Consider the following 288,358-nt stretch of genomic DNA (forward strand, 5'->3'; position numbering starts at 1 on the left):
GTGCACCGATCTTTATACTGCTGAGGCTAAACACCAGCTCGTGGACACCTCCTCCTACTGCCCCCTTGACCATGACCCCATCTCCCACCACCAAAACATCATCTCCCCGACCATCCATAACCTCATTAACTCAGGGGATCTCCCATCCACCGCCTCCAACCTCATAGTCCCACAACCCCGCACCGCCCGTTTCTACCTCCTGCCCAAAATCCACAAACCTCTCTGCCCCGGACGACCCATTGTCTCAGCCTGCTCCTGCCCCACCGAACTCATTTCTGAATACCTTGACACGGTCCTGTCCCCCTTAGTCCAAGAACTTCCCACCTACGTTTGGGACACCACCCATGCCCTCCACCTCCTCCATGATTTTCACTTCCCCGCCCCCCAACGCCTTATCTTCACCATGGACATCCAGTCCCTATACACCTCCATCCCCCATTACAAAGGCCTCAGAGCCCTCCGCCTCTTCCTTTCCCGCCGAACAAACCAGTATCCTCCCGCTGACACCCTCCTTCGACTGACTGAACTTGTCCTCACTCTTAACAATTTCTCTTTCCAATCCTCCCACTTCCTCCAAACCAAAGGAGTAGCCATGGGCACCCGCATGGGCCCCAGCTATGACTGCCTCTTCGTTGGACATGTGGAACAGTCCATCTTCCGCAGCTACACTGGCACCATCCCCCACCTTTTCCTCCGCTACATCGATGACTGTATTGGTGCTAACTCGTACTTCTACGAGGAGGTTGAACAGTTCATCCACTTTACTAACCCCTTCTACCCCGACCTCAAATTTACCTGGACCATCTCAGATTCCTCCCTCCCCTTTCTAGACGTCTCCATTTCTATCTCGGACGACCAACTCAACACGGACATTTACTATAAACGGACTGACTCCCACAGCTACCTCGGTTACACCTCCTCCCATCCTGCCCCCTGTAAAAACGCCATCCCATATTCCCAATTCTTTCGCGTTCGCCGCATCTGCTCCCAGAAGGACCCGTTCCAATACCAAAAAACCCAGATGGCCTCCTTCTTCAAAGACCAGAATTTCCCTTCAGACGTGGTTGACGATGCTCTCCAAAGCATCTCCTCCACTTCCCACTCCTCCGCCCTTCAACCCCGCCCCTCCAATCGCCACCATGACAGAACCCCACTGGTCCTCACCTACCACCCCAACAACCTCTAGATACATCTTGTCATTCTGCGTCATTTCCGCCACCTCCAAACAGACCCCACCACAAGGATATATTTCCCTCCCCACCCCTATCAGTGTTCTGAAAAGACCAGTCCCTCCGCGACTCCATCGTCAGATCCACACCCCCCACCAACACAACCTCCACTCCCGGCACCTTCCCCTGCAACCGAAAGAAATGCAAAACTTGCGCCCACACCTCCCCCCTCACTTCCCTCCAAGGCCCCAAGGGATCATTCCATATCCGTCAGAAATTCACTGCACCTCCACACATATCATTTACTACATCCGCTGCACCCGATGTGGCCTCCAATACATTGGGGAGACAGGGCGCCTACTTGCAGAATGTTTCAGAGAACACCTCTGGGACACCCGCACCAACCAACCCAACCGCCCCGTGGCTCAACACTTTAACTCCCCCTCCCACTCCGCCAAGAACCTTGGCAGTTCCTTGGCCTGCTCCATTGTCAGACCATGGCAACACGACACCTGGAGGAAGAGCGCCTCATCTTCCATCTAGGAGCCCTCCAACCACAAGGGATGAATACAGAGATCTCGAATTTTCTCATTTCCCTTGCCCCCACCTTTTCTCAGTCCCAACCCTCAGACTCAGCACCGCCTTTTTGATCTGCAATCTTCTTCCCGACCTCTCCGTTTCGACACCCTCTCCAGCCTCTCGCACTACCTTTTATCTTAGCCTGCTTGGCCCACCCTCCTCATTCCTGAAGAAGGGCTCATGCCCGAAACGTCGAATCTCCTGTTTCTTTAATGTTGCCTGACCTGCTGCGCTTTTCCAGCAACATATTTTTCAGATCTGATCTTCAGCACCTGCAGTTCTCACTTTCTCTTGGTAGCGAACGTCGGTAAGTTCCTCTTTGAGAGCTGGGCCGAACATGATCAAATCATTGTCTCCGAGCTGTTACCATTGATGGTTGTTTAACATTGCACAAACTGCCAGCTCTCCAGTTATTTCCTAATGGTTTGTCATTTTATCAAATAATGACTAACTTAGTCATGCAGTCAACTAAACTTACTTTGCAATTTACTTCACTTGATCCAGGAGAACCTGCATTCCCATTTTCCTCACCGTTTGCTAAGACAATGTTTCCAGATCTGTAATTCATCAAAGTGCACAAATTAAGTCATTTAACATAAGTAAACTTATCCAGAATTAACTCCAAAGCAGTTCAACAACAAAAAAAAAAAATCGCAGACTTGTCAGTCAGTATTCTACGCCTGGTCAACGAGTTTTCTTACGTTCGTCAATGACTGTGCAAGATAGTTGTGTTGGTATAGGGTTCTTTTCATTTCCACAAGATGTCTACAGTACAACACAATGAGGCAATGCTGGGGCTGGGGTGTGGAAGAGATAGCACAGAGGGAAAAGATGAGAACACCATTTCTTCAGCATGTCACCCTTGTTCATAGCCATTTCTTGGCTATGCAAGACCTTCATACTGAAAGACAAGCAAAATTCAACCGTCCATTGAAAAACTTTGGATGTTTTATGCCGATTCAAGTTAGATCTCTTAAAATGTGCCATCATTTCTGAACTAGTCAAGCAGTTGTTTTCTGTGATTGTTCTCACCTGTGCTGGTGTTCACCACGCTGCCATGGGATGCCTTGGTGAGGCAATCCTGACATAATCTTGCAATTACTGCCAGAACTTTCCTTTCACATTATTGATACCAAATATAGCAGATTTCATCTGACCTCAGACCAAACATACTTCCCAATCCAGTTCCTTTTAGTTCTGGCAAACGTCGGTTTCCACCGAATTCATGGTGTGATGTGTCAACATTTTCACAGCTGCAACTGGTCATAAAGTATCAGTTAAATCATTTTTAGTATGTCCATGATCACAATGTTAATATTTGGCACTTCATATCACCATCCAGAGTTTTGGCTGTGAGGGCAAGAGCTGGTGGGTGTGGAATAAAGAGGTCAAATAAAGACTTGTCTGCACTGGAACAGAGGGAAAACATCCCAAATGCAAGAATTTACGTTTAAATTCATTACCTCGGAAAACGAAACTCAAGACTTTATACACTATTGCTAATTTATCCCTTTCACGAACAAATGTTTGGTTCAGAATGCGAATATAGTAATTCGTCATTATTCAAATTCACTGAAGCTTCATGTCATATTAGCCAGTATTGGCTGTTTTGTTGAAAAGAGAATTTCATTCCTTTTCCTTTCCTGCTCCTCCATCCGTTCGGACTTTACTGTAAGATCTGGCCATAATAAACACAGGAGTAATTACACATCTCCGACCTAGAGCAGTGTAATGACCTCAGTATTTAGACTTCTAATAATTGATGACATCAGTGAAACGGTGTGGACGTGCTGCTGCCTGGATTGAATTCGCCATGAAAGACGTTTATAAGCTTGCTTGATTCAAACAAATAACAATTACTTGGGAAACTGCTTGACTCCGTGGATACGCATGGCAGCTGGCCAACTTAGATTATAAAAAATGCAAAGCATTCAATGGCAACACTCTATGGGAGATAGACCAAGGTGAGGGGACCAGGAGTCGGTCACAGTCTGCAGCCATATTTCTTCAAATGTCACCAAACTTTGGAGGCCATGGCAATGATTTTGGAAGTAGTATGTAGAGGGGGTGGGGGAGTGAGTATGAGCAGGAAAGAGAAACAAAGAGAAACGATGAGGTCGGGTGAAGGAGAGGAACTCATTTCTTTATTATTTTCACTATGGCTGCATTGTCCAGAAATATAACCTCAATATTGATCAGCAAGGAATTTCCCGTCTCAGGCTTTTCGATACTTCGATGTTGGTACAAATGCTTAAGACAACTCTGTTGCAAATATTAAATTCCTCAGGAGGCAGTCCAGCAGCCACTTTAATATAGTTGCTGTTGTCTGGACTGTCATTCATAGCATTGCACAATAGATTCTGAAGGAATCAATGGTTCTTCAAAATTCCCTTTTCAATTTGTTGTATTCCAAATGAAGCATAACCAAACCACATCAAAATCCGATCAAATGAAACTTGCTTCCTCATGTTTACCCTCCTGTCTGGCAAACTTTGATTCCCATCCTCCTGATAATCTGGTCTGTCAAAATGTCCCCAGCTACAAGTCAACATGAAGCACAAATTAAACAAAGTATTTACACATATAAATGACTTGCAAGCATTTGAAAATAAACCCTGAAGATCAAAAGGCTCTTTTGAACTGATACGGCTTTTTTTTTTTAAAAAGGAATCACTCTAATCACCAGGAATAATACAAATTTTGGGAGAGGCTGTGGTCTGGAATGGTGGTGTTTGCTATAGCACTGGGAGATGCTGTCAAGAGGAAGTTCCTCCAGAAATCTTAGAGAAATGTCTGCTCTCCAGAAATTCCTTTTCACATTACATTCTGTTAAAAAAGGTCACTTTCAAAAGATATGACTGCCATATATGTTGACTTTTTAAAAAGATTCACAGCGGTTTGCAGGACACCATGGTCTATTCTATTTTGAGAGATGGGGTGAGGGGAGGTGTCTGATGTAATAGTATTGGGAAGCAGAGTTAGGTAGTCGATGAGTCTTCAATTTGTTTCCCCTCATTGCACAGTCTAGTACTTGTAAGTAAACAACTGAAGACGTGAACATTGAAGGGCTCGAAATAATTATTGAAAGACTTTGCGTTAATGAATGCTCAATTATTCACCGGCTTTTAACTGGGAGGTGTTAAGATTGGGAAAATGACAGGGAAGGAGTCTGACACCTTCCCATTGCTAAGCCATGCTGACATCGACCTGTTCTCTTTGACGTCTTGACTCTTCATGATCTCTCAGGCCTGCCTCCCTCATTTCCCTGACAGTGCCCACCTTCACAGCCTCAGCGATCATCAGCACGAACAGTAGGGCTCAGAAATGTACCGATCTGTCTTCCCCCTCACTGGACCAGCAGCTCTTGAATCTACGCCACACCGTCAACTGATGGGAAACAACTGATAACACATCATCCTTGGCAAAGTTCAAAGTCTCCAGGATTCAGTTCCAGCATTAGGTCTGCAGCATTAACTGCAAGATGCCACCTAAGATTTCTTTTTACAACACTCGCAAAAATTTTACAAAAATTAGAATGACAAGTCAATAATTTCTTTAACATTACACTGGAAAATTAACATTTATTGCGAAATCTTTGCAAAGTGAATACTTTGCAAAGTCTTGCAGGCAGGCAGAAAAGCAAAGTCATGGAAAAATGAATTGTTTAAACCAGACTCACAGTAGACTCACAAGGACAGTAAACTACTATATCACTATTCAAGAAATGAGAAAAGAAACAACTCCATATGTGGAAAGAAACTCGAATGTTCTAAGCTCTTGTTCTTGAGATGTGATATGAGTAAGCATAGTTTAGTCTAAAGGGAAAATGTGAAAGCTATCCAGGCACCCTGACATGAGGCATTTTGCCAAAAGTATTGGGTCCACCCTGCAGGGTCCGAATAAACGTTTTCTTTGCTCTTGCTCGCATTTGAGTCGAGTTGATTTCATTTCCACGACGAATATAAAAGAACGGACTATAAAAGCGACAATCTGAAAGAAAAACAGAAGTTGCTGGAGACACTCAATAGTTTTGCAGCATCTGTGGAGAGAAAGCAAAGTTCATGTTGAGTCTAGTGACCCTTCTTCATAGAGATCTGCAGTTCTGAACAAGAGTCATTCAAGTAAAAATATTAACTCTGCTCTCTCTACACAGATGCAGACGACAAGCAACATGAATTTGACTGGGACAACACTACCATTATAGGACAACCGAAATAAAGAACAGCCAGGGAATTCCGAGAAGCATGGCACTCATCCACAAACTCCATCAACAAACACATAGACCTGTTCCCAATATACCGGCCACTCCAGTGGACAGCTGAAACTGACAACCGGAAGCGGCAGGGACAGGCCACTATAAATGCCGGAGGAAACACCACAGAAGCGCTTCACAGGAGGCTCCCAAGCACTGAGGATGTCACCTAGACAGGGGCCGAAACGTTTGCAACAAAAACTTCCAGCTCGGCGAACAGAACCACAGCAAAAAGAGTAAATGTTGGAAAATCTCAACAGGTTTTGCAGCATATGTAAAGAGAGAAAATAGCTGACGTTTCGAGTCAGCTATTTTCAGCTGAGTCAGCTATATGTGAAACGTCAGGTCTTCTCTCTCCTTACAGATGCTGAAAGACTTGCTCAGATTTTCCAGCATTTTCTCTTTTTTGGTAACATGGACAATCTGAGCAATGGGAGATTCTGACAGTAGAGAAGCAACAGGAAGATTCTGTGTGGAGGCTCAGGCAGGGACAGCTGGAAGACAGTATGGCCTGGTGGTTTGGGTATGTTATCTAACCAGCCTATTCAAAGATGCTGTTACTCAACTCTGGACCCGATATTCCTGGTCCAGAAGTAAGGACGCTGCCACCATTTCTTGGTGGGCTACAGGAAAGAAGGGAATCTTTTCTCAATCTCACTCACATGGAAACTCATGTTTCTCACACTGTATGCGGTGGGGATGGAGGACACAGAGCAGATGGGAGGGGGTTAGGGATATTGTGACTATCTTTCAAAAGGAACTCACCTGTGTTGGTGATATTAACAAGACTCAATACACAGTCACTAACACAAAACAGGTGTACGTGAACTTTATCCAGAATATTAATACCTATAACATATTAACACCTATGCAGACCCCAATGTACAGGGTTAACTCCTGGATATTAATAACAGCTTTGTGCGTGGGAAATCATGTCTCTTGAAGTGGTTTGAGTTTACCAAAAAAGTAACAAAGAGGATTGATGAGGGCAGAGCGGTGAACATGATCTACATGGACTTCAGTAAGGCATTCGACCAGGTTCCTTACGGGAGATTGGTTAGCAAGGTTACATCTCATGGATTACAGGGAGAACTGTCCATTTGAATACAGAACTGGCTCAAAGGTAGAAGACAGAGGATGGTGGAGGAGGGATGCTTTTCAGGCTGGAGACGTGTGACCTGTGGAGTGTCTCAAGGATCGGTGCTGGAACCACTATTTTTCGTCATTTATATCAATGATTTGGATGTGAACATAAGAGGTATTGTTAGTAAGTTTGCAGTTGACACCAAAATTGGAGGTGTGGTGGACAGTGAGAAAGATCACCTCAGAGTAGAAAGCGATCTGGATCAGATTCGTGACTGCGCTGAGGAGTTCAGTTTAGAAAAATGTGAGTTGCTGAAATTTTGAAGAGCAAACCTTACTGTTAATATTAAGTTCCTGGGGATTGTTGCGAAGCAAAGAGACCTTGGAGTGCAGTTTCATTATTCATCTAAAGTCGAGTCGCAGGTAGATAGGCTAGTGAAGAAGGTTTACTTTCCTTTATTGGTCAGAGACCTTTGTATTGGGATTGGCAGGTCATATTGTGGCTTTACAGGACATTGATTAGGCAACTTTTGGAATATTCGATGCCATTCTGGTCTCCTTCCTATCGAAAGGATGTTCTCAATCTTGAAAGGGGTCAGAAAAGAATTGCAGGCTTCGATAGGGCATTTTTCCTTCGAGCTTCGGATGCTAAGGGGTGACCTTATAGAGATTTACAGAATCAGGCCGGGAATGGTTGGGGAATTGGCAAGGTCTTTTCCCTGTGGTAGGCGAGTACAGAACTAGAGGACAGGGAAGGGAGGGTAGTCTGAGAGGGTGTTGGGAAACAGGGAGTGTGGGGAAACAGGGAACGGGGAACAGGAGGCGGGGAAACAGGGGCGGGGGAAACAGGGCGCGAAACAGGGGCGGGGAAACGGGATGAGGGAAACGGGGGCGGAGGAAACAGGGGGCTGGGAAACAGGGGGCGAAAGAGAGAGAGGAGAACAGATAGCGGGGGAACAGAGGGGGGAACAGAGGGGGGCGAGTACAGCGGGCGAGTACATGTGGGAACAGAGGGTTACAGAGTGGGGAAACAGAGAGGGGGAAACGGGGGGAACAGAGAGAGTGAGTAACAGAGAAGGGGGAACTGAGAAGGATGGAACAGAGTGGGGAAGGGGGGACAGAGAGTGGGGGAACAGAGATCGGGGTTAACAGAGAGCGGGGGGCAGAGAGCGGGGAACAGAGGACGGGCGGAACAGAGAGGTGTTTGGAGAGTTATTTTATAGATCTACAACTCAATCTTGTTCCTGTTCTCTCCTCCTCACCTTAAATCCCTCTGAGGGGTCAGAACTATTACACAGTTCCTGGAAAGTAGAGTTTCAGGGAGATCAGGTGCTGAAGGCTGCATTTGTAATGCTGACTTTTATTGGTCTGTGCACAGATCAATAAATGAACCTGGGTTCGATAACTCTCTGTGTGATGTTTGCGCATTCTCCCTCTTTGAATCTCCGTGGGCTTCCTCTGAGTGCTCTGGTTCCCTCAAACAATCAAAGACGTGCAGGTTAGGTGGATTGGCTGCAGGAAATGCTTGGTTACATGGTTCAAGTGGGATGCTGTTCCGATGGTTGGTATAGTCTCATGGGCTGAATGGCCTGCTTCCACACTGTAGGGATTCTGTGACTGAGTATCGGAGTTAGGAGGTCACGTTCTGGATGTATAGGACATTGGTGAGACCAGTTTTAGAATATTGCACTCAATTCTACTCTCCCTGATTTCGGCAAGATGTTACCAGGATAGGTCTCAACCTCATAATGGCAAGTTCCTGGGAAGTTTTAACGAACAAATAGACCATGGAGTGTGGGTTGATAGTTCCTTGAAAGTGGGCTTGTAGGTAGACAGGTTAGTGATGGTGGTGTTTGGTATGCTAACTGTTTCTGGGCAGTGCATTGAGTATAAGAGTTGGTTGTAACATTGGAATGCCCAGACTGCTGTCAATTCTGGTCTTCCTGCTATAGGAAGGATATTGGGAAACTTGAAAAAGTTCAGAAAAGATTTACAAGCGTGTTGCTAGTATTAGAACTTTTGAACTATAGGGAGGGGCTGAGGATATTTTCCCTGGAGCACTGAACTTATACAACTTTATAAAGTTGTGAGGAGCAACGACGGGGTAACTAGTTACGGGTTCTTTATTCCCAGTATAGGGGAGTCCAAAATCAGAGGGCATAGGTTTAACGTGAGAGGGGAAAGACTTCAAGGGAACCGTTGGGACAACTTGCTTCACGCAGACAGAAGTTGATGCATGTATAGATTGGGCTGGTTGGCATGACAAGTAGGACAAAAGGGTTTGTTTCTATTCTGTACATTTCTACGACTCTGTTTTGCTAAACCTGAACGGTTTCAGAAAATAACTACACGATTATTATTAGGACTGTGGAGTTAAGGGGAGAAGCTCAATAGGCTGGGGCTTTTCCCCTGGAGAGTCAGAGACTGAGGGGTTATCTTGTGGAGGAGCATGATAGGGTGAATACCCAAGGTCTTTGTTTCATCCAGTGTCGGGGAGTTCAAAATGTCAGGGCATTGGGTTTAAGGAGAGAGTGGAAAGATTTCAAAGGAAACTAAGGGGCAAACGTTTTACTCAGATGTTGGTTGGTGTATGGAATAAGTTGCCATAGGAATGATGGACGCAGGTCTAATTACAACATTTAAAAGGCGTCATGAGGGGTACATGAATAGAGTGTGTTCAGAGTGATATTCGGCAACTCTCCCAAATGGGACTGGATCAGTTTAGGATATCTGATCGATATGGACGAGTTGGACTGAAAGGTCTGTTTCCGTGCTGTATAAGTCTCTGACTCTAACTGCTTCAGCAAAATGGTGAAAATCTGTAATAAAAACAAAAAGTGCTGGAGATCCTCAGCAGGTCTGGCAGCATCTGAAATGGTGACAGATGCAGGAAACATTGCAGCCTTGAAGAAGCGTTTAAATGTTCATACCAGGCATGTGCGCTTCATGATCAGTATGGATATGATGAGGGCATTGTGTTCAGTAGCTTTATACAAGAGACCCTGACTCCATTTTATCCTGTATTTCTCTGTGATTCCCTCCATTCAGAAGCAGGCCGGATTGGGAAGCAATAGGGAATGTGAATGAGATGTGAGCTACATAGTGAGTACAGGAGCAGGGATAAATTTCTGGAAGGGCCTTGGTGAGACCACACCTGGAGTACTCCGTGTACCTTTGTGCTCCTTTCCCATTTCTGGACATCACAGTAGAAAGAAAGGACAAGGGGGAATTACAAACCTGCATATGCAGAAAACTGACAAACACTGACCAAATACTTAACTACACCAGCAACCATCCCAACACACACAAAGGAAGCTGTATCAGAACACTATTCCAACGAGCCACCACACACTGTAGCACAAACGAACTTCGAAAAACAGAGGAGAGCCATCTATACGACGTATTCAAGAAGAACGGATATTCAAAAAACACAGTGCGCAGATTCCTCAAGAACAAACCACGACAAGCAGACAAAACACAGCCAGAAACCCTTACCAAATTACCATATATCAAAGAAGTTTCAGAAATGACAGCCAGACTACTGAGACCCCTCGGAATCCTAGTAGCACACAAACCACCAACACTCTCAAACAAAAACTAACAAACTTAAAAGACTCAGTAAAAACCCATGGACAAAACCAACGTCATCTATAAAATTCCATGCAAGGACTGCCACAAACACTACGTAGGACAAACAGAAAGAAAGGTAGCCACCAGGATACATGAACACCAGCTACCCACAAAACGACACGACCCCCTCGCCCTCATAGCCCTACACACGGATGAAAAAAAAACACAATTTCGACAAGGCCAACACATCTATCCTGGGAATTCGTAGAGTGCCAGAGAATTCGTAGAGGCCTGGCACTCCAACCACAACGCCATAAACAAGCGCATAGATCTAGATGCCATCTATCAACCCCTCAGAAAACGAACAGGAAATGACGTCACCACAAACCCCAGGAACTCCATCCAGGAGAAAGATATAAATAGAAAGCAGGAGACAACAGCTTCGCTTCACTTGGAGGTCGCCACTGATGATGTTACCTAGCCAGGTAGTGAAACGTCTGGATATCAAACCTACAGCTCAGCGAGCAAACCTATAGCCTAGATTTCTCCCAGCTCTGCCCAGGGATAAACGGTCAAGCTTGTGCAGGTCCCACCTAACCCAGAAACGGTCCCAATGCTTGAAGAATCTAAACCCTTCTCTGGTACACCATTTCTCCAGTTACACATGCAGCTGATCTACCCTCTTATTCCTGCTCTCACCAGCACATGGCACTGGGATCAAATCTGACATTATTACATTTCAGTATCTATATTTTAATGTAAGTCTGATTTTCCTTTATACAGCTTTTAGGCCCTCATCCCTTTGTTTAGCGATGTCGTTGGTGTCTGTGTGTTCCACGACCACAGGCTGTTTACCCGCCAGCTCCAGAATGTCCTATAGCCGCTCCATGATATCACGAATCCAGGCACCAGGGTGGTAACATACCATCCTGGATTCATGTCTGTGGCCACAGAAGTGCCTGCCTGTACCCCTGACTATTGAATCCCCTGTCACTATAGCCCTGTCACTCTCTTTCCTCCCGTTCTGCGCAGAAGAGATACTGTGGTTTCATTAACCTGGCTGTTGCTGATTTCCTTTGAGGCTATGCCACCAGTAACCCCACCCCAACAGAATCCCAAGCGGTATATCTGTTTCTGTTTGAGAAGGGGATAACCACTGGTGACTCCTGCACTCGTTTCTTGTCTATTTGCTTGATTTGATTGTTACCCATTCCCTTTCTGCCTATGTAACCCTCACCTGCAGTGTGACTAACTCACTAAACGTGCTGTCCATATCATTGTCAGTATCACAGATGCTCCACAGTGAGTCCACTCACAGCTCCAGTTCTGAAAAACAGTTTCCCTGTAGCTGCATATGGCACACTTCCTGCACACATAACCGTCAGCGGCACTGGAAGCGGCCCTTATTTCCCACATTGTACAAGAGCACACCACGGGACTGAGTTCTCCTGTCACACCATCTCTCTACATTCAACTGGTTACTCCCATTAAGAGAAATCAAATGAGCTATCAATTTTCTTTCACTTCAAACATTTCGATTATAATCAAAAGCCCAGATCTTTACTTAAGTTGATATGTTATACTTTAAAAACTGTTAAAAAATACTCTGCAGTATCACTTACAAAATGCCTATTCCCATTGGGACCAAGTGATTTTTTTGAATGGCCTGAACTATAACTGAGTTCCAGCTTCACCTTCTCCCTGTCTCAACTCATTCTGTTTTCACCCAACTCCAAAACACTCTCAATGAGCCAAGCAGCACTCACATTGCAGCTCTGCCATTTCATTGTTTGCTCACACCTGCACTGCACTTTGCCTCCTGTACTTTCCAATGAGCACTGCTGCCTCACAGCGCCGGAGACCCGGGTTCAATTCCCGCCTCAGGCGACTGACTGTGTGGAGTTTGCACGTTCTCCCTGTGTCTGCGTGGGTTGAGTCCGAGTGCTCCGGTTTCCTCCCACAGTCCAAAGATGTGCAGGTCAGGTGAATTGGCCATGCTAAATTGCCCGTAGTGTTAGGTAAGGGGTAAATGTAGGGGTATGGGTTGGTTGCGCTTCGGCGGGTCGGTGTGGACTTGTTGGGCCGAAGGGCCTGTTTCTACACTGTAAGTAATCTGATCTGATCTAATCTAATCTGAATCTCAATGGGAGCTCAAGAACAGCATTTCATCTTTCTATTCAGCCCTTTGTAATCCCAGAGACAACACTGAACAGTTTCTAGATGAATGCATAGTTGTCAGAATCTGGAACATTCCTCCTAAAAAGGTGCTGGAACTTGTATCATTAAGAAATGTTATTGAGTTATGGGCTTAGGAAATGTCACTTTTCTCTACAAAACAAGTAGACTAGGTAAAATTGAAGACTGCAGATGCTGGAAACCAGAGTTTAGATTAGAGTGATGCTGGAAAAGCACAGCAGTTCAGGCAGCATCCGAGGAGCAGGAAACGTTAGAGTCAGGGCAACAATGAGATGCTTCAACAGGAGTTGAACAGGTAACTCAAAGAAAACCGTACTCCTTCTCACTTATTTTCACCTCCAAAACCAAGGGAGTTCCAGAAAAGCACCTCTGTATCCAACCACAGCACTTTGCCCCACAATCATGGCACACGTAGAAGTGGAACAGTCTGTACTGGGACCCACTGGGACCCTGAAACACTTGGTAAAGACTAAACTCATCTGAGCATTGAGAGCCCCACCACATTGCATGCATTTTCTATTGTTTTCACACTTTGCCTGACTTCCCTTGTATTTTTCCTAATGAACCTGTTCAAAGTTGTTATTGCACACACCTGCACCAGTTGTGAATTGAACCCAGGCCTTTCGGTCCAATATAAGGGACATTTACACCGCATCACAAGGCATCGTCTCTAACTTCCCTTGTCCCTTAACGTTTCTGGTGTTTAGCTGCAGAGTCACGCCTGAATCAACTCGGCTATTGGGAGGAAAGGGCGAAACTGGAGGTCGGAGCAGCGGCCGCTCCGCCAACCAGGGTGAGTGAGAAGCGGAGCCAAAGCATGCTCGAGGAGTGACCGCTTCAGGATTGGTCAGAAAGCAAACTATTTTGCAGGATTGATCATTCTCACTACACAGTGGAGAATTGAAACTCTCTCATAAATCAATGGGAGAATATAAGAAATAATTGAAATGTACATCTGATATTGTACATATTTCCAATCGATTTACACAACTCGAGTAAGAAACTTCATTTCAAACTCCCAGAACGATTGGCAACTTACATACTTGGCTGGTATGGTTGAATTGTAATGAACATTCTGTATGCATGCGAGACATCGCTACGACTGTAACTCGACAGAGCAATTGTTAATGACTAATATTTTACTCACGATTCTGTGCAGAAATGAATATTCTCTATAAACTCACCGATAATTTCAGACGTACGCGCAGTTGGGTTTCTATGTGGGGCATGTGTAGTGTCACATTGGTCAGGACAGTGCGAGACATGGAGCAGCTTTCTTCAGCAGCGGCTGCAATAGGCTTCAGAGAGCAGCGCTCGGAGCCTGTGTGTGGGAGCCTCGCTGGGAGAAATGGGAGGAGAGACTTCACATGCCTGGATATAGGTTAAAAAAATATAAAAGACCCTCCAGGCCTGGGTAAGGAGAAGGCGGTCTCTGATCAGGGAAGAGGCCCATGTTTACGGCCGCCATTTGTTTGAGCGAAGAGGGATCGCGGGCTTCAGGTCCGTCATCTTGAGAACGTCAAGTTGCAGGAGGGCGAGGCTATCGGAGTCTATAGGACCATCAGAGGAAAGGGAACACGCATTCCTCCTCTTTCAGCTTCCTTTCTGTCCTTCCTACAGCATCTTTCCCTGGAACATTGAGCTGCCTGTCCTGTCTCTCCCTCAGCTGTGTTTCTGTAATACCTTTGATATCCCAGTCCCATCTTAGATTAATTCACTAAAGACATGAATGCACCCGATGGAGTTTTCGTAACTTCAGCAATTGTATCTTTTTAATTGCATCTATTTTGAAGCATTTAACTCACATTCAACCATTTGTAATGGTTGGATTTGAACCTGTGTCCAGAGAACATTTGCTGGTTTTCTGGAAAAATAGGTTCACAGTAAGTCCACTAGGCCATCACTTCGCCTGCTCACAGATTGTGCATTCCAGTGCAACATCAAGCAAAGCCCTTTCGTCCTGCACAATTGTTTGATCCTACACTCTGGTGATATCACTCAGTATCTCTCCATGTGGTATCCCTCACTGTGTGGGTCTAATTGCTGCCTCTGTCAGCGTCTCACTCTTGCAGCTACTCCAGATCCTGACACAACAGAATTCTCCACTCCAGAGATGAGGCAGCACACGCCAGGAACGGAGACTGGGATTTTCCAGATCTCTGTGGGGCTCAGTGCCATTCTACATGTGTAACCCTCACAGCATCAGTCTAATTTCCCATTATGCCTATTTCCGTGTCTTCCACAGGTACTCAGGAAGTTCCTGGCTCAATAAACTTGCCAACTGCTGGTTGAGAAGATGGTTGATCAGCTAGAGAGATAAAGGTCAGGGAAGTCGGGAGCCTTCAATAAATCCTGCCGTCAGGCAAGATCACTCCAGTGCAGAGGGCAATGAGAGGGCTCCAAACATCAGCTAACAAGACATGATATAGATATAGTGCTGGAGGGGAACACAGTACACCACCCCTTCTTTAAGTTTTGCTGTACTGAGGCAGCATCGGGAGTACCAGTTTTCAATCCAGGCATGTGTTGTCTTGGTGAGCACCTGGACAACAGAGGGGAAAACAGGCCTGCCAGGAGAGCGTGGTAATGCTGCCTGGGATTTTCTGTTGCCTATTCTCTCTTCAACACCGTATCTATGGCTTGTCTTGTGGGCGAGTGTCTTCAATCATTCTAACTCCTATAACATTTCCTATCTCTGTCATCTCCTCCCCCTCACCAATTACTTCACATACTTGTAACCTCCAGTCCAGACGATCTTCCGTAGCGCTGTAACTTGCTTCAGTCTCTACAACATGCCTTGTCTCGATAGTCTCCTCCTCCAACAAGAGGAGACATAGGGTCTGTTTCTGTGCTGCATGACTCTTCGGCTGAGGTTTCCTAAATGGAATGTGTTTGGCCCATATCATTTCAAATCTTCTCCTCTCAATGTATCTACCCAAGTGTCCTTTCCATGTTGTAATTGTTCTTGTTTTTACCATTTCTGTGTACCATCCTCTGTGGAAAATGTTGCCCCTCAGCTCCCTCTTTAAATCTTTGCTCTCTCACCTAAAGTTTAATCCTCCAGCGTTGGACTCACCTACCCTTGGCCATTCACCTTACATAGGCCCTACATGGTTTCGTAAACCTTTGTAAGGTCACCCCGTGACCTCCTCTGCCCAGGAGAAATATTGACGACAATGTTACAAATATCTCCAACTCATGCACTCAATGCCCAGCCAATAATGGAAAGTGTGCCAAATGATGCTTTCAACATCCTGTCCACCTGTGATGCCATTTCCAAGGAACTATGTAAGTGCACCTTTTCTCTCCCTGTATTCGACAACACTGTCCTGGGCCATACCATTAACTGTGTTAGTCCGCCCTGGTTTGTCTTAACTAAATCCAAGATGGAAATGTGTTGCTGGAGAAGCGCAGCAGGTCAGGCAGCATCTAGGGAACAGGAGAATCGACGTTTCGGGCATTAGCCCTTCTTCAGGAATGAGGAAAGTTTGTCCAGCAGGCTAAGATAAAAGATAGGGAGGAGGGACTTGGGGGAGGGGCGTCGGAAATGTGATAGGTGGAAAAAGGTCAAGGTGAGGGTGATAGGACAGATTGGGGTGGGGGCGGAGAGGTCGGGAAGAAGATTGCAGGTTAGGGAGGCGGTGCTGAATTTGATGGATTTGACTGAGACAGGCTGGGGGGAGGGGAAATGAGGAAACTGGTGAAATCCGAGTTCATCACTTGTGGTTGGAGGGTTCCTAGCCGGAAGATGAGGCGTTCTTCCTCCAACCGTCGTTTCGCTGTGGTCTGACGATGGAGGAGTCCAAAGACCTGCATATCCTTGGTGGAGTGGGAGGGGAAATTGAAATGTTGAGCTACAGGGTGGTAGGGTTGGTTGGTCCGGGTGTCCCAGAGGTGTTCTCTGAAACGCTCCGCAAGTAGGCGCCCTGTCTCCCCAATATAGAGGAGGCCACATCGGGTACAGAGGATGCAATAGATGATATGTGTGGAGGTACAGGTGAATCTGTGGCGGATATGGAAGTTTCCTTTGGGGCCTTGGAGGGAGGTGAGAGGGGAGGTGTGGGCGCAAGTCTTGGACCTCCTGCGGTTGCAGGGGAAGGTGCCGGGAGTGGAGGTTGGGTTGATGGGGGGTGTGGATCTGACGAGGGAGTCACGGAGGGAGTGGTCTTTACGGAATGCTGATAGAGGAGGGGAGCGAAATATATCCTTGGTGGTGGGGTCCGTTTAGAGGTGGCGGAAATGACGGCGGATGATGCGCTGTACATGGAGGTTAGTGGGGTGGTAGGTGAGGACCAGTGGGGTTCTGTCCTGGTGGCGGTTGGAGGGGCGGGGTTCAAGAGCGGAGGATCGGGAAGTGGAAGAGATGCGGTGGAGGGCATCGTCGATCACGTCGGGGGGGAAATTGCGGTCCTTGAAGAAGGAGGCCATCTGGGATGTGCGTTTTTGGAACTGGTCCTCCTGGGAGCAGATGCGGCGGAGTCGAAGGAATTGGGAGAATGGGATGGCGTTTTTGCAGAGGGCAGGATGGGAGGAGGTGTAGTCCAGGTAGCTGTGAGAGTCGGTCGGTTTGTAGTAGATGTCCGTGTTGATTCGGTCGCCTGAGATGGAAATAGAAAGGTCGAGGAAGGGGAGGGAGGAATCTGAGACTGTCCAGGTGAATTTGAGGTCGGGGTGGAAGGTGTTGGTGAAGTGGATGAACTGTTCCACCTCCTCGTGGGAGCACGAGGCGGCGCCGATACAGTCATCGATGTAGCGGAGGAAAAGGTGGGGGGTGGGGCCAGTGTAGTTGCGGAGGGGTAATGAGGAAACTGGTGAAATCCGAGTTCATCCCTTGTGGTTTGAGGGTTCCTAGGCTGAAGATGAGGTGCTCTTCCTCCAACCGTCGTGTTGTTGTGGTCTGGCGATGGAGGAGTCCAAAGACCTGCATATACTTGGTGGAGTGGGAGGGGGAGTTGAAGTGTTGAGCTACAGGGTGGTTCTGTTGGTTGGTCCGGGTGTCCCAGAGGTGTTCTCTGAAACGCTCCGCAAGTACTCCCACAGCTACCTGGACTACACCTCCTCCCACCCTACCCCCTGTAAAAACGCCATCCCATTCTCCCAATTCCTTTGTCTCCGCCGCATCTGCTCCCAGGAGGACCAGTTTCAAAAACGTACTACCCAGATGGCCTCCTTCTTCAAGGACCGCAATTCCACCCCCCCCCCCCCACCCACCCCCTCACCCCCCCGACGTGGTCTACGATGCCTTCCACCGCATCTCTTCCACTTTCTGCTCCTCCGCCCTTGAGCCCCGCCCCCCCAACCGCCACCAGGACAGAACCCCACTGGTCCTCACCTACCACCCCACCAACCTCCATGTACAGCGTATCATCCGCCGTCATTTCCGCCACCTCCAAATGTACCCCACCACCAAGGATATATTTCCCTCCCCTCCCCTATCAGCGTTCCGTAAAGACCACTCCCTCCGTGACTCCCTCGTCAGATCCACACCCCCCACCAACCCAACCTCCACTCCTGGCACCTTCCCTTGCAACTGCAGGAGGTGCAAGTGTTGCGCCCACACCTCCCCCCTCACTTCCCTCCAAGGCCCCAAAGGAAACTTCCATACCGGCTACAAATTCACCTGCACCTCCACACACATCATCTATTGCATCCGATGCACCCGATGTGGCCTCCTCTATATTGGGGAGACAGGCCGCCGACTTTTTTTAACCATGCTGTCTCTCCATCTGCAAACTTCAAAAAATTATGTACCTCAACACCGAGGTCCCTCTGTTCTACAACACTACCATTAATTGTGTAAGTCCTGCCCGTGTATATTGCACCAAACGCATTATCTCGTATTTATTCAGATTAAACTGCATCTACAGTTTTCCAGCCATTCACGTATTTCATCAGGATCCCTTTGTAATCTTAGAAAACCTTCATCACTGTCCACAATGCCACCCTCCAGTCCACCAGCCTATCACACATAGCTCTCTATGGTACAAATACCTCTGCTAGGGGCCCTTAAATTTCTTCACCAGCTTCCCACAATGTCCTAAGATACATTTAATCAGATCCTGATGATTCATGCATCTTTGTGTTTTAAAGTCTCCAGCACCTCCTCTTGTACCATGTGGACTCATTTCAAGACATTGAGTCATAGAGACGTACAGCATGGAAACTAATCCTTCAGACCAACTCCTGCATGACGTATCTATTCACATTTGCCAGAACTTTGCCAATATCACTCGAAACGCTTCCTATTCGTATACCCATCCACATGCCTTTTAAATGTATTTCTATCAGCTCCACTATTTCCTCTGGCAGCTTATTCCATACACTGTGCAGGAAACTGTCCTTGAGGACCCTTTGAAAAGTTCCCTCACACTTTAAAGTTGTGCCCTGTCGGTTTTGAGTCCCCCAGCCTGGGGAAAAGACCTTGTCTATTTACCCTATCGATGACAATCATGATTTTAAACACCTTTATCAGTTAACTCCTCTGCCTCCCATGTTCAAGTGAAAACAGCCGATTCAGCGTTTCCCTTTAGCGCAATCCCTCCAACTCTGGCAACATCCTCGTTCATTTCTTCTGAACCCTTTCATGTTCCACAACATCCTTCCTATGGAATTGAGACCAGAATTGCACACAGTATTCCAATAGTAGTTAGGCCAAACACTGTTTAGTTCCCTGAGCGCCCCAGTGAAATATTTCTTTCGGATCTTGGTAGTTTCAGACATTGTTGCCTTCGTTGATCATTAAGGATACCGGTTTTGTCCCTAGATCTTTTTTTGCTCTTAGTACACTTGTAGACTCTCGTTGGATTCTCCTTAACTTTTTTCTGCCAAAGCTATCTCATGTCCCATTTTTGCGTTCCTGATTTCCATCCTCAGTGTATTTCCACAGCCCTGATATTCCTAAAGGGATTCACTTGAGTCAGCCACTTATATCTGACACGTGCCCCCTTTTTTCTTGATCAGAGCCTTGAAACTCAGCCAGTGTTTCCTAATTCTGTCAGCATTGAACTGGATACTAAGAGGACCATGCTGGCGCTGAACGCTCTTTTTATCTCGGTTTTAAAATACTCCTACTTGCCAGACGTTCCTTTACCTGCAAATAGCCTCCACATATCTACTTTAAAAAATAATGTCTAATACTATCTTGCTCTATTGTATAACTTGAACTTGTGGACCAGGCCTGTCCTTTTCCATCGCTATTTTCAAACTAACCTAATTGTGGCGACTTTCCAAAGTACTCCCCACTAGCACCTCAGTCCCATTCTCAACCTTGATTCCCAAGGGGAGGTCAGATTTAGCCCCATTCTCCAGTTGGGCGATTTAAATAATGACTGGGAGGTTCTGAAAAACACTTAACAAATTCCTTCCATCCAATTGCTTAACACAGTAGCAATCCCAGTCCAGGTTTGGAAAGTTTAAAATCCCCTAACGTTACAACCCTTTTATTCTAACAGATATCTGATTTCTCCTGGCATATTTGCTCCTCCATCCCCCATTGCCTATCGCTGTAGTACAATCATAGCAACCTTTCATGTCACCTGTAAACCTACTAATGACTCCTTCTGCTTTCACATTCGAGATATTAATGTACATAATAACCAGCAATGATTCCTGCACAGATGACCTTTTTTTTATTTCTCAGTTCCACTAATATCACTTAACTGGGCGATCCAACATGAATACTCTCTCTAGGTACTGCTGCGACATATTCCCCAATAAAAACCACCAGCTCTCCTCCTGTTTTGCCTACTGTTCCATCCTTCCTGTAACAGCTGTCCCCTGGAACATTGAGCTGTCAGTCCTATCCCTGCCTCAGCTGTGAATCTGTAATACCTATGGTATCCCAGTCCCATGTTCCCATCCATGCTCTGGGTTCATCTGCCTTATCTGTCCGGCCCTTTGCATTGAAATAAATGCAGTTTAATTCATCAATTTTCCCTCATTGTCTGCTATGTTATTGCCTTCTTTGTCTATTTATATTGCTCTCTTGAACATCTGTACCAGCCTCAAACTTATTTCTGGCCTTACGACGGTTTGGGATCCTACAGACCTGCCAGACTAGGTTAAATCTCTCGAGCAGCTCCAGAAACTGTTCCCACCAGGATTTGGGTCCCCCTCCCGCTCCCAGTTCAGGTGCCTTTCCCACCCTGTCTACCTATGCTTACACCTTTAGGGATCTCGGAACTTGCCCACCAAGGTCCTTGTGTTTTCATGACGTATATCGTTCGTTTATTAGACATCCCACAGTGCGTTAACTCACAGTAATGAGAAGTAAACTCCTTCTGCCATTACTCTGTCCAGTTTATTATCTGATCGATATCAGAATGCAACCTGAGATCATCCCCCTCACTGTGAACAACACCCTGACCTTTCATGTCACCTGTAAACCTACTAATGACTCCTTCTGCTTTCACATTCGAGATATTAATGTACATAATAACCAGCAATGATTCCTGCACAGATTCCCTGTGGTACACCCACTGGACATAGGCTTTCAATCACATAAACAACCCACCCCCAATTTGCATCCAATTTGCCAACTCACTTTGGATCCATTGGGCTCTTCTCTTTTCGACCAGTCTTTAATGTGGAATCTTGTCAAAGGCCTTCATGAACGCCATGTTAACCACATCATCTGCACTGCGCTCATCAATATCACAGGGCAGTCCTCTACCAAATCCAGACAGGCAATCCCTAATGTATTCCTGTCCTTTAGAATGTTGATTCATCATACCCCTCAGGATTGTTCCCAATAATTTCCCTCCCACTGCTGTCAGATTATCTACTCTGTAATTAACTGGCCTATCCCCGCTGCCCTTTTGGAACAAAGGAACCACATTAGCTATCTTCCAGTCACTTGGCACTTCACCTGTGGCCAGGAAAGTATTAAATATATCCGCCAGCGCCCCAGCAACCTCCCATAGCAGCCTGGGTGCATTTTATACTTACTGGGAATTTTTCCAACTTTTTGTCTGTGAAAATATTCAATGCCTCCTCCTTATTGATCTTAAAATATTCCAGAACCTCACTAAACCGACTAAAATCCCCGGCTACAATGCCTTTCTCCTGTGTGAACACAGATGGGAAGTTTTTAACGAAGACCTCACCTACTTCCTCTGGCTCCAAGCACAGATTGTCCCTTTAGTTCTAACAAGCCCCGGTGTTTAGCAGGTGCCTCTTACTCTCGCTGCACTTATTAAATACCTTGTGGCTTTTCTTTAACATTATGTGCCAACGATATTTTGCGACCGTTGTTTGACTGTTGATTTTTAGTCCCCCCCCACCCCCCCCCCCCCCCCCCCCCGCCATCCACCGCACTGTTTAAGTTTTTGAAGCAGTTCGTCTATTTTTATTGCTCTGTATTTTCTTTTTCAAACTCACAATATCGCTTGATCAGTATTTGCAAAATGTGCTGCCTTAGCCAATCACACCTCGCTCAACACACTGGCTCTGAATTCTCACTGCATCACATTAAACATCTCCCGTGTTCCAAATGGAGACTCCAACAAGTTTAGTTCCTTGCAGTCTCGGTTTGCCAGTCTAATGATAATGATAACGTCGATTGAAAATGATAATCTAGTGATAAATGTCCTCCTCAAGTTTAGATACTTAGCTTCTGCATTATCATTATCTCTTTCCATAATGCCTTTGAAGCCAACAGTTATTGTCTCTGTGCTCAAAAAAGCTCCATAAATCCTGATCTCTATCATCTTGTCCAGAACCTACAGCCCAACCTGTCTGTAACATTCTTCAGTCCTTACCAAACTCCCCATCTGTGCATCTACCTCTAGCCTCTGGAGCACATGATATCACTGTAACCTTCTCTAGTCCCCACAGCACTCATGCATTCACCTGTTTACAATGGTGGGTTTTGAAATTTGCTGAGTTTCTGGATAAATAGCACAGCAATAATACGACAAGGCCAACACTTCGCCTTCTCAGAGTTTCCCACCCCGGATCACTGACGCCAGTGGCACCATGAATCAAAACCCCTTCTTCCGACACAATGATTTAATCCTGATATCTTCCTGCACTCTGCTGATATCACTCAGTATCTCTCCATGTGGTATCCAGCACTGTGTGGTCTAATTGCTGCCTCTCTCAGTGTCTCTCGCTCTTGCACCTACTCCAGTCCTGAGCCAACAGGATTCTCCACCCCAGAGAGACGCACAGCACAGGCCAGGGATGGAAACTGGGATTTTCCAGGTCAATATGGCATTTATTACCATTCTGGATGTGTTTCCATCACTCCAGTTTCAGAGTCTGTTTATTTCTTTGTCTCCTGTAGGTATTTAGGAAGCTCCTGACTCAATAGACTTTCTAATTGCTGGATATCTTGTCCATCACATCATTGAGGAGAAAGTGAGGTCTGCAGATGCTGGAGATCAGAGCTGAAAATGTGATGCTGGAAAAGCGCAGCAGGTCAGGCCGCATCCAGGGAACAGGAGAATCGACGTTTCGGGGCTTATGCCCGAAACGTCGATTCTCCTGTTCCCTGGATGCGGCCTGACCTGCTGCGCTTTTCCAGCAACACATTTTCATCACATCATTGAATATGGTTCGTCAGCCAGAGAGACAAAGGGAAGCCTTCAATAAATCCTGCAGCGAGGTAAGGTCACTCTGAGCCAAAAGAGGAAAGGAAACAAACTGCACACAAGAAAGGAAAGCCCTAGAAAACCTCAAAAAAGACAAAAAAACATTGTTATATTACCTGCAGACAAAGGTCGGCTCACAGTCATCCCGAACAGAAAGGACAACACAGAGAAACCAATGCACTACACGCAGACACCAACACCTACCAACAGGTGGTGCTAGACGCGACCCCACAACTAGGAAACAAAATTACATATCTCCCAAAAACATTGCACAATTCCGGACCATTATACAAGTCGGAATTCCAAAAAATGAAACCAGACGGGACCAACACCCCACGATTCTATGGACTACCAAAAATCCATAAACCAGGAGCCCCTCTCAGACTCATAGTCTCACTACCCAGAACACCAACTTACATACTGGCTAAAGAACGACACGCAAGACTGAAATACCTAGTAGAAGAGTCACAGCACTCCATCCACTCCACCCAGAAATTCGTAAAAATCATCAAAACACCAAAATATAGGAAGACGAAACAATGATCCCATTTGACGTAACAGCACTGTTCACCTACATCAACATCGACCTGGCAAAGGAAATACTTACACACTTTTAGAAGAGACCATCACAAACACCCAACCGCCATCAATCACATTACCAACGAAAACGTCATGAAGCTAGTGGACCTGTGCCTCACCACCCAATTCACCTTCAACAATATAATCTACAAACGGCACACCCATGGGATCTCCGCTATCAGGATTCATAGCAGAAGCGGTAATGCAAAGACTAGAACAAATAGCCCTACCAAGTAACAAACCAAAAATCTGGGACAGCTACGTAGACGACACCTTTGTCATCACAAAACGAAACAAGATGGAAGAGACATTTAACATAATCAACATCACACTCACAGGCATAATGTTCACCAAGGAGGAAGAAACCGACAACAAACTCGCATTCCTGGACGTCACAGTCGAATGAACGGACAACGGAGAACTACAAACCTGCGTATACAGAAAATCGACAAACACAGACCAAATACTTAACTACACCAGCAACCATCCCAACACACTAAATCGAAGCTGTATCAGAACGCTATTCCAAAGAGTCACCTCACATTGCAGCACAGACGAACTTCGGAAAACAGAGGAGAACCACGTATACAATATATTCAAGATGAACGGATACTCAAAACATACCATCCGCAGACGCCTCAAGAACAAACCATGACAAGCGCACCAAACACAGCCAGAAACCCTAACCACCTTACCATACCTCAAAGAAGTTTCAGAATTGACAGCCAGACTACTGAGACCCCTCGGACGCCTAGTAGCAAAAAAACCCACCAACACTCTCAAACAAAAACTCACAAACTTAAGAGACCCAGTACAACCCATGGACAAAACTAACGTCGTCTACAAAATTCCATGCAAGGACAGCCACAAACACTACGTAGGACAAACGGGAAGAAGGTTAGCCACCAGGATACACGAACACCAGCTAGCCACAAAAAGACACGACCCTCTCTCCCTCGTAGCCCTACACACGGAAGAAAAAAAGCACCATTTAGACACATCAGCACATCAATCCTGGGACAGGCTAAGCAAATACATGCCAGAGAAGCCTGGCACTCCAACCACAACGGCATAAACAAACACATAGATCTAGATACCATCTATCAACCCCTCAGAAAACGAACATGAAATGGCATCACCACAAACCCCAGGAACCCCATCCAGGACAAACATATAAATAGAAAGCAGGAGACAACAGCTTCGCTTCACTTGGACGTCACCACTGATGCTGTTACCTAGCCAGTTAATGAAACATCTGGACATCAATCCTACAGCTCAGCGAGCAAACCTACACCCTAAACCTCAACCTGAGCTACAAACCTTCACAAACCTTGCAAATAAAAAGTAAGAACACTCTGAGTGCACAGAGCAGATAGCAATGGGATGGCTCCAAACATCGGCTAACAAGACATGACACAGATGCAGTGCTGGAGCGGTAGCACAGTGCAGACACACCCCAGGCTCAATAACCACCCCTACTGTAAATTTTGTTGTAATGAGACAGTATCGGGAGTTCACAGTTATCAATCCGGGCCTGTGCTGTCTTAGTGAGCATCAGGACAACAGAGGGAAAAACCTCCCACAAAGGGTAGGAATGCTGCCTGAGATCTTTGTGTTCTGTATTTGCCCCCAACATAGTATCTATGGCATGTCTTGTGGACCAGTGTCTTCAATAATTTTAACTCCCATAACAGTTCTTAACTTTGTCCTCTCCTCCTCTCTCTACAGTTCCTCCCCAAAATTGAAACGTACAGCATTCCAAATTACCGTCCCTACCTCTGTAACTTGCTTCAGTCTCAACAACATGCCGTGTCTCGATTGTCTCCTCCTCCAATAACTGGAGACAAAAAGTCAGACAGCATGGAATCAGACCCTTCAGCCCAACCTGTATATGCTAACCAGGTTTCCGAAACTGAAACGAGTCTAGTTTGACTGTATTTGATCCATGTTTCTTCAAAACTTCTACTCTACCTGCCCAAATCTCTTTTCCATGCTGTAATTGCACTTATTTCTAACATTTCCTCTGGCAGTCTGCCAATGCACGATCCTCTGTGGATAATGTTGCCTTTTGGCTCCCGTTTTAAATCTTTGCTCTCTCACCACCTGTTTATACCCTCTGGTTTTGGGCCCACCTGCCCTTGGCTATTCACCTTCCTTGTGGCCCGCATAGTTTTGCAAACGTTTTGTAAGGTGACCCGTGGCCTCCTACGTCCAATAAAAAGATTGAGGGCAATATTACAAATAGCTCCAATTCATTTATTCAATCGTCTGTCCAACGTATATAGAACAAAGTACATCACAGCGCAGTACAGGCTCTTCAGCCTCTATGTTGCGCTGCTCTGTCATACTAATCTGAAGCCCATCCCACCGCCATTATTCCATGTACGTCCATATGCCTGTCCAAATGACGACTTAAATGCGCTTAATCTTGGCGAATCTACTACCGTTGCAGGGAAAGCATTCCATACCCTTACTACTCTCTGAATACAGAAACTACATCTGACATCTGTCTTATACCATTCTCCCCTCAATTTAAAGTTGTGTCCCCTCGTGTTTGCCATCCCCATACTTGGATAAATGCTCTCCCTGTCCACCCCATCTAACCCTCTGATCAAGTCACCTCTCAACCTTCTTCTCTCTAACGTGAACAGCCTCAAGGCCCTCAGCCATTCCTCGTAAGACATTCCTTCCATACCAGGCAACATCCTAGTAAATCTCCTCTGCACCCTTTCCAAAGCTTCCACATCCTTCTTATAATGCGGTGACCAGATATGTGCACAATACTCCAAGTGTGGTCGTACCAGAGCTTTGTATAGCTACAGCACAACCTCCTGGTTCCGGAACTCAATCCTTCTATAAATAACGGCCAAAACACTGTATGCCTTCTTAACAACCCTGTCAATCTGAGAGGCAACTTTCAGGGATCTGTGTACATGGACACCGAGATCTGTCTGCTCATCTGCACTCCCAAGAACCTTACCATTAGCCCAGTACTTTGCATTCCGATTACTCCATCCAATGTGCATCACCTCACACTTGTCCACATTAAACTCCATTTGCCACATCACAGCCCAGCTCTGCATTCTATCTATGTCTCTATGCAACCTATTACATCCTTCGTCACTATCCACAACTCCACCGACCTTAGTGTCGTCTGCAAATTTACTAACTCACCCTTCTAAGCCCGCATCCAGGTCAGTTATAAAAATGACGAACAGTAGTGGACCCAGCACCGACCCTTGTGGTATGCTGCTAGTAACTGAACACCAAGATGAACATGTTCCATCAATGACAACTCTGTTTTCTTTCAGCAAGCCAATTACTGATCCAAACTGCTATATCTCCCATAATCCCATTCCTCTGCATTTTGTATAACAGCCGACTGTGGGGAACCTTATTGAACGCCTTGCTGAAATCCATACACACCACATCAAAGGGTTAATTTTAATCTACCTGTTTGGTCACTTTGTCAAAAGTCTCAGTAAGATTCGTTAGGCAAAACCTACCCTTCACAAAACCGTGCTGACTGTCCCTGATCAGTATTTTCTAGATATTTATTAATCCTATCTCCTATAACCTTTTCCACCACTTTACCAACAACTGAAGTGAGACTCACTGGTCTGTAATTACCAGGGTTGTCTGTACTACCCTTTTTGAACAAGGGAACTACATTTGAGATCCTCCAGTCGTCAGGCACTATTCCTGTATACAATAATGATTTGAAGATCAATGCCAACAGGCTCGGCAATCTCTTCCCTTCCTTCCCAGAGGAACCTAGGATCGATCCCATCCTGCCAGGGGACTTGTATATTTTCACACTTTGCAGTATTTCTAATACCTCTTCCTTGTGAAACTCAATCTCTTCTAATCCAGATGCAAGTATCTCTGTATTTTCCTCGCCAATATTTTCATTTTCTATAGTGAACACTGTCGAAAAATATTTATTCAGTGCTTCCCCATCTCCTCTGTCTCCACACACAATTTTCCACTATTATCCTTTATTGGCCCTAATTTAACTCTTGTCATTCTTTTAGTCCTGACATGCCTATGGAAAGCCTTAGGGTTAACCCTGATCCTATCCGTCAACAAATTCTCATGTCTCCTACTGGCTCTTCTGAGCTCTCTTTTTAGGTCTTTTCTGACTTCATTTTAACCTTCAAGCGCCCTAACTGAGTTTTCACGTTTCGTCCTAACATAAGTCTTCTTCTTCTTCTTGACCAGGGATTCCACTTCCTTAGTCGATCACGGCTCACGCGTTCTGTCTTCCTCCCTGCCTGACAGGTACGTACTTATCTCGGACACACAGGAGCTTTTCCTTGAATAACCTCTACTTTTTTAATGTGTTCATTCCCTGCAGTTTCCTTCCCCATTCTACGCTTCGTAAATCTTTCCTAATTGCATCGTAATTTGCCTTCCCCCAGCTGTAACTCTTGCTTGGTGGAGTACACCTATCCCTTTCCATCACTAAAGTAAATCTGACAGAATTGTGATCGCTGTCTCCAAAGTGCTCACCTACTTCCAAATCTAACACCAGCCCAGTTTCGTTACCCAGTAGTAAATCTAAAGTGGCTTCGCCCCTCCAGGCCTGCCTAGATACTGTGTCAGGAAGCCCTCCTGCACACACTGGACAAAAACTGACCCATCTATAGTGTTTGTAGTGTAGTGATCCCAGTCAATATTTGGATTGTTGAAGTCCCCCATGACAACTACCCTGCCTCTCTCACTCCTATCGAGAATCATCTTTGCTATCTTTGCCTCAACATCTCTGGGACTATTCGGAGGCCTATAGAAAACTCCTAGCATGGTGACTTCTCCTTTGCTGTTCTAACCTCAGCCAATACTACCTCAGTTAACGAATCCCCAAACATCATTTCTACAACTGTAATATTGTCCCTGAGCAACAATGCCACAGCTCCTCCTCTTTTACCATCTTCTATGTTTTTACTGAAACATCTGAATCTCGGAATCTGCAACAGCCATTCCTGTCCCTGCTTTATCCATGTCTCCGTAATGGCCACATAAAAGCGCTGGCCAATGATAGCAAGTATGCCAAATGCCTCAATCCCCACCCTGTCCACTTGTGATGCTATTTCCAAGGAACAATGTAACTATATCCCTTGGTCTCTCTCTGTTCAATAACAATGCCCAGAGCCCTACTGTTAACTGTGTTAGTCCTCCCTGGTATGTCCTAACAATATCCAATACCTGAATTCAACTTCATCTTTCATTCCATCGCCCATTGGCCTATTTACTGCACAGGAGACCACAAATTTTGGTATTCACAAACATAACAGCAGTAACTCCTATATTTGCACCCAAAACATATCAGTCTACAGTTCCTTGGCTTCCACTTGCAGTCTTTCTTAACTATGGGCACAGCATTATTTTCATAGTCATACAGTCATACAGCATGGAAACTGTTCAGTTGATGCCGACCATAATCGAAAAATAATATCGTCCCTCCTGCGTGTTCCTGGATCACATCCATTCAAACCTTTCCTATTCCTGTACCAATCCAAATGGATTTTAAACATTGTAATTGTCTCTACATTCACCCCTTTCATGGGAATTTCATTCCACACCCAAAACACACTCTGTGTAATAGTGTGAACCTCATGTTTTCTGTTTTTGAATGTCTCCCTTCTACCCTTAAGAAATAAAGCCCCTAATCTTGAAACTCCCCTACCCTAGCGAAAATACAAGTCCCATTAGCGCTACCTATAACCCTCATTATTTTATAGACTTCTATACAGTCACCTCTCAAACTCCAGGCTCAAGTGAAAAATGTCCCAGCCTATCCAGCCTTCCTTTATAACTGAAACCTTCCATACCCATCACCGTCCCGGTAAAAGTGATTTGAACCCTCTCCAGATTAATAATATCCTTCCTATGACTGGGTGACCATAACTGGGCACAATATTCCAGAAGAAGTCTCATCATTGTCCTGTACAATCTACACACGATTTCTCAACTCCTATACTCGAAGGACTGAGCAATTAAGGCAAGTGTGCCGAGTACCTTTTATAACCATTCTGTCTCTCCTTGTTGAAAACTTCAAAGAACTATGTACCTGAACCCTAAAATCACTCTGTTCTACAAAACTACCGAAGACCCTACAATAAGTGTGAAAGCTCGACCCCTGTTTGTTGTAACCTAAATGCATTACCCTGTATTTACCAAAATTGAACCCCATCTGCAGTTTTTCAGACATTCACGCATTTCATCAAATCCCTTTGGAACCTCAGAAAACCTCCGTCACTGCACACAATGCCACCCTCCAGTCTTCCAGCCCATCACACGAGGCTATCAATGGCTCAAATATCACTGCTCAGGGCCCTACAATTTCTTCCCCAGCTTCCCACAATGTTCTGAGATACACTTGATCAGGTCCTGGGGATTTATCTACCTCTATGTTTTAAAACGTCTAGTACCTCCTCTTCTGTAATTGAACTCAGTTCAAGACAGCGTGTCATAGAGATGTACAGCATGGATACTGACCATTTGGTCCAACGCCTCCATGATGTTTCTCTTCCCATTTAGCATAACTTTTCCAATTTATATGCCCATCCAGATGCTTGCTAAATATATTTCTATCAGCCTCCACCATTTCCTCTGGCAGCGTATTCCATACATGCACCATCCTCTGTAGGAGCCAACTATCCCTTAGCTCATTTCTAAATCTTTCCCTCGCACACTAAAGCTATATCCTGTAGGTTTGGACTCCCCGCAGACTGGACAAAATTCATTATCTATTGACCCTATCCACACTCATCATGATTTTAAAAACCCTTTATAAGATAACTCCTCAGGGTCACATGTTAAATGAAACTAGCCACAGTCTATTCAGCTTTTTCCTGTAGTCAAACGCTCCAACCCTGGCAACATCCTTTTTCATTTCTTCTGAACCACAACATTCTTCCCATGGCGTTGAGACCAGAATTGCACACAGTATTCCAATAGTTGTCAGGCCAAACACTGTTTATTTCCCTGTGCGCCCCAGTCCTTATCCACAGTAAGCTCCAAAGTGAATTTTGTTTCGGATCTTGTAGTTCACATGTCGTTGGCTTTGTTGATCATTAAGGATGCCTGTTTTGTCCCGTGCTATTCCTTTGCTCTTAAAAAACTTGTAGAACCTCTTTGGATTCTCCTTCACCTTATCTGCCAAAGTTATTTCATGTCTTCGTTCTACATTCCTGATTTCCATCCAAAGTATATTCCTACAGCCCCGATGCTCCTCAGGGATTCCCCTGAGCCACCTGGTTATACCTGACATGTTCCCGATTTAGGAGAAAGTGAAGACTGCAGATGCTGGAGATGAGACTTAAAAATGTGTTACTGGAAAAGCGCAGCAGGTCAGGCAGCAACCTGAAAAAGGACTTATGCCCGAAACGTCGATTCTCCTTCTCCTTGGATGCTGCCTGACCTACTGCGCTTTTCCCCATTTTTCTTGATCAGAGTCTTAGTAGACAGCCAGTGTTTCCGAATGCTGTCAGCATTTACCTGCACATTAACAGGAACATGCTGGTGCTGAACGGTCCTTTTAACTCACACTTTAAATATTCCTAATTGACAGAATTCCCTTTTCTCCAAGTAGCGTCCCTGAGGCGGCACGGTGATTCAGTGGTTAGCACTGCTACGTTGCCTCGGTGACTGTCTGTGTGGACTTTGCACATTCTCCCTATGTCTGCGTGGGTTCCCCCCCCCCACAGTCCAAAGACGAGTAAGCCAGGTGAATTGGCCATGCTAAATAGCCTATGCTGTTAGGTCCATTAGTCAGAAGGAAATGCGTCTGGGTGGGTTACTCCGTGGATGCTCGGTGTGGGCTTGTTTCTACACTGTGGGGAATCTAATCAACTTCTAAAAAGTAAATGTTTAATAATATCGAGAATTTTCTTGCCCCATTTTAACTTTTGGGCCAGGCCTGTCATTCAGCAAAGCTATTTTCGAACTAATAGAATTGTGGCCACTTTGCTGAAGTGCTCCCTCACTAACACCTCACTCCCGTTCCCTAACTTGTTTCCCAAGGGGAGGTCAGGTTTAGCTCCTTTTTCCAGTTGGGTCATTTACATATTGACTGGGAGTTTCTGGAACACACTTAACAAATTCCTTAGACCCAAACGTTAACCGCTGTGGCAGTCCGAGTCTCTGTTTGTAAAGGTTAAAATCCCCTTGTGTTACAACCCCGTTCTTCTAACAGATATGTGAGATCTCCTGACATATCTGCTTCTCAACCTTCCATTGACTATCGCTGTCGTACAATCGTAAAAACTGATGACCAATTTCTATTTCTCAGTTCCACCAATATAGCTTAACTGAGCGATCCCGCATGAATATCCTCTCTAAGTACTGCTGCGATGTTTCCCCCAGTCAAAAGCGCCAAAACTCCTCCTTTTTTGCCTCCTGTTCTCTCCTTCCTGTAGCATCTAACACCTGGAACCATGAGTTGCTAGTCCTGTCCCTCTCTCAGTTGTGATTCTGTAATACCTATAATATCCCAATCCCAAGTTCATTTCCATGCCGAATTCATCTGCCTTACGTGTTCTGCCCCTTGCACTGAAATACATGCCGTTTAATCCATTAGTTTTCCCTCGTGCCTGCTGTTCTCTTGCTTGCCTTATCTATTAATTTTGCTCTCTTGAACATCTGTGCCAGACTCAAACATCTTTCTGGCCTTACGACATTTTAGTGTCCTACAGACCATCCACAGTAGCTTACATCCTCTGGAGTAGCTCTAACAATTATCTCCACCAGGATATGGTCACTCTCCCGCTCCCAGTTTAGATGCCTTCCTCACCGTCTGATACCTTCAGGGTTCTATGGACTCGTCCAGCAAGCCCCCTATGCTCCTCATTACTCCACAGGATCATTATGTCTGTCCTTCCATTTCATTCTTCCCACAGAGTATGACCTCACACCGATCAGAAGTAAACTCCATCTGACATTACACGGGTCAGTTTATCATCTGATCGATATCGGACTGTAAACTGAGACCATTCCCTCACTATGGAGAACACCCTCCGCTTTCATATCATCTGCAAACCTTCAACTGATATCTTCTGATTTCACATCCAAGTTATTACTGTACATAGCAACCAGCAATGGTTGCTGCACAGGTCCCTGTGGTACACCCGCTGGGCAAAGGCTTTTAATCACAAAACTGACCCACCATAAATTTTTGATCCGATTTGCCAACTTGCCTTGGATCCTGTGGACTCTTCCCTTTTGCCTACCCTTCCATGTGTAACCTTGTCAAAGGCCTTTCTGAACTCCATGATAATCACGTCATCTGCATTGCTCTCATAAATATTTTTAGATGTCATTGCAAAAATCTCAACTGAATTCATCAAACAGGATCTTCCTTTCCCAAATCTGTGCTGCCTATCCTCTATCCATTTCAATGTTGGCAACACTCCTCCATCTTATCCTACAGCATCTTACTCCCTCTAATATCCATCTAAACCTCCTTATCTGTATAAACCTCTCCAGTCCTTACAGTCGGTCCCTCCCATCCTCCCTTTATGTAACATTATGAAGCCAAGTGACCGTTTCTCAGATCTGTAACCTCAAACAATCTCTGCTAGCTTCTCTACCTCGGTGACGCCCTCCGATCACTACTAGCCTTCTTCACTCTGTAACCTCCTGCAGTCACTAAAATCATCTAAGAATATGTATCATCCTATTGAAGGCTGTCATCCCTTCCAGTCCCGTCAACTCTCACTGCCTGTAGCCTTGCCCAGTCTGGAGAGACCTTGCGAACTCTGCAACCCTCAGTATTGATAACTTCATCCAGTCGAGACAACCGAGCAGAGAGCAATAAGAGTTCTCCAAACATCTGTTAACAAGACATGACATAGATACAGATCTGGAGAGGGAGTACAGTACAGACACACCCCACCCTCAATCCCCTCCCCTACTTTAAGCTCTGTTGTACTAAGACTCGCTTCTCTCCAACACTGCATCTATGGCATGTCTTTTGGACCGGTGTCTACAATAATTTGTAACTCCTATAACTGTTCCTGTCTGTGTCACCTCCTCCCTTCCCGACAGACCTCCACATATTTGATATGTACTGCATTCCAGACGAACATCCCTATTGCTGTAACTTGCTTCAGTGTCTACAACATGCATTATCTCAGTCGTCTCCTCCTCCAATAACTGGAGACAGAATCATGCAGCACGGAAACAGTTCCTTCAATCCAACTAGTCCATGCTGACCAGGGTCCCTGAACGGGTCGCGTTTCCCTGCATTTGACACATATCCCTTCAAACCTTCTCCTCTCCATGTATCTGCCCAAATGTATTTTACATGGTGTTATTGTACTTTTCTCTACCACTTCCTCTGGAAGTTCATTCCATACCTGCACCATCCTCTGTGTGAAAACAAAAGTGTCCTTCAATCCCTTTTAAGTCATTCCTCTCTCATCTCATATTGATGCCCTAGAGAACATAGAATATGACAGTGCAGTACTGGCCCTTCGAATCTCGATGTTGCACCAACCTGTGGAGCCAATTTGAAGCCCAGGTAACCGACACTATTCCATTCTCGTCCAAATGATTTCCCAATGACCATTTAAATGCCCTTAAGGTTAGCGGATTTACTCCTGTTGCAGGCACTACGTTCTATGCCCCTAATACTCTAAAGAAAGTATTTCTGACATCTATCCTACATCTTTCATCTTTCAATTTAATGCTATCTCGCTTCGTGCTATGCATCGCCATCTGAGAGAAAAGGCTCTCACTGTCCAATCTGTCACGCTCTCTGATCATCTTCTATGTCTCAATTAATTAATCTCAAATATCTTCTTCAAATCCCTCAGCCTTTCCTCATAGGACCTTCCGTCCATACCAGGTAACATCCTAGTAAATCTCCTCTGAACCCTTTCCAAAGCTTACACATCGTTCCTCTAATGTGGTGACGCGAACTGTACGCAATACTCTAGGTATGGTCACACCAGAGCTTTGTACAGCTGCAGCATTTCAATTTTCCGAATCTCAATCCCTCTACCAATAAAAGCTAACACATCGAATGCTTTCTTAACAACCTTACCAATCAGAGTTAAAACTGTCAAGGACCAATGTACATGAACACATGGATGAATCTGTTCATGTACACTCCTGAGAATCTTACCATTAGCCCGCTCTGTGTTCCTGTTACTCCTTCCAAAGTGAATCACCTCATACTTTTTCACATTCAATTCAATTTGTGAGCTTTCAGTCCAGCTATGCACTGCCCTCATCAATATCCTCAATCGTAATTTCAAACAAAAATCTCAGCTGAATTTCGGAGAGTGTCTTACTCGACTAAATCCATGCTGGCTACGCATAATTGATTCCTACCTTTTCAATGTTGATACTTCTTGTCCCTAAGATTTGTTCCCAATAATTTCCCTCCCCCTGCTGTCAGATTATCTTCTTAGTAATTACCTGGCCTATCCATGCTGCCCTTCTTGAGCAAAAGAACCACATTAGCTATCCTCCAGTCAGTCGGCACTTCACCTGTGGCCAGAAATGCATTAAATATATCCGCCAGGGCCCCAGAGATCCTCCCTTACCTCCCAAAGTAGCTTGGGTTTACATTTCATTCAGAGGGAAGGGAGATCCGGAGTTTTCAAGAAATCCTGCAGTGAGATAAGATCACTCACAGTGAACAGAGCAGAGAAAATTTAAGGTATCGAACTTTGGTCTGGAAGGCACGACATCGATACAGAGTTGAAGGGTGAACCCACATTATGTTGTCCCAGGCTATATCCCCAAGCGCTTGTTTACTTTCACCTCTGCTGTACTGAGCCTTCCTGTGTCAGTGTAGGAAGTTGACAGTTATCAATCCAGACCTGTGCTGCCTTAGTGAGGATTAGTATAACAGTGGGGAAAGCCTCCCCCAAGGAGATGGTATTAAATCCTGGAATGTTGCTGTTCTATATTTCTCTCACGCTGTCTCCTGTCATGTGATAGAGTCATTCAGCAAGGAAACATACCTTTCAGTCCAACTCGGCTGTGCCAGGGTCTTGAGTGCTTGTAATTCCCAGGAAAGTTCATATTTCTGTAACATCCACCACTCCCACAATCCCGCTAGTAATTTGAATCCTCCTCCAATGTTGACGACTCTCCCTATTTGTAAATTGCTCGAGTCTTGATAACATGCCCAATCTCAATAATCTCATCATGCACTCAGTACAATACTCTCTATTTCTGTAGTTTTTCACAATAGCTACAGTACACCCTGCCTCTGTAAAATCCTTTTCAGACCATTTTCCAGCCGCAACAAAACTTCACAACTCTGTTTGCTCATCCGAGTACCTCAAACACTCTCTCTTTATGTAGCCAATACTGTGCGAGAATAATCCTGTGTCCTGAGGATGGTCAATACTATGTGTGAATAATCCTGTGGCCCGAGTATTGTGAATACTGTGTGAGAATAATCCTGTGACCTGAGGATGGTCTATTCTGTGTGCAAATAATCCTGTGGCCTGAGGACGGTCAATACTGTGGGTATGAATACTCCTGTGGACTGTGCATGGTTAATACAGTCTGTGAATAATCCTATGGACTGACGGTGTCTAATGCTGTGTTAGTAATCCTGTGACTTGGGGAGGGTCAACACTGTTAGTGAAAAATCCTGTGACCTGTGAATGGTCAAGACAGTGTGTTCAATAACCCTGTGGCTGTAGCCTGGTCAATACTGTGTGTGAAAAATGCTGAGGCCTCATGAACTTCAATATTGTTTGTGATTAATCCTGTTGCCTGAGGATGGTCAATACAGTGTGTTCAATAACCCTGTGGCTGTAGCCTGGTCAACACTGTGTGTGAAAAATGCTGAGGCCTCATGAACTTCAATATTGTGTGTGATTCATCCTGTTGCCTGAGGATGGTCAATACAGTGTGTGAGTAATTGTGTGACCTGTGAATGGTTAGGACAGTGTGTTTAATAATCCTGTGGCCATAAGCTGGTCAATACTGTGTGTGAAAATGCTGTGTCCTGAGGATGGTCAATAATGTTTGTGAATAATCCTGCGGCCTCAGAATGGCCCATACTGCGTGTGAATACTCCTTTGGTGTGAGGATGGTCAATACTGCGTGAGAAAAATGCTGTACCTGAGGATGGTCAACACTGTGCATGAATAATCTTGTGGCCCGAGGATGGTCAATAATCTGTGTGAATAACCCTATGGATTGAGAATGGTCAATATTTTGTATGAATAATCCTGTGGCCTGACTATGGTCAATACTGTGCGTGAATATTCCTGTGTACTGTGAATCGTCACTACTGTGTGTGATTAATCCTGTTGCCTGCGGATGGTCTATACTCTGGGTGAATTACGGTGTGGCCTGAGGATGGTCAATACTGTGTGTCATTAATCCAGTGGTATGAGGACGGTCAATATTGTGTGTGATTAATATGTTGGCCTGAGATGCTCTATACTGTGAGTGAATAATCCTGCAGCCTGTGAATCGTCAATACTGTGTGTAAATAATCCTGTGGCCGGAGGACGATCAATCCTCTGTGCGAATTCTCCTGTAGCCTATGTCTGGTCAATGATATGTGTAAATAATGCTGCAGACTGTGTGTGGTCCATACTGTGGGTGCAAAATCCTGTACCAGAGGACGGTCATTAAAGTGTGTGAGTAATCATGTGTACTGAGGATGGTCAATACTGTGTTTGAATAATCCTTTGGATTGTAAATGGTCAATACTCTGTGTGAATAATTCTGTGATCTGAGGATGTTCAACACTGTGTGTGAATAATCCTGTGGCCTGAGAATGGCAAGTACTGTGTTTGAATATTTCTCTGGCCTGAGGATGGGCAATACTGTGGGTTATTAATCCTGTGGCCTGAAAATAGTCAGTACTGTCTTTAAATAATTCTCTGGCCTGAGGATGGGCAATACTGTGGATAAATAATCCGGTGGCCTGACGATGGTCCATTCTGTGTGTGAATAATCCTGTATCCTTAGCATGGCCAATGCTGTGTGTGAATAATCCTGTAGCCTTTGGAAGCTCAATACTGTGTGTGACTAATAATGTGGCCTGAGGATCGTCAATGCTATGTGTTAATACTCCTGTGGCCTGAGGATGGTCAGTACTGTGAGTGAATACTCCTGTGCACTGTGAATGGTCAACACAGTGTGTGAATAATGCTGTTGTCGTCAGCTGGTCAATGCTGTGTGTGAAAAATGCAATGGCCTGAGGATGGTCAATACCGTTTGTGAATAATCATTTGGACTGTGAATGTTCAATACAGTGTGAATGCTCCTGTGGCCTGAGGATGTTTAATACGGTGTGTGAATAATCCTGCGGCCTGAGGATGTTCAGTACTGTGTGTAATTAATCCTATGGCCTGAAAATGGCCAGTACAGTGCTTGAATAATTGTCTGGCCAGAGGATGGGCAATACTGAGGTTGAATAATCCGGTAGCCTGAGGATGGTCACTGCTGTGTGTGAGTAATCCTGTGTCCTGACGATGGTCATTTCTGTGTGTGAAAAATCCTGCGGCCTTTGGGTGCTCATTACTGTAGTTGAATAATAATGTGGCCTGAGGATGGTCATAACTGTGTGTTAATAATCCTGTGGCCTGAGAATTGTCAGTACTATGTCTGAATACTCCTCTGCATTGTGAATGTACAATACATTGTGTGAATAAACCTGTTGCCTGAGGTTGGTCAATACTATGTGTGAATAATCCTGTGTCTTGAGGAAGGTCAATACAGTGAGTGAATAATCCTGTGAACTGTGAATGGTCAAGACAGTGTGTTCAATAACCCTGCTGCTGTAGGCTGGTCAATACTGCATGTGCAAAATGCTATGGCCTGAGGATGGTCAATACAGTGTGTGAATAATACTGTGACCTGTGAGTGGTCAAGACAGTGTGTTTAATAATGCTGTGGCTGTAGGTTGGGCAATACTATGTGTGAATAATCCAGTGGCCTAAGGATGGTCAATACTGTGTGAGAACAATCCTGTGGCCTTTGGATGCTCAATACTGTGTGTGAAAAATCATGTGGCATGAGGATGATCAATTCTGTGTGTGAATAATCCTTTGGCCCGAGGATGGTTAGTACTCTGCGTGAACACTCCTGTGCACTGTGAATGATCAATACAGTGTGTGAATACTCCTGTGACTAGAGAATGTTCAATGCTGTGTGTGAATACTCCTGTGGCCTGAGGATGATCAGTACTGTGTGAGAACACTCCTGTGCACTGTGGATGGTCAGTGCAGTGTGTGAATAATCCTATGGCATGAGTTTGGTCAATACAGTGTGTGAATAATCCTGTGACCTATGAATGGCCAAGACAGTGTGTTAAATAGCCCTGTGGCGGTAGGCTGGTCAATACTGTGTGTTAAAAATTCTGTGACCTGAGGAAATTCAATATTGTGTGTGAATAATCATGTGGCCTGAGGAGGGTCAATACAGTATGTGAATAATCCTGTGAGCTGTGAATGGTCAAGACAGTGTGTTGAATAATCCTGTGGCAGTAGGCTGGGCAATACTGTGTTTGAAAAATGCTGTGGCCTGAGAATGGTCAATAATGTGCGTGAATAATCCTGCAGCAGGAGAATGGTCCATAATGTGCGTGAATACTCCTGTGGCGTGAGGATGGTCAATATTGTGTATGCAAAATGCTGTGGCTAAGGATGGTCAACACTGTGTATAAATAATCCTGTGGCCCGAGGATGGCCAATACTCTGTGAATAATTGTGTGGTCTGAGGATGGTGAATAATACGTGTGAATAATCCTGCGGCCGTAGAATAGTCCATACTGTACGTGAATACTCCTGTGGCGTGAGGATGGTCAATATTTTGGGTGAATAATCCTATGGACTGAGAATGGCTCATATTGTGTGTGAATAGTCCCATGGCTTGAGGATTGTCAATGCTACGTGTGTACAAACCTGTGGCCTGAGGATGGTCAATACTGTGTGTGAATATTCCTATGTACTGTGAATCGTCAATACTGTGTGTGATTATCCTGTGGCCTGAGGTTGGTCCATACTCCGTGTGAATAATCGTATGGACTGATGATACTCAATACGGGGTATAATTAATCCAGTGGCCTGAGGATGGTCAATACTGTGCGTGAATACTCGTGTGAACTGAGAATTATCAATACTGTGTGTGAGTAATCCTGTAGGCTGAGGATTGTGAACACTGTGTGCTAATAATCATGTGGAATGTGAATGGTCAATACTGTGTTTGAATAATCCTGTGGCCCGAGGATAGTCAATAAAGTTTGTGAGTAATCCTGTGTACTGAGAATGGTCAATACTGTTCGTGAATAATCATTTGGACTGAGAATGTTCAATACTGTGTCTGAATACTTCGGTGGCCTGAGGATGTTCAATACTGTGTGTGAATAATCCTGTGGCCTGCAAATGGTCAATATTGCGCGCGAATAATCTTGTAGTCTGAAAATGGTCAATACTGTGTTTGCATAATTCTCTGGCCTGACGATGGGTAATACTGTGGTTGAATAATCCGGTGGACTGAGGACAGTCAATATTGTGTGTGAACAATCCTGTGGCCTTTGGAAGCTCAATACTGTATGTGAATAATAGTGTTGCCTGAGGATGGTCAATGCGGAGTGTGAATAATCCTTTGCACTGCGAATGGTCAATACTGTGTGTGAATAATCCTGTGGCCTGAGAATGATCAATACAGTGAGTGAATAATCCTGCACTCTGAGGATGTAGAATACTGTGTGTGAATAATCCTACGGCCTGAGGATGGTCTGTACTCTGTGGTGAATAATCCGTTGGACTCTGAATGGTCAATACTGTGTATGAATACCCCTGTACACTGCTTGCTCAATACTGTGTGTATATAATCCTGTGGCTTGAGGGTAGTCAATACTGTCTGTGAATAATCATGTGGCCTGAGGATGGACAATACAGTGTTAATGATCCTGTGGGCTGTGAATGGTCAATACTGTTGGAATAGACCTTTGGCCTGAGGATGGTCAATGTTGTTTGTGAAAAATACTGTTGCCTCTGAATGGTCAATACTGTGTGATTAACCCTGTGGCCTAAGGATGATCACTACTGTGTGTGAATAATTATGTGGCCTGAGGATTGTCAATACTGTGTGTGCCTAATCCTGTGGGCTGAGAATGTTGAATATTGTGTGTGAATATTCCTGTGGCCTTAGGTTCGTCAATACAGTGTGTGAATAATACTGTGGCCTGAGGATGTTCAATACTGGTTGTGAATAATCCTTTGGGCAGTGAATGATCAATACGTTGTGTGAATAATCCTCGGGACTGTGAATCGTCAATACAGTGTCTGAATACCCCTTGGCCTGAGGATTGTTAATACTTTTGTGAAGAATCCTGGGCCCTGAGGATGAGCAATACTGTGGGTGAATAATTCTGTGGCCTGAGTTCGGTCACTGCTGTGTATGAGTAACTCTGCGGCCTGTGAATGTTCACTACTGTGTGGGAATAATCCTGTGTACTGCGGATAGTGAGAACTGTCTCTGAATAATCCTGTGGCCGAAGGGTGCTTAATACTGTGTGTGAATAATCATGTGGCTTGAGGGCTGTCAATACCGTGTTCAAAAATTCTGTGGCTATTGTCTGGTAAATACACAGTGTGAATAATCCTGTGGACTGAGGATGGTCAATAACGTGGGTGAATAATCCTGTGGCCTCAGTATGGGCCATACTGTCGGTGAATAATACAGTGGCCTGAAGATGGTCCATACTGTGTGTGAATAATCCTCTGGCTCGAGGACGGTTACCGCTGTGTGTTAGTAATCCTGAGGCTTGAGAATGGTCAGAATTGTGCGTGAACAATTCTGTGGCCTTTGGATGCTCAACAGCGTGTGTGAATAATAATGTGCCCTGAGGATGGTCAAAGCTGTGTGTTAATAATCCAGGGGCCTGAGGATGGTCAATACTGTGTGAAAAAAGCCTGTGGCCTTAGATTGGTCAATACCGTGTGTGTCTAATCCTGTGGGCTGAGAATGGTGAATTTGTGTGAATATTCCTGTGGCCTGTGGTTGGTCAATACAGTGTGTGAATATTACTGTGGTCAGAGGATGGCCAACACCGGCTGTGAAAAATCCTTTGGGCAGGGAAAGATCAATACCATGTGTGAATAATCCTCGGGACAGTGAATCGTCAATACAGTGAGTGAATACCCCTTGGCCTGAAGATTGTTAATACTTTTGTGAAGAATCCTGGGCCCTAAGGATGGGCAATACTGTGGGTGAATAATTCTGTGGCCTGAGTTCTGTCACTGCTGTGTGTGCCTAATCCTGTGGGCTGAGAATGGTGAATATTGTGTGTGATTATTCCTGTAGCCAAAGGATGGTCAATACCACGTGTAAACTATTTTCTGGCCTGTGAATCTTCAATACTGAATGTGAATACCCCTTGGCCTGACGATGGTTAATACTGTTGTGAAGAATCTTGTGGCCTGAGGATGGGCAATACTGTGGGTGAATAATCCGGTTACCTGAGGATGGTTCATACTGAGTGTGAAAACATCTGTGGCCTGAGGACGGTCACTGCTGTGTTTGAGTAATTCTGTGGACAGTGAATTGTCGATACTGTGTGGGAATAATCCTGTGGCATGAGGGTGGTCAATACATTGTGTGAAAAACCATGTGGCCTGAGGATTGTCAATACTGTGTTCAATCATCCTGTGGCTGTAGGCTGGTCAATACTATGAAATTTGTCTGAAAATTCTGTTGCATGAGGATAATCAATTCAGTGTGTGAATAATCCTGTTCCCTGAGGATGTTAAATAATTTGTGTGACTAATCTGGTGGACTGAGGATGGTCATTACGGTTGTGGTAATATTCCTGGGGCTTGAGAATGGTCAATACTGTGCGTGAATAATCGTGTGGCCTGAGGATATTCAATATTGTGCGTGTGAATGATCCTGTGGCTTGAGAAAGGTCAATACAGCGTGTGAATTACCCTTGGTCTAAGGATGGTCAATACTGTGTATGATTAACATTGTTGTCTGTGGATGGTCAATACTGTGTGCAATTAGTCCTGTGACCTATGGACGTTCAATACAGTATGTGAATAATCTGTGGTCTGTGCATAGTCAATACAGTTTGTTAATAATACTGCGGCCTGTGGATAGTCAATCAAGTGTATGAGAAATCCTGTTCACTGCGAATTCCCAATACTGTGCGTGGATAATCCTGTGTACTGAGGATGGTCAATACTGTGTCTGAATAAACTTGCGGCCTGAGTTTGGTCAATACAGTATGTGAATAATCGTGCTGCCTGATAATGGTCAATAGAGTGTGTGAATAATCCTGTCGTCGGAGGATATTCAATACTGTGTGTGAATAATCCTGTGGCTTGAGGAAGGTCAATACAGTGTGTGAATAATCTTTTGGAAAGTGAATGGTCAGTTCCATGTGTGAATAATTCTCTGGCCTGTGAATCGTCAATGTTGTGTGTGAATATACTTGGTCTGAGAATTGTCAATACTGTGTGGGAATAATCCTGTGTCCTGAGTATGGTCAACACTGTGTGTGAATACTCCTGTTGCGTGAGGATGGTCAATACAGTGTGTGAATAATCCTGGTGCCTGAGGATGGTCAATACAGCATGTGAATTTATCCTGGTGCCTGAGGATGTTCAATAATGTTGTGACTAATCTGATGACGTGAGTGTGGTCAATACTGTGTGTGAATATTCCTGTGGTTTGAGGATATTCAAAACTGTGTGTGAATAATCCTCTGGACTGTGCATGCTCAATGCTGTGTGTCCATAATACTGTGCCCTGACGGTAGTCAATACTGTGTGTGAATAATCATGTGGCTTGAGGATGGACAATACTGTGTGTGAATGCCTCTTTGGCCTGATGATGTTCAATACTGTGTGTGAAAAATACTGTTGCTAGTGAAGGGCCAATGCTGTGTGATTAATTCTGTGGCCTGAGGTGGTCAATAATATGTGTGAATAAGCATATGGCCTGAGGATGGTCAATACACTGTGTGAATATTCCTGTGGCCTGAGGATGTTCAATAATGTTGTGACTAATCTGATGACGTAAGGATGGTCAATAATGTGTGTGAATATTCCTGTGGCTTGAGGATATTCAATACTGTGTGTGAATAATTTTCTGCACTCTGCATGCTCAATACTATGTTTCCATAATACTGTAGCCTGAGGATAGTCAATACTGTGTGTGAATAATCATGTGGCTTGAGGATGGACAATACTGTGTGTTAATAATCCTGTGAACTGAGAATGGTCAATACTGTATGTGAATACCTCTTTCGCCTGATGATGCTCAATACTGTGTGTGAAAGATACTGTTGCCTGTGAATTGTCAATGCTGTGTGATTAATTCTGTGGCCTGAGGTGGTCAATACTGTGTGTGAATAATCCTATGGCCTGAGGATGGTCAATATTGTGTGTTCCCAATCCTGTGGGCTGAGAATGGTGAAAATTGTGTGTGGATATTCCTGTGGCCTGAGGTTAGTCAAAACAGTGTGTGAACATTCCTGTGGCCTGAGGAATGTCAATAACATGTGTGAGTAATCCTGTGGCCTGAGGTCTGTCATTGCTGTGTGTAAGTAATTCTGTGGACTGTGAATGATCAATATTGTGAGGGAATAATCCTTTGGACAGTGAATGGGCAATACCATGGGTGAATAATCATCTGGCATTTGAATCGTCAATACTGTGTGTGAATAACACTTGGCCTGAGAATGGTCAATTCTCTGTGTGAATAACCCTGTGGCCTGAGGATAGTCAATACTTTGTTGAATAATCCCGTGATCTGTAAACGGTCACGGCAGTGGGTTCAAACATCCTGTGGCCGTAGGCTGTTCAATATAGTGTGTGAAAAATCCTGCTGCCTGAGCCTGTACAATACTTTGTGTGAATAATCCTGTGACCTGAGAATGTTTAATGATGTGTATGAATATTCCTGTGGCCTGAGGTTAGTCAATACTGTATCTGAATCATCCAGTGGCTTGAGTATGGTCAATACAGTGTGTGAATAATCCTTTGGACAGTGAATGGTCAGTTCCATGTGTAAATAATTCTCTGGCCTGTGAATCCTCAATACTGTATGAGAGTAATCCTGTGGCCTGAGTACAGTCAATACTGTGTGTGAATAGTCTTATTGCCTGAGGATGTCCAATAATGTGTGTGACTAATCTGGTGGCCTGAGGATGGTCAATACTGGGTGGTAATATTCCTGTGGCATGAGAATGGTCAATACTGTGTGAGAATAATTCTGTGGCCTGAGGGTAGTCAATGCTGTGTGTTAATAATTATTTGTACAGCAACTGGGCAATATCATGTGTGAATAATCCTCTGGCCTTTCAATCGTCAATACTGTGCGTGAACAAGCCTTGGCCTGATGATGGTCAATACTGTCTGTGAACAATCCTCTGGACGGACGATAGTCAAAACTGTGCGTGATTAATACTGTTGCCTGAGGTTGATTCAATACTGTGTGTAAATAATCCGGTGGCCTGTGAAACGTCAATACTGTGTGTGAATAACACTTGGCCTGAGAATGGTCAATGCTCTGCGTAAATAATCCAGTGGGCTGAGGATGGCCAATAATATGTGTGAATAAGCCTGTGACCTGTAAACGGTCAAGGCAGTCTGTTCTAAAATCCCGTGGTCGAGTGTGCGAATAATCCTGCGGCCTGAGGATGGAGAATACTTGTATGAATAATGCTGTGGACTGTGCATTGTCAATATTGTTTGCGAATAATCCCGGGAACTATGAATGCTTAATACTGTTTGTGAATACTCCTGTGGCATAAGGACGGTCAATACTGTGTGCGAATACTGTGTGCAAACCTGAGGTTTGTCAATACTGTTTGTGAAGTCTTCTGCGGCCTGAGGATGCTCAATACTGTGTGTGAATAATCCTGTGGCCTGAGAGTGGTCAATACTGTGGGTGTATAATCCTTTGACCTGAGAATGTTTAATGTTGTGTGTGAATATTCCTGTGGCCTGAGGTTAGTCAATTCTGTATGTGAATAATACAGTGCCTTGCATATGGTAAATATAGTATGTGAATAATCCTTTGTACAGTGAATGGGCAGTTCCATGCGTAAATAATTCGCTGGCCTGTGAATCGTCAATACAGTGTGTGAGTAATCCTGTGGCCTGAACACGGTCAATACTGTGTGTGAATAATCCTATTGCCTGAGGATGTCCAATAATGTGTGTGACTATCTGGTAGCTTGAGGGTGGTAATATTCCTGTCGCATGAGAATGATCAATACTGTGTGTGAATAATCCTGTGGCCTGAGGGTAGTCAATACTGTGTGTTAATAATTATTTGTACAGTAACTGGCCAATACCATCTGTGAATGATCCTCTGGCCTTTGAATCGTCAATACTGTGCGCGAATAACCCTTGGCCTGTGGATGGTCAATTCTGTCTGTGAACAATCCAGTGGTCGGAAAATATTTAAAACTGTGCGTGATTAATACTATTGACTGATGTTGATTCAATACAGTGTGAATAATCTGGTGGCCTGTGAATGGTCAATGCTGTGTGTGAATAGTGTTGTAGACTGTGAATGGTCAGTACTCTGTGTGAATATTCCTGTGGTCGTGGGATAGTCAATGCTGTGTGCGAATATTATTGTGGCCTGAGGTTGGTCAATACTGTGTGTGAATAGTTCTGTGACCTGAGGATGCTCAATACTGTGTGTGAATAATCCTGTGGACTGCGGGTGATCAATACTTTGCGTGAAAAATCATGTGGCCTGAGGATTGTCAATACTGTTTTCAAGCATCCTGTGGCTGTAGGCTGGTCAATAATTAGTGTGAATCATCCTGTGGACTGAGGACTGCCACTGTCTTGTGTGAGTAATTCTGTGGCCTGTGAATGATAAATACTGTGTGGGAAAAATCCTTTGGACAGTGAATGGGCAATACCATGGGTGAATGATCCTCTGGCCTCTGAATCGTCAATGCTGTGTGTGAAGAACTCTTGTCCTGAGAATGGTCAATACTATGTGTGAATAATCCTGTGAGCTTAGGTGGTCGAAACATTGTGTGAATAACCCCGTGACCTGTAAACGGTCACGACAGTGGGTTCAAAAATCCTGTGGCCGTAGGCTGGTCAATACAGTGAGTGAAAACTCCTGCTGCCTGAGGAAGTACAATACTATGTGTGAATAATACTGGCGCCTGAGGATGGAGAATACTTGTGTGAATAATGCTGTGGACTGTGGATTGTCAATACTGTTTGTGAATACCCCCAGGGATTATGAATGCTCAGTACTGTTTGTGAATACTCCTGTGGAATAAGGATGGTTAACACTGTGTGCGAATATTATTGTGGCCTGAGATTCGTCAATACTGTGTGTGAATGATCCTGTAGCCTGAGGATGGTCAATACCGTGTGTGAATAATGCTGTAGCCTGATGATGGTCAATAACGTTTGTAAATAATCCTGCGGTTTTAGGATATTCAATATCGTGTGTGAATAATCCTGTTGTATGAGGATGGTCAATATAGTATGTGAAAAATCCTGTGGACTGATGATGGTCAATATTATGTGTGAAAATAATCCTGTGGCCTGAGGATGGTCAATACCGTGTGTGAGTAATCCTGCTGCCGGAGGATGGTCAATACTGTGTGTGAATAATCCTTTGTCTTGAGCATCGTCAAAACAGTGTGAATAATTAATCCTTTGGACAGTGAACGGGCAATTCCATCTGTGAATAATCCTCTGGCCTGTGCATCGTCAATACTCTGAATAACACCTGGCCTGAGAATGGTCAATACTGTGTGTGAATACTCCTGTGGCCTGAGTATGGTCAAAATTGAGTGTGAAAAATTCTGTTTCCACGAGGATGGTCAATACATTGTGTGAATAATCCTGTTGTCTGAGAATGTTCAATACAGTGTGTGACTAATTTGGTGGCCTGGGAATGGTCAATACTGTGTGGTAATACTCCGATGGCTTGAGAATGGTTAATACTGCTTTTCAATAATCCTGTGGCCTGAGGGTATTCAATACTGTGTGTGAATAATCCTGTGGCTTGAGGAAGGTCAATACTGGGTGTGAATAAACCTGTGCAATGTGACTGCTCAGTACTGTGTGTGAAGAATCCTGCGGCCTGAGGATGGTCAATACTCTGTGTGAATATTCCTGTGACCTGAGAATGTTTCATGTTGTGTGTGAATATTCCTGTGCCCTGAGGTTAGTCAATATTGTGTGTGAATAATTCAGTGGCTTGAGTATGGTCAATACAGTGTGTGAATAATCCTTTGGACTGTGAATGGTCAGTTCCATGTGTGAATAATCCTCTGTCCTGTGAATCGTCAATACTGTGCGTGTATAATCCTGTGGCCTCAGTATGTTCAATACTGTGTGTGAGTAATCCTCTTGTGTGAGAATGGTCAATATTGTGTGTGAATAATTCTGTTGCGTGCGGATAGTCAATACAGTGTGTGAATAGTCCTATTGCCTGAGGATGTCCAATAATGTGTGTGATTAATGTGGTGGCCTGAGGATGGTCAATGCTGGGTGGTAATATTCCTGTGGCTTGAGAATGGTCAATACTGTGTGTGAATAATCCTGTGGCTTGAGGATAGTCAATACTGTGTGTTAATAATTACTTGTACAATAACTGGTCAATACCAAGTGTGAATAATGCTCTGGCCTGTTAATGGTCAATACTGTGCGTGAATAACCCTTGGTCTTAGGATGGTCAATACTGTCTGTGAACAATCCTGTAGCCGGACAATAGTCAAAACTGTGCGTGATTAATACTGTTGCCTCAGGTTGATTCAATACTGTGTGTGAATAATCCGGTATCCTCTGAATGGTTAATGCTGTGTGTGAATAACACTGTGGACCGTGAATCGTCAATACTGTGTGTGAATAATCCTTTACACTTTGAATGGTCAATACTGTGTGTGAATAATTCTCTGGTCTGCACTTGGTCAATACTGTGTGGGAGTAACCCATAGCCTGAGGATAGTCAACACTGTGTGTGAAAAATTCTGTGGCCTGAGGATTGTAAATACTGTGTGTAAATAATCCTCTGACCTGAGGGTAGTTCGTGTGTGAATAAGGCTCTCCCCTGTGAATGGTCAGTACACTGTAGGAGTAATCCTGTCGCCTGTGGAGATTGAGTACTGTCTGTGAATAAGCCTGTGGCCTGAGGACGGTCACTGCTCTGTGTGAGTATTTCTGTGGCCTGTGAATGGTCGATACTGTGTCGGAATAATCCTTTGGACAGTGAATAGTAAATGCCACATGTGAATAATCCTCTGGCCCGTGAATCGTCAATACTGTGTGTTAATAACACTTGGCCTGAGAATGTTCAATACTATGTGTGAATAATCCTGTTGGCTGAGGATGGTCAATAATTTGTGTGAGTAATCCTGTGACCTGTAAACGGTCAAGGCAGTGTGTTCAAACATCACGTGACTGTAGGCTGGTCAAAACAGTGTGTGAGGAGAAAGTGAGGTCTGCAGATGCTGGAGATCAGAGCTGAAAATGTGTTGCTGGAAAAGCGCAGCAGGTCAGGCATCATCCAGGGAACAGGAGAATCGATGTTTCGGGCATAAGCCCTTCTTCAGGAATGAAGAAGGGCTTATGCCCGAAACGTCGATTCTCCTGTTCCGTGGATGCTGCCTGACCTGCTGCGCTTTTCCAGCAACACATTTTCAATACAGTGTGTGAATAATGCTGAGGCCTGAGATTGTACAAAATGTGTGTGAATAATCCTGCAGCCTGAGGATGGAGAATATTGTGCAAATAATGCTGTGGACTTTGAATTGTCAATACTGTTTGTGAATACTCCTGTGGCATAAGGACAGTCAATAATGTGCACATACATTATTGTGACTTGAGTATGGTCAATACTATGCGATAATAATTCTGTGGATGCTCAATACTGTGTGTGAATAATCCTGTGGCTGTGGGCTGGTCAGTACTGAGTGTGAATAATCCTGTGGATTGGGGATGGTCAATTACGTACGAGAATAATCCTGTGGTTTGAGGACGGTCACTTCTGTGTGTGAGTATTTCTCTGGCCTGTGAATGATCAATATTATGTGGGGATATTCCTTTGGACAGTGAGTGGTTCATACCATGGGTGAATAATCTTCTGGCCTCTGAATCATAAATACTGTGTGTAAATAACATTTGGGCTGAGAATGGTCAATACTATTTGTGAATGATCCTGTGGTCTGAGGATGGTCAATACTTTGTGTGAATAATCCCGTGACCTGTAAACGGTCGCGGCAGTGGGTTCAAAACTCCTGTGGTTGTAGGCTGGTCAATACAGTGAGTGAAAAATCCTGCTGCCTGAGGATATACAATACTGTGTGTGAATAATCCTGGGGTTTGAGAATGAAGAACACTAGTGAGAATAATGACTGTGGATTGTCAATACCGTTTGTGAATACACCCAGGGACCATGAATGCTCAATACTGTTTGTGAATACTCCTGTGGAATAATACTGTGTGCGAATATTATTGTGTCCTGAGGTTGGTCAATATTGTGTGGGAATAATCCTGTGGCCTGAGGATTTTAAATACTGCGTGTGAATAATACTCTGGCCTGATGATGGTCAATGTAGTGTGTAAATAATCCTGGGGCCTTAGGATGTTCAATATTGCGTGTTAATAATCCTGATGCGTAAGGGTGGTCAATAATGTGTGTGAATAATCCTGTGGACTGATGATGGTCAATATCATGTGTGAAAACATCCTGTGGCCTGAGAATGGTCAATACGGATTGTGAGTAATCTTGCTGCCAAAGGATGGTCAATACTGTGTGTGAATAATCCTTTGGCTTGAGTATGGTCAAAACAGTGTGAGTGAATAATCACTTGGACAGTGAATGGATGTTCCATGCGTGAATACTCCTCTGGCCTGTGAATCGTCAAAATTGTGTGTGAATAACAATTGGGCTGAGAATGGTCAATACTGTGTGTGAATAATCCTGTGGCCTGAGTATGGTCAATATGGAGTGTGAAAAATGCTATTGCGTGACGATGATCAATACAGTGTGTGACTAATATGGTGGCCTGGGAATGGTCAATACTGTGTGTTCATACTCCTATGGCTTGCGAATTGTCAAACACTGTTTGTGAATAATCCTGTGGCCTGAGGATATTCAATACTGTATGTGAATAATCCTGTGACCTGAGAATGTTTAATGCTGTGTGTGGACATTCCTGTGGTCTGAGGCTAGTCAATTCTGTGTGTGAATAATCCTGTGGCTTGAGTATGGTCAATAAAGTGTGTGAATTATCATTTGGACAGTGAATGGGCAGTTCCATGTGTGAATAATCTTCTGGCCTGTGAATCGCCAATACTGTTTGTGAATAATCCTGTGGCCTGAGTATGGTCAATACTGTGTGTGAATAATCCTGTTGCGCGAGGATGGTCAATATTGTGTGGGAATAATTCTGTTGCATGGGGATGTTCAATGCAGTGTGTGAATAAACCTATTGTCTGAGAATGTCCAATAATGTGTGTGACTAATCTGGTGGCGTGATAATGGTCAATAATGGGTGATAATATTCCTGTGGCATGAGCATGGTCAATACTGTGTGTGAATAAGCCGGTGGCCTGAGGGTACTCAATACTGTGTGTTAAAAATTATTTGTACAGTAACTAGGCAATACCATGTGTGAATAATGCTCTGACCTGTGAATCGTCAATACCGTGCGTGAATAAGCCTTAGAATGAGAATGACCAATTCTGTCTGTGAACAATCCTGTAGCCGGACGATAGTCAAAACTGTGCGTGATTAGTACATGTTGCATGAGGTTGATTCAATACTTTGTGTGAATAATCCGGTGGCCTGTGAATGGTCAATGCTGTGTGTGAATAATGCTGCGGACTGTGAATTGTTAATACTGTGTGTGAATCATCCTGTGGCCTTAGAATGTTCAATAATGTGTGTGAATAATTCTGTGGACTGAGGATGGTCAACACTGTGTGTGAATACTCATTTACACTGTGAATGGTCAATACAGTCTGTGAATAATCCTGTGGCCGGAGGATGTAGAATACTGTTTATGAATAATCCAACCGCTTGAGGATGGTCAATACTGTGTGTGAATGATCCTGTAGCCTGTGAATCTTCAACACTGTGTGAGTAACCCTTGGCCTAAGGATGTTCAATACTGTGTGTGAATAATAATGTTGCCTGTGGATGGTCAATGCTGTGCGTGAATAATCCTTCGCACTGTGCATGCTCAATTCTGTGTAATCTTCTGCTCAGCGGATGGTCAATACCGTTTGGGAATAACCCTTTAGCCTGAGGATAGTCAATGGTGTGTGAGAAAGATCCTGTGGCCTGAGGATTGTGAATCATCTGCGTGAATAATCCTGTGGCCTGTGAATGGACAATACTTTGTGTGAGTAATCCTGTGGCCTGAGGGTAGTCAATACTGTGTGTGAATAAGAATGTAGCCTGTGAATGGTCAGTACTGTGTAGGAGTAATCCTGTCGCATGCGGAGAGTGAGTGCTGTCTGTGAATAATCCTGTAGCCTGAGGACGGTCACTGCTCTGTTTGAGTACTTCTGTGGCCGGTGAATGGTGGATACGGTGTGGGAATAATCCTTTGGACAGTGAATGATCAATGCCACATGTGAATATTCCTCTGGCCTGTGAATCGGCATTACTGTGCGTGAATAACTCTTGGCCTGAGAATGGTCAGTACTATGTGTAAATAATCTTGTGGTCTGAGGATGATCAATAATTTGTGTGAACAATTCCGTGACCTGTAAACGGTTAAGGCAGAGTGTTCAATAATCCTGAGACTGTAGGCTGGTCAATACAGTGCGTGAATAACGCTGAGGCCTGAGGATGTACAATGCTGTGTGTGAATAATCCTGCAGCCTGAGGATGAAGAATAGTGTGCGAATAGTGCTGTGGACTGTGGATTGTCAATAATGTTTGTGAGTAATCCCGGGGACTATATATATGCTTAATACTGTTTGTGAATACTCCTGTAGCATAAGGACGGTCAATACTGTGTTCAAACATTACTGCGGCCTGAGGTTGGTGAATAATCCTGTGGCCCGAGGATGTTCAACATTGTGAATGCATAATCCTGTGGATTGAGGATGGTCGATACAGTGTGTGAATAATTCTGTGGCCTGAGGATGGTCAATACCGTGCGAAAATAATCCTGCGGCCTGAGGATGGTCAATAATGTGTGTAAGTAAAACTTGGCCTAAAGATGGTCAATACTGTGTGTGAATAATAAAGTTACCTGTGGATGGTCAATGCTGTGTGTTAATAATCCTGTAGCCTGTGAATGATCGATACTGTGTGTTAATAAATTGTGGCCCGTGCATGGTCAATACTATTTGTTAATAATACTGTATTCTGAGGATGGTCAATACAGTGTGCTAATAATCTGTGGCCTGTGCATGGTCAATACTATTTGTTAATAATACTGTGATCTGTGGATGGTCAATACAGTATGTGAATAATTCTGTGGCCTGAGGATGGTCAATACTGTGCGTGCATAATCCTGCGCCTTGAGGATGGTCAATACTCTGTTTAAATAATCCTGTGACCAGTGAATGGTCAGGACAGTGTGTTCATTAATCCTGTGGACGTACGCTGGTCAACAGTGTGTGTGAATAATCATGTGGCCTGAGAATGCTTAATATTGTATGTGAATATTCCTGTGACCTGAGGTTAGTCATTACTGTGTGTGAATAATCCTGTGGCTTGAATATGGTCAATATTGAGTGTGAATAATCCTGTTCTCTGAGGATGTTCAATAATGTGTGCGGCTAATCTGGTGGCCTGAGGATTGTCAATATTGCGTGCTAATATTTCGGGTGCTAGGGAATGGTCAATACTGTGTGTGAATAATCCTCTGGCCTGTGAATCGTCAATACTGTGTGCGCATAATCCTGTGGCCTGAGTATGGTTAATACGGTGTGTGAATAACACTTGGCCTGTGCATGGTCAATACTGTTTGTTAGTAATACTGTGGCCTGCGGATGGTCAATACAGCGTGTGTATAATCCTGTTAACTGCGAATTCTCAATACTGTGTGTGAATAAACCTGCGACCTGAGGATGGTCAGTACTCTTCGTGCATAATCCTGTGGACTGAGAATGTTCAATAATGTGTGTGAATGAAACTGCGGCTTGGGGATGGTCAGTACTCTGTGTAAATAATACTGTGACCTGTGAATGGTCAGCACAGTGTGGTCATTAATGTTGTGGCCGTAGGCTGGTCAGTACAGTCTGTGAATAATCATGCGGCCTGAGACTGTTTAATGTTGTATGTGAATATTCCTGCGGCCTGAGGTTAGTCAATACTGTGTGCGAATAATCGTGTGACGAGTGTATGGTCAATACAGTGAGTGAAAAATCCTTTGGACAGTGAATGGTCAGTTCCATGTGTAAATAATTCTCTTGCCTGTGATTCGGCAATACTGCGTGTGAGTAATCCTGTGGCCTGAGTATGGTCAATACTATGTTTGAATAATCGTGTGGCATGAGCATGGTCAATACTATGTGTGAATAATCCTGTTGATTGAGCATCGTCAATATCGAGTGTGAATAATCCTGTGGCCTGATGATGGTCAATAACGTGTGTGATTAACACTTGGTTTAAGGATGGTCAATACTGTGTGTGAATAATAATGTTACCTGTGAATGGTCAATGCTGTGTGATAATAATCCTGTAGCATGTGGATGATCAATAGTGTGTGTTAATAATACTGTTGTCTGTGGATGGTCAATACAGTGTATGAATAATACTGTGCACTGTGAATGCTCAATACTATGTGAGAATAATACTGTGGCCTGCGAATGGTCAATACTGTGTGTTTATAATAATGCGTCCTGAGGTTGTTCAACAGTGTGTTTGAAAAATCCTGAGACCTGTGAATGGTCAGGATAGTGTGTTCATTAATCTTGTGGTCGTACGCTGGTCAACAGGGTGCGTGAATAATCATAGAACATAGAACATAGAACAATACAGCACAGAACAGGCCCTTCGGCCCACGATGTTGTGCCGAACATTTGTGCTAGCTTAAGTACCCATCCATGTACCTATCCAATTGCTGCTTAAAGGTCACCAAAGATTCTGACTCTACCACTCCCACAGGCAGCGCATTCTATGCCCCCACCACTCTCTGGGTAAAGAACCCACCCCTGACATCTCCCCTACACCTTCCACCCTTCACCTTAAATTTATGTCCCCTTGTAACACCCTGTTGTACCCGGGGAAAAAGTTTCTGACTGTCTACTCTATCTATTCCTCTGATCATCTTATAAACCTCTATCAAGTCACCCCTCATCCTTCGCCGTTCCAACGAGAAAAGGCCTAGCACTCTCAAACTAAATCATGTGTCCAGAGAATGTTAAATATTGTATGTGAATATTCCTATAGCCTGACGTTAGTCAATACTGTGTGTGAATAATCCTGTAGTTTGAGTATAGTCCAACCAGTGTGTGAATAATCCTTTGAACAGTGAATGGCCATTTCCATGTGTGAATAATCTTCTGGCCTGTGAATCGTCAATGCTGAGTGTGAATAATCCTGTGGCCTGAGTGTGATCAATATTGAGTGTAAATAATCCTGTTGCGTGTGGACGGTCACTAATTTGTTTGAAAAATTCTGTTGCATGACTATGGTCAAACCAGTGTGTAAATAATCCTTTGGACAGTAAATGGGCAGTTCTATGTGTGAATAATCCCCTGGCCTGTGAATCATCAATTCTGTGTGTGAATAATCCTTTGTCCTTAGTATGGTCAATATTAAGTGTGAATAATCCTGTTGTGTGCGGATGGTCATTAGTTTGTTTGAAAAATTATGTTGCGTGAGGATGGTCAATATAGTGTGTGAATACTCATGTTCCCTGAGGATGTTCAATAATGTGTGTGACTGATTTGAGAAGGTTCCCCATGGTAGGCTCATTCAGAAGGTCAGGACGTGTGGGTAAATGATAACTTAGCTGTCTGGATACAGAATGGGCTGGCCAACAGAAGACAGCGAGTGGTGAAAGAAGGAAAATATTCTGCCTGGAAGTCAGTAATGAGTGGTGTTTCACAGGGCTCTGTCCTTGGGCCTCTATTGTTCATAATTTTTATTAATGACTTGGATGAGGGGATTGAAGGATTGGTCGTTATCAAGTTTGCAGACGACACAAAGGTTGGAGGTGTCGTTGATAGTATAGAGGGCTGTTGTCGGCTGCAGCGTGACATTGGCAAGATGCAGCGATGGGCTGAGAGGTGGAAAATAGAGTTCAACCTGGATAAATGCGAGGTGATGCATTTTAGAAGGTCGAATTTGAAAGCTGAGTACAGGATTAAGGATAGGATTCTTGGCAGTGTGGAGGAACAGCGGGATCTTGGTGTGCAGGTACATAGATCCCTTAAAATGGCCACCCAAGTGGACAGGGTGGTTAAGTAAGCATATGGTGTTTTGGCATTCATTAACAGGGGGATTGAGTTAAAGAGTCGTGTGATCTTGTTGCAGCTCTAGAAAACTTTGGTTAGACCGCACTTGGAAAACTGCGTCCAGTTCTGGTCGCCCTATTATAGGAAAGATGTGGATGCTTTGGAGAGGGTTCAGAGGAGGTTTACCAGGATGCTGCCTGGACTGGAGGGCCTATCATATGAAGAGAGATTGACTGAGCTCGGACTTTTTTCATTGGAGAAAAGGAGGAGAAGAGGGGACCTAATTGAGGAATACAAGATAATGAGAGGTGTCGATAGCCAGAGACTATTTCTCAGGGCAGAAATGGCTAACACGAGAGGTCATAGTTTTAAGCTGGGTGGAGGAAAGTATCGAGGGGATGTCAGAGGGGGGCCCATTACCCAGAGAGTTGTGAGAGCATGGAATGAGTTGCCAGCAGCAGTTGTGGAAGCAAGGTCATGGGGACAGGGTTGTCAAGAAAGCATATGGTGTTTTGGCTTTCATTAACATGGGGATTGAGTTTGGTTAGACCGCACTTGGAAAACTGCGTCCAGTTCTGGTCGCCCTATTATAGGAAAGATGTGGATGCTTCGGAGAGGGTTCCTGGATGCTGCCTGGACTGGAGGGCAGAAATGGCTAACACGAGGGGTCATAGTTTTAAACTGGTTGGAGGAAAGTATCGAGGGGATGTCAGAGGCGGGTTCTTTACCCAGAGAGTTGTGAGAGCATGGAATGAGTTGCCAGCAGCAGCTGTGGAAGCAAGGTCATTGGGGACATTTAACAGACTGCTCGACATGCATATGGTCACAGAAATTTGAGGGTGCATACTTGAGGATCAGTGGTCGGCACAACATCGTGGGCTGAAAGGGCTGTTCTGTGCTGTACTGTTCTATGTTTTCTGTTCTTTGTAACCTGGTGGCCCGAGGATGGTCAATACTGTGTGGCAATATCCCTGGTGCTAGCGAATAGTCAATGCTGTGTGTGAATAATACTGTGGCTTGAGTATGGTCAATACTGTGTGCGAATAGCTCTTGGCCTAAGGATGGTCAATACTTGTTGCCTGTGGATGGGAATGCTCTGTATAATTAATCCTGTGGCCTGTGGATGGTCAACAGAGTGTGTGAAAAATCTGTGTCCTGTGCATGGTCAATAGTGTTTGTTAATAATACTGCAGCCTAAGGATGGTCAATACACTGTGTGAGTAATCCTGTGGCCTGAGGATGGTCAATACTGTGTGCATAAACCTGCGCCTGAGGATGATCAATACTGTGTTTGAATAATCCTGTGACTTGAGTATTGTCAATACTGTGTGTGATTAATACCTTGGACAGTGAATGGTCAGTTCCATGTGTGAAGAATTCTCTTGCCTGTGAATCTTCAATACTGTGTGTGAATAACACTTGGCCTGAGAATGTTCAATACTGTGTGTGAATAATCCTCTGGCCTGAGTATGGTCAATACAGTGTGCGAATAATCCTGATGCGTGAGATTGGTCAATACATTGTGTGAATATCGTGATGCCTGAGAATGGTCAATATTGTGTGCGTTTAATCCTGTGGCTTGAGTATTCTCAATATTGAGTGTGAATAATCCTGTTACGTGAGGATGGTCAATACAGTGTGTGAATAATCCTGTTGCCTGAGGATATTCAATAATGTTTGTGAGTAATCCTGTTGCTTGAGGGTGGTCAATACTGTGCGTGAAGAATCCATTGGACAGTGAGTGTTCAATACCATGCAAATAATGCTCCGGCCTGTGAATCGTCAATGCTATGTGTGAATAACACTTGGCCGGAGAATGTTCAATACTGTGTGTGAATAGTCCTGTGTCTTGAGTATGGTCAATACTTTGTGGGAATAATCCTGTTGCGTGTGCATAATCCTGTGGCCTGAGTATTCTCAATATTGAGTGTGAATAATCCTGCTGCGTGAGGATGTTCAATATGATGTGTGAATAATTCTGTTGCGTGAGGATGGTCAATACTGTGTGGTAATATTCCTGGTGCTAGGGAACGGTCATTACTGTGTGTGAATAATCCTCTGGCCTGTGAATCGTCAATACTGTGTGCATAATCCTATGGCCTGAGTATGGTTAATACTGTGTGTGAATAACCCTTGGCCTAATGATGGTCAATACTTTGTGTCAAGAACATTGTTGCCTTTGGATATGCAATGCTGTGTGTAATTAATCCTGTGGCCTGTGGATGGTCATGACAGTGTGTGAATAACCTTTGGCCTGTGCATGGCCAATATTGTTTGTTAATAATGCTGTGGCCTGTGCATGGTCAATAATGTGTGTGAATACTCATGTGGCTTGAGTATGGTCAATCTAGGGAGTGAACAATCCTTTGGACAGTGAATGGTAAGTTCCATGTGTAAATAATTCTCTTGCTTGTGATTCGTCATTACTGTGTGTGAATAACACTTGGCCTGCGTAAGGTCAATACTGTGTGTGAATAATCCTGTTGCCTGAGTATGGTCAATACCGTGTGTGAATACTCCTATGGCCTGATGATGGTCAATACCGTGTGTAAATAATACTGTGGCCTGAGGATAGTCAATAATGTGTGTAAATAACACTTGGCCTAAGGATGGTCAATACTATGTGTGAATAAAAATGTTACCTGTGGATAGTCAATGCTGTATGTTAATAATCCTGTAGCATGTGAATGATCAATACTGTGTCAATATAATAATGCAGTGGTCTGTGGATGGTCAATACAGTGTATGAATAATCCTGTGCACTGTGAATACTCAATACTGTGTGTGAATAATCCAGCGGCCTGAGGATGTTCAATGCCCTGTTTGAAAAATCCTGAGAACTGTGAATGGTCGGGACAGTGTGTTCATTAATCCTGCGGATGTACGCTGGTCAACAGTGTGTGTGAATAATCATGTGGCCTCAGAATGTTTAGTATTGTATGTGAATATTCCTGTGGCCTGAGGTTAGTCAATACTGTGTGTGAATAATCCGGTGGTTTGAGTATGGTCAAACCAATGTGTGAATAATGCTTTGGACAGTGAATGGGCAGTTCCATGTATGAATAATCCTCTGGCCTGTAAATCGTCAATGGTGTGTGTGAATAATCCTTTGGCCTGAGTATGGTAAATATTGAGTGTGAATAATCCTGTTGCGTGCGGACGTTCACTAGTTTGTTTGAAAAATTCTGTTGCGTGAGTATGGTCAAACCATTGCGTGAATAATCCTTTGGACAGTGAATGGGCAGTTACATGTGTGAATAATCCTCTGGCCTGTAAATCATGTGCCTGTGCCTGTGTGTGAATAATCCTGCGTCCTGAGGATGGTCAATACTCTGTGTGAATAATCCTGTGGCCTGAGGATGGTCAATACTGTGTGAATAATCCTGCGTCCTGAGGATGGTCAATACTCTGTGTGAATAATCCTGTGGCCTGAGGATGGTCAATACTGTGTGAATAAACCTGCGCCTGTGGATGGTCAATACAATGTGTGAATAATCCTATGGCTTGAGTATTGTCAATAAAGTGTGTGAATAATACCTTGGACAGTGAATAGCCTGTTCCATGTGTGAAGAATTCTCTTGCATGTGAATCGTCAATACTGTGTGTGAATAACACTTGGCCTGAGTATGGTCAATACTGTATGCGAATAGTCCTCTGGCTTGAGTATGGTCAATACCATATGCGAATAATCCTGAGAATGGTCAATACAGTGTGTGAATAATCGTGCTGCCTGTGAATGGTCAATACTCTGTGTGAATAATCCTCTGGCCTGTGTATTCTCAATATTAATTGTGAATAATCCTGTTGCGTGAGAATGGTTAATAGAGTGTGTGAATAATCCTGTTGTATGAGGATGGTCAATATTGTCTGTGAATAATTCCATTACGTGAGGTTGGTGAATACAGTGTACGAATAATCCTGGTGCCTGAGGATATTCAATAATGTTTCTGAATAATCCTGTTGCATGAAGGTGGTCAATAATGTGTGTGAAGAATCCTTTGGACGGTGAATGGTCAGTACCATGTGAATAATACGCTCGCGTGTGAATCGTCAATACTGTGTGTGAATAACAATTGGACTGAGAATGTTCAATAAGGTTTGAGAATAATTTGTGGCCTGAGTATGGTCGATAGATTGTGGGAACAATCCTGTTGCGTGAGAATAGTCAATGCAGTGTGTGAATAATCGTGCTGCCTGTGAATGGTCAATACTGTGTGTGAATAATCCTGTGGCCTGAGTATTCTCAATATTGTTTGTGAATAACCCTGTTGCGTGAAGATGGTCAACACAGTTTGTGAATAATCCTGTTCCCTGAGCATGTTCAATAATGTGTCTGACTAATCTGGTGGCCTGAGGATGGTCAATACTGTGTGGTAATATTCCTGGTGTTAAAGAATAGTAAATGCTGTGTGTGAATAATCCGGTGGCTTGAGGAATTTCAGTACTGTTTGTGAATAATGTGCGACCTGAGGTTGGTCAAAACTTTATGTGAATAATCCTGTGACCTGAGGATGGTCAAAACCGTGTGAGAATAATCCTGTGCCTTGAGGATAGTAATTACTGCGTTTGAATAATCCTGTGGCCTGAGGATAGTCAATACTGTGTATGAATAAACCTTGGCCTGTGAATGGTGAATGCTGTGTGTGAACATACTGTGGCTTCAGGATGGTCAATACTGTGTGAATAACCCTTGGCCTGAGTATGGTCAATACTGTGTGTGAACAATCTTGCGACCTGAGGATTATCAAATCTGTGTGTGATTAATCCTTTTGCCCGAGATTGATCAATACTGTATATGAATAATTCTGCGGTCTGAGGATGGTCAATACTGTGTGTGAATTTTCCTGTAACCTGTGACGCTGGTCAACAGTGTGTGTGACTAATCCTGTGGCCTGATGATGGTAAATACTGTGTGGTAATAATCCTGTGGCCTGAAGGTGGTCAATACTGTGTGTTAATATTCATGTGATCTTGGATAGTCACTACTGTGTGTGCATAATCCATCGTTGAGGATGCTCAATACAGTGAGTGAATATTCTTGTGGCCTGAGGATGTGGAATACTGTGTGTGAATAATCCTGCTGCCTGAGGATGGCCAATGCTGTGTGTGAATAATCCTATGGCCTGAGGATGGTCAAAACTTTGTGTGAATATTCCTGTGACCTGTAAATAGTCAAGATAATGTATTCAAAATTCCAGTGGCTGTAGGCCGGTCAATATAGCATGTGAGCAATCCTGCGGTCTGAGGATGGTCAATAACGTGTGTGAATAATCATGTGGCCGGATCATGGTCAATACTGTGTGTGAATAATTCTGTGGCCTGAGTATGTTCAATAGTGAGTGTGAACAGTCCTGTTGCGAAAGGATGGCCAACACTGTGTGTGAATAATTCTGCTTCGTGAGGATGGTCAACAGAGTGCGTGAATAATCCTGTGGCCTGATAATGGTCAATACTATGTGTGAATAATCCTATGACATGAGTATGGTCAATATTGTGTGTGAATAATTCTGTTGAGTGAGGATGGTCAATAGAGAGTGCGGATAATCCAGTTGAGTGAGTATGGCCAACACTGTATGTGAATAATTCTGTTGCTTGAGGATCGTCAATAGAGTGTGTGAATAATTCTGTTGCATGAGGATGTTCAATAATGTTTGTGACTAATCCGGTGGACTGAGGATGGTCAATCCTGTGTGGTAATAATCCTGTGGCCTGAAAGTGGTCAATACTGTGTGTTAATACTCCTGTGGTCTGAGGATACTCAATACTATGTGTGAATAATCCTGTTGCCTGAGGAAGATCACTATAGTGTGTGAATCATCCTGTGGTCTGAGGATGGTCAATACTTCGTGTGAATAGTCCTGTGGCCTGATGATGGTCAATCCTGTGGCCTGTGTGTAAGTAATTCTATGGCCTGACGATGTTCAATGCAGTGTGTGAATAAACCTGCTGCCTGAGGATGGTCAATAGTGTGTGTGAATACACCTGTGGCATTAGGATGGTCAATACTGTGTGTGAATGATTCTGTTGCCAGAGGATGGTCAATACAGTGTGTGAATAATCCAGTATCCTGAGGATGGTCAATACTGTGTCTGAATAGGCATGTGGCCTGATGTTGGTCAATACCGTTTGTAAATAATCTTGTGGCCAAATGATGTTTAATACGGTGTGAGAATTATCCTGTGGCTTGAGAATTGTCAATACTGTGTGTGAATAAATCTGTGGCCTGAGGGTGGTCAATACCGTGTGGAATAATCCTGTGCCTTGAGGATAGTAATTACTACGTGTGAATAATCCTGTGGCCTGAGGATAGTCAATACTGTGTATGAATAAACCTTGGCCTGTGAATGGTGAATGCTGTGTGTGAACATCCTGTGGCTTCAGGATGGTCAATATAGTGTGAATAACCCTTGGCCTGAGTATGGTCAATACTGTATGTGAACAATCTTGCGACCTGAGGATTATCAAATCTGTGTGTGATTAATCCTTTTGCCCGAGATTGATCAATACTGTATATGAATAATTCTGCGGTCTGAGGATGGTCAATACTGTGTGTGAATTTTCCTGTAACCTGTGACGCTGGTCAACAGTGTGTGTGACTAATCCTGTGGCCTGATGATGGTAAATACTGTGTGGTAATAATCCTGTGGCCTGAAGGTGGTCAATACTGTGTGTTAATATTCATGTGATCTTGGATAGTCACTACTGTGTGTGCATAATCCATCGTTGAGGATGCTCAATACAGTGAGTGAATATTCTTGTGGCCTGAGGATGTGGAATACTGTGTGTGAATAATCCTGCTGCCTGAGGATGGCCAATGCTGTGTGTGAATAATCCTATGGCCTGAGGATGGTCAAAACTTTGTGTGAATATTCCTGTGACCTGTAAATGGTCAAGATAATGTATTCAAAATTCCAGTGGCTGTAGGCCGGTCAATATAGCATGTGAGCAATCCTGCGGTCAGAGGATGGTCAATAACGTGTGTGAATAATCATGTGGCCGGATCATGGTCAATACTGTGTGTGAATAATTCTGTGGCCTGAGTATGTTCAATAGTGAGTGTGAACAGTCCTGTTGCGAAAGGATGGCCAACACTGTGTGTGAATAATTCTGCTGCGTGAGGATGGTCAACAGAGTGCGTGAATAATCCTGTGGCCTGATAATGGTCAATACTATGTGTGAATAATCCTATGACATGAGTATGGTCAATATTGTGTGTGAATAATTCTGTTGAGTGAGGATGGTCAATAGAGAGTGCGGATAATCCAGTTGAGTGAGTATGGTCAACACTGTATGTGAATAATTCTGTTGCATGAGGATGTTCAATAATGTTTGTGACTAATCCGGTTGACTGAGGATGGTCAATCCTGTGTGGTAATAATCCTGTGGCCTGAAAGTGGTCAATACTGTGTGTTAATACTCCTGTGGTCTGAGGATACTCAATACTATGTGTGAATAATCCTGTTGCCTGAGGAAGATCACTATAGTGTGTGAATCATCCTGTGGTCTGAGGATGGTCAATACTTCGTGTGAATAGTCCTGTGGCCTGATGATGGTCAATCCTGTGGCCTGTGTGTAAGTAATTCTATGGCCTGACGATGTTCAATGCAGTGTGTGAATAAACCTGCTGCCTGAGGATGGTCAATAGTGTGTGTGAATACACCTGTGGCATTAGGATGGTCAATACTGTGTGTGAATGATTCTGTTGCCAGAGGATGGTCAATACAGTGTGTGAATAATCCAGTATCCTGAGGATGGTCAATACTGTGTCTGAATAGTCATGTGGCCTGATGTTGGTCAATACCGTTTGTAAATAATCTTGTGGCCTAATGATGTTTAATACGGTGTGAGAATTATCCTGTGGCTTGAGAATTGTCAATACTGTGTGTGAATAAACCTGTGGCCTGAGGGTGGTCAATACCGTGTGGAATAATCCTGTGCCTTGAGGATAGTAATTACTACGTGTGAATAATCCTGTGGCCTGAGGATAGTCAATACTGTGTATGAATAAACCTTGGCCTGTGAATGGTGAATGCTGTGTGTGAACATCCTGTGGCTTCAGGATGGTCAATACAGTGTGAATAACCCTTGGCCTGAGAATGGTCAATACTGTATGTGAACAATCTTGCGACCTGAGGATTATCAAATCTGTGTGTGATTAATCCTTTTGCCCGAGATTGATCAATACTGTATATGAATAATTCTGCGGTCTGAGGATGGTCAATACTGTGTGTGAATTTTCCTGTAACCTGTGACGCTGGTCAACAGTGTGTGTGACTAATCCTGTGGCCTGATGATGGTAAATACTGTGTGGTAATAATCCTGTGGCCTGAAGGTGGTCAATACTGTGTGTTAATATTCATGTGATCTTGGATAGTCACTACTGTGTGTGCATAATCCATCGTTGAGGATGCTCAATACAGTGAGTGAATATTCTTGTGGCCTGAGGATGTGGAATACTGTGTGTGAATAATCCTGCTGCCTGAGGATGGCCAATGCTGTGTGTGAATAATCCTATGGCCTGAGGATGGTCAAAACTTTGTGTGAATATTCCTGTGACCTGTAAATGGTCAAGATAATGTATTCAAAATTCCAGTGGCTGTAGGCCGGTCAATATAGCATGTGAGCAATCCTGCGGTCTGAGGATGATCAATAACGTGTGTGAATAATCATGTGGCCGGATCATGGTCAATACTGTGTGTGAATAATCCTGTGGCCTGATAATGGTCAATACTATGTGTGAATAATCCTATGACATGAGTATGGTCAATATTGTGTGTGAATAATTCTGTTGAGTGAGGATGGTCAATAGAGAGTGCGGATAATCCAGTTGAGTGAGTATGGTCAACACTGTATGTGAATAATTCTGTTGCTTGAGGATCGTCAATAGAGTGTGTGAATAATCCTGTTGCATAAGGATGTTCAATAATGTGTGTGACTAATCCGGTGGACTGAGGATGGTCAATCCTGTGTGGTAATAATCCTGTGGCCTGAAAGTGGTCAATACTGTGTGTTAATACTCCTGTGGTCTGAGGATACTCAATACTATGTGTGAATAATCCTGTTGCCTGAGGAAGATCACTAAGTGTGTGAATCATCCTGTGGTCTGAGGATGGTCAATACTTCGTGTGAATAGTCCTGTGGCCTGATGATGGTCAATCCTGTGGCCTGTGTGGAAGTAATTCTATGGCCTGACGATGTTCAATGCAGTGTGTGAATAAACCAGCTGCCTGAGGATGGTAAATAGTGTGTGTGAATACACCTGTGGCATTAGGATGGTCAATACTGTGTGTGAATGATTCTGTTGCCAGAGGATGGTCAATACAGTGTGTGAATAATCCAGTATCCTGAGGATGGTCAATACTGTGTCTGAATAGTCATGTGGCCTGATGTTGGTCAATACCGTTTGTAAATAATCTTGTGGCCTAATGATGTTTAATACGGTGTGAGAATTATCCTGTGGCTTGAGAATTGTCAATACTGTGTGTGAATAAACCTGTGGCCTGAGGGTGGTCAATACCGTGTGGAATAATCCTGTGACCTGAGGAAGGTGAAGATATTGTGTTCAAAAGTCTTTGGCCGTAGGCTGGTCAATACAGTGTGTCCACACATCTAGTGGCTGTAGGCTGGTCAAAACTGTGTGTGAATAATCGTATCACCTGGTGATGGTCAATACTATGTGTGAATAATCCTTTTGCCTGAGGATACTCAATACAGTGTGTGAGTAATCCTGTGCACTGTGAATGCTCAATACTGTGTGTGGATAATCTCGTGGCCTGTGGGTGTTCAATATTGTATGGGAATAATCCTGTGGCCTGAGCATGGTTAAAACTGTGTGCGAATAATCCTGTGACATGAGGATGGTCAGTATTGTGTGTGAAGTGTAATGTGGCTTATGAATGGTCATTACTTTGTGGGAATATTCCTGTTGCCTGAGGATAGAGAGTACCGTCTGTGCATACACCTGCGGCCTGAGGATAGTCAGTACTGTGTTTGAATACTCCTGTGATCTGTAAATGGTCAAGACATTGTGTTCATCAGTCCTGTGGCTGTAGGCTGGTCAATACTGTGTGTGAATAGTCCTGTGGCCTGATAATAGTAAATACTTCGTGCGAATAATCCTGAGGCCTGTAAATAGTCAAGACAGAGTGTTCAAAATCGTGTGGCCATAGGCGGGTCAATGCAGTGTGTGAATGATCCTGAGGCCTGAGCATGGTCAATGATGCGTGTGAATAATCCTGTGGCCTGATAATGGTCAATACATTGTGTGAATAATCCTGTGATCTGTAAATGATCAAGACAGAGTGTTCAAAATCCTGTGGCCGTACATGGGTCAATACAGTGTGTGAATAATCCTGATTCCTGAGACTGGTAAATAATTTCTGTGAATAAACCTTTGCCTGAGGATTTTCAATACAATGTGTGAATAATCCTGTGGCCTGATAATGGTCAATACTGTGTGTTAATACTCCTGTGGTCTGAGGATACTCAATACTATGTGTGAATAATCCTGTTGCCTGAGGAAGATCATTATAGTGTGTGAATCATCCTGTGGTCTGAGGATGGTCAATACTTCGTGTGAATAGTCCTGTGGCCTGATGATGGTCAATCCTGTGGCCTGTGTGTAAGTAATTCTATGGCCTGACGATGTTCAATGCAGTGTGTGAATAAACCTGCTGCCTGAGGATGGTCAATAGTGTGTGTGAATACACCTGTGGCATTAGGATGGTCAATACTGTGTGTGAATGATTCTGTTGCCAGAGGATGGTCAATACAGTGTGTGAATAATCCAGTATCCTGAGGATGGTCAATACTGTGTCTGAATAGTCATGTGGCCTGATGTTGGTCAATACCGTTTGTAAATAATCTTGTGGCCTAATGATGTTTAATACGGTGTGAGAATTATCCTGTGGCTTGAGAATTGTCAATACTGTGTGTGAATAAATCTGTGGCCTGAGGGTGGTCAATACCGTGTGGAATAATCCTGTGCCTTGAGGATAGTAATTACTACGTGTGAATAATCCTGTGGCCTAAGGATAGTCAATACTGTGTATGAATAAACCTTGGCCTGTAAATGGTGAATGCTGTGTGTGAACATCCTGTGGCTTCAGGATGGTCAATATAGTGTGAATAACCCTTGGCCTGAGTATGGTCAATACTGTATGTGAACAATCTTGCGACCTGAGGATTATCAAATCTGTGTGTGATTAATCCTTTTGCCCGAGATTGATCAATACTGTATATGAATAATTCTGCGGTCTGAGGATGGTCAATACTGTGTGTGAATTTTCCTGTAACCTGTGACGCTGGTCAACAGTGTGTGTGACTAATCCTGTGGCCTGATGATGGTAAATACTGTGTGGTAATAATCCTGTGGCCTGAAGGTGGTCAATACTGTGTGTTAATATTCATGTGATCTTGGATAGTCACTACTGTGTGTGCATAATCCATCGTTGAGGATGCTCAATACAGTGAGTGAATATTCTTGTGGCCTGAGGATGTGGAATACTGTGTGTGAATAATCCTGCTGCCTGAGGATGGCCAATGCTGTGTGTGAATAATCCTATGGCCTGAGGATGGTCAAAACTTTGTGTGAATATTCCTGTGACCTGTAAATAGTCAAGATAATGTATTCAAAATTCCAGTGGCTGTAGGCCGGTCAATATAGCATGTGAGCAATCCTGCGGTCTGAGGATGATCAATAACGTGTGTGAATAATCATGTGGCCGGATCATGGTCAATACTGTGTGTGAATAATCCTGTGGCCTGATAATGGTCAATACTATGTGTGAATAATCCTATGACATGAGTATGGTCAATATTGTGTGTGAATAATTCTGTTGAGTGAGGATGGTCAATAGAGAGTGCGGATAATCCAGTTGAGTGAGTATGGTCAACACTGTATGTGAATAATTCTGTTGCTTGAGGATCGTCAATAGAGTGTGTGAATAATCCTGTTGCATAAGGATGTTCAATAATGTGTGTGACTAATCCGGTGGACTGAGGATGGTCAATCCTGTGTGGTAATAATCCTGTGGCCTGAAAGTGGTCAATACTGTGTGTTAATACTCCTGTGGTCTGAGGATACTCAATACTATGTGTGAATAATCCTGTTGCCTGAGGAAGATCACTATAGTGTGTGAATCATCCTGTGGTCTGAGGATGGTCAATACTTCGTGTGAATAGTCCTGTGGCCTGATGATGGTCAATCCTGTGGCCTGTGTGGAAGTAATTCTATGGCCTGACGATGTTCAATGCAGTGTGTGAATAAACCAGCTGCCTGAGGATGGTAAATAGTGTGTGTGAATACACCTGTGGCATTAGGATGGTCAATACTGTGTGTGAATGATTCTGTTGCCAGAGGATGGTCAATACAGTGTGTGAATAATCCAGTATCCTGAGGATGGTCAATACTGTGTCTGAATAGTCATGTGGCCTGATGTTGGTCAATACCGTTTGTAAATAATCTTGTGGCCTAATGATGTTTAATACGGTGTGAGAATTATCCTGTGGCTTGAGAATTGTCAATACTGTGTGTGAATAAACCTGTGGCCTGAGGGTGGTCAATACCGTGTGGAATAATCCTGTGACCTGAGGAAGGTGAAGATATTGTGTTCAAAAGTCTTTGGCCGTAGGCTGGTCAATACAGTGTGTCCACACATCTAGTGGCTGTAGGCTGGTCAAAACTGTGTGTGAATAATCGTATCACCTGGTGATGGTCAATACTATGTGTGAATAATCCTTTTGCCTGAGGATACTCAATACAGTGTGTGAGTAATCCTGTGCACTGTGAATGCTCAATACTGTGTGTGGATAATCTCGTGGCCTGTGGGTGTTCAATATTGTATGGGAATAATCCTGTAGCCTGAGCATGGTTAAAACTGTGTGCGAATAATCCTGTGACATGAGGATGGTCAGTATTGTGTGTGAAGTGTAATGTGGCTTATGAATGGTCATTACTTTGTGGGAATATTCCTGTTGCCTGAGGATAGAGAGTACCGTCTGTGCATACACCTGCGGCCTGAGGATAGTCAGTACTGTGTTTGAATACTCCTGTGATCTGTAAATGGTCAAGACATTGTGTTCATCAGTCCTGTGGCTGTAGGCTGGTCAATACTGTGTGTGAATAGTCCTGTGGCCTGATAATAGTAAATACTTCGTGCGAATAATCCTGAGGCCTGTAAATAGTTAAGACAGAGTGTTCAAAGTCGTGTGGCCATAGGCGGGTCAATGCAGTGTGTGAATGATCCTGAGGCCTGAGCATGGTCAATGATGCGTGTGAATAATCCTGTGGCCTGATAATGGTCAATACATTGTGTGAATAATCCTGTGATCTGTAAATGATCAAGACAGAGTGTTCAAAATCCTGTGGCCGTACATGGGTCAATACAGTGTGTGAATAATCCTGATTCCTGAGACTGGTAAATAATTTCTGTGAATAAACCTTTGCCTGAGGATTTTCAATACAATGTGTGAATAATCCTGTGGCCTGATAATGGTCAATACTGTGTGTGAAATATCCTGTGGCCTGATCATTCTCAATACTGGGTGATAAAAATCCTGTGGCCTGATTATTGTAAATATTGAGTGTGAATAATCCTCTTGCCGGAGGATGGTCAATACTGTGTGTGACTAATCTGGTGGCCTGATGATGGTCAATACAGTGTGTGAATAATCCCGTGCCCTGAGGATTTTCAATACAATGTGTGAATAATTCTGTGGCCTGAGGATGTTCAACACTGTGTGTGAATAATCCTGCTGCCTGAACGTGGTCAATACTGTGTGTGAAGAATTCTGTGGCCTGATGATGGCAATACCATGTTTAAATAATCCTGTGGCCTGAGGATGTTCAACACTGTGTGTGAATAATCCTGCTGCCTGAAGATGGTCAATACTGTGTGTGAATAATCATGTGGCCTTAGTATGGTCAATAGTGAGTGTAAATAATTCTGTTGGATGATGATGGTCAATACAGTGTGTCAATAATAATGTTGCCTGAGAATGTTCAATAATATTTGTGACAAATCTGGTGACCTGAGGATAGTCAATACTGTGTGGTAATAATCCTGTGGCGTGTGGTTGGTCAATACTGTGTGGGAATAATCATGTGGCCTGAGGATATTCAAAGCTGTGTCTCAATAATCCTGTGGCCTGAGGATATTCAATACTGTCAGTGAATAATCCTGTGTCATGGGTGGTCAATACTGTGTGTGAATAATCCTGTGGCTTGAGGATGATCAATACTGTATGTGAGTAATCATTTGGACAGTGAATGGTCAATACCGTGAGTGAGTAATCCATTGGCCTCTGAATCGTCAATGCTGTGTGTGAGTAACACTTGGCCTGAAGATGGTCAATACTGTGTGTGACCAATCCTGTGGACTGAGGATCGTCAATACAGTGTGTGAACAATCATTTGCACTGTGAATGGTCAATACTGTGTGTGAATAACTCTTGGACATAGGCTGGTCAATATTGTGTACGAATGATAACGTGGCCTGTGGATAGACAATGGTGCGTGTAAGTAACCCTATGGCGTGTGAATGGTCAATACTGTGTGTGAATAATCTGTCACCTGTACATGGTCAATGCTGCTTGTTAATAATACTGTGGCCTGTGAATGGTCAACATTGTGTGTGAATAATCCAGTGGCTTGTGGGGAGTCTAGACAGAGTGCGAATAATCCTGTGAATTGAGGATTGTGAATACTGTGTGTGAATAATCCTCTGGCCAGATGATGATCAATGCTGTATGATAATTTGTTTTTGGCCAAAGAATAGTCAATACTGTGTGAGAATAATCCTGTGGCCTGTGAATTGTCAATACAGTGTGTGCGTAATCCTGTGGCCTGTGAACTGTCTTTCCTGTGTGTAGATAATCCAGTGGCTTGAGGATGATCAATATTGTGTGGGAATAATCATGGGTAGTCGATACTGTGTGTGAATACGGCTGTGGCCTGTGAATGGTCAGTGCTGTGTAGGATTCATCCTGTGGCCTGCCGATAGTGAGTACTGTCTATGAATAATCCTGTGGCCTGAGGGTGGTCAATACTGTGTGTGAGTAATTCTGTGGCCTGAGGATGGTCAATACTTCATGTGAATAATCCAGTGGCCTGAGGGTGGTCAAAACTGTATGTGAGTAATCGTGTGGCCTGAGGACGGTCAATACTTTGCGGGAATAATCCTCTGGACTGTGGATGATCAATACTGTGTGTGAATAATTCATTGCACTGTGAGTGGTCTACACTGTGTGTGAATAAGCCAGTGGGCTGAGGATGATCAATACTGTGTGTGAATAATACTGTAGCCTGTGAATCGTCAATGCTGAGTGTGAAAAGCCCTTGGCCTAAGGATGGTCAGTACTGTGTGTGAATAATAATGTGGCCTGTGGATAGCCATTGCTGTCTGTTAACAATCTGCGGCCTGTGCATGGTGAAAATTGTTTGTTAGTAATCCTGTGGTCAATACTGTGTGTGACTAACCCTACAGACTGAGAATATCAATGTTGTGTGTGAATAATCCAGTGGCCTGAGGATGGTCAATGATCTGTGTGAATAATCCCTTGACCTGCAAATTGTCAAGACAGTGTGTTCAATAATCTTCTTGCCGTACAATGGTCAATACAGTGTGTGAATATTCCTGTGGCCTGAGGATGGTCAAAACTTTGTGTGAATAATCCTGTGAGCTGTAAATAGTCAAGGCAGTGTGTTCAAACAGCTTGAGGCCATAGGCTGGTCAATAACGTGTGTGAATACTTCCCAGGCTTGAGGCTGCTCAATAATGTATGTGAATAATCCCGAGACCTGAGGATGTTCAATAATATGCGTGAATAATCCTATGTCGTGAGTATGGTCAATACTGTGTGAGAATACTTCTGTTGCGTGAGGATGGTCAATACAGTGTGTGAATAATCCTGTTGCCGGAGGATGTTCTATAATATTTGTGACTAATCCGGTGGCATGAGGATGGTGAATACTGCGTGGTAATAATCCTGTGGCCTGCGAATGTTCAATACTGTGTGGGAATAATCCTGTGGCCTGAGGATATTCAATATTGTGTGTGAAACATCCTGTGGCCTGAGAGTACAAATACAGTGTGAGAATAATCCTGTGGACTGAGAATGGTCAGTATTGTGTGTGAATAATCCTGTGGCCTGAAGATGGTCAATACTGTGTAGGAATAATCCTTTGGCCTGAGGACAGTCAATACTGTGTGTAAATAGTCCAGCGGCCCGAGGACGATTAATACTGTGCGTGAATAATCCTGTGATTTAAGGATGCTCAATACTGTGTGAGAATAATCTCGTGGCCTGAGGATGGTTAATATTGTGTGTGAATAAGGCTGTGGCCTGGGAATGGTCAGTACAGTGTAGGAATAATCCTGCGGCCTGCGGATTGTCAATACTGTGTGTGAGTAATCCCGTGGCCTGAGGATGGTCAATACCGTGTGTGAATAATCCTGCGGCCTGTAAATGGTCAAGATTGTGTGTTCAAACATCCAGTGGCTGTAGGCTGCTCAATACAGAGTGTGAATACTCCTGTGGCCTGACGATGTTCAATAATGTGTGTGAATAATCCCGTGGCCTGATAATGATCAATACTGCATGTGAATAATTCTGCAGCCTGAGGATGGTCAATACTGTGTGTAAATAATCCTGTATCCTGTGAATCGTCAATACTGTTTGTGAATAACCCTTGGCCTAAGGATGGTCAATACAGTCTGTGAATAATAATGTGGCCTGTGGATGATCAATGCTGTGTGTCAGTAATCCTGTGGCCTGTGGATGATCAATATTTTGTGTTGATAATCTGTGGCCTGTGCAATGTCAATACTGTTTGTTAATAATACTGTGGCCTGAGGATATTCAATATTGTGTGTGAATAATCCTGTGATCTGAGGTTGGTCAATACTGAATGTGAATACACCTGTGGCCTGAGGATGGTCAATACTGTATGTGAATAATCCTTTGGACAGTGGATGGTCAGTACCGTGTTTGAATAATCCTCTGGCCTCTGAATCGTCAATACTGTGTGTGAATAACCCTTGGCCTGAGGATGGTCAGTACTGTGTGTGACCAATCCTGTGGCCTGAAGATGGTGAATATTGTGTGTGAATTATCCTTTGCACTGTCAATGGTCAATACTGCGTAAATACTCCAGTGGCATGTGGATGGTCAATACTATGTGTGAATAGTCCTGCAGCCTGTGAATCGTCCATACTGAGTGTGAATAACCCTTGGCCTAAGGATGGTCAGTATTGTGTGTGAATATTAATGTGCCTATTGATGGTCATTGCTGTGTGTTAATAATATGTGCGTGTGCATTTTGAATACTGTTTGTAGTAATACTGTCGTCTGTGGATTGTCAATACAGTGTGTGAATAATTCTGTGTGCTGTGAATGCTCAATACAGTGTGTGAATAATCCTGTGCCGTGTGAATAGCCAATACTGTGTGCGAATACTCCTGTGAACTGAGAATGGTCAATATTGTGTGTGAATAATCCTCCGGACGGAGGACGGTCAATACTGTGTGGGAATAGCCCTTTGGCCTGAGGATAGTCAATACTCTGTGAAAATAATCCTGTGGTCTGAGGATGGTCAATACTGTGGGAATAAATCTGTGTGTGAATAAGGCTGTGGCCTGTGAATGGTCACGACAGTGTAGGAACAATGCTGTGGCCTGCGGATAGTGAGTACTATCTGTGAATAATCCTGTGGCTTGAGGGTGGTCAATACTGTGTGTGAACAATCCTGTGTCCTAAGCATGATTAATGCCTTGTGTGAATAATCCTGTGACCTGTAAATGGTCAAGATAGTGTGTTAAAAAATCACTGGCTGTCGGCTGCTCAATATAGGATGTGAATAATCCTGTAGCCTGATTATGGTCAATACTGTGCGTGAATAATCCTGTTGCGTGAGGATGGTCAATACAGTGTGTGAATAATCCTGTCGCCTGAGGATAGTCAATACTGTTTGTGAATCAGTCTCTGGCCTGTGAATGGTCAGTACAGTATAGGAATAATCCTCTGGCTTTCGGATAGTGAGCACTGTCAGTGAATAATCCTGTGGCCCAAGGGTGGTCATTACTGTGTGTGAATAATCTTGTGACCTGAAGATAGTCAATACTTTGCGTGAATAACCCTGTGACCTGTAAATGGTCAAGCTAGTGTGTTCAAAAATCCAGTGGCTGCAGGCTGGTCAATACACTGTGTGAATAATCCTGTGGCCTAATAATGTTCAATGCCGTGTGTATAATAGGTGTGATTAATCCTCTGGCTTGTGAATCATCAATACTGTGTGTGAATAACCCTAGGCCTGCGGATGGTCAATACTATGTATGATTAATCCTATTGCCTGAGGGTTTTCAATAAATTGTGTGAATAATCCCGTGGCCTAAAATGGTCAATACTGTTTGTGAATATCCTGTGTATTGAGGATGTTCAATACTGTGTTTGAATAATCCTTTGCACTGTGAATGGTCAATACTGTGTGTGAATAATCCTGTGGCCTGAGGCTGGTCAACACAGTGAGTGAATTATCCTGTGGCCTCAGGATGTAGAATACTCTGTGTGACTAATCCCACAGTTTGAGGATGGTCAATACTATGTGTGAATAATCCAGTAGCCGGAGAATCGTCAATACTGTGTGTGAATAACCCTTGGCCTAAGGATGGTCAATACTGTGTGCGAATAATAATGTGGCCTTTGGATGGTCAACAATGTGTGTTAATAATCCTGTGGCCTGTGGATAGTCAAGACTGTAGGGGCGGCACGGTGGGTCAGTGGTTAGCACTGCGGCCTCACAGCGCCGGAGACCCGCGTTCAATTCCCGCCTCAGGCGACTGACATGTGTGGAGTTTGAACGTTCTCCCCGTGTCTGCGTGAGTTTCCTTCGGGAGCTCCGGTTTCCTCCTACGAAGATGAGCAGGTCAGGTGATTTGGCCATGCTAAATTGCCCGCAGTTGTTAGGTAAGGGGTAAATGTAGGGGTATGGATGGGTTGCGTTTCGGCGGGTCGGTGTGGACTTGTTGGACTGAAGGGCTTGTTTCCACAATGTAATATAATCCAATCTAATCTAATAATCCTGTGGCCTGATAATGGTCAATGCCGTGTGTGTATAATATGGAAAACTTTTAAACCAATTCAATTTGAATTCAGAATACTGGGTGAAAGGCAGAATACTTGGCAGTTTGAAGGAACAGAGAGTTCATGGGGCCTGTGTCCATAGATCCCTCAAAGTTGCCACCCATGTTGATAGGGTTTTTAAAAATGCGTATGGTGATTTGGCTTTCATTAGCAAGGGTATTGAGTTTAAGAGCTGTGAGGATTTCCCACATCTCTATAGCATCCTGATGAGAGCACACTTGGAATATTTTGTTCAGTTCTGTTTCCTCATTGCAAGAAGGAAGTGGAAGCTTTAGAGAACACGCAGAGGAGATTTACCAGAATGCGTTATGCAATGTAGAGCATTTCTTATGAAGAAAGGTTGCGGGAGCTAAGGCTTTTCTCATTGGAGTGAAGAAGGATTATGGGCGACATGGTAGATTTGAAAAAGATGATGAAAGGCACAGATAAAATGAATATTGAGAGACTATCTTCCCCCATGGCAGAAATGGATATCAATAGGGGATATGATTTTAAGGTGGTTGGGGTAGGATTAAGGGGATATTTCACCGTTCTGTTCTCTACACAGAGTGATGGGTATGTGGAATGTGCTGCAGTGGTGGTATTAGAGTTAGATATATTAGGTACATCAAATAGACTCTTGGATAGGCACATGGGTGATAGTAAAATGAAGGGTATGTAGGTTAGTTTGAACTTAGAGGTGGATGAAAGTTCGGCCTAACATTGAGTGCCAAAGGGTCCTGTGCTGTACTGTTCTATGCTCATCATTACATATGGTAAACTGGGTCAAAGGATATGGCATTCAGGAGGAGCTAGTCAACTGGACATAGAATTGACTTTATGGTAGGAGACGGAGGGGTGGTGGTGGGAAACATGTTGTTTTTCTGACTGGAGGCATGTGACCAGCGGTGTCGTCAGTCCACTGTTGTCTGTCACTTCGATAAATGATTTGGCCGAGAATATTGGTTCCTGAAAACTACGTTCATGTATGCCACTAACATTGGAGATATACTGGAGAGTGAAGAAGGTTAACAATGATCAAATAGGATGAACATTACTGCTGGTATAGTAGATTGAAGAATAGCAGATGGAGTTTAATTAGGTAAATGTGAAGTGTTCCATTTTGGTGAAACAAACCAGGGTGGGACATGTACAGTTAATGTTCGGGCCCTAGGTAGTGTTGCCAATTAGAGACCCAGAGATGCAGGTATACAGTTCTTTGAAAGTGGTGTCACAGGTAGTCAGGCTGCTGAAGCAGGTGTTTGGGATGCTTACCGTCATTGAGATTGGAGTTGGGATGTCACAGTATATCTGTTCAAGACAATTGTGATGCACCATAAAAATATAGTTTATCAGCAGGAAGAACTCATCTGGTTCACTTAACTCCCATAGGGAAGGACATCCGACATGCTAACCTGGTCTGGCCTACAAGTGACTCTGGACCCACAACAATATGGCTGACTCTGAGCTAACCTCTGGGCAATTAGCAGTGGGGCAACAAATGCTGGTTCAATCAGTGACACCCACATCTCATGAATGAATACATAAAAATACATATGCCCCTCCTTACCTCTGCAAACACCTCCTGCTGCAGCAGTTCGTACTGACTCCTAAGCCTTTCCAAAGCTTACACATCCTTCTGGTAATGCGGTGAATTGAACTGTATGCAATACTCCAGGTGTGGCCAACAAGGGTTTTGCACTGATGCAGCATGATTGCACGGTTCAGAAATTCAATCCCTCTACCAATATAAGCTCAATCACCGAATGCCTTCTTAACAACCCTATCAAGTTTGGTGGCAACTTTCAAGGATCTATGAACCTGGACACCGAGATCTCCCTGTTCATTTACACTACCAGGAAGCTTACCGTTCACTCAGTATTCTTTGTTCTTGTTACTCCTTGCAAAGTGAATCAGGTCTCACTTTTCTGCATGAAATTCCATTTGCAAACTCTCAGTACAGCTCTGCAGCTTACCGAAACCTCTCTGTAACCGACAATATCCTTTGTCACTATCCACAATTCTACCGACCTTAGTGTCATCCGCAAATTTGCTGAGCGCGTCCTTTAATAACCTCATCCAGGGCATTTATATAAATGACAAGCAACAGTAGACACAAAACAGATCCTGGTGGTACCCCACTACTAACAGAACTCCAAGATCAATATTTCCCATCAACCACTACTCTCTCTCTTCTTTCATTGAGCGAATTTTAATCCAAACAGCAAAATTACTCTCAATCCCATCCTCTGTATTGTCTGCAATAGCCTACCGTGGGGAAGCTTAACGAACGCTTTCCTGAAATCCACATACACCACATCAGCTGCTTACCCACATTCGTCTGTTTGGTCACTTTCTCAAAGAACTCAATAGGGTTTGTAAGTCACGACCTACATTTCAAAGAATCGTGTTGTCTATCCCGAATCAACTTATTCCTCTCAAGATCATTGTAACTTATAGCTCTTACAAGTCATTCCAACACTCGACGCAGAATCCAAAGGAAGGGTCACAGGTTTGTAACTTTCAGGGTTGAGGGAGCGAAGGCTTTTTTCATTGGAGTGAAGAAAGGTGAGGGGCGACTTGGTAGAGGTGAACAAGATGATGAGAGGTACAGCTAGAGAGAATAGTGAAAGATATTGTTTCTTTTTTCCCCATGGCATATATTAGTATAACAAGGGGGTATAACTTTAAGGTGATTGGACAAAGGTTAGGGGGAGATTTCAGAGAAACACAGAGAGTGTTGGGCGGGTGGGATGCACTACCAGCGGTGGTAGTAGAATTAGATACATTAGGGACATTTAAAAGACTCTTGGATAGCCACTTGGATGATAATAAAATGAAGGGTATGCAGATTAGTTTGATCTTTGAAGAGGATAAAAGGTCGGCATAACATTGAGGGCTGAAGGATCTTGTGCTGCATTGTTCTTTGTTCTACGTTCCATATGGCAATCAGGGTAATGAGGTCAGATCAATGTAAAAACGATATTGCATTCAGGAGGCGATAGTGAACTGGACACCAAATTGGCTTGATGGGAGGAGACAGAGGGTGATGGAAGATATGTTGTTTTTCAGAGTGGAGGCATGTGACCAGCGGCCCACTGCCGTTTGTCATTTGGATAAATGGCTTGGATGGGAGTACTCGTTTCCTGGTAAGGAGGTTTTTTTTGGGTGGCACTGAAATTGGTGATGTAGTGGACATTGAAGAAGGTTATCTATGTTACACCAGGATAAACAGTACTGCTTGGATAGTCGGCTGAAGAATAGCAAGTGGAGTTTAATTCGATAAATGTGAAGTGTTCCATTTTAGTGAAATAAACTCGGCTGGGACTTGTACAGTTAATGTTCTGGCCCTGAGTATTGTTGTCAATTATAGACCCAGAGATGCAGGTACACAGTTTTTTTGCAAGTGGTGACACAGGTGGTCAGGCTCTTGAAGCAGGCGTTTTCGATGCTTACCTTCATTGGTCAGAGCATTGAGTGTAGGAGTTGGGATGTCATGTTTTATCTGTAAAAGACATTGATGAGGCCGCCATAAAAACATTGTTGATTAATAGGAATATCTCATCTGGTTCACTTCCCTCCTTTGGGGAATGACATCTGGCATTCTAACAAGCTCTGGCCACATGGGAATCCAGATGCACAGCAATATGGCTGACTCTGAGCTACCCTCTGGGCAATGGGCAGCGGGGCAAAGAATGCTAGTACAATCCGTGGGATCCACATCCACATCCCATAAAAATACATATGTCCATCCGCACCTCTGCAATCTCCTCCAGCTGCAGCAATTCGTACTGGCTTTGTAACACCATTCATGCCCTAATCACTCTCAGTAACGCTCTTAACACCTCCAGCACCTTCAACTCTCCCTATTCCTATCATCTCCTCAAGCCTTGATAACGATTCCCTTCCCACTGCCACCTCTTTTCAATCCCCTTAAAGCTTTCCCCCAAACATTCTCTCACTTCAGGATTTGGTTATCTCTGAGGCTCGTAAGCTAACATGATCTATATTGTCCTGAGTGAGGGACAGGTGGAAATTTTTGCTGAAGTTTTGTCTTTTTCAATGCAGTCTCCTTTTCTTGAGGGTTTCACCACACAACGGTCGCTCTGAGTTAATTGCGTCCCGAGCCAGTTGCACAATGTGTTTCTCAAACAAACACTGAAAAAAATTATCCCAACTCCTCTTCCAATATTACTGTTGTCAGTGTGATTTTCTAGATTATACGAATATTGAAGTTTCATGAAAAGATCACAATGCCTTTGTAAAAAGTTCCAATCACTTGCTGTTTAATGCAGTGATGAGCAATGAAATGATGTTAGGTGGGTAAAACTGTTCTGCTGCATGTGTCGTTAGCAAATGCTAGACAGAATTTACATTGAGACATAATCTGCTTCATGATCTGAGGCCAAATGCTTTCTCTGTAATGCCTTTATTATCCATTATTGTGAGCGTTGCCCATTTTCCTGAGTTTGCACAAGGTTGTCTTACATTGAATATTTATGTTCCACCTTTTGTTCGCCCTGTAACCATGTCTCTCTGGTGTATAAATCTCTTTTACCTCTGTGTCACAAATACATCTACCTTATTCGAGAGATTTTGTCCTTGCGAAAATAAATTGTGCACTCTTTCCCACAATTTCCTGTCACAAACTGATTCGCTGGTCTACAGTTTTAGTTAAACTCTGTCCCATCCTGTTCCTTTCTGCTATCTTCGGTTACATTCCTATGCTGTTCCGATGCGTCACCTTTTCTCTTTGGTTTTGGAATGCTCCTTTCACCAGAACCCTCTCCCTGCATCCACTCTGTCAGTTTAAAGCCTTGTCCATAAATCTACGAACATGATTGGATGGGACACTATCCAGCACGGGTCCAGTGGGACCATTCTCATGGATTATTTGTTATAATCGGATCTGGGATTTGGGTCTCTCTGGTTGACCAGCCTTTCTTGCGCAGATCGAGCTGCCCTTGAGCTGAGTAGCTTGCTCGGCCATTTCAGACGGTAATTGAGAATCAAATATTTTGTTGTGTGTATGTCGTGCAGACCACGTGAGGATGGGCAGATGTCCTTCTCGAAAGGAAAAGTGTTGGTCTTTTTGTCCATCAGTAATGGTCTCGTACTTATTTGTGGATTGTTAATTACTATTTTTCAAATTATTGATTTCAAACTTTTCCATTTCTGATGGTGGAATTGAAACCTGCCTCCCCTGAACATTAGCAGATGTTTTGGATGCATTATCTAGCAATAATACCACTAGGCCAGCACTTTACCTGCTTATCCCTGAACTCTGATACCAGTGCATTATGAAGCTAAACCCATTCTTCCTCCAGCTTGATCCTGAAATCCTTATGCACTCTCGTGATATCTCTCAGTATCGCTCCATGTGGGATCCCTCATTGTGTGGGTGTAATTGCTGCTTCTGTCCCCGTCTCTCACTCTTGCAGCTACTCCAGATCCTGAGCCAATAGAATCCTCCACTCACAGATACGCCGCAGAACAGATCAGGGATGGAAACTGGGATTTTCCAGATCTCTATGGGAGTCAGTGCCATTCTCCAAGCGTAACGCTCACTGCATCAGTCTAATTACCCATTCTGTCTATTTCTGTGTCTCCTGTAGGTACGTAGGAACTTCCTGACTCAGTATACTTCCCAGTTACTGGCTGCCTCGTCCATCACCACATTGAAGGCAGTTGGTCAGCCAGAGAGACAACGGGCAGGTAGATCTGGAGAATTCAATAAATCCTGCAGTGAGGTAAGATCACTCACAGTGCACAGAGAGAGAGCAATGAGATGGCTCTATACATCGGCTAACAAGACATGAAATTGCTGGGGGGGGGTGGGGGGTGGGGTAGTGCAGTACACATACAGCTGTGGCTCAGTCACCACTTCTAATTTAACTTGCGCTGTACTGAGATAGCGTACTGAGTTCATAGTTATCAATCGAGGCCTGTGTTGTCTTATTGGGCATTAGTCCAACAGAGAGGAAAGCAAGTCGCCCACGAGAATGTGGGAATGCTGCCTGGGATATTTCTGTTCTCTGTATCCTCTCCAACACTGTGTCTATGTCTTGTGTCATAGTCCAGTGTCTGCAATAATTTGTAACTCCTATACCGGTTTCATTCCTGTAACTGCTCCCTCCCCTATACTCCCTCCACATATTTGAAACGTGCTGCATTCCAGACTACCATCCCTGTCACTGTAACATGCTTCAGTGTCTAAAACATGCCTTATCTCGGTATTCTCCTCGTCCAATAACTGGACACAGAATCATGGAGCACGGAAACAAATCCTTCGATCCAACTAGTCGATGCTGACCATGGTTCCTGAATGAGTCGCGTTTCCCTGCATTTCACCCATATCCCTTCAAACCTTCTCTTCATGTATCTGCCCAAATGTCTTTTCCATGTTGTCATTGTGCTTCTCCCCATCACTTCCCCTGGTAGATCATTCCATTTATGCACCATGCTCTGTGTGGAAAATGTTTTCCTCCAATCCCTTTTGAGTCTTCCCACTCCCACCTCATATGTCTGCCCTCGAGTTATGGACTCCCCTACCCTGGGATAGAGATTCATGATTCACCTTGTGTATACCCCTCATGTTTTCATAAGCCTGTATAAGATCACCCCTCAGCCACCCACACCCACCGGAAACACGAAAGAAAATGATACAAATATTTCTGCCCTGGTCCCTGCCACTACTTTATCACAATGTTCTGGGATATACTTGTTCAGGACCTAGAGCTTTCTCTATCTTTGTGTTCTAAGACCTCCAGCACCGCCTCTTCCATAATGGGGACTCTTTTCAAGTCATCAATGTTTCTTTCGCTGACTCGTCCACAGTAATTTCTGACATAAAATTTTCATATAGTTTCTCGCCCATCTCCTGTGGTTCCACACACGGATGGCCTCGTTGATCTTTGAGAGGCACTATTGTCTCTCTAATTACCTTTTTGTACTTGTTTACGTAGAATCTCTTTGGATTCTCTTTAACCGTACCTGCCACAGCTATCTCATTCCCCTGTTTTGCTTTACAGCTTATTCAGCCTCTCGTTGTAACTCAAACCCTTCAGTATCAGTAACATTTTTGTCAATCTTTGCTTCATTTTCAGTTTCAGAAAATGCTTCCTAAAGCAGGATGATCAGAATTCTACGCAGTACTCCAAATGGAGACCCAGCAATGACTTGTGGAGCTATATCATGATGTCCCAACTCATGTCCTCAATGCTCTGACCCATGAGGGCAAATCTGCCTAATGTCGTTTTCCCCACCCTGTCCACCTGCGATATCACTTCCAAGGAACAATTTAACGGTACCCCTTGTCTCTCTGTGTTCGACAACACTGTCCAGGAACCATTAACTGTGTTCGTCCTCCCTGGTTTATCTTAACAAAAATCTTTCATTCGTTGGCCCACTGGCCGAGTTGTTTGAGATCTCCTTCGATAACTGTATTCCCTGCCCACAATAACACGGACTTCTGTCAATCAACTTACTAACAATGACTCTTATATTCTAACTGCAATATTTTCTGTAAATGATGCACAACAGTGGGCCTAGCACCAATCCTTATGGCACTCTGCTGGTCATAGGCCTCCAGTCTTCACGGCAACGCTCTACTACCACCCTCTGTCTCCTACTGTCAAGCCAATGTTGTACCCAGTTGGGTAGCTTTCCATGTTCTCATGTGATCTAACCTTACAAACTAATGTTCCACGCTAAACCCTGTCAAAGGCCTGGCTGAAGTTAGTATAGACGATGTCTACTGCTCTGTCTTCATCTATCTTCGTGGTCACTTCTTCAGAAAACTCAATCAAGTTTGGGAGACATTTCTTTGTATACACAAAGGTGGGCCGGCTCTTCCTAATCAACCATTGCCTTCCCAAATGCATGTAACCCCTGTCCCACAGTGTCCCCCAACATTTGAACCACTGATATCAAGCCAATTGGTTTTTAGGTCCCTGGCTTTCCCTCGCAGCAATTCTGAATACTGGCACAACGTTAAACACCCTCCAGGCTTCCAGCTCATCACCCGTGGATGTCAGTGTTAGAACTATCTCTTTAAGGGGCACTTCTTCCCGAGATTCCCCCAGTGTCCTGGTATACATTTGATTAATTCCCAGGGATTTGTCATTTTTTTTACATTTTAAAACCTCCAGCAACTCCTGTTCTGTAATGTGGACTCTTTTGAAGATATGACTGTTTCTTTCCCTGACTTCCCCAGTCTTCCTCTACAGTAAGTTCTGGTATGAAACTTTCGTTTAGCATCTCACCCATCTCCTATTGTTCCACGCATGTATTGCGCCGTTCGTCTTTAAGGGGCGATATTCTGCCCCGAGTTAATTTTCTGTTGTTAGCAATCATGCCTTGGAGTTTCCTCAACATAATCAGCCAATGTTTACTCAGGATCTCTATGTGCCCCACTCCTTTCCCTCTTCAGCATATTACTGCATCCGCAATGTTTTTCGAGGGACCCCGGAGAGCATGTTTCCCGTGCAGGGTATCCAGGGGCACAGTCAAGGGAGGGAAAAGACGTCTGGTTTGAAGGGCATTTATTTCAATGCAAGAGGCCTGACTGGTAAAGCAGACAACCTCAGAGCATGGATTGACTCTGGGGACTGGGACATTATAGCCATAACACAAACATTGCTGAGAGAAGGGCAAGACTGGCAGCTCAGTATTCCAGGATACAGAAGCTATAGGCACGACAGAATGACAAGTAAGTGAGGAGGGGGAGGACAGGATACTCTTAAGGACTCATCAAATGGGGTCATATGTTTAAATGTTAGAAAGCTGAAGGGAGTGGTCACTCTGTTGGGATGGTATTATAGACCCCGAAAGAGCCAACGGGTACTAGAAGAGCAGATGTGTAGCGAGATTGTAGGGAGGCGGAGGAATATGAGAGTAGTATTGATTGTAGATTTTAAGCTGAAAATGTGTTGCTTGAAAAGCGCAGCAGGTCAGGCAGAATCCAAGGAGCAGGAGAATCGACGTTTCGGGCATGAGCCCTTCTTCAGGAATCATCCTTGGATGGTGCCTGACCTGCTCCGCTTTTCCAGCAACACAGTTTCAGCTCTGATCTCCAGCATCTGCAGTCCCCACTTTCTCCCTGTAGATTTTAACTTCGGCTGGATTGGCTGGGCCACCCAGAGTAAAAAAAGGCCCGTATGGGTCGGAATTTGTCCAAAAATGTTTCCTTTGTCAATATGTAGACAGTCCTACTCTACTCAGGCGGGTTCAACATTGGACCTCCCCTCAGAAAGCGAAGTCAGGCAAGTGACTGAAGTGTCAGTCGGAGAGCACTTTGGGTTCTGTGACCACAATTGTCTTAGTTTTAACATAACTACAGAAAACGATAGGAGAGGTCCACAGGTTAAGCGCTATGGTAGTGCACAGCCAGTTTTGGGGTCATAAAGCAGGATCTAGCAGAGGCTGAATGGGTGAGTCTGTTCGATGGAAAATGAACAATTGGTAAATGGGAGGCTTTTAAAAGTGTGATACTAAGAATCCAGGGCCAGTATGTTCCTGTTCGGGTGAAGGGAAATGTTGGCATGTTTAGGGGTCCCTGGCTGATGTCTGTAAAATGAAGATGGTCTATATTGGGTTTAAGTTTCCATATTCACGTAACCTCTTCCAGCCCTAAAGACACAATTAATCAGTGGAGACTCCGCAATATTCTCAGGTCTCTGCTAAACTCCAATCTGTAGATCCCCCTCCTATCCCTGTGATTGTCCCGATCCATTTCCTAAAAACACCGCGATCTGTAAACCATTCTCTCGTCACTATCACCCATCCTGTCAATGCAATCTCCTCCAGTATTTCAATCTATCTACTCATCTCCATAATCTTCTCTAGCTTACACTCCTATCTGCACAAACGTCACTTTCCATTATCTGTGAAACTGGGTGCAAACAAAATTGCTGTTCTTATCTCCTGGGAAATCTGTCCGATTCCATACCCTCCATGTCTAGCTAACCCCCAGAACCTAAGCTTTTCGATATCTATATAAAACATAGAACATTACAGCGCAGTACAGTCCCTGCGGCCCTCGATGTTACGCCGACCTGTCATACTAATCTGAAGCCTATCTAAACTACACTATTAGATGTATGTCCATCTGCGTGTCCAATGACGACTTAAAAGTATTTAAAGTTGGCGAATCTACCACTGTTGCAGGCAAAGCATTCCATACCCGTACTACTCTCTGAGTAAAGAAACTACCTCGGTCATCTGCCCGATGTCTATCACCCCTCAATATAAAGCTATGGCCCCTCGTGCTCGCCGTCACCATACTTGGAAAAAGGCTCGCCCTGTCCACCCTACCTAACCCTCTGATTATCTTATATGTCTCTATTAAGTCACCTCTCAACCTTCTTATCTCGAACGAAAACAGCCTCAGGTCCATTAGCCTTTCCTCATAAGACCTTGCCTCCATACCAGGCAACATCCTAGTAAATCTCCTCTGCACCCTTTCCAAAGCTTCCTCATCCTTCTTATAATGCGGTGACCAGAGCTTTACGCAATATTCCAAGTGCAGCTGCACTAGAGTTTTGTACAGCTGCAGCATAACCTCATGGTTCCAGAACTCCATCCCTCTCTTAATAAAAGCTAAAACACTGTATGCCTTCTTTACAATCATGTGAACCTGGGTGGCAAATTTCAGGTAACTGTGTACATGGACACTGAGATCTCTCTGCTCATCTACACTGCCAAGAATATTACCTTCAGCCAAGTACTTTGCATTCTGGTTACTCCGAACAAAGTGAATCACGTCGCACTTGTCCGCATTAAACTCCATTTTCCACCTCTCAGTTTAGCTCTGCAGCTTGTCTATGTCTTTCTGTAACCTACAACATCCGTCGTCACTATCCATAACTCCACCGACATTAGTGTCGTCTGCACATGTACTAACCCACCCTACTAAGCCCTCGTCCGGGTCATTATTAACCTGTTCAGTCCCTACTACCCTTTATATGTGTGTTTGTTCTTCCAATCAAAAAAACACACTTTATGTTTGTAATCTGCTTTATGTTTGTAAACCAGGCATGTCCTATCAACACCCTTATCCCTGTAATCTGCTCCATCTCTCCAAATCTCCCCATCTCCATGAACTCCTGCATGCCCTACAGCTCTCCATGTTTCTGAAACACCCTGTGGCTCTATGGTCCTCCCTCCTTTGAAACTACCTCCAGTCCCCAAACCCCTCCCAATCTGGGTCGTCTGTTCCACATCAGACCATTGCTGTCTCTGTTACCTCTGACAATCCTGGCAAACCTTTCTAATTGATTCTCTTCATTAAGACCCCATCCTCTCCAGCTTTCCAAAACCTCTTCCTGTCATTGTAACCCTCTCTATTTATAACACAGAACAGTGTGGCACGGTGGCCCAGTGGTTAGCACTGCTACCTCACAGCGCTAGAGACCTGGGTTCAATTCCCACTTCAGGCGACTGACTGTGTGGAGTTTGCACGTTCTCGCCGTGTCTGCGTGGGTTTGCTCCGGTTTCCACCCACAGTCCAAAGACCTGCAGGTCAGGTGAATTGGCCATGCTAAACTGCCCGTAGTGTCAAGCAAGGGGTAAATGTAGGGGTATGGGTGGGTTGTGCTTCAGCGGGGCGGTGTGGACTTGTTGGGCCGAAGGGCCTGTTTCCACACTGTAAGTAATCTAACACTGTACCGGCCCTTCAGCCATCGAGTTTGTGTGACCTTTTAGCGTACTCTAGGATTAAACTAACCTACACACTCTTCATTTTCCTATCACCTGTGTGCCTATCCAAGAGTTGTTTAAATGTCCCAAATGCATCTGACTCTAGTACCACCGCGGCAGTGTATTCCATGCACCAAACACTCTCTCTGTAAAGCAGCTACCTCTGACATCTACTCTAAACCTTCCTCCAATTCTTTTCAAATTCTGTCCCCTTGTGTTAGCCATTTCTGTCACGGGAAGAAGTCTCTGGCTGTCCACACTATCTTTGCCTCTCATTATCTTGTACACCTCTATCAGGCGACTAACTGTGTGGAGTTTGCACGTTCTCCCCGTGTCTGCGTGGGTTTCCTCCGGGTGCTCCGGTTTCCTCCCACAGTCCAAAGATGTGCAGGCCAGGTGAATTGGCCATGCTAAATTGCCCATTGTGTTAGGTAGGGGTAAATGTTGGGATAAGGGTGGGTTGCGCTTCGGCGGGTCGGTGTGGACTTGTTGGGCCGAAGGGCCTGTTTCCACACTGTAATGTAATCTAAAGTAATCAAATTCCCACTTTTCCTTCTTTGCTCCAATGAGAAAAGACCTCACTTCCCCCTACCTTTCCCTCGTAAGGCATGCCCTCCAGTCCAGGCAGCACCCTGGTAAATCTCGTCTGCAGCCTCTCAAAAGCTTCCACATTCTTCGTATAATGTGGCAACCAGAACTGAAGACAATATTCCGAATGTTGTCGAATCAAGACTCTGTACAGCTGCAACTCTTCCATCCAATCCCCCGCTAATGACAGCCAACACATCATACGCCTTTATAACAACCTTATCAAATTAAGGGATCTATTAACGTGGACTCAAGATCCCTCTGTTCTTGAACACTGCCAAGAATCCTGCTTTTAACCCTGTAAAGGCTTTCTGCAGAATCCTCCAATATTAAACCCTCCCTATTTGGTACATTCCTCCAGTCACTACAACACTCAAACTGCGAAACCGTTTCAAGCCCCTCCAATCCTCCTTAACTCTGTAATCTCCTTTAATGTTGGGATAAGGGTGGGTTGCGCTTCGGCGGGTCGGTGTGGACTTGTTGGGCCGAAGGGCTTGTTTCCACACTGTAATGTAATCTAAAGTAATCAAATTCCCACTTTTCCTTCTTTGCTCCAATGAGAAAAGACCTCACTTCCCCCTACATTTCCCTCGTAAGGCATGCCCTCCAGTCCAGGCAGCACCCTGGTAAATCTCGTCTGCAGCCTCTCAAAAGCTTCCACATTCTCAAGCATCAACCCTCAAAATTACTGAATCTTCTTTTTAGCTACGGCAATTTTCCTAATATCTGCAAACTTTTCTCGTCCTGATATCCATGCAGATCTCTGCATGTCCCGCCAGTCTCCAGTGCCCTTCTGGGGACAATGCCGAGGAAGGAAGTGTGTTAGAGTCTGGGCCACATTACAGAGGTGTGAAGGAGTACAGAACTTGAAGGGTGGTACAAATATAGAAAAGGATGTGGATTCTGCAGGAGCTTAGATGTGGCGGGAGTCATAGAAACTGCAGGATGGGACCGAGGATGGGCTGTGTATCCTGAAGGACGTTATAATTTGAACAGCAGATTTTTTGATCGACCATTCGGCCGGTCTTGATGTCAGAACTCTGGAGATCTTCAAGAGAATTGGTGAGCACAGCTTCAGATTCCCAGGCTGGGCGATGTGATTTCAGATATGAATCTATTTACCCATTCTGTCTGTGTGCCTGACACTAAATTGGTGCTGATCTGTTAGAAAATACTATCCGTGCATTTGGTAACCTCCAGGTCTACACGACTGACCAGAGCTCACCTCGTCAAAGCATCATTTGGAATGTTTTTTCAGAATTTTTTTTAAAGTGACTATTTCATGAGATGCCAGTAATTGGGAAGTTTCCATTTTGAGAGAATGAAATTTTTACCTTTAACCCTGACTCATGCAATGGAGTTTTGTGGATTCTGTTGTCTGCAGACTATCACTCAGAGGATTGTATAACCAGAGAATCTGAGTGCAGATGGTCTTTGCTTGGGAGAGTGTGCATTCACAAGTTCATGTCGGCTATGTCACGGTGTTTCTGGAGAACATATAACTGTGTAAATATCTCACCAGCTGGTTCAGAGGTGAGTGCACTGGGCCCTGAGCACCCGGATCTGAGAAGCCTCATGCTGTTTGTATGTGGGGCTTGGCACCAGGCTGGGTGAGAGCAGCTCCCTCAGTAAATGACTGGTATGGAGCTTGGGATCCTCCTGCTTTGTTTGATCTTGGGCCATATCGTTAACTCCCTCTCATGAGTGATCGTGTCATGTTCTCCAGTCCTGACAGTGTCCACCCCCTGTGAGCCCTTCCAGCTGTTGAACATCTCCCTTCTCTCTCACTCTCTCCAGCCCTTACAACATGATCTTTGTCTCATATCTCCTGCTGCCCCAAATGACCTTACTCTTTGTTATCGCATTGCATTGATTTGAGCTGTGTGGAAGTAGGTTTGGGCCACTGAAAAATATGATAATGCCCCCACTCTCCATTATTGTCAAACAGATCGCCTTGTTTATCTCTCTCCCATAAGGGTAAAGGAAGCATCCACCCTGTCCATTCCCTTGAGGATCTGTACATTTCAATAAGGACAAATGTCCTCCTGATGACGCTCAGTGGCACAGCACCGAAGTGAAATGATTATGTTCCTAAATTTTCTGTATTTGCTTGACCCATCTAACGTTCTGAAACCTCCATCATTCTGGACAACAGTGCCCCATTAATTTCTGAGAATACTCCACCGATCCTATCTCTGCAAACTCCTCACACTCCTACAATTCTCCTTGTCTGTATGAATCCCTCCAGCTTCTACAGTCCAGCCAAATTGTCTGGTCCATACAACACTCCCTAACGCTGTAATATTCTACAGTCCATAACTTGCTCCCTCACCCTGTAACATTATATATTATACATTATCCACCCTGGGCCTGAAACATTCTCGAGAGCACACCTTCCTCACTATCCATTTAATATCCTGGAATCCATACCAACCTCCCTATCCCTCTATTATTTCAGTCCACACCATCCTCTCTAACCCTTCTATATTCTCCAGATACCACAACTGTTGTTAAATGTTCCACATCCTCGAATCCTCCGAATATTTCTACACTATTCTCAACGTAATCCCTGTGAGGAGCCACAGCCCTGCATACATTCCTATCTGGAATCAAATCAAAGTGGTGCTATCTCTAATTTCTTCCAAACTATAAATCATTCCTCCTGCGAATATTCTCTAACACCTGTAACTATCCTTAACCCTATAACAATATTCTAGCCCCCATACGTATCTCTAACTCCATGACCTCCATGAGCACTTTGGGTCCAGTGACCACAACGGTCTTAGTTTTAACATAGTTATGGAAAAAGATAAGAGAGGTCCACAGGCCTCTAAACTGGAACAGGGCCAGGTTTCGGGTAATTAGGCAGGATCTAGCAGGCGTGAATGCATTGAATTTAAAATTGCACAACGCCACTTTTTAGTCCAATTCGCTTTGGAAGAACTGATGATCACTGTGAAAGATGAAAGGCGTAATCTGAAATTGTTTAATATTACATGTCATGACACTCTCATCCTGATGCTAAAAGTTCTGTGCCTTATGATTGTGCTGCACAACCACCTCATGAAGTAGTGCTCTGACACTTGGAGCATCCAAATAAACCTGCTGGGCTGTCAGCTGGTGTTGTGTGATTTTTAACTTTGCCTACTCCAGTCCAACAACAGAAACTCCATATTATGACTACCATCCATTGGGTGGGTCTGTTTGGAGGAAAAGGAACAACTGGCAATTGGGATGCTTTTAAAAGTGTCATATCAAGAATCCGGGCCAGTATGCCCCGTTAGGGTGAAGGAAAAAGCTGGCAGGTTTAGGGATCCCTGGCTGTTGAGGGATATTAAGTCTCTGGTTCTGAAATGAAGACTGCATGGATTGCGTTGAAGCGATCCGTACCGACGTAAAGTCTTCTAGTCCTCAAGACGAGATCAGTCTGTGGAGATCCTAAAATCTTCTCAGTCCCTGCAACACTCCCAATCTGTAGAACTGAATGCCTCTTCTGATCCAGTTCCTCCAAGACCCACTATCTATGTGACATCTTCCCATTTCCAGCACCCACCCTGTCAATGTAAGCTGGTCCAATTTCTCCATCCACCTACTCATCTCCATAACATTCTCCAGCTCTTACACTCCTCACTGTATACGTCACCCTCGCCAACAACCCTTCCCACTTTGACCATACTGGAGGAGGTTACTAATGCTCCCTGATCTGTGAACTGTATCCAACCAAAATTGCTCTCCGTATCTCTTGGAAAATCTGTACGATTCCGCACCGTCCCTGACTAAATAACCTACAAAACCTAAGCCTTCCTAGATCTATAAATATCTTCAGTCACGAATACCCTCCATATGTCTGTTTGTTTTTCCAATCTGTACAACCCAACTTTGTCTCTGTAATCTGCTCCATTCACCTGAAATACTCCTGTCTGGGGAAAATGCCCCATCCTTCCAACATCGTTATGCTTGTAAACTGTTCCAGCACGAACAAACTCCCCGTCTTCATGAACATGTGTCGACGCTACATCTCACCACATTTCTGTAACCACCTGTGGCTCTATGGTCCTCCTTCCCTGTGAAATCATCTCCAGTGCACACAAACTTCCCAGTCTGGGTCATCCGCTCCAAATCAGACTACTTCTGGGAGATTGTAATCTGAAGTAATCGATTTCGCTGTCCACTACACCTCCAATTTTGTTGTCATCTGCAAACTTACTAACTTTTATGCTCACATCCAACTCATTTATGTCAGCAGTGCAAAGTAGTGGACGCAGCACCAATCCTTGATTTTTGTTACTTTCCACAGCTCTTAGAAACCTCCCTGTCTATATGATCCACGGCTGTCTCCGCAACCCTCTGTATCGCTAACCACCAACTGCTTCCACAATCTTGCCTACATCTTTTACCTCTTCCAGTTCCTTCAGTACCTTCTATAAACGCAAACTCCCGATTAGTGAAGGCAAGTCTAGTTTCTACAATATCTATCAAAATCTGAAGCGCACACTCTCTCTAATCTGTATGTCTCTCCTTAATCCGTAAACATCTGCAGCCACCATTACTGTCCATACCTTTCTTCGATCCTCCAGTCCGATTAAGCTTCCCATCCTTACCTTAACAAAAGTCTGTGTATCTTAGTACTATACTAAAAACTTTCATATGTCTGTAAACTATTCCAACCCCTCCACTATCTCCATAAACATCTAGAGCCCCGAAAGCCTGCTCTTTCTGTGTGACCTCTTCCAGTCCTGACAATACCCCAATCTATGTAGCCACTTTAATCTTCCCTTGTTGGGGAATGCCTTGATGTTCCTGGCGATTTCCCGTTCTTAGCACCAACCCCAATCTTTGTGACTCTCCAGTTTATAGAAGACTCACTTTCAATGCCAGCTCATCCAATCTCTACATCCAAGTGTAACCTCCTGATCTTTCTCCAATTCTTTGATCTTAATATATTTAAGCTGCAACCTCCCCCACACACCGTGACAACAGGAAAATATTTCAGTTTGTGCAACCCTCCCCATCTGTGCAACTGTCTCCAACACAGCAGCCTGGCATTCTCCATTGCCTCCTATCTCTGTAGTCTCCAGAACCTAGAAGCATTCTTATATTTGTAAACATCTTCCATCTCGACAACCTTCCATTTCTCAATTAATACACACAATACTCTTCTCCCTGAAAAAACGCCTGCCCGTGCCTCTCAGTCCTCCTGCCTCTCCTTACATCCATTCCTATCCCTATCTCCAGAATCTAATCCAGCTCCCTCTATCTCTGTAAATTCTTCCAATCCCCAAACCCGTTTGTCCCACTAACATTCTTGACTAGATGTAAGTCTATTTAACTCTAACATCCTCGAACCCCGGAAGACTCCCTATCTCTGTAACGTCTATACATCCGCTCAACTCCGCCTCCCAACCACTGGCCCCCCAACTACTGATGAATGACTCCGTGTATTCGCCATAAGGCAGATGGAATGACAGTGAACAGATCTCATGGAACTGTCATTCCGGAGATGTGGCTGCAGAATGGCAATCGCTGGGAAGGAAATATTGGAGAGTTGTTGAGATCGAGGCAAGAGAGGCAAAAAAACAAGAAGTTGTGAAGAAAGGATGAGGTTAATGCATTAGTGAGGTAACCACGTGGAATTGAAGATCAAAATTTGGAGTCTATTTGGGTGGAACTGAGAATAAGCAAGCAGCAGCAACTGTTAGCAGGAATTCTTTTATAGGCACCAACCAATGATGGTAATGTCAATATGGTTACAATCAGGACACTGAATGTACTTGCAGCAAGGGCAGTACAGTAACTGAGTATGACAGTGGTCTCCATCCCGATTGGATAACTAATGAGTATCAGGGACTCCTGGAATGTATGTGAGATGGTTTTCTATAACATCATATCAAGGAACCATTAACAATATTATCTATTGTAGGTCAAAATGCAGTGTAATAATAAATACCTAATAATCCCATTATAAAAGAATTTTGTGAGCCAAGACGCATCATGTTATAATGTAGGTACTGAGTTTGAGTTTAGACCATGAAATGTAGAAGCGGAATTAGGTGATTTGGCCCATTGCATATGGTCTGACCTTCAATCAGATCATGGCTGATCTGATACACTTCAACTCTAGTTTCCTGCCTTTTCCACAAAACCCTTGTTTCCCTGATTCATTAAAATCTGACCAAGACTGTTTGTAAATATTCTTAACGATGCAGACTCGACAGCCCCTTGCAGTCAGGTCTTCCCACAGAGTCACTATACTCTGAGTGAAGACACTCCTAATCATCTTCATCTTAAATGTGTTAGTTCTTGCTGGGATTTTATGCCCTCTCACTTTTCTCTCACTTTTCTGTATTAAACTTCATTTGCAAACTCTCAGTCCAGCTCTGCAGCATATCTATGCCTCTCTATCACCTACAACATCCTTTGTCACTATCCAAAAATCTACAGACCTTAGTGTCATCCGCAAATTTGCTGAGCCATCCTTCAATGACCTCATCCAGGTCATGTACATAAATGACAAGCAACAGGAGACCCACAACAAATCCTGGCGGTACACCACGAGTAACTGAACTCCAGGATCATTATTTCCCATCAACCACTACCCTCTGTCTTCATTCATTGAGGCAATTGTTAATTCAAACTGCAAAATCACTCTCAATCCCATGCCTCTATATTGTCTGCAATAACCTACCGTGGGGAAGCTTAACGAACGCTTGACTGAAATCCACATACTACCACATCAACTGCTTTACTCTCATCCGCCTGTTTGGTCACCTTCTCAAAGAACTCAATAAGGGTTGTAAGGCACGACCTACACTTCACAGAATCGTGTTGACTATCCCGAATCTACTTATTACTCTCCAGATGATTATAAATCCTAGCTCTTCCAAGCCATTCCAACACTTGACACAGAATCCGAAGTGAGGATTGAGGGAGCTTTTATGATGGTCTCATCAATGTCTTGTGCATATAAAACATGACATCCCAAATCCTATTCTCAATGCTCTGACCAGTGATGGTAAACATCCCAAACGCCTGCTTCACCAGCTTGCCTACCTGTGACACCACTTTCAAAGAACTGTGTGCCTGCATCTCTAGGTATAATTGACAACAATACTCAGGACTGGAACATTAAATGCACAAGTCATGTTGTTTATGTAGACATTGATGAGACCACCATAAAAGCATTGTTGATCGATAGGAGCACTCATCTGGTTCACTTACCTCCTTTGGGGAAGGGCATCTGACATTCTAACCTGCTCTAGCCGACATGTGACTCCAGACCCACAGCAATATGGCTGACTCTGAGCTACTCTCTGGTCAATTAGCAATGGGGCAAAGAATGCTGGTCCAATCCGCGGCCACCACATGTCATGAATGAAATAATAAAAATGGATATGTCCATCTCTACCTCTGCACACTCCTCCAGCTGCAGAAACAGGCTTTGTAACACCATTCATGCACTAACCACCCTCAGTAATGCTCTCATCACCTCCAGCACCTTCAACTCTCCCTATTCCTATCATCTGCTCAAACCCTGACGATGATTCCCCTTCCCACTGCGCATCTCTTTCTAGCAGACCCTTTGCAATCCCTTTAAAATTCGGCCAAAACATTATCTCATTTCAGCCTTTTAAGTACGTTTTGGTGATGTTCTAAGCCTCGTAATCTAATATGATTTATTTTGTCCTGAGTGAGGGACAGGTAGAAATTTCTTGCTGAAGTTGTGTCTGTTTCAATGCAGTGTTCTTTTCTTGAATGTTTTACACTGTTCCTTCAAATGATTTCCACCGTTCATTTACAGACACATATTTCATTCTGTTTATCAATTTTACCTTGGTTAGTTCTCCTCTCAAACTCATGTAATTGGCTATTTTTTGTATCTAGTTATAGCTTGTCCTTTAAAAAAAAATTCCTTTAAACTGCACTTTTTCACAATTTCCCAGAGGAACTCTCCAGGAGACCTTACTCATTGACTATGTTTCATCACACAACGGTCGCTCTGGGACAGTTGCGTCCCTAGCCAGTTGCACAATGTGTTACTCAAAGAAACACTGAAAAAATTCTCCCAACTCCTCTTTCAATATCATTTTTTTCAGTGTGATTTTCCACAATATCTATGAATATTGAAGTTTCACTAAATTATCACAATGCCTGTGTTAAAAATTTCAATGAGTTCCTGTTTAACGCAGTGATGAGCAATGAAATGCTGTTAGGTGGTTATAACTGTTGTGCTGCTTGTGTCTTGGCAAGTATTAGCCAGAATTTGCATTGAGCCATACTCTACTTCATGGTCTGAGGTCAAATGCTTTCTCTGTAATTCATTTGTTATCCATTATTGTTTGCGTTACCTATTTTGCCTGAGCTTGCACAAGGTTGAACACCATTGAATATTTATGTTCCATCTTTAGTTCGCCATATAACCAGTCCCTCTGGCGTCTAAATCTCTCTTATCTCTGTATCACAAATCCATCTACCTTATAGATGGATTTGTTCAAAGTTTGGGAGAAGATTTGTAGCTCAGGTGCTCGTTGTTGTGGTTCTGTTCGCCGAGCTGGGAGTTTGTGTTGCAGACGTTTCGTCCTCTGTCTCGTGACATCCTCAGTGCTTGGGAGCCTCATGTGAAGCGCTTCTATGATGTTTGTCCATGCGAAAATAAATTGTGCTCTTTCCCACAATGTTCTGTCACAAACCGATTTGCTGATGTACAGTTTTAGTTGAACTCTGTCCCATCCTGTTCCTTTCTGCTTGTGTTCGGCCACATTCCCATGCTGTGCCAATGCGTCACCTCTTGTCTTTCGTTTTGAAAAGCTCCTTTCACCTGAACCCTGTCCCTGCATCCTCTCTGTCAGCTTAAATCCCTGTTTATGCTGACATTTTTGGCCGGGACACTGGTCCCAGCACGGTTCCACTGGGACCATCCTCATGGATTATTTTATAAAATCAAGTATGGGAATTGGTTCTCTCTGGTTGACCAGCCTTTCTTGCGCAGCCCTAGCTGCCCTTGAGGGAGTAGCTTGCTCGGCCATTTCAGATGGTTCGTGAGAGTCAAAAACTTTGCTGTGTCTATATCGTGCAGACCACGTGAGGATGGGCAGATATCCTCTCGAAAGGAAAAGTGTTGGTCTTTTCGTCCTTCAGCAATGGTCTCATACTTATTTGTGGATTGTTAATGTACTATTTTTCAAATTATTGATTTCAAACTTCTCCATTTCTGATGGTGGGATTGAAAACCGCCTCCACTGAACATTAGCTGAGGTTTTGGATGTATTCTCCAGCAATAATATTACTAGGTCAGCACTTCACCTGCTTATCCCAGAACATTGATATCAGTGCATCATGAAGCTAAACCCATCCTTCCAACTGTTTGATCCTGACATCCTCCTGCACTCTGGTTATATCACTCTCCATGTGGGATCCCTCACTGTATGGGTCTAATTGCTGCGTTTGCAAGTGTCTCTCACTCTTGCAGCAACGCCAAATCTTGAGCCAACAGAATCGGCCACTCCAAAGAGACACAGCAGCACAGGCCAGGGATGGAAACTGGGATTTTCCAGATCTCTATGGGACCCAGTGCCGTTATCCATGTGTGACACTCACTACATCAGTCCAATTACCCATTCTGTCTATTTCTCTGTCTGCTGGATGTACTCAGGGTCTTCTCGACTCAGTGAATCAGCTGCTGGTTGTCTCGTCCATCACTACATTAAAGGCACTTTGTCAGCCAGAGAGAAAAAGGGCAGGCAGATCTGGAGCCTTCAATAAATCCTGCAGTGACGTAAGATCACTCACAGTTGACAGAGCAGAGAGCAACGAGCGGGCTCCAAACATCGACTAACAATGGCTCAGTCACCACCTCCAATTTAACTTGCGCTGTACTGACACAGCTTAGGGAGTTCACAGTTATCAATCCAGACCTGTGCTTTCTTAGTGAGCATCAGTACAACAGAGGGGATTCCAGGCCTCCCACAAGAGGGTGGGAATGCTGCCTGGGATATTTCTGTTCTCTGTATCCTCTCCAACACTGTATCTATGTCATGTCTCATCGTCCAGTGTATTCAGTCATTTGTAACTCATTTATCGGATTCAGTCCTGTAACCTTCTCACTTCCCTATACACCCTCCACATATTTGAAACTTGCTGCATTCCAGACGACCGTCCCTATCACTGTAAATTGCTTCAGTGTCTAAAACATGCCTTACATTGGTAGTCTCCTCCTCCAATAACTGGAGACAGAGTCATGCAACACGGAAACAGAACCTTCGATACAACTAGCCGATGCTGACCACAGCTCCTGAACGAGTCTCGCGACCCTGCATTTGACCCATCTCCCTTCAAACCTTCTCCTCTCCATGTCCCTGCCCTAATGTCTTTTCCATGTTGTCATTGTGCATCTCCCCATCACTTCTTCTGGCATTTCATTCAATTCATGCCCCATGCTCTGTGTGGAAATTTTTTCCCTCCGATTCCTTTTGAGTCTTCCCTCTCCCACATCTTATTTCTGCATCGAGTTATGGACTCCCCTACCCTGGGGTAGAGACCTTCACGATTCACCTTGTGTATACCCCTCAGGTTGGCTTGTCATCCGCGTGTGACAAGCAACATGAGTTCGACTGGGACAACACGACTATTAAAGGACAAGCCAAACAGAGAACAGCCAGGGAATTCCTCGAAGCATTGCACTCATCTACAGATTCTACAACAAACACATCGAATCTATCAACAAACACATTATACCAACATACCGGCCCCTGCAGCAAATAGCTGGAACTAACAACCGGAAGCGGCAGAGACAAACCACGATAAATGCCGGAGGAAACATCACAGAAGCGCCTCACAGGAGGCTTCCAAGCACTGAGGATGTCATCTAGACAGGGGACGAAAAGGCTGCAACACAAATTCCCAGATCGGCGAACAGAATCACAACAACGAACACCCGAGATACAAATCTTCTCACAAACTTTGAATGCTCCATAATCTGCGAAACTGTCTCCAAACAAAATTGCTGTTCTTATCTCCTGGAAAACCTATCGTATACCACACCCTCCATGTCTAACTAACCCCCAGAACTTAAGCCTTTCGATATCTATATAGAACATAGATCGTAGAACATTACAGCGCAGTACACGCCCTTCGACCCTCGATGTTGCAGCGACCTGTCATACTAACCTTAAGCCCATCTAACCCACACTATTCCATGTAGTTCCATATGCTTGTCCAATGGCAACTTAAATGTACTTAAAGTTGGCGAGTCTCCTACCGTTGCAGGCAAAGCACTCCATACCTTTACTACTCACTGAGAAAGAAACTACCTCGGATATCTGTCCTATAACTATCACCCCTCAATTTAAAGCTATGCCCTCTCGTGCTCGCCGTCACCATACATGGAAAAAGGCTCTCCCTGTCCACCCTATCCATCCCTCTGAATATCTTAGATGTCTCTATTAAGTCACCTCTCAACCTTCTTCTCTCTAACGAGATCAGTCTCAAGTCCCTCAACCTTTCCTCGTAAGACCTTCCCTCCATTACAGGCAACATTCTAATAAATCTCCTCTGCACCCTTTCCAAAGCTTCCACATCCTTCTTATAATTCGACGACCAGAACTGGACACAATATTCCAAGTGCGGCCGCACCAGCGTTTAGTACAGTTGCAGCATAGCCTCATGGTTCCAGAACGCCATCACTCTATTAATAAAAGCTAAAGCCACTGTATGCCTTCTTAATAAGCCTGTGAACCTGGGTGGCAACATTCAAAGTTCTGTGCACATGGACACCGAGATCTCTCTGCTCATCTACACTACCAAGAATCTTACCGTTAGCCCAGTACTTTGCATTCCAGTTACTCCGGCCAAAGTGAATCACCTCACACTTGTCCGCAGTAAACTCCTTTGGCCACGTCTCAGCCCAGCTCTGCAGCTTACCTATGTCTCTTTGCAACCTACAACATCCTTCGTCACTATCCACAACTCCACTGACATTAGTGTCGTCTGCAAATTTACTAACCCACACTTCTATGCCCTCATCCAGGTCTACCTGTTCCGTCCCTAGTACTCTACGTTTGTGTGTGTTGTTCTTCCAGTCTATAAAACACACATTATGGTTGTAATCTGCCCCATTCCCGAAATAGTCCCCGTCTGTTTAAACAAGCCCTGTCCTACCAACACCCTTATCCCAGAAAATTGCTCCATCGCTCCCAATCTCCCCATCTCCACGAACTCATGCAGGCCTGACAGCTCTCCACATTTCTGAAACACCCTGTGGCTCTATGGTCCTCCCTCCTTTGAAAATACCTCCAGTCCCCATACCCCTCCAAATCTGGGTCGTCTGCTCCAGATCAAACCATTGCTGTCTCTGTTACTTCCGATAATCCTGGCAAACCTTCCTAATTGATTCTCTTCATTCCGACCCCATTCTCTCCAGCTTTCCAAAACCTCTTTCTGTCATTGTAACACTCTCTATTTCGAACATAGAACAGGAAAACACGGTACAGGCTCTTCAGCCATCGATATTGTGCTGACCTTTTATCCTACTCGATGATGAAACCCACACACTCTTCATTTTCCTATCACCTGTGTGCCTATCCAAGCGTTGCTTAAATGTCCCGAATGTATCTGACTCTAGTACCAGCGCTGGCAAAACATTGCACGCACCTACAACTTTCTCTGTAAAGCAGGTACCTCTGACATCACCCCTAAATCTTCCTCTAATTCCTTTCAAATTCTGTCTACTTGTGACAGCAATTTCTGTCATGGGAAGTATGCTCTGGCTATCCACACTATCTTTGCCTCTCATTAGCTTGCACGCATCTATCAAATCTCCACTTTTCCTTCTTTGATCCAATGAGAAAAGCTCTCACTCCCCCAACTGTTCCCTCGTAAGGCATGCCCTCCAGTCCAGGCAGCATCCTGGTAAATCTCGTCTGCAGCCTCTTAAAAGCTTCCAAATCCTTGGTATAATGTGGCAACCAGAACTGAAGACAATATTCCGAATGTGGTACAGCCAGGGTTCTGTAGAGCTGCAGCTCTTCCACTCAATCCACCTGCTCATGAAAGCCAACACATCATACGCCTTTTTAACAACCCTGTCAACTTAAGGGATCTGTGGATGTGGACCCAATATCTCTCTGTTCTTGAATACTGCCAAGAATTCAGCTTTCAACCCTGTAAAGGTTGAACCCTCTTAAGGTCCAATCTTAAATCCTCCCTACTTGGTACATTCCTCCAGTCACTGCAACACTCAAACTGCGAAACCGTTTCAAACCCCTACAATATTCCTTAGCTCTGTAACTTCCTTTATTAGCATCAACCCTCAAAATTAACGAAGCTTCTTTTTAGCTTCTGCAATTTTGCTAATATCAGCAAAATCTTCTCGTCCTGATATCCCTGCAGATCTCTGTAAGCCCCGCCACTCTGCAGTGCCCTTCTGGGGAACACTGCAGAGGAAGGACGAGTTGTAGAGTTCGAATCATATTACGGAGGTAGGAAGGGCTGCAAATGGAGGATGGTACAAATATAGAAAGGGATGCGGATTCTGCACGAGGTCTGAAGTAGCGGGATTCATAGAAATTGAAGGATGGGACCGAGAACGGGCTGTGTATCCTGAAGGACGTTACAATTTGAACAACAGATTTCTGATCGACCATTCGGACGATCTTGATGTCCTAATTCTGGAGACCTTCAAGAGAATAGGTGAGCACAGCTTCAGATTCCCAAGCTGGGAGATTTGAGTTCAGATATGAACCTATTTACCCATTCTGTCTGTGTGCCTGACACTAACTTGGTGCTGCCCTGTTATAAAGCACTATTCGTGCAATTGGTAGCCTCCAGGTCTACACGACTGACCAGAGCTCACCTCGTCAAAGCATCATTTGGAATGTTTTTTCAGAATTTTTTTTAAAGTGACTATTTCATGAGATGCCAGTAATTGGGAAGTTTCCATTTTGAGAGAATGAAATTTTTACCTTTAACCCTGACTCATGCAATGAAGTTTCGTGGATTCTGTTGTTGTCTGCAGATTATTACTCAGAGAATTGTGTGAACATAGAATCTGAGTGCAGATGGTCTTTGCTTGGGAGAGTGTGTATTTTACCAGTTTACTTCGGCTATGACATAGTGTTTCTGGCGAACGTATAACTGTGCAACTACCTCACCAACTGGTTCAGGGGTGAGTGCACTGGGAGCCGAGCACCCGGATATGAGAAACCTCATGCTGTTTGTGGGGCTTGGCACGATTCTTGGTGAGAGCAGGTCCCCGAGTAAATGACAAGTATGGACCTTGGGATCCTCCTGCTTTGTTTGACCTTGTGTCATATCGTTTTCTCCCTCTCATGAGTAATTGTGTCATATTCTCCAGTCCTGACAGTGTCCACTTCCCTGTAATCCCTTCCAGCTGTTGAATATATCCATTCTCTCTCACTCTCTCCAGCTCTTACAACCTGTCTTTGTCTTGTATCTCCTGTTGTCCGAATTGACTTTGCTCTATGTTATCGCATTGCACTCCTTAGGGCTGTGTGGAAATTGGTTTGGGCCACTGAAAAATATGATAACGTCCCCACTCTCCATTTTTGTCAAACAGAGTCTCCTTGTTTGTCTCTCTCCATTGAGGGGAAGGAAGCATTATTTCAGCATCTACCCTCCCCATTCCCCTGAGGGTCTGCACATGTTAATCAGGACAACTGTTCTCCCGATGACTCTCAGTGGCACAGCACCGAAGTGAAATGTTTATATTCCTCTATTTTCTGCCAGCACTTTCTTTTGTTTGACCCATCCATATTTCTGAAATCTTCCCAGTCTGGACAGTTCTCCACTAATTACTGAGAATGCTCCACCCTCCCTATCTCTGCAAACTCCTCAAACTGCTACAATCCTCCCTGTCTGTCTGAACCCCTCCAGCGTCTCCAGTTCATCCAAATTATTATATCCCCTACAGTCCTCACCATCTCTGTGTCCTTCAGTCACTACATTTCTCCATGCCTCTGGTAACCGCTCCATCCCCTTCAAATCTGCCTATCTCTGCAAGGTCCTCCAGTTCCAGAAAACATCCCTCTACGTGGAACTTCCACCAGAGACCACTTTCCTCCATAGCTCTGTAATCCCCTGTTTGTTCTCTCTATCTCTGTTCCCAGCTTCAGTTCGGACAACCCTTCTTCCATGTGCAACTTCTTCAAGTCTCTACAATCCTCCCAGTCTGTGAAACCTCCACGAGACCATGCAACTGTATCACTATGCCTGACAGCCTGCAGTGATTTCAAACTTCCGCACGTCGATACCATCTCCAGTCTCTAAGCCCCTCCCTATCATGGTGAACTGCTCCAATCTTTACAAACTTTCCTGTCTGTGTACACCATCAGTTTGATACATCTCTTCTCATTTCTGTAGTGTCCTGCAGAGTCTAAAATCCTCCCCGTTTTTGTGACTTCTGCCCATCAGTAGTACTCTCCCTATCTGTATAAATGCCTCGAGTCACTACAACCACCTTTACTGTGTAGCCCCGACCCGATCCCAAAGCCATCGCTATCTGTGTAAACTCTTTCAGGTCTGTATCCTCCAACTTGCTGAAACCTGTTCGACCATTGCAACCCCCATTATTTCTTAACATTGGTTAGTCTCGAAAACCATCCCAATCAGTGTGATATCCTCAACTGCGTACAACACTGTCTGTGTAATCTCTTCAAATCCTTCATTTCCTGCATACCTTTGCATTGGTTGACTGCTCTGAGGCTACTGTATCCTCGTTCCTATCTATAAACAGTTCCATTCACTGTACCCCGTCCTTTGCTCATTAGTGACTCGAGTCTCTCACAACCCTCTCCACGACTGTAACCTCCTCCTGTGTCAACAACATTCTCTCTCTCTGAAATATCTTCAAATGCTTAAAATCATCTCTCCCTCTAACTTTCTTCAGTCCATAATTTGCTCCCTATCCCTGGAACATTGGTCTAGTCCGTACAACACTCCAAAACCCTGTAATATTATACTGTCTATAATTTCCTCCCTAACACTGTAACATTCTACCGTGCATACCACCACCCTGGGCCTGAAACGTTCTCCAGTACATGCCTTCCTCACTATCCATTTAATATCCTGAAGTCCATACTAACCTCCCTATCCCTCTATTTTTTTCAGTAAACAACATACTCGCTATCCTTGCTATATTCTCCAAATACCAAAACTGTTGTTAAATATACCACATCCTCGAATCCTCCGAATAGTTCTGCACTCTGCTCAACGTAATCCCTGTAAGGAGCCACAACACTGCACACTTCCCGATCTGCAATCAAATCAAAGTGGCGCTATCTCTCATTTCTTCCAAATAATCAATCATTTTTCCGTGAACATTCTCTAACACCTGTAACTATCCTTAAGCCTGTAACATTGTCATGCCGCCATACGTCTCTCGAACTTCATGACTTCCTTGAGCACTTTGGTTCCAGTGACCACAACTGTCTTAGTTTAACATAGTTATGGATAAAGGTAAAAGAGGTTCAGGATTGAAGATCTAAACTGGAACAGGGCCAGGTTTGGGGCAATTACGCAGGATCTAGCAGGTGTCAATGCATTGAATTTAAAATTGTACAACGATCAGTTTTAGTCCAATTCGCTTTGGAAGAACTGGTGATCACTGTGAAAGATGAAAGGCCTAATCTGAATTTGTTTAATATTACTTGTCATGACACTGCCATTCTGTTGCTATAAATTCTGTGCCTTATGATTGTGCTGCACAATCACCGAATGAAGAAGCAGTGCTCTGAAACCTAGTGCCTCCAAATAAACCTGCTGGACTGTCAGCTGGTGTTGTGTGATTTTTAACTTTGCCTACCCCAGTCCAACAGCAGCAACTCCATATTATGACAACCATCCATTGGGTGAGTCTGTTTGGAGGAAAAGGAAAAACTGGCAAATGGGAGGCTTATAAAAGTGTGATATCACGAATCCGGGCCAGTATGCCCCGTTAGGGTGAAGGAAAAAGCTGGCAGGTTTAGGGATCCCTGGCTGATGAGGGATATTAAGGCTCTGGTCCCGAAATGAAGATTGCATGCATTGGGTTGGGGCGATCCCTATCTACCTAAGCTCTTCTAGTTCTAAAGAGACGATCAATCTGTGGAGAACCTACAACCTTGCAACACTCCCAATCTGTAGAACTGTATTCAATGTCTGTGACTCTTCTGATCCAGCTCCTCCAAGACCCACTATCTATGTGACATCTTCCCATTTCCAGCACCCACCCTGTCAATGTAATCTGCTCCAGTTTCTCCATCAATCTATTCATCTCCATAACCTTCTCCAGTTCTTACACTCCTCTCTGTGTAAACGTCACCCTCGCCTACAACCCTTCCCACTTTGACCATACTGGAGGAGGTTACAAATGCTCCTTGATCTGTGAACGGTCTCAAATCAAAATTGCTCTCCATATCTCTTGGAAAATCTGTACGATTCCACACCCGCCATATCTAAATAACCTGCAAATCCTCTTTCTCTGTGATCTCATTCAGTCCTGACAATACCCCAATCTATGGAGCCACTTTAATCTTCTCTTGTTGGGTAATCCCTTGAAGTTCATGGTGATTTCAGATCTTCGCACCATCCGCAATCTTTGAGACTCTCCAGTTTCTAGAAGACTCACTTTCAATGCCAGCTCATCCAATCACTACATCCAAGTGTAACCACCTGATATTTCTCCAATTCTTTGATCTTAATCGGTTGAAACTGCAGCCTCCCCAATTCACCCACTAACCCTCCTGACCACAGGAACCTCTTTCAGTTTGTGCAACCCTCCCCATCTGTGCAACTGGCTCCAACACAGCAACCTGGCATTCTTCTTTGCCTTCCTATCTCTGTAGTCTACAGAACCTAGAAGCCTTCTTGTAATTGTAAACATCTTCAGTCACGACAACCATCCATATCTCTGTTAATATACACAATACTCTTCCCCCTGAAACCGCCCCTGTCTGTGCCTCTCAGTCTGCCTGCCTCTCCTTACATCCATTCCTATCCTTATCTCCCGAATCTCCTTGCATCCATTCCTGTCCCTATCTCCCTCTATCTCTGTAAATTCCTCCAATCACCAAACCCCTTTGTCCCACTAACATTCTTGACTACATGTAACTCTGTTTAACTCTAACATCCTCGAACCTCGGAAGACTCCGTATCTCTGTAACGTCTATACATCCGTTCAACTCCCCCTCCCATCCACCGGCGCCCCAACTAATGAGGAATGACTCCCTGTATTCGCCCTAATGCAGATGGAATGACAGTGAACAGATCTCATGGAACTGTCATTCTGGAGATGTAGCTGCAGAATGACCATCGCTGGGAAGGGAATGTTAAAGAGTTGTTGGGATCGAGGCAAGAGAGGCAAAAAACCAACAAGTTGTGAATAAAGGATGAGGTTAATGCATTAATAAAGTAGCCACGTGGAACTGAAGATCAAGATTTGGAGTCTATTTGGGTGGAACTGAGAATAAGCAAGCAGCAGCAACCGTTAGCAGGAATTCTTTTAAAGGCACCAACCAGTAATAGTAATTTCAATATAGTTACAGTCAGGACACTGAATGTACTTGCAGCACGGGCAGTACAGTAACTGTGTGTGACAGTGATTGCCATCCCGACTGGATAACTAATGAGTATAAGGGAATCCTGGAAGGTATGTGAGATGGTTTTCTACAGCATCATATCAAGGAACCATCAACAAAATTATCTATGGTAGATCAAATGCTGTGAAAAAAAATACCTAATAATCCCATTATAAGGGAGTTTTGTGAGCCGAGATCCATAATGTTATAATGTAGGTACTGAGTTTGAGTTCAGACTACGAGATGTAGGAGCGGAATTAGGCGATTTGGCTTATTGAATATGCTCTGCCCTTCAATCAGTTCATGGCTGATCTGATACTCTTCAACTCTAATTTCCTGCTTTGTCCACAAAACCCTTGTTTCCCTGATTCATTAAAATCTGACTAAGACTGTTGTAAATATTCTTAACGAAGCAGCCTCGACAGTAACGAATTCCCACAGCGTCACTATCCTTTGAGTGAAGACATTTCTAAACATCGCCATCTTAAGTGCGTGAGCCCTTGCTGGGAATTTATGCCCTCTGGTTACACATTCTCACAGCAGTGAAGGGAAAGGAATTGAAAAATATGATTATTACAGAGGACATGAAAATTGCTGGAGTTGGGGTTAATGAGCAAGCATATCCAAGGTTACAGGAGTTTACAGATCAGATGGAAAGATGCACAAAGAAATGGCAAATTAAGTTTAATCTGTACAAGTGTGAGGTAATGTCAAATTCAAGAAGAAACTTAGGATACAGAAGGACATTGATATACAGAAGGATCTTGGTGCAAGTCAGTAACTCCCCGAAAATGGCAACAGACATGTTTCAGATGATAAAAAAACACAAATGGATCACTGGCCTTCATTGGTCACAATGTTGAGTATAGCGGTTTGCATCTGATGTTATGATTGTCTCAAACGTTTGTTTGGACACGTTTTGAACACTGTGCGCAGTTCTCATCTCCACACAAGATGAAGGATATGGAGGCTTTGAGATGGTGCAAAAGAGGTTTATCAGCACGTTAATTGTGTTAGTCTTTTTTTAAAAGAGTGTGTTAGCTGTAACAAAAAAAAAAACAAATTTGGATTGCTTTGCGAGAGTATCAGAGACTGGCAGGTGAACAGGTACAAAATGTAACATTGGGAGAGGGATAGATAATGTGGATAGTCAAATCTCTTTTCCAATGCAATTACTAAAGTGCCTAGGTTTAAGGTGAGAAAGGGAAAGTTTAAACAAGATGTGTGAGGCACGTTTTGTTTTTAAACATAGAGAGTGGAAGTTACCGAGGGAGGTCGTAGAAGGAGAAATGTGAGCAAAGCTTTGAACTGACATTTACCCAGGAACATGAACAGGCAGAAAATGGAGGGCTATGGACCACGTGCAGGTTGATAGTATGTGTTGAGAACAGCATCATGGTCGGTACAGCCATAGTGGGCTGAAGGGCCTATTGCTGTGCTGTACTGTTCTATTTTCCAAGTTCCAATCATCTACCCAGTCAAAGCCCTTCAGAATCTTGGATGCTACATTCCATTTCTCTCTCATTTGTTTGAAACTCAATGGGTTCAACCTCAATCTCCTCCACCACTTCTTATTAGAAAAATCCTCCATTCCCAGGATCAGCTGATTGACCCTTGTCTGTCCTGCCTCCATTGCAAGAATATCTTTCGTTCAGATACTCAAACTGTTCATAATATTCTAGGTGTGGTCTGACTCGTATCTTGTATAACTTTAGCAAGACCTCTCTATTTTTAGATTCCATTCCCTTTGTAATAAATGGCAACATTTGATTTGCCTGCTCTATTACCTGCTGACCCTGGAATCTACCTTTTTCAGGTTGATAAACAAGAACTCCCATTACCCTTTCTGCTGCCAGTCTGAAAACAAATAGTGTTAATCTGAAAGTAAGTTTGAAAAGACATATCAATAAACAATAACTGGACCTTTAGAAATACATTTTATAAAAGACAATGTGTTTTTGAGCATGTTGGATTTTATTTGTTGGTGTCAATATAAATGGTACAATAGATAATGTTGTAGGAGGGGGTTCGTAGTACGAGGAAAATGTTTTATTTGAATTTTCGGAAGCCTTTACGTCAGGTTCAGTCATGGCTAAAGTGTAAGTTGTTTGAGAATGGGGCCCATTAAATGTCAATAATGTCGCCTACGTGTGGAACGAGAGGAGTCGGGTGATATATTATACAAAAAATGTCTTGTCAGTATTTATTGTGGAGAAAGACATGGAAGCTTGGGAACTTGGGAAATAAATAGTGATGTCTTGGAAATAATCCTCAACAGAGAGCAGAAAGTGCTGGAATCTTAAAACAAATAAAGGTAGATCAATCCTCAGTAGCTCATTAGGTCTTCTTAGAATATTGTGGGAAGCTAGGCAAGAGATTGCAATGACCCTATCAGAGATATTTATATTATCAACAGATACAGCGAGGTGCCGGAAGACTGGAGAGTGGCTAATGATGTTCCATCACTTAAGGGACGCAGGGAAAAGCCAGGAAATTACTGCCCAGTGAGATCAGTATTGGGTAATTTGATGGAGGAGATTCTGAGAGGAAGGAGCTACGTATATTTGGAAAGGCAATGACTGATTAGCAATAGTCATCATGGCTTTGTGAGTGGAAAACCGTGTTTCACAAACCGGATTGACTCTTCGGGAAGGTGGCCAAGAGATAGATGAAGGCAGATCAGTGAACATTGTCCACATGGACTTCAGCAAAGCATTTGACAAGATTCTAAGGGATGGAGAACATCTGGTCAATAGGAGGAAGGAAATTAACTTAATGTTGAGAAGGCAAGGATCAGACAGGGCTCTAGAGGGTTACTTGGGGCGGCACCATGACACAGTAGTTAGCACGGCTGCCTCATAACACCGGAGTACCATTTTCGGTGCCAGGTCCGGGCGACTGTGTGTGGAATTTACACATTCTCTCCATGTCTGCATGGATTTACTCCACGTGATTCGGTTTCCACCCACTGTGCAAAGATATGCAGGTTAGGACACTCAGCCATGCTAAATTACATGTAGTGTTCAGGGATGTCTAGGTCTGGTGCATTGTTCAGGGAAAATGTGGAGTGATAGGGTGGGGAAATGAATCTGGGCACAGGGTGGGGAAATGGATCTGAGTAGGATACTGTTCATAGGGTTGGTATGGAGTTGTTGGGTCAATTGGCCTACTTCCACACTTTAGGGTTTCTCTGAAGGTAGATAGAAAGGAACTGAAGAAGAGATTTCGGACAGCTAGAAGGGTGTATGAGAAAGCATTGTTGGGAAAGATTAAGGAAAAACCGAAGGCATTCTCCACTATGTGAGGAACAAGACGAACGCCAAAGTGAGGGTAGGACCGATCAGGGATAGTGGAAGGAATTTGTGCTTGAAGTCGAAGGAGGTAGCAGAGGTCCTTATTGAATACTATGCCTCAGTATTCACTACTAAGAGGGACCTTCTCATTTGCGACGACAGCGCGAAAAGGACTGATATATGTGAACATATTGATGTTAAGAAGAAGGATGTGCTGAGAACTTTGGAAAGCATAAGAATAGATAGGTCCGCTCGACCAGACGGGATATGGGAGGCAAAAGGTGGTGGGACACATTTTGTGTCTCTGACTGGACGCGTGTGACCAGGGGTGTAGTCGCTCCACTGTTGTTTGTCATTTGGATAAATGGTTTAGATGGGAATATTGGTTTCGTAGAAGTAGGTTTTTTGGGTGACACTGAAATTGATGGTAAAGTGGACAGTGAAGAAGGTTATCTGTGACACAACAGCGTTAACAGATCTGGTGTGATAGTGGGCTGAATAATAGCAGGTTGAATTTAATTAGATAAATGTGAAGAATTCCATTTTAGTGGAACAGTCAAAGGGGAGACTTTTACAGTTCATGTTCAGGCCCTGAGTAGTGTTGTCCATCAGAGACCCAGGGATGAAGGTACAAAATTCTTTCAAAGTGGCATTACAGATGGAACAGGCTGGAGAAACAGACGTTTGGAATGGTTACCTTCATTGGTCAGAGCATTGAGAGTAGGAGTTGGGATATCATGGTGCGTCTGTACAAGACAATGATGGGGGCACCATTTTTGATCAGTAGAAAGAACTCGTCTGTTTAGCTTACGTCCTTTAGGGAAGGACATCTGACATTCTAACCTGATCTAGATGATGTGCGACTCCAGACCCACAGCAATATGATTGACTTTGGACTCCCCTTCGGCAAGTAGCAGTGGGGCAAAGATTGCTGGTCCAGCCAGTGACACCCACATCCCATCAATGAATAAATAAATATACATGTATCCCTCCTTTCCTCTGCAAACACCTCCAGCTGCTGCAATTCGTACTGGCTTTGTAACACCGTTCTAGCCCTGACCGTTCTCTGTAACACTCTCACCACCTCCAGCAACTTCACCTCTCCCTGTTCCGGTCGTGTCAATAAACCCTGACAATGATTCTCCTCCTGCTAGCAGACCCTTTGCAATCGCTTTAAAACTTACTCCTAAAACACTCTCTCACTTCAGGATTCAAGTACTTTTTAGTGATCTTCTGTGTCTTGTAATCTAATATGACCCATTTTGTCCTGAATGAGAGATAGATGGAAATTCTTGCTGAGGTGTTGTCTGTTTCAATGGAATGTCCTCTTGTAGAGTGTTTTACACTGTTCCTTCAAATATTTTCCACTGTCCATTTACAGACACACATTTCAGTCTGTTTATCCTGTTTACCTTGGTCAATTCTACTGTCAAACTCATGTAACTGTCTTTTTTTTGTTTATAGTTGCAGATTGTCCTTTCTGTGATTCACTTTAAAACGTTATATTTCTTTAAACACCACTTTATCACAATTTCCCGGAGGATCACTCCAGGTAACATTACTCATTCATAAGGGTCGATCTGAGATAGTTACATCCCTAGCCAGTTGCACAATGTGTTATTCAAAGAAACACTGAAAAGAAAATCCTCTGAACTCCTCTTCCAATATCATTCTTGTCAGTGAGCTTGTCCCAGATTATGCGAATATTGAAGTTTCCCAAAATTATCACAATGCCTTTGTCAAACAATTCCAATAAGTTCCTTTTTAACGCAGTGACGAGCAATGAAATGCTGTTCGATGGCCTAAAACTGTTCTATTGATTGTGTCCTTCGCAAGTATTAGCCAGAATTTACATTCCGACTGACTCTAGTTCATGATCTGAGCCAAATGCTTTCTCTGTAATGCCTTTGTTACCCATTATTTGTTAGTGTTGTCCATTTTACCTCAGTTTGCACAAGGTTATGAACCATTGAAGATTTTTGTTCGATATGTAACCACATCTCTCTGTGTCTAAATATCTTATACCTCTGGATCACAAATCCATCTACATTATTGCAGATACTTTGTCCATTCCCAAAAAAAATACTCTTCCCCACAATTTCCTGTCACAAACCTATTTACTGATGGACAGTTTTAGATAATCTCTGTCCCTTCTTGTTGCTTTCTGTTTGTCCTCAGCCACATCCCGATGTTGTTCCGATGCTTCACCTTTTCTCTTTGCATTTGGAAAGCTCCTTTCACCTGAACCCTATCCCTGCATCCTCTCTGTCAGTTTAACGCCCTGTCTGTAAACCTACCGCATGATTAGCCAGAACACTGGTCCCAGCACAGTTCCAGTGGGACCCAGTCCAATGGCATCATTTTTATTCCCTCGTATGATGTGGGTGTCTCTGATTGGCCATCATTTCTTCCCCACACCTCACTGCCGTTGAGCTGAGTAGCTTGCTCGTCCATTTCAGAGTACAACTGAGAGACAAACATTTTGCTGTTGGGATGTCGTGCAGACTATGTGAGGATGGGCAGATGTCCTTCTCTGAAGGACAAGTGGTTTTATAATGTCTTTTTTGTACATCAGCAATGGTTTCATACATATTAATGGTTTGTTAATTGCAATTTAAAAAAAGAAACACACATTTAAAATTCCCCATTTCTGATGATGGGATTCAATCCTGCCTCCCGTGAACATTAGCTGAAGTTTTGAATCCATGGTCTAGCAATAATACCTCGAGGCCATCACTTTGCCTGCTTACTGGTTGCTCATCCATGACCACTGATACCAGTGCATCATGAAGCTAAACCCGTTCTTCCTACTGGATAGTGTGATCTTGAAATCATCCTGCACTCTGGTGATATTACTCAGTCTCTCCATGTGGTATCCCTCACCGTGAGAGTCTAATTGCTGCTTCTGTCAGCGGTTCTCACTCTTGCGGCTACTCCAGATCTTGATTCAACAGAATTCTCCACTCCAGAGAGACGCAACAGCACAGAACTGGGATGGAGACTGGGAATTTCCAGATCTCTGTGGTGCTCAGTGCTATTCTCCATGTGTAACCCTTACTGCATCAGTCTAATTTCCCATTCTGTCTATTCCGCTGACTCCTGTTGGTACTCAGGAAGGTCCTGACTCAATAGACTTCCTAACTGCTGGGTGTCTTATCCATCACCTCATTGAAGATGGTTGGTCAGCCAGAAAGATAAAGGGTAGGGAGATCTGGAGCCTTCAATAAGTCCTGCAGTGAGGTAAGATCACTCACAGTGCGCAGAGCAAAGAACAATGGGAGAGCTCCAAATACATGTTAAAAAGACATGACAGATACAGTGCTGGAGGGGGAGCAAAGTAGAGACTTATTATTAAATACTAAGACTAAATATTCTACAACACTGTATCTTTGGCATATCTTGATGACCAGTGTCTTCAATAATTTGTAACTTATATAACAGTTCCTGTACCTGTAACCTCCTCCCTTCCCGATAGACCACCCACATATTTGAAATGTGTTGCATTTCACAATACTGTCCCTATCTCTGTAACTTGCTTCAGTGTCTACAACATGCCTTATCTCTATAGTCTCCTCCTCCAATAACTGGAGACAAAGTCATGCAGCATGGAAACGGTTCCTTCAATCAATCTAGTGCATGCTGTCCAAAGTCCCTAAATGAGTTGTGTTTCCCTGCATTTGACCCGCATCCCTTCAAAACTTCTCCTCTCCATGTAAAAGACATTTGGTAGGTACATGGTGTAATTATGCTTTTCTGTACCACTTTTCCTGGAAGCTCATTCTCTGTGTGGAAATGTTCTCCTCCAATCCCTTTTAAGTCTTTCCTCTATCACCTCATATTTATCCGTCAAGAACATAGAACATGACAGTCCAACACAGGTCCTTCAGCCCTTGATGTTGCGCCAACCTGTGGAACCAATTTGAAGCCCATCTAATCTACACTATTCCATTCTCGTCCAATCCAATGACCATTTAAGGGCCCTTAAAATCGGCGACTCTGCTACTGTTGCAGGCAGTTCGTTCCACACCCCTATTACTCTCCGAGTAAAGAAACTACCTCTGGCATCTGTCCTATATCTATCACTTCCAACTTTAAGCTATCTCCCCTCGTACTAGGTATCACCATCCGAGGGAAATAGCTCTCACTGTCCAACCCATCTCACCCTCTGATTATCTTATATGTCTCAATTAATTCGCCTCAAAATTTCTCGAACGAAAACAGTTTCAAATCCCTCAGCCTTTCCTCACAAGGCCTTCCCTCCAGTCCAGGTAACATCCTAGTAAATCTCCTCTGAATGCTTTCCAAAGCTTACACATCCTTCCTATAATGCGGTGAGCAGAACTGTACACAACATTCCTGCCGCACCAGAGTTTTGTACAGCAGCAACATGATCTCATTGTACCGAAACTCAATCCCTCTACTAATAAAAGCTAACACACCGAATGCCTTCTTAACCAACCTAACAAACTAGATGGCAACTTTCAAGGATCAATGTACATGGACACAAAGATCTCTCTGTTCATCGACACTACCAAGAATCTTACGATTAGCCCAGTACTCTGTATTCCTGCTACTCCTTCCAAAGTGAATCACCTCATACTTTTCCACATTAAACTCCATTTATGGAATTCTCAGTACAGCTGTGCAACTTATCTGTATCTCTCTATAACCTACAATGTCCTTCACCACTATTCACAAATCTACCGATCTTAGTGTCATCCGTAAATTTACTAACCCATCCTTCTATGCCCTCATCCAGGTCATTTATATAAGTGACAAACAACAGTGGACCCAAAACAGATCCTAGAGGTACCCCACTAGTACCTGAACTCCAGGACCAGTATTTCCCATCAACCACTACTCTCTGTCTTCTTTCATTGAGTCAATTTTTAATCCGAACTGCAAAATCACCATCAATCCCATGACTCTATATTGTTTGATTTTGCTGCTCGTTGGATGCTGCCTGAATTGCTGTGCTCTTCCAGCACCACTGATCCAGAATCCATTGTCTGCAATAGCCGACCGTGGGGAAGCTTAACGAACGGTTTATTGAAATTCACATACACCACATCAACAGCTTTACCCTCATCCACCTGTTTGGTCACCTTCTCAAAGAACTCATTAAGGTTTGTAAGGCACGACCTACCCTTCACAAAACCGTGTTGACTATCCCTCATCAACTTATTAATCACGAGATGATTATAAACCCTATCTCGTACAAGCCTTTCCAACACTTTAGCACAAGTAGAAATAAGGCTCACAGCTCCATAGTTGCCACGGTTGTCTCTACTCATCTTCTTGAAGAAGGGAACAATATTTGCTATCCTCAGCCTTCTGGCACCATTCCTGTACACAATGATGACATAATGATTAAAACCAAAGGGTCGGAAATCTCCTCCCTGGCTTCCAAGAAAATTCGAGGATAAGTCCCATCTATTTTCACACTTCCAAGAATTGCTAATACCTCCTCTTTTTGCACTTTAATCCCATGTAATAATGGACTCCACTACCCTGGGGTACGGACGTTGGTTAATCAACTTACCAGTAGCTCTCATGGTTTTATAAATCTTGAGAAGGTCACCCCTCAGCCACCTAAACCCAATGGAAATACGAAGGACAATGATACAAATATCTCTGCGCAGATCCCCGCCACTACGTTGTCACAATATTCTGCGATACACTTGTTCAGGACCTAGGGTTTTCTCTAGCTTTGTGTTCTAAGACCTCCAGCACCACCTCTTCTGTAATGGGGACTCTTTACAAGCCATCACTGTTTCTTTCCATTTGTTTCCTTGTCTTTATCCATACCATGTTCTGACATGAGATATTAATTTCGGATCTCGCCCATTTCATGTGGTTCCACACATGGATGGCCTCACTGATCTTTGTGGGGCCCTATTGTCTCTCTCGCTGCTTTTTTGTGCTTGAGTGCTGTAGAAAATTATTTGCATTCTCCTTAACCTTATCTGCCAAAGCTGTCTCATTCCCGCGTTTTGCTTTCAAGCTTATCCAGCCTCTCCGTTTCTGTCAAACACGCCAGTATCAGTAACATCATATTTGCTTCATTTACAGTTTCAGGAAATGCTTCTAAATCAGAATGATCAGAATTCTACGCAAAACTCCAAAGCTGTGCTGACTATCTCTAATCAATCCTTGCCTTTCCAAATGCATGTAACCCCTGTCCTGCGGAATTGTTTCTAACAACTTACGTACCACTGACATCAAGCTAAATTGGTGTGTATGTCCCTGGATTTCGCTTATACTCCTTCCTCAATCTTGACACAACATTAGCTACCCTCCAGGCTTCGAGCTCATCATATAGCTCTCAGTGATAGAAATATCTCTTTAAAGGGATCCCGCAATTTTTTTTCCTGAGTTTCCCACAATATCCTGGGATATCGAATTAGTTGCGAGGGGTTTGTCGACATAATATGGATTTCAAAATCTCCAGTACCTCCTGTTCTGTTATGTGGACTATTTTGAATGCATCACTATTTATCTCCCTGACTTTCCCAGTCTTATTTCACAGTAAGTTCAAAAAGAAATTTTCGTTTAGGATCTCAGCTATCACCTGTGGTTTCACACTTGAATGGCCATATTCTGTCCCTAGTTAATCTTCTGTTGTTTATATAGTTGTGAGGCTTTTCCTTCGCCAGATCTGAAAAAGCTCTCTCGGGTCGCCTTTGGGGCTTCCTAATTTCCGTGTATTACTCCACCCGCAGTGTTTTTCAAGGGATTCACTTCATCCAGTTGGCTATATGTGACACCTGCCCCCTTTTTACTGGCCAGAACCTCAATATTCCCAATCATCCAGTGTTTCCTACTTGTGACAGCATTGTCCTTCACACTAACAGGAATTTGCTGACCATGAACTCTCATTTTATCTCTCTTTTGAAGGTTTCCCGCCTGCCTGACCTCCCTTTACATGCAAATAGCCTCCACGAATTAACTTTTGAAAGGTCTTGACTGATAACTTCTCGTTTGAGACAAGGCCAATTTCGATCGTTAACGTTTGGACCATCGCTATTTTCAAACTAATAGAATTGTGGTCACTTTGCCAAAGTGTTGCCCCACTAACACCTCAGTCCCTTTCCTTACAATGTTTATCAAGGGGAAGTCAGGATTTATCCCTTTCTGCAGTCCGACCATTTACATTTTGACTGGGAGAGTTTTCTTGAATTAGCCTAACAAATTCCTTCCATCCTGAACACTCTGGCAGTCCCGGTCTACGTTCGAATGTTAAAATCCCCGACCATTCAACACTATCATTCTTACAGATATTTAAGATCTCCTGACATAGTTCCTGGTCAAATTCCCGCTGACTGCCGGGAGCCTGTTGTCCACTCATATCAAAGTGATGAGCCATTCTCATTTCTCAGTTGTATTATTATAGCTTCACTGGGCGTTCCCCAGGAATATCCTCTCTAATTACTGTTGTGATGTTTTCACTGATCAAAAACTCCAATCCCCCTTCTCTATCAGCTCCTGTTCTATGCTTCTTGTAGTATCTGTCCGTGAAACATTGAGCTGACAATCCTGTCCCTCCCTCAGCTGTGTCTCTGTAATTCCTGTGATATCCCAGTCCCATGTTCCCATCCATGCCGTGCGTTCATCTGCCTTACATGTCAGGCCTTTACATCAAAGTAAATGCAGTTTAATTCATCAGTTTTCCCTCAGTGACTGCTGTGCTCTTGCCTGCCTTGTCTATTTAAATGACTCTTGAAAATCTGTCCCAGCCTCAATCTTCAGACTGTAGCATGAGACCATCTTCATCACTGTGGACAACACCCTCACCTTTCATGTCACCTGTAAATCTACTAATCTACTGCTTTCAATTCCAAGTCATTAATGTACATAATAACCAGCATTGGTTCCTGCACAGATCCCTGTGATACACCCGCTTGTGAAAGAACTTCAAACACGAAAACCAACCCTCCACTGGCTGTGGATCCAAATGCCAACTTGCCTTGGATCCCATTGGCTCTTCCCTTTTGCACCAGTCTTCCATGTGGAACCTTGTCAAAAGCCCTAATGAACTCCATGGAACCAACATCACCTGCACTGCCCTCATCAATGTCCACAATCGTAATTTCAAACAAAATGCTCAGCTGAATTTGGGAGAGGATCTCACATTACGAATTCCTTGATGAGTAACCCAAATCAATCTCTGCCTTTCCAACTGTTTAATCATCCTGTTCCCCAGAATTGTTCTCAATAATTTCCCTTTCCCTGCTGTCAGACTATCAGCTCTGAAATTACCTGGCCTATCCCTGCTGCCCTTCTTGAACAAAGGAACCACATTAGCTATCCTCCAATCATTCACGACTTCACCTGTTGCCAGCATAGTATTAAAGATATCCGCCAGGGCCCCAACAATCTCCTCCCTTCCCTCCCATAGCAACCTGACATTCATTTCATTGAGCACTGGGGATTTCTCCACCTTTATGCCTGTGTAAACATTTAATACCTCCTCCTTATTGATCATAACATGTTCTGGAAAAGATTAGATTACTTACAGTGTGGAAACAGGCCCTTCGGCCCAACAAGTCCACACCGCCCTGCCGAAGCGCAACCCACCCATACCCCTACATTTACCCCTTACCTAACACTACAGGCAATTTAGCATGGCCAATTCACCTGACCTGCACATCTTTGGACTGTGGGAGGAAACCGGAGCACCCGGAGGAAACCCACGCAGACACGGGGAGAACGTGCAAACTCCATACATTCAGTCGCCTGAGGCGGGAATTGAATCCAGGTCTCTGGCCCTGTGAGGCAGCAGTGCTAACCACTGTGCCACCGTGCCGCCCATCTAGCCATCCCAACTGAAATTTCAGGCTACACTGTCTTTCTCCTGTGTGAATACAGATGGGAACTATTCATTGAAGACCTCATCTACTTCCGCCGGCTCCATGCACAGATTGTTCTTTTGGTTTCGAACAGGCCCAACTCTTTAGCTGGGGATCATCTTCCTCTAACTATATTGATAAAATACTTTGTTGCCTTTTCCTTAATAGTATCTGACAAGAATATTTCTTGTCCATTGTAAGTCCCTCATTTCGAAGAACCCCTTGCACTCTATATACTTGTGAATGGCTTCGCCTGTGTTTATTGCATTGTATTGTCTATATAAAACTCACAATATCGCTTGATCAGTATTCGTTGGAATTGCTGCCTTTACTATTTCCTCGTTATGAACACACTGACCCTGAATTCTCATTGTATCAGTACAAAATACTCCAACTTTCCACATATAAACCCAATTGCCGATTGTTCTCCCAGTCTATGTTTGCCAGATCCTATCTCATGGCAGTGATGCTGATAGGAGACAGCAGGACAGACATAAAATTGTGTAGCTGCAAAAGTAACCCCAGGATGGTGTGCTGTCTCCCGGGTGCCAGATTCAAGGTTGTCTCTGAGCGGTTACACAATATTCTGAAGGGGGTGAGTGAACAGCCAGAGGTCATTGTGCACATCGGTCGACATGACAGAGGTAGACAATGGGATGGGGTGCTGTGAAATGAGTATCAGACATTAGGTAAGAAGTTAAAAAGCAAGACCTCAAGGGCAGTGACCTCCAGATTACTCCCAGGGCTACTCGCCAGTGAGGATATACATAGAAAGATAGGTCAGATGGATGTGTAGCTGAGGGGCTGGTGGAGGGAGAAGGGTTTTCAGTTCTAGTATCTCTTCTAGGTGACCTGTACAGGAGGGATGCGTTGGACTTGAATCAGAGGGGCACCAGTATCACTGTGGGAAGATTTGATAGTCTTATCCTGGAAAGTTTAAACTAGTTTGGCAGGGAATCTGAATAAGAGAGGGATCATCGAAAAGTCAGGGGGTAATACATAGAACATAGAACAGTACAGCACAGAACAGGCCCTTCAGCACACGATGTTCTGCCGATCACTGATCGTCATGTATGCACCCTCAAATTTCTGTGACCCTATGCATGTCCAGGAGTCTCTTAAATGTCCCCAATGACCCTGCCTCCACAACTGCTGCTTGCAACGCATTCCATGCTCTCACAACTCTCTGTGTAAAGAATCCGCCTCTGACATCCCCTCTATACTTTCCTCCACCAGCTTAAAACTATGAGCCCTCGTGTTAGTCATTTCTGCCCTGGGAAATAGGCTCTGGCTATCGACTCTATCTATGCCTTTCATTATCTTGTAAACCTCATTTAGGTCCCCTCTTCTCCTCCTTTTCTCCAATGAAAAAAGTCCGAGCTCAGTCAACCTCTCCTCATAAGATAAGCCCTCCATTCCAGGCAGCATCCTGGTAAACCTCCTCTGAACCCGCTCCAAAACATCCACATCTTTCTTATAATAGGGCGACCAGAACTGGACGCAGTATTCCAAGTGCGGTCTAACCAAAGTTTTATAGAGCTGCAACAAGATCTCACGACTCTTAAACTCAATACCCCTGTTAATGAAAGCCAAAACACCATATGCTATCTAAACAACCCTGTCCACTTGGGTGGCCATTTTGAGGGAACTATGTACCTGCACCCCAAGATCCCTCTGTTCCTCCACACTGCCAAGAATCCTATCCTTAATCCTGTACTCAGCTTTCAAATTCGACCTTCCAAAATGCATCACCTCGCATTTATCCAGGTTGAACTCCATCCGCCATCTCTTAGCCCATCTCTGCATCCTGTCAATGTCCCGCTGCAGCCTACAACAGCCCTCTACATTAGCCATCAAGAGCAAGATCCCTATTCAGGATATCCAGGGGCACAGTCAAGGGAGGGAAAAATACGAGGCCTGACTGGTAAGGCAGACGAGCTCAGAGCATGGATTGGCTCTGGGAACTGGGATACTATAGCCATTATAGAGAAGGGCAGGTCTAGCAGCTCAGTATTCCACGATACAGAAGCTACAGGCGTGACAGAAGGACAAGTAAGTGAGGAGGGGGCGTTGTCCTTTGGACAAGGGAGGGCATAACAACAGTGTTTAGTGAGGATACTCTTAAGGGGTCATCAAATAAGGCCATATGGTTCGAATTTAGAAACAAGAAGGGGTGGTTCGTCTGCTGGAACTGAATTATAAAGCCCCAAATAGCCAGTGGGTACCAGAGGAGCAAATGTGTGGAGATATTGCCGATGCCAGTCGGAATAATAGTGTAGAATTGTTTGAGATTTTAATTCTCCTGGATTGACTGTGCCAACCAGAGAGTAAGAAGTCTGCAAAGAGTGCAGTTTGTCCAGTGTGTTTAAGAAAGCTATCTAAATCAAGGTATAGAGGGCCAAACTCTAATCAAGCAGACGCAACACTGGACCTCCCCTCAGAAAACGAGGTTTGCAAGTGACTGAAATGTCAGTCAGAGAGCGCTTTGGCTGCAGTGACCACAACTGTCTTTGAATTAACATAGTTATGGAAAACGATCAAACAGGTCCACAGATTAAGGTGCAAAACTGGAGCAGGGCCAGTTTTGGAACAATTAGGCAGGATTGAAAAGAGTTCGATTGGTTGAATTAAAAATCGCACAGCACCAGGTTATAGTTCAACATAATTATTTCCAAGCACGAGCTTTCGAAGTGCAGGTGATCATCCTAAGAGATGAAAGGCTGAAGCTAAGTTTGTTTTTTATTGCATTCCATGACACCGCCGCGCCGTTGCTATATGTGTGTCTTATGATTGAGCTCCAAACCAACTGATGAAGAAGCAGCGCTCCGTAACCTCGTGCCTCCAAATAAACCTGCTGGACTGTCAGCTGGTGTGTGTCACTTAACTTTGCCCACTCCAGTCCAACACAGGCTACCATTAATTGGGTGAGACTGTTTGAAGGAAAAGGGATGACTGGCAAACGGGCGGCTTTTAAAAGTGTGATCTCTCGAACCCGGGGCAAATATGTTCCTGTCACAGCGAAGGGAAAAAACTGACAGATTTTGAAATTCGTGGCTGATGAGCGATATTGAGGCTCTCTTCAGGAAAAAGAAAACTGCATACATTGGGTTGAAGCTGTCCGTATCTTCTTCCAGTCGCAAAGACATAATCAATCTGTTGGAACCCTGGAATCCTCTCAGGTCCATTCAGATCTCCCGATCTGTCGGACTCACTCCAATGCCTGTTACTCTCCTGATCAAATTCCGAAAAGATTCACTATCTGTATAACATCCTCCCGTGGCTATCGCCCACCCTGTCATTGTAAGTTCCTCTAGTGTCTCCATCCATCTACTCATCTCCATAACCTTCTCCAGCTCGTATACACCTATCTGTGTAAACGTCACTCTCCCCTACAAACCTTCCTACTTTGACCAAACTGCAGGAGAATGTTAATGCTTCCTTATCTGTGAAACTCTCTCCAACCAAAATGGTTGGCCTTATCTCCTGGTAAGACTCTCAGACACCATACACTCTATATCTAAATGACCTGCAGAACCTAAGTCTTTCTATAACTATAAGCATCTTCAGTTATGGCTCCCCTCCATATATATGTTTGTTCTCTCAATCTATAAAACCGTGTTGATCTCCATAATCTGCTCCATTCACCTAAAACACTCCTGTCTGTGCAAACCAGCCCTATCCTACCAAGATCCTAATCCCTGTAAACTGCTCCATCTCTCCCTAACTCCCCATCTCCATGAGCTCCTGTAGGCCCTACAGCTCTCCACATTTCTGTAACCTCCTGTGGCTCTATGGCCCTCCCTCCCTGTGAAACAACCTCCAGTCCCCACATCCCTCTCAGTCTGAGTCGTCTGTTACAGATCAGTTTGCAAGTGTTACCTCCGACAGTCCCAGCAAACACTTCCTATTTGTCTCTTTTCATTCAGATCGCATCCTCTACAGCTTTCTGAAACCTCTTTGTGCCATTGTAACCCTTCCTATTTAGAAAGTAGAACAGTACAGCACAGTACCCTTCAGACCTCAATGTTCAGCCGAACTTTTATCCTCCTCTAAGATTAAACTAACCCACACGCTCTTTATTTTACTTTGAATTATGTACCTATCCAAGAGTTGCTTAAATGTCCCAAATGTATCTAACTCCAGTACCACTGCCGATAGTGCAATCCACGCACCCACCACTCTCTGTGTAAAGCACAGTACAGGCCCTTCAACTCTCGATGTTGTGCTGAACTTTTATCCTACGCACCCTATATTTTTCATATCATCCATGTGCCCATTTAAGAGTTCCTTAAATGTCCCGAATGTATCGGACTCTACTACCACTGTTGGCAGTGCATTCCACACACCTGCCACTCTATGTGTAAAGATCTCACCTCTGATATTTCCGGTAATCATTCCTTCGTTTATGCCTCCTCGTTATTTCCATTTTTGCATTGGGAAACGTCTCTGATTATCCTATCTATCTAGGGTTCACATCATCTCGTTCAAGTCTATGAAGTCACCTCTCATCGTATTTCGTTCCAATGAGAAAAGCCCTAACTCCCTCAACGTTTCTTCATATGGCCTACACTCCAGTCCAGACAGTATCCTGTTCAATCTCCTTTGCACTCTCTCTAAAGCTTCCACATCTTTCTGATAATGAAGCAACCAGAACTGAACACAACATACCAAGTGGGGTCTAACCAGGGCTCCATAGAGCTGCAGCATAACCACTTGGCTCTTAAACTCAATCTCCCTGCTTATGAAAGCCAATCAAACAAGGCAATCAACTTGAGAGGCAGCTTTGAGGGATGAATGGATATGGACCCCAAGATTCTTATGTTCCTTCATACTGCCAGGAATCCTGCTTTTAAAAACCTGCAAGGGTGTTCTGCGGAATCCTTTAAACTTAAACCCTCCCTATCTTGGTAACGTCCTCCAATCCTTCCAACACTCGTAAACTGGCAAACCTCTTCAGGTCCCGACAATCCTCTTTATCTCTGTAAACTCCGTTATTAGCATCTCCCCTCAAAATTACTGAAACCTCTTTTTGCTACAGCAATACCCCTGATATCTGCAAACTCTCCAGAATGGCTGTGCACTCTTCCAGTTCCCAGGCTGAAAGATGGGAGTTCAGATGTGAATCTATTTTCCCATTCTATCTATGTGCCTGACACGGACCTGGTGTGTCCAGTAGAAAGCACTCTCCCGGCACGTAGTGATCTCCAGATAACCGTTACAGACCAGAGCTCACCTCGTCAGAGTCTTCCTTTGAAAGTCCTTTATGTTTTCATTATTTCAAGTGGCAGTTTCGCAAGAGTCAGGAATTGGCGAGTTTCCATTTTGAGAGAATGAAAAAAAATATCATTGGGAAATGGGAAGCTTTCAAAAAATGAGATAACAGCTTGATGATTAGAGAAATTAATGTTTTAGTTAAGAAAAAATAAGTATATGTTGAAACGTGTGGTGCTGGAAAAGGGCAGCAGGCCAGGCAGCATCCGAGGAGCAGGAGAATCGACGTTTCGGGCATAAGCCCTTCTTCAGGAATAAGCATATGTCAGGTATTCAAAGTTTGTGCGAAGATTTGTAGCTCGGGTGCTCGTTGCTGTGATTATGTTCGCCGAGCTGGGAATTTCTGGTGCAGACGTTTCGTCCCCTGTCTAGGTGACATCCTCAGTGTTTGGGAGCCTCCTGTGAAGCGCTTCTGTGATCTTTCCTCCGGAACTCATGTTGCTTGTCCTCTGCATGTGTGAGCAAAACCAATGTAGTGTACAAAATCCCATGCAACGACTACACAAAACACTACATAGGACAAACAGGAAAACAGCTAACGATCCTCATCCATGAACACCAACGAGCCACGAAACGACACGACCATCTCTCCTTAGTATCCACACACGCAGAGGACAAACAACATGAGTTCGACTGAAACAACACTACGATTGTAGGCCACGCCAAACAGAGAACAGATAGGGAATTCCTAGAGGCTTGGCACTCATCGACAGATTCAATCAATCAGCACATTGACCTCGACCCTATATACCGACCGCTGCAGCCGACAGCTGGAACTGACAATCGGAAGTGGCAGATTCAAATGCGGGAGGAAAGATCACAGAAGCGCTTCGCAGGAGACTCCCAAGCACTGAGGATGTGACAGAGACAGGGGACGAAACGTCTGCACCATAAATTCCCAGCTCGGCGAACAGAACCACGACATATGTCAGGTCGAGACAGAAAACTGAGTGTGAATCCTTAGAAGAGTATAAAGGCAGTAGCAGTATACTAAAGAGGGAAATAAGGAGGGCAATAAAAGAATCATGAGATAGCTTTGGCGACTGAGTTAAGGATAATCCAAGAGGTTTCCTAAACACATATATGACAAAAGGGTAACTAGGGAGAGAATAGGGCCCGTCAAAGATCCGAAAAGCAGCCTGCACTTGGATGGGAGAGATGCTAAACAAGTATTTTGCGTCAGTATTTACTGTCGAGGAGGACGTGAAAGGCATATAATGTTGGAAAATAGATGGTGACATCTTGGAAAATGTCCATATTACAGAGGAGCAGGTGCTGGATGTCTTGAAATGCATAAAAGTCGGTAAATCCCCAGAAACTTATCAGATGTACCCCAGAACTCTATGGGAAACGAGGGAAGTGATTGCTGAGCCCCTTGCCGAGATATTGTTATCATCGATAGTCACAGGTGAGGTACCAGAAGATTGAAGCAAGGTGGTAAGGACAAGCCAGGAAACTACAGACCGGTTCACCTGACATCAGTGGTGGGCAGGTTGAAGGAGGGAATCACGAGGCTCAGGATTTGCTTTTATTTCGAAAGGCAAGGTCTAATTAGAGATAGTCAGCATTGCTTTGTGCGTCGTAAATCATGTCTCAAGAAATTGATTAAATATTTTGAAGAAGTAACAAAAAAGATTAATGAGCGCAGAACGGTGGATGTGATCAATAAAGACATCAGTAAGGTATTCAAAAGGTTTCCACGTGGGAAATTGGTTAGCAAGGTTAGATCACATGGAATACAGGGAGAACTAATCATATGGATACAAAACTGGCTCCAAGGTAGAAGTCAGAGGGTAGTGGTGGAGGGTTACTTTTCAGGCTGGAGATCTTTGGCCAGTGGCGTCTCACAATGATCCGTACTGGGTCCACTATTTTCATTATTGATTTATATAAATGATTTGGATGTGAATACAGTAAGTTAGTAACTTTGCTGATGACACCAAAATTGGACGTGTAGTGGACAGTGAAGGAAGTTATCTCAGATTACAATGGGATCTTGATCAGATGAGCCAATGGGCTGACTAATGGCAGATGGAGTTTAATTTAGATAAACGTGAGGTGCTGCATTTTGGAAAGATAAGTCTTAGCAGGACTTTTACCACTGAGTGATAAGGTCCGAGGGAGTGTTACTAAACCTTGGAGTGCACATTCATTGTTCCTTGAAAGTAGAATCACACGAAGATTCCAGTGAAGAAGATATTTGGTATCCTTCCATTTATTTTTAAGAACATTGAGTAGAGGAGTTGGGAAGTAATGGTGTGGCTGAACAGGACATTGGATAATCCACTTTTGGAATATTGCTTGCAATTCTTGTCTCCTCCCTATCGGAAGGATGTTGTGTAAATTGAAAGTGTTCAAAAAAGATTTACAAGGATGTTGCCAGGATTGGAGAGTTTGCGCTAGAGGGAGAGGTTGACTGTGTTGGGGCTGTTTTCCCTGGAATGTCTGAGGCTGAGTGGTCAGAGGTTTATAAACACATGAGAGGCATGGATAGGTTTAACAGGCAAGATCATTGCCCTGAGGTATTGCAGTCCAGAACTGGAGGGTATAGTATCAGGGTGAGAGGGGAAAGATTTAAAAAGGAGCCTAAGGGACAGTTTTTCATGTAGAGGGTGGTGCGTGTACGGACTGAACTGCCAGAGGAAGTGGTGGAGGCTGGTAAAAATACTGGATTTAAAAGGTATCTGGATGGATATATGAATTGGAAGAGTTAAGAGGGATTTGGGCGAAGTGCTGGCAAATGAGATGAGATTATGTTCGGATATGTGGATGGCGCGAAAGAGTTGAACCAAAGGGTCTATTTCTGTGCTGTACATCTATAAGACTGTAAGTGTTTTCCACTGTCCATTTACAGCCCTAAATTTCACTGTTTTCACTTTTTGTCCTTGGTCAGTTCTCCTCTAAACACATGTAATTGGCTTTGGTTATTATTGAAGTGTGTGTTTTATGGTCACCTTAAAAATTCACATCTCTTGAATTCCACTATACTACTTATTCCCAGAGGATTGCTCCGTGTGACATGACTCCTTCACTCAGCTTCATCACCCAACCGTCGATCTGAGATAGTCACGTCCCTGGCCATTTGCACAATGTGTTATTCAAAGAACCACTGACAAAACCATTTGAAGAGGAGTTGGGAGAATATCACTTTTGCCAATGTGACTGTTCCAGATTATACAAAGACTGAAGTCTCCCAAATTTATCACAGTGCCTTTGCATTACACAGGAACCCATTGGAATGTGTAACAGTGTTGAGCAATGACATGCTGTTTGGCAGCCGAAAAATTGTTCTCCTGCTTGTGTTTTTGACACGTGTTACACAAAATCTACATTCAGGCTGACTCAGCTGCATAATTTAATGCTAAATGATTTCTCTGTCATGCCTTTATTACGAATTACTCTCAGGGCTACACATCCTGCACTCCCGTTCTGCCTGAGACTCCTCAAGGATGTGCACAATTGAATATTTATGTTCCTTTAGTTCGCCTTGTAACCACGCCTCTCTGTTGATTAAATCCCATTTCTCTCTGTGTCACGAGTCCATTTACTTTAATGCAGATACTTGGTCCATTCGAAAAAAAGAACTTTTTAATTTATGTTTTCCCACATTTTCTTGTCACAGCCTAATTCACTGATATACAGTTTTAGCAGAACTCTGTCCCTTCCTGTTCCTTTCTGTTTGTCTTCAGCCACATCCCCGTGCTGTTCCGATGCTTCACCTTTTCTCTTTGGATTTAGAAAGAATCTGTCACCTGAATCCTGTCCCTGCATCTTCTTTGTTAGTTTAAAATCCTGCCAATAAACCATGATTGGCCAGGATACTGGTCACAGCAGTGTTTTTGACTCACTCGAGGGATATTGCTATCTCTGACTGGCCAGCGTGTATTTCCCACTCCGAACTGCCGTGGTGCTGAATGGCTTGCTGAATCATTTCTGAGGGCACTTGCGAGTCAACCCCATCGCTCTAGGTCTGGATTCATTTGTCGGCCAGATCCGCTGCCTATATCAGATTTCCTTCCTTAAAATATATTACGCTGTTAGATGGGTGTATGTGGCACTGTCATTAAATTTTGGATGAACAGTCTGGTCAGAATAACACGAGGCCATCACCTGTCCCACTTGTTGCTTACCCGTCACTGAGTATATTCACCATGAATCGAAGCCCCTTAATCCTGACAATTGTTTGATACTGAAATCTTCCAGCACCCAGTTTCTCTCCATGTGGTATCCCTCACTGTGAGTGTCTAATTGCTGCCTGTGTCAGCGCCTCTCGCTCTTGCCGCTACTCCAGATCCTGAGCAAACAGAATTCTCCACTCCAAAAAGACGTAGCAGCACAGGCCAGGGATGGAGCCAGGGATTTTCCAGATCTCTGTGGTACTCACCATGTGTAATCCTCACTGCATCAGCCTAATTTCCTATTCTGTCTATTTCTCTGTCTCCTGTATGTTCTCAGGAAATTCCTGACTCAATAAACTTGCCAATTGCTGGGTGTCTTGTCCATCATCTCAGTGAAGGCAGTTGATCAGCCAGTGGGCAAGGAGATCTGGAGAATTCAATATATACTGCAGCGAGGTAAGATCGCTCACAGTGAACAGAGCAGACAGCACTAAAAGGGCGAGAATTTTCAGCTCACAGGACATGCTGGAAATGCAGTGCTGCAGCGTAAATACAGAGCATAAAAGTCCCAGGCTCAATCCCCAACCTCTTGTGAGAGGATTGCTTTCAGCTCTGCTGTGCTTTACCTTCCTGAAACAGCATTGGGAGTTCACAGTTATCAGTCCAGGCCTGTATTCTTTCAGGGAAAATCAGTACAACAAAGGGTTAACAGGCATCCCTCAAAGAAAGTGCTATTGATGTCTGGGATCATTCTGTTCCCTATTTCCTCTCCACCATGCTCTATTGTCACATCGTAGAGTCATACAGAAAGGAAACTTATTTTTGGTCCACGTCATCTGCGCCAATGCCTTGAATCCTTCTAACGGAGAGAACCATTCCTATCTGTGTAACCTCCTCCCTTGTCTACAATCTCATTGTATATTTAAAACCTACTCCAATGCTGACTTCTCTCCCTTTCTCTGAAAACTGCTCCAATCTGAATAATATGCCCAATCTCAGCAATCTCCTCATTCAGTCATTACGATAATCCCTATTCTTCTCACCTTGCAAAATACCTATAGCCCACCCTGTCTCCGTAACATCCTCTAGCCTTTACCAACCACCCTCATCTGTGTAACTTCCGCCTGCCCCAACAGCACATGACATCACTGTCAACTTTAATCCCTATAACATTCCTCCCTCCTGCACTACATCACCACTTGACCTCTGAAAACGTACTACCCCAACAGACCTTCCTATATGTATAAACTCGTCCAGTCCTTTCAGTCTTTCCTGCTTGTGTAACCTCCTCCAATCCCTGCAACTTTCCCTTTGTTTTGTGTTCTGAAGCTACTTGAAATCTCCCCATGTCTGCAACCGCATCAGGTTTCTGAAATCTCCTCGTTCGCTGTAACCTTCTCCCAACAGTCCAATTCTCTTTTACTCTACCTCCTCCCATCACTACTAGCCTTCCTATCTTTAAAACCTCACGAAGCCACTAAAACCATCCATGTACCTAAAACATCCTCTTTGTAGCTGTATCCAAGCCCAATCCCTTCAGCTCTCTCTTTCTGTAATGTCCTTCTGTCTGAAGAACGATTCAGAGTCTACACCCTTCTGCATTACTAACTTCATCCAATCCCACAGACAATCACCGCAAACCTCACTATCGCAGAAAACCCTTCCATATCCTCCCTATCACTGTTTACCATCCTATTCCTACTACTGTCCCTATCATGTCATTTCATCTCTGCAACCCTCGCGATCACTATAAATCTCTTCTAACTCTACAAAACAGTGCAACACTTAGTAACCCCTTCGTCTTCCTACTCCCCTCCGTGTGCATGTAATCTCCTTGAGTCATAAGAAACATTTGTCTATTGCCATCTCAAGAAAAAACGACAACATATATATTTCTTCAACAAACACCACCTCTTATCATCCTCCCTGTCACATTAACCTTCTCCAATCTCTTCACACATTCCTTTTCAGTCACCTCCTCCAGCCTCCACAGGACGAATGTCTGTCCCGATCTCATTACATCTCCACCAGAATCCAAAGGCCTCCCTATCTCTGTCACCTCTCCCAGTCACTCCACACCTCCCACCTCCGTTAGCTCATCAAATCACTCCATCCACAACCTCTATAAATAGCGGGCCGAAGGGCCTATTGCTGTGTTGTACTGTTCGATTTTACAATTTCCTGGCATCCATCATGGCAGAGCTTCTCAGAATGCTAGATGTTTTGTTTAATTTCTCTCCCATTTTTCGAAATCCAAATGGTTCAAACGTAATCTACTCCACCGCCCCCATTAGAAAATCCCACCATCTCCAGGATCAGCCGAGTGACCTCCAATACAAGAATATCTTTCCTTCGGGTACTCATACTGTTCATAATATTCTAACTGTGGTATGACTGGTACCTTATAGTTTAACAAGACCTCCCTATATTTAGACTGCATTCCCTTTGTAATAAAAGCCAGAATTTGACTTGCCTTCTCGATTAACTGCTGACCCTGTAAACTATATTTTTTCAGACTGACACACAGGATTCCCCAAATCGTTTGTGCAGTCAGTCTGAAAACGAATGGTGTTAGCCTGACAGTAAGCCAGGAACGTGCTGGAATGTGTTATCAAGGAATTGACAGTGAATGATAACTGGACACTTAGAAACAATTGGAGATGCAGGATGTTATAAAAAGGGTATATTTTAAAATCTGTTGGATTCTATATTTTGGTGTGTGGATAAATGTCAGAATAGATAAGGGTGGGACAGGCGGTTGGTGGTAGGGGGATATTTGAAATTTCAGAGGCATTATGACACGTTTCAACAATGGCTAAAGTATAGTGAGGGAGATAATAGGGCCCCTAAAAGGACAATGGAGCTGTCTATGTGGAATGGGAAGCATGTGCTTTGCATTAGGATTTACTATGGAGAAAGACATCGAAGCTCGGGAACTTGGGAAAATACATAGTGATGTCTTGAACAGCGTTTACATTGGAGAACAGGAGGTGCTGGATGTCTAAAAATGCAAAAACGTTGATAAAAACTTGGCACATAATCAGATGTATCCCAGCATCTTGTGAGAAGCTAGGGAGCAAATTAAAGGGCCCCTCACATTATCGACAGCCACTACGGACCAGTTAGACTGATGGCAGGATTGAGTAAGGTTTTGGAGAAGATTCTGAGAGAAAGGAGCATCATGCATTTGGAAAGGCAAGGGCGGATTAGCAATAATAAACATGGCCTTGGGCATGGAAAAAGATGACTGAGTGCTTGTGGAGGTAGACAAATAATAGATCAAGGCAGAGCAGTACATGATGTCTTCATGGGCTTTAGCAAGGCCTTTGATAAGGTCTGCCTTGCAGAAGGGTTAATAAGTTTCTCTCACACATAATATAACCAGGGAGCGCTCACCATCTGGATACAAAATTGGATTCAAGGTAGGAGACAGAGCGTGATCCTAGAGGGTTACTGTTCGAACTGCAGGCCTATGACCAATGGTGCGCCATGGGGTTCAGTGCTGGGTCACTGCTGTGCATCATTTATATAAACTGTTTCGATGATAATACAGAAGTCATGGTTAGCAAGTTTGTGAGTGACACTGAAATTGGTGGTAAAGTGGACAGTGAACAGGGTTATCTAAGAGTACAATGGGATAAACGGCACTGCTGGGCCAGTGTGGTTAGGAATAATTGGTTGAGAAATGCAGAACGTTGCATTTTGCTCAGGCAAACCAGGGTTGGACTTTTACAGTTAATGTTCAGTCCCTGGGTAGTGTTGTCAAACAAAGAGACGTAGGGATGCAGGTTCACAGTTCATTGAAAGTGGCGTCACAGGTAGAATATCTGGTGAAGCAGGCGTTTGGGATGGTTACCTTCATTGGTTAGAGTATGGAGAGTTGTAGTTGGGATGTCATGTAGTGTCTGTGCACGACATTAGTGTGGCCACCATAAAACCATTGTTGATTATGTGGAAAAACTGAACTAGTTCACGTATGTGCTTTAGGGAAGGCTATCTGACATTCTTACCTGGTCAGGCTCACATGTGACTCCAGACCCACAGGAATATGGCTGACTATGGAAAATAGCAGTGGGGTAAAGAATGCTGGTCAAATCAGTGACATCCTCATCCAATGAATGAATAAATGAAAACACATCTTTCCATACCTACATCTGCAAACACTTCCATCTGCAACAATTTATCCTGGCTTTGGAACACCGTCGAGGCCCTGACCACTTTCTGCAACACTCTCACCACCTCCACCATCTTCAACCCTCCCTGTTCCTATCGTGCCTGACAATGTTTCCTCTTCCGAATGCACTCAACCTCCTAGTAGACCCCTAGCGATTACTTTAACGAAGACTTCCATGTTTCCAAAGCATTGGCTTCTTCAGAATAGTTAGTTTTTCTTGTCTTCTGAGCATCTCTTAATCAAATCTACTAGCTCCTGGGAATTACTGGGTCAAGACTGTCCAAAGTGGGCAGAAGCATTGGGACGGGGTCGAGCATCTCGTAACGTGCCGTCGGGCAAAATGGGAATCCAGGAGAAAACAACACAAGGAGCGCGCTGCCACATCAACGCCACACGCACACCCTTCCCACGGCCACCTTCTGCCCCAAGTGAAACAGAGTCTATGGAAGGTCACATCGGTCTGTACAGTCATCTACAGACTTCCCCTGAGAGTGGGAGAGATTCAGCCTTGAATGTGATACAATGAGATGGTGAGATAGGAAGATTGAATTCCCTCACAATTATCCCAGTGCCCTTGTTACAAATTCCAATAATTACCTGTTAATGCAGTTTCTAACAATATAATGCTGTAAAAGGGCTTTAACACTGCACCTTCCACTTCTGTTTTCTGACCCTTATTACCCAGAATTTGGATTTGTAACACTTCGTAATCTGAGGCCACATATTTTCTTGGTAATCCCAATGTTATCCGTTATCCCTGGCTTTCCACAAAGTTGTGTACCGTGCATATTGATGACCCATCGTTTTGTTCACCCTGTGACACGCCTCCCTGATGGCGATCAGAAATAAATCACAAGTCACACGTGCATATCCCTTCTTGCAGAAACTTTGTGCATTCAAATTAAGAAACAGTAATTTACCTTTTTACTACAATTTCCTGTCACAAATATATTTGTTGATGTACAATTTTAATTAAACTCAGTCCCTTGCTGTTTCTTTCAGTTTGTTTTCAGCCACATCTCCATGGTGTTCCAATATTTCAAACTTTTTCTCTGGACTTGGTAGTTTCCTTTCTCCTGAGCCCTGACCCCATCATCTGTGTCAGTTTAAAGCAATCTGCATAACCCTGGTCAAATGGTCCGCACACGAGGAGCTTATCCCAATAAAATAGCCAGTCTTGCTTGAGTACTAGTAGCAGTGCTCACTGATTCAGAACCATTTCTTCTGACACCATTGTTTGATCCTGAAATCTTCCCGCACTCTGGTGATATCATTCAGTATCTCTCCATGTGGTACCCCTCACTGTGTGCGACTAATTGCTGCCGCTGTCAGCGTCTCTGACTCTTGCAGCTACTCCAGATCCTGAGCCAACAGAATTCTCCACTCCAGAGGACAAAACAGCACACGCCAGGGATGGAGACTGGGATTTTCCAGATCTCTGTCAAACTCAGTCTTATTCTATTTATGTAAACCTCACTGCAACAGCCTACTTTACCATTCTGCCTCTTTCTCTATCTCCTGCAAGTAATCAGGATGTTCCCGTCTCAGCCGAATTCCAAACTCCTGTCTTGTCCATAACTACATTGAAGACGTTTGGTCAGCCAAAAAAGAGATGGAGACTGAGATCTGGAGCCTTCAGTAAATCCAGGTTCGATCATTTTCAGTAAACAGCACAAGGAGTAGTTAGTGGCCTTCTATATTCAGACCCGGAAGACAGGACCTAGATACACTACTGGGCAAGGAGCAGCAGCATTCTAGGCTTCGTTCCCACCATCTTGTGAAGGTCATGTTTTCACCTCTGCTGTACTGGTCCTCAATGAGACAGCACAGGAGATCCCAGGCATCAATCCTGGTCCTTGCTCTATTAGCGATCTCTGTAATATCCTCCAGTCCCGATAATTCTTCCTTTGTTTGGGATCTCCTCTAGTCCACACAATGCTCTCTGTCTCTGTCAGGTTCTCCAATCCCTAGCACCCTAAATCCTAAACATCCCCAATAGATACTATATTCCTTCCTCCCTGTATACCCCGACTATCCTGTCTATCCCTGTATGCTCCTCCGACCAATACCACCTTCCATGTCAATGTATTTGCCTTTAAACTCGACATCCGTCCCTATCCGGGCGAACTTCTCAAACTCCTACAACCCTTCCTTGTCTGTGAAAACGTCTTCATTCCATTGAGCTGTCCTGTTCTGTGTAATTCCTTCCAGACCTGAAATACCTTCCTGTCATTGTAACTATGTCAGGCTCCTACCTGAGAATCTCACTATCTGTGCAATCACGCAAAGAATGCCTGACCTTAGGAACCCCGTCCACCTGTTAACATCCTCCATGTCTCTGGATATCCTTCCATTTCTACCGTACCTATCAAGTAATTTAGTCTCTACAATCCTAATGATGACGATAAACTCTTCCTCTCTAAAACACACTCAATCTCTGTAAACTCTGATGGTCCCTACAACCCTCCCTCTCCATGTAATCTTCTTCAGTCACTCCATATCTTTGTACCTTTAATGACATCCCCATATGACTATACTATTTATTTCCGTTACCTTCATGAGCTGCCATAATTCTCACTGTGACTCTGACCATTTCCCATCACTACATTCCTCAATTTCTCTGAAAAATCCCTCTTATTTGTAAAACCCTCCCTATCTATGTCACCTGTTCCAGCCTCCACAACTCTGCTAATCTCTGAAGAAAGCGTACAGTCAAGTCTGTTGCAATAACCTCTGACCCTACTGATCTTTCTAACTCCCTTTAGTTGTGAAAATGTACCCATCTCTGTAATATAATATTATACATTGCCTGAAGTCCTCCCTATATTTGTATACTCCTCCCATCACTACAACTGTCCCTGTCTTTGTAACATCCTCCGACATCTTGAAACCTCCTGATTGCTGAACCCTCTTCAGGCACTCCACTTTCTATCTTTCTGTTACTTTCCCCTGCTCTTAGAGATCTCTCTATCTGTATGATTCCCTGTTGTATCTGCAACTCTCCCAATCTCTAACCCCCATCAGCTTCCACAACGCTCCATACATCATGTACTACTTCCAGTCCCTTCAGCACCTTCTACAACTGCAAACTCCCCATTTGCCAAGGTTACTCCAGTTTCTGCAATGTCTGTCAGAATATGAAGCCCACACTCTCTCTAATCTGCACGTCTCTCTACAATTCGTAAGCATCTGCAGCCACCACTACTGTCCGTACCTTTCTTCATCCTCCAGTCTCATTAAGATTCCCATTTTTGCATTAACTAAAGCCTGTAAAGCTTAGTACTGTCCTAAATCGTTCATGTCTTTCTAAATTACTCCAATCTATCCACTACCTTCATAATAACCTGCCGCCCCCCTCTCTGTGTAACCTCTTCCAGTCCTGACAACATCTCAATCTATGGAACCCCTTTATACCTTGGAGTCACTGGTGGTTTCCGATCTCAGCACCAACCCCAATCTTTATGACTCTCCAATTCCTCTTAGACTCACTTTCAATGACAGCACATTTATTCTCTACCCCCATCTGTAATCTCCTTCTCCTTCTACAATTCTTCGAAACTAATATATTTAAACTTCCCCCTCCCCCAAATATCCTGACCATAGGAACCTCTTTCTGTTTGTGCAACCCTAACCCATCTGCGTAACTGTCTCCAACCCAGCAACCTGGCATTCTCCATTGCCTTCCTGCCTCGGTAGTCTCTGGATCCTGGAAAACCTTCTTATATCTGTAAACATCTCCAGTCACTACAACCTTCCACATCTCTGGTAGTATACACAATACTCTTCTCCCTCTCTGTCTATCTGCCTCTCGCTGCATCCAACCCTATCCCTATCTAATCCATCTAATCCAGCTTTCTCTATCTCTGTAAATTCCTCCAATCCACAAACACCGTTGTCCCGCTGATATTCTTGACCAGATGTAATTTTGTTTAACTCGAACATTCTTGAGCCCCTTTAATCCTCCCTATTTTTAGATTAGATTAGATTACATTGCAGTGTAGAAACAGGCCCTTCGGCCCCACAAGTCCACACCGACCCGCCGAAGCGCAACCCACCCATACCCCTACATTTACCACTTACCTAACACTACGGACAATTTAGCATGGCCAATTCACCTTACCTGCACATCTTTGGACTGTGGGAGGAAACCCAAGCAGAACGTGCAAACTCCACACAGTTGCCTGAGGCGGGAATTGAACCCGGATCTCTGGCTAACCACTGTGCCACCGTGCCGCCCACAAATCTCTGTAACCTCTACCCGTCTATTCACCATGCCCCTCACTAGTGAGGAATGACTCCCTGCATTCACTATAAGGCAGTTAGAATGACAGTGAATAGGTATGATTGAACTGTCATTCCAGAGATGTAGCTGCAGAATGACCATCGCTGGGAAGGGAATATTGAAGGGTTGCTGGGATTGAGGCAAGATAGGTTAAAAAAAAAAAGTTGTGAAGAAAGGATGAGATAGCCACGTGGATCTGAAGATCAAAATTTGGAGTCGATTTGGGTGGAGCTGAGAATAAGCAAGCAACAGCAACCGTTAGCAGGAATTCTTTTATAGGAACCAACCAGTTAATGCCAATATGGTTACAGTCAGGACACTGAATGTACTTGTAGCAAGGGCAGTACAGTAACTGTGTGTGACAGTGCTCTCCATGCCGACTGGATAACTGATGAGTATCAGTGCTATAATTGATGAAATCCTGAATTGTTTAGGAGATGGTTTTCTGTAGCATCATACCAAGGAACCATCAACAATATTTTCTGTTGTAGATCAAATATTGTGTGATAGTAAATATCTAATAATCCAAATCTAAAGTGGTTTTGTGAGCAGAGAATGTTCTCATGACGATACTTTGTTTGAGGCAAGTCCATGACATGTAGCATAAGAATTAGGTCATTTGGCCCATTGAGTATGCTCTGCTCTTCAATCAGATTATGGCTGATCTGATACTCTTCAACTGTACTTTCCTGCCTTTTCCCCAAAACCCTTGTTTGCCTGATTGATTAAAACATGACCATCAGTGCGGTAAATGTTCTTAACGATGCAATCCAGACAGCCCTCTAAAGTCAGGAATTCCTACCGAGTAATTACCCTCTGAGTGAAGACATACCTCTTCCTTTCCAGCTTACATGGGTGAGCCCTTGCTGAAATTTTACGCCCTCCGGTTTCAGATTCTCACACAACCGAAACGAAAGGAAGTGACAAAGACAAATTCGTGGAGTTTGGGTGAATGAGCAAGGGTATCCAAAGTTGGAACAGGTTACAGATCAGTTGGAAAGCTGGAGAGAGAAATGGCAAATTGAGTTTCATCTGGAGAAGTGTGAGGTGATGTCAGATTCAAGAGGAAAGTTAAGAAACTGAGGGACACTGATGTACAGAAGGATCATGGTGCAAGCAAGTAACTCTCTGAAAATGGCAACAGAAGTGTTTCAGATTGGAAAGACAACAAATGGAACACCGGCCTTCATTGGCCACAACGTTGAGTATAATGGTTTTCATCTGATGTTGTAATTGTACGAAACTTATGTTTGTCCACATTTGGAATACTGAGCACAGTTCTCATCTACACAGAATAAGAGCAATGTGGAGGCTCTGGAGAAGGTGTTAGGTTTTATAAGGGTGTGTTAGGTGTAAGAGGAAATTAAACACGGTTGGATTGTTTTGCGAGAGCAAAAGAGACTGACAGGCGACCAGGTACAGGAATATAATTTGAAGAGTGGGTCAGATAATTTGGATAGTCAGAATTTCTTTTTAGCGTGTAAGATTCAAACACTCGGATGTATAGTTTAAAGAGAGAATGGGAAAGGTTAAACGAGATGTGTGAGGCAAGTTTTTTTTTTACATCGAGATTGGAAGTTACCGACGGGGGTCGTGGAAACAAAAATGTGAGTACCATTTTGAAGTGGCATTCAGATAGACAAATAAATAGGCAGAGAATAGAGGGATATGGACCATGTACAGGCAGATGGGATGAGTTGACAGTAGCATCACGGGCAGCACAACCATGGTTGGCCGAAGGGCCTATTGCTATGTTGTACTGTTCTTTTTTTAAACTTTCCAGCACCTACCCGATCAAAGACTTTAAAATCTTGGGTGTTTATTTCCATTTCGCTCTAATTTGTCTGCACTTCAATGATTTCAACCTCAATCTACTCCACCTCTTCTCATTTGAAAATCCATCTATTCCCTGTATCAGCCAAGTGACCATTCTCTGACCTGCCTCCAATGGAATAATATGTTTTCTTCGGACACTCATAATATTCTCGCCGTTCATAATATTCTCGGTGTGATCTCATTCGTATCTTGTATAGTTTTAGCAATACATCCCAATTTTTAGACTCCATTCCGTTTGTCATAAATGGCAGCATTTGATTTGCCTTCTCTATTATCTGCTTACTCTGGAAGCTACCTTTTTCAGGTTGATAAATAAGAACTCCCACAACCCTTTCTGCTGTCAGTCAGAAACAAATTAGTGTAGAGTAATTTGGGAGCTGAGAGTAAGTTGGGAGCATGCTGAAATATGTTAGAAAGGATATGACAGTGTACAATAACTGGACCCTTAGAAACACATTTTATAGAAGACCATTTGCTTCTGAGCCTGTTGGATTTTATTAGTTGGTGTGAATATAAATGGCAGAATAGATAAGGGTGCAAGAGGGAATTAGTGGTGTGTGAGATATGGTTTATGTGCATTTTCAGAAACCTATAAGCAAGTTTCAGTAAGGGAAGAAGAGTAACTTAGTGGAGAATAGGGCTCCTTAACGATCAATAAGGTCACGTTTGTGTGGAACCAGAGGAGATGGGTGAGATATTAAACAAAATATTCTTGTTAGAATTTACTGGGGAGAAAGTCATGGAAACTCAGGAAGTTGGGGAAATAAAAGGTGATGTCTTGGAAAGAATCCTCGACAGTGAAGAGAAAGTGCTCGAATCTTAAAACAAATAAAGTCAGATCAATCCTCGGTAGCTCATTATGTCTTCCTAGAATATCGTCGGAAGCGAGGGAAGAGATTGCCGTGTCCATAACAGAGATATTTATATTATCAACAAACGCAGTGAGATGTCGGAAAACTGGAGAGCAGATAATGCTGTTCCATCGCTTAAGGGCTGCAGGGAAAAGCCAGGAAATTGCAGCCCAGTGAGCCCAGTGATAGGTAAGTTGTTGGAAGAGATTCAGAGAAAAAACAACCACGTATATTTGGAAAGGCAAGGGCTGTTTAGAGATAGTCAGCATGTCTTTGTGAGTGGAAAACCGTGTTTCACAAATCGGACTGACACTTCGAGGAGGTTGTCAAGAGATAGATGAAGGCAAAGCAGTCAACGTTGTCTTCATGGACTTCAGTAAAGTATTTGACGAGGTTCCAAGAGATGTGGAACTTCTAGTCAAGAGGAAGAAGGACGTCTAATTAAGGTTGAAGAAGCAAGGATCAGAAAAGGTTTCAGAGGGTAAAATGGGGTGACACGGGGGCTCAGCGGTTAGCACTGCTGCCTCACAGCACCAGGGACACGATTTTGATTCGATCCCCGGGTGTCTGTCTGTGTGGAGTTTGCACATTCTCCCCATGCCTGCGTGTGTTTACACCAGGTGCTCTGGTTTCACACACAGCCCAACGATGTGCAAGTTCGGTGACTCAGCCATGCTATATTACCCATAGTGTGCAGAGATGCGTAGGTTTAGTGCATTATTCAGGGCAAACTCTCACGCCCCCACCCACCTCCTTCCAGACTCCTCCACAGCCCCACCTGATCTGAATCCAATTCAACACCTTCCTAAGAACCTACACTGATCCTGACCGTGACCTTCTCTCCCAAACACCCCACCAGCTACACAATGTTTTACTCGTTGGATTCGAAATGAGCCTCCCTTGCGCACTCCTCAGCAGCTCACCATCACATGACTGTTACCCCCAGCCACTGACCACGCCCCGATATCCAACTGACTAGATCCCGGTATCCCCCTGACCATACCCTGGGGCCATACCACGATGGGAGTCAGCGATATCACCCGCCTCCCTTAACCCAGCCGGCCCTGCATATTCTCGAACATTCAGTCACCCCCAGCCACTCCCCTGGGAATTACGGCTAGGGCACAGCGTTGGGACGGAATGAGAATTCGAGGCTGATTACCGTTTCCCTTGCGACCACACTCAGCTTTGACGACGTCTCTCACCACGTTCCAGAACTGTCCGCTGAACAGTTTAATCTTCCCGCTTTCGACCAGAGCATTCCCAATAGGGGTTCCCTGGGAGGCAACATGCGCACTAAATGCCTTCGACGGCCTAACGTTCCTTGCCCTGAGAACTGGCATTGGCAGCCGTTGTGAGCGCCGCTGTTTTAGAATTAATCGGTCAGTCATAAGTAAAATGTTGCTAATAAGGAAATTAATGGATTTAAAGAGTGGAGATCCCCGGGATTTGCTTGTTACCATCCGAGTGTGTTAACGGAAATAGTAGAGCACATTGTAGATTCCCACATTAAGATCTTGCAGACTCTTCTGGTTCGGAAAATAACACCACTCCGAGAAAAACATACTGACCATGTGTTCTAACATCTGTGGAAGGGAAATTGTTGGAGTTTATAATCAGGGATGGGAACTGAGTATGTTGACGTTTTTTCAGTTATTAAGTGAATGTAGGTCATGCCTGAATGTAGGTCATGCCTGAAAAATCACTGAATTGTTTGACGAGGTGACTGATGCCTGGACATGGGAATATCAATACAGATAATGCTAACACGTAATACCAGAAGGCATTTCATGAAGTCAAACATAATAGTCTAAGGCAGAAACCTACAAAATTGCAGGCAAATTACTGACATGGATGGATTATGGATAGGAACTCAAATTTGACAGGATGTGACCTATGGTGTTCTGTAGGGATATGTGTTAGGCCTTCAGTTATTCACATTATTTATTGAATAATTGGACAATGACACAATGGCCATATATCCATATTTGCTGATAAAACAATGTTAGGTGTTCACGGTTTGTGCAAAGATTTGTAGCTCAGCTGCCTGTCGCCATGATTGTGGGTATGTCTGCTGAGCTGGGAAGTTGGTTTGCTGGCATTTTTGTCTGCTATCTAGGTTACATCTTAGATGAATTTATAGACAATTTCGGTGATGACATTAAATTACAAAGGGATATAACTTTTTTAAGGATGCAACTCTGAAGATGGACGAGAGAGATCCAGTAGATGTAGTGTACCTGGACTTTCAGAAAGCTTTTGATAAAGTCCCACATAGGAGGCTAATGAGCAAAATTAGGGCGCATGGTACTGGGGGCAAAGTACTAACTTCGATTGAAAGTTGGTTGGCTGACAGGAAGCAAAGATTAGTGATCAATGGCTCCATTTCGGAATGGCAGGCAGTGACCAGTGGGGTACCGCAGGGATTAGTGCTGGGGCGGCAGCTTTTTACAACATATATTAATGATATAGAAGATCGTATTAGTAATAACATTAGCACATTTGTTGATGACACTAAGCTGGGTGGCAGGGTGAAATGTGAGGAGGATGTTAAGAGATTACAGTGTGACCTGGACAGGTTAGATGAGTGGTCAGATGCATGGCAGATGCAGTTTAATGTGGATAGATGTATGGTTATCCACTTTGGTGGCAAGAACGGTAAGGCAGATTACAACCTAAATGAAACAATTTAGGTAAAGGGGCAGTAAAAAGAGATCAGGGTGTTCTTGGACAAAAGTCAATGAAGATAAGCATGCAGGTACAGAAGAAGTGAAGAAGGCTAATCGCATGCTGGCCTTCATAACAAGAGGGATTGAGTATAGAAGCAAAGGGGTTCTTCTGCAGCTGTACCGGACCCTGGTGAGACCACACCTGGAGTACTGTGCGCAGTTCTAGTCTCGAAATTTGAGGAAAGACATTGAGGGAGTGCAGCGTAGGTTCGCGAGGTCAATTCCTGCAATGGCGGGGCTATCTTATGCTGAAGACTGGAGCGACTCGGCTTGTATACCCTTGCGTTTAGAAGACTGAGAGGGGATCTGATTGAGACATGTAAGATTATTAAAGGATTGGACATTCTAGAGGCAGGAAACATGTTCCCGCTGATGGGTGAGGGCCGAACCAGAGGATACAGCTTAAAAATACGGGATAGCCCATTTCGGACAGAGATGAGGAGAATCTTCTTCACCCAGAGAGTGGTGGCTGTGTGGGATATTCTGCCCTGGAGGGCAGTGGAAGCCCAGTCTCTGGATTCATTTAAGAAAAAGTTGGATAGAGCTCTTAAGGATAGTGGAATCAATGGTTATGGAGATAAGGCATGATCAGGACACTGATTAAGGATGCTCAGCCATGATCATGTTGAATGGTGGTGCAGGTTCGAAGGGCAGAATGGCCTACTCCTGCATCTATTGTCTATTGATATTCGTAGGCGAGGTGAATGGGCAAAAGTGTGATGGAGAGAGTTCAGTGTGAGTGTGAGTTATCAAGTTTGGACTGAAGGAGGATAGATCTTGATGTTTTTCCAGATGGTATGAAGTTAAGTACAGTGGAAGTCCAAAGAGACTTTGGGGTTAGGCGAACAAATCTTTAAAATGCCATGCATAGATGCAGAAGTAAAAGTCATAATCTAACAAATGCCAGCTTTTATAATGAGGGGACGATAGTACAAGGATGCGGAAGTTACACTGCAGGTATTGAAAACTGTTTGGTCCTTACCTGGAATACTGAGAACTGATTCAGGCATCAGGTTTTAGGAAGGATACGTTGGCCTTGAAGTGAGTACAAAATAGGTTTACAAGAATGAGACTTTCATTTTATTCACAATTGGATGTGAGCTTTGCCGACTGGCGAGCATTTATTGTCCCAGCCGAGGTGCCTTTGTGAAGATGGTGGTAATGTGTCTTCTTGAATAGTTTCAGTTGATGCAGCTGGTTCATCTATCATAAGGTCAGAAGTGGGGATTTTCATTGATTGTACAGTGTTCGGAATTGGTGACTCCTCAGGTACTGAACAGTCCACGATGAAATGCAACATGATCTGGACAATTCCCAGAATCAGGCCGCCAAGTGACAAGTAATATTTACACCAAACAAATACTTGGCTCTGACCTTCACCAATAAGAAGCAATTTGACCATCATCCCTGGTATTCCATTGTATTATCATCATAAAATCCCCAACTATCAATATCCTAGAGGTTACCATTGACCAGGAACTCAACTGGACTTGTCACATAAACACAGTGGTTATGGGAGGAGATAAGAGATTAGGAATACTGTGGCAAGTAACTCAGATTGTGACTCCCAAAGCCTGATCATTATCAATACGGCACATGTCAGGAGTGTGATGGAATACTCCCCACTTGCCTGGATGAGTGCAGCTCCCACAACACTGAAAAAACTTGACACCATCCAGGACTGGACTGTCTGCTTCATTGTGTCTACATCCACTTCCTCTGCCACTGATGCTCAGTAGCAGTAGTGTGTACTGTCCATTGGATGCACAGCAGAAATTCACCAGGGATCCTCAGATATCACCTTTCAAAACCATGACCACTTCTATCCTGAAGGAGAAGAGTAGCAAAATCACGGGAGCACCACCACCTTCAAGTTCCCCTCTTAACATACACTTTGCCGTTTCACTTGGAAATATATTGCATTTTCTTTACTGTCATTGGGTTAAAATCATGGAATTTCATTCCTCATGTCAGTGTGGGTCAACCTACAACAGGTGAACTGCAGCAGGTCAAGAAGGCACTCCAATGCCAGCAGAGATGGAATTCTTCACATGCCACTTCGAGTCATAGAGTCAAAGAGATGTACAACATAGAAACAAACCCTTCTGTCTACATCGTCCATGCCAACAAGATATCCGAACCTAATTTAGTCCCGTTTGCCAGAACTTGGCCGTTATCACCCTAAACCGTTCCTATCCATATATCACATCCAGATGTCTTTTAAATGCTGTAATTATACTAGCCTCTACCACTTCCTCTGGCAGCTCATTCCATGCACACACCACCCTCTGTGTGTAAATGTTGCCCCTTAGTTCCCTCTTTAATTTCTCATCACTCACTCTAAACCTATGCCCTGTAGTTCTGAACTCCCCTACTTCAGGGAAAAGACCTTATCTCTTTATCCTATCCATGCCTGTCATGATATTAAAAACTTCTATAAGATCACTTCTCAGCCTCCGATGCCTCAGAGAAAACAGTCCCCAGCCTATTCAGCCTCTTCCTACAGCTTAAATCCTCCAAACCTGGCAACATCCTTGTAAATCTTTTCTGAACCCTTTCAAGTTTCATAGCATCCTTCCGATAGGAAGGAGATCAGAACTGCACGCAGTATTCCAAATGCAGCCAAACCAATGTCATGTACAGCCGCACAAGTATTTACGAACGAGAGGGACCGTGTTGAGTATTTACGAACGAGAGGGACCTTATTGTTGAAGAGGAGAGTGTGAAATGGACTGGTAAGCTAGAGGAAATACTTGTTAGGAAGGAAGATGTGTTGGACATTTTAAACAACTTGAGGATAGACAAGTCCCCCGGGCCTGATGGGATATATCCTAGGATTATGTGGGAAGCAAGAGAGGAAATTGCAGTACCGTTGGCAATGATCTTTTCGTCTTCACTGTCAACGGGGGTGGTACCAGGGGACTGGAGAGTGGCGAATGTTGTGCCCCTGTTCAAAAAAGTGAATAGGGATAACCCCGGGAATTACAGGCCAGTTAGTCTTACTTCGGTGGTAGGCAAAGTAATGGAAAGGGTACTGAGGGATAGGATTTATGAGTATCTGGAAAGACACTGCTTGATTAGGGACAGCCAGCACGGATTTGTGAAGGGTAGGTCTTCCCTTACAAGTCTTATTGAATTCTTTGAGGAGGTGACGAAGCATGTGGATGAGGGTAGAGCAGTGGATGCAGTATACATGGACTTTAGTAAGGCATTTGATAAGGTTCCCCATGGTAGGCTTATGCGGAAAGTCAGGAGGCATGGGATAGAGAGAAATTTGGCCAATTGGATAGAAAACTGGCTAACCGGTCGAAGTCAGAGAGTTGTGGTAGATGGTAAATATTCAACCTGGAGCCCAGTTACAAGTGGAGTTCCGCAGGGATCAGTTCTGGGTACTCTGCTGTTTGTAATTTTTATTAATAACTTGGATGAGGGAGTCGAAGGGTGGGACAGTAAATTTGCAGATGATACAAAGATTGGTGGAGTTGTGGATAGTGAGGAGGGCTGTTGTCGGCTGCAAAGGGACTTAGATATGATGCAGAGCTGGGCTGAGGAGTGGCAGAGGGAGTTCAACCCTGCCAAGTGTGAGGTTGTCCATTTTGGAAAGACAAATAAGAATGCAGAATACAGGGTTAATGGTAGGGTTCTTAGTAAGGTGGAGGAACAGAGGGATCTTGGGGTCTATGTTTATAGATCTTTGAAAGTTGCCACTCAGGTGGATAGAGCTTGTAAGAAGGCCTATGCTGTATTAGCGTTCATGAGCAGAGGGATTGAATTCAAGAATCGTGAAATGATGTTGCAGCTGTACAGGACTTTAGTTAGGCCACATTTGGAGTACTGTGTGCAGTTCTGGTCACCTCACTTTAGGAAAGATGTGGAAGCTTTGGAGAGGGTGCAGAGAAGATTTACCAGGATGTTGCCTGGAACGGAGAAGAGATCGTACGAGGATAGGTTGAGAGTGCTAGGCCTTTTCTCTTTGGAACTGCGAAGGATGAGGGGTGACTTGATAGAGGTTTATAAGATGATCAGAGGAATAGATAGAGTAGACAGTCAGAAACTTTTTCCCCGGGTACAACAGAGTGTTACAAGGGGACATAAATTTAAGATGAAGTGTGGAAGGTATAGCGGAGATGTCAGGGGTGGGTTCTTTACCCAGAGAGTGGTGGGGGCATGGAATGCGCTGCCTGTGGGAGTGGCAGAGTCAGAATCATTGGTGACCTTTAAGCAGCAATTGGATAGGTACATGGATAGGTGCTTAAGCTAGGACAAATGTTCGGCACAACATCGTGGGCCGAAGGGCCTGTTCTGTGCTGTATTGTTCTATGTTCTATGTTCTATGTTCTATGACCTCCCAACTCCTATTGTCAATACTTTGACAAATAAAGGAAAGAGTAACCAATTCACTACCCTATCTACCTGCGAAACTACTTACAAAGAACTATGAACCTGCACTCTTTGTTCAGCAACACTCCCCAGGACCTTATCATTAACTTGTACTCTTATACCTTTTCCAAAATTCAGCACCTCGCATTTGTCTAAATTATACACCATCTGCCACTCCTCATCCCATTGGCTGATCTGATCAAGATCCCATTGTCATCTGAGATAACCCTCTTTGCTGTTCATTACTCCTCCAATTTTGGCGTCATCTGCAAACTTGCTAACTCTATCTCCTATGTTCATATCCAAATCACTTATATAAATGACAAAACAGTGGACACAGCACAGATCCTTGTGACACTTCACTGGTCACAGGCCTCCAGTCTGAAAAGCAAATCAACACTATCACCCTCTGTATTCTACCTTCGGGTCAGTTCTATATCCAAATGGTTAGGTCTCCCTGTGTTCCAGGAGATCAAATCTTGTTTGCCAGTCTCCCATGAGGAACCTTGTCAAACATCTTACTGAATCAATGGTCTTTATTATTTCTTCAAGAAAACTCAATCAAGTTTGTGACACATGATGTCCCACACATAAAGCCATGCTGATTATCCCTAATCAGTCCTTGCCTTTCCATATACATTAAATGCTGTCCCTCAGGATTTCATCCAACAACATGTTCACCACCCATGTCAGGCTGACCGGTCTATCATTATATGGTTTTTCTTTACCACCCTTTTAAAAATAGTAGCACCATTTTAGCCAACCTCCAGTCTTCTGGCACCTCACCTGCGACTAGCGATGATTCAAATATCTTAGTATGGTGCTCAGCAATCACTTCTCTAACTATCCACAGAGTTCTAGGGTAGACCTGATCAAGTCCTGGGGACTTACCCACTTATGTGCATTTCAAATCATCCAGTATCACAACCTCTGTAAATATGAACCTTTTTTTCAAGATGTCACCATCTATTTCCCCACAATCTATATATCTTAAAATCATGCATCATAAAAATGTCTCAGAACATTCCATTAGCACGATGTATGGCAGTTTTTTCCCCCCAGTGCATTAGAGCTTTAAAAGTGCTGATATTGCAAGTCTAGTCAGTATTGGTACTTAAAGATGAGGAAATGTGAACAGCTGTAAATGCAGTTGAATAGAACTGAACCATCCCTAATTGCCGGTAAAGGTCCATTTCAATGCAACAACTTGCTATAAGACATAAAAGGGCAGTTAAGAAGGAAAGACACAACAAAGATCAGATCCGTCAAGGACAGATTTCATTCCTTGGAGGACACCAGTGAAGTAGTTCTGTATCTGGGAAAATCTTACAGCTTCACAATAACTTCTTTCAGATATCACTTTGGGAACTGAATCCAAGTTCTCAAATTGGATTATTGTCTGGTCCTCATAATTACTAATCCAGTTAATAAATCACTGCAGGACACTCTTACATAAATGTAGCACAGTGTTATGTTTTTGAGCAGTTTAAAATGCTTCATGAAGTACAATGTTGGTTAAATTGGAGTCACTGTTACTTTTTACATTATACCACTGCCAATTTGTTTGTAGGAAGTGCCATCTAACCTTTTCATTTTTTGAATTGGATTTCTTTGAGGGATAAATGTTGGTAACAGAAAGAGTCGAGAGTTTCTTATTTTTTTGTTGAAAGGTGCCATTGAATCTGATGCCGATCTAAGCAGACAATGTAAAGTTATGCGCAATGCAACTTTTCAAACTATAACCGGGTTGTTTGAACCTTGAACCAAGGTTCAATTTTATTTTGAGATGCGTGTACAAATAATCCCGTGGCATTATTTCAATTGCCTTTGCAATTTTGCAAGTATTAGCCACTCAAGTTATCCCTTGGCTAAGAGCACTGTGACTCAGTGGTTAGCACTGCTGCCTCAGTGCCAGGGAGTCTGGTTCGATTCCAGCTTCAGGCGGAATCGTATGGAAATTGCACATTCTCCCCGTGTCTTCGTGGGTTTCCTGCGGGTGCTCCAGTTACCTCCCACAATGCAAAGATGTGCAACGTAGGTGAACTGGCCATGCTAAATTGCCCAGAGTATTTAGAGATGTGTCGGTTAGGTGCATTAGTCAGGGGTAAAATGTACTGTAATGGGGTAGGGGAATGGGTCAGGGTGGGTTACTCTTCAGAAGACTGGTTGGGACGAAATTGTTAGCTGTTTACGCACTGTATGGTTTCTATGATTTTTTTAAAGGAAATAATAGATTATCCAGTCACTATCGCTTTGTGCAATGGAATTTCTTGAGTTTAAAGTTGCTATCTTTTGGCAGCTCTGTTGTTGCAAAAGGCAGCACTTGAATATATTTGCTAGGTATGCCACCCAGTGTGTTGAAGTTGCTCAGTTATCTTTGAGTTGCATACCAGAAATTTGCACTAGCACTAATTGTAATTATTCATAAGTCTGAAGACTTACAAGACCCAATGATTTACCTCAGATGTAATGTAACAAGTACCGTGCAATACATCTTTTGATCAAGATTGAGCCTTTCATTTCCTGACAATTTTGTGTGGGCATAGTTCCCCGCATAGTATCAATAATTTAGACTAATATCATCCAGACGGATTGTTGGCAGGGATTCCACATAATTACAATATGTCATGAGGCAGCAGGTCAGCAGAAACTGAGTAAATGCAAGGATTTTTTAACTTGCTATAGTTAATATACCTTATTTGAATTAAACAGAACAGTCTAACATTTTTAATATATGACTAATCTCTGCAGATCCCAGTCCCCTCCACTGTATTTTGGTTACACTGTTTTTCCAAAATACAGCTCGTTAAAATGTTGCAGCAGTCAGCAATATTTCACTCCGCACAGTGCTGACCAGGCTGTGAAGGGCTGCCAAGAACAACACATACAGTGGACAATTTTAGATTTGAGACACAAGTTAGTCACTCTTCATGGGCACCAGCGGCCAGGATTCGATTCAAGCCTCGGGCGACTGTGTGCAGTTTGTATATTGTGCCCGTGTCTGCATGGGTTTCTGTTAGGTGCTCTGGCTTCCAGCCGCAATTCAAAGATGTGTAAGTTGGGTAAATTGGCTATGTAAAATTGCCTGTAGTGTTTAGGGATGTGTGGGTTAGGTGTATTAGTCAGAGGGTAAATACAGAGTAATAGGTTTGGTGGATGGGTATGGGAGGGTTACTCTTCAGAGGGTCAGTGTGGACCTTTTGATCCAAATGACCTGTTTACACACTGTAGAGATTCTGCAAGCCATTCCAGTGCTTAAAGCTGATTTTGAACCAATTAGGCCCAATTGCCAACTTTTATAGGTGAGCCACGGAGATCATGCTCTCTGAATGAATCACTCCCTGGAACGGCAACTGTACCATTCAGGATCTGAGACGGTTACAGAGCGTGGTGAACTTGGCCGGACATGCACAAAGGCCAGTCTCCCACCTATAGAATCAATCTACAAGGCCCGCTGTCAAGGAAAGGCCACCAGCATTCTTAAAGAGCCATCCCGCACTGACAATGTTTTTCTATAACCTCTACAATCGGGGTGAAGGGACAGAAGCCTGAACACACGCACCAGTCGGTTTCACAACATTTTGTATCCTGCTGATGTTAGAAAACTGAATGGACTCACAAAATCTTAACATTCGCCTGTGCCTGTGTTTTTGTTTTTGCTGCAGTTTACTGAACTATGTAATCCGCAAGTATTGCTCTCAAGACAAAGCTTTTCACTGTGCCTCGTTACGCATGGTAATAAATTCAATTCGTTTCAATTGGGTAATTGCCTCCTGCGATTAGTCAGTTTCAAGCCTTCATTAATTTTCCACATGATAACCGAGTTCGTGTTTTTCCTACAGTTGCACTATGGAATTCGAATAAAAGACCATTGGACTGGGACTAAGAAAACTTTAAAGTACAGCATTTGTGTCATTCCATAACTTGTACATGAACTCCTTTGTTATTGCATTTTCCCCATAACTTCAGTTGCTTACTGTAGCGGTATTTTCTGCATTGAGTTTTTCTTATTTCATCCAAAAGAACTGTGTGTAATGAATAGAATCCTTGATCTCTGTACTGTTTTTTCGAATCCGCGGCTGTTTTCCACAGGTTCTTTATGTGCACACTTCCAAAGTCAAGTCCTTCAGTTAACTTCTTCTGAAGTCAAATTCAAATTGTTTGCAAGTAGATTTTTGAAACACATTGTAGAGTTGTGAAAATTCACTTTTTCAAAGATTCTACTAGTTATTTCTTGTCTCATATCTCTGTTGCAGTCCAACTTTTAGATAATCGAGTCAAGGTCATGATGCTGTTTGTATTTAACACATAATTTGTGATTATTATTTGCCAATTTCCTTTGCTATCCACAAAAATACTTGACTATTGGCCATGGGTCAATTCAATACTTCCTCAATTCTTCAACTGCATTCAAATGAAATCGCTTGAGGATGGAAGAAGATCTAGATGAAGCTGGGTTCAGCAGCAGAACAATGGGACCTGTAGAGAGGTTTGACTTAATGGGTGAGAGTAAGGAGGGGGAGTATCTGAAAGGCTCTCAAACTTTAAGGCATGTTTTACATCAGTAACACTGCATTAATGTCATTTTTATTTGTTCAATGCAAACCATCGGTAAACTGATATTAGTAGAGAAGATTTAATTCCGGTACGGAAATGATAACCAAGATCACAAAGAATTAGATATGTAAAAACGCAAAGTTGTTTTTTGCTTCTGTTCGATGATCAATCGTTAAATTATCTGTCCAATAACTTCGTAGCTTCAGATCTTCAGATTAGTGTTACTGCTCTGCATAGATAGGGTACAATCATTTCCAAATATCTCCTCTTGATAGAATGTGTACTTCTTGATTGACTGTCTCACTTGAGTCCAGAAGACACAATGCCGTGGGAAGGCTACACATTGCAGAGACATGTTAGCTCAGGATTTAAAAAATAATAATAATTTGAACAGAAGACACGATTGTGCAATGCTTGGTGTGACTTAAAACCATTATGGATATTCCCGTGAAAGCTGATTTTAAATTATACAATGCTGCTACATTAATGAAGGCCACAGTGCATCTTGTCCAGAATGTGCAATTTAAAAATCAATAATATAATGAGGCAAGAAAAATGAAGTTGGTGATGTGAAGAGATTTGTGTGTGCAATAAGAGTGTGTGCATTTGGAAAAAAGGAGAAGGTGACAACGAGTGTTGACAGGTGCTGAAACAAAGTCACAGTTCATTGCATTACTTCTAAACTTAATAACTTTTGTAAAAGCTTATTGTCCTAACATTTTATCTCAATTCTTGTGAGATGCTGTGATGAGGAGAAAGTGAGGACTGCAGATGCTGGAGATCAGAGCTGAAAATGTGTTGCTGGAAAAGTGCAGTAGGTCAGGCAGCATCCAAGGAGCAGGAAAATCGACGTTTCGGGCACAAGCCCTTCTTCAGGAATGATTCCTGAAGAAGGGATCATGCCCGAAACGTCGATTCTCGTGCTCGTTGGATGCTGCCTGACCTGCTGCGCTTTTCCAGCAACATATTTTCAGCGCAGAAGCTGTGATGAACCATGCATAGTTGAACGAGATTGAATAAATAGAACAAATACCACATTGACTGTGACTGAGGCTGAATTCTAAATGTTATGAGTAGAAATTAATTGCATCAGTGTATTAACTGCATAATTTCTGGTGAATTAATCAGTCTGGATTAGTCTTCTGCTATCTGTCTCCCCAATACGACAGCAGTCCTCCTGCAGAAAGAAGCAAGAACTTACAGCTTAATTGTTTGCTCACTTCATTGGAGGATTGAAATTAGACTTGGCAAGGGTCCAATTTAAAGGCATCATCTGGAATCATAGACAATGGAACTACATTTCAAACAAACATTTGGACTTTCTTTAGTGTCACAAAACTAGTCCATTTTTTGGTAAAAGATGTTCCTTGGCTCAAGGGGACACTGTCCTTGATTTTTTTAGAGGTGGGGTGGGGTGGCTGAGTGCAGGTTCCAATCAGTCTGGTTTGGTACAGGCATAAAAAGGATTTTATGAAGCCTTTTGTTTACATATAAACAGATGAGCCTTCAGGCCAAAGTGGTCATGCTTGACAAGTCACCTGCATAATGAAAGGGGAGTGCTCAGCTCTTTAGTTGGGCTCGCTGAGCTAAACTGAGCAGGTTTGCAGTTGAGTTTGAACTGGAAATTTCAACAGGAAGATGTCTAGAAACCCTCTTTTCTCCCCTACAACTTCAAACTGAAGCATGTGTTCCATTGATACTGGTTTTTAACGGGAGTTTGCTTATTGAAAATGTTGTATTCGCAACAGCATAATTAAGTCTAGCTGGATAGGTTGTGCTCTGTAGTGTTTCGGTGTGTAACTTTGTGAAAAATGTTTTTGTCTGTGCAAAATCTAGTAGGTAAATACAAGGACTGCAGATGCTGGAAACAAAAGTCAAGATTAGAGTGGTGCTGAAAAAGCACAGCAGGTAAGGCAGCATTCGAGGAGCAGGAAAGTCGACGTTCTGTGCAAAAGCTCTTCATCAGGAGTAGAGGCAGGGTACCAGAACAGCGGAGAGATAAATGAGAAGGGTTTTGGTGTGGGGCGAAAGTAGCATAGAATACAATAGACGAATGTGGATGGGGATGAAGGTGATAAGTCAGAGAGGAGGGTGGAGTGGATAGGTGGAAAGAAAGATAGGCAGATTGGACAGGTCATGAGGGCGGCGCTGAGCTGGAAGGTTGGAGCTGGGGTGAGGGTATTTTACTCCAGTAATTTTCACTGTAAACTTAACGAAGTAAATTGCAAAGTTATGCTTTGGACTGCCTGCTTACGAATGTTGTGAGTGGTCAAGGCTCGTCCATAACATTAGTCATTGCAATGTTAATGTAATTGCAGTTCCCGATATTTAAAACAACTTTATAATAGTCTTAGCTTGACAGTTTCATTAAAAATTATGAATAGGTATGCGTTATTCATTGGATTATGTTAGTTACTGAAAGTATTTAATGAAAATCACAATTATTTCCTGAGCTTTTAAGATGAATTATATTCCCATTTAAAGGTAAATGATACTTTACTGTGAAGTGAAGGCTGAATCTGCTGTGATCATTTTGATGATGGCCGTTTGCAGAGAAAAACCTTTAAATCCAATCACAAAGGAGCACTTTATTGACTGAGGACTTGGACTTTGGAGTAACCTAATTAAGATGTCACTGAGCAATTTCCCACTTGGCATATATAGCAAAACGTAAGTGAAATTCAACAGACCAGTTGACGAGAGATGGACTTACAGGTGACAGTGTCTAGACGCTGTAACAATAAATTCAGAACTTCATCAATCTCAGATTACTATATATTATGTTATGTCATAAATAGATTAGATTTTATACATTGTGGAAACATGACATTTGACCCATCATGTCCACACCGACCCTGCAGAGAGTAAGCAACCAAGACCAACTTCCCTCTCACTAATGCACCGAACAATATCGGCAATTTAGCATGACCAATCCACCTCACCTACACATCTTTGGATTATGGGAGGAAACTGGAGCACCTGAAGAAAACCCATGCAGACACGGGGAGAATGTGCAGCATTCTGGTATGCAACTCAGAGAAAATTGGGCAACTTCAACACACTGGTTTGTACACCTACAAATACTTTCAGATCCTTTCTTTCACAACAACAGAAACAGACCTGCCATTAGATAGCAACTTTAAACTCAAGAAATTCCAATGCAATCTGCAATAGTGACCGGATAACCTATTGTTGCTTTTCAAAATCATAAAATCAAACCAGTGTGGAAACAGGCCCTTCCGCCCAACAAGTTCACACTGAACCTCCAAAGAACAACCCACCCAGACTAATCCCCTACCCCATTACTCTACACTTTACCGCTGTCTAATGCACCTAATTTTTACATCCCTGAACACTCTGGGCAATTTAGCACGACCAATTCACCTAACCTGCACAGCTTTGGACTGTATGAGGAAACCCACGCAAACACGGGCGAATGTGCAAACTCCACACAGATAGTCTCCCGACTGAGCCACCACGCCGCCCAAGTGTTTTAACAAAAACGGAAACAGCAAAACACTTCCTTATAATTGGTGCTGTCTTCCATCCTGTTTAACTAACGATTGGTATTATTGTTGGAGTGAGGTCTAGCTAAAGACTAAAAATTGTTCAAAATATTGGCTGCAGCCACATCAAGGTATTTAAAAAGAGGAGACTTGTTTTATTAAGTGATGAAAGATCGTAATATATTTTTATTGTTTGAGAGATTGGATTCAATTCAGTCGAACAACACTTCGTTTCATTAAGTCTGTTCCCTGGATTTGTGCATAAAATCATATTATTTGAAATATGGAGTTCAACCTGGATAAATGCGAAGTGATGCATTTTGGAAGGTCGAATTTGAAAGCTGAGTACAGGATTAAGGATAGGAGTCTTGGCAGTGTGGAGGAACAGAGGGATCTTGGTGTGCAGGTACATAAATCCCTTAAAATGGCCACCCAAGTGGACAGGGTTGTTAAGAAAGCATATGGTGTTTTGGCTTTCATTAACAGGGGGATTGAGTTTAAGAGTCGTTAGATCTTGTTGCAGCTCTATAAAACTTTGGTTAGACCGCACTTGGAATACTGCGTCCAGTTTTGGTCGCCCTATTATAAGAAATATGTTTTGGAGAGGGTTCAGAGGAGGTTTACCAGGATGCTGCCTGGACTGGAGAGCATATCTTATGAGGAGAGGTTGACTGAACTCGGATTTTTTTCATTAGAGAAAAGGAGGAGAAGAGGGGACCTAATTGAGGTACACAAGATAATGAGAGGCATAGATAGACTCGATAGCCAGAGACTATTTCCCAGGGCAGAAATGACTAACACGAGGGGTCATAGTTTTAAGCTGGTTGGAGGAAGGTTTGGGGGGGATATCTCTGGGTTCTTGACCCAGAGAGTTGTGAGAGCATGAAATGCGTTGCAAGCAACAGTTGTGGAGGCAGGGTCATTGGGGACATTTAAGAGACTCCTGGACATGCATATGGTCACAGAAATTTGAGGGTGCATAAATGAGGATCAGTGGTTGGCACAACATCGTGGGCTGAAGGGCCAGTTCTGTGCTGTACTGTTCTATGTTCTATGTTTTATGAAATCTGATGCTTGGGAACTTCAGGTATTGTGGGTGTGGAGAGACAAGGAAAGAAAATTGAAACTGTCATGGCTATCAAACATAGTTGAACAGGGTTGACAGATTTAATTACGCATTTCATTGTCCTTCTCGTGCATAAAAAACAGTGACAGTGGAATTTATTGAAACAATTTGTAGACATTAATCCTGTTTAAAAGGAATTTCATTTTCAGTCATATATTCAACCAGTTTGAAAGAGTTGTTTTTTCAGCTAATTCCTTCTTATAGGATTTTCTCTCTTCCCTGTCTTCCTCTGTTGCTTTGAATTGTTTGTTCTTTTCTTCATTGGAGATTCCAAAATTCAGCTGTTCTGGTTACTTGAATGTTGTGTGGTGCTGAGCTTGTTGAGATTTTCCACTTGGAGATGTTCGGTATGTTGAGATACCTCTCAACATTCTTTGCTCTGTCAATTTGTTTTTAATGAATTTTGTTTTCCATCAAACTGCATCATGTGCCAGGGATTAGGCACATGATTATTAGGCACATAATCTGACAAAATTAGGTATAATTTCCTTGTTTTTACTTTGATTTTGATCTTCATAAGATTAAACTCAGTACCTATAACAGAGACTTAAACATGCGCATTTTAGTGAGGTGAATAGCCAATAGATGCGCTTTCCTGTTGGAGATGCCATATTTCCAAAGATATATTAAACATAGGGCTGCTCTTCCCTTTAGACCAACATTAATTATTCAGTGGTATTATTTTTGTCACGACAGAGCTTACACTTTTTACAGCACAAGCCAACTTATCCCAAAGAGATTCATACGATTATAACGACTTTAAGAATAGTTTGGCATAGTCACGTAAAGTGATGATCAAGGAGATGACCAAATGCTCCTTGGCAGAGGTAGGCTTGTTGGACTTATGTGATAAGAGAGAGGCAAAGAAGTTTAGGAAGGGAATTTCAGAATTCAGACACACCCCAACAACTTTGAACAACTACACTTGACGTGGGAGAATGTGCAAACTCCACGAGGGTGGAACTAAAGTAACTAAAGTGAATAATATGTTCACTCAAAATGAAATATCCCTGTTTCAGTTGCATCCATTTGATTCCAAACCTATCACCACAGTTCACCTCTTGAGCTTTCGCTGTGTGTTGACAGGGAATCTCTAATTTCAGTTATGAGGAAAGGAGCAAACACTTTTCTCTCATTAGCATACTATGTTTTGGTCAATGAATGTTTTCCATGCAGTGCACTGGCTAACATCAACTCTCTGTATCTATCAGTTTAAAAGCTGAAATGCAAGGTTTTTACAAGATGTGAAATCTGCTTTTATGAACCTTTTTTGTTTAATTGTGAACAGTTTCTGACTTGAGTATCAACACAAAACGAGCATAAATAGATTTTATTTCAAATTTGGAAATGGTGATAATTTGAATTTTTGACATTTTAATTAATGTTTCAAACTCTCCTTAAAATGTGAAAGCTGTTCTGTGAACATTGCTGCAGAATATTTTAGTTGCCAAAGTATTACATGAAGAAGGCAAAGTTTGCTCACTCTTCTGCATGATTTTCTATAACTTTTTATCTTTGCATTCTCGTTGCAAATTTGGAGGAACTTATCCATTCAGAGGGATTGACACTATTTTCTTTTTCTCTTCCGCAGCACGAGCACTGGTCAAACTGGGCCTGGGACATAGAAGGAGTAAGGTATTTTTCAACCGACACCAAATCAAACCAAGCAACCAGCAAAGATGCAAGACTGTCGGGGTGAGTATGGTTTGTCTCCTTTCTAACATTCATCCTTTTATAGATAACTAACTTGTCTGCATTTTAAGTATCTATGTTGGGGTTATGGCAAGGTCTATTCATCTGTTAAAAATTGGATGAATCTGTCCATTCATTTACATTAAAGTTGAGGCAGGGCTGAGATCTACCATGATTATATTAAAGGGAGGAGCAGGCTTAAAGGCTGAATAGCCTACTGCTCCAAGTTCTTATGGCCGTATCAGGAGTATTTTTAATCCAAAATCTTCGGTGGTTTAACTGTGTATCAAGGATTAAAAGGAAATGACCAAGGAGATTTTCTTACTTCATTTTATGTTCTTTAGACATTAGCACAAGATGTAGCATCAAAGCAAGCAATAACATTTTAAGAATTCCGTCCTTTACTAAATGTTGCAAATGTGACTGTATTAGATTTGTCACTGTGTGGATACATGCCATTTGGCCCAACAAGTCCACACCGACCCTCCGAAGAGTAACCCACTCGGACACTTTTCCCTCTGAGCTGAAAATGTGTTGCTGTGGCGGATATGGAAGTATCCCTTGGGGCCTTGGACGGAAGTAAGTGGGGAGGTGTGGGCGCAAGTTTTGCATTTCTTGCGGTTGCAGGGGAAGGTGCCGGGAGTGGAGGTTGGGTTGGTGGGGGGTGTGGACCTGACGAGGGAGTCACGGAGGGAGTGGTCTTTTTGGAACGCTGATAGGGGAGGGGAGGGAAATATATCCCTGGTGGTGGGGTCCGTTTGGATTTGGCGGAAATGACGGCGGATGATATGCTGTACATGGAGGTTGGTGGGGTGGTAGTTGAGGACCAGTGGGGTTCTGTCCTGTTGTCGGTTGGAGGGGCGGGGCTCAAGGGCGGAGGAGCGGGAAGTGGAAGAGATGTGGTGGAGAGCATCGTCGACCACGTCTGGGGGGAAATTGTGGTCCTTGAAGAAGGAGGCCATCTGGGTTGTACGGTTTTGGAACTGGTCCTCCTGGGAGCAGATGCGGCGGAGACGAAGGAATTGGGAATATGGGATGGCGTTTTTACAGGGGGCAGGGTGGGAGGAGGTGTAGTCCAGGTAGCTGTGGGAGTCGGTCGGTTTTTAGTAGATGTCCGTGTTGATTCGGTCGCCTGAGATAGAAATAGAAAGGTCGAGGAAGGGGATGGAGGAATCTGAGACTGTCCAGGTGAATTTGAGGTCGGGGTGGAAGGTGTTGGTGAAGTGGATGAACTGTTCAACCTCCTCGTGGAAGCACGAGGCGGCGCCGATACAGTCATCGATGTAGCGGAGGAAAAGATGGGGGGTGGGGCCAGTGTAGTTGCGGAAGATGGACTGTTCCACATATCCTACGAAGAGACAGTCATAGCTGGTGCCCATGCGGGTGCCCATGTCTACTCCTTTCGTTAGGAGGAAGTGGGAGGATTGGAAAGAGAGGTTGTTCAGGGTGAGGACCAGTTCAGTCAGTCGAAGGAGGGTGTCAGTGGAAGGGTACTGGTTGGTACGGCGGGAAAGGAAGAAGCTGACGGCATTGAATCCTTCGTGATGGGGGATGGAGGTGGACAGGGACTGGATGTCCATAGTGAAGATTAGGCGTTGGGGAACAGGGAAGTGAAAATCATGGAGGAGGTGGAGGGCATGGGTGGTGTCCCGAACGTAGGTGGGGAGTTCTTGGACTAAGGGGGACAGGACCGTGTCGAGGTATGCGGAGATGAGTTCGGTGGTGCAGGAGCAGGCGGAGACAATGGGTCGGCCGGGGCAGTCAAGATTGTGGAATTTGGGCAGGAGGTAGAAGCGGGCGGTGCGGGGTTGTGGGACTATGAGGTTGGAGGCGGTGGATGGGAGATCCCCCGAGGTGATGAGGTTATGGATGGTCTGGGAGATGATGGTTTGGTGGTGGGGGGTGGGTTCATGGTCAAGGGGACAGTTGGAGGAGGTAACTGCGAGCTGGCGTTTGGCCTCAGCGGTGTAAAGTTCGGTGCGCCAAACTACTACCACACCTCCCTTGTCTGCTGGTTTGATAGTGAGGTTGGGGTTGCAACGGAGGGAGTGGAGGACTGCGCGTTCCGAGGGTGAGAGGTTGGAGTGGGTGAGAGGGGTGGGGGAGTTCAGGTGGCGGTTAATATCACGGCGGCAGTTGGCTATGAAGAGGTCGAGGGCAGGTAGGAGGCTAGCACGGGGTGTCCAGGTGGATGGGGTGTGTTGGAGGCGGGAGAAGGGGTCGTCAGAGGGTGGGCGAGAGTCTTGGTTGAAGAAGTAGGCGCGGAGGCGAAGGCGGCGGAAGAATTGCTCGAAGTCACGCCGTGTGTTGAACTCATTAATCCGAGAGCGTAGGAGAATGAAGGTGAGGCCTCTGCTGAGGACTGATCTTTCACCCTCAGAGAGGGGTAGGTCTGGAGGGATGGTGAAAACACAGCAGGGCTGGGAGCTAGGACCTGGTGTGGGGCTGGAGCTGGGTTTGGGGGCGGGGTTAGGCCTGGGGGCGGGGACGGAGATCGGCGTGGGGGCCGGGTTGGGCGTGGTGATGGAGGTCGGCGAAGGGGCGGGGTTTGACGTGGTGACAGAAATGGGCGTGGGTGCGGGGTTAGGCGTGGTGATGGAACTCGGTGGGGGGGCGGGGTTAGGCGTGGAGAACGGCGTGGGGGCGGAGACACAGGCGGCGTTATGGTCGGACCCCCTCTCTGTCGTCCTCTCTCTGTCCCCCTCTCTCTGTCCTCCTTACTCTGTCCCCCTCTCTCTCTCTGCCCCCTCTCTTTCTGTTCCCTCTCTCTCTGTGTCCTCTCTCTCTCTGCCCCGCTCTCTGACCCACTCTCTGTCGCCCTCTCTCTTCCACCCGCTTCTCTCTCTGTCCCCTCTCACTCTCCCCCTCTCTCTGTCCCCTTCTCTCTCTGCCCCTCTCTCTGCCTCCTCTCTCTGTCCCCCTCTCTCTGTCCCCTCTATCTCTCCCTCTCACTCTGCCCCCTTCTCTGTCCACTGCTCTCTCTGTCCCCCACTCTCTCCATCCCCCACGCTCTGTCCCCCTCTCTCTGAACCCCCCTTCTCCCCCACTCTGTACCCCTCTCTCTGCACCCCACTCTCTGTCCCCCTCTCTATGACCCCCTCTATCTCCCCCACTCTCTGTGCCCCACTCTCTGTCGCCCTCTCCCCCCCCCCCCCCCCCCCACTCTCTTTCCCCTCTCTCTCTGGCCCCATCACTCTGGGTCCCCCTCTCTCGGTCTCCATCTCTCTGTACCCCGCTCAGTGCCCCCTCACTCTGACCCCCTCTGTCTGCCCCCATCTCTCTCTCTCACCCTCTCTCTCTGTCCCCCTCTCTCTCTGTCCCCCCCTCTCTGTCCCCTCTCTCTCTTTCCCACTCTATTTCCCCAACTATCTGTTCCCCCTCTCTCTCCGTCCCCTTCTCTTTCTGTCCCCCTCTCTCTCTGTTGCCGTCTCTCTGCCCTCTCTCTCTGTCCTCCTCTCTCTCTGACCCCCTCTCTCTGTCGACTTTTTCTGTCCCCCCCTTTCTCTCTGTACCCCCTCTTTCTGACCCCCTCTATCTACCCCAATCTCTGTCCCCCCCTCTCTGTCGCCTTTTTTCTGACACCCACTCTCTCCCACCCACCTCTCTCTGTACCCCCTCACTGTCCCCCTCTCTCTCTGTCACCACTCTCTCTGTCCCCCTTCTCTCTGTCCCCCTCTCTCTGTTCCCCCTCTCTTTGTCCCCCCTCTCTCTGTCTCCCCTCTCTCTGACCCCCTCTCTCTGTCGCCCTCTCTCTGACCCGCACTCTCTGTCCCCCTCTGCCTGTCGCCCTCTCTCTGACCCCCCTTTCTCCCAACCGCCTCTCTCTCTCTCCCCCGCTCTCTGCCCCCTATCTCTGCCTCCTCTCTCTGTCCCCCTCTCTCTGTCCCCTCTATCTCTCCCTCTCACTCTGCCCCCTTCTCTGTCCACTGCTCTCTCTCTCTGTCCCCCACTCTCTCCATCCCCCCACGCTCTGTCCCCCTCTCTCTGAACCCCCCTTCTCCCCCACTCTGTACCCCTCTCTCTGCACCCCACTCTCTGTCCCCCTCTCTATGACCGCCTCTATCTCCCCCACTCTCTATGCCCCACTCTCTGTCGCCCTCTCTCTGCCCCCCCCCACTCTCTTTCCCCTCTCTCTCTGGCCCCATCACTCTGGGTCCCCCCCTCTCGGTCTCCATCTCTCTGTACCCCGCTCAGTGCCCCCCTCACTCTGACCCCCTCTGTCTGCCCCCATCTCTCTCTCTCCCCCCTCTCTCTCTGTCCCCCTCTCTCTCTGTCCCCCCTCTCTCTCTTTCCCCCTCTATCTCCCCCACTATCTGTTCCCCCTCTCTCTCTGTCCCCTTCTCTCTCTGCCCCCCTCTCTCTCTGTTGCCGTCTCTCTGCCCCCTCTCTCTCTGTCCTCTCTCTCTGACCCCCTCTCTCTGTCGACTTTTTATGTCCCCCCCTCTCTGTACCCCCTCTTTCTGACCCCCTCTATCTACCCCAATCTCTGTCCCCCCTTCTCTGTCGCCCTCTCTCTGACCCCCACTCTCTCCCACCCACCTCTCTCTGTACCCACTCACTGTCCCCCTCTCTCTCTGTCACCACTCTCTCTGTCGCCCTCTCTCTGTCCCCCTCTCTCTCGGTCCCCCTCTCTCTGTCCCCCTCTCTCTCTGCCCTCCTCTCTCTGTCCCCCTCTGTCTCTGACCCCATCTCTCTGCCCCCTCTCTCTCGGCCCCCCTCTCTCTCTGTCCCCCTCTCTCTCTGCCCCCTCTCTCTCTCTCTGCCCCTCTCTCTCTGTCCCCCTCTCTCTGATCCACTCTCTCTTCCCCCCTCTCTCTCGGCCCCTCACTCTCTTTGTCCCCCCCCCCTCTCTCTATCCCTTCTCTCTCTCCCCCGCTCTCCGACACCCTCTCTGTCGCCCTCACTCTGCCCCCTCTCTTTCTGACCCACTCTCTCTCTGCCCCTCTCTCTCTGTCCCTTTTCTCTCTGTCCCCTCTCTCTCTCTTTCCCCTCTCTCTCTGTCCCCCTCTCTCGCTGTCCCCTCTCTCTGTCCACCCCCTCTGTCGCCCTCTCTCTGTACCCTCTCTCTCTGTCCCTCTCTCTCTGACCCTCTCTCTCTCTGTCCCCCTCTCTCTGCCCCCCACCTCTGCCCCCTCTCTCTGTCGCCCTCTTTCTGCCGCCTCTCTCACTGTCCCCCTCACTCTCTGTCCCCCACTCTCTGTCCCACCCTCTCTGTCCTCCTCTCTCAGTCGCCCTCGTTCTGACCCCACTCTCTGTCGCCCCCTAATCTGTAACCCTCTCTGTCCCCCACTCTCTGCCCCCCTCTCTCTGTCCCCTCTCTCTCCCCCTCTCTCTGTCCTCCTCTCTCTGACCCCTCTATCTCCATCACACTCTTTATCCTCTTTCTGTCGCCTCTTTCTGCCGCCCTCTCTCTCTGACCCCCTTTCTCTGACCACCTCTCTCTCCCCCAATCTGTACACCTCTCTCTGTCGCCCTCTCTCTGTCACCCCTCTCTCTGTCCCCCCCTCTCTTTGTCCCCCTCTATCTCTGCCCCCTCTCTCTCTTCCCTCCTCTCTCTGACCCCTCTATCTCCTTCACACTCTTTATCCTCTTTCTGTCGCCTCTTTCTGCCGCCCTCTCTCTCTGACCCCCTTTCTCTGACCACCTCTATCTCCCCCAATCTGTACCCCTCTCTCTGTCGCCCTCTCTCTGTCACCCCTCTCTCTGTCCCCCCTCTCTTTGTCCCCCTCTATCTCTGCCCCCTCTCTCTCTTCCCTCCACACTCTGTCCCCTCTCTCTCTCCCCCGTTCTCTGAACCCCTCTCTGTCGCCCTCTCTCTGCCCCCTCTCTTTCTGTCCCCCTCTATCTGTCCCACACTCTCTCCATCCCTCCAGACTCTGTCCCCCTCTCTCTGACCCCCTCTCTCTCCCTCACTCAGTACCCCTCTCTCTGTCTCCCTCTCTCTGCCCCCTCTCTCTGTCACCGTGTCTCTGTCATCGTCTCTCTGTCACCATCTCTCTTTCCCCCTCCTCTCTCACAATCCCCCTCTCTCTGCCCCCTCTCTCTTTGTCCCCTCTATCTCTCCCCCGCTCTCTGCCCCCTCTGCCGCCCTCACTCTGCTCCCTCTCTCTGCCCCTTCTCTGTCCACCCCTCTCTCTGTCCCCCCTCTCTTCATCCCCCTCTCTCTGTCCCCCTCTCTCTGTATCCTCTCTCTCTCCCCCGCTCTCTGACCCCCTCTCTGTCGCCCTCTCTCGTCCACCCACCTCTCTCTCTGTCCCCCTCTCTCTGTGCCCCTCTCTCTCTGCCCCCTCTCTCTACCCCCTCTCTCTGTCCCCCTCTCTCTGTCCCCTCTATTTCTCCCTCTCTCTCTGCCCCCTCTCTATCCCCCTCTCTCTGACACCCCTTCTCTCCCCCACTCTGTACCCCTCTCTCTGTCCCCCACTCTCTGTGCCCCTCTCTCTGTCGCTCTCTCTCTGCTCCCTCTCTCTTTCCCCTCTCTCCCTGGCCCCTCTCTCTCTGTCCCCCTCTCTCATTTCCCCTCTCTCTGTCCCTCTCTCTCTCTGTCCCCCCCTCTCGGCCCCCCTCTGTCTGCCCCCATCTCTCTCTCTGACCCTCTCTCTCTGTTCCCCCCCCCTCTCTGTCCCCCTCTCTCGCTGTCCCCCTCTGTCTCCCCCACTCTCTGTCCCCCCTATCTCTGACGCTCTCTCTACCCCCTCTCCCTGTCCCCCTCTCTTTTTTCCCTCTCTCTCGGTCCACCTCTCTCTGTCGCCACTTTCTGCCCCCTCTCTCTCTGACCCCTCTCTCTCTGACCCCCTCTATCTCCCCCACACTGTTCCCCCTCTCTGTCGCCCTTTCTCTGACCCCCTCTCTCTCCCCCAATCTGTACCCCTCTCTCTGCCTCCTCTCTCTCTCACCGTGTCTCTGTCACCGTCTCTCTGTCACCATCTCTCTGTCCCCCTCTCTCTCTGTCCCCCTCTCTCTCCTCTATCTGTCCCCCCTCTCTTTCCCCCTCTCTCTGTCCCCACTCTCTCCCATCCGCCTCTATCTGTACCTCCTCACTGACCCCCTCTCACTCTGTCACCACTCTGTCGCCCTCTCTCTGTCCGCCTCTCTCTCTGTCCCTTCTCTCTCTGCCCCCCTCTCTCTGCCCTCCTCTCTCTGTGCCTCTCTCTATGTCCCCTCTCTCTGTCCCCTCTCTATCTGCCGCCTCTCTCTGTCCTCCTCTCTCTGTCCCCTCTCTCTCTCCCCTGCTCTCTGATCCCCTCTCTGTCGCCTTCTCTCTGCCCCCTCTCTCTGCCCCCTCTCTCTCTCTGTCCCCTCTCTCTCTGTCCCCTCTCTCTCTCTGCCCCCCACTCTTTCCATCCCCCCACTCTCTGTCCCCCTCTCTCTGACCACCCTCTCTCCCCCACTCTGTACCCCTCTCTCTGTCTCCCTCTCTCTGTCCCTCTTTCTCTGTCCCCCCTCTCCTTGTCCCCCTCTCTTTGTCCCCCCTCTCTCTGTTCCCCTCTCTCTGTTCCCCTCTCTGTCTGTCCCCCTCTCTCTCTGTCCCACTCTCTCTGTCCCCCTCTCTCTGCCCCCCTCTATCTGTCTCCCTCTCTCTCTGTACCCCTCTCTCTCTGTCCCCCTCTCTCTCTGTCCCCTCTCTCTGTCCCCCACCCCTCTGTCGCCCTCTCTCTGAACCCCCCTCTCTGTCCCACTCTCTCTGTCCCCCCCTCTGTCCCCCTCTCTCTGTCGCCCTCTCTCTGACCCACACTCTCTGTTCCCCTCTGTCTGTCGCCCTCTCTCTGACCCCACTCTCTCCCAACCGCCTCTCTTTCTATCCCGCTCTCTGCCCCCTCTCTTTGTCCCCCTCTTTCAGACCCCCTCTCTCTCCCACCCGCCCCTCTCTCTCCCCCGCTCTCTGCCCCCTCTCTCTGTCGCCCTCTCTCTGTCCCCTTCTCTCTCCCATGCGCCTCTCTCGATCCCCCCTCTTTGTCCCCCTCTCTCACTGTCCCGCCCTCTCTGTTCCCCCCTCTCTGTCCCCCTCTCTCTGCCACCCGCCTCTCTCTGACCCCCTCTCTCTGTCCCCTATCTCTCTCCCCCGCTCCCTGCCACCCTCTCTCTGCCCGCTTCTCTCTGCCCCACTCTGTCCCCCTCACTCTTTCCCCCCTCTCTCTGTCCCCCACTCTCTCCATCCCCCACGCTCTGTCACCCTCTCTCTGACCTCCTCTCTCCCCCACTCTGTACCCCTCTCTGTCCCCCACTCTCTTTCCCCCTCTCTCTGACCCCTCTATCTCCCCCTCTCTCTGTCCCCCTCTCTCTGTCCCCTATCTCTCTCCCCCGGTCTCTGCCCACTCTCCGTCACCCTCTCTCTGCCCCTTCTCTCTGCCCCCGTCTCTGTCCCCCTCTCTCTCTGTCCGCCTCTCTCCCTCTGTCCCCCACTCTCTCCATTCCCACACTCTCTGTCCACCTTTCTCTGACCCCCTCTCTCCCCCCACTCTGTACCCATCTCTGTCCCTCACTCTCTGTCCCTCTCTCTCTGTCCCCTCTATCTCCCCCACACTCTGTGCCCCTCTCTCTGTCACCACTTTCTGCCCCCCACTCGCTCTGACCCCATCTCTCTCTGACGCCCTCGATCTCCCCCACTCTCTGTCGCCCTCTCTCTGACCTGCACTCTCTCCCACCAGCCTCTCTCTCTACCCTCTCTGTCGCCCTATCTCTGCTCCCTCTCTCTCTGTCCCCCTCTCTTTGTCCCCCACTATCTCCAACCCACAATCTCTGTCCCCCTCTCTCTGACCCCCTCTCTCTGTCCCCCTCTCTCTGTATCCCCTCGCTCTTTTCCCCTCTCTCTGTCCCTCTCTCTTTGTCCCCTCTATCTCTCCCCCGCTCTCTGACCCCTCTGTCGCCCACTCTCTGCTCCCTCTCTCTCTGTCCTCCTCTCTTTGTCCCCCACTCTCTCCATTGCCCCAATTCTCTGTCCCCTTCTCTCTCAGCCCCCTCTCTCTGCTTCCTCTCTCTGTCCCCCTCTCTCTGTCCCCTCTATCTCTCCCTCTCTCTCTGCCCCCTCTCTGTCCCCCGCGCTCTCTCTGTCCCCCACTCTCTCCATCCCCCCTCTCTCTGTCGCCCACTCTCTGTCCCCCTCTCTCTGACCCCCTCTATCTCCCCCACTCTCTGTACCCCTCTCTGTCGCCCTCTCTCTGCCACCCCCCACTCTCTTTCCCCTCACTCTGGCCCCCTCACTCTGGGTCCCCGTCTCTCAGTCCCCCTCTCTCTGTACCCCGCGCTCTCTGTCCCCTCACTCTGTCCCCCTCTGTCTGCCCTCATCTCTCTCTCTGCCCCTCTCTCTCTGTCCCCCTCTCTCTCTGTTCCCCTCTCTCTCTGTCGCCCTTTCTCTCTGTCCCCCCTCTCTCTTTCCCCCTCTATCTCCCCCTGTCTCTGTCCCCCTCTCTCTGTCACCCCCCTCTCTCTGTCACCCCTTCTCTCTCTGTCCTCCTCTCTCTCTCGACTCTTTCTGCCCCCTCTCTCTCTGTACCTCTCTCTCACTGACCCCGTCTATCTCCCCCAATCTCTGCACCCCCCTCTGTCACCCTCTCTCTGACCCCCACTCTCTCCCATCCACCTCTCTCTGTGCCCCCTCACTGTCCCCCTCTCTCTCTCTGTCACCACACTCTCTGTCGCCCTCTCTCTGTCCCCCTCTCTCTCTGTCCCCTTCTCCCTGACACCCTCTCTCTGCCCCCCTCTCTCTCGGCCCTCCTATCTCTCTGTCCCCTGCTCTCTCTGCCCCCTCTCTCTCTGCCCCCTCTCTCTCTGTCCCCCTCTCTCGGTTCCCACTCTCTCTTCCGCCCTCTCTCTCGGCCCCACTCTCTCTCTGTCCCTTCTCTCTCTCGCCCGCTCTCTGACACCTTCTCTGTCGCCCTTTCTCTGCCCCCTCTCTCTCTGCACCCTCTCTGTCCCTCTTTCTCTGTCCTCCTCTCTCTGTCCCCTCTCTCTCTCCTCCGGTCCCTGACCCCCTCTCTGTCGTCCCCTCTCTCTGCCCCCTCTCTGTCCCCCTCTCTCTCTGCACCCCTCTCTCTCTCTGTCGCCCTCTCTCTCTGTCCCCCACTGTCTCCATCCCCCCACTCTCTGTACCCCTCTCCCTGACCCCCTCTCTCTCCCCCACTCTGTACCCCTCTCTCTGTCTCCCTCTCTCTGACCCCTTCTCTCTGTCCCCCTCTCTCTTTTCCCCCTCTCTTAGAACCCCACTCTCTCTGACCCCTTCTTCTCTGTCCCCTCTCTCTCTATCCCCCTTTCTCTGTCCCCCTCTCTCTGAACCCTCCCTATCTGTCTCCCTCTCTCACTGTACCCCCTCTCTCTGTCGCCCTCTCTCCCTGACCCCGTCTCTCTCTGCCTCTCTCTCTGTACCCTCTCTCTCTGTCCCACTATCTCTATGTCCCCTCTCTCTCTTCCCCCCCTCTCTCTGTCCCCCTCCCTCTCTCTGTCCCCTCTCTCTCTGTCCCTCTCTCTCTGACCCTCTCTCTCTCTGTCCCGCTCTCTGTCCCCTATCTCTCTGTCCCCCTCTCTCACTGTCCCCCTCTCTCTGTCCCCCTCTCGCTCTGTCCCCCTCTCTCTCTGCCCTCCTCTCTCTCTGACCCCCTCTCTCTCTGTCCCCCTCTCTCTGTCCCCCACTCTCTGTGACCCCGTCTATCTCCCCCACTCTCTGCCCTCCCTCTCTGTTGCCCTCTCTCTGACCCCCACTCTCTCCCACCCACCTCTCTGTACCCCCTCACTGCCCCCTCTCTCTCTGTCACCACTCTCTCTGTCGCCCTCTCTCTGTCCCCTCTCTCTCTGCCCCCCTCTCTCTCTCCCCCACTCTCTGACACCATCTCTCTGTCCTCCTCTCTCTCTACCCCCTCTCTCTGTCCCCCTCTCTCTGTCCCCCTCTCTCTGTCCCCTCTCTATCTGTCCCCCTCTCTCTCTGTCCCCTCTTTCTCTCTGACCCCTCTCTCTGTCCCCTCTCTATCTGTCCCCCTCCCTCTCTGTTGCCCTCTCTCTGACACCCGCTCTCTCCCACCCACCTCTCTGTACCCCCTCACTGCCCCCTCTCTCTCTGTCACCACACTCTCTGTCGCCCTCTCTCTGTCCCCTCTCTCTCTGCCCCCCTCTCTCTCTCCCCCGCTCTCTGACACCATCTCTCTGTCCTCCTCTCTCACTGCCCCTCTCTCTCTATACCCTCTCTCTGTCCCCCATCTCTCTGTCCCCTCTCTCTCTTTCCCCTCTCTCTCTGTCCCCTCTCTCTCTCTGACCCCTCTCTCTGTCCCCTCTCTCTGTCCCGCCCCCTGTCGCCCTCGCTCTGTCCCCTCTCTCTCTGTCCCTCTGTCTCTGACCCTCTCTCTCTCTGCCCCCCTCTCTCTGTCCCCTATCTCTCTGTCCACCTCTCTCACTGTCCCCCCATCTCTGTCCCCCTCTCTCTGCCCCCCTCGCTCTGTCCCCTCTCTCTGCCCTCTTCTCTCTTTGCCCCCTCTCTCTCTGCCCGCGCTCTCTGCCTCCCCTCTCTTTGACCCCGTCAATCTCCCCCACTCTCTGTCCCCACTCCCTGTTGCCCTCTCTCTGACCCCCACTCTCTCCCACCCACTTCTCTGTACCCCCTCACTGCCCCCTCTCTCTCTCTGTCACCACTCTCTCTGTCGCCCTCTCTCTATCCCCCTCTCTCTCTGCCCCCACTCTCTCTCTCTCCCCCGCTCTCTGACCCCCTCCCTGTCGCCCTATCTCTGCCCCCTCTCTCTCTGCGCCCTCTCTGTCCCCCCTCTCGCTGTCCTCCTTTCTCGGTCCCCTCTCTCTCTCACCCGCCCTCTGACTCCCTCTCTGTCCCCCTCTCGCTCTTTGGTCCCCTCTCTCTCTGCCCCTCTCTCTCTGTCCCCCTCTCTCTCTGTCCCCCTCTCTCTGTCCCCCTCTAGCTCCCCACTCTCTGCCCCCTCTCTCTCTGTCCCCTCTCTCTCTGTCCCCTTCTCTCTCTATCCCCCTCTCTCTGTCGCCCTCTCTCTGCCCCCTCTCTCTCTGTTCTCCTCTCTCTCTGTCCCCCTCTCTTTCTGAACCCCTCTCTCTCTGACCCCCCTCTATCTCCCCAACTCTCTGTCCCCCTCTCTGTTGCCCTCTCTCTGACCCCCACTCTCGCCCACCCACCTCTCTCTGTACCCCCTCACTGCCCCCTCTCTCTCTGCCCTCCTCTCTCTGCCCTCCTCTCTCTGTCCCCCTCTCTCTGTCCCCCTCTCTCTGTCCTCTTCTCTCTCTGCCTCCCTCTCTCTCTCTGCCCCCTCTCTCTCTGTCCCCCGCTCTCTGACCCCCTCTCTGTCGCCCTCTCTCTGCCGCCTCTCTCTCTGCGCCCTGTCTGTCCCCCTCTCTCTGTCCTCCTTTCTCTGTCACCCTCTCTCTCTGTCACACACTCTCACCATCCCCACACCCTCTGTCCCCCTCTCGCTGACCCCCTCTCTCCCCCCACTCTGTACCCCTCTCTGTCCCCACTCTCTCTCCCCCACTCTCTCTCCCCCACATCTCTGTCACACTCTCTCTCTGCCCCCTCTCTCTCTGCCCCCTCTCTGACCTCCGCTCTCTCTCTGTCCCCCACTCTCTCCATCCCCCCACGCTCTGTCCCCCTCTTTCTGAACCCCCCTCTCTTGCCCACTCTGAACGCCTCTCTCTGTCCCCCTCTCTCTGTCCCCCTCTCTCTCTCTGTCCCACTATCTCTGTCCCCCTCTCACTCTGCCCACTCTCTCTCTCTCCCCCGCTCTCTGATACCTTCTCTCTCTATCCTCCTCTCCTTCTATCCCCCTCTCTCTGTCCCCCCTCTGTCTGTCCCCCTCTCTCTCTGCCCTCCTCTCTCTGTCCCCCTCTCTCTGTCCCCCTCTCTCTGCCCACTTCTCTCTCTGCCACCCCCTCTCTCTCTTTGCCCCCTCTCTCTCTACCCCCTCTCTCTCTGTCCCCCACTCTCTGTCGCCCTCTCTCTGCCCCCCTCTCTCTCTGTTCTCCTCTCTCTCTGTCCCCCTCTCTTTCTGAACCCCTCTCTCTCTGACCCCCCTCTATCTCCCCCACTCTCTGTCCCCCCCTCTCTGTTGCCCTCTCTCTGACCCCCACTCTCGCCCACCCACCTCTCTCTGTACCCCCTCACTGCCCCCCTCTCTCTCTGTCACCACTCTCTCTGTCACCCTCTCTATGTGCCCCTCTCTCACTGTCCACCTCTCTCTCTGCCCTCCTCTCTCTGCCCTCCTCTCTCTGTCCCCCTCTCTCTGCCACCTCTCTCTCTGTCCCCCGCTCTCTGACCCCCTCTCTGTCGCCCTCTCTCTGCCGCCTCTCTCTCTGCGCCCTGTCTGTCCCCCTCTCTCTGTCCTCCTTTCTCTGTCCCACTCTCTCTCTCTCTCTGTCACACACTCTCTCCATTCCCACACCCTCTGTCCCCCTCTCGCTGACCCCCTCTCTCCCCCACTCTGTACCCCTCTCTGTCCCCACTCTCTCTCCCCCACTCTCTCTCCCCCACATCTCTTTCACACTCTCTCTCTGCCCCCTCTCTCTCTGCCCCCTCTCTGACCTCCGCACTCTCTCTGTCCCCCACTCTCTCCATCCCCCCACGCTCTGTCCCCCTCTTTCTGAACCCCCCTCTCTTGCCCACTCTGAACCCCTCTCTGACCCCCTCTCTCTGTCCCCCTCTCTCTCTCTGTCCCCCTATCTCTGGCTCTCTGATACCTTCTCTCTCTATCCTCCTCTCCTTCTATCCCCCTCTCTCTGTCCCCCTCTCTCTGTCCCCCTCTCTCTGTCCTCCTCTCTCTGCCCACTTCTCTCTCTGCCACCCTCTCTCTCTCTGCCCCCTCTCTCTCTGCCCCCTCTCTCTCTGTCCCCCGCTCTCTGACCCCCTCTCTGTCGCCCTCTCTCTGCCGCCTCTCTTTCTGCGCCCTGTCTGTCCCCCTCTATCTGTCCTCCTTTCTCTGTCACCCTCTCTCTCTCTCTGTCACACACTCTCTCCATCCCCACACCCTCTGTCCCCCTCTCGCTGACCCCCTCTCTCCCCCCACTCTGTACCCCTTTCTGTCCCCACTCTCTCTCCCCCACTCTCTCTCCCCCACATCTCTGTCACACTCTCTCTCTGCCCCCTCTCTCTCTGCCCCCTCTCTGACCTCCGCTCTCTCTCTGCCCCCACTCTCTCCATCCCCCTATGCTCTGTCCCCCTCTTTCTGAACCCCCCTCTCTTGTCCACTCTGAACCCCTCTCTCTGTCCCCCACTCTCTGTCGCCCTCTCTCTGCCCCCTCTCTCTTTCCCCTTTCTCTCTCTGCCCCCCCCCCCCCACTCTGGGTCCCCCTCTCTCAGTCCTCCTCTCTCTGCACCCTGCGCTCTCTGCCCCCCTCACTCTGTCCCCCTCTGTCTGCCCCCATCTCTCACTCTGCCCCTGTCTCTCTCCCCCCCTCTCTCTCTGCCCCCCTGTCTGTTTGTTCCCCCTTCTCTGTCCCCCTCTCTCTGTTCCCTCTATCTCTCCCTCTCTCTCTGCCCCCTCTCACTGTCCCCCTCTCTCTGTCCCCTTCTCTCTCTGCCCCTCTCTCTGCCTCCTCTCTCTGTCCCCTTCTCTCTCTGCCCCCGCTCTCTGCCTCCTCTCTCTGTCCCCCTCTCTCTATCCCCTCTATCTCTCCCTCTCTCCTCTGCCTCCCTCTCTGTCCCCCGCGCTCTTTCTGTCCCCCACTTTCTCCATCCCCCCCCTCTGTCCCCCACTCTCTGTCCCCCTCTCTCTGACCCCCTCTATCTCCCCCACTCTCTGTACCACTCTCTCTGTCGCCCTCTCTCTGCCACCCCCCAGTCTCTTTCCCCTCTCTCTCTGGCCGCCTCACTCTGGGTCCCCCTCTCTCAGTCCCCCTCTCTCTGTACCCCGCGCTCTCTGCCCCCTCACTCTGCCCCCCTCTGTCTGCCCCCATCTCTCTCTCTGCCCCTTTCTCTCTGTTCCCTTCTCTCTCTGTCCCCTCTCTCTCTTTCCCCCTCTATCTCCCCCACTCTCTGTCCCTCCTCTCTCTCTGGCCCTCTCTCTCTGCCCCCATGTCTCTGTCCCCCTCTCTCTGTCACCCTCTCTCTCTCCCCTTCTCTCTCTGCCCTCCTCTCTCTCTGTCCCCCCTCTCTCTCGACTCTTTCTGCCCCGTCTCTCTCTGTACCCCTCTCTCTCTGACCCCGTCTATCTCCCCCAATCTCTGCCCCCCTCTCTGTCGCCCTCTCTCTGACCCCCACTCTCTCCCATCCACCTCTCTCTGTACCCCCTCACTGTCCCCCTCTCTCTCTGTCACCACTCTCTCTGTCGCCCTCTCTCTGTCCCCCTCTCTCTCTGACCCCTCTCTCTCTGTCCCCTCTCTCTGTCCCCGTCTCCCTGACCCCCCCTCTCCGCCCCCTCTCTCTCGCCCCCCCCCCTCTCTGTCCCCCTCTCTCTCTGCCCCCTCTCTCTCTGCGCCCCCTCTCTCTGTTCCCCTCTTCTCGGTCCCCCTCTCTCTTCACCCCTCTCTCTCGGCCCCGCTCTCTCTCTGTCCCTTCTCTCTCTCCCCCGCTCTCTGACACCTTCTCTGTCGCCCTTTCTCTGCCCCCTCTCTCTCTGCAAACACTCTGTCCCCCTCTCTCTCTGAACCCCTCTCTCTCTGTCGCCCTCTCTGTCTCTGGCCCCTACTGTCTCCATCGCCCCACTCTCTGTACCCCTCTCTTAGAACCCCACTCTCTCCCCCACTCTCCCTCACTCTGTCTCCCTCTCTCTGTCCCCTTCTCTCTGTCCCCAAATCTCTGTTCCCCCTCTCTTTTTCCCCCCTCTCTCTGTCCCCCTCTCTCTGTCCCCCCTCTCTCTGACCCCTTCTCTCTCTCTCCTCCTCTCTCTCTATCCCCCTCTCTCTGTCCTCCCTCTGTCTGTCCACCTATCTCTCTGTCCCCCTCTCTCTGTCCCCCTCTCTCTGTCCCACTCTCTCTGTCCCCTCTCTATCTGTCCCCCTCTCTCTCAGTCCCCCCTCTCTCTGTCGCCCTCTCTCCCTGACCCCCTCTCTCTCTGCCCCTCTCTCTTTGTACCCCTCTCTCTCTGTCCCCCTATCTCTCTGTCCTCTCTCTCGCTTTCCCCTCTCTCTCTGTCCTCCTCTCTCTCTCTGGACCCTCTCTCTGTCCGTATTTCTCTGTCCCCCCCTCTGTCGCCCTCTCACTGTCCCCTCTCTCTGTGTCCCTCTCTCTCTCTGACCCTCGCTCTCTCTCTGTCCCCCTCTCTCTGTCCCCTATCTCTCTGTCCCCCTCTCTCACTGCCCCCCTCTGTCCCCCTCTCTCTCTTCGCCCTCATTCTTCCGCCTCTCTCTCTGCCCCCTCACTCTCTGTCCCCCTCTATCTGCCCACCTCTATCTACCCCACTCTCTGTCCCCCCTCTCTGTCCTCCTCTCTCTGTCGCCCTCTCTCTGACCCCCTCTCTCCCCCCAATCTGTACTTCTCTCTGTCCCCCACTCTCTGTCCCCCTCTCTCTTTCCCCTCTCTCTCTCCCCCTCTCTCTGTCCCCTCTGTCTGAAACCCCCTCTCTCCACCACTCTGGACCCCTCTCTCTGTCCCCCACCCTCTGTCGCCCTCTCTCTGCCCCCTCTCTCTTTCCCCTCTCTCTCCCCTCTCTCTGTCCCCTCTCTCTGAACCCCCTCTCACCCCCACTCTCTACCCCTCTCTCTGTCCCCCACTCTCTGTCGCCCTCGCTCTGCCCCCCTCTCTCTTTCCCCTCTCTCTCTGGACCCCTCACTATGGGTCCCCCCACTCTGGGATCCCCTCTCTCTGTACCCTGCGCTCTCTCCCCCCTTAATCTGTCCCCCTCTGTCTGCCCCATCTCTCTCTGCCCCTCTCTCTCTGTCCCTCTCTCTCTCTGTCACCCTCTCTCTCTTTCCCCCCTCTCTCTGTCCCCTCTCTCTGTCCCCTCTATTTTTCCCTCTCTCTCTGCCCCCTCTCACTGTCCCCCTCTCTCTGTCCCCTTCTCTCTCTGCCCCCTCTCTCTGCCTCCTCTCTCTGTCCCCTTCTCTCTCTGCCCCCTCTCTCTGCCGCCTCTCTCTGTCCCCCTCTCTCTGTACCCTCTATCTCTCCCTGTCTCTCTGCCCCTCTCTCTGTCCGCCGCGTTCTCTCTGTCCCCCACTCTCTCCATCCCCCCACGCTCTGCCCCCTCTCTCTGAACCCCCCTCACTCCCCCACTCTGTCCCCCTCTCTCTGTCCACCACTCCCTGTCCCCCTCTCTCTGACCCCCTCTATCTCCTCCACTCTCTGTGGCATTCTCTCTGTCGCCCTCTCTCTGCCCCCCACTCTCTTTCCCCTCTCTCTCTGGCCCCCTCACTCTGGGTCTCCTTCTCTCCGTCCCCCTCTCTCTGTACCTCGCGCTCTCTGCCCCCCTCACTCTGTCCCCCTCTGTCTGCCCCCATCTCTCTCTCTGCCCCTCTCTCTGTCCCTCTCTCTCTGTCCCCCTCTCTCTGTCTCCCTCTCTCTCTGTCCCCTTCTCTCTCTGTTCCCCTCTCTCTGTCGCCCTCTCTCTGCCCCCGTCTCTCTGTCCTCCTCTCTCGCTGTCACCCTCTCTCTGTCGACTCTTCCTGCCCCCTCTCTCTCCGTACCCCTCTCTCTCTGACCCCCTCTATCTCCCCCAATCTCTGTCCCCCCTCTCTGTCGCCCTCTCTCTGACCCCCACTCTCTCCCACCCACATCTCTCTGTACCCCTTCACTGTCCCCCTCTCTCTCTGACACTACTCTCTCTGTCACCCTCTCTCTGTCCCCCACTCTCTCTGCCCTCCTCTCTCTGTCCCCCTCTCTCTGTCCCCCTCTCCCTGACTCCCTCTCTCTGACCCCTCTCTCTCGCCCCCCCCTCTCTGTCCCCCGCTCTCTCTGTCCCCTGCTCTCTCTGCCCCCTGCTCTCTCTGCCCCCTCTCTCTCTGCCCCCTCTCTCTCTCTGCCCTCCTCTCCCTGACCCCCTCTCTCTGCCCCCTCTCTCTCGCCTCCCCCCCTCTCTCTGTCCCCCTCTCTGTCCCCCTCTCTCTCTGTCCCACTATCTCTCTGCCCTCCTCTCTCTGTCCCCCTCTCTCTTTCCCCCTCTCTCTCGGCCCCCCTCTCTCTCTGTCCCTCGCTCTCTCTGCCCCCTCTCTCTCTGCCCCCCTTCTCTCTGTCCCCCTCTCTCTGTCCCCCTCTCTCTTCCCCCCCTCTCTCGTCTCCGCCCTCTCTCTGCCCCTTCTCTCTCTGCCCCCTCTATGTCTCACTCTCCCTCTCCTTCTCTCTCTGTCCCCCCTCTCTCTCCTCTGCTCTCTGACCCCCTCTCTGTCGCCCATTGTCTGCCCCCTCTCTCTGCCCCCTCTCTGTACCCCTCTCTCTCTCTGCATCCCTCTCTCTCTGTCGCCCTCTCTCTCTCTGTCCCCCACTGACTCCATCCCTCCACTCTCTGTCCCCCTCTCTGACCCCCTCTCTCTCCCCCACTTTGTACCCCTCTCTCTGACTCCCTCTCTCTGTCCCCCTTCTCTCTGTCCCCCTCTCTCTGTCCTCGTCTCTCTCTCTATTCCCCCTCTCTCTGTCCCCACTCTGTCTGTCCCCCTCTCTCTCTGTCCCCTCTCTATCTGTCCCCTCTCTCTCTGTCCCCCCTCTGTCTGTCGCCCTCTCTCCCTGAGCCCCTCTCTCTCTTTCCCCCTATCTCTCTGTCCCCTCTATCTCTCTTTCCCCTCTCTCTCCCTTTCTCCTCTCTCTCTGTCCCCCTCTCTCTCTGTCCCCTCTCTCTGTCCACCCCCTCTGTCGCCCTCTCTCTGTCCCCTCTCTCTCTGTCCCTCTCTCTTTGACGCTCTCTCTCTCTGTCCCCCTCTCTCTGTCCCCCCCTCTCTGTCCCCCTCTCTTGTCCCCCTCTCTCTGTCCATCTCTATCTACCCCACTCTCTGTCCCCCCCTCTGTCCTCCTCTCTCTGACGCCCTCTCTCTGACCCCCTCTCTCCCCCCAATCTGTACCCCTCTCTGTCCCCCACTCTCTGTCACCCCTCTCTTTGTCCCTTCTCTCTCCCTTTCTCTCTGTCCTCCTCTCTCTGACCCCTCTATCTCCCCCACACTCTGTGCCCCTCTCTCTGTCGCCTCTTTCTGCCGCTCTCTCTCTCTGACCTCCTTTTTCTGACCACCTCTATCTCCCCCACTCTCTGCCCTCTCTCTGTCGCCCTCTCTCTGACACCCGCGCTCTCCCACCCGCCTCTATCTGTACCCCTCACTGTCCCCCTCTCTCTCTGTCACCCCACTCTCTGTCACCCCTCTCTCTATCCCCCCTCTCTCTGTCCCCCCCTCTCTCTGTCCCCATCTCTCTCTGCCCTCCTCTCTATGTCCCCTCTCTCTCCCCCGTTCTCTGACCCCTTCACTGTCGCCCTCTCTGTACCCCCTCTCTTTGTCCCCCCTCTCTCTGACCCCTTCTCTCTCTGTCCTCCTCTCTCTCTGACCCCTTCTCTCTCTGTCCTCCTCTCTCTCTATCCCCATCTCTCTGTCCCCCCTCTGTCTGTCCCCCTCTCTCTCTGTCCCCTTTCTCTGTCCCCCTCTCTCTCTATCCCCCCTCTCTGTCGCCCTCTCTCCCTGACCCCCTCTCTCTCTGGCCCTCTCTCTTTGTCCCCCTATCTCTCTGTCCCCTCTCTCTCTTTCCCCTCTCTCTCTGTCCCCCCTTCTCTCTGTCCCCTCTCTCTCTGTCCCTCTCTCTCTGACCCTCTCTCTCTCTGTCCCCCTCTCTCTGTCCCCCCTCTCTGTCCCCCTCTCTCTGTCACCCTCTTTCTGCCGCCTCTCTCTCTGTCCCCCTCACTCTCTGTCCAACTCTCTCTGTCCACCTCTATCTACCCCCCTCTCTGTCCCCCTCTCTCTGTCCCCCTCTCTCTGTCCATCTCTATCTACCCCACTCTCTGTCCCCCCCTCTCTGTCCTCCTCTCTCTGACGCCCTCTCTCTGACCCCCGCTCTCCCCCCAATCTGGACCCCTCTCTGTTCCCCACTCTCTGCCCCCCTCTCTCTGTCCCCTCTCTCTCCCCCTCTCTCTGTCCTCCTCTCTCTGACCCCTCCATCTCCCCTACACTCTGTGCCCCTCTCTCTCGCCTCTCTCTGCCGCCCCTCTCTCTGACCCACTTTCTCTGACCACCTCTATCTCCCCCACCCTCTGCCCCCTCTCTCTGTCGCCCTCTCTCTGACCCCAACTCTCTCCCACCCGCCTATCTCTGTACCCCCTCACTGCCCCCCTCTCTCTGTCAACCCCTCTCTGTCACCCCTCTCTCTGTCCCCCCCTCTCTCTGTCCCCCTCTATCTCTGTCCCCTCTCTCTCTCCCCCGTTCTCTGACCCCCTCTCTGTCGCCCTCTCTCTGCCCCCTCTCTTTCTGTCCCCCTCTCTCTGTCCCCAACTCTCTCCAACCCCCACACTCTGTCCCCCTCTCTCTGACCCTCTCTCTCTCCCTCACTCTGCCCCCCTCTCTCTGTCACCGTGTCTCTGTCATCGTCTCTCTGTCACCGTCTCTCTTTCCCCCTCCTCTCTCACCATCCCCCTCTCTCTGCCCCCCTCTCTCTGTCCCCCTCTCTCTGTCCCCCTCTCTTTGTTCCCTCTATCTCTCCCCCGCTCTCTGCCCCCTCTGTCGCCCTCACTCTGCTCCCTCTCTCTCTGCCCCCTCTCTGTCCCCCTCTCTCTCTGTCCCCCCTCTCTCCATCCCCCTCTCTCGGTGTCCTCTCTCCCTCCCCCGCTCTCTGACCCCCTCTCTGTCGCCCTCTCTCTTCCACCCACCTCTCTCTCTGTCCCCCTCTCTCTGTCCCCCTCTCTCTCTGCCCCCTCTCTCTACCCCCTGTCTCTGTCCACCTCTCTCTGTCCCCTCTATCTCTCCCTCTCTCTCTGCCCCCCTCTCTATCCCCCTCTCTCTGACCCCCCTCTCTCCCCCACTCTGTACCCCTCTCTCTGTCCCCAACTCTCTGTGCCCCTCTCTCTGTCGCCCTCTCTCTGGCCCCCTCTCTCTTTCCCCTCTCTCCCTGGCCCCTCTCTCTCTGTCCCCCTCTCTCATTTCCCCTCTCTCTGTCCCTGTCTCTCTCTGTCCCCCTCAACTCTGTCCCCTTCTGTCTGCCCCCATCTCTCTTTGACCCTCTCTCTCTGTCCCCCCTATCTCTGCCCCTCTCGCTCTGCCCCCTCTCTCTGTCCCCCTCTCTTTTTCCCCTCTGTCTCGGTTCCCCTCTCTCTGTCGCCACTTTCTGCCCCCTTTTTCTCTGACCCCCTCTCTCTCTGACCCCCTCTATCTCCCCCACTCTGTCCCCCCTGTCTGTCGCCCTCTCTCTGACCCCCACTCTCTCCCACCCGCCACTCCCTGTACCTCCTCTCTGAACCCCTCTCACTCTGTCACCACTCTGTCGCCCTCTCTCTGTCCCCCTCTCTCTCTTTCCCCTATCTCTCTGTTCCCCCCTCTCTCTGCCCTCCTCTCTCTGTCCCCCTCTCTCTGTCCTCCTCTCTCTGTTCCCCCTCTCTCTCCCCCGCTCTCTGACCCCCTCTCTGTCGCCCTCTCTCTGCCCCCTTTCTCTGCCCCCCTCTCTGTCCCCCTCTCTCTCTGCCCCCTCTCTCTCTGTCCCCTCTCTCTCTCTGCCCCCATTCTTTCCATCCCCCCACTCTCTGTCCCCCTCTCTGTGACCCCCTCTCTCTCCCCCACTCTGTACCCCTCTCTCAGTCTCCGTCTCTCTGCCCCCCTTTCTCTGTCCCCCCTCTCTTTGTCCCCCCTCCCTCTGTCCCCCCTCTCTCTGATCCCTTCTCTCTCTGCCCCCCTCTCTCTGACCCCCACTCTGTACCCCTCTCTCTGTCTCCCTCTCTCTGTCCCCCTTTCTCTGCCCCCCTCTCTTTGTCCCTTTCTCTTTGTCCCCCTCTCTCTATCCCCCCCTCTCTGTCACCCCTCTCTCTGATCCCTTCTCTCTCTAATCCCTTCTCTCTCTGTCCTCCTCTCTCTCTATCCCCCTCTCTCTGTCCCCCCTCTCTCTGTTCCCCTCTCTGTCTGTCCCCCTCTCTCGCTGTGTCCCTCTCTCTGTCCCCCTCTCTCTGTCCCCCTCTATCTGTCTCCCTCTCTCTCTGTACCCCTCTCTCTCTGTCCCCCTCTCTCTCTGTCCCCTTTCTCTCTTTCCCCTCTCTGTCTGTCCCCCTCTCTCTCTGTCCCCTCTCTCTGTCCCCCCACCCCTCTGTCGCAGTCTCTCTGAACCCCACTCACTGTCCCACTCTCTCTGCCCCCCCCTCTGTCCCCCTCTCTCTGTCGCCCTCTCTCTGACCCACACTCTCTGTTCCCCTCTGTCTGTCGTCCTCTCTCTGACCCCCTCTCTCTGTCACCGTGTCTCTGTCACCGTCTCTCTGTCACCATCTCTCTGTCCCCCTTTATCTGTCACCCCTCTCTCCCTCTCTCTCTGTACCCCCCTCTCTTTCCCCCTCTCTCTGTCCCCCTCACTTTGTCCCCTCTGTCTCTCCCCCGCTCTCTGCCCCCCTCTGTTGCCCTCTCTCTGCTCCCTCACTTTGTCCCCTCTCTGTCCCCCTCTCTCTGTCCCCCTCTCTCCATCCCCCCACTCTCTGTCCCCCTCTCTCTGTCCCCCTCTATATCCCCCTCTCTCTGACCCCCTCTGTCTCCCCTACTCTCTGTGCCCCTCTCTCTGTCGCCCTCTCTCTGCCCCTTCTCCCTCCCACCCGCCTTTCTCTTTCCTCCCCTCACTGTCCCCCTCTGTCTCTGTCCCCCTCTATCTTCGCCACACTCTATCTCCCTTCTCTCTGTTCCCCTCTCTTTATGTCTCCCTCTCTCTGTGTCCCCCCTCTCTCTGTCCCCCTCTCTCTCTGTCCGCCTCTCTGCCTCTGTCCCCCACTCTCTCCATTCCCACACTCTCTGTCCACCTCTCTCTGACCCCCTCTCTCCCCCACTCTGTACCCCTATCTGTCCCCCACTCTCTGTCCCCCTCTCTCTGTCCCCTCTATCTCCCCCTCTCTCTGTCTCCCTCTCTCTGAGCCCTGTAACTCCCCCACACTCTGTGCCCATCTCTCTGTCACCTCCTTCTGACCCCCACTCTCTCCGACCCCATCTCTCTCTGACCCCCTCTATCTCCCCCACTCTCTGTCCACTCTCTCTGTCGCCCTCTCTCTGACCTGCACTCTCTTCCACCAGCCTCTCTCTGTATCCCCTCACTTTCCCCTCTCTCTCTGTCACCCATCTCTCTGTCACCCCTCTCTCTGTCCCCCCTCTATCTGTCCCCCTCTATCTCTGTCCCCCTCTCTCTGTGCCCTCTCTCTCCCCCCCCGCTCTCTGACCCCCTCTCTGTCCCCCTCTCTCTGCTCCCTCTCTCTCTGTCCCCCTCTCTTTGTCCTCCACTATCTCCAAACCCCAATCTCTGCTCCCTCTCTCTGACCCCCTCTCTCTTTCCCCCTCTCTCTGTCCCCCTCTCTTTGTCCCCTCTATCTCACCCCTGCTCTCTGCCCCCTCTGTCGCCCTCTCTCTGCTCCCTCGCTCTCTGTCCCCCTCTCTTTGTCCCCCACTCTCTCCATTGCCCCCACTCTCTGTCCCCTCTCTCTGACCCCCTCTCTCTCCCCCACTCTGCCCCCCTCTCTCTGTCACCGTGTCTCTGTCACCATCTCTCTGTCACCGTCTCTCTGTCCCCTTCTCTCTGTCCTCCTCTCTCTCAATCCCCCTCTCTTTGTTCCCCCCTCGCTCTTTCCCCCTCTCTCTGTCGCCCTCTCTTTGTCGACCCTCTATCTCTCCCCCGCTCTCTGCCCCCCTCTATCGTTATCTCTCTGCTCCCTCTCTCTCCGGCCACTCTCTGTCCCCCTCTCTCTCTTTCCTCCCTCTCTCCATCGCCCCTCTCTCTGTCCCTCTCTCTCTGTCGCCTATATCTCTCTCCTGCTCTCTGCCTCCATCTCTGTCACCCTCTCTCTGCCCCCTTCGCTCTGCCCCCCTCTCTGTCCCCTCTCTGTCAGTCCCTCTCTTTCTCTGCCCCCCTCTCTCTCTGTCCCCCACTCTCTCCATCCCCATACTCTCTGTCCACCTCTCTCTGACCCCTTCTCTCCGACCACTCTGTACCCCTCTCTGTCACCCACTCTCTGTCCCCCTCTCTCTGTCCCCTCTATCTACCCCTCTCTCTGTTCCCCTCTCTCTGACGAATCTATCTCCCCGACACTTTGTGCCCCTCTCTCTGTCGCTTCTTTCTGCCCCCTCTCTCTCTGACCCCCTCTCTCTCTGACCCCCTCTACCTCCCCCACTCTCTGTCCCTCTCTCTCTGTCGCCCTCTCTCTGACCCCCTCTCTCTCCCACAATCTCTACCCCTCTCTCTGCCTCCTCTCTCTGTCACCGTGTCTCTGTCACCGTCTCTCTGTCACCATCTCTCTGTCCCCCTCTCTCTGTCCTCCCTCTCTCCCCTCTATCTGTCCCCCCTCTCTTTCCCCCTCTCTCTGTCCCCTTCTCTTTGTCCCCTCTATCTCTCCCCCGCTCTCTGCCCCCCTCTGTCGCCCTCACTTTGCTCCCTCGCTGCCCCTCTCTGTCACCCTCTCTCCATCCCCCCACTCTCTGTCCCCCTCTCTCTGTCCCCCTGTATATCCCCCTCTCTCTGACCCCCTCTGTCTCCCCCACTCTCTGTGCCCCTCTCTCTGTCGCCCTCTCTCTGCCCTCTTCTCCCTCCCACCCGCCTCTCTCTTTCCCCCCTCACTGTCCCTCTCTCTCTCTGCCCCCTCTCTCTGTCCCCTTCTCTCTCTTTGTCCCCTCTCTCTGTCCCCTATCTCTCTGTCCCCCTTTGTCTCTGTCCCCCTCTATCTTCGCCATACTCTGTCTCCCCCCTCTCTCCCTGTCCCCCCTCTCTCTGTCCCCCTCTCTCTCTCGCCCTCTCTCTGCCCCCCTCTCTCTGCCCCCGTCTCTCTCTGCCCTCCTCTCTCTCTGTCCCCCCCTCTCTCTGTCTCCCTCTCTCTGTCGCCATCTCTCTGTCCCCCTCTCTCTCTGTCCCCCTCTCTCTCTGACCTTCTCTCTCTCTGACCCCCTCTATCTCCCCCACACTCTGTGCCTCTCTCTCTTTCCCCTCTCTCTGTCCCCTTCTGTCAGACCCTATCTATCTCCCCCCTTTCTCTGTCCCCCTCTCTCTGTCCCCCTCTCTCTGTCCCCTCTCTCTCTGACCTCTCTCTCATTATGTACTCCCCTATTTCTCTCTCTCCCTCCCTCACCTTATCTCTACCTTTCCTCTCTCTCTCCCTGTCTCTCCCTGCTCCTTCGCTCTCTCTCCATCTTCTCCCACGCTCGATCCCCCTACCTTGGTCGCGCTCTCCCCACCTCCCTCTGTTTCTCTCTGACTCAATCTCTCTCTCTCCTGTCCTGCCTTTCTTCTCTCTCTGACACACTCTGTCTCCCTAGTCCTACCCTCTCCCTCTGACCCAGAGACTGGGGGTTGGTGGTGAGGCTGCTTGTGGGGGTGGAAGAATGGAGGCAGGTCGGTAAACTCATGTTGGGGGTGTGAGAGAAAGAGGAGGAGAGTGCGGCAGAAAGAATAGTGGAGGCAGGTGGAGAAACCGGGGTTGGGGGTTATCTGAGAGGGGACGAGAGAGAGTGAAAAGGAGAGGTGGTGAGAAAGAGTGAGTGTGCAGAAAGAGAAAGAGAGGGAGAGAATTGAGGAGGAAGAGTCGGGGAGAGGAAATGGGGAGGCCAGGTTGGGGTGGGGGGGTCAGAGGGAGTTAAACCCAGCTCCTGAGCTCAGGGCACGGTGCCCTCCCCTTCCCTGAGGACCAGGACTTGGGGCTGAGTCTGTCTCTCTCCAGCTCAGCTTCTCCAACACAAAGACACACAACAACATCGGTCACTCTGCTGCTCGGCACGCTTTAATCAACATTTTTATTGTTTACAAATGGAAGTGATGGATACAGTCAGTGGGATGGTGCCTTTTCTCACTGGCCCCTGAGTTGTGAAAAACATTGAAATTTTTCCCTGTACCCCCCCTGTCGGATAAGGATGGTCAAACCAGCGCTAACCTCAGTCTGTTACCATAGCGACAGGCTGCTCCATCGGTGAAACACTGAACTGAACTGAGAAAATCCCGGATGGATTGATTAATGAGGGAATTTGATGGATGGATGCATTTGGGTGAAGGGATATTTCAGCACATTCTTCAGCTGCTGCCTGAACTTAGTCTGGGTCACGGCATAAATCGCGGTGTTTGTGCAGCAACTGAGGAGCTGCAGCATGAAGCCCAATTCCTGCACAAACCAATCGAGATACACAGACTCATACCCAAACTCATACATCCGTCTCCATATAGAAAACAACATTAATGTTGACCAGAACAGGATGAAATTGGCCGAGATCACAAACAGTAAAATGATGGATTTTTTTCGGTTTCTCATTTCAGTGTCAGACTGAGCGTCCCCATTGGTGTGAGCGCGGAGTCTCCTGCGGGCTCTGCTGGTCACTACAATGTGTCTGACGGTGAGAACATTGAGCAGCAGAATCAGGAGAAATGGGACACACGGGGTTATAAAGTGGTGGAGGAACTCGATTGTGACCCAGACATAGGAGTAATAAACAGCGCCTGTTACATCACAAAACCAGGGGGTGTTCCCCAGCCAATACCGAGTCGAGTGCATAAAATACCAGGAAATGTTCTTTAAACAGCTCAGCACAGTCACTGCTCCCAGAACCACAGCCGCCGTTTTCTCACTGCAATATTTATTTTTCAGCTTCTGGCAACAAATGGCCACAAACCGATCAAAGGTGAAAGTGACGGTGAACCAGACAGAGCAGTCAGTGGCTGCATAAAGCAGGACGGCGTGGATATTACACACGGGGACGGAGTACAGGAAATAAAACTGTTCCCGATAAACAATGGGAATGTGTCTCAGGATCAGGTCGAGGATAATGACCAGGAGATCCGCCGCTGCCATGGCCCCCAGGTAACGTCTGACACATGGAGACAATCCACAATCTTTATTAAGCAGGACGTAGATGGTCACTACGTTAACTGTGAGGAAGGAATACAAACCCATTGTCCATCAGCCTGGAGGCAAAGGGACCCGTTTGATCGGGGACGCAGTGAGATTTTCAAATGTGTCCCTCTATTCAGGGATTTATTAAAATAATTGGAGCTGGAATAACTAATGGGAAGGTCGGAATTACTGACAAAAAAGTGACATAAATCACAAGAAACGCTCCCTCCCCAACACACAGAGACACATCCATAAGGACAGATGGTTTCTAGAACATACTCACACACTCGATCACTCGAGAGCAGACACAGTTCACTCCTTCCCAGTTCCTAATACAGAGGGTGGAAACGTTGCTGTCCTGAAGGATTCTCTCCCAGTTTCCTGAAGACAAACGGAGTTCGGGAATTCCTATATTTTGGTCTATTTGTGGTCGATCCCGTGTTGTGAAGAAATGTAAACGCAGGGAAAACGTATTCATCCCTTTAACTGCCCGAGGGGCCTTCGGAACAGCGTCTCCTTCTATCTGGAACGGGACTCTTCCCTCGAGATTTTATCGTTTGTTCAATTCACTGACATCCGGCCGTTCACAAACAATGTCAGGGACAGAACGTTCCGGGGAATGTCAGTTATAGAATGTCAGAGACAGAACGTTCCGGGGAATGTCGGTTATAGAATGTCATGGACAGAATGCTCCGGGGAATGTCAATTATAGAATGTCGGGGACAGAACGTTCCGGGGAGTGTCAGTAATAGAATGTCAGGGACAGAACGTTCCGGGGAATGGCAGTTACAGAATGTCAGGGGCAGAACGTTCTGGGGAGTGTCAGTTATAGAATGTTGGGGACAGAACGTTCCGGGGAGTGTCAGTTATAGAATGTTGGAGACAGAACGTTCCGGGGAATGGCAGTTATAGAATGTTGGGGACAGAACGTTCCGGGGAATGTCAGGTATAGAACGTTGGGGACAGAACGTTCCGGGGAACCCCTTGACCTGCCCATCACCTTTCCCCCCTACCCACCCCACCAACATGATGTACTGTGCCGGGACACACTGTAACATTAATGGGGTGAGAGACGGAGGGTTCAATCACAGGAATGGGAACTAAAGGCATTGCCAGATCAGCTGAAATGGTTAAATACACCACATTCTCAATCCACCTTCCAGAACCAGCCCAGACCCCATAATGCCAGAGGATATATCTATTCACCGTGGAACACGGTGTGGACCCAGCCAATGTACTGCTCAATACAATCCAGCAATCTGTCCAGAGTGGAACACTGCACAGATCAGATAAGGGCATTGATCTATAATCGCAGGCCACATATCTGTCCAGTGCGGTGAGAAGTGCGGACCACAGCAGTGCATTGATCTATAAACCTGGATTAGACATCTGTCCCACACGGGGAGCTGTGCAGACCACTGCAGGGTATTGATCTGTAAACACGGACTCGATATCTGTACAGAATGGGGAGCTGTGCAGACCACAGCAGTGTATTGACCTATAACCCCGGACTAGATATCTGTCCAGCACTGGGAGCTGTGCAGACCACAGCAGTGCATTGATGTATAACCCCGGATTAGATAACTGTCCAGCACGGGGAGCTGTGCAGACCACAACAGGACATGATCTATAAACTTCAACCAGATAGTCTGACCAGATTAATTCACGGGTGGTCACCCGTGAATTAATCTGTAAACCAGGAGCAGTTACCCTCCCAACATGTAGGACTGTGTATCCCACCCCAGTGCACTGATCTGTAAACCAGGAGCAGTTACCCTCCCAGCATGTAGGACTGTGTACCCCACCCCAGTGCATTGATCTGTAACCCAGGAGCAGTTACCCTCCCAACATGTAGGACTGTGTACCCCACCCCAGTGCATTGATCTGTAACCCAGGAGCAGTTACCCTCCCAACATGTAGGACGGTGTACCCCACCCCAGTGCATTGCTCTGTAACAAGGAGCAGTTACCCTCCCAGCATGTAGGACTGTGTACCCCACCCCAGTGCATTAATCTGTAAACCAGGAGCAGTTACACCCCCCCCCCCCCCCAGCATGTAGGTCTGTGTACCCCACCCAAGTGCATTGATCTGTAACCCAGGAGCAGTTTCCCTCCCAGCATGTAGGACTGTGTACCCAACCCCAATGCATTGATCTGTAAACCAGGAGCAGTTACCCTCCCAGCATGTCGGACTGTGTACCCCATCCCAGTGCATTGCTCCGTAAAACAGGAGCAGTTACCCTCCCAGCATGTAGAGCTGTGTACACCAGCCCAGTGCATTGCTCTGTAAACCAAGAGCAGTTACCCTCCCAACATGTAGGACTGTGTACTCCACCCCAGTGCATTGATCTGTAAACCAGGAGCAGTTACCCTCCCAGCATCTAGGACTGTGTACACCACCCCAGTGGATTGATCTGTAACCCAGGGGCATTTAAACTCCCAGCATGTAGGACTGTGTACACCACCCCAGTGGATTGATCTGTAACCCAGGGGCATTTAAACTCCCAGCATGTAGGACTGTGTACCCCACCCCAGTGCATTGATCTGTCAACCAGGTGGTTCGCCTCGCAGCATGTAGGACTGTGTACGCCACCCCAGTGCATTGATCTGTAACCCAGGAGCAGTTACCCTCCCAGCATGTAGGACTGTGTACCCCACCTCAGTGCATTGATCTGTAACCCAGGAGCAGTTACCCTCCCAGCATGTCGGACTGTGTACACACCGCAGTGCATTGATCTGTAACACTGTGTTCGATCCCTGCCCAGTGTGGGGAAACTTTCAGCCCATGCTGGAAGTGACAGGATGTGCAGATCACATCCATTTCCAGCTCCATCTCTCCATTGTGCCCTGACAAGGGGTTGCTGAAGGTGTGAACATCACTGCCACAGAGATACAGAGATGGAGGGGGAATCAGTTTCAACAATAACAAATGGGAGGGGTATAGGAAATAGACAGAGAGGGGGAGACTGAGATACAGTGTTATGGAAGGATGTGTTCCCAGGTTTCAGAATGCAGAAATGAAAACATTTTAACAGCATCCCGTAATATAAGTGTTTCCAGGAATGGTAGGTGAACATGATATTCGTGGGAGCACAAATGATGCAGAGTTTTGGATGAGTATTTGTTCTGCAGCTTTGTATCTGGGCCGTCGGGTCAGCAGAGTCTTTGACTCATTTTCTAAATCTAACAATAATTTGTCTCAGTGCCATTTCCATTGACTGTGACAGAGGGATCATCTACTCTCGTCTGAGCTAGTTTCCTGGTGCTATCTTATCGAACTCACCTCATTAACTACCCACCCTACCCCATGGCGTCCCTCTCATTCAATACCAGCCCGATTCTCCCACCCAATATGGTTGGAGGTACTCACCATTTCCCCGATGCCCCTGGATATTCCATGATCCATGACACTGGCGCCATCTTTAAAAGGCCACTGAGCATACGGTTGAGCTTTCTCTGTTAGGAGCTGCCCTGCACAGTTTACCCCGAGCATGGCAGATAAGGGGTAATTACACCACGGTTTGTCGACAGGGGCACGGAGGTCCTGCTGGATGGGCTAGTACAGAGGGGGACCATTCTCTTCCCAGAGTGGGCCACACCACCAGACCCACCAAACATGGTCTGAGCTTACCACCCAGCTCAGTGCAGTATCTGCGGTCTGAGGGAATGCCCAGCAATACAGGATAAGCATCAACAACCTTCCCCACTCTGTCAGGATAAGGGTCACTGTATTCTCTCTGCTCCCTCACACTCACTGTATATCTGTTACAGTACCGACCTCCAAACAAGACTCATGGTCCACGACTCTCACTGCCGCATGCAGGACCTTCTCTTTCTCGCTGTCTCTCTCTCTCTCTCTGTCTCCCTCCACTTTACCCCCCCCCCCCCCCCCGCTACATTAATAATACTGCATGGATACAACACAATGGACTGACTCCCTCCGAACACCTCACCAGGACCCCCTCCCCACCTACACTGACACTAACAACTGGGCCACCCACTCCCACCCTCCCTCTCTCCTTCCCTTTCTCCCATTCCAGGAGAACCAGCCTGGAATAGGAAAGAAATGGCCAAGCTGGGTGGTGGAGTGCCCGATATCCGTTCCCTCACCACCCCCCCCCCCCCCGCACCCTCCCCGCCATGTGGGCAGGACCATGGTAGGAGCTGGAGAGGACCGGGACACCTCGTGTGGAGATTCTGAAACATCCATGTCTCACCGACCGAGTAAGGAGCAATGTTCAGTGAAGGACAATTCTCACTTTAAACCCACGGGCAGCTTCGTTTCCCCCCGACACAACTTAGAAGCCCTGGTCCTGATACCATCTCCATTTTGTGTCGAGCTGGTACAAATGGAATCCCCACAGTCTCGGTTGGCAGGAAGGTGGGCTCACAACACATCACCACCACCACCTCCCAGGAAGGGAGCACGGTGACCCCCTCCTACACCTCCCCCTGTAAACAGCTCAGATACTGAAACTAATCTGTGATAGTAACTGTTTTCCGCAGTTGTCCTGACATCTTCAATAATCTATGCTCATATACATTCAGCACTCTCTGTTCCTGCAGCCCCTTTATAATGGCGCAGCCTGTTTTGTTCTGCCGTTCATTGTCGTTCGCTCTGCACTGATCCACATCTGCCATAAAGCTGAACACTACACCAACATGTGATTGTTCTGTTACAGTTCCACACTGTCCTCCATAGACTTCAGAGTTCTTCCAGGTTCGGTGCCATCTACAAACATTGAGATTGTCATAGCCTCACACTCCCCATGAAACAACTGAAATCCTGCCCCCCCACACACGAGTGGGAGCAAGTGAAATACTGATATATTCCCATGAACAGAGTCGAATAATGACATGCTGTCAATGAGCAACAGAAATCCGGACACATACGAGACAGAGTAGATGAAATATTGACAAACCACAGAGCAAGAGAAATCCGAATAGACTCCACTTATCTATCTTCATCAGGGTACAATGGGATGAAGTTGAAAGTGTGTACTGTACCTTTCAGAGAGAGGGAATGATGTTCTGAACTGAGAGCTTACAAGCACCTGTGTATATGAGAGGATGGCAGACCCAGAAACAGTATATTGCTATAGAGCTGGAGTCAGGTAATAAGCAGTTAAGAGAAAGGGGGTCCAGAGTTGTGAATAGTTGATGTAAAATGTTCACTTTCAGCGTGAAAAAATAAATTGATGTTTTTATTTAAACAGTAGAATTTGGGAGTTCTCTGTCCCTCATATTTTAACAGGTTGCGAGGCGAATTGAGCATTTTTTATGTTTCATTTAAGTGACCAGATGAGCTTCACGCCGTGTCCGAACCTTTCGCGTGTGTGTATCTGTGTGGGGCAGGTCTGGCAGTCTCTGTGGTGCTTAAAGTGATGCAATGCCATCTTCTGCTGGCCTCCACACGCCACTGCACAGGCATTGGAAGAGGGTGAAAACCAAGAGGGATTCATTCAGAGAGGGAGAGGGAGAGGGCAGCTGCTCATAGCACCATCCAAACTGATGTCTAATCCATGGACAGATCTAAACGTCTTTTAAACGTTCTAATTGCACAAACGTCCACCACTTGCTCTGGAAGTTCATTCCACACACAAGCCAGCTTCTGTCTAAAGTAATTACCACTCATGATTTTTTGTAAATCTTTTTCCTCGCACTTTAAAATATCCCTCAAGTCTTGAACCCTCGATTCTAGGGAAAAGACATTGGCCCTTCAGCTTTTCTGTACCCCTCATGATTTCGTAAACCTCCGTAACGTCAAACCCTCAATCTCATACTCACCAGTGAAAAAAAGTCCCAGCCTATCCAGCCTCCCCTTTTTGCTCACTCCCTCCATTCCCAGGAACATCCAGGTTAATCTCTTCTGAACACTTTCCAGCTAAATAATATCGAGATCAGTAAGATCAAAGTGAATAGTAAGATATTTTCTAAGGGAGGTGAGACCAAATCTAGAGGACATAGTTTTAAAGTGAGTGGGGAAAAAATTCCATGTGACCTCAGGAGCAACGTTTTTACACAAAGGGTGGTGTGAATATAGAATGAGCTGGCAGGATGATGAGACTGGACACAGTATTCCAGAAGAACCCTCTCCAATGTCTGTACAACCTCAGCATGACGTCCAAATTTCGACATTGAAAGATCTGACCAATGAATACAAGTGCGTTAAACACCTCCTTAACCACACTATCTGTATGAGATGCAAATTTTAATGAACTATACCTGACGGCCTCGGTCTCTGTTCTACAACACTGCCAAAGGCCCTACTTTTAATTGTATAGGTCCTGCTCTTGTTTGATTTACCAAATCCAATACCTCACATTAATCCAAATTAAACTCCATCTGCCATCCGTCAGCTCAGTGTGTGATATTATTGCCTCCTCACTCTCCCTCTTCAATTTTACAATACCTTCACCCTCTCCAGGAGGCCTGCACACGCTAGCCTTGATTTTCGCAAAGACCCTGAGCTTGGTTTGCCTTGCGGTCTGGTATCTTTTCATGGTTTTAGGAAGAGGTCGGTCACACAGGTTATTGGTGTTTTGGGGCCAGAAATTATGGTCTTTCTTTGTCTTTGGTATTCAGTAATAAATATCTATTTGACACCCGGCATTGTGCAGAGTATGTCTGCACGATTAATTTCCCTCATATTGCAGACTGCAGATAATAGCAATTAACGATGTTTATGGTTTATCTCGATGGCACAGTACGTGAACAATCCGACAATTGAGACAAATACCTTGCATTTGTTTAACAGTGAAAAACATTTTGTATAGTTCAGTAATGTTAACCAGATTTTATGAAATCCCATACCGAGCTGAAAGCTGTCACGTAAAATGTGACCCAAAGTCTGGGAATAGTTTAGATCTTGTGGCATGGGTAGTACCCGTGCCTCTGAGCCAGAACCCTGGATTTTATTCCAAATCCTAAACTTCTGTGGTAGTGTCCCTAACTCTGGGCCAAACGGTCTTGATTCATGACCTGCCTGTTGTGGAGGTGTGTCAGTGTGTCAGAACAGGCTGATGAACAGACACACAGTGGAATCATGTTGCAGCTTTAAGGATTATTGCTGAATGGTGCTCGTGTCTCTATCTCCAGGCACAAAGTTTCAGGTACAAATCTCACAGAGATGTTTCATAATACGTCCAGACAGACTGATGAAAATGATGTTAGAATTGTGTCTTGATGGAGAAGGAAGAGGTGTCAGTATTGAATTTCAGATTTGAGGCCCAGGGAAGACTGAGAGCACAGCCATTCGTGTTGGTTGGAATCACATTTCGCAGCAGTGGCCGTTTATAAAATCATAAAAGCCATGGATAGGGTGCGTAGTCAAGGTTTCTTCCCAGGGTAGGAGCGTCCAAACGTAGAGGCCATTGGTTGAAAGTGAGAGGTATAAGATTTTGAAGCGGCACCATTTCACGCAGAGGAATGAGCTATCAGAGGAAGTGGTGGAGACTGGTCCAATTACAACATTTGAAAGAAATTTGGAAGCTGACATACCTGCTGAGTTTTTGTAGCAATTTCTGCGTTTGTTAAAAAATAAGAAGCCCTCATTTTAGCACAGGTACTCTGAATAAACATTTAAACATTTTTAAATGACGCAGGCACATGTAAATACATTTCAAATTGATAATTTCCTGCTAAGAAAAAGCAGCAACAATATACCTACATGGAGCAGGGACTGGAATGTAGTCGTAGTTTGGACAATGTTCAATGAAACCTCATATGGTCCAGTTTGGGCGAGAATGATATCGTTGCGTGACTCAACTCAGAGAGGAAGAAAATATGATCTGCCCGAGATGGAGTGGCCTATATTGCACATTGTCTCCATCATTGTTTCTCATCACAGCAATGTGTGCAAACTAAAAGAAAGTGTGCATGAAAAGTCTGAATGGTCGCAGTCTGTTTCCCAAGATAAGGAGTCCAAAACAAGAGGGGATAGGTTGAAGGCAAGAAGGGAATAATTTAGAAGGAACCATAGGGCCAAATGTTTCACGTAGAGAGTGATGTGTGTACAGAAAATGCTGTCAGAGGAAGTCGTGAAGGCTGTATAATTGCACATTTAAAAAGTGTCTGTAAGACGAGGGATACTGGCCACATGCTGGCAAATGGGACTAGATCAGCTTTGGTTATCTGGTCCGAGTGAACAGATTGGACTAAGGGATCTGTTTCCATACTTCATGGCTCTCTGATTCTGTAAGAAGGATGAGGAGAAATTCAGAAACGACCTTTCAAGTCAGAATTCTCTTCACTGGAAGTTTATGGTGCCTCTATATCCATATTGATTCAATGCTGAGTGATTTTGCTGCGCGTCGGATGCTGCCTGAATTGCTGTGCTCTTCCAGCACCACTGGTAGAGGAATTGAGTTCCGGAGTACTGAGGTCATGTTGCAGTTATATAAGACTCTGGTGCGGCCACATCTGGAGTATTGTGTGCAGTTTTGGTCGCCATACTATAGGAAGGACGTGGAGGCACTGGAACAGGTGCAGAGGAGCTTTACCAGGATGTTGCCTGGTATGGTAGAAAGATCGTATGAGGAAAGGCTGAGGCACTTGGGGTTGTTTTCATTGGAGAAAAGAAGGTTTAGGGGTGACTTGATAGAGGTGTATAAGATGATTAGGGGTTTAGATAGGGTCGACAGTGAGAATCTTTTTCCACGTATGGAGTCAGCAATTACAAGGGGGCATAGCTTTAAATTAAGGGGGGGTAGGTATAGGACAGATGTTAGGGATAGGTTCTTTACTCAGCGAGTCGTGAGTTCATGGAATGCCCTGCCAGTAGCAGTAGTGGACTCTCCCTCATTATGGGCATTTAAGCGGGCATTGGATAGGCATATGGAGGATAGTGGGCTAGTGTAGGTTAGGTGGGCTTGGATCGGCGCAACATCGAGGGCCGAAGGGCCTGTACTGCGCTGTATCTCCCCCGTCAGCTCCTGAAGTAGTCTGTGTCCATGTGCAACAAGATCTGGACAACATTCAGGCTTGTGCTGTGAAAGTATATGTAGCAATCATGTAACAGCAGTTTGAGATGCGGCTTAATTTCACAAAGAACAGATGAAGTCATTCAGCATTTCAAGTTCACTTCACAGGAATATGAGGAAGCCATTGAAACTACTGAACAAGAAGAGGGATAGCACATTCAGACCCTCCTGCCTATTACACAGGAAACAAGGAGTCCAGTGTTATGGACCAGGCCAGAGCCCCCTAAAAATATTTTGAAGTTGTAGTTTAAATCCAACCATTATGTTACTCTAAAGGCAAGTATGACAACTGGTTAAGATGTAATGTGATTGGTGAAACTACTCGATGTTAAGCAAAACAGTTTATTTGAGCACTATCATTAAAATATAATCAAAGAAAGAGGAAATTAGAAGAACAACACAATTCAAAAATTTAACAGAATAGCAGCTAGAATCCTATTACGAACTAATTGTACCAATATAGTCAGATCCCATAAACACAACCTCTTGGCTAAAAAAACAAATTCTCACATACAGTTCTCTAGGATGGGGGAAAAATCAGCATCCAGTAAAAAAGGTCAGAGACAGTAGCAGCCAGGGGATTCTCACTGAAGCTTATAACTCTGAGGGGACCCCAATAGTTTTTGACGTTACTAAAAAAACAAAACCCAGAGATCCTAATCTGTGAGAGCTGGCCACACCCATTCAGGCTGCATTAAAATAAATACAAGGCATTTTTAGCTGTTTTAACAGTGGCCTTAACTAACCATCTAGGGAACGATCATTCAATCTGTCTCTTAAAAGAAACCAGGACACAATAACATCTGAAAGCTGCAGCATCATCACACTTGTCAGCACAGCGAGCTGTTAAACAGGAAACATGGGGTAACCCAATCAGGCCCTTGGCCCTGTCCAATTGGACGAGGAAGATGCCATTCAGCCGCTTGAGTCCATTATATAGGAACAAGAGGAGGCCATTCAGCCCCATGAGTCACTTACACTGGATTAGCAGAATGACATTCAGCCCCTTGAGTCAATGGCACAGGAACAGAAGGAGGCCATTCAACCCCATGAGTCGCACAGGGACAGCAGGAGGAGATCATTCAGCCGCTAAACGCTCTTACACAGGGACAGAATGAGGTAATCAATGCTGATTCCTGATAAAAGCTTATGCCCAAAACATCAAATCTCCTGCCCCTCGGATGCTGCCTTTCCCAGCACCACACTTCCGACTCTGATTTCTAGCATCATGATTCTCCTAATTGATGCTCTAACACGATGAACAAGTGGAGCAGAGCCTGCACAGACTGCCCCACGTTGTTCCAGGTAGCTCTGTTGCTCATGTCGGACATTAACGTGTTTTTTTTTTGCAGTGAAGAGGGAAGCAAAATGCTTTGTGTGAAATCTCAAGGAGGCACCTTCCATCTCCGAGAAGACGGCAAAGTCTTCTCTATGCAGGGCAGAAGCTTGTGGGAATGGCTACCTGTTTCAGATGGAAGATATTGTGGTTGCTGTTGGGGATTGTGAACAATGTGACGTTCAGTGCAGGCTCACACACTGACTGCTTATTAATGTGGGGAGAGTTAATTACAGCTTAGAAACAATTAGGAAAGCCATATTGGACTGATGAATGGACTCTCTAAGTTCACATAATGCTGATCTTGTTCATGTTGATCTTGTCTAGTGCACGTCCTATGCAGAGTGACCTGTATGCCTTACTCTGTACAAGTCTATTTTCACCCTATGATCTGTCTGGCCACGCTTATTATGATTTCCCTCCATTACTCATAAATAAAGTGTTTCCCTGTACTGATGTACACATATCAATAAATCAAACCAATCAAACCTGGGTAAAGTATGGAATTTCTCACCCGATCAATGTCTCTTCTGGAAATAAGTGATCGCAACCAAGCATCAAGTTTCAGTGCAACCATCTCTATTCTCTCAGAGCTCTACAGGATAAACACTCAGTTTCTTCCCTCTCATTTCATTGTACAAACATCTGTGTTTGTGGTAAGGAGATTATTCCATGCAAAGGAGATCAAATCTGTAGATATAGCCCCAAAAACCCTCTCGGCAAGGATTCATAATTGTAGGAACTTGGCTTTGTATAGATTCTTGAATCAGTAGACATAGAGAGCAGTAGACATACTCTGTATAAATTTCAGTAAGGCCTTTGATTAGGTTCCATATGATAGGCTGCTCTGGAAGATTCGATCACCTTGAATGCAGGGGGACCATGCAAATTGGGTACTCAATTGGCTTGATGTTAGGAAGGAGAGGTTAATAGTGGAAGGATACTTGCAGTTTTGGAGGCGTGTAACTTCTTTATTCATTCTCTGGATGACGGCATTGCTGGATAGGCAGCATGTATTGCCCAGTTTAATTGCCCACAGGGCAGATAAGGGGAAAGCACATTGTTGCGGGTTTGGATTCACATGGAGGCCAGACCAGGTAAGGATGCAATTTTCCTAACCTGAAGGATATTAGTGAACTAGTGGAGAATCTCAGGGATTCGTGCTGAGCCCATTACTGTTTGTTATCTCTTATGAATGATTGGAATGAGATTGTAACAAGCATGATGATTAAGTTTGCAGATGACACTAAAATATTCAGTATCGTGGACAGTGAGAAAGGTTCACAAAAAATACAGAAATACCTTGATCAACTGGAGAAGTGGACCAAGAACTGGCAAATGGAGTTTAACATAGATAGGTGTGAGGTCTTGCACTTCGGTAAGTCAAATCAAGGTAGATGTTTAATGGTGAATGGTAGAGCCTTAACGGGGGGTAGTGGACAGAGAGACTTTGAAGTTCAGGTTCCCGGTTCTCTGAAAATAGTCACAGGTAGACAGAAGACTTTTAGCATACTGGCCTTCATCAGTCAGGGCATTGAGTATAGAAGTTGGGAAGCTATGTTGCGATATACAAGACATTGGCGAGGCCGCACTTGAAGTATAGTGTTCAGTTTTTGTCACTTTGTTAGAGGAAGGATGTTATTAAACTAGAAAGAATGCAGAAGAAATTTACAAGGATGTTGCCACAACCCAATGGTCTGAGTTAAAGGGAGACTTTGGACATTCTAGAACTTGCTCTTTAGAGCAAAGGAGACAGAATGGGCAATTAATAGAAGTATATAAGTACATGAGAGGCATAGATATAGTGAATGTGCTTAGTCTTATTTCAAGGTTTGAAGAATCAACGATAAGAGGGCACCAGTTTAAGGTTAGATGGAAGGAGAAAAGGGAACCTGAGGGGCAACGTTTTTACACAGAGGCTGTTACACAGATGTAAAGAGCTGCGAGCGGATGTGTTTGAGGAGGGAACATTAACAACATTTAAAAGGCATTCGGACAAATATATGGATAGGAAGGGACTCGAAGGATATGAACCAAGTGCAAGGAAATGGGGTTAGCGTGAATGGACATTTGCGACGTGGATGTCGAACCCCTCTGTTAATTAAAGCAAACACCCAGAAAAGCTCACTTTGCCGCGTAATTTGTTAAAATATGAGTGACAAAACTCTGACATGCCAGTATTTAAGGAAAAATAACAATTTAGTCTCTTAACTTTAATAGTCATCATTAACAACAGCTATTCACAAATACAAGACCCCCTTTTCTTAACTGATGTCTATCTGACTCCAACTCGATGAAAAACGCTGTTCCTATAATCCACGTATGAAATATTGCATTCAATTAATCTCAAGACCACACAGTCTCTGTCTCCGCCGCTGTCTTCACTCTTCCAGCTGCTGATATCCATGGGTCATCTTCCTTTGTTTTTAACTGTAACTAGGTTTTACATGAAAATGTATCCGAGAGAGAGTTTTAGGTGGCCAGTTAGCTCTCCAGCTCTACAGCAGTTGCTCAGCTGTTCAATAGCAGTTACTCTCCATTGAATGTTCAAAATGCCAGGCGCATATACTCCTCACGACACATTAAATTCTCCTAATTTGATTATTTCCACGTGTCAAAACAATGATATTCAAATTCCATTGTCTTCTGGTATCCTGTGCATTATTTAAACTAATTGTTATCAAAACAGCAACCAAAACTCAGGTATCCATTTACCAACCAATTGTTACATTTGGAAAAGCCTCACCCATTAGCTGGCAGCTGTGGCTGTACATTACATTCAGCAAAATCAGTTCTGTCTTCAAGTGACCAGACATGCTTTCAGCTGCATAATGCCCTTCCCCCCGACCCACACCCGCCCTTTTCAGGAAAAATAAATGAAACATCAGATTGAAAAGATGGCTTCATTTCTTTTCCTGTAATTCTGAATCCGGAAACTATGAAATGCAAAAGTAATTAATCTAACTTATACCTTTCATATTAATTCTGCACACATATGTAATATTGCAATATGTAAAATCGAATCTGCACTTTTTCCTTTAAATCTGTGATAACGCATCTGTTATCACAATTGTATGGCCCACAACATGTATATTTTGGCAGTTAAAAGTCGATAACGTCAGACTCCAATGAAATATTGACATATTTTAGTCTTTAAATCGTTCAGAAATGCAAAAGGATTGTAGTTTTATGCATTCATTTCCGACAACTCGTTCGTCACATAAATAATCAAGTATTGTCAGGCCAGTATCAAATTCAATAATCTTTCGTCAATAGAGGAGCATTTTCTTTCCGGTGGGTGTTCGGTTTTTTTGACATGTTGCCAATTAGCCATTCCATACCATTATCATGTTCCTGCATCAATACATCTCCAACCCCTATTTCGCTAGCAGCAATCGCAATTTTGAAGGGTTTCAAAATGTTTGGTGTAACTAAAACTGGTGCGGTAGTTAATGCTGCTTTTGAATTCTCAAATGCCTGCTGGAATTCTTCTATACACCAACATTTTGCGTTCTTTTTTTTTAGTAAATCCATCAGCAGTTCCACAACGCTGTTAAAGTTTTGAACAAACTTCCAATGGAATCCACTCAGTCCCAAAAATCGAAGCTCCCCTTTCATCGAGGATAGTTGTGGAAATATCTCAAAGTCTTCGTCTTTATGTTCCACGAGGTCAACCTTCCATGTCCACTGTAATGTCCCAAGAACGTCAGCTCTGTCTTCGCAAATTCTGTTTTCTTTTTCATAACTGTAACATATGATCTTTTAATGACTTGCTAACGATGACTGCATCTCACTGATAAACTGCACAATTTGTTAATCTGGCTACAACTCTGTTCATGAGTCTTTGGAATGTGGCTGGTGCATTATTAATTCCAAAGAGCATCACTTTGAATTGATGTAGTCCATTTAAGGTTACAAACGCAGAATCTTCGTTCACTTTCTCTGATAAAGTTGCCTGCCAATAACCATGCAGTAAGTCCAACTTTGTGATGTGTGTGGCTTGTCAAACTTTACGTATGTAGTCTTTGAATCTTGGTATTGGAGAGGAGTCTGATTTTGTTTCAACGTTGACCTTCTGATAGTCCACACAAAATCGCTGATCCCAATCAGGTTTGGGAACTAACACAATCCGAGTCCTCCACTCGCTCTGACCCGGTTCAATGATATATTCGTTGAGCAACACGTCCACTTCTCTCTGGGCCTTGGTAGATTTGTGAGGATTAAGCCTGCAGGAGTGTTGTTTATCAGAACAGCATTCCCTACTTCCACCCCATACACAAAAGCGTAAGTACTCCCATCTTGGTTCTGCAAATGTCCTCATACTGCTGCAATGAACAATCAGTTGGTTTTATTGTTACTGCAACAGACACCTCGCTATCCCATCCCACTCCTCAAGGACTTTTTTATTATTTAAAGTATTTTGAGGCACATCAAACTCCATGACATCTGGATTTGATTCCTCACTCTGCGGGGCAGTAACTAACACCTGTTTCACCAGTTCCTTATCTCGATATTAGTAAGATTACAACGTATACACATGAAATACCTCTACCTCTTTTTATATCCAGCATTTGTACCAGATAGTTTACCTGATTGTACTTTTTCTCCATTTGGAAGGGGCCAGGAAACCTGGCTTTGAAGGGATTCCCTAACACTGGTAGCATTCCCATGGAAAACAAAATCAAATGTCACAATTTTTACCTGCCACTTACTTCATTCTATGCTCTGCCCTCTTCACGTGCTGTTTAGCTAACTCACATACTCTATTTAATCTCTCCCTCACCTCAGATACATAATCCAAGGGTGTGATCTCCGACTTCTGTCCTGTTAATTTCTCTTTAATTAATTCCAAAATACCTCTCACTTCATGTCCGAATATTAACTCAAAGGGAGTAAACTAAGTACGTTCGTTTGGGCATCTCTTTTGGCAAACAATTTAATGGGACACCTTCATCCCAATCATTTGGCCAATCCTGACAATACGCTGTTAACACAGTCTTCAGTGTCTGATGTTAACTTTCCAAGGCTCCTTGGGATTCAGGATGGGACGCACTTGATTTGAAGTGCTGTATCCCTAAGCTACCCATGATTAACTTAAACAACCGAGCGGTAAAATGACTCCCTTGGTCTGATGGAATCTCTCTGGGTAGCCCGTACTAAGTAAAGAACCCCACCATCCCCTCCACCACACTTTTTGCCTTAATACTCCACAATGGAATTGCCTCTGGTAATTTAGCAGATATATCCGTTATGGTCAGCAAACATTTGTTTTCACTTTTAGTTTAGAAAGACAGCCTATGCAACTAATCATAACCCGCGTGAAAGGTCCTTCAATTGCAAGAATTGGCAGAAAAAAGTTCTGGTTTTAGTCTTGCCTGTGCCTTACCTACTATTCAGCATGTATGATATATATAGCAAAAAAAAAAAATATTGTGCATTCCAGGCCAGTAGAAATAATTTTGTACCTTAGCTGTAATCTTCCAGGTGACCTCGTGCAGGTATACCGAGATGATTTCGTGCAGATAGTTCATGTGATACCCATAACACTTCCCGTCTGTATGTTACTGCCAACATACTCTGGTTAACTTTGGCTCACTTCTCCTCTGCACTAACATGCTATGGACTCCATTTTCATTTAGTATTCTATCTTTAAGTTGCTAACGCTCGACAATATATTATCATTCCTTTTCTGCGTATGCATCAATTTATGTAAATTTCTGTTGTAAGGCCATTAGCCTTTCAGGACCAAACACCTCTGGCTGACCCTCTGCATGGTCAGGCATATCCTGCACTACTACATGAAATAACGGGCCAGCAAATTAAACTTCCACTCCTTTGATTTTCTCTTTAGTTTTTGATTCTTGTAACCTATGACAGTGAGATCTTGTTATTAAGCAGTATGGAAAATTTTCTGGGTATTTGTCTTTTAACTCCTCAATTTCCTGGTCTTCCTTTGAGTTTTCCATCACAAAAGGTGTCACCCCAACTTGGATCCTGATAAATTGTTCTCAAGAATAAAACGGTATTTCTGAAACTGATGGTCTGTCACTCACTCCCACTGTTATGTCCCCAATCTTGATTTGCATCTCCAACCTGATCTTACACAGGGGAGCAGGACATTTACATCCCCATTCCACAAATTATCAATCTCTCAGGTGAACTGTCAGAAAGAGTGCATATACTTTCATCACTTACTTTTAGAGCCTGAGAGAATGTGAAGACTACAGACCCTGGAGATCACAGTTGAAAGGTGTGGCGCTGGAAAAGCACAGTAGGTTAGACAGCAGCTGAAGAACAGGAGAATACACGTTTCAGGCATAGCCCCTTCATACGGAAACTGTGGGCTGGAGTAAAGCATTCTGATAGATACATAGGTGGGTGGGAGTGGAGCTGGGAGAAAGGTAGCTTGGAAGGCGATAGATAGATGCAGGTGGGGGTGTTGGTGAGATGTCAGAGGGCAGGGTGAAGCAGATAGGTGTTAGGACAGGTGTGATCCTCCAACCACACGGCATCAACATGAATTTCACAAGTTTCCAATTCTCCCTTCTCCCAACCTCATCCCAGATTCCACCCTTGAACTCAGCATCACCCTCTTATACTCTCCTGACTGTTCACCTTCCTTCCCACAAGTCACTCCACCTTCCTCTCCGATGTATCACGATCACTCACACCTTAATTTTCCTATCGCATTCCCAGTGACCTTATCCCTAGCCCCACCTCTACCCTGCTTTTATCTTATAGCCAGCTTCTACCGCCTCCTCGCCACTTTCCAGATGAAGGGCTTGTGCTCGATATGTCGATGTTCAGATGCTGCCTGACCTGTTGTGCTTTTCCAGCAGCACACTTTTCCAATATTAGAGACTGAGCAGATCCTGTACCTCACAAAATTATACTTTGTTGTCCTTCTCCCCTGTTCTTTCTGAGTAAACCTTCCCCACAGAGGTAATAACTCCATATCCAGCCCCTGCCGAAGCTGTGCACTCTCCTGCAGCTCCTCAACGTTGCTTCGGGTTTCCTTTACTACTTCCACTAATGCCACTGGCTTAGCCTCTTTTACCACATCTTTTCCCACAGTGAATTTCTTCAACGACTAGCATTGTGCCTTTGTGTATCCCACTTATGTCAGTGAAGAGATCTATTCTCAGTGCCATTCTTAAGCCACCTGCACTGTAATTCTATATATTCCACTCCGGTATTGTAAAACCATCTGAGGCCTTTCACCTCCTTTCAACCCGCTTGGGCGTCTATCTTAACCTAAACAAACCATTCCCAGTGTGCTCCCAATCTTTATTGTGTAGAGTAGGATGTCCCCTTCTCCCAATTTCTAACCGTCACAGGAGGAAAATTGCAGCTCATGCATCAACTCACGAGCTGCATCAACCTGCCATCTCTGCCACTCTTCTTACTTCTTGAACTTCCTCTTCATCCGCATGACCTCTGATCATCTCTGGAAGTGAATTTTTAAATTCCTCCAGCAGAATGATCTGTCTCAGAGCCTTGTCTATTTTTAAGGCCCATGCCCATCTCTCAAAATTATTATGTTTAACTCTTTCAAACTCAACATAATTCTGACCTGGTTCCATCATTATATTTCTAAACCGCACTCTGTATACTTCTGGTACCAATTCATAGGCATTCAAAATTGCCAGTTTGACATCTGCATAATATTTTGACCCCTCATCTGACAACGCTGCACTAACATCACTAGCTCTGCCTACCAGCGTATTCTGAACGAGCAATATCCACATTTTCTCTGAACCACTCCATCCGTCTATCCAATTTTTAAAATGAAATAATGAAGGCAGCCACATTTTTCTTATCAAAATATGGCAATATTTTAGTATATATATGTGTGTATATATATAAAAACCCTACCTTCTATTTTAATCTCTGTCCTGTTAACTTGACTTTACTGACAAATGCGCACCTTCTCAGGTTCAAATTCTCTCTCTCTCTTTCCTCTCTCTTTCTCTTTCTCTTCTACCTCTCTTCCTCTATCTTCTCTCTTTCTTTTTGTCTCACTTTTTAATCTTCTAACTTCAGTTACTGCATTTGCAGTCTATATTTTTCTAACTCTACTGCACTCACTGTCAGTTTCTCCGATACACTAAAGTGCTTGGCCAACTCCATTGCAGTTTCAGCTTCCCTTTTGTCCCTGGCTAAACCCAATTTGAACATATTTGCTAATTCTAAATGTACACCTTCCTCAGTCTTTCTACACTTTCTTGGCAAATTGGGAATCATGTTCAAACCCCAAAACCTCTTTAGCAATGTTAAGACCCATTTCTTTAACTTTTCATTTAATCATCCATAAGTAACCAAAATGAACCAAATTTTCTTCCCTAAGTTTTATTTAAAGATCTAGGACAATAATTGCCAAGTATTGGAATCCGCTGGGACCTTCTGTACCCCTAATCTGTTCACATCTGTCCAAATACTGCATAACAAGCCCCCAAACTGTTAGGACATAGATGTCGAACACCTATGTTCATAAAACCCAAACGCCTAAAAAAGGTCACCTCACCTCGTAATCTGTTAAAACATGAGTTACACAGAACTCTCAAATTCCACCATTCAAAGAAAAACAACAATAGATTTTATGAACCCGAATAGTAAACACTAAACAAAAACTATTCACAAGTACAAGACACCCTTTTCTCAACTGCTTACGATCTGACTACAACTCTGAAAATAGGTTGTTCCATTAACACACTCATTAATCTTTACATTAACTTAATCTCAACACCGCATCCTCTCTGTCTTCCCCGCTGTCTTTAGTCTTCCAGCTGCTGATCTCCCTGGTTCACCTTTTTTTTACTGTCAGTAGGTTTTACATGATAAAAGTATATTGGATAGAACTTTTTGTCTAATTTTCCCACTAATTTTCAAAATACCAGGTTTATATACTCCCCATGACACATTAAGTTCTCATAGTTTGATTGGTTTACAGGCGTTAAACAATAATGTTCAGCTTCCAGAGGTTTCTGGTATCCTGGGCATGATTAAAATTAATTGGTTACATTCCAAAGTAATTTTTGATGTCGCAGGTAAGAGTCCCGGCACTCTCCCTAATGGATGTGATAGATTAGAGGGCATTCTTCTTTCTGGCCTGGTATGTTAGATATCTGCCCGGTTTATCACCATATTGAAATCATCTCTGTTTCACAAAGCAGATTTCCCTCTTTGCTGTCTGGGTGAGCCCAGCATTAAAAGTAGTTCTGAGGGTTGTAATCTGCTGCAACTTGGTGACAGACGGTCTGTCAAGGTATGCTGTTCCAATTGCCTTCAGGCAAGTCTCGAGCATACGCTGCTGCTCTGCCTTCTGCCGCTACTGGGTCGCCGAGTAAGAAATAATCACACCTCTCGCATAGGTCTTGGCAGTCTCTAAGAGCACTGACGGATTACTGGCCGTACCCAAATAAATGTCCCAAACATTTTTAATTTTCCCCAAAAATACCCAATAAAATTGCTATTCTTCAGGAAGAAAGGAGCCATGCTCCAGTGCCGTGAATCTGTCCCATCGCCTCTGACCTTAAACTCCATGTACACTGCTGCATGATCAGAAATGGCGATCTTCGCAATTCTGCAGGACAGCACCGAATTTAAAAAGGTCAACAGGGCAAATAAATGCCAATCCTCGTACTGCACTTACTTGGCTGAGAGAAAAAGGTGACGACCCTCCCCTCAGGATGGAGACAACTACACACACCCACTAAACCCAGCGCCCTATTCAGGTCCACCAGCTGCCTGGATTGCAGGGTCATACCCACAAGTCCCCAAGACATCCTGAACACTTCGGGGTTAATAAGTTGGTTAAAGTCAACCCCTATTACTGTATGACGTGCCCCCAGGGCCATCAACCGGGAAAGCACATCCGTTAAAAATTTCAGGGATTGTGCCGGGTCCAGCATCCATTCAAATTCCCATACGAACCTCCATGTGTTCCAGCTTTAAGAATCATAAAGCGCCCATATTCATCCTTAATTTGGTCTCACAGTTGAAATCGAAGATTCTTCTTGATGAGTTAGTCACCCTTCATCGTTTCGAATTAAAGGATGAGAAAAAAACACACGTCTGAACATTCAGACCGAGCAGCGAGGAGAGAAGGTGGAGTGAAGCGACGGCTGCAGGGAAGGTAAAGGGTTTAATTTATATTTGGGTTGTGAGGCATTATGGGTGGAGCTGAGAAATAAGAAGGGTGCGGTCACACTGTTGGGGCTGTATTACAGGGCTCCCAACATTGAGCGTGAGGTAGAAGAACAAATAGGTCAACAGATTATGGAAAAATGTTGGTGCAATAGGTTAGTGGTGATGGGAGATTTAAACTTTCCCAACATTGACTGGGATACATTTAAAATCGGAAGTCTGGATGGGGTAGAATTTGGAAGAAGCGTCCAGGGGAGTTTTCTAGAGCAATATGTCAATAGTCCGACGAGGGAAGGAGCCATATTGGACCAAGTACTGGGGAACGAGCCAGGCCAAGTGGTAGAAGTTGTGGTGGGGGATTTCTTTGGGAACAGTGACCACAATTCTGTAAGTTTTAGAATACTCTTAGATAAAGTAGACAGTGGTCCTAAGAGAAGATTACTAAACTGGGCCAAGGCCAATTATACCAAAATTAGCCAGGAGCTCGGGAATGTGGATTGGACACAGCTATTTCAAGGGAAGTCCACATTTGAGATGTGGGAGGCTTTCAAAGATAGGTTAAAGTTAGTGCAGGATAGGCATGTCCCGTTGAAAGCAAAGGATCAGAAGGGCAAGATTCGTGAACGTGGATGTTAGGAGGAATTGTACGACTAGCCAAGAGAAAAAGAGAAGCATACATTAGGTAGAGGCAGCTAAGAACTGAACGTGCCCTTGAAGAATATTGGAAGAGTAGGACAAGTCTTAAATGAGGAATCACGTAGACTAAAAGGGGTCATGAAATTGCTTTAGCAATCAAGAATTAAGGAGTATCCCAAAGCGGTTTATTCTTATATAAGGAGCATGGGGAAACTAGGGAAATGATTGTTCCACTAAAGGAGAACGAAGGAAGGCTGTGTGTCGAACCTGAGAGAACGGGTGAGATTCTGAATGATTACTTTGCATCAGTGTTTACGGAGGAGTGGAACATGATGAATGTTGAGATTAGAGATAAAAGTCTGGTTACTCTGGATCACGTTGACATAAGTAGCGAAGAAGTGTTGGGTAGGCTAGAGGTTATTAAGGTGAACAAAATCACAGGACCGGATGGGATCTATCCCATGTTGCTGATGGAGGCGAAAGAGGAAATAGCTGGGGCCCTGACAGATATCTTGTGGCATCCTTAAATATAGGTGGCGTGCCGGCGGACTGGAGGGTTGCCTATGTTGACCCCCTGTACAAGAAGGGTAGTAGGGATATTCTGGGTAACCACAAACCAGTGAGCCTGAAGGTGTTGGGGAAGTTGCTGCAGAAGGTACTGAGGGATAGGATCTATTTATATTTAGAAAAGAATGGGCTTATCAGTGATAGTCAAAATGGTTTAGTGTGGGGAAGATCGTGCCTTACCAACTTAATAGAGTTCATTGAGGAAGTGCCCAATTTGATAGATGAAGGAAGGGTTGTTGATGTCATATACATGGACTTTATTAAGGCGTTTGATAAGATTCCCCATGGTAGACTAATGGAGAAAATGAAGTCATATGGTGTGCAGGGTGTTCTCGCTAGGTGGATAAAGAACTGGTTCAGCAGGAGGAGACAGAGAGCAGTAGTTGAAGGGAGTTATTCAAAATGAAGAAAGGTGGCCAGTGGTGTTCCACAGGGGTCAGTGTTGGGGGCATTGTTGTTTGTAATATACATAAATGATCTGGAAGAGGGCACTGTTGGTATGATCAGCAAGTTTGCGGATGACACGAAGATCCGTGGAGTAGCAGAAAGCATAAGGGACTGTCAGATAATACAGCAGGATATAGATAGACTGGAGGGTTGGGAAGAAAAATGGCAGATGGATTTCAATCCAGACAAATGTGTGGTGATGCATTTAGGCAAGACTAATTCTCGAGCAAATTATACAATGAATGGAAGAGCCTTGGGAAAAGTTTTTGGGCATTGAGATCTGGGAGTGCAAGTCCATTGTACCCTGAAGGTTACTGCACAGGTGGATAGAGTTGTCAAGAAGGCATATAGCATGTTTGCCTTCATTGGATGGGATATTGATTATAAGAGCTGACAAGTCATGTCAACATTATACAATATATTGGTTTGGCCGCATTTAGATTACTGTGTACAGTCCTGGTCGCTACATTACCAAAAGGATGTGGACGCTTTGGAGAGGGTGTAGAGCATGTTTAACAGGATGTTGCCTGGTATGGAAGGAGCTGGCTATGAAGAAAGGTAGAATAGGTTAGGTTTATTTTCATTAGAAATAAGGAGATCGATGGGGGAACTGATTAAGGTTTATAATATAATGAAGGGTATAGACAGGGTGGATAGAGACAACGTTTTCCCAGGGTGAAGGATTCAATAACGAGAGGAGAGGTCATGCTTTCAAGGTGAGAGGTGGAAAGTTTAAGGGGGAACAAGCAGCAAGTACTTCACACAGAGGATGGTGGGCGTTTGGAACACGTTGCCAGCAGAAGTGGTAGAGGCAGGCACGGTAGATTCACTTAAGATGCGTCTGGACAGATGCATGAGTAGGTTTGGGGCAGAGGGAAACAGATGCTTAGGAATTGACTGACAGGTCAAGACAGTACATTTGGATCAGGTCAAGCTTGGACGGCCGAAAGGCCTGTTCCTGGTCTGTAAAATTTCTTTGCTCTTTGTTCTTCTTTTTACTCCCTGCTGTAACTTGAAGTGCTCCTTACTGGTTAGATGTGTTTCTTGCAGCAAGGCGACGTCAACCCTCATTTTTTCTCAGGCTTGAAAACATCTTTTTACTCTTATTTGGTGAATGACTCCCCTTAACATTCCAGGTGCACCATTTAACTGAACGGTTAGCCATACCCGTCTGAAATAGTGCGTGACCCTTTGGGAGGAAGCAGCCCACTGACAGCGTGCCGAGGGAAAACAGCAAATAGTTTGTTTAAATTTAAAAATGCAATTTCCAAAACTACCAGATCAAAACTTCTAACATCTACGTCCACAACAGACCAACAACTCACACACATGAAAGGAGACTTTTCCCCAATGTCCACAGGGGGCGCTCATACTACCCACGAACTCCTTCATGGCTCCTTCAAGCTGAAGTTGTGCCCCAAACCCACACAGCACCTTATAATGAGAAAATCAACCTGTCCTATCCATGCTTTAACCCTCGGGACTTCTGGTAAAAAAAATCCCCGGCTACCCGAACCACATTCCCATCCCATATCAAGGGAAGGAAATGAAAAGGAAATGATAAAAATAAACAAACAAACAAAGGGTAACGGGAGGAGACAGAGAAGGGAGAAGAGAGAGAAAAAAAGAACAAAAGTAGGACAGCCACAAATATATATAAAAAGGACGAACAGGTAAACCACGGAGAAAAAATAAAGTAGACGTTATTGTCCATATTGTTTCAGCCAGCCCGTCTGTTATAAGGTGTCCAGAAAGTCCTTTGCCTTTTATGGTGAGTGAAAATTAACCACGGACCCTCCATGGCTGAAATGTAATATTGCCGGATAACTTACAGAGTGCTGGATACTCAAATCCCTCAAACGCCTTTTTAACTCATCAACGGCCTTGCTTTTGCGAATCACGATCGCAGAAAAGTCTTGGAAAAGCATAATTCGCGATCCTTTGTTTAGCAATGCCTGTGGCTCCTTCTGCATTGCTCAAGAAGCTTCCAGCACTGTTTGTTGATCTCTGTAACTGCTGGTGTAGCATTAGGACCGGGTGGGGGCGCTGGTCCGTTTCTGGCCTGTGCACTGCGACCGGTGAGCCCACGCACCCGAACCCGGCCCGACCCGATTCCCAGCTTCATTAACTGCGGGAGCCATTGCTCCAAGAAGCTGACCAGCTGGAATCGCTCTTCCTATTCCTCCAGCCCGACCAGGCAGACGTTGTTCCGACTGCCTTGATTTTCGAGATCATCGACCTGCCCGTACCTGCTGTTCCAGGGCTTGGACCTGACACACTAAGGGTTCCCCCGCGGTTTCAGAGGCTGCAGTCCGTTGCTCCACCTCCATGATGTGCTGCCTGTGACACTGGATCTCCTGGCCATGCTTCTGCAGCATGACCGAGATCGGTTCAAGCCTGGCCCGGGTCTCCTCCGTCGCTGAATCGATCTTGTCTCAGAGTTTCACAAACTCCAAGGCCAGGTTGTGCTCCACAGCTGAGTCCCCGGGGTCGATGATTCTGTAGGGGAGTGCCCTGCTTGTTGCAATCCTCACAGTCCCTTGTCTTTACACATTTCTCTAACAATTTTAAACTCATACACAGCAATTATGGACGTCAAAATCTAACGATATCGACCACAATAGGTAATAAAGGGAGAGTGAGTGCCTCATTTTTTTCTGGGTTCTGGTGCAGAGCTCAGCAAGGCAAGCGTACTGACTGGCCACCATCTTGAATCTCCCCACCTATACCTTCTTAACAACCCTATCAACCGGACTGTCAGCTTACGAGCTGCACATAGACACCGAGATCTCTCTGGTCCTCCTCATGACCATGAATCTTCCCATTAGTTCAGTACTTTTTATTCCTGTTGCTCCTTCTGAAGTGTATCACCTCACACTCTTACACATTTAACTCTATTTGCAAACTCTATGCCCAGCTGCGCATTTTATCTATGGCCCTGTGTAACCTCCAACATCTTTCGGCATTATCCACAACTTCAAAGCCTTAGTGTATTCTGGAAATTTACTAAGCCATCCTTCTACGCCCTCATCTAGGTCTTGTATAAATATTAAAAGCAGCAGTGGCCCCAAATGTGATCCTTGTAATTTACCATGATCAACTAAACTCCATGATGAACATTTCCCATCAACCTCCACCTTCTGTCTGCTTTTAACTAGCCAATTTCTGATCCAAACCGCTAAAACGCCCTCAATCCCATGCCTCTGCATTTTGTGCAAAAGCCTCCCGTGGGGTACCTTATCAAACACCTTACTGAAATACATATCCACCACATCAGCCACTTTACCATCATCCACCTGTTTGTCACCTTCTCAAAGAACTCAATAAGGTTTGTGAGGCACAACGTACAGTTCACAAACCGTGTTGACTATCCCTAATCAACTAATTCCTCTCAAGACTTTGATAAATTCTATCTCTGGTAACCTTGCCCAATACTCTACCCACAACTGAAGTAAGGCTTACTGGTCTATAATTGCCAGGGTTGTACCTACTCCCGTCCTTGAACAAGAGGACATTTGCTCTCCTCAAGTGTTCTGTCACTACACCGTTCCTTCACAGTGGTTGGGTCAAGATCCTGAAATTCCCTCCCTACCGGCATTGTGGGTCAACCCAGAGCAAGTGGACTGCAGCGATTGAAGGAGACAGCTCACCATCACCTTCCCAAAGGCAAATCGGATGGGCTATCAATGCTGGCCAGCCAGTGATGTCTAAGTCCCACAAATATATTCTTAAAAGCTTTTGGACTGGGATGGTATGGAATCAAATGAAGGAAATGGGGTTTGTCATCGTAACAGAGGGCAGTGACGCCCATGCTCCCAACATGTAAATAGCAAGGGCAGTGAGGCAATGGGTCACCGCTGAAACTCAGTTGGTTAACATGGAGACCCATGAGTAACACTGCCAGAAGCATGGAGGGAGACAGTAATTGAAAAAGTTCCCTGATGCAGTTTGTGATCATCTGGATCATCTGGATTCAGAGTCTCAATAGGATCAATAATGGTGGCAAGAAGTGAAGACTTTATGAAAGAACAGCAATGCAGTCATAACTGGTTCATAGGAAAAATAGCTGGAGAGTGAGACTTACCAGGGAGACCAACGATAGACAGGAGAGGATAATAAAAGTTTTGAATAATACAAAGAGCAAATTAGATCGGCAATGATAATGACAATCGATCATAATATGTACAAAGGACAGAAAAATCATTGGATAAACTCTTATCCATTGTTGGAACATTCCAGTCGAATGTTCTCAGATACTGATCTCTCCTCCCCTTCTCTCTGAAGGTGCTGATCTTTGTTAGTACTGTCGGTGATGCTCCCACCCATGCAATGGAATAACACATTGAACGGAGCTCATTTATCATTAAAAGATGGGAACTCGCCACTGGGATAATTAGAATCCATGGAGATTGGCATTAAGCACAGTCACTGAAAAGACAGGCTCAGTCAACCCCTTCGTCACATCCCTTTTCATATCACAATAAATGTGAGCATTTACTCAGTCTGGGTAAAGCACGAGCGTTACTGATGGATGGATCATAATTCTTTCAATCTATTTAATCGTTTTCCCTTGCATGTTGGTGTATTGCTGGAACACTGCAGGGTTGCACATCCCCCACCCTATTTATAAAAGGAGACGGGCATAAGATAACAAAACAGCTACAAAAAATGACTGGTGGGGAAATTTCTAGACACCTTAAACAAAGGTACGATATTTATTGCCAAATGACGTTGTGTGAGGCTACTCCTGGGTGAAAGTGCCTAGTTATCACATCCTTTCATAACTTTGAGGCAAAGCATTGGAACAGATACTCGGGATTGGGGGACGCAATTCTCTCCCAATGTGCCTGTTACAGATGGATAGGAGGAGGCCATTCAGCCCATACTAGCTTATTCCCACATGAAGAGGTGGAAAGATGGAATTTTGGCAAGTTTTGCCAAACCAGAGAGAAGTGTTACGGAAGCTGTATGAGGTGTTACTGAGATGGTACCTGGAGTACATTGTGTTGTTTGAGTTTCTGTAACTGAGAAGGGAAAGTTCCTTCATTTGATACAGTTTAACAGCCGTTCATAATCCACGGTTTGCTGTACCATGTAATGTCTCGGGCCTATTCCAGTGGGTTAGTAGGAGGGCATTCAACATCGTGAGTCTGTTGCAGAGGGGCAAGTGATGATCTGACACCTGAATGCAGGCTGAAGTGAACATTTGTGGTCAGGGGTGACCATTTAACAGATACTCTTCATAACCTAGATGGCAACAAGATGGCTTCTTGGTGCAAATAACATGACAAAATGGCTTCTAGGCTGCAAGCTGACAACTCTGCTAAAGCTGCAGAAAATGGCTTTTATGCGACTGAGTGCTAATTCAATATAAGTGACTAACCACAGTCTGATTCAGGACTGATTAGCAGACAATGCGCCACATAAAGCATAGAAATAACTCAGCAAAATAAGGCAGTTTTAGCCGGCCTTTGGGTGCAGGTGCAATGGCTCAGTTAGTGATACAAGAGTGGCCTGAGTGTTAGAACATAAAGTTGCTTCCCAGGAAATATCATTGGACCAAGGAACTATCACAGAAAGCAAAATCGAGTATTGATTGGCAATTATCTGAATGTACTATTCGATCATGGCCTGTATTCTTCCTTTAGAATAGTATTTTATAAACGTCTTTGTTTTCAGCTTTGTGCACAGTTATACCAAGGAACACGGAAGGATATAACCTCTGTGTTTCTGCATGCTCTATACTCGGCCATATGAAAAATAAAGAATACATTCTTAACAGCCAAATCAATTACGACCGATCGCCGAAGCGAGAGATTTTCCCGGGGGTCCAGATCATCATCTGGTGTCGTGACTCAGATTCGGTAAGGACAGATTGCAGACAATAGTGTTCGAGCCTTCAGACCTCCACGATTGAGTGTAGAGAAATTGGCCGGGCCAGAAGTGAGTATTTTCTCCATTTGGTTTTCCTCACATTCAAACGAGTTTGACTCGACCCCTCACTCTCTATCATGCAAGTGCAGCCCGTAAAGGTCCTAATAAGAATACATTACCAATGAAAAAAAAAAAGAGTCGGGGATTCTATCGAGTTGTCCAAAAATTTGGCACGCCAGACCAGTATCAACTGGTTCAAGATTATAGAACTATCAATGCTATTGCATTGCCTAATCATGCAGTGGTCCTAAATCTGGTCTTGTTACCATCAGACGTGAAATGTTTCATTGCTGTCGACCTGCAACATGGTTGTTTTTTTTCTCTCTGCTTCTTCATGAAGACAGTTAGCACCTATTTGTCCTTGCTTTTATTGGCCAGCAGTTGATGCGGACTCGATTACCTCAGGGCTTCATACATTCTCCGACCCTTTTCTCCCAGGCCTTACAGAAACAATTGCGGTCTCTCATCGTCACAGGTGGGTCTGCACTGATCCAATATGGAGATGACGTCCTTTTTGGCAGTCTAGATGAAGAACCTTGTCACTCCGATGTTGTCCTCCTCCTACTCGTCTATCTGAAACGTCTGGGCTATGTTGCTTCTCCCGAAAAAGTCTCAATTGTAGAACGTCACGTATAGTTTTTAGTTTTCATGCTGTTAGCTGATTCACGCTCCCTTGAGCAGATCTTAATTACTCTTATAGTCAACTTCCAGGTCCCAACAACGGTGAAACAGGTTCGTCCTGGCTGGGTATGGTCAAATTCTGCCGTCAGTGGATCCCTAACGCTGCCCGCCTTGTTCAGATATTGACCCCCTTTATTTCCTGTGAAGGTACCTTCGAGCTCACCTCAGAGGCATAGCAAGCCTTCGACAAACAAGCCTCGTCACAAGCTTCAGCTTTGGGAAGACCCCTCTATGACAGACCTTTTCAACTTTACTGCACGATTCTGGATGACTGTGCATCCTCAGTTCTCACTCAACTACATGTAGATCACCACTGCCCGGTTGCCTATTTCTCGACTAAACTTGACTGTTTCCTTAGGATATTCCCGTTGTACTCAGATCCTTAGCACTATTTATCTTAGATTACAGTCCACAGAAACCCTAACACTTCAGTAGGATATTGTTGTCTAACATTTTCATGTGGTGATCGTCCAATTGGGATAATTGCAAATTCAACATTTGACTGGGGCTCGCCAAAACTGTTATGAGATTTACCTCTTTTACAACCTCCAGCTGACCTTTAGGTATTGTACCGCCATTAATCCTGACGATTTCCTTGCACATCCCCCATTCCTCTTATCAATTCCAGATCAGGACTGAATTCTCCTCATCAATGAGGACATCCAAATTCGTCCAGATCTTTCCCATGCCCCTATCGCAGACAGTGGCATAAATATGATCTACTGACCATACTGGCACTTAATTCTCATGCAACACAATAATTGATGGTGGAGCCTTCATCCTGGATTCAGCTTCTTTTCAGATTTCCTTTTCTGCACAACAAGCTGAACTTTTTGACCTGAATCAGTGCCTGCGTCTTTGGACAGGTTAACATGTGCACTGACTCCCGATAAGCTTTCAGAGTTGTGAATGATTTTGGTCAATTCTGGAAAAAAATAGGGTTTGTGACCTCTTCAGGTACTCGCATACCACTGGGCAATCCCCGTCGACATTGGTAACCGTGCTGTCGATGAGGCCGCAATAGCAGCCTCGCACGGCCATCTTATGATTATGCCTAACATGATGAGCCAGACTGAAAGCTCGAGAGTGCATCACAGCTTCAGAAAAGAAGGTTGTTGAGGAAGGTTTGTCTACTGAGTCAGTATGAGTGGAAGTTAGGAACAGCAAGGGAAAAGCCGCCGCATTGGTGGTTTTCTACAGACCACCTAATAGCATTAGAGAGATTGAAGATCTCATAGGCAGGCAGATTCTGGAAAAATGCAAAAGTAGCAGGGTTGTTGTTATGGGTGATTTCGACTTTCCCAATATCGACTGGAACCTCCTAAGTGTAGATGGGTTGGATGGAGCCACTTTTATCAGCTGTGTTCAGGAGGGTTGCCTTACTCAGTATGTCGACATACTGAAGAGAGGAGATACCATTTTGGATGTGGTGCTCGGCAACGAGCCAGAACAGCTGTCACATCTCGCGGTGGGAGAGCACTTTGTTGACAGTGATCATAACTGCCTCACATTTAGCATAGCCTTGGAGAGTGAAAGGCACAATAACAAGGGAAAATATTTAATTGGGGAAAAGGAAATTATGACCCTATCAGACAGGAGTTGGGAAGTATAGACTGGGAGGAATTGTTCCAAAGAAAAGGTACAGCAGACATGTGGGGACTATTTAAGGAGCAGTTGTTGCGAGTTACGCACAAATCTGTTCCTCTGAGGCAGGTAAGAAGGGTAAGGAGCCTTGGACGATAAGAACATAGGAAGTTCTCGTCAAAAGGAAGAAGGCAGCTGACATAAGGTGGAGGAAGCAAGGATCTAGCACAGATTTAGAGGATTAAATGCTTGCTAGAAAGGAGCTCTGAAAGGGACTGAGGAGAGTCAGGAGGGGGCATGAGAAAGGCTTGGCAAGAAAGATTAGGGAGAACCCAAAGGCGTTTTACTCAAACGTGAGGAATAAGAGAATGATCAGGGAGAAGTTAGGGCCGATCAGGGATGGCGGAGGGAATTTGTGCGTGGAGTCTTAGTAGATTGAGGAAGCCCTAAATGAATTTTTTGCTTCGGTTTTCACAAAGGAAAGGGAACTAGTTAATAATGAAATCTTAGAGGAGCTAAACACAGTCATCGACAGCGCAATTAATACTTCTATTGATGACTTATTTGTGACTTTTTGATAGGAAGTGCATCTGTTTCGTCAGACTTAGAAATGCTCAATCCAGCTACATGTTCAAGTACTACCTTGTTACTGATATGAATTGATTTTGCTCTAGAAGTGCGATATGATCACTTGGTATTATTGGGTGATTTTCTGGATCTTCCTCCATGAAAACAGATTTTAATAAAATTGGTTAGTTTCTTGGCCATTTCCATGTTCTCCACAATAAGCAATCCTCTCCCGATTACAAATGTCCACATTTAACCATGCTTTTATTTTGTTTCCTTTGAAATATAGATTGTAGATTTCTGCAGTCCATGTGTTCCTGCTTGTTAGCATGCATGTTCTGTTTTTGATTTCCGTATCAGTTTCATCGTCTTTCTTCTCTGGATCGTTATTTTCTGAGAATTATCAGGTTTCCGCAATATCTGGAATTCTTCTGAAGTCACTTCCTATATTTAATATACTTTCTAATTTGTCACTTTCCCTTCATTTGACGTTTGTATCTGAACTAAATATATGTATTTTTCAGACTTTGCAATATTTCTGACAATCTCTTGGTCCTGACCAGGTATATTTAGGAACACTACAGGAAGATAGAGAAGAAATTGTGGGAGCCCGGGTTGGTTCTTTTCCATCGTCTTTGGCCAATGAGTGAGGTCCCGGACGACTGGAGGACAGCGAATGCTGAGCCCGTATTCAAGAAAGGCTGCAAAGAAAAACCTGGGCACTAAAGACCGGTAAACGTAAAATCTAGTAGGTAAGTTACTCGTAAAGATATTGATAGATAACATATACATGCATTTGGAATGACAGTGTGTGATTCGGAGAAAGATTATAATAGTGCTTGAAAAGCAGAGCAGCTCAGGAAGCATCCAAGGAGCAAGCAAATCGATGTTTCGGGCAAAAGCCCTTCATCAAAGCCAGCACGGTGTTGTGCATGGCAGACTATGACTCACACATTTGTTGGAGTTCTTTGATGAAGTGACCAGCAACGTTGAGGAGGGCAGGGTGGTATACGTAGTCTTGATGGATTCCAGGAAGGCCTTTAATAAGGATCCACAAGGTACCCTACTCTGGAAGGTTAGATCACATGGAAGTGATTGGGGGCTGACAAATTAGATTCAAAATTGCCTTGATGGTAGGAAGCAAAGTGCAATACTAGAAGAATGCTTGTTAGACTGGAGGTCTGTGGCTATTGGAATGCCTCACGGATTGGTGGTGGGACCATTACATATTACATATTTCTATGTTTTAGATGAGAATGGACAGGCATGATTTGTAAGTTTGACAACGACACTAAAATAGGCAGCATCACAGAGAGTGAGGAAAGCTTTCAGAAATTACAGCAGTACCTTGATGAGCTGGTGAACTGGGCTGAGAAATGACAAATGGATTTTAATATAGATCATTGTAAGTTCTAGTATTTTAGAAACTCAAACCAAGTTTGGAGTTTCATGGTGAATGGTTGGTTCCTAAGGAGTGTAATGGAACAGAGGGACGTTAGAAATCAGATGCATGGTTCTCTAAAAGTTGATTCAGAGATCGACAAGGCAGTGAAGAAACACTCTATCTCCAAATAAGACTCAGGCACTACCACTCTCACTATTGAATTCAGTAACTTTCTTCCTCAATTTCTCTGTCACCTACGCAATACTTCTCACACTAACAATACTATATGGATTCTAAACTGTCGAATGACCCATTCCAGACACCTCACAGCACCTCCACCTACAGCAGCACTAACAGCTGGGTCACCCATTCCCACTCGCCTCCCTCCCTTTCTCCCATTCCAGGAGAAACAGCCTGGAATAGGACAGAAAGGGCCAATCCGGGTTTTGGAGTGCCCGATATCCGTTCCGTCATCCCCTCCCCCTGCCATGTGGGAGGAGTCTGAAAGAGCCAAAGAGGAACAGAACACCTCGTGCGGAGATTCTGAATCATCCATGTCCCACCGACCGATTAAGGAGCAATATTCAGTGAAAGACAATTCTCACTTTAAACCCACTGATAGTTCCAACAGCAGTCCTTTCACTTCCAATAAAAACAGAGATACCTCACTGCACAGAAGCGCAGATACAAAAATACACAGAGATATTGCTAAACACCCCAATATACGAACACACGCAATATGTACAAGGAGATAGGCATAGACACACGTATAAGCACACAGAGACATATACATCACATACAAATAGACACAAACACAGGTAGAAACACAGACTGAAACACAGACAGACAGATGTAGACACGCAAACACGTAGATAGCAAGCACATGGACACACACACACATGTATATCTACACACACTCACACACACATACAGACACATAGGCACAGACACTAGCGTCATTAAAACACTAATCGATATCTTTTTGATTTGTAAATGGATCAAGGATTCTCGGGAGAAGGCGGAAGAATGAGGTTGAGGTACATATAAGAAATTATTTAACAGAATTTCAGACTCAATAGGCTGAAAGGCCTCAATCTGCTTATTTCCTTCATGCTCCTGCGGTGTTATGCTATCGGGCATTCTCTTCCTGAGACTTCAGCAGAGTCTTGGTGTGATACATATTTGATTGGAAATGGTCAGTGGGAATGTGGGACAGGTTTGGTTTATCTTTATTACTAATTATTCTGTCCTTATGTCTGAAAAGAGGTGGTGAATTGTTGTTCGGTAAACACAGTTTTCAAATAACAGTCCCGCAATGAAATAAGGACGCCCCTTTCACTTTAGTGTTGTGCTACCTGTGGTGTCCTCATCCTCAGGAATCAGTAAAGACTCGGTTATTGAAGATTTACAAGGCTCAACTCGAATGATCTTTGCTAGACAGAAGGGTCAGTGTTTATTGGGAACAGACAGGAAATGGATGGTCAGACACAATCGAATCATCCATGAACATTCTGAATGGTGCAGCCGAATGGCCAACGTCTGCCCCTACCCCATGTGTTGTTTCCTCAATCCACCCCTCGAGTCTGTTACAGTGATATACTGCTGCCCCTACCCCATGTGTTGTTCCCTCAATCCACTCCTCGAGGCTGTTACAGTGATATACTGCTGCCCCTACCCCACGGGTTGCTCTCTCAATCGACCCCTCGTGGCTGTTACAGAGATATACTGCTGTCCCTCCCCCATGTGTTGTTCCCTCATTCCAGCCCTCGATGCTGTTACAGGATTCTGGACCACCCCATTCAGTCAGACAGGATCATTGCAATGAGACAGGTGGAGACCATTCTGCCCTTCTAAGGAATTACACAGGAATATAGAATGAAGTAATTCAGCTCGTTCAGTACATTACGCAGCCCTGGAGGAGGTCATTCAACCTGCCTGAATGGCTACACAGGAACAGGAAAGCTATCGCAAACAGAAAATAAAGAATAAAGACAAATGTTTATTTTCAGGCTGCAAAGCTGTAACTGATGGAATGCCTCAGAGATCACTATGGAGTCATCAATGGCCAATAATCTGTATCAAAGATCTGGAGGAAGGGGAGGGAATGGCTTGGAGTTCAATTAGCTCATACACCAAGATAGCCATTCAATGTGTCGTCAAATGGAGGTAGTGAGTCTGCACTGTGATATAGACAGGGAAGGTTAGTGAGCAAACCTTCGGCAGAAATAACATAAGGTAAGTTGTCTATTTTGGCATGAAAGATGAAACAATGGTGAACAATTTAAATGGAGAGAGATTTCAGAACTCTGTGACTCAGGCGGTTTCCATGTTCTTGGGACATGAATCATATGAAGTCAGTCTGTAGATGCAGCAAGTTATTTGGAAGGTAAGTGGAATGATGCTGTTTTTGGCAAAAGATATCAGATTTAATTGCAGGAATGTTTAACTGCATCTGTACAGGACATTGCTGAGGCCACACCTGATGCACTGTGTGCAAGTTTGATCCCCTAAACTAAAATAAAAGGTTATAATTCTTTTTGAAGATTTTCAAAGACTCATTCCTGGAATGCCGGCCTTTTGTTATGGGGGATTATCCGTTTCGATCTCAGCTGAGAAATAGTATTGAACCATCCATGACTTTCTGAAGAGTGTATTATCTCTTGTCAGGGAGACGAAAGCTAGAAAATAAATTTTAAGAAAAAAATGTATTGATATTAACACACATACTATGAAGACACCTACCAATATTTACAACTTACACAGATACATGTAAGCATGTCATCAAATTAAAAAGTGTGGACAGTTTTTGCGATTGAAAGGAATGCCGCATTTGTATATAATCTACACTCAAGTTTTCCAGAGAATGTTCAAGGAGAGCACACATGGCCCAGTTTGGTGTTCAGTTGACATTATTGTATGTTCCAACACAGAGAGGAAGAAATATGTTCCCTGCCTGAGAAGCAGCAGCCTATTGATCTCTCTCTCTTACTTTGTTCCGCCCGATAGCAAAGTGTCAGACCAGAAAATCCCTGAGTTACCTTTACCTCTTGTGAAGGATTCTTGGTGAGAATTCATTGGAATCTCTCCACTGTCTGAAACAAAGGGAAATCAGCCAAATCCAACTGTTCCAGAAAGAAATCCACTATCAGTATATTGTATGAGCAGAATAACTTCAAAGGCACAATAACCATTGGCACACTCTATCATTTCAACATTTGTTATGAGTTCAACTTTCTGTGTCTCACATTTTTCTAGAAAATGACCTACTCTGAGACCTATGTCATTGGCCACATCACTAAACTAGTTGCATTTAAGATTGGTGTAACCAGTGGAGGAGTGGGAATGAAAAAGGAAACAGTGACCCACCAACTTTGTCTGGAACACAAATGAGAAATTCTCAAAGGGCTGTTCAAGTGAAAGTTCCCTTCCCCAGAAGTGTGTGGTGCCTGGATGTTTACATTTATACAAAGTTGTATTTGGTGACATTTGACAGACAAGTGAATTTAGGAAAATGGTATACATTCAGAAAGTGCTGATGTGACCACAATCACATCACCCATGATCTTTATGCGCAGTGGAAGGGTGACAAAGTGTCTAATGGCCCACTCCTGCTGTTCAGTCCTATGTTCCTATGTTTCATTCAACCCCTCACCGTTCCTGCAAGGAGCAGATGGAGGACACTTCCTCCAAATACCTGGCCCACAGTAACGCAGGATATCATTCATTCCCTCCAGACTGTCACACATGGTTTGGTGTGGCTTGGAAAATGTTATTGGTAAATCGAGGCTGGGTTTGAAATATGCCTATGGTCTCTTTACAGAGTGTCTCCTCTCTGCAACTTGTGCTTCATTTGTTGGTCATATTATAGACCCAGTCCAAATTCTAGAGTAAAACGTAACAACTATATTTCTTAAAGTATAACTGAGAATAATAAAAGAACGACTATTTACAACTTCTCCCTCTAACCTATCTTTGACTTTCCCCCTCCACAATGTAAATACAGCCCACATACCTCACCCAGAAATGACTCACAAAATACGTTACTCTCTCTAATTGCAACATTCAATAACAGAACGTTCAGGAAAATTACAAGTATTATCTTTGTAATTAAATAATATGAGGACATAAGGAACAGGGTCGGTAATTCGGACGATCAAGCCATTGTTTATAATCATGGCTGATTTATTGTTGACATTAACTCCTCTTTAATGCCGAATTCGTCACACCCCTTAGCTCTCTGACAGGTCAAAATCCATCTATGTCTCCTTGATTACGTTCAGTGATGTAGCTCCCATAACTCTCTAGCCCAGATAATTCTTGACAGTGATTACCCTCTGTGAGAGGAAAACACTTCCTACATATACACCGTCACTACTTGATATGTACAAGCGGTGAACACAGGGGCTCAGGAAAGAGTGAACGGCTTTGATATCAAGGCAGTATTTGACTGAGGATGGCATCACGCCCATCTACTTACTTGAGCTGAATGGGAATCAGGTGTAACTTCCCACTTGTCTGGGTCTTTCATAGCACAAAGAAAGATGCTTGTGGTCAGTGGTCAACAGTCCTCTCAGTTCCAGGACACCTCTGCAGGAGATCCTCAGGTTAACCTCCTCAGCACAAACATCTTCAGCTGCTCCATGAATGTCGTTCGCCATCATAAGATCTGAAGTGGGGATGATGACTGTTCAGAACATTGCGTCCCCCATCAGCTCTTGAACCATTCTGTGTCCATGTGCAGTAAGTCCCAGACAGCATTCCGGTTTGTGTTGTTAAAGTGTCGGTAACGTTCATGTAACAGCGCTGCCAGACACTGCACATTTCCACAGTTAAAAGAGGAGCTCATTCAGCATCTCAAAATGATTACACACTGATATATGGAAACTATTCCGCCCGTGGAAACTACTGAACAAGAAGAGGGACAGTCCCTTCAATCCTCCTGCCTGTTCCACAGGAAGAGAAGGAGTCTGGTCAGTACATCAAGCTGTTAAACAGGAAAAGGCAGAGCCCAGTCAGGCCCTTAACCTGTTCCATGAGACCTGGAGGAGGCTATTCAGCCCCACGAGACAGTTATACAGGAACAGGAGGGTGTCATTGATAGTCCAACATGACAAACCAATGAAATTGAGACTGGACTGATATAAGGATCTATGGTGCTAATCGTGGCTCCATTGTTTGTAGAACGTGTGCTATTTTAACACGATTTGCTGGCAGTGAGGAGCGAAGACAAATGTTTTGTGTCAAGTCTCAAGGAGGCATCTTCCAACTCCGAGAAGATACACCCATGTTCTCCATGAAGGTCAAAAGTTGGTGAGAAGAGTTAACTCTTTTATAATAAAGGTACCGTGGCTGCTGTCGGGATTATGGATAACATGAAGTTCATTGCAGGATCACACACCAATTGAACTGTATTAATTTTGGGAGTTTATTCAAAAGCCTGAACCCCTCTCTCTATCTCTCTGTCTCTCTCTGTCTGTCTCAATCGAAAAAGGGAGTGGGTGCAGTTGGATGGAACGTTCTCAGAGGCTCTTAAGCTATCGAGAATCATGTCAGCTGGATGAAAATAACATCGAATTTCCCTCCGTATCGGTGCCTGTTTAGAGCATCATGAGTGATTGTCCATCCCCCTTCAGGTTCAATGTAATCACCTCTTATTCTCTCACTGCTCATGGTGCCATCATCCAGGGATTAGTCTCGTGAAAATTGAGAGAAATTCTATCCACAATACGCCAAATACTGCCTCAACAACACTCTCAGGGATAATCGCAATAATCCTTTTCTTTCACTTAGACATCGCCATTACTTTCCTGTGCCACACAAAGCCATTCCTTCTCTATGCACTACGTCTGATATGGAATTTACAAGTCCCTGTATGTCAGCATCAATAACGCGAGCACCAGGGATGCCTGTGGAGATGTGCATCACTCTCGGGGAGAACTACAATGAGATTGAATACACCTAAATTAGGGGATGATCACTAACCTGAATAGAAATGAGCTGTAGGAGAACGGGAAACAGGCAGAGGGAGCTACCTTCACTTTTGTTCTTCTCTCACAGGATGTATGCAGCGCTGGTCAGGCCAGCATGTTATGCCGATCTTGAACTGAATGGCTGGTTCGGTTGTTCCACAGAACAGTAAAGAGTAAAACACATTGCTCGGGGTTTGCAGTGTTACAATACAGGATACATTCTCCTGCTTAATTAAAAACAGCAACACAGAAAAGATTTATCCCATACAGTAATATGTGATAAATCTAGAGTCCAAATTCTAGAATAAAACTTAACAACTATATTTCTTAAAGTATAACAGAGAATTATAAAAGAACGACTATTTACAACTTCTTACTCTAACCTGTCTTTGACCTTCCCCCTCCACAATATTAGTCCGATAAGACTGCTAATTAAGATTTACCAAACAAACTTTCTAATCTCAAAACCAGGAAGCTTTCAGTTGTTCTCCATTTTCCTGTCTTCATTTCTTCTTGGGGATTCTGCTTCACCAGTTACTAATCAATAAAAGTACCTTTAAGAGAGCTATTTTTCAGGCAGTCTTTGCATGCTGGTAGCTTAGCAGTTTCTCTCTCAACTGTTCAATTTTCCACTGTCTTATACGCTCAAATCATTGGATTGTGTCAGTGGCCTTTAAGATTGTCAATATACTAAATTTAACTTGATTGGAGATGGGTATTTTGGTGATTAATTTAGATTGTTTTACTGAATTTGTTTTTGTCTTGAGACAATGAGCTAATTAAGTTGTTCAACCAAAGGTTACATTATATCTCTTTTTCCGAACACTAAGTGCTGTCAGGTGGTTATTGCTGGTTTTTAATTCTCTTAAAGGTACAGTACACCCACATGTTCATCACAGAAGTCACACGGAAACCTGACGAGGGAAGCATGACACATTGACTTCCCTAAATGACTTGAGGCAAGCAGATTTTTTTTTATAACAAATGATAATGGTTGCTTTTAAACTCCCCAATTTCCTTCATGAGATATCAACTGACCATTATTCTGTGGCTCTAGTTTACGAGTCAATGGTTTGACCACCATAAATTGTCTTCCCGTACGTGCAGAGAACAAGTTAAACATTCTCAAAAGCAATTATGTAGTGACGGACATATGGTTAGAAGGAACTTGAAACTGTTGCATCCGGATTGAATAAAGGCACAAATGGTTTATTCAGATATTGCACTGAGATTGAGGACGAGATTGGGATATTATGATGGTGGTATTGGACAGGATTAGTGAGTGGGGAGGACATGGAGATGTAAATCTGTGAAGGACAAATTGGATTATGGAGTTTGAGAAGAGTCTGGTTCCTTCTCGCATATCAGTGAGAAATTTATAAATCGTAGTTTGATAGTTATAATATATCAGGAAATGAATTTTTGTTTGGAACTGAAGATATTGACTTGCACTTTCCAAAATGTTCATGTCATGAACAGAAATTCAGTTCAACACGGTGTAGTAGACAAATATAATGACTTACCAGGAACACCAATTATCGCGAGGATGGGATAGTAACCACCTTGAATAATTCAAAGGATATCCTGGATCCGATATGCTAATGATATCCAACGCTGAGAAAGCCAGTAAAGACCCAAGGACAAACTCCTGTCCATTGTTGGAACATTAGAGTCCAATGTTCTCAGAGTCGGATCCATTGTTGGAAATTCCAGTCTAATGCTCTTAGATTCTGATCCATTGTTGGAACATTCCAGTCTAATGCTCTCAGGCTCTGAACCATTTTTGGAAAATCCAGTCTAATGTTCTCAGATTCTGATCCATTGTTGGAACATTCCAATACATGGCCTCAGATTATGAACAATTATTGTAACTTTCCTGTCTAATGTTCTCAGATTCTGATCTCCCTCTCGCTCGAGCTGCTGATCTCTGTTAGTGCTGTCAGTGATGTTCCTACTCAAACAATGGGATAACACATTGAATAAAACCGATTTATATTTCAACAATGGAAAGTCTCTACTGCGTCAATTAGGATCCACGGAGATGGACATTAATCACAGTCACTGAACAAACTGCTCCATTTAAGCCTTTTGTGTTCAATATTGATTATTTTTTAAATTCAAAAGAACATTTAAAATTTTCTCATTTAGCTTGGGATATGTGGCAGTGACTGAAGGACGGAATATTGGAGATGGTAGATTGAATGCGTGTAATCATTCAATCTGCCTTGGATATAGGAGTAATGTCAAAGGATTATCAGAACATAAACACGTTTCTCCGTTTATAAATAGAAACATACAGTCTGTAACTACTAATCAGTGATTATAATGTCAGTACAATATGGAGAGAACTTTTCTAGTCCATAATCTGTCTGGCAAATGTGCCTATCACAACACGAGATATAACAGACAATTGGCACGGATATGCTAACAGAGAATATGACGTGACACACAATTCAGATGGTTAGTCAAGGATCAGAGAGGGCAGGTGAGGGTCATGCTGTTAATGTTGTCGATGTCAATCAACTGTGATTAAGTACCATGCACTAGATTTCAATTGCAGTTTGATTATGATATTGGGGACATGGCTGCAGAGACTGGAGGGAGGGAACATGATATTTCCCAGTCATCAATATTGGGATGTTGCTCTTTATAAATCACAAGAACACCAAATTCCAGGATACATTTCCAGTGAGGAATGAGGAGAACCAAAATTAACCATACGACCAGAAGATATTGGAGCAGAAATTTGGCCTTTCAGCCCATTGAGTCTGCTGCGCCATTCAATGATGGCTGTTAAGCTTCTCAACCCCATTCTTCCGCTTTCTATCTCTAACCATTCATCCCGTTTACAATAACCTATCTGTCTTACTCTTAAATATACTCAATTACCTGGCCTCGACAACCTTCTGCAGCAGTGAATTTCCTAGATTCGCCACTCTCTGGCTGAAGAGGTTCGTCTTTATCTGTGGTTGAAAAGGTCTTCTCTTTACTCTGTCTCTTCGGGTCCTAGTCTCCCCTCCATTGGAAATATCTTCCCAAAATCCACCCGGTCCAGGTCATTCAATATTCTGTAAGTTTAAATTAGACCTCTTAATATCCTTCTGAAATCAATCAAATATAGACCCAGAGCCCTCGGATATTCTTCATATGTTAAGCTTTTCATTCCTGGGATCACTCTCGTGAACCTCATCGGAACATGCACTAGGGCCAGTACATCCTTCCTGAGATATGGGACCCAAAACTGTGCATAATAATCCAAATATAGCCTGACCAAAATCTTATAGATCCTCAGAAGTACATCCCTGCATTTATATTCAAGCTGTCTTGAAATAAATGGAATAATTATATTTGCCTTCCCAACTGCTGACAACCTGCAGGTTTACCTTTCAAGATCCTTGGACTAGAACCCCCACCCCCCCCCCGCCCCCCCCCCCCCCCCCCCCACACACACACACACCCACCCTTCTTCTGAACTTGCTCGCTATTTAGAAAAAAGTCCATGCCTTTATTTTTCCTGGCAAACTGCATGACTTCACACTTGCCCACGTTATACTCCACCTGCCACTTCTTTGCTCACTCCCCTAACCTGTGCAAATCCTTCAGCCGGAGAACGTGAGGACCGCAGATGCTGGAGAACAGAGTCAAAAGTTGTGGTGCTAGAAAAGCACAGCCAGTCAGGCAGACTCTGAGGAAGAGGATAGTCGACGATTCAGTCATAAAGCCTTTATCAGGAATGAAGTGGGTGGGTGGAAAAAGGGTTAAGAGATGAATGGGAGGGGCTAGGAAGAAGGTAGCTGGGAAGGCGATGGCTAAATGAAGGTGAGTGGTGAGAGTGGAAGGTGGAGTGGATAGATGGAAATAAAGATAGACAGGATTGACAGTTCAACAGGCGGTGCTCAGTTGGAGGGTTAGATCTGGGATAAGGTGGAGGAAGGAGAGATGAGGATACTGGTGACATTACGCTGGATACCATGTGGTTGAAGGTCCCAATTTGGAAGACAATGCGGTCTTCCTCAGACGTCTGGTGGCTACAATGTGGCAGTGGGGGAGGCCAAGAACGTGCATGTCCTTGGAGGAGTGATAGGGGGAGGAGAAGTATTCAACCACAGGGAAGTGGGGTTGTTGGGTGTGTGACAGGGAGTGTTCCCTGAACCGTTCTGCAAGTTGACGTCCTGTGTTCCCAGTGTAGAGGAGACCAGGAGCAATGGACAGAGTAGATGAGGTGTTTGGATGCACAGGATAATCTCTGCCTGATGTGGAAGGATCTTTTGGGCCCTTGGATGGAGGTCAGGAGGAAGTTGTTGGCACAGGGGCCCTAGGCTTTCTCAATAGCCTCCTGAGTGGCACCTTATCAAAGGAATTTAGAGAAGCAGGTGGATAAAATCTACTAGTTCTCCTTGGTCAAATCTGCTAGTTACTCCCTCAAAGTATTCCAGCAGATTTGTCAGGCATGACCTCCCATTGATGAAACAATGCTGACTTTGCACAATTTTTCGAAATACTTGCAAGTTTTCAGAAATCCCATCCTTCACGATGGATTTCAGGATGTTACCCACAACCAAGGTTAGGCTAATGATTAGTCTGTAATTGTAGGTTAGTCTGTAATTTTCCAACTTCTGCCTAATTCCCTTATTAAATGTAGTGTCACGTTAGCAATTTTCCAGCCTTTCCTGATTTTAGTCATTCCTGAAAGATTGCCACTTTCACTTTCACTACCTCTTCAGCTATCTCCCTTACAATGCTGGGGTGTAGTCTATATGGTTCCGGTGATTTATCCAAATTCAGACCATTCAGTTTTCTAGCATGTTCTTCTTGGTGATGTCCACCATACTCAGCTCTGCCTTCTCACTCTCTTCAGTTGTTGGGAAATTACTCGTGTCGTCCATCATGAACATTGATGCAAAGTTCCTCCAGCATAATTTTTCAGTGGTTCATATTCACTTTTGCATCTCTTTTGCACTTTATATATCTAAAGAACCTCTCACAGCCTCCTTTCTATTACTGGTTAGCTTACCCCCATATCTCATCTTCTCTGTCCCTTTTATTTGCGCTCTGTTAGTCTTTATACGTTTTCCAATTCTCTAGTTTCCCACTGCCCCTCACCACATTATAAGCTTGCTCTTTTCCTTGTGTGCAATCCTTGACTTCCGTCGTCAGCCCTGGCTCTCTCATCCTCCCTGTACCATGTCTCTATTCCTCGGCAAGAATCTCTGCTGTGTCTCCTGAATTAATCTTGGAATCTGCTGCCATTGCTGTTCCCCTGTCTTTCATGCTTGACCTCTCTCCCAGTCAATTCTACCCAACTTCTCTCTTATGCCTCTGTAGTTGCCTTTATTCAGCTGAAATACTGTTACCTCTGACTCTATTTTCTCTCTCTCAAATTGCAGAATAAATTCAACCATTTTTTGATCATTGTTTCCGAAGTTTACCTTCACCCTGATCTCCCTTATGAATCCTGCGTCATTAAATCCAATATCATCTGTTCCCGAGTGGGCTCCACCAGAAGTTTCTCCAAAAAGCCATCTCATAAACATTCCTAAATTTCATTTTCTTGCGAACCACTACCAATCTGATGTTCCCAGTTCCCCCGCATACTGAAATCTCCCATTATCACTGTACTTTGCCTTTACTACACATCTTTTCTATATCCTGGTGTATCTTGTGCCCCAGCTCCTGACTACACTTTGGAGCCCTGTACAAGACTTCACCCGTGATTGTCTTACCTTTGTGGTTCCTCAAATCTACAAATGCAGATTCTACACCATCTGACCTTACTTCCTTTCTTACTATTGATTTAATTTCATTTGTTACTAATAATGCAAATCCACTATCTGCCCACCTGCCAATCTTTTCGATAGGATAAATATCCATAAATATTCAGATCCCCTTGCAGCCACACCTCCGTGATGCCCTTTGCTTCATACATGCCGATTTAAATCTGTACCACAAGCTCATTTACCTTATTCCTTATACAGCATGCATTCAGTTGTAACCCCTTCAGTCCTGCATTAACATCCCTGTTCTCCTTGTCATTCATTTGTGCAGTGAGCTTGAAGTTTGATATGTTAAACATTGCCAGATGGTCTATCCTATTTGTGCCTGTGCTGGAGATTTTAAGAACCTCTCCTGAGTTCTGTACTCTTATCTCCTCTTTTAATTCGGCTTTTCTAATTAAACCCTATAACTGCACCTCCAACACACACACACACACACACACACACACACATAGACACAGACACACACACATACACACAGACATACACACACACACATGCACACACACACATACACACACAGACACAGGCACTGACACACACACACACACACACACACACACACACACACACACACACACACACACACACACACACACACACACACACACACACACACACACACACACACCTAATCAGTGTAAAGCTCTGTCTCCAGCCCTGGTTAGGATTCACTCGGACTCTGGTCCCAGCGTGGTTCAGATGACGACTGTCCCATCGGAGCAGGTCCTTTCTTCCTCAGTAATAAAATGTGTTTATTCAACACAAAATACAAGGAGAAAAAAGCGTTTCTGTACATACCAAAATATGAAAACTCCAAAAAGACAATATTGTTAAATTGCACTAACTATTTGGAGCTATATAAATTGTAATGTGAATTACAAAACCATGGAAGTTGTGTGCAAACTTTATCAATCATTATTTGACCCAGAGCTGAGATCCTGATTCCCCCTCTGCCAGTGAGTCCCTTCACTGAGACTCCACCCTGCCCCTCAGGCAGTGTCTAGAGGGGCTACAAGTTCCTGTTGGCCCAGAATATTTAAATTAATCCACCTTCTCCCTGGAACCAATCTATTGGTCTATTGGATTGTGTTTAGCAGTCAGCAACGCAGCTCTGGGATGTTATTAGCGATAAATGATCTGGGATGACAGCCAGTATCGGCAAGGTGCTCACAGGGTATGGTACTAGACAAAGGGCTTACAGTCTGTGAGAGTTTCTAAGAAAAGTTTCTGTGTATTTCTCCTTATGCTGTCTCCTGATCTAACTTCACATTTGTCTGACACCCCTTGCTCTCACTCACTCTGTAGATCTTTTTTTCACTCTGTTTATGTCACTTCACTGTCTTTCTCTCTGTTTATTCCTCTCCCTCTCAGTCTAGCTCCGATCATTCCCTCTATTTTCAAGTTGTCAAGTTGGAGAAGTCATGGATGCATGGTGGGCTGAATGGCCTCCTTCTGTGGTGGATTAATTCTGAAGTTCTCTGACACACAGTAACAAGTTTTGGTTCCTGCACAGACAAGCTGGTCCAGTGAAGGACACCATGGACAATTAACCATTATCTCTTCCTATTTTCTGACATGCAGCGACATCGAAATATCTGTTCAAACAAACAGATTCCTCATATTAAAATCAGCACACTTCAGACTGCCAGGCCACTGTGTTCAGTACCGCCGCCACACACTAATTTAAACCCTCGTAAAGGACAATAGCAAACACACCTGCCAGGAGATTGCTGCCAGTTCAAGCCAATCCCGTCCATCTTGTGTATATCCTATCAACCCGGGAATCCCAATGATCCATATATCGGAGATTGTTATCGGTTCATGTGCATCCCGTCCTTCTTGTGTGTATCCTACTGACCCGTGAATCTCAATAAGCCACATATCGTAAATTGCTGCCAGTTCAGGTTTATACCGTCCTTTTTATGTATATCCTACCGACTCGAGAATCCCAATGATCCACATATCGGAAGTGCTGCCTCCTCGACCAGCACTTTGATCGTGTATTTAACTGTGCTACCTTACAATTCCTCAGCTTACTCGCACGTGACATATTCTAATGTCTCCAAAATTCAAATATCCTTTCAGCACAACTCCAGCAAGGCCTTTTCTTTAAACTGGATATACTTGATAATAAAAATTTAAGTGTGACGTCAGGAAAGTGAGACCACTGAATCAGTCCAATGACCACCGGATCTGATGTCTATCACTGCCAGCAAACCTGTTTGACAAGGCATACACATGGACCATCTATTTGCAGATGGACGAGGATAAACAAAAGATTAGAAAATGTCAGAGCAGATGGATGTAATTCAGCCTGTTTACTCAGCTATGCTATTCAATTGGATTCAAGTTATTCTGTTTCTTTCAATGGCAAGATCTTTACCCAGCATCCCCAGCGGGTCAGAAAGTTCCCAGTGTCGTTGTGTGCACAGTCTGGCGAAGGGAGTATCCAGTGCCAGGCAATGGGGTGTGGGGAGTCCCAGGGGTGGCACAAGGAAAGGCTGCATGTAGTGACGATGGACTGAGGGAACTGAGAGAGATGGTATGGGCATCTAGGGACACTGCACTCAGACAAGCGGCCTGGAAAGATTCCTAAACACCCAGAGGAACCCGTGAACCACGGCTGCTTTTCCAAAAACCTGTCACATTTGCTGAATTTCTCCATCGAACAAAAACAAAAGTACTGTAGATGGTACAAAATCTGAAGCAAACACAGAGACGTACTGTGGAGAGAGAAATGAGTTAATCTCCCAATGCAGACACGGGTGAATGTACAAAGTCCACACAGACAGGGTCCAGAGATTGGAAATTAACCCAAGTCCCTTGCACTGTGAGGCAGCATTGCTGTGTCACAATGCTGCCAAAGATGGATAATTGGGGATAGTATTGTTAAAAGCATAGATACTGTTCTCCGTGATTGGGATTAAGAGTCCTGAAGGTTGTGTTGCCGACATGGTGCTCGGGTTTGGGATATATCATCTGGGTTGCAGAACTTGTAGCGGGAGGGGAATGATCCAATGGTCAGGGTCCGTGTAGATACTAACAGCTGGACAAACAAATGACAATGAGAAGAGCGACGGGTAATACAGGACCGAACTATTATATCGGCATGCATGCATTATAAGGAATAAGGTAAATACGCTTGTGACTCATCCATAAATTGGCAGGTACGATATAGTGGGCATAACAGTGACATCGCTGTAAGAGGATCAGGATTGGGAACTGAATATTCAAGGATATTCATCCCGTCGAAAAGATAGGCAGGTGGGCAGAGAGATAGAGTTGTCTCAGTATTAAGAATGGGATTGAATCAATAATCAATAATAAGAAATGAAATAAGGTCAGATGGTGTAGAATCTTTGTCTGGAGAATTGAGGAATCGGAAAGGTGCAAAAATGCAGTTGGAGTTATATACAGAGAGCTGGCGTGTAAGATACACCAGGAGCTAGAAAGATCTAAGGCAAAGGCAAAGTTACAGTCAACATGTGGAATTTTATTTTACAGATGGACTGGGAATTAAGATTGATAGTGGTTGGCAGGAAAAGGAATTTGTGGAATGTCTACGAGATGGCTTTTTGGAGCAGCTTGTGCAGTCAGACTAGATGAGGGGAGCTTACGGTGACAGTGATCATAATATGATTGAATTTACTCTGCAGTTTCAGATAGAGACGTTAGAATCAGAAGTAACGGTATTATAGCTGAGTGAAGGCAATTGCACAGACATGAGGGAGGAGCTGGGTAGAATTGACTGGGAGACGAGCCCAACAGGAAAGACAGTGCAACAGCAATGGCAGGAGAATTTTGGAATAATTCAGGATACAGCAGAGATTTATCCTAAGGAAACAGAGGCTTGTCTAGGGAAGATGGGACAACCATAGCTGACTAGGGAAGTCAGGTATAGCATAAAAGCAAAAGAGAAATGATATAATGTGGCAAAGTGCAGTGGGAAACCTGAGGGTTGGAAAGCCTACAAAGGCAAAACAGAGGGCAAACAAAATACAATATGAAGGGAGATTATTAAATATGGGGTAAGCTAGCCAGTAAGATAAAGGAAGACTGGAACAGTTTCTTTCGATATATAAAGAACAAAAGAGCGGAAAAAGTGAAAATTGAACGCTGGAAATTGATACTGGAGAGATGGTAGTGGGGAACGAGAAAATGGTCAAGGAACTGAATAATTACTTTGCATCAACTTTCATGGTAGAAGGCACGAGTAATACCTTAAACATTCAAGAGATTGAGGGGCCAGAGCTGAGTATATGGCCCCCACTATGGAGAACATGCTGGAAAAAAATGTAATGGTCCGAAGGTGGTTAAATAACCTTGACCAGATGGACTACATCCCAGTATTATAAGGGAGATAGCTGAAGAAGGAGTGGAGATGATCGTGGTGATCTTTCAGGAATCACTAGAGTAAGGATCCATCCCAGAGCACAGGAAACCCACTAACGTGACAGCTCTTTTTTGACAAGGGAGTAAGGAAAAGGACAAAAAAAAACAACCACCATGAATAGTTTAACCTTTGTCGTGGGTAAGATCCTGGAATCCATTACGAAGGATGAGATTTCTGAATACTTGAAAGTGTTTGGTAAAATAGAGCAAAGTCAGCATGATTTCATCAAGGGAAGTTAATGCCTGACAAATCTAATGGAATTCTTTGAAGAGGAAATGAGCAGGCTCGACCAAGCACAGCCATTGGATGTTATCCACCTGGAATTCAAGAAGGCCTTTGGCAAGGTATCATACAGGAGATTACTGAGGGTAATAAGGGTCCGCGATGTTAGAGGCAAGGTAGTGACATGAATAGAAGCTTGTCTGTCTGGCAGAAAGCAGAGAGTGGGGATAAAAGTATACTTCTCAGGTTGGCAGCCGGTGACAAGTGGTGATCCAGAATGCTCAGTGTTGGAATCATAGCTTTTTACTTGTTACATTAACAATCTAGATGAGGGAATTGAGGACATTCTGGCTAGGTTTTCAGACGATACAAAGATAGGCAGATGGACAGGTCGTACTGATGAAGCAGAGAGGCTGACCAAGGATTTGGAGAGATATAGAGATCGTCAGATGCATTCCAACGTTGGAAAGTGTGAAGTCATATACGTTGGCACGAAGAATAGAGGCATAGTCTATTTTCTAAATGGCGAGAAAATTCAGAAATCTGAAGTGCAAAGGGACTTGGGAGTTCTAGTACAGGGTTCTCTCAAGGTCAGCTTTCAGGTTGAGGCAGTAGTTAGGAGGGCAATTGCAATTATGATTGGGAGCATTTACTACGAGAAGAATTGAATATAAGAACTGAGTGTATATGGCTCTGGTCAGACCACACTTGGAGTATTGTGCTCATTTTTGAGTTCCATAACTCAGGAAGGATATACTGGTTCTGGAGCGTGTTCAGAAGATTTTCACGAGAATGGTCATAGGAATGAAAAAGCTTATTGCATGAGGAATGTTTGAGTACTCTAGGTCTATACTTGATGAATTTTGAAAGGATGAGAGAGAATGTAATTGAAATAGACAGAATACTGAATGACCTGGAGAGAGTGGATGTTGATAAGAAGTTTCCATTGGACTAGGATCCGAGGTCACAGCCTGAGATGAAAGCGATCACCGTTTAGAACATTGAGAAGGAGAAAGTTATTGAACCAGAGAATGGTGAATCTTTGAAATTTATTGCCACAGAAGGCTGTGGGGGCAGGTCATTGAGTATATTTGACACGGAGATAGATAGTTTTAGATTATCCAGGGGATGAAGGGTTATGGGGAGAAGGTCGGAGAATGGGTTAAAGAAACCTATCAGCGATGATTGAATGACGGAGCAGACCCGATGGACTAACTGTCCTAATTTATGCTCCACCGTCTTATAATCTTCTGGTCTAAACCTTAAGGAGGCACCTTGCATCTCTGAGAAAACGGATTCATGCTCTTCATGAAGATCAGAAGCTGTTGGGAATAGTTAACTGTTTTAGAATGAAGATACTGTGGCTACTGTCGGGGTGATGGATAATATGACATTCAGTGCAGGATCACACACCAACTGCACTGTATTAATGTGGGGAGAGTTTATTCAAAACTTGGACCGCTCCGTCTCTCTCAATGGGGAGTAGGGGTTGCGGTGGGTGGGCGTAACGTCCGCCCAGGCACTTAAACTATCCTGAATCATGCATCCTGAGTGAAATAGCCGTCATGGAATTTATCATAATGTCTGTTTAGAATATAAGGAGGGATTGTCCATCCCTCTCAGGGTTCAATACAATCATCTCTTATTCTCTCACAGCACTGCAGATCAACCTTCACTCACTCCTCGTGGTACCATCATCCCGGGCATTAACCTGGTGGAACTCCTTTTCACTCTGTCTGTGGTAAGGAGATGACTCCATATAAAGGAAAGAAAATCTGTCCACAATACCCCAAATACTGCCTCAACAACACTCTTGGGTTTGATCACAATAATTCCTTTTCCTCGCTTAGCAACTCCATTTCTTCCGTGTGAAACATGAAACCATTCATTTACAATGCACTGCCACTGATGTAGAATTTAAAAACATCCTTACATCTGTAGGTCAGCATCAATTAAGCCAGCACCAGTGGCGCCCATGGAGCTGGACATCACTCTTGGAAGAGACTCAATCACAAAGAGTACATCTAAAACAGTAAACGGCTACCTACCTGAATGGAAATGAGCCGTTGGAATATGGGATGCAGCCAGAAGAAGGGAGCTACCTTTCCTTTTGTTCTGCCCTCACGGGATGTGTGCAAACATGGTCAGGCCAGCATGTTATGCCGATCTTGAACTGAGTGGCTGGTTCAGCTGTTCCACGGGACAATAAATAGTAAAACAAATTGCCGTGGGTTTGTAGTTAAACAGAGACTTGACCAGAGGACGATGACCCACTGCCTTCTCTAATGGGCTTAAGGCAAGCCGATATCAACAGATTATTAATCTGTGGTTCTAGAATACAGCCAATGACGTGACCCACCATACACTGTCTGCCCATCTTTCAGATTTTGTGCAGAGAACAAGTTAAACATCTCAAGTGCAATTATTTTGCAATGGACACGTAGTTAGAAGGGACATGAAACAGCTGTATCTGGAATTAACAAAGGCACAAACGATGGTTTATTCAGGAATTGAACTGAGGCTGAGGAGGAGACTGGGACGTCTTCATGGTGGTACTGGACAGGACTGGTTAGTGCGGAAGATATGGAGATGTACACTTTGCAGGAGAAAATGAATCAAAGAGGTTGAGAACAGTGTGTTTTACCCTCGCGTATTGGTGAGTAATTTGTAAATAATAGTTTGCTAGTTATAATTCTTAAGGAATGGAATCTTTGATTGGAGCTGCAAACGTAGGCTTGCACCTTTCCAAAATCTGCATATCATGAGCATCGATTCAGTTCAGAACATTTTACTAAACAGACAGAGTGACTTGCCAGGAACACCAACTATAGCAAGGATAGGATAGTAACCAGCTTGAATAACCATCAGCAAATCTTGAATCCGCGATGCTAATGATATCCAAGGTTAGGAAAGCCAGTAAAGACCATAGGATAAACTCCTATCCATTGTTGGAACATTTCAGACTAATGTTCCTAGATTCTAATCCATTGTTGGAACATTCCAGTCTAATGTTCCCAGATTTCCATCTCTCCTGCCCTTCTCTCTGAAGCTGCTAGTCCCTCTTATTGATGTTGGACATGCTCCCGCTCACACTATGGGATAAAACAGTGAAAGCATTCCCTTATTGATAGAAGAGAGAAACCCTCTCGGGACGCATATGATCCATGGAGACTGACATAATAACAATCGCTGATCAAATAGCTCCAGTTAACCCCTTTCAATTCAATGCTACTTTATTAAAATTCAAAATAACGTTGAACATTTTTGCATTCTGGGTGTGATATGCGAGTGTGACTGAATGAAGGAATGTTGAAGATCGCAGATTGATTGTGTGTAATCATTCAGTCACCCTTGGATATGAAAGTAATGCCAGAAGTTTAAGGGAACATAAACATGCTTCTCTGTTCATAAATACAGAAATAAATCCCGTAACTACTGATCAGTCATTGCAAAATCAGTAAACCATTGAGAGAAAACAACTATCATCCATGATGTGATAGCAAAATATGCCAAAACAAAACGTGGGTTACAACAAACAAACGGCATGGATACGTTAACAGAGAATTGCACATGACAAACACAGTTCAGATTGTTATTTCAGGATCAGAGAGGGCAGGTGTGGGTCATGCTGTTGATGTTATCGATGTTAAGGAACTGTCACGAAGTGTCATTTAATGGACTTCAATTACATTGTGATTATGATGTTGGGGAAAAGTCAGAAGATGGAGAGGACAGGGGGACATGGCTGATTAGATTGGGTGGAGGGACAGTGATGTTCCCCAGTTACCAGAATTGGAATGTTACTCTTTATAACTCATATGAAGAACAGATTCAAAAATGCATCTACAATGAGGAATTAGCAGAGACAATATTAATGAAATGCGTTTATGCAATATAAAATGCAGAAACAAAATGATTTTCTGCACCCACCAATATATGCAAAGCACAAAGAGATATGGTTATTAAAAAAACACTACTGATATTGAGCTACATAAATTGAAATGTGAATTATATAACTAGGTAAATGGTACGCAAACTTTTTCAATCATTATTTGACCCACAGCTAAGATCGTGATTTCACCTCTGTCAGTGAGTCCCCTCACTGAGATTCTCTGGCCTAGTCTCTCGTACAGTATCGGTGTGCGCGGCGGGGGGGGGGGGGGGGGTTTATCATTTCCTGCTGCTATTGGCACAGTCTATTTAAAAACTATGCTTTCTGCATGGAATCAGTCTATTGGCCTAATGGGTTCTGTTTAGCTGTCAGTAACCCAGCTCTGTGATATGTTAGAAATAAATAATTTGGGATGGCAGCCAGTATCTGCACAGTGCTCACAGTGTATGGCGCCCAGACAAAGGGCTTGCCGTCCAGAGGAATTTATAAATAAAGCTTCTAACTTCTGTCTGTCCATATTTATCTACCATAATGCAGTCTTCTAATCTATCTGACTTCACCCTCATCTAACAACTCTTCCCCTCGCACTCAGTCGGTCGCTACCCTTTCAATCCTCTCTCAGTTTGTCTCCCTTCACTTGCTTTCTCTCAGTTTATTTCTCTCTCACACGATCTCTCTTCACACACTCTCTCTATCTCCAATTGTGCAGTTGGAGAGCTTGTGACTCCATGATGGGCTGAATGGCCTCCATCCCTGCCATAATAATTGAGGTTCTCTGACCAACAATAAATACTTTCTGGAGTAACATGCTGGTCCGGTGACAGGTACAGTGCACAATCACCCATTATCTTTTCCTGCTCTTCTCTGGGGTACAGCTGCCTTGAAATGTCTGTTCAAACAACAGACTGAATGAAATCCGAGCAGTCGAGAAGACGTTCCTGAGTGTGTATTTCAATCAGGATTTAATGAATTCCAGAATAACTTAAGCAATGAATGAAAAACGGGGTAACACAAGAAATGGCAGCTGAGTACAACATGTGGTTCCAAGTAGGTCTCATGGTATTACCAATAGATTATCAATCCAGAAAAATCAGCTCCTGTTCTGTGGATCCAGGTTGAATCCCGCCACGGTAGAGTGGAAATTCAATTCAATAGTGTAAAAATATCCCTGGAATTAAGAATCTACTGATGAGAATGAAATCATTGTCGATTGTCAGAAAAATCCATCTGGTTCACCAATATCCTGCAATGAAGGAATCTTCCATCTGCACCTGGTCTGGCTGACATGCAACTCCAGACCCAAAGCAATGTCATTGACTCTCAATCGCCCCCTGAAATGGTCTAATGAGTCATTCAATTGTGCAAATCGCTACAAAGTTTCAAACAAATGAAACCAGATGGACCACCTGGCATCGAAATGGGCACCGGAAAAGTCAAATTTGGAAGGAGGAGTCGTTGTCATTCAGAATAGAACAGATTACTGCAAGGAAGTGTACCGACAACCGAACAACCAGGAACACTATAGGCAACTACCAGCTGATCGAACCAAAGAACATATCCAAGAATTAAACACACTGATCAGAACTTTGGATCCAGTCCTTCAGAGATCCCTACGCGCCCTCATCCCACATACCTCTCGTGTAGGCGACTTCTACTGCCTTCCAAAGGTACATAAAGCCAACACAGCGGGACGTCCCATCGTGTCGGGAAATGGGACCCTATGTGAGAATCTCTCTGGCTATGTGGAAGGCATCTTGAAACCTATTGTACAGGGGATCACCAGCTTCTGGCGCGACACTACGGATTTCTTACAGAAACTCAGCACCAATGGACCAGTCGAACCAGGAACATTCCTCATCACAATGGAAGTTTCCGCACTCTACACCAGTATCCCCCACAATGATGGCATCGCGGCAACAGCCTCAGTACACAACACCAACAACTGCCAGTCTCCAAACACCATCCTACAACTCAACCGCTGTATCCTTGATCATAACGTCTTCACCTTTGACAACCAATTCTTCATCCAGTCACACGGAACAGCCATGGGGACCAAATGTGCACCCCAATATGCCAACAGTTTTATGCACAGGTTCGAACAAGATTTCTTCTCTATGCAGGATCTCCAACCGACATTGTACACCATGTACATTGATGACATTTTCTTCCTCTGGACCCATGGCGAGGAGTCACTGATAAAACTACACAGTGACATCAACAAGTTTCATCCCACCATCAAACTCACCATGGACTACTCTCGACTGTCTGTCTCATTCTTGGACACGTGCGTCTCCATCAAGGACTGACACCTCAGCACCACACTCTACCGCAAACCCACAGACAACCTCACAATGCTACACTTCTCCAGCTTCCACCCAAAACATATTAAAACAGCCATTACCTATGGACAAGCCCTACGCATGCACCGGATCTGCTCAGATGAGAAGGAACGTGACGGACACCTGGAAGTACTCAAGGATGCCCTCACAAGAACGGGGTACAATGGTCAACTCATCGACCGCCAGTTCCGACGTGCCACACAAGGAACCGTAATGACCTCCTCAGGAGACATACACGGGCTGCAATTGACAAGGTACCTTTCGTTGTTCAGTGCTTCCCAGGGGCTGAAAAATTACGCCATGTTCTTCGTGACCTGCAACACATTATCAATGGAGATGAGCACCTCACCAAGACCTTCACCACACCTCCACTACTTGCCTTTAAACAACCGCCAAACCTCAAACAGATCATTGTTCGTAGCAAACTGCCCGGCTCTCAGGACAGCTCCATACAACCCTGTCATGATGGATGCTGCAAGATGTGTCAGAGTGTGGACATAAATACCACTATTACGCGTGGGAACACCTCCCACCGTGTACATGGCAGGTACTCATGTGACTCAGCCAACATTGTCTATCTCATACGTTGCAGGGAGGGATGCCCAGAGGCATGGTACATTGGGGAAACTGAGCAAAGGCTACGATAACGGATGAATGGGCACCGCAGAACAATCAACAGACAGGAGGATTCCCTCCCAGTTGGGGAATACTTCTGTGGTCCAGGACATTCAGCCCTGGACCTTCGGGTGACCATCTTCCAAGGTGGACTTCGGGACGGGCAGCAGAGGAAAGTGGACGAGCAGAGGCTGATAGCTAAGTTCGGTACCCATAGGGAGGGCCTCAACCGGGACCTTGGGTTCATGTCACATTACAGGTGATCGCTATTGCACGACACACACACACATAGATATTCCTACACACACACAGACTCTCACATGTACACGAACACAGGTACACACAGACGCGCACACAGACACCCACACACACCCTTATAGACACACAGACTCCCACACATGCACCCCCTCACAGACTTAAGACACTCTGCACTCACTACACACACACACACTTTCTCACGCTCACAACCCCCACCCCAGATAGACGCGCACACAGACAGACAAAGACCCACATGACACATATATATTGTGTGTGGTGATTTTTTTCAGTACAAAGTTACATTGCACTTTGCTCAAAAACCACATAGATTCATGTCGACATCTGAGCTCAAAAACTGCATGAATTTATGTAAAACTCTGTTATTTCACTTTTTAGATTGGAATCAGTCTAAGCATCAGGTCATAGACAGAGAACACAGGGGGCTAACACCTTCAACACATTGTCTAGCTATCACCATTGTTAACAGCTAACCCGAGAATGCAACTTTTAAAAAAAGGGTTTTGTGATTTACACATGAAAGAAGTGAAGCTATCACTGTATTCTAACAGACGAAAGGCCTAACAGACAATCAATTCTTCAATGTATAATTTCAGTTACATCATACTGTAAATTTTTGCCATACATTCTGTGTTACGATCGAGCCCTCCACAATCACCTGATGAAGGAGCGTCGCTCCGAAAGCTAGTGTGCTTCCAATTAAACCTGTTGGACTATAACCTGGTGTTGTGTGATTTTTAACTTTGTACACCCCAGTCCAACACCGGCATCGCCGAATCATAACATTAGAAACGTCACTGTACAACCTGCAAAGCCTTCCTTACTAACTTCTGAGGTCCAGTGCCAACATTGGAACAACTGCCTTACAGACTAGTTAAGCAACAGACTAACATAGCCCATACTCACTGAATCATACCTTACAGAAATAAGAGAAATTAAACATGGACAACGGAGTGTCTTACTGATTACCACGTAACGTCGTTCCTCAGCTGAATCAGTCCTCCTCCATGTTGAACAACACTTGGAGAAAGCATTGACTGTGGCAAGGGCACAAAGTGTATTCTGGCTGGGGGATTTCAAAGTCGACTGTCAAGAGTGGTTTGGCAGCAGAACGACTGATCATGCTGGTCGGCTCCTAAGGACATAGCTACTAGATTGGGTCTGCAGAAGGTGGTGACGGAATGAACGAGAGGGTAAAAAAGCATACCTGACCTCATCCGTACCAATCTACCAACTGCAGATGTATCTATCCGTGACAGTATCGCAAAAAATGACCACCACACTGTCCTTGTGGAGACGAAGTCTATTGTCTCCATAAACTGTATTGTTTTGTGTGGCACTATCACTATGCTGAATGGCACAGACTTTTAGCAGATCTAGCAACTCAAGACTGACCGTTCGTAAGTCACTGTGGAACATCAATAGCAGCAGAACTACAATCTGTAACGTCACTGCTCAGCATGTCCCCCACTCAATTAATACCATCAATCCAGAAGATTAACCCTGGTTCAATGGAGAATGCAGAAGGACATTCCAGGAGCAGAACCAGGAATACATAAAGATAAAATGTTCATCTGCTGAAGCTTCCAAACAGAAATACTTGCGTCCCAGATAGCATAAACAGCAAGGGACAGACAGAGCTTATCGATCCCAGAACTAATGCATCAGAATTAAGCTCTGCAGTCCTGCCAATCCGATCGTGAATGCTGGTGGACTATTAAACAATTCACTGGCACAGGAGTCTCCACAAATATCCTCAACCTCAATGATGGAAGAGCCCAGCACATCAGTGCAAAATATAAGGCTGAAACTTTCGTTGTCATCTTCATTCAGAAGCTTTGAGTGGATGATCCATTGCAGCCTCCTCCGGTGGTCCACATCATTACAGATAGCAGTCATCAGCAAATTCGATTAACTGATATCAAGAAAAGATTGAAGGCGCTAGATACTGCAACGGCTATGGGCCCTGATAACATGCCGACAATAGTCCTGAAGACTTGCACTCCAGAACATCGCGCTGCCCTAGCCAAGCTGTTTCAGTATGTTTACAAACCGACAATGGGGAAAAACGGCTCAAGTGTGTTCTGTACATAAAATGCAGGGCAAATTCGACCCGTCCAAATACCGCCTTATCAGTCTACTCTCCATCATCAGTAAAATGATGGAAGGTGTCATCAACAGTGCTATCAAGCCGCACCAGCTCAAAACTAACCTGCTCAGTGACGCCCAGTTTGGGTTTTGCCAGGGTCACTCAGCTCCTGAACTCGTCACAGCCTTGGTTCACACATAGAAAAGGAAACTTAATTCCAGCCCTTGACATCAAGGCTGCATTCTGCCAAATGTGACATCAAGGACCCCAAGCAAAAACGGTATCGTGGGCCAACACTCCATTATTGGAGTCATACCTGACAGTTAGGAAGATGGTCATTGTTTTTGGAGGTAAGTCATCTCAACTCCATAACATCTCTGCAGTAGTCCCTTAGGATAATATCCTAGTTCCAAACATTTTCAGCTGCTTCAACAATAACCTTCTTTCCATAATAATGTCCGAAGTCTGGATATTTGATGATGACTGCACAATTTTCAGCACCATTCGCAAATGCTCAGATACGGAAGCAGTCCATGCCCAAAGCAACAATATCTGGGCAATATCCCGGCTTGGGCTGGCAAGTGGCAAGTAACATTTGCGCCACATAAATTCAGACAATAACTCCCCAATAAGAAGCAATATAACCACTTTGTATTCAGCAGCATTATCATCACTAAATTCCCAGAGTATCAATATCCTGTGGGGGGGAGGGGTGTATCATTAACTTGAAACTCAACTGGACTCGCCACATGACTATAACAGCAGATTAGAGGCTTGGAATACTGCATTAGAAACTTACCTCCTGACTACCCAAAGCCTGCCCATCACCGACAAGGAGGAGAAAGTGAGATCTGCAGATGCTGGAGATCAGAGCTGAAAATGTGTTGCTGGAAAAGCGCAGAAGGTCAGCCAGCATCCAGGGAACAGGAGAATCGACGTTTCGGGCATAAGCCTGAAAGAAGGGCTGATGCCCGAAACGTCGATTCTCCTGTTCCCTGGATGCTGCCTGACCTGCTGCGCTTTTCCAGCATCACCTACAACGCACAAGTCAGGAATGAGATGGAATATCCTCACTTGCCTGAATGGGTGCAGCCCCAACAACACTAAAGAAGCTTGACACGATCCAGGACAAAACAGCCCATTTGATTTGCACCACATCCACAAGCATTCACTCCCTTCACCATGGTCACTCAGGATCAGCAGTGCGCAGAATCTACAAGACACAATGGAGAAATTCCCCAAAGATCCTAAACAGTTCCTTCCAATCTCACAAACACTTCCATCTGGAATAACAAGGGCAGTAGACTTTTGAGAACACCACCACCTTCAAATTCCCCTCCAAACGAGTCAACATCCTGATTTGGAAATGTATTACCGTTCCTTCACTGTTGCTGCGTGAAAACCCTGGAATTCCCTCTTTAATCAATAGTGGGTCACCTCACAGCAGGTAGATTGCAGCAGTTCGAGAAGGCAGCTCAGGACCACCTTCTCAAGGGCAAACGGGCACGGGCAAGAAATGCTGGGCATCTCCAACGATGCCCACATCCAAAAAAAAAAAATTAAAAAAAGTTCCATGTTGAGCATCTCGATGGGACAGATCCTTCGGAAATACCAGACAGAAAATGGCAATCATCGTAGAGAGAATGCACTCCCGCCAGATTAGACTCACTGATAGCAGCTCATATTCAAAATATTAATGGATTACTGGCTGAAACTGAATCTTCCCACCTTCCATATCACAGGGGTTACCATTGACGAGAACGTGAAGTCCAATCAACATACAAATACAAGGATTACAAGAGCAGGTCAGAGACTGCATAATATACTGAATAATAGACCCTATGTCCTAAACGGCATGAGATATAGCAACAGATGTAGGCCATTCAGCCCATTCCTTCACTCTGATACTGTACAATTTTGCCATTATCTCTATGAAAAGTGGAAATATCTTCCGCACATTGACTGTATCAATCTTTGCAGTAATCCATTAGTTTCAATCAGACACCCCCATCCCCCATAATTCTTCTAAATTCCATCGAGTACACACACTGCCGCTCATATGACAAGCCATCATCCCCGGGATGGATCACCTCCAACACCAGCTGATCTTTCTCCAGAGATAGCGCCAAAACGGCTCACAATTGTCCAAATGCCGTCTGTCCATAGCCCATTACATTCTCAGCAGTATGTCTTCCGTCTTGCATTCTTCCTCTCTTGAAATGAACGCGAACATTGCTTTTCCATTCCTAACTGCCAACTGAACATGCGCATTAACCATAAGAGAGGGTGAATGCTTCAAAATCCTTTTGGGCTTCAGATTTAATGGATCCTATTAGATCATAGTGTCTCCTCTATTCCGCCCACCAAAGTGCATATTCTCACACGTTCCCATATTGTGTTCCATCAGCCACGTTTTTTCCCACAGTCGGAAACTGTTCAAGCCTTTCCGCAGCTTCCCCACTTCCTCAATATCATCTGCAAACTTAGCAAAACTGCCCTCAAGTCCTTTGTTCAGTTTGTTCATATATAATATAGTTCCTGGCTCCCTGAGAACCGTCCACAATCTACAAGGCACAACAGTCAAGGTGCTTGACTCCATTCAGGTTGAAGCAGTGGCTTGACTTGAATTACACCTGGAGAGTCTTCACTCCCTGCACCACTGACTCTCAGTAGAAGCACACCCTACTCCCTTTTGTTGTGAGTTTACTTCATTATGACGCAGAATCCCAGTCTATTGATGTCACTCCGTCTCAACACTAACTGAGTGGTGCTCACACCAACCAATATCACTGTGTATTGATGTCATCTGGACAATACCTACACCAGACTCCTGCTCATTGACGACAGCTCCACCTTAAACATCATTATCCCCTCCAGATCTCAAAATTCCGTGACCTTAGTCGCGGCTCCACCCTCGTCAACTGGATCCACCAGTTTTGACCCACAGACCACAATTAGTAAAGATAGGTATCTGCACCTCCGCCACAACAACACTCAATACTGGAGCTCCTGGAGGATGTGTCCTCAGCCCCCTACTGTACTCCCTGTACACACACAGTTTGTCCCTCAGCCCCCTACTCTACTCCCTGTACACACACGGCTGTGTCCCTCAGCCCCCTATTGTATTTCCTGTACACCTACGGCAGTATCCCTCAGGCCACGACTGTACTCCCTGTACACACACGGCTGCGCCCTCAGCCCCCTACTGTACTCCCTGTACACACACGGCTGTGCCCTCAGCCCCCTACTGTACTCCCTGTACACGCAGGGCTGTGTGCTCAGCCCCCTCCAGTTCTCCCTGTACACGCATGGCTGTGTCCTCACCCCCGACCGTACTTCATGTGAACCAAGATATGTGCCCTCAGCCCCCAACTGTACTCCCTGTACACACGTGGCTGTGTTGCCAAATTCCAAACAATGCCAACTGTAAGTTTGCTGATGACATCACCAAAGCAGGAGGGATATCAAACAACGATGAGTCTGAACACAGAATGGAGATAGTAGGTTTGGTGACATGGTGGAATGATAATAACCTCCCTCTCAAATTCGGTAAAAGTAAAGAACTGATCATTGACTTTAGAACGAAAGGAGGGAAACCAGCCCCGATCTACATCAACGGTCGAGACAGTGCAGCGCGTCAAGTCCCTCAGACTGATGATAACTGACAACCTACCCTGTCACATAGTTGTGACAGTCAAGATGCTTCAAAAACGTCTCTCCATCTTCACTTGGCTCAGGATATTTAGCATGCACTACTTCTACAGATGCACTATTGTGAACGTACTGTCCGGGCAATGGCCTGGTACGGCCACGCTCTGCCCAGGACCATCAGAAACTACAGAAGATTGTGTTCACAGCCCAGACTATGACGGACTCCAATCTCCAAACCATTGACTCTATTTACACGGCTCGTTGCCGCAGAAAGGCTACCAACATCTATCCAAGATTACTGAGGGAAGGGAGAGAGGAAATAGCTAGGGCCTTAACAGATATCATTGTAACATCCTTGAACACAACTGAGGTCCCGGAGGATGGAAAGTTTCTAATCCCCTTGTTTAAGAAGTGCAGTATGAATAATCCAGTTAATTATAGACCGATGAGCCTGACATTTGGGGTAGGGAAGCTGCGAGAGAAGATACTGAGGGATAGGATCTATTCTCATTTGGATGAAAATGGTATTATCAATGATAGGGAAGGTCATGTCTTACCAACTTAATAGAATTATTTGAGGAAGTGACAAAGTTGATTGATGAGGTAGGGGCTGTAGATGTCATGTACATGGACTTCAGGAAGACGTTTGATAAGATTTCCCATGGTCGGGTTATGGGGAAAGTGAAGTCACATGGTGTCCAGGGTGTGCGAGCGACATGGATAAAGAACTGGCTTGGCAACAGGGGACAGAACGTAGTAAAGGAAGGGAGTTTCTCAAAATGGAGAACTCCGACCACTGGTGCTCCATTTAAGATGTTTCGGGAAATATACATGAATGGGCAGGGAGCATAGGGATACAAACCTTTAGACGACAGGAGACAGGTTGAGATACAGGATTTGGATCGGCGCAGGCTTGGACCGCCGAATGGCCTATTCCTGTACCGGAATTTTCTTTGTTCTAACATTACCAAAGACCCATCATATGCCTGTAAATATCTCACAACCTCTTCCATCAGGCTAAAAGATACAGACAATTGAACACACAGAGCAGTAAGTTCAGGAACAGCTCCTTCCTAGCTGTTATTAGACTGATGAATTGACTCCCTAATCTCGGATAATGCTGATTTTGTTCATATTGATCTCGCTTCGCGCACGCCCTGTGCAGCGTAACTTATAAACCTCTCAGACATGTTTTACAGCCATCGTTCAGTACATCCATTCTTACCATGATCTTCCTGGACATATTGGCACAGGACAAAATAAATCCTCACCTCCCTACCCCCAGCTCCCTCCAGTGCTCACGCCCAGATCTCTCCAGTCCTCACCCCCAGCTCCTCCCATTCCCCCAAGCTCCCCTTGACCCTATCCCCACCTCCCTGTGAACTTTGTCTCTCACTGTTTCTCTCACACTGCCTATTTCCCTATGTTTTCCTTTTCCCTGTCTTCTGTTTCTTTCCCTGAACCTATTACCTTCCCTTCTCCCTGCACATGCGACTGCTTGTTTCCTTGTTTTGTTTCCTTTCTCTCTTTGACTGACTGTCCATCTGTTTCCCTCGCTGTGTTCTCTCTCTCCTTCCCTTTGATTCTGTCGCTTTCTCCTTCGTTGTGATGGTGATGGCTTCTCTATTAGTTTGAAACAGGTGATGGCTCATTGGTTCGATATTGGCAATACAATACACTCCACAAGGTTTTGGTATAGAGGACATCATTTAAAATTATCAGTTAAATTTCAGTTGTTGTCAAAACAGCAACCAGAACGTGAGTATCCATTTAACAGCCAATTGTTACATCTATTTTAAAACCGCCCGTCTCCCAGTGCTCTGCATACTGGCAACTCAAAGCATTCTATTCGGGTGCATAATGACCTGACATGGTAACTGCCCTGCCTAGGTCCATAAAAAAAATTACAGACGGTTGTCTGCACAGTCCAGACCATTACGGAAGACAACCTTTCGTCTATTTGTACTTGTCACAGGCTGGCAACATCAAAGATCTCTCCTAAAACAGTAATGATCTCCTACAACCTCTTCCAACAGGGAGGAGACACAGAGGCTTGAAAACATGGACCAACATGCTCAGGGACACTTCCTTCCCTACCATTATTAGACTGACAAATTGACATCTCTCACTTTTCAAATAATATTAACCTTACTAATGTCGATCTTACTTTGCCCACCTCCTTTGAAGCTATAACCTTGTATGCCTCACTCTGTCCAAGGACCCTGTGATCTCTGTTTTCTTGTTTAGGGTCTTGTGCCTGCACTACAATAAAACAAACCTTTCCATTGTAAATTTGACTAAAATAAACGAAACCAAATCAGATCAAACACGTGGACTGCAGGGGCTCAAGGTCTTCTCAAGGGCAACTGGAAAAATGAACTAATGCTGCCCCAGTCAGAGATACCCATATCTAATTAATGAATATAAGAAGATGACCACACTCAGGGAGGACAGACAGAGGGAATCAAATCGCTTTAAACATGATCTTAGATATATCCAGTTTTCCCTCACTATTTGTAATTAGAGTATTCCTACAAAACCATTCACAAGCGGATATGGTGTAAATTGCAGTAGCACTGATTTATATGGGAAACGTTTCGGCTTTCTTCATAAAAGTGAAAATCCTGTTCGGATTTCTTTTGGTTAGCGAAACAATGTCCTAATGTAAGTCATTCCGAAAGGGAAGTGGCGAAAAGCAAACTTTTGAAAAGCGGGTGATACCTTTATTTACAAGGGCATGATATTCAGGAAGATGGGAAAGGCGAAAAATAAATTAGGTGAATCTCACGTTTTATATCGAGACCAGCTGATCATCATTCTCTTTGTTTGCTCTTTTTCTTCTTTATCTCTCTTTCTCTATTGAGTCCTCCTCCCCTTCAAAGCAGACTTCCCTATCAACGGTGTTAATCACACTCCTTTCCAGCTGCTTTCAGTTCAGGCAAGTTTCTCAGCACTTTCTGCTCGTTTCTTTGCATTTCTTTCTATAATTTCAGATTTTCAGTTACTTTCTTTATTTGATTTCACCTTCAATTTTGTTAATTCGTGGGATGTTGGCATCTCTGCCAAGGGCAGCAGTCAGTTACCATCACTAATTGCTCTGATTATGAGGCCATTCCACAAGCCAATATAAAGTTAAGCACATTGTCATGGGTCTCAAGTCACAATTAACCCAGACCTGGTAATAACATTAGACTTCTTTACTGAAGGCGATCAGTGAAAGATGAAGGTTTCAGACAAAATGTTGCTTTTATGTTTGTTTTTCGTGAAATTCACTTTTAGTCCAATTCTTATCATTTTTATTTAAGTTCTGTCATAAGCTGGAGTGGACTTGAAACACATTATTTGAAACAATATCTTTCGTTTAATAAGCTTTGGTTCTGAATTACATCCAGCGACATTCCTACATTCATATATTGTCTTAATCATGAAGTAACGTCCAAGACAAGAGCAATTATGTGATTGAAATATTTGTAATCGGAAAAGTGGTCAGAAGAGAGCTTGAAACATTAAGTCTAAATTTTACCAACGTGTAGTCAATGGTTGGTTCAGCAACAATACTGACACAGAGATGGAGATTGGGGATATGAGGAGCTGGGAGTGGACAGGTTTGGTGACAGAGTGAACACGAGACATAAATCAGTTCAGGGTGAAAAGGGATCTCGAGGTTGTGCACAGTTTTGTTCGCAGATGTTTGTGAGGGAGTGGTCTGCAATTCATGGGAAATGAATGGAGACTGCCATTGAAACGGGAGACAATAGTTTCTTTCTCTGACAAATATAGATAACAGAAATTACAACGAAGTTCAAACTTGATTATGGGATTAATGAATGCACAGAGGTAGAGAACACCAACAATAGCGAGAATAGGTTAGTAGCACACCCTCCAGAATAATCATCAGCACTTCTGATATCCGATATGGTAGAAATCCCCAAGAGGGGGAAATCTTGAAAAGACTCAAGGAAAACCTCCTCTCCATTGTTGTAATGTTCCAGTCCGCTATTCTCAGATTCAGATCTATGCAGCTGTTGATCTCTGTTATTATTGGAGCTGATGCATCTGTTACTACAGTGGGACAGCGCACTGAATGAAGCCTCTTACTAATAGGAGAGGGAAACCCTCCAGTGACACAGTTGCATTGCACGGAGACTGACATCAATTACAGTCAGAGCAAACAGTCCCAGCTTTCAATACAGCACGTTCAGTTCACAATATATCTGGACTGGACTACATGTTGACATTGCTGGCTATTGGTCACATCTACCATCATTAGTTGCTCTAGTGAAGTCAGCTGTGAGGGAGAATAAGAGTATATTCTTTTCGTAGGCTACATGATTCTGTTCTGTTGTCCGTTTACTATGCTGTAACCATCTCGCCAAAAATCCTTCCACCCCCCAAAAGAATCACAACCAGGATGTTGTTACTGTGCTGATCTCTCCTCCACGGGAACAAACGCCAGCCAACAGACTGTCATTGGGCACAGCCGCCCTGAACATAGACAGGAAGTGTGGACTTCTCCGAATGTTCCTCTCACTGCTCTAATAAGGCAACTTTGAACTTCCATAGGGAATATGATTCAGTAATTTATTTATATAAATTGACAGACTTCTAAATGCAGTTTTATTTGCTGTAAACCTATTTTTTTACACATTCTGGCCTCGGTCCAACACTAAAAGTAATCATTACAATGAACATATTCATGAAGACTTATGAATTAATGAGTCAGGTTCGAATGAACATGATATTGGCTGGGAGATAGGGCGGAATGGGAGCAGTGGCTGTGGAGACTGCATGGGGGGTACAATGATAGTCCCCAGTCATCATCCCTCTTTCTGACAAGGAAACAGCCAACATTTCGGAGATGCAATGATGAATGACAATGTGAACTAAAATGATAATATTAAATGTGATAAAGTGAACTATATTGTATATACTCACCATTTAATCATTGGGAATATAGATTGAGTAAGGTCACCGGACCTGAAACATTAACTTTGATTTCTCTTCACAGATACTGCCAGACCTGCTGAGCTTGCCCTCTATGTTCTGTTTATCTTTTTGTTTGAGATGTATCATATTGTTCATATCTGGCAGGATACTTGCAATTAAAAGCAGACACTCATAACAAAATGTGAAGGGCAATGGGGACATTACAGGAGACTAACAGTCGAGATATAGTCATTCCAAGCTGAAAGAGACAATGGGCTGAGTTTCCCCCACTTTTGCTGTAAATAATTCTGTGATATGTAATCAAAGCCTTTGGAGAGGGGGTAGACAGCTAGTTCAACGAAGGACACAGAGTGCTCCACCATCAATAATCTATTCCTATTATCTCATGAAATTTCAGCTGCCTCTATAATGTATTTTCAAACAAAGTGGAGTTCCTGAGATCTACAGGGTAATCAGAAAAATACTATTTTTTCCTTTGACTTTTAAGAAGAAACAGATTTCGGCCGTAACACAGGTGTCACAGACACACCAACAATAATAGGAACAGAAAAGGACAACATTGTCCATATATAACTAAATTCAGCATGTAACCCTGTCAAGAAACATGAAATATAGTGACATGGAAACATAACATACAAACAGAAAATGATGGAGAAACGCGACAGATGAGGAAGTATCTGCAGAGAGAAATAGAGTTAACATATCAAATATGATGTGACACCGTTCTGGAAAAGTCATATTGGAATCAAGTTCTGTGTAGCTCTGCTCAGATGGTGCCAGACCTGCTGAGTTTCAATCATTCGATTTCTTTTTCTTTCGGAACTGTGACAAATTGACTGATCTGAACGGTATAAGCAAAGCTGCTATATCAGTTGAATCTCGAGTAATTTGTTATGGACATTAAATGAGAAATTACAAAGTTCCTATGTTTCGCAGGGCTCCAAATATCGATGACGTATTATATTGTGAGACAAAACCATTCTGAGACACTGTCTTTTGCATAGGTACATCTTGGATACTCCGTGAAGTGGTCACCCAATCTAACTTTCGTTTCCCCAATGTAGGGCAGACCACAATGTGAGCAGTGAATGCAGTAGACCGGTTTGTGGGAACTGTTTGTAGGATGCTGCTTCACCTGGAAAGTATGTTTGGCCCCTTGGATAGTGAAGAGGGTGGAGGTAAATGGGAAATGTAACACCTCCGGCAGGGGAGAGTGAAGTGGACTTGTGGTGGGGGGTGGGGGAGGTGTTGGGACTGAATAAAGAGCGGACCAGGGTGTCCTGGAAGAAATGGTCCTTCAGAAGGCAGTAAAGGGAGAGGAGTCTAATATGTGTCTAGTGGTGGCATTGCGCTGGAGGTGGGGGAAATGCAGACTGATGATTTTATGCAAGTGAATGCCGGTGGGATGGTAGATAAGGACAAGTGGTACTCTAACGCTTTAGCAGGAGGGAAGAAAGAGGCTGACTGTAGAAGTGAAGGAGATGGGTCGGAACTGGTTGAGGGCCCTGTCAATAACAGTGCTGGGAATTCTCGGGTGAGGAAAAAGGTGGCCATTTCATAGGCCACATTTTTGAACCTGACATCATCAGAAGCAATGCGGTGGAGATGGAGGAACTGAGAGAATGGAATGGACTCTTTGCATGAAAGAGGGTGTGAGGATATATACTCCAGGTAGCTGTGGGAGTTGGTGTGTTAATACTGGATATCAGTGACCGGTCTATCCTCAGAAACAGAAGCAGAGATGTCGAGGAAAGGAAGGGAGGAGTCAGAGGTAGACCAGGTGAAAGTGAGGGAGGGGTGCAAATTGGAAATGATGAACTTTTCCAACTCTAGACAAGAGAGAGGAGCAGCAGCGATCGGAGAAAGAGTTGTGGTTTGGGGCTGGAATAGAACTGGAACAAAGAATGGTCTACTTACCCCATGAAGGAACAGGTATAACTTGGGCCCCGTATGTATCCATGATTCCCATTTGTATGGCAGAAGGAGGCTGAAGCAATGGGTCTGTCCAGGAGGTTCTGTTTGTGGATTTTCAGGAGGAGATAAAAGCTAACTCTGCTATCAGAGGACCATCAGCTTCGGGACTGTTAGGTGGGGGTGAGTTTGTGTGTGTTTGTGGAAGGGGGCGTGTGGGTGGGAATCTCCAAATGAAATGTGGTCAGATTTAGTTAATAAAATAACCTGATGTGCCATGGTAGAATGATGGAGAAGCAGGTGATATGTGGAGGTATCTGAGAGCTGGCACTCAGCTTCTGAAATGTAGAGATGCGTCCACCAGACGATAGCAGCACTACCCTTATCGGCATAGGCTGAATAACACATCCAGGGTTGGATCGAAGCATACAGCGTACAGTCTGTTCAGAGGGTGATAGGTTGGATAGGGTGAGGGGATGCAGAGAACTCAAGACAACGAAACTCACACGGAGAGTTCTCAATGAACAGATTGAGTTCAAGTAAATGCCAGAGGAATGGATCCAGGTGGAGGGAGAGTGTTGGAGCTGGGCGAAGGTCTATGGGATGGGGAGTGGACTCTTGCACAAAGAAATGGACACCGAAGAGAAGACGGTGGAAGACAAATTCAACATTATTTCGTGCCTAAAATTTATTAAAGTGGGGGCACAGAGGGATAGAGCTGAGACTTTTCCTGAATACAGAACAGTCAGCATTAGAGCGTGAAAGGTTAGGAGGGATGGTGAATACACGACTGGAGGTGGGCTTGGGAGGGGATGGACTCAGATTGCAGAGCATGGATTGGGTGGCAGGTTCCAGAGGCTCATCAGCATCTCTAAGTTATTCCAAATTGTGGGCCTTGTATATCTATCGAGCATGGCGAATGAGCTGGAGAATGAAGTAGAATTGGGGATTGGTGCAGCCTTGAGCCAATGTGGTGTGATGCTGTTGAACAGAGAAAATGTTGATCTCAGGGGCAACGACACCGCATGACAAGTCCCCAGGAAGTAATTGATTGAAAATAATCGGAATCATTATCTTACTGTAATGCTCTGATTTAATTGGGGTGACACCCAACCAGCAAGGTCTTACTTTTCTGAGATTTTAGACCAAACTATGAAAACAGATGAATCTTGATGTTATTAATAAGTCAAAACCATCCGTAGTTTTGGAAGGCCCTAGCAAGGGCAGAGTTTATTTGTCATTCCCAATAGCTCTAGGGAAGGTGTCATTATTCATTGATGAAATTACCAGCACAGAATTTCCTCCAATTCCAGTTGACCGCAGTTTCCTGAGGTTTAATGATGCTACATGAGTCAAATACTACTTTGATGGCAAGGGAAGTTACTCTGATCTCACCTCAACTGACATTGGAAAATAAGTTAAAATACTAAAGAGAAAAAGGGTAGAACACGGCATATTTGAACAATGTGGTCACTGTCCTCGCAACGTTTAAGGACAAACAGATGCATGGACCTCTGATTCTGAGGAGAGGTTTCTCCTATTTAGGATGAGACTGTTTAGTTAAGCGCTGTGACAGAGGGACAGATAAAAGTTCCACTCTCTATGGGGAAAAAAACATCCTATGGAGAATGACAGATATGCACTATTGTCTGTTCCTATTGGGCATTGATCATCTCAATCTCATCATTCACTGATGACCAATAGCAGCACAGAAGCCAGCATCTCCCATCACACCAGTGGAAAGAAAAAAGGGTAAGGGGTGGTCAGTGAAAGTGTGAGTAACGAGGGAATTGCCAAAACTTACAGTGGGAGTGGCAGAAGAAGGGTGTGAAGAGTTATCATCAGTGGAAGAGTATGTGGCAGCAGAAGGGGTAGTGCAAGGGAAGTAGGAGTGTAAAGAAAAAGTTGAAAGGGGGAGGAAGAATGGCTAATGAAGTTTTAGTGACTGGGAACAGCTTGTTTTTGGAAAAGTGAGGTTGGGTGAAAACCCCACTGTTCAGGAAAATTGCGAACTGATTCGATTGAAAATTATGATTTGATGTACATTTTTATCATTTGATTATTTATCAGATTGCACATTCACTCTGTAGTTTTGTATCTCCATCAAATGCAGGTGACGTGTTTTTTTCATCCTTGGTGTTTTGTCTCAACATTTTTTGAATTTTTTAACAGTATGTATTTGCTTCCAATTCAAGGTAGACATGAGAATATTGTTTGATCTCCTGCAGTTTGTCCATAACATAGAACTTGATTGAATATTTATCCTCATCACATAAGCTGATTCAAGCAATTAGTCTGTGTCCAGCCTGCAGATGCAAAATTTGTTCAGTTCTGACCATTCTTACAAAGGACAGTGCCACACAAAAGCCTAATGTTCCAGTGCAAGGTGGCAAACCTTACTTTATCCTAAATTAGTTACAAGCTTCATGAATAAGACATGCTGAGGGACAGAGTGTAAAAGGTGAATTTAACTTTATGTCGAAAACGGTATTTGCAGCAACATCATAACAGGTGTTAACTGCATCACTCTGTAAATTCCCCAAAATAAGAACAAGAGATTGGAATTCTCAATTACTCCTTTGTGAATACCATATGGAGAACAGGAAGGAAATCAACGTTTGTTTGTAATATTCAAAAATGATGATGGTGAGAATGTGGAAGATGGATGGCAGTGGAATGATAACGAATGTTGGGGATGACACAAAGACTAACTGGGTGGTTCACAGTGAGGAGGAAAGAGTTAGCTTCAGGACGATATAAACAGATGATTTCTATATCCAGATTAATGGCAGATGAAGTTTAACACTGATAAATGTGAGATGATGCACATCTGAATTAAGAAGACAAGTGAGTACTAAAACTGGGAAGGGCGAGGGCTAAACTTGTTCCTTTTTTCTTTGCAACAGGGAAGGTTGAGGAGGGAACGTGGTACAGGTGTACAAGAGCATAAGGCGTATGGAGAGAATGAACAGACAGCAGCAGTTTCCTTTACTCGAAGGGTCAAAAACAAAGGAAAACTTACTTAAAGTGAAAGGCAGGGGATTGAGAGAGGATTTGTGTAGTCTGTATTGAACTGAGAGGGTGGCACAGATATAGAATATAAAGTTCCTATGTGTGGAAACAGGCACTTCGGCCCAGCAAATCTACACTGACCATCCAAAGAGGAACGCACACAAACATGTTCCTCCTATATTTGCCCCTGACTAATGCACCTAATCTACACATCTCTGAACACTTTGGGCAATTTAGCATGGTCAATTCACTTAACCTGCACATCTTTGGATTGTGGGAGGAAACCGGAGTACCTCGAGGAAACCCACGTGGAAACGGGGAGAATGTGCAAAATCCATACAGGCTGTCACCAAACTTGGGTCCCCAGCGCTCTAAGGCAAGACTGCTAACCGCTAAGCCGCTGGTCTGCGTCTGGAATGCATTTCCTAGGCGGGTGATTGATCAGGTAATCTCACAAACCTTTTTAAAAGCCTTTGGATATGCACTTGGTGGTGCAGGCTCGGATTTTCATTCAATTATTCTATGTGGTGGCAGCCACGAACACTCAGATATATTCTGAAGCAATAGCTAATCGCAGTTCCTAGTTTGTTCCATTGACTGTACTCAGTATGAGAGCCTCCAGTGAAATGCTGGTGTTATCTCCCACTTTTTATTTAAATGTTTCGGTTTCCTTGAGTTTGTCATGTAATTTCCTGTGTCGATGATATCATTTCCGGCCCTTTTTCTCAGAGGATGGCAGTTGGAGTCAAAATTGATATGTTTGTTGATGGATTTCCGGTTGGAATGCCATGTTTCTAGGAATTCTTGTGCTTGTCTCTGTTTGGCCTGTCCTAGGATTGATATGCAGACCTAGTCCAAGTGGCGTACTTTCTCATTAGTATGTAAGAGATTAGTGTTGGGACCATGTATTTTGTAGCTAGTTGATGTCCATATATCCTGGCAACTAGTTTTCTGCTTGTTTTTCCGTTGTAGTGTATGTTACAGTTCTTGCAAGGCTTATTGTTCCTGGAGCAGAACAGACAAAGATGTGAATTTATTGCGGTGCTCAAAGTATGAAAAAAATTGCAGAGTACAAAAAGAATACTCTATTAGTCAGCATTACAGCATCAAGGAATTCTAATTTCAAGGTAGTCAGCAAAAGAGCGAGAAGTGAAATAAGGAAAACGTCTTTATTTAGAATGTTGTACGAATTGCAATTGACTAGGAAAGTTGTGGATAAAGATTCAAAAGAGAACTGGATATATATATGGAAATTATGAATTTAACGGGCAATAGAAAGAGGGCTAGCAAATGGGGGTGCTTGGGAGACATTTTTGGAGCTGATTCATACATAATGGCCAATGCCCTCCTTCTGTACTTTAAAGTTTTGTACTCTATCATGTGCCAGCTGAGAATAAAAGTCAGCATCCTATTATTTCACTGTGTAAATGCTCGCAAATATCTGATTATTTGGTGCAGCATAAGCAATTAAAATGCAAGTATTGAAAAGTCAGCTTCGTTATGAAGTCTAATTATTACTCAGAACATGAATATTTTACATGTTGTATTCCAATTACTAAAACAGATATATCATTGCTTTGTCACAAAACTCTTTGGAAAGCTCTGACTTTTCACTGAAACGATATTATGTTTGTTGCTTTTTTTCAGTCTCAACATTTCATACTAAACATTATTCATTCTAAAACTGGAAGTTTTCAAATTATTATTCACTAAAATTTGATAACACAAATAATTTATTTAGTTTAATATTCACAATCTATATTGAATTATTGCCATTTTTAAATTGCTGGCAAATAGCTGAAGATCGTACATTTCAGTGAGAAATTAAACTGATTGTTTATATATAAATGTATAAGAACGCTAATTTTATTTGTATGTTCAATCGTTTGCTCACTCTGAAAATGTAATCATTCAGAAGCCAACCACTTTAAACATATTGGAGTGGCAAAACATTGCTTTGAATCCTGACATTGAATATTTAATTCTGATCACAAGATTTAAGTTCTTTCTTCGATAAAATAAAATGTACATACTTTATTTCTGTGTTAGAAAATCTTGACATGTGTTTATATTTTAGTTCCATAAATATAGAATCAACAAAATTGATTTAAGAGATTATAGTTCAGTTGAATGATTCTCGTTCACATCTTATTTTTGCCCAATTCATGAAATATAGCAAACATCCGATTATTGATCGGGTCAGTAAACTCAACACCTTGCAATGAGCTACGCTGACATTTGCTTCAAATAGATCTGAAATCATTTGCAGTGTTATTGGACCTCACAGCTGCCTGTGATACAGAGAGACTCAGTGGCCTGTTCCAAATTCTGTGCATTGAGCTTCTAACCTGGTCAGGGCAATCAGTCAAACATTACTTCAAAACAAATAATTTGGAATCCTCCTCGGGCAGGGGGAGAACCCGCCAACAGACTATCGCTGGTCTCAGTGTAGGTACAAATGTTGTCCAGGTTAAATACTAATGGCTGACCAGCAACTAAATTTTAAAATTCATCTTCAGTCAGAGCCTGGCCCAGAGAGCAGAGTGTTGGCATGGAGAGTCAGAATCACACCATACAAGCTATCTATGGTGATGAAATCTGACCCATGTCCCAGAATCCATACATCTGCATCCCGGACCAGACATGGGTGAAGACGTGAACAAGTTGACAATCTATTGCAGTGCCTTGTGTCTCATAAAGAAACCTCTAAATCCATATCCAATAAATATCACCTTCACATTCTCCAATATTAAAATAAAATTGTACTTCTCTGTGAATGGTCAGAGATTACTACATCGCTCACACAGTAGAATGTATGTGAAATAACCAGCAGCAAACAGCATTCCAAAAATCACATTAATAACTGAACTTGTCGGATTCTGTCTGGTTTAAGTAACCAAGCATATTATACTGGCTTTCAGGTGACTGTAACAATGCACACCATAACTGGAGTTTTGGCCATACACCCCTCCAAAGCTTCTTGATCTCACACACATCACTTCGTCACACATTCAACAATTGATGAGAATCCACAAGCTGGGTGAAACTGGAAACATAGAACAGTGCAGCACTGTGCAGGCCCTTCGGCCTTTGACGTTCTGTCGACCTTTTATCCTACTCTAAGATCAGACTAACCTACATACCTTTCATTATACTATCATTCATGTGCCTATCCAATTAAATATGCCTAATATAGCTGAATTTACTGCAATTGCTGGCTGTTCATTGCACACACCAACACTCTCTATGCAAAGAACCTACCTCTGACATCTCCCCTAAACCTTCCTCCAATTACCTTAAAATCATACCCCCTCGAGAGCCATTTCCACCCTGGGAGAAAGTCTCTGTCTATCCACTCTATCTGTGCCTCTCGTCATCTTGAACACCCGTGTCAAGTAACTTTCCATTCTTCTTCGTTCCAATGAGGAAAATACCTTAGCTCCCTCAAATCTTCTTTGCAAGACATGCCTTCCAGTCCAAGCAACATCTTGATAAATCTCCTCAGCACCCTCAACAAAGCTTCCATATCTTTCCTATAGCGAGGCAACCAGAACTGATCACAATATTCTAAGTGTGGTCTCACCAGGGCTCCATAGAGTTGCAGCATAACCTCGCAGCTTTTAAATTCAATCCCTCGGCTAATGAACACATCAAACACCGCCTTAACAACCTTAAAAACCTGGGTAGCAACTTTGTGGGAGCTATGCCATGGACCAAATAATCCCCCTGTTCCTCCACAATGTCCTGCCTTTAACCCTGTATTCTGCATTCAAATTCGACCTTCCAAAATGAATCATATCCCACTTTTCCATATTGAACACCATCTGCCACTTAGCAGCCGAGTCCTGCATCCTGTCAATGTCCTGTTGCAAACTACAAGAGCCCTCCACACTATCCACAATTCCACCAACCTATGTTACATCATCAAACCTACGAACGTACCCTTCCACTTCGTCATCCAAGTCATTTATCAAAATCACAAACAACAGAGGTCCCAGATCTGATCCTTACGGAACACCATTGCTCACCTAGTTCCACACTGAATACTTCCCATTCACCACCACCCTCTGTCTTCTATGGGCTAGCAATTCTGTATCCAGACAGATAGGTCTCCCTGTATGCCATGCCTCCTTACTTTCTGAATGGAACTCTCACAAGGAAGCTTATCAAACACGTTGTTAAAATCCATGCACTACGCATTCACTGGTATACCTTCTTCAGTGTGCTTAATCCCATCCACAAAGAATCCAAAAAGAATTGTGAGGTATGATCTGCCCCTCACAAAGCCATGCTGACTATTTCTAATCAAACTATGATTTTTCAGAATCCTCTCCAATACTTTGCCCAATACTGATGTAAGACTGACTTGTCTGTCATTCTCACGACAATCCCTGTTTCCTTGCCTGAAAAGGGAGTAAGATTCGCCACCCTCCTATCAACCGATGCTAGTCCAATGGAGAGTGAAGAAGCAAAGACTATCGCCAAAGGCACAAAAATCTCTTCCCTGTATTCCTGTCGGAACCTAGCGTGTTTCCCGTTGGCTGATTGATTTATCTATCCTTATGTTTGTATTTCAATCAGTCTGTATTTCACCTAAACTTGGTTACTCCCTGTCCAACAAACTGATTGACGGCTTTCCATTTTAGGGCTCTGTACAGTGTTGCCATCCTGAGCAAGTATGATTCCAATATCCTGTGGAAAACATGGGAAGCTTTGACTCTGCTGCTCCTCAGATGCTGCCTGACTGTCTGTGCATTTCCAGCGCCACAATTTTCGACTCTGAACACCAGGATCTACAGTCCTCACTTTCTCCATTACTGAGGGCTGTCCCCTCTGCACACTGAGCAGGGAACTAATCAGCAGAAACTCGTTGTATCTGGAGCTGACTGTTCAGTTTTGGAAAGTTGCATTTGATGAACACATTTAGTAAAAATGAATTTCAAATTCAACAAATATTGATTCACTGCCAGAGTTTACAGTTTTGGTTAATGAATTGGACAGGTTGATAACGAACAATGAATGACTGAAGAACCCCGAGTATTCCAGGTGATATATTCCAGGTTGAATGTGCTTTACCTGAATGTTGGTAATATTATGAGACAGACAGATATGTTAAGGAAACGAGGTGACTTGTGGACGTGTGACATTTTTGCCATTATGGTGATGTGTTTTAGGGAGGTCAGGGCGGACAACTCAATATTTTGTGGTACCAGAACTATAGTCAGGACAGGAGAGACGGTAAAAGAGGAGGTATTTATTAATTATGGAGTCAGTTACTGGCGTAAGAAGGGACGATATGTTGAAAGGATCCTCTAATGAGGTTTGCTGGTTAGAGCTCATGATCAAAACCAGACATGCAAGATAGAGTGGGCAAATCACCAGATTAAAGACCAAGTCTCACATCAGTGAGAGGGAAAGAATTGTAGAAAATTTGGAGGGCTGTTGAGGCTGGATCATTAAATATCTTCAAGGCTGAGACAGACAGATTTTTATACAAGTGTTACGGGGAAATCACAGGAAAGTGGAATGGGGGATTAACAAAATAAATATAACCTAATCGAAGGAAAAGCAGACTCAGTGAGCGGATAGACATATTGTTGCCCCTATGTCTAATGGTGTTCTTTTCCAATAGCCCTGTATTCACATGAACATCATCTCTCTCACTATGGAGTGAGACACAGTTTGGAATGCAATCGTGGGATTCAAGGAATTCATAAACGCGATACGAATAGACAGAAAGTACGAGAGGACTGCGATAACACGGATTGCCTGTCGGGGTGAGGATCTGCATCGACATAGTCTCCACTACCAGAAGGAAGACCTCAGCAAGACACCCTCCAAGACCAAGCAGCGACCTGCATTGGGGAGCAGGTAGTCAGAGGCCAGGTGTCAAGGAGTGCTGAAAGCCTAAACACTACATCACTGTCGTGTCTCCTTCCTTCCCTGACCAAAACTAAATGTGGAGGGGTAGAGAGACATGCCGTTGGTAGCAGAGTAAGCAGTACGTCTTTGACACGAGAGGCTTTGGACAGCTCCAGCTCAGCAAAATATACAGGTAAACTCAAATAAAGTCCTTTTAACTTTATTGTTACAGCAGTCCAAATGGCAGTTAGCACAGTCACAAGTTCCTCTTGTGGGATGTGTGAGCTCAGGGAGCTGATGGCTTCACACGTGGGAACTGCATCCAGCTTCAGCTCCTGGGGGACCATGATAGGGAGCGATGCTGGGCGGCACAGTGGCTCATGAGTTAGTACTGCTGCCTCAGAGCACCAGCGACCAGGGTTAAAATCTGGCCTCGGGCAACTGTCTGTGTGGAGTTTGCACATTTTCCCCGTGTCTGCATGTGTTTCCTCTGGGTGCTGTGGTTTCCTCACACAGTTCAAAGATGGGCAGGTTAGGTGAATTGGTCATGCTAAATGACCCGTGATGTTGCGTGTCGGGGAGTTGGTCTGGGTGGGCTGTTCTTCGTTGGGTCGGTGTGGACTTGTTAGACCGAAGGTCCTGTTTACACACTGTAGGTAATCTAATTTAGGATGCACTCAGGGTCATCCGAGATACTGACAAATTCATAGACACGCCCCTAGTTATGTTTCTTTAATGACTTTAATATTCCAGTCCAACGTTCATCGTCCTGAGTTCATTAGCCTTACCTGTCAGTCCTGTTGTATTTAAATAAACACAATTTAATCCAACAGGCCTTCCTTGCTTCCTGTCATGTTCCAGGCAGAGAGTAGATGGGCGACCACCAGCAATGGCAAAGGGAGTAGGCAGGGAGTGCAGGAATCCTCTGTGGCCATTCCCCTCGAAAACAAGTAGACCATTTTGGATTGTTGTGGGCGATGACCGTTCAGGGGAAAGTAACAGTAGCCAGGTTGGTGGTACTGCTACTGGCTCTGGGACACAGCGGGAAAGGGTAAAGGTAAATAGGAAGTTAAAGATCGGAGGATGGATTGTTCGTGGGACAGATCAGAGATTCTGTGGTCACAAACGGGAATCCAGGATGGTGGGCTATCTCCCAAGTGCTAGGGACCAGGATGTCTCCAAGGGGCTGCAGAACATTCTCAAGGGGGACGGTGAGCATCCAGAAATCATTATGCACGTTGGCAAAATGATACCCATAGAAATAGGGACGAGGTCCTGCAGCGTGATTACAGAGAGCTAGGAGAAACATTTAAAAAAAACCTTGACAGTGATAATCTCCTGAGAGGGAAATTACTGTCCCAGACATGCACTGGAGGGGATACCAATATTTTGGCGGCCAGTTTTGCTAGGGTTACAATGGAGGGTTTAAACTAGATTGGTGGTTGTATCCTCAAGAGCAGAGAGACAAGTGGAAGGAGATACAGTAATTAGAAATAGTAAGGTTAGGCTGGAAAATGACAGAGAGAAAGTAATGCATTTTGGATTAAATTGCATCTGTTTCAATGCAAGAGGGCTGACAGATAAGGCCGATGAACTCAGGGCATGGATAGGTAGGTGGGACTGGGATATTATAGCCATTACAGAAACATGGCTAAGTGATGGAAATGACTGACAGCTTAATGTGCTAGGGAACAGGTGCTTTAGGTGAAACAGAGATGGTGGAAGGAGGGGAGGGGGGTTGCATTTCTGATTAAGGGGAGTACCATAGCAGTAATCAGAGATAAAATAACTGATGGATCACCCAGTGAGGCTTTGTAGGTAAAATAGGAATGGAATGGTGAGGTGATTGGGGTTGTAATATAGACCACCAAAGAGTCAACAGGAATGAGAGTAACAAATATGCAGCGAGAGAGGGGAGAACAGCAGGAGCAATAGGGTTATCATAATACGGGATTTTCATTTTTCTAATACAGACTGGAACGGCCAAAGCGTTAAGGGATTTGATGAGATAGAATCTGTTAAATGCGTCAGGAAAGTTTCCTCAAGCAGTATATAGAGTGTCCTACTCGGGAAGGGGCAAAACGCGAAATTTTCTTAGGAAATAGGGCAGGACTGGTGACTACGTTAACAGTGGGGGAGCGCTGTGGGACCAGTAACCATAGTTCTATTAGTTTTCAAATAGCTGTGGAGAGGGACAAAACTGGTCCTCAGGTTCATGTTCGAACTTGGGTGTGGCTCAGGTCCAGGCAGCTGGGATCAAGGGAATCCCTGGAGATATATAAGAGATACAGGAGTTTACTGAAGAAGGAAATCAGTAGGGTGCAAAGGGGCAAGAAAGAGCCTTGGCTGAGAAGATTAGGATGAATCCAAAAAGGTACTTTAAATATATTAAAAGAAAAAGCAATAACTGGAGAGAAGATAGGATCCCTCGAAGACCAATGTGGACAAGTATGCGTGGAACTATAAGAGATGGATGAAGTCCTCAACGAATATTTCTACTCTATGTTTACCGTGGAGAAAGACATGATGACTTCAGAACTTGAGGAAGTTAGTCGTGATATCTTAGGGACAATCCATGTCATACGAGACGAGATTTTGGATGTACTGGAATGTTTGAAAGTGGATAAATCTCACAGTCCTTACCCGATATATCCAATAACACCTCAAGGGTCTCCAGAAGAATTTGCGGGGACCCTGGCCTATAATGTTGATCATCATTAACTACAGATAATGTCCCGGAAGACTGGAGGATAGCAAATGTGCCCTTATTCAAGGAGAACTGAACAGAAAAGGCCTTGGAACTATAGACCAGAAGGTTTAACATCCGTGGTAGGTAAGTCACTTCTGAGGGATTAGATTTACATGCATTTAGAAAGACAGGCTTTGATTAGGAATAGTAAGTGTGGCTTTGTGCGAGGAAGTTTGTGCTTGACAATTTTCTTAAAGCAATTGGATGATGTGACCAGGAAGATCGACTTGGGTAGGGCAGTAGACGTCGAAACATGTGGTGTTGGAAACGCACAGCAGGTCAGGTAGCATTCGAGGGGCAAGTGAATCTATGTTTCGGGCATAAACCCTTCATCAGAAATGTCCAAAACATGGATTCTCCTGTTTCTCTGATGCTGCCTGACCTGCCGTGTTTTTCCAGTGCCACACTTTTCGATACTGACCTCCAGCATCTGCAGAGCTCACTTTCTCCAAGGGCAGTAGATTTAGTCAATATGGATTTCAATTACACCTGAACAGAATAAGGCTTTTCAGCCCCTGGAGCCTGATATACAATTACAGGCGGAGGCCAATAAGCCCCTAAGGCCTATAAAACTGTAACCAGATCATGCAGCACCAATATCCAGTTACACAGCAACAGGATCAGTCTATTCAGTTACTTGAAGTCAGTAACATAGGAAATGGAAGTGGCCACAAAGTGACCGGACTATGGGGTATACTGGAATAAAACCAGGCCACATAGCCCCTCAGACCTGCCCTTCCATTCAGTAAGTCAGGGCTGATCTGCACTCGGCCGCAATTTCTCTTTCATGCCCAATTCTTTGTAGCCCTCGACTCTCTGACGGGTCAAAATCCATTGACACCCACTCGCACCCCCCAAACATTTCAGTGATTTGGCCTCCCCAACTGTCTGGTCCCAACCGTCACTACCGCCTGAGAGAAGGAAACACTCCCCACACATATACCTTGGCCGATTGACATGGATAGAATTTATGAACAAAGCGTAAAGTGACTGGCCCTGATATCATGGCCGTATTTGATTGAGCGAGATGTCAAGGAGACTGAACAAAATTGAACTTCATGGGAATCAGTTGTAAACTCCCCGCTGGTTGGATCATTCAGAACACAATGGGGCTGGTGGACATCAATCATCCCAGTCCCTGGACATCCCTATGGGCAATCCTCAGGGTAGCTTCTTCGGCACAAACATCTTCAGCTGCGTCATCAATGTATTTCCCTCATGTCATATGATCAGAGATGGGGATGTTCTGTCAAGATTATACAATGTTCAGAACAATGAGTCACCTCCTAAGGTACTCAGGTATCAAATCTGGACAACATTCAAGCTTGTGCTGTTAATGTAAAGGTAACATGAATCAAAAGCACTGCGGTACACTAAACATGTCCACGGTTAAAATAAAGAGGAACTCCTTCAGTAACTCCAGCTGATTTCACAGTAATATAAGAAAGTCATTCCGCCCATCTGATCTGTTGGATAACAGGTGGCGCAATGTGTTCACTCACTCCTGCCTATTACACAAGGAGACAATTTCAAAAAACAGTAGGTGTTGGAATCCAAAGTACACGCGCAGGAAGCTGGAAGAACGGAATAAGCAAGGCAGCATCAAGATGTTAAGAAGTGAACGCCTTGGATATAACCCTTCGTCAGGGCTGTGGATGGGAGTAATGGGGGCTATAGATAAAGGGGTGGGTGAGGAAAGAGGAAGCAGAGTGGCGAGGTGGGGGATAAGTGAACACAGATAAAGGGTATCGGCGTTTTGATGATGGGAGGGCTGAAGCCAGTTTGTAGCTGGACAAAAGCTTACTCAGAGGAATGGAAGGGAGAGAAGAGCCTGGGAAGGGAGTAGGGGGATTTGAAGGGAGGTTATTTGAAATTTGAGAATTCAATGTTGAGTCCCCGGGATGTAGGCTGCACAGGTGACAGATGAGATTTTGTTCTTCCAAATTTTGGTTTGATTCATTGTGGTAATGGAGGAGGCCAAGGATGGCCATGTCGGAAAGGTATTGGGAAAGAGAATTAAAATAGGAAGTGCCTGGGAGGTTTTCCATTCCACCTAACGACCCTACCTTTCAGCTCCCAACGGGATTCATCCCTCCCATCGCCCAAACAGGTTGCACCCACCACTTGGGTCCACATATACATAACTCACCATCCCCCGATCTTCCCACCCCAACTACCCCCTTCCCTCTTTATCTGCAGCTCTCCCTACACTCCAACCCAGTTCTGAAGGACATGTATACCTGAAATGTTGATTTTCCCAGCTAATTATGCTGCCTGGCTTGCAGTGTTTTTTCAGCCTTCCGTTTGTCTCCGATAACTCAGGAAGATCGAGTCTAATCAGCACAACGTGCTGGTAGGCAGGAACGATGGGCTTCCAACTGAAGTCCTTGAATGCCTTTCCTCCGGCCAAGAGGAAGACATTCAGTCCCTCGAGACACTGACACATGAAGATAAGAGGCCATACAGCCCCTCCAAACTGTTAGACTGAATAGGAGGATGTCATTGTTGCTGCAACACGACTAACCAATGAGGAATAGATTGCACAGACAGACTGCTCCACGTTGTTCCTCCTGGCTGCATTGCTAATGGTACACACGTGTTATGTTAACGTGGTTTGCTGACCATGAGGAGGGAAAGTGATTGGTTTGTACCAAGTCCCAATCAGGCACCTTCCATCTCCGAGATATTACGGACTAGGCTAGACCACTCAAAACATTTTTAAGCAGGCAGCCAAGAGCATACCTTTGCAAATTGTTTCGGTATGTGCACAATGAAAATTACCCGGAGTAATTTAGCTAGGTTGACTACTAGATTTTAAAATCGACAAAAACTTTATTGATAAAATTAAACAATAAAACTCAAAGAACAGAATAAGGAATTACGACAGAGTTCAACCTATTCAGCTAGACTTAATTATGCTATTCTGAATATATATAATAGTCACAATAAGCAAACTCCCAATAAAAAAACAGCATAAATGGAACACAAACTTCCAGGTTGAAGTTGAAGGTCAGAAAAGAGAGAGAGTTTCCACACAGCTACCAGTTGAAATTCCCAGTTCAAAACTCAACTGAAAACTGCTCAGCTCAGCTAGTTCAGCTAAAATAGCTCACCACTCTCCATTCATTATACTGTTCATTTATAAAGCCTGACCACTTTGGCCTGAAGTCTCATTTATTTCCATAAAAACAAAAGGCCTCTGAAAATCCTTTTCATCTCTGTATCAAACCAGACTGATCGGAGCTTGGCCCCGTTTTATTGTACCTCTGAAAAAAATCAAGGACAGAGTCTCCTTGAGCCAAGGAACAGCTTTTGGACAAAAAAGGGACTTACTTTGTGATATGTCTCCTCTCCCTAAAAAAAAGAACCATCGATGCTAAAAGATGGCTTCATTTTTAACCCTTCAAACCCAGTTAGTAGTCTCAAAACTGACAGATACATTATACTAACTGTAAACATTCAAACACAAGCCTATGCAAATTCAGGCCGCGGTACAACCACCATCGAACACCTCCGTATCTTATTCGAGTCTCAATAACTCATCAGCTTTCACATTTTCACGACCTGCCACACGCACAATGGTCCGATTGAATGGCTGCAACAACAAGCTCCATCTAAACAGTCTGATATTTTTGTCCTTAATGTTTTCCACAAATGTCAATGTGTTGTGATCAGTGTATACGATTGTCTCAGTTGCATTGCTGGTGATATAAACAACTGTTCTGGTGTAATGCCAACAACAAGTTTAAAGTCTCTTTCTTCACCGTTGAACAGTTCTGTTGATGAACGTTCGACTTCCCAGAAAAATACCCGATGTGTCTTTCTATTCCCTCATCATCCTCCTGCAGCAACACCGGACCAATACCCACATCACTGGCATAGATTGCCACCTTGAAAGGCTTCATGTAATCTCGTGTAGCTAATACTGGGGGCAGTGATTAACACAGTTTTTATGCTGTAAAATGCTTTTGACAGTCCTCTGTCCACTGAGAATTCTTGCCCTCTTCAATTCAGTGAGTTGTGCAGCCACATTGCTTAAAGTTTGGCAGAAACTGCCAGTAAAATCCAGTCAATCCCAGGAACCGTAGCACTGCATCTTTCTTTTTGTCGACGGTGTGAAACATTCCCGAACTACTTTCATCTTCATATCTCATGGGGCCATTTGTCCATGTCCAATAACGTGACACAGGAACGTGACTTGGGCTTTCTCAAATTCACTTTTAGCTCGGTTTACCACCAAGCCTACCTTCGGAAGTCAATTGAAAAAGTCCGATAAATGCTGTAAATGTTCAGTTCCTGAGTGACTAAAAACCACCAGGTCATCAATGGGTAATCCGGAAATGACCTTAATATCAGTCGCTGAAACGTGGCTGGATCGTTTTTCATAACAAATGCCACAACTTTGAACTGATATAGTGCATTTGGCGTTATGAAAGCCGAAATTGCCTTCGCTCTCTCTGGCAGAGGTTCTTGCCAGTAGCCTCTGAGCAAATCCAACTTACAAACTTCTCCCACTTTTTCGACACAATTCTCCAAATATGGAATTGGATATGCATCAGTCTTTGTAACGGCATTGACTTTGTGATCTTCCACACATGGCCATTGGGTACCATCTGGCTTTGGTACCATGACTATATGTGAACTCCAGTCACTGTAACTCACTTCGATTATGACATCGTGGAGTGTGCGCTCTATCTACTTCTGAACCTGTGCCAATTTTGGACAGTCATGCCTATAAGGATGTAGCATAATCAAAACAGCATCCCCTGTGTCTCCATCATGCACAATTATGCTCATACATCCCAGTTTATTGCCGCATATCTTTCCACGATATCGTAATAACTCTTTCAGGTCACTTTGCCTTTCTTGTGTAAGGTAACTCAATACTTTATCCCAATTTTTGACAACTTTCTCATTGTTCAATTTGATTTGAAGAATGTCCAATTCAGAATCCTCAGAACTTTGTTCTTCCTTCTGTGATGTAATCATTAACACCTTCTCCTCTTGCTTTCCTTCCCTATCAAAATCCTGCTGAGCATATTCACATGACGCACTCTTGTGAGACCTCATCCTGTCTGGAGTCCGTACCAAGTTGTTCACCTCATTCAATTTCTTCCCAATTTGATAAGGTACATTAAAACTTGCTTCTAAAGGCTCAATTGTTACTGGAAGTAACACCAATACCTTATTCTCAATTGCAAAATTGCAAATTTGTGATTTCTGATCCATTTCCTGTTTCATTGTATGTTGCGATACTTTTAAATGTTGTCTAGCCTACTCTCCAGCTCTATTTAATCATTCCCTAAAATTGGACACATCGTTCAAATGGGTGGTCTCTGAATTCTGATTTATTAATTTCTCGTTAACCAATGGTAATGATCCTTTTACTTCATGCCCACAAATTAATTTAAATAGACTGAATTTGGTCTGTGCATCTATCATCACAAATAGTTCAAAAGGAATTTCCTTATCACATTCATCTGGATAATCCTGACCATAAACCCTCAACATGGTTTTCACTGTTTGATGCCAACTCGCTCATGTTCACTGTGATTCCGCATACTACGTAGTATATTTGAATTGCTTTATTCCCAAGTTACTCATCACCTGTTTGAATAGTTCGGATGTGAGGCTTGATCTGTCCGAATCTCTATTAGTAGTCCGTACCTAGTTAAAAAATAAGCATTTTTTTCTCCAACTCTTTTAGCTGTAATGCTCCATAATGGTTCTGCCTCTGGAAATCTAGTCGACACATCCATTAATGTAAATAAATACTTATTTCCAATTTTTGGTTCAGATAGGGGACCAACACAATCTATCAAGACTTTTGCAAAAGGTTCCTCAAATGCTGGAATAGGTATTAAAGTTGCAGGTTTTATTACTGCCTGTGTGACATGTTTGAGACGTCTGGCAATTTTCAACTACATCTTTGTGTAGTCCAGGCCAGTGAAATTATCTTTGTATTTCAGCCTGTAATGTCCTCACCCCGAAATGATCTCCAAGTGGTAGCTCATGTGCCACTCGCAGCATCTCCTTTTTATTACCAACAGGCAAAAGAGCTTGATGAATTTCTGTCCACGTCTGATCTGCTTCAATGTGTGCTGATCTCCATATTCGCATTACGACATAATTTGTTAATTAATAACACACAGAAATGCATTCATTCTATTTCTTGTTAAATATCTTTTGATATAACTTTTTAAACTCCTCATCTTTCTGCTGTAATTCAATCAACTTAGCAGAGCTAAAAATACTTTCATGTTTGCCTACTTGCTCCTTCTCTGTTCCACTTCTCTGATCAAAAAGAAACTTTCGGATAACTCTATGTCAGCTTCCTTATCTGTGCCTTTGTCCTGCTTAAACCCGTGTATCTGTAATCTTCTGATCACGCAATCGGGGAAATTCCTGGATAAACATTTTCTAGGTCTTCAATTGCCTGCATCTCCATTGACTTTTCAACTAGAGTAGGCAGCACGCCTACCAGTGAATCAGCTATATTATTTGCAAGGACAGATTTTATTCCAGGAGCTGAGAGTTAGGGGCCCAGTACTCCTACCACACATTCTCCACCCTTCTCTGGACTCTCCAGCCTCACTTTACGTAACTGAGCACTTTTTGCCTCACTACGAATTCCTGTTCCCAGCGCATTTTATGGTAATAGTCTCTCAAAAGTGCATGAAGCTTCACCCCTCAGCATTACAGATTGAAAAGATGCTGTGTCAATTAATATTGGAACCTCCTTACCAATTATTCCTGGCCTATGTGAATAAACTTTACCCTTTCATGTAAGTTTTTTATGCAGAATTGGCACGTCTACTGATCATCTTGGACACTATGAGGCAGTTGCCTAACTGCCCTTATGCTTTTTGTTACGACTCCAACAAAACTTACAGGCTTGTCTGGTTATCCTACAGCTGGTTTTCTCCCAGCCCACCAACACTGTGATTTTCTGTGGCCCACTTTATTACAATGAAAACACCATAGTATTTTAATGTCTTTGTCCCCATCAAGGTTTTCTTTATTACTGTGGTAAATTATACTTATAATCTGCACTGTGATCTACCTTTCCCTTTGCACGTGAGGATATCTCGTTGCTCCAATTTCTGTCCCTCAGAGACAAGAACTGGTTCTGGAAGCCAAACCAAGTTTATGTACCAGTTCATAATCACCAGCCATTTCAGCAGCTAACCTTGCTGCTTACACTCTCTGCTCTTCCACCTGAGTTTGCACTACTTCAGGTAGTGAATTTTTGAATTCCTCCAAATACTAACCCCTTTGCTTGAATTTTAAAGCTCATATCCAACTATCGAAATTAGTCTGTTTGATCCTTACAAACTCAGTGTAGTTTTGACCAGGATTCCTCATTAGATTCCTGAAAGGTTGCCTTTGCAGACAAAATGGTATTTTTTTTTAACCTCTACAGACTCCCCAGATACCTCCTCTGATAGGGATGTGAATACCTCAACGTCCTACCTACATGTTTCGTTTGGATCAACAAAACCCACATTGCCTCTGTCCACTGCATTTGTTGAGCCAACGTTTCAAATGAGATGGAAAGGGCATCACATTCTTCTCATGAAATTGAGGCAACGCTTGAACATAAGCAAACAAATTCTCACTAGGCTTATGACTACCAGGGGCTTGCTCATCCTCACTTTCTTCCAGACGAAGCGCACCCCCAGCCGTTATCTCCAGCCTTTTACACTGACTTTCCTTTTTAAGTGTCAGTTTTTGCTGTTCAAAAGCTCTTTCTTTCTCTCTCCCCTGTTGCTCTCTCTTTTGCCAATTTTTTTAACTCTCTGTTCTCCTGCTCTCTTCCACTCCTCCCCCATCCCACCTTCTGCATTTTATTGAAAGTCAAATGTTTCATTTTGGCTGCCCTTTTCTTACCTCTCGACGTTAACTCAAGATGTTTCATTTGCAACTGAATTCTTGCTATCTCTGATTCTGATGGTTTCTCCAGTAAGTTTAATTGACGAGCTACTGCTGTAATTATCTCTCCTTTCCTCACAGAAGCAGTCAGTTCCAATTCCAGCTTTTCAGCTAATTCTTGCAACTTGGTCTAATTCACTTTTCGTAAAATTTCCAAAGTCGCTGCATGCACACCCAGGAAATGTTTAGCGACTGAAGTAGCCATTACTATTCGAAGCTTTGTCAACCCAATCAAATTAATACCCGAATCAAAGACACTAGCACCACCCACTCGCTGTTGAAAATCCAGCAATGAGCCCCCAGTTTGTTATTGACGAGGCGAGACCACTCAAAACATTCTTAAGCAAGCAGCCCTGAGCATAACTTCGCTGTTTGTTTTGGTCATTATCCAATGAAAATTACCCGGAGTAATTTAGCTAGGGTGATTTTAAATCAGACAAAAACGTTATTCACAAAGTTACACAATGAAACACAATGAACAGAATAAAGAACCCCTACAGAATTCAAACTGTCCAGCTAGACTTAATTATACTATTCCAAATACACACAATAGCCCCAATAATCAAACTTCCTTGAAAAAACGTTATAATGGAATGCATGCTTCCAGGTTGAAGCTGAAGGGAAGAAAAGAGAGAGAGAGTTTCCACACAGCTCCCAGTTGAACTTCTCAGTTCAAGACTCAACTGAAAACTGCTCAGCTCAGCTCACCTCAGCCAGCTCAGCTAAAAGAGCTGACCACTCCCCATTCATTATACAGGTTACTTCGAAAGCATGACACCTTTGCCATGTAGTTTCATCTGTTTACATATACATAAAAGGCCTCTGAAAATCTCTTTCGTGTCTGTACCAAACCAGACTGATCGTAGCCTGGCCCCGTCTTATTGACCCTCTGAAAAACATCAAGGACAGAGTCTACTTGAGCCAAGGAACAGCTTTTAGCAAAAAAGAAGTCAGAGAAGACAGGCTAGTGTTCTGTATGGAGGTCAGAAGCTGGTGGGAATGGCTGATACTATCAGAGTGTGGCTGATGACAGATATGTGAACAACATGACGTTCAATACAGGGTCACATACCAACTGTACATCCAGATGGTTAGACCTCATTCAGAACCTGGAGCTCTCTCTCAACCAACATGGGGGCTCCATAGAGCTCTGTAAACTATCATCGAGTCATAGAATCCCACAGCACAGAGACAGGCCAATTATCACAAACTGGTTCATGCTGATCAAAATGTCCATCCATGCAAACCCCATTTCCCTGCGCTTGGTCCATATCCTTCTAAACCTTTCCTATCTATACATTTGTCCAAATTTGAAGGCACGTATCATGGAAAACATATTATATCTAATGCTATCCGTATTTTGTTTTGGAAATAATGAGTGTTGATTCATAACACTCCAGTGTTAATGCAATCACGTTTCATTCTTTTTGTAGCGTTACAGATTAAACATTCATTTCCTTCACACTCTCCTCATGGTATCATCACTGCAGGGATTAGTCAGGTGAAACTCCATTACACCGTCTCTCTGTAGCTAGGAGATCATTGATTATAAATGAAAGAAAATACTGTCTCAAGTACACTCCACGACTGCAGAACGGTATCTTCACTCTTATACTTTAATCATTTGTAATGAACACTCCTACTCATCTATTGTGCTGATTACTTGCTGAGTCATAGAGTCATGGAGATGCACAGCATGGAAACAGATCCTTCGGTCCGACCCATCCATGCCGACCAGATATCCCAACCCAATCTAGTCCCACCTGCCAGTACCCGACTGCTCTGAATGAATTCTGTTAGTGCCTCATGATCAAGGACATCCAGCTCCTTTTCACCAAGAGGACTTCCCATCATCTCGCCTTCTCGTAAAGACAAAATGAGAAGGATGGCATTTTTTGCCTGTCATTTATTTGCCTTATGAAGCAAAGTCACACCAACCACAACATCACTGTTGCCATTGGAGTTGATGGGAGATACTGAGGAGGCGATGATCTAGCTGTATTGTCTACGAATATTAATCCAGGGAATCAGGTAATGACCCAGACACCGGATCCGAATCCCACAACGACAAATGTTGGAAATTGAATTCAATAAACTATGAGGAAGTAAGAATCAAATGAAACAATGAAACCATTGTTCATTGTCCTACCTGGCAACCTCATGGCCTTCAGGAAAGGAAAGCTACAATCTTCAGCTGGTCGGTCTTACATGTAACTCCAGACCCACAGCAATTTGGTTAACCTTCAGTTGAAATTTGAAATAGCCAAGCCAGCCACTCAGTTATATCAGTCACTTCAAAGCCTCAAAGAAATGAAACCGCATGGACCTCAGCACTGACTTCTTACAGCCCACAGACTGCAGTGGGTCAGGAAGGCAGCTCACCAAAACCTTCTCAAGGACAATGAGGAAAGGGAATTAAATGTTGGCCCAGCATCCCCATTCATGAATAAAGGAAGATGATCCCACTCAGGGAAGAGAGAAAATCAGACATAAATAATTTTAAACAGGAACTTTGACATATATCTTACATGGTCATAATTATCAGTAATATGGGAACAGGAGAAGCATAAGTAAGGTTTAATTTCATTTTTTTATTTCCATCCCAGCTGATCATCAGTAATCCCTTTGTTTGCTTCTATCTCTCTATCTCTCTCTTTCTCCATCTATTCAACTCAGTCCTTCTCCCCTTCATAATAGATGTCGGTGTTAAACATCAATCTCGCTATTTCCCAACTGTGTTCAGTTCTGATATATGGTCATTAGAATCTAATTGCCAATAATATTTTTCTCTCAACCCATCTGCTCAGTATGTCTGGCACTTTCTCGTTCGTTATTGTTTCTGCTCTGTTGCATCATTCTTTGCTTTATTTAACCTTTAATTTTGTTATTACTTGGAATGTCTGCATCGCTGACAGGGGCAGCATTTGTTGACCTCATCAAATGTCATTTACTGCGAGGTCATTCTTTCAGGCAGTACAGAACCAAGCCACTTGCTTTGGGTCTCACATCAATCTTAAGCCAGACCAGATTATAACACAAGATCTATTTACCAAAGGACATCAGTGAAATAGATAAACATATAGACAAAATGCTGGAAGTGTTATGGTTGTTAATTCCAATTCCTGTCTTTTGTGTTTACTTTCTGACATCGTCTGTGGTAGGATGTGGAACAGTGTCTGTCTGTGTAATAACCTGTGCATCTGAATTACATTTCTTCCGACATTACTGCTCTGAGACAGTGTTTGTGTCATTATGTTATTTTAGAGACAAGAACAAAGTTGTAATCGAAATATTTGCAACTGAAAGAGCGCTTAGAGGAGAGGTGGAACCATAACGTCTGAATTTTACCGAAGCACAGATAATGGTTTATTAAGCGTCAGTTTGAAGCCAAGATGGTGACTGGGCATATAATCGAGATGGTAGTGAATAGGTTTTGTGATGGATTGAATAACGAGACATAAATGAATATCATTTATTTAAATTCGGTATTGTGAACAGTCTCGTTCTCCGATGTTTGTGAGGGCGGGGGTGTGGGCGGTTCTGAAGTTTGTGGGTAATTAATGGAAGTTGCATTTGAATCTGAAGACAATAGTTTCCGTCTTTGTCAAATATAGATAACAGAAATAGCAACGAAGTTCGCCATGGTTGAAGAGATTAATAAATGGATAGAGATGAAGAAACTTACCAGGAATACCAACAATAGCGAGGATAGGATAGTAACCCGCCTGGATAATCAGCAGTGCACCATTTATCCGATCTGATAATGTTGACCAAGACCAGGAAAAATAGAAAAGACCATCGGATAAACTCCTGTCCATTGTTGCAGCATTCCAGTCTAATGTTCTCAGATTCTGATCCATTAATGAATCATTCCAAACTATTCTCAGATGTTTAAATCTCCTTTTTCTGTCTCCGCAGCTGCTGATCCCTTTGAGCGTTGTAGTTGATGCATCTGCTGCTACAATGGCATAAACCATTGCAAGAGGTCCCTTACTAATAGGAGACGGAAAACATCCAGTGACACAACTCGGATCCATGGAGACTGGCATCACTCACAGTCATTGAACAAACAGCTCCATTTAACCCCTTTCAGTATGGTTCCTTCAGTTTGAATGTTTGCACCGTTGGCTATTGGTCACATCTCCCATCACCCATTGCTCTCATGAAGTTAGCATTGAGGGTGAATGATGAATGGTTTCTTATCGCAGGCTAGATGATTCTGCTGCATTGTCCGTTTGCAATACTGTAACCTCCCACCACCACCACCGTCAAAAACCACAATCTATATGCTGTTACCGTGCAGATCTCTCCTCAACTAGAACAGGCACCAGCCAATATATTTTCAGTGGATATATTTGTAGTCCAATGCATAGGAAATGTGAATTTGCCTGGGCATTCCTTTCATTGGTCTAATAAAGCAATTTTGTACCTTCAACATTCAATGTGCTTCAGCACGTTTTAAAATATAAACTCACAAACACCTTAACACACTTTAGTAAGCACAAGTTTCTTCACATTCTCCTCATGCTAACATCATGCCAGGGTTTAGTCTGGTGAAACGCCTTTGCTGATTAAATCTGTACACAATACATCTAACAGTCTCTCAACAAAACACTATCATTGGGAAAGATATATTTACTCTGGTACTTTAATCATTTTGCATGAAGAGCCACATATCATTTACTTCCTGCTGCATTAAAATTCTGTTTGTGACTTATGACCAAGCATATCCAGGTCTGTTTCAACAACAACACTTCCCAACCTCTCACTATTTAATGAACATAAATGTGAATGATGATATTTGTTGTTTATATCCGAAATATTTTAGATCTTGCGAAGATCTATTGCCCAAACATTGATCCTTCTGATACCCCAAAGCCTTCAATCCAGATAATTATACTACTCTCTTGATTCTATCGATTATCCAACTTTTAATACATTCGTTGTATTCCACGCCTACCTACCCATGGACTCTAACATTCTCTACTCACCTGTATTCAACCATGACAAACGTCTGCTGAAAATTAAAATAATTCATTCCCACTGGTTCTCAATTGTCGATGTCACAACGGACAACCTCCACGAAATCCAGCAAAGATTTATCAAATCTTTATCAAAGATCAAGATCATTTCCCCTTCCTGAATCTGGATTGACTCTACTGAATCATGTCATTATTTTCCAAGTCTCTCGTTGTCACATTCCTGACAAAATGTTCCAATGTTTTTCTCACAGCTTACATAAAGCTAACCACTGTTAAGTTTGCTGTTTGCTCTCTCTGTCCTGTTTTAAACATTTAGGTTTACAATCGCTGCTTTCCAGTCTGGAGGATCCTTTCCAGAATCTAACAGCTTTGAAGAATAATCAGTAATTCTTTCACTAGCTCTACTGCCACCTCCTCAATACTCTGTGATGTAGCTCATCAGATGCAGCAATATACCAACCTTAAATTCAATGAGGTTTTGAAAGACGTACCTTTTATTAATTCTAATTCCCTGCTGTTCCCCATTTTCACCAGTCACTCTGTTCCCTTGTATGTCTGGAAGTTTCTTTCTGTACCTTCCTCAGGGTACAGAATATATTGCTCTCAGCGGACAGATGGGTTCTGTCAGCCAGTGAATATATCGGAGGACTGCACTCCAGTGATGATGGATATGTTACTCACTCCTGCCTGGAAAGTTCCAGAATTAATCCAGTTTAATTCATGGTGAGCATCAGCACAGTCTTGTCACTGGTGTGAGGCTACACAGTATATTGAAGAAGGGGACAAAGCTCAGTGACCACCTCAATTTTGAAACAAACTGGCGTCATACCTGACACCTGGTCCAGCTTAGACAAATGTCCCGGGAAATCCCAGGAGAGATATTGCACTGTCCTGCACCTCCCTATTTATAGAGCTCCCCTTCTGTGGAGCCTCATCTCCATTTGTTTACCATGGACCCAGACACACTGTAAATGCAGTGTATAGAATGCGGTCACCAGACCCCGCAGCTGACAATACAAACCAGAGATAATCATCCACAGAAACTCCACTGATTTTCCAAAGACAGGAACAAATCAATTCCCCACACGGAACGTGCACGGGTTCAGTGTTGTAAATTATTTCCACGCCTGAGTTTCTCTTCCTGGCTGAGAAAGCCGTTGCATCTCTGCACACTCCCACAGTAAGAGTTCCTCTCTCCAAAGAATCAGTTGACAATGTAACATTACCTTTCTCTATATGTCAGCAACTATAAGGGCAGCACCAATATTGCTAATGGATTTGATCATCACACTCACAGAAGAGAGATACAGGGAACCTAACTCACTTTAAACAGGGACAAATCTAAATGGACGCGATATTCAGGAATATGGGAAAACGAGGAAATGTGAGAATAACTTGCCATTTTGTTTTCCTTTCAGTTCATCAACAGCAATCCCTTTGCTCACATTTCATTTCATTTCCTCTCTTTTTCTGTCCATTTCTCCGTCCATTCAATTTAAACCTTCCCCCCACCTCTCTCTCCAACCCAACCATCCATGATACCAGGATAAATAATGTTATTTCCCAGTTTTCTTTCAGTTGTGAGGCAGGGTCACTGGACTCAAAACCGTTATCTGCATTTCTCCTGACAGAGGCTACCATACCTGTGAGATTCTCCAAAATTTCAGACGCTGGATAATTTTATTTTCGATCTCCAGCACTCACCGTTCCTTGGTTTATTTCACCTTTCATTCTGTTGTTTCTCGGGATGTCAGCATCACGGGCAAGGGCAGCATTTGTTGTCCATCACTAACAGTCTGTGACTACACGGCCATTAGTCAAGACAAATGGAGCCAACAATGTTGTTGTGGGTCTGAAGTCACACCATGTTCAGACTGGGTAATAATGTTAAGTTTCTTTAGCAAAGACTATCAGTGAAATAATAAAAATAAATCTTAACAGTTGCTGAGTGAAATTGCCGTACTCCCTCGTTCCTGACAGAGAGAAATGGCGGGGAAATTAGTTTAACTACCAACAATCAAATGACTTTGGGGAAAAAAGCGAAAGGGAGATTGAGAGACAATTTCCAGTAAGATCACAGGTTTCACAATGCTGAAATTCAGACATTTCGACAGCATCCTGAAACATGAGCCATTATTCCTAGGAATGATAGGTGAAGGGGATATTGGCGTCAATAAAGATGAGGGAGAGTTTTAGATGAACATTTGTTCTGCAAGTTTGTAACTGGGTGTGGGTTCAGCAGAGTATTCGACTCATTGTGCTGAATCTAACAATAGTTTGTCTCAGTGACATTTTTATTGAGTGTGACAGAGGGATTGTCTGTACGAGACTGAACTAGTTTCATGATGCTATCTTATCGAACTCACCTCATTAACTACCCACTCAATCTCATAGTGTACCTCGCATTCAATGCCACCCCGATTCTCCAACCTAACATGGCTGGAGGGACTCACCATCGCACCGATGTCCCTGGCTATTCTATGATCACTGACACTGATGCCATCTTTCAAAGGCCAATGGGCACACTGTTGTAATTCCTCATTTTGGAGCCATCCTGCACAGTTGACCCCGAGTATGACAGGTAAGGGGAACTAACACCACGGTTTTTCAACAGGGGCAGAGAGGTCCTAGTGGATGGGCTAGAACAGCGGGGTCCATTCTGTTCCCAGAGGAGGCCTGAGCATGGTCTGAGCTCACCACCCAGCTCAGTGCAGTATCTGCGGTCTCTCTCTCTCTCTCTCTCTCTCTCTCTCTCTCTCTCTCTCTCTCTCTCTCTCTCTCTCTCTCTCACACACACACACACACACACACTTTGAATATGGAACCTTCCAGATAGTGTTCCAAAGAATTCCCACTTCCAGGTGCAGGGACTTGCAGTCATTCAACCCCCTGGGTTTCTGCATAAAAATGCACTTATTTTATATCCAATCACAATTAGTAATTCTGGCTATTTCACTTTGTCTCACTTTGTTGTATTCAGCCAAACACTGCTTCGAAACACTTGTTCCGTTATGAAATACAATTTTGAGCAGAGAACCTTTTATCCTCTGCTGTTATCTGGACCGTTATCTGAATTGTACCATTTTCTTTGTTCTGAAAGTTTCTCTTGCACTTTGCCTGTGCCTGTTTCTGTCTGTAACAGTTACACTGTCTCCCACTCAGTTGGCTGGACGGCTGGTCTGTGATGCAGAGGGAGGCCAGCAGTGCAGGTTCAATTCTCCCACACTGACAGAGGTTACCATGAAGGGGACATTCTCTCAACAATGAGCAATCGAACATGGTCAATCCACTCTAAGCTGCACATCTTTGTACTCTGGGAGCAAACTGGACAATTGGGATGGAACCCACAGAGATACGTGGAGAATGTTCAAACTCACTTGAAGTTGCAATTGAACCCAGCTCCTTGGTGATGTGTGGCCGCAGTGCTAGCCACATATCCATCATATTCCTCAGTTAGTTCTGTTAACTACTTGTAGCTGAATGAAGAAATCCAACTGGCATGTTCTGATAACTGAACCTGACCCAGTCTTAGACCTTTATCATCGGACATATCGCCAACCTGGTTACATTTAAAATTTGTTGTGAGCAGTGGAGGAGTGGGATTAGAAATGGAAACAGTGACACCCTCCAACCTCAGTCAGAACCGGAGTGAAGAGAAATTCACAAAGCGGGAATTAATTCAAGTAGGAATGCACTCACCCAGAAGATTGGGAGGGCTGAATCTTCATATTATATCGAGGCTGACTTTGTCTGATTTTCCAGAGACAGGTGAATCAGGGATCATTGTGAAATCAGAGAAAAGTGCAGCTGGGAACACAATGAGATTAGCCATGACCTTATTGAGTGGTGCAATAGTGTCAAAGTGCCGAATGGCCCAGTCGTGTCCGTCAGCCCTATGTTCTGATGTTCCATTCAGCCCTTTCGGTCCTGCTGTGCAGGAGCAGATTGAGGCCACTCTGATGGTTTGGTGTAGTTTGGGAAATGTATTAGAAAATCCAGGCTGTGTCAGGCAGTGACCCCTCTCCCCCAATTCCCCTTTTCAGGCTTCTCTCTGTAACATCTGCTCCTGATGTAGGTCATGTTACAACCCAGATTCGCATTGAATACAGCCCCCACGTCCCACACAAGGTCAAATCACACAAATCCTCTGCTGTCTCTGAATGCAACATTTTACATCATGACTTCCAGGAAAATAATCAAAGTATTTTCCAAAAACATAAATAAGATCGTAAGAAATAGGAACCTGCGCTGTTATTCAATACGAACATGGCTGATCTACTCCATGGCTCAACTCTACTTTCCTGCTAACCCCTTGCATCCCTCAACTCGCTGAAATGTCACAAACCAATCCACCCGTCTGTAAATACAATCAGTGACACAACCTCCCCAACTCTCGAGGTTAGGAAATTCCAGTCATTTACTACCTTCTGAAAGAAGACATTTCTTTACATCTCAGTTTGAAATCGATATTCCTTACTCTGTATCTACATCTCTGAGTTCGAGACTCTGCCCTGGTTTGGAATCGCATTCTCAATGCCGACCTTGTCAAGCCCCCTCTGTATATTGTCCGTTTTAGTAATGACACCCTCATTCATTTAAACCACAATGAATAATTGCCTCAGCATTTTTGATGTATTCAATAATTCAATCCTTTCATCCCAGGAACCAGTCTAATGAACCAACATTTCTGCATCAACATGCTGACGTTATGTTTCAGACACAGAAACACACCACTCCGTTGCACTGCTCCCTTTTTGGGAGCTCTCTCCATTTAATAACAGCTGCCTTATGGTTGTCAGTGTCATCCTCAAACTCGAATATATATTGCACTCAGTTCCCGCCGCCAGGAGATGAGTGCAGCTCTTGTAATCAGCTCTTGCCATCGGACTGATATTTGTGGTACTCCAGTAAATACATTTTTTCATAAAGATCGATGAGTCCTGACTCTCCGATTTCCACGTGTTTACCAAGTGTCATCCCATGCTCATGCATTATCCATCATACTATGAGCTTCTGTCTTGCGTAAGAACATTTGTTTAGTGATATCTTGTGGAAAATCTCTGGAAAGCCTCATGTCTACCAGTCCGCCTTTAACAAGGCCAGTAGTTACATTCTCATGGATTTCCAGAAAAAAAATTTGCATGATTTTACAGGCAAAATGTAGTTCGCCTTTAACTCGAACATGCTGATTCTGTGTGATGCTTTTCTAAATGCTCTGCAGTCCCTTTCTTAATAACAGACTCTCACAGATTCCCAGCAATAATGGTGAGGTTAAATGGGTCCTGCTTTCAGTCTCGCTCGTTTCTTGAAGACAGGCGCCGCATTGGAGGGTCTCAAGTTTCACTGGGTCACTCCTTTAATCCAGAATTATGGAGTATTTCACACAGTGCCACCAGCCACTCTGTGACCACTTCTTTTAAAACCAGCTATGAATTGTTGATGACCTGTTTATCCTTGGTCTTATCTGTTTGAGAACTGCCTTGTTCCTTCTGTTAGAGACAGTTCAAGATCTTCCCTCCTATTATCATTTTGTTTATACCATTGAAATATTTACAGCACCGTCACCTTGAGGAACGATGTAAAATACTGGTGTAAATTATCTCTGTTCCCTGTATCCAGTTCCCCAGTCACACCCTCCAAATGTCCTCAATATACTTTCCTGACTTTCTTTCTACCAAAGATCACACATACACCTCTTGAACTCTTCTTACATAGACGGAGAAGATCGTGTTGCTTGTATTTCTATATTTCTTGCCAATTTGCTTACATTACATCTTTACTTCCCTTTTCTTCACTTCCTATATTTATACAGTAATATCGCGTATAAACACAGTATTTGGTCCAACTTGTCCATGCCGGCCATGTTTTCCAAATTAAACAATTCCCATCTGCTTGCATTTGGCACATATGCCTCTAAATGGTTCCCATTCAAATGTTTGTCCTAATGTCTTTTACATCTTGGAGCTGTACTTGCATCTGCCATTCCTTTGGCAGCACATTCCATAAACACGTCACCCTCTGTGGAAAAAAAAGTTCCCTCTTCCTCCCTTTTAAATCTTCCCTCTTCCACCAGAAACCTATGGTTCTATGATTTAATTTTTCAATCCTGTGGAAAAGACGTTGGCTTTTCACCCTGTCCATGCCTCCCCTGATTTTACAAATTTCTATAATGTTACCCCTCAATCTCCTTCACTCCACCTGATATTAACTTCAAGAACAAGCATTTAAAGATCAGCACTGTAAATTTGAAACAATATTAAAAGTGACAGGTAAACAGCACTCAGCCCAAACGTCATCCTGTTATTTGTTTTCTTCTTTATGTTACAATACGAAGGAAGCATGAAAATGTTACTAGTGACAATAAGCCGTCAAGCACCTGGATTCATTTGTCTGATGGTGGTGATGATCTCTAAAGTCAAATTGTATCTCTGGCCAGATCTATATAATTCCACATGTTCAACATTCTCCCTCCTGGCCTGCCTATGACCTTATGTGGTTATGTCTTCTTTATCTTGCGCTCAATAGAGAGAACCACTTTCCCCATTCACATCTTAATTTAAATTCATTCTATATCATCTTCTCGTTCACCACTGCTAAAAGCCTGTTTATTTGTTGTCACACCCTCTTTTCCGTCTCACCTACCCCCCACCACTGGCAAGGAAATAAAATGCCCAGTTTCCGATTCTTTTCAGTTCTGAAGGGTCACACTGGACTTGAAACGCTAACTCTGTTTCTCTGTCTCTGCAGATGCTGAAAGACTTGCTGAGTTTCTCCAGAAATTAATAGGCACCGCACAAATTTTCAATTAAATAAATAACTATGGATACTGGAAATGAAAATGCACAAATTGCTGTAGAAACTGGGAGCTTTGTCGAAGGCTCACTGGACCCGAAATATGAACTCAGCTTTCACTCCACAAGATGCAGCCAGACCTGCTTAATTTCTTCAGCAATTTATGTTTTTCTACATTTTCCAAAGACGTGTGACGAATCTGCTCAAAAGTCCTGTCCGGCATAGAGCGGTGTACATTGGGAAGTGTACAAAACGCAAAGTGCGCAAGTTCATTGGTTCTGAAACAACATAAGGCTGGCATCACTGACACGACAGAGGTCTTAATCATGGTCAGGGAGAAAAACAGAGGAAGAAACATTCACTTCAAACACAGCAGATGGTATTACGGGAAAGGAAATGTTTCAGCTTAATATGTTAAAGTATCTGAGTAATGTAACGAATTGGGGGCGTGACATCAGGGCCCTCAGCAGAATGAGACTATGAAACTGGAAACCAGTTCGGTCACTGAGTACAGGGCTGATTGGTGAATGTGTCTCTGTGTGAACTGGGGGAAAGTCAGTAGAATTGATTTGCAGATATTGCAGCTCACACTGGGTTATCATGTGATCACAGCAGCAGCGGCAGCAGGATTGCATTCAATCACAATCCATAACTTTTTCCCCAGGGTAATCCATCACTGCACCATTATCATCAAGCCGAGTGATGGTTCAGTGACGAGTTTGAGTGAACATGCCAGAGTCAGAACCATGTGTATCTAAACCTGATGACAACCCATTAAAGCTACCGACCTTGACTGGTTACATTCCAAACAGCAGAACTACCATCTGATGGAGAGGTGGAAAGTGATCCCAAGACAAAAAGCTAAGATCTAAACTCTGCAACCCTGTCACATTCAGTCATCATTGTCGATTGACTATTAAACAACTTACTAGAGGAGAGGACTCCACAAATATCCACATCTTAAATAACGGAACAGCCCTGTACATCTGTATAAAAGACAAGGATGTAGTGTCTGCACCATCCACAGCCAGACGTGTTGAGTGGATGATCCAAATCACCCTCACCATGATGCCCACAGAATCACAGATGCCAGTCTTCAACCAATTTGATTCGCTGCACGTGACATGAAGAAACAGCTGAACACAGTAAATACGACAAAGACAATGGGCCCTGACACCATTCCTGCAATAGGACTAAAGATTTGTGCTGCACAACAAGCTGTGCCCCTGGGGAAGCTGCCTGGCCACGTGGAAAATTACTCAACTATATCCAGTCCCATAACAAGGGAATGACTACAGTCTGACCATTTACCACACCCTCAGTCCCGTCACGATCGTCACGTTGATAAGAGTTCTTTTTGACCGAGCAGTCCAGCAGCATAGAAAAAACCTGCTCAGTGTGGTTTCCGATAGGTCCCCATGTGTAGATGGTGCTGTTGTGGTAATGTCACTGGATTATTAATCCAGACCAGGCTAATGCTCTGGCAGCTGGTGGAAGTTAATAACAATTAATAAAACCTGGCGTCAGTAACAGTGACCTTGAAGCCAATGTCGATTGTAAATACCAATTTCCTTCCCCAATCTGCTTTCAGGAAGTGAATCTCCTGTGCTTTTCTGGTCTGGCCTAAAAGTGACCCCAGGCACACAGACATGTGATACACTCTTCAATGATCTCTGATTCGGCTAAGAAAGACACTCTATGGTATCAAACTGCTCCGGTCGTAAAGGATAAACTCGGACTGAACACCCAGCACCAGCCTCAGCATTAGAAAAGGGAATGGGAAACACAGTCCTGTCATCCTGCAGAGATCCCCTTCCTAACATCTGAGAGTTTGTTACAACAGTTATAAAGCTGTCCCACAGACTGCACAGAAACATCAGGAAAGGAGGAGGTCTTTAGACACATTGAAATTTCTCCATTCTAGTTCATGGTGAAAATTTCCTCAATGCAGTTTTCCCCACACAGTGTTCATATCCTTTAGTATTTTTAAACATCGGGACACATAAAATAAGAATTACTGTAGTCCCTTCGGTTCATCAATTTTGCTCCTCCATTCAATAAAAACTATTTGGCTGCATACCGATTCATAAAGTGAGCTCCTGTTCACTGTGACGTGATTCCATTCTCAGTCCCAGCTGAACAGCAAAACCCAGCCTCAGGATCCTCTGTCTTCTAAAAACATCCTCAGTGTGTTCAGCTAAAGCAGGAATGTAATCCGCTCTGCAAGCCTTGAAACTGAGCCTGAAACTGGGAATTGTTTGCGAGTTTTGAGAAGATTTGTAGCTCAGGTTGAGGTTATAGATAAATGAACCTTCCAGCTCAGCGAGCAAACCTGCATCCAGAACTGGGAATTGTAGTCGACATTTAGAAGGAACTTTATTTCAAACCAAGGGAAGAATCTTGGGGAGTAATCTTGGGACGGCAGAGTGGCTCAGTGGTTATCATTAGGGACCCGGGTTCAATTTCCGCATTGGGTGACTGTCTGTGTGTAGTTTACACATTTTCCCCGTGTCTGCGTGGGTTTCGCCGGGTGTTCCAGTTTCCTCCCATAACGATGTGCTGGTCAGGTGAATTGGCCATAATAAACTGGCCTTAGTGTTAGGTGTGTTAGTCAGAGGTAAACATAGGGTCGGGAAATGGTTCTGGGTGGGTTACTATTTGGAGGGTGGTGTGGACATGTTGCGCCGAAGGGCCTGTTTCCATACTGTCGGGAATCAAATCCAACTGGAATCCCGCAGTAGTGTCATGTGGTCAGTCAGCTCGCGTGCTTTCTGGTGAAGAGCTTGGTGAAAGGTACAGTGTTGTAGTCAGTAACTGTTTTGTGGAAGTGTTGCATTTACAGCACTATTTCATGACAATATAAGGTTTTAAGATTTACGTAGACTGTGCTGTTGTTTGTGTTACGTTGACTATTATTTTTAGTTTGATTTTTCCTGACATTATTGGGCGTTCACCCCTGACCCTCCTTTTTCCCACAGCCCCCATTATTTATATTGCTCTGCTTTCTATAACAATGTTCCACAGGAACACAGCTGCCGCGTTATCAGAGAACAACCTGCAATGATCGCTATTCCTCTATCTTCACACCATACTCCTGCACTCTTCCCATCCCTTTCCTGTCTAAATTCATTATCTATATTCAATGCCTTGTATTCCACAGCCTGATCTGGGAGAGAATTCCCCATGTTCACCAGTCTCTGAGTGCAGACATTTATTCTCATCTGAATGCAGAGTGGCTTGTCTGTACCTAATACTGTGGGCGCCTGTTTAAGACGTTCCAGCGAGGGGAATTATCATCCCTGCTTCCATGCTGTCTCCCCCTGTCAGAGTTTTATATATTTCACTCATTTTCCTAAAGCTCATGGAATACAGGCCCACTCATCCCAAACTCGGCTCCTACAACAAGCCTGTCAACCCAGAGACCAGTCTGGGCATCCTTCACTGCTCTCCCTGAATGTCAGGATTGTGCTTTATTTGGTAAGGAGAGCAAAACTGTACCCAATACTGCACAATGTTCGAGATGGGGTCTCACCAAGGGCCTGCACAGCGGCAGTAAGACACCCTTACTCCTGTACTCAAATGATGGTCAACGCACCAATTATCTTCTTAACTGTTTGCACCGTCCATAATCAAACAATCAGAGAAGCTTAGACTGTGGACTGTCAGAAAAGCAGTACGATCTACATTAGTCCCACTTTCTTACATGAGATCTGTAGCCATAAATGTTATGATATTTCAAGTACGTTTTAATCGTTGTGAGATTACCCATCACAACTATCCTCTCAGGAAGTTTAATCCTGACCCCAACACACTCTGGGTGAAAAACAATCCTCATATCTTCTCTAAACCGCAACCCCTTCACTTTAAAAGTGTGTTTCCTTGTTCATGTATTTTTTACTAAAAGGAACAGCTGCTGTCTACCAACCATCTCCATGCCCCTCGTAATCTTATCCTTCTGAATCACGTCCCCCTCCGCCTTCTCTGCTCCTACGTAAACAACCCAAGCTTATCTAGACTCTCTCCATAGCTGATATGCTCCATCCCAGGGAACATCCTGGTTAATCTCCTCTGCACCCCCTGCAGTTCAATCACATCCTTCCACAATGTGACTCCCAGAACTCCACACAGTATTCCATCTGTGACTGAATTAATCTTTTGTATCACTCTTACAATCTATGTCTCAATTAATAAAGGCTATGCCGACAGTCGCATGTGACGTCTGAACTAGCCTATTATTCTACCTAGTGACATTCAGGGATGTGTGGAGATGCACCCTCTGAGCTTCCTAGTGTGCTGTCATCCATTGAGTCCTCCCCTGACTGGTTCCTTCTTCCAAAGTGCATCACCTCACATTTATCAGGGTTACGTTCCATCTGCCATTGATCCACCCATCAGATCATTCCATCTGTATTTTCCTGTAACATAAGACCTTTCCCCTAATTGCCAACCACCCAGACAATCTTTGTTCTAAACGCAAACTTACTTAACACACTCTTCCCACCCCCCTCCACATTCGCATCTACATCATTTCTGAATAACGCAAATAATAAGAGATACAGCACTGATTCCTGTGATACGCCAGGGGAGACTGGTCTCCAATCACACAAATAGGTTTCTACCTCCACTCTCTGTCTCCTGCCAGTTAGACAACTTGAATATAACTTACTAAGTTACACTTGATAGCATGAGATTGTACTTTTTTATTAGTTTCCCATGCGGGGCGTTGACACAGTTTTTGCTGAAAAACCATATAAGTGACCTTTCCGCAAAAAAATCAATAAAATTTGTTCGGCATGACTTCCCTCTGATATCTT

Source organism: Chiloscyllium plagiosum, unplaced genomic scaffold, assembly GCF_037043375.1.
Source record: "Chiloscyllium plagiosum isolate Xiang-an unplaced genomic scaffold, Cpla_swu_hap1 HiC_scaffold_45, whole genome shotgun sequence".
NCBI lineage: Eukaryota > Metazoa > Chordata > Chondrichthyes > Orectolobiformes > Hemiscylliidae > Chiloscyllium > Chiloscyllium plagiosum.